Raw genomic sequence first — 264,749 nt, forward strand, 5'->3', positions numbered from 1 at the left:
ACCAGATGTCCCGAGAATTTTGTGAAATTCTTGGCCGATGCTGAGGTAAAAAAGGAAGAATTTCAATCACTCATACTATTCAGGGTCGGAGCACACATAGAGCAGAGGACACAGCAGAGGACACATATTTATTTTTGCTGTCATTTTGTGGCAGAGAAACCTTCAGAATTAAATATTACTTATTTAAATATAACTCTCTTTTGTAGTGTTTCAGACCTCAACACATGATGTTGAATCTCTATTAGTCCAAGGCAATCCAATGTGAGAAACTTGTTTATTTTTGATGAAACTTAAACTCTATGCCTTGATCAGAACTAAGAACAGATTGAACCCAAAAATCATGACTCAGTCATAAAACTTTTAATGTTTAATGAACAAAACACTGGTAGGGGTGTCCGAAAAACAATATGCAAAAGATGTGGTCAGAAGGCAGAAGGTCGTAACACGCTAGAAACACTCACAAGAAAGAATAATGGTCGAACCCTTACATACAGTATATACATGAGGTGAGGGGAGACAATTAGACACAGGTGGTTGGAAGTAAAGATGTCTGAAATGAGTCAAGATACAAATTTCAAAATTACAATAATTTCAAAATAACAAAATAAAACAGACCTGACCTCAACTATGGGAACTTGATGACATGAAAAGTAGTCTTTATATGAAAGGCTTGTTGGATGGTTTGGCTCCTTTTTGACAGTTTCTGCAACTTCCTGAAATTGACAACCCACTTCATGCCACGATTGGTCAGCTGTGGTGAAGTGAGAAAGCAAGTGCTGAAATTTTTATATATACTTTTATTTGAACTGTGACTTCTCACATGAACAATTGAGTGCAACACTGTGAATGTCTTCCAGGAGAGGCTGTCTGAAAATGTGCGCTGTCATCCACATCAATAAATGAGACTATATCCTCTTCATGACAACCCCAGACTCGCAGCAGAACCACAATGAACACTTTTACTTGCACTGGTGCTTTTTCTACCATATGGAATTGATTTCAAGACCCTTCTCTGAACTTACGAAGCGTTCCATAACCAGCCGCTGTCCAACTACACTCTTCTGCTGCCTCTGTTCCTCTGATGACGACCTTCAGTTCCCACTATTCAGAAAACGCACTATGTTGTTTGGTCCTCAAACACACCATTCAAATGTCTTTTATTCAATACTAAATATCCTTAATGTTAGGTATATGTATAGGGCTGTGTTTAGTGACTTTGAGTATTGAACAGTGCTCTATAAACAAAATGTACTGTTGATATTATTATAAACTCACACCCATATTGGGAGGACAGTTTTTCATATTGAGACAGGCACTTTAAAATCCGATTGTGTCAATGACAGAGAGTAATCAATATTCATAAATGGTCTGTCTTTATAAGGCAGCTTTTCTAGTCTTGATGCTGTTGTGGAGAAAATAATTGCAGACAGATATTATGTATTTACAGCCTAAGTGAGGCAAAGCTTTCTTTACAATGTACATTACACAGCAGTGGAGCAACAAATGTCCTGAGCTAAAATGTGAATACATCCCTCAAAGCATCGATTGCAACCGTGTGTATGGCATTAGTTCATTAGGCATTAGGCATGTGCATGTGTGTGAAATGATGTGTGTTATTTGAAATTCTTTCTCACTTTCCAATGCTTTAAGGTCACCATGTTGTTGGTTCATATTCATGGTCAAAATATTGTCTCCATCCAACGGTCTGGCATCACTTATCACTTTAGAGACTAGAAAATGTTCTAATAATATTAATAATAGATTTTATTTGTATTGCACAAATCTCAAAGTGCTACATTGTAAAAACAAGATAATACTTTTTTTTTCACATTTTGTTCTTGCTGAATCTAGTGGGTTTAGCTCCTTGGTATGTTCTCTGACCTTTGACCTTTCCCTATAGTTTCACGTCCCCAATGCCCACTTAAACCTGCTTTAAACCACAGTTTTGCCATTCACCCACTCACTCACATGATCATACAGCACATCTATGTGCAGCGCATATAGATGTGCCAGTACAGCCATCAGGGGCAACATAGGGTTTAGTGTCTTGCCCAATGCATGTAGACAGATGGAGTTGGGAATTAAACCCACAATCTTCCAACTAAAAGACGACTTATCCACTCTAGGACACAACAAAATAGTTTATTTTAATATAAGATAAAGTAAGATAAGAAAAAGATGCAGCCAACACCACACATATATGGGCATATAAATAAAAGTATTAAACACCTAGTGTAGACAAAACAGCTCGTTAATTGTTGACTCTCATCCCCAGGTTGATAAATATAAATCAAGTTTGGTGATTGAGACACTCTGACCTTAGTCCCTTGCACCAGATGAGCACACATGATTAATTAATGACAGATGACCTATGGCAATCTCTCCATCTGTGAAACACTACAGTAACAGTCAACGGTAACACATTTCATTTTATTAATTGCCCATCTCTGTTTTACATTCTTACCTGTTTTAGGTTGCGTTCCAACAAGTACGGAGTAGTTGTCAGTGCTGGAAAAGCAACTTTTTCACCAAAGGGATGCATAGCTTATTTTTAGAACAGCCAATGGTGGCTCATCAATAATCAATTTATATTATGCACGCACACATTTTACATGAATCTTATGTATTTACACAAACACAATCAACAGTGTATGGTGTGTATCTGGTACTTGTTGGTTGTAAATATAGAAGTTTTGTGTGAAATGGATGTGTCCATAAGTTCTTCAACATTTGGTAAGCAGGTGACCTGGGGCTGCTCTCTCTCTGGTTTCGTCCAGATCCTCCAAGAGCTGCGTGCCAGGCCAATCTTCAAAATCCTGCTAACGCTTGCTAGAGACTCATGTAAATAGTTTATCCCTGTTTAGCATTATCCATATAAGCCTTTATTCCAGCATTGAATAAGCCGAATAAGATAGCTGGATTGTCGCAAAGCTCTCCTCGGCTCGAACACCCACGGCTGGATCACCCAATGGGCATTATCACTCACACATGGGGCCCAGACAAAAGTGTAGGGAAAAGAAAAATGTTCCCCTTAAATAATCTGTGTTCATATTTGAAATGTGACCCTCTACAACCAATATAAATTGTGTTACTTTTTATTTACCTAAAGGGAATACTTTAATTGGTCAAGCACAAGTTTGGAAACTATGGTAACGGCCAAGTCCGCCCTCCCTAGGGACATTTATGACATAACTGAACGGACAGGACCGTGAGAAAGTTTGGCTAACAGAGAGAAGATGTGAGCAAAAGTGGTTGCTCCAAATGTAAGAGGAAAAGAGAAAGAGACACTGCCAGATCATCATCACAGACGGCAAGAATTTAATAAATATGAACTTAGAACAATGCAAACACAACAGCGCCTTAGTGCACTGTCACTGATGGCCATTGAATCTCAGCTTGTCACGAACTTGGACTTTGATGAGATTGTGAGTGAGTTTGCAGTGAGTCAGACAGACAAAGGGAGATAAATCAAAAAGTGTGTGTGTATAAGAGAGAAAGAGAGATGAACAACTGAGAAAAGGAGAAGAGAGTGAAGTGGAGGAGATAGTGGAGTAGCCTTTGAATGAAGAGAGGAGGAAACAGGTGTGTGTGTGTAAGGGCCCTGGTCCTCTTAATCCAGGCCTGCATACACCTCTGCAGTTGTAACACTTGGAAAGTACTACATAAATAAAGTTTTGTATTATATTATTTGTATAACAATATGTTTCTTAACTTATCTTAAAGCTTTTAATAAAAGCTCTCATACAAACATACAAAGGGATTATTATATTAAAAACCCCAAACAGGTTTTGACATATCTCTTTATTTTGTTCAGATTTTTGTGTGTTAGCACCATACTAAAAGGGTTAGGGTCAACTATTCATTAAAGCGCTGGTCAGATTTACAAGGCAGCCTTTTGCCAAACTACGTGTTGTGCCTGAGTGGGCTTTTAAAGAACATAGACAGACACATGGCATTATAGCAGTTTCAAGCAGCCCTGATTTATACAGCAACACACTTGCTGTATACAAAAGAAAAGGTCAAACACTGTGACTGTGGAGGCAGAGTAGGGATTGTGGATGGTGAAGAATAAGGTGTAGACAGCAGCGTACATCATCATCTCCCTTATCCTCACCCCATCATGCATCACCGTGTATATCGGTAAAAAGAGAGTGGGATGCTGATTCATGCTGGCAGAAATGGACCAAGCTAAAAAGAGGGAGAGACAGAGAGAGACAAGGCCCTAAAATGGCTGTGAATGTGTGAAAAAGTATCCTGCCAATACCAGCCATAAAACCTAAGCGACAGCAGGCACAAACCCATGATTCAGAGAATGACAGGACTGTGGAGTTCAGTATAGAAGGGAGGGACCGATTCCAATCAAACTAACATCTAACCTTCAATGTGGCTGCTGGAGACTGGAATAATAACAAGTTCTGTGGATCAGAAAATATTCAGAGGTGAATATTTGGCCTTCTCTCAAAACAGTAGCAAAAATAGATTAGTAAGACTGTATGTTTGATTTAGGAGGAGTATTCAGATTATAATTTCAATAATTTCACTCTCCAGGTGGTGTGTCAGGTTTGGTTTCCTAATGTCGTAATGCTCTTGCTCATACCTACAGCCCCATGTGCTCTTTGTGATTTCTCGTTTGCGTCGACCTAATTATGGACTAAAGCTGTGGACGTCACGTTTCTTTGATCCGACATGTTAGCAGCCTAAGATGTGGCAAAATGAAAGAGACCAGTGCTGGATTCAACCTGTCAGAGTTCCCTGCACACTTTTCATATCCTCAGAGATCAAGCAATATCTTGCAAAACTTGACACAGTGAATATATCTGATCCTTACAAATGCACTAGCGTGCTTGTTATGACTTACAATATCCTGACATCCTCAACTTCCTGATTAACTTCGCTTCATCTTACTCCAGAGAGTCACTGAAAGTTTGCAAGGGCCTGGAGGGAAACAAATGGACACATTCTGGTTTGTGACAAATATTCAACTCTGGAGTCTACCGGCTAAAGATAGTGTTGTTGTCAATGGGAGGATAAGTGTTGTGTTACTGTAATGTGAGCAATGGGCAGTGTTACGTAAATAATTGCTTTATTAACATTTCTGCGCTGACTTGTATGTCAGTTAGACTCACAGACTTATTTACCGAGAGTAAACCACTAAATACACTGCTTCTGCTCGCTGTGAGCGTGTTTTATAGCAGTGATTCACCTCCACTGTCTCTTTAGATCTGTAGGGATCTGGCAAATCCTGTCCCATTTGCCTGTCTCTGACTGGGCACAGCTGTCCACCGTCTTCACTTTTATGAACATACTGACAAATTATTGATAAATTGCCTCATTTATGTGTTGTCTATACATCTATAGAGGTGAACAGCGTAGTTTCCTGCCAGAGGGCGTTGCCGTGGTTGTGCAACATCAGCTACCAGAGCTCTGTTGGCTGCCATCAAACATTAGGCAGGCCCCCACTCATTTGTTTTCCTCTGCATTTGAAAGAGTTTGTTTCAAATGTTGAGTTCTTCTGCATTCTGTATGTCTTTTATTTATTTGTATTTTACTTATTTAATTTTACTACTCTATAGCACATGTCAATTGTTGTTTTTTAAATGTGCTTTATAAATAAATTGAAAGGATTGGACCTTAGTCTTCTTATTCATCTTAATTTTGTAATGGAAAGTAAGTTAAAAGCTGCAGCGTGTAACTTTTGATGATTTTTGTTGTTGATGTTTGCCCCTGTTTGGTCTTCATCAACAGAAATGATAAGGCATTATCTGTTTGCTGCCTCCTTCATCCAAAACAAGCTCTGTCAAGCAATATCAGACCGGACTGAAGGAGTGTTTTTGTGTATACAGTGTCAGGCAGGAACAAAAAGTGTTTATTCCTGAGAGCTGAACAACCAGGTTTTGAGCAGGAGAATTCACATCTAAAAACTTTTTTTGTGGGTGCTTATTAATGTTTTCAGTCATACTGCAATGTTCCTGTTTCCCCTGTCTGCCTTCACATAAAATAAAATCACTTCCTGTGTGCAGTGTGGGAATGCTGGCAGGCAACACCGCTATACTGAGAAACACGGAGAGAGCTGTGTGGAGCTTAATTGTGGGAACTCATTTGACAATGATTTGAATGACATTCGACTTTATTTCAAAGTTACACACTCAAGTTAAGTGTGGAGTCTACTCTTTTGGCTCTTTTCCATGAAATGACTACAATTGTTATTCTTTTTTTGTGAGATCCGACATCACAGTATTTTTAGTGATTATGTGTCTGACTGTGGGGTTTCTCTGCATTTGAAAGCACCACCTGAGGTAATTTGACGAAGTGCATACAGATTAATGTTGCTGTTGATGGAGCACCCAGTGGGAGTGTGATTGTGAGGTGTTTCCAACTGCTTGCCTTCTCATCTAAATCTTCTGAAACCACCCACAAGCCCACAGGGAGACAGAAATATACAGCCTGCCAGAAGAAGACAATAGAGAATGGCCATAAGAGTATCATCTCATCAATCTTTGGCTAACTTTGCAGTTTCTGAAGCAGAAACATATTCTTTTCTTTTTCCCTAAATCACAGAGTTATCTGGCTCCACCGGTTATTATTTGAGTTACTGTCAGAGGCTCACAGTATAGCACTATTTTTTCATGAACATATTTCAACATGAAACCTATTTTAATTTAAATCAATTTAACATATACAACTTGAAAGTGTTCCTGAGAGCACAAACATCTGTGAACACTAAAATATGATCATTATTCACATCTGCCCCTGAGGTAATGGCAAATATGCATCATATTGATGTTTTCAATTAGTGTAAAGACAAAGATGAGTCACAGCGAACCAAATACATATAGTTTTCTTTTGATAAAAATGTAGCATATGGTTCAGTGTCACAGAGCCCTCCGGCAGTTGTTATCACCAACACATCTCGGATATGCTGGGCTTGCAATATTGAGCAGCTGACAGGTAACGAGAAGATCAATCAGCTTGAAGCATGTCTTACATAATTGGTCAACTCCAGCTAAAAGGAGAATGAATATCAAACTCCAATTCATGAGCAAATCTCTAAATCAGTAGCTTTGAAACTGAGGGTAGGTAGAGCCCCCAGTTGGGAACATTTGAATATTAACAAATGTCTGTCACATTCAAACCAATGTCAAATTAAATTCATGAATCATGATTAAGCCTTTCAGCTCCACATGACTCTCTCTATGTTTCTAAGTGGTTAGATCTCAACATTATGCTATAGCAAAGAAAGGTGGAGTGTGAGTGGAAACACAAAGTAGCACCACAAAAAGTTTCAGAAGTGAATTCTGCTGCTCAAAAAACTCAGTAGTTATATGGTTATAAACACTTCTCATCCATGCATACCCCCGCTCTGCCGCTCTATACACTACCTCAGTCAGGTCTGATAGTATTGCCAGAGCTAATTCAGATGAAGAACACATACAAATAATGTTTCATTGTTTCTGTTCACAGCGATCAAAATGACGCAGAATAATAATGTCAACCACAAAAATCACCAAACGTTATTCACTTGAAACAAATTAGAAATTGCCACGCTGCAATGCACTCGCACTGTAACATTGACACATGACTTGGAAATACAGATAATTTATTCTAGTTTCCTTATTACTCCCTTTATAATTACTCCCATATGTCCTATGTTTTATTCAGTGTGCTGGGTTTTTGCGTTTGCACCGACAAATTTAATTTCACTGTATGAACATACATCCTGATTCTGATTCTATAAGCAACTGCATGTTTCTTGGATTCTTGATTAACTTGTCTGTGTGTAACAAATGTCAACCAATCAGGTAGACCAACCAATTCTTGTCAGAGCTCTAGAGTAGTGATTCCCAAACTCCTTAAATTAAGGTCTATGTGTATATGCTTTAAATGCCATACATCAAATGAAGCTGTGATTCATTTGCCAAATATCTCTTGAAATGATTTGTTTACAATCGAGACATTATGAACTGTTTCAGATATGGCTGTAAATTTGTTTGCCATCTTTAAAAATTGGGTCCCCATATAAGAAGACTGCTTTAGAGTGAAGTGTTAGAGAGATGTGAAGCTACACTCAGATGTTTTCTGTTACTTACAACTAAAAATATACATTCCTCTGCACACCAAGGCTTATAAGACCTATAATAAAAGACTGTGGCTATACAAATCACACACTTTCCCTTCATCATTATCATGCTCTGTGTCTCTATTTTTTACATTTACTGGAGGGTTTCTTGCCAAGTGTCACCATGTGTTTTGATCAGTGCTTGACACACTGTTAATTCATTTGTCAGCATAGGCACTATAATCCCCATGTGTCTGCTACACAGTAAGTCATTTACTGTTATATACTGTACATATACAGTATATACAACTAAATTGTCCTCTGGTCTTCTGTATCCCTGCTGTGCCTTGGTGAGCATCGCATTGATACATTAAATGAAGCACAGCAGGAGTGAGACAGAATTACAACTTTGTGGCCTAGATTAGAAATCTATAAACAATCCCTGAAGAGGCAGCAGGACTTCCTGTTTTCCTGACACCAAAGCCAGGCTTAACCTTGAAAAGTGAACAGGATAAATGAAGAAATGTATTCCCAAACTTGTTATTTCTCATTCTTCTCTGCTTTCTTCCTCTACCTCTGTTGACTTAGAAATTACCTTGCGAACAATGTGTGTTAATATAGCGTATAATGTGACACTAAATATGCAGATTTGTACAGCACAACACCTGATTTCACATCTGAGTGTCAAAGTGCCATCTGCCCGGTCACCTGGTGGCTCTGGTCTGATGTCGTGGTGAGTGCCGCACAAAAACATGGAAAAGGAGGGAGCAGGAACACAAGGGACAGAAAATGTGAAAGAGAAAGAGGAGGGAGAGAGGTCAAAACACCAACTGGCTGATGTGTTTGGTTACAAATGTGAGGCTCAACTTTTTAGAGCAGTGGAAATAGTTCCCAGAAAGTTCAAAGACAAGCACAAGAGAAGTATGATGGCCAAAGACAATTGGCTGACTGGTTAGAGTAGAGGAGTGCTAACCTTCAGCTTAAATGAAAGCTGAGAGCCAACCAGAACTTAAAGACCTCTGTGGAATTAATAAATTGCAGTTATCTGAAGGTCTCATGGTACAACATGCTACACTGTAAGCAATTGCTGTTAATTTACAGCCAATTTTCAGCACTAACCTACCATACAAAGACCCTAAACAGTATGCTAGTGTTTTAAATTGCAGTACACTACAGTACACTACTACAGTTTTTCCAGAGGTGGATGCATTGAGGAAGACGCACTTCGGGGGACAGCTGCCTCAGTCAAGACAGTCTAGCTGCAGACCTGCACTGTCAGGACCCTTCGTTGCAGACCTGCACTGTGAGGTCTCCTGCACTGTCAGGACCGGAAGTTGATTCGAAGCCTTTCAAAATAAAAGCGACCATACCGGAAGCACATATTTTTCGTTCCTAATGTTGATTGGATCTTTATTTTATGTTTACAATGTAAATATGTTTATGTGTATACATGTGTTTAATGAAAGAGATTTTTTTAAAAAACGTGTATATCTTTCCAGTTCAACTGTATAAGGTGAAAAAACTCAGGAAAATGTCAAGATAAAAAACGAACAAAATATTATATATATAAAAAGAAAATACAAAACGTTATGACCACTTCTAGGGTTATTCTACAGATAATCAGTGCAAACTACATGTACAGCTATTGTTATGATCCCCTATAAACATTATTAGCCTACTCAAAACATGCATTATTTTACTCCAGTGTTTTAATTTAAGTCATAAAAAGGACAGCTGTTTCGTCTGCACTACAAATTCATATTGAAACAATACATCTCTGTAAATACACCTTAATGTGTGATGGCATAATGCATCTACACTCCAACCTATTGCTGACTGTTCTTTTATACCATTATTTATCATTGAAAATTTAGCCCCCTGCACTGTTGGACCTATTTACATATTGATTTACTTATTTTTTTATATAGGCATATCTTATGTTTGTTTGCAATTATAACACCTCATAATTCATTTAATAATTGCTTAATATTGTTTGTGCTACGTTCTTACCTTGTGCTATTGGACCACATGGATAACATAATTATTAGTGTTTCAACAACAACAACTTTTTCCACAATTTTAACTTTTGTTTTTTTTTTCTTTCTACTCTTTGTACTCACAGTACGCCAAGTACCCTCGTTTATCCATAATCTTTTCACAGAAGAGCCACATATCTTCAATCTGGTAAAAAAAATAAATTTAAAAGGCTCAAGAATTAATTCTTTCTCTTCCTCATTCGGATCCATGGTGTCAAACAGCTTTCACATTTCCTGCGCAGCATCCTCAGTTTGGGTGCTGTTCATGTTCAAAATCTGAGGCATCTCCACTCTGGCTGCAAACAAGTGTTGATTCGCCTGCACCCATTCCGCTGCAGCGTTCAACTTTGGGCGTAGTGCCGGTAGTTAAGATCGAAATATGCATCTCTAAGAGACAAATAATGTCGTAATAAGTAAAACAAAATTATATAAAAACGATATGATATAACTCAGTTTTCTTGGTCTTCGAGTAGGAAAATGGCACATTTAAGTGAGCACTATCATACGATAACAACACTAAAAACTACCCAAAAGTCCAAAACCCGATTCTTTCAAATTAATATAACTTTACAGGACAATATATAGTGTGCAACATAACGTTCTAGTGAATAAAGACTGTTTCTGTTTCTTCGTATGACGCAAAGTTGTTGTCACTTGACTGTTACCCACCTCGTCGTCTTCACACTTCACATGGGGAACGAAAAATACGTGCGTCAAGTATGCTCGCTTTTATTTTGAATATTTGCTTCCGGTATGGTCGCCTTTATTTTGAAAGGCTTCGAATGAACTTCCGGTCCTGACAGTGCAGGAGACCTCACAGTGCAGGTCTGCAACGAAGGGTCCTGACAGTGCAGGTCTGCAGCTAGACCCCTCTCGCCTCAGTCGGGCTGTGCATCTACAAAGTAGAAGGTAACATTAATTAATCATTTTCGTAGTCAGTAATGATATCTTATTCAGAAAGTTTGCATGACCAAAAATAATGTTTGAAATCAAACTTATATTCAGCAAGATGTCTACAGTAGCTAGTGCTAACGTGAGTGATTGTGAGTGTGATTTTAAAATGTCACTTAGGTTTGAATAAGCTCAAACATTTATATATTTATATGCCCTGTCACTGGTGTTTTATCAAATGCTCACCGTTTTGGGTCATCTGTAAATTGTATTAAGAGTAGCAAACGTTAGCTATTGTTAGCTGATCGATTTTGCCCCTTGTTAGTCAAAGTCGGGCAATTGTGGAGGCAACTTCATGTTTTTCCCGCATTGGCAGCAAAAATGTTTTCCTGTCAGGTCTGTGGTCATAACTGTGCCATGATATTGGCTCATATGAGGCACATTAGAATTCATAAAAATACACCTAATTTAACTTTTAAATGTGTTTTGCCAAATTGCAGTCGGATTTTTAAAAACTTTTCAACTTTTAAGTGTCACACTTACAGACATAAAGACAAATGTGTGGTTAGGTCAGTGAGCTCTCTCTCATCTCTCTTGTACTCCATGTGTTGTTTTCCACACTGACGTTGACGTTATCTTTGATTAATTATTTAGTTTGTGGCTGTTTTACAGTGGCAACAATATCTCCAGTGAGAGGAAGGACTAGCAAAGTGATGATCATCTCTACTTGAACCAGACTCTTCCTCTTTGAATCAGGACTGTCCACTCCCACCCAGACTCTGAAGCTAGACTTTTTTTTGAGGTCAAGAAGCCTACCTCACATTTTTTAAAGGTAAACAAGGCTACCTACAGTTGTTTCCCCAATGTTGCTGTTGATGCATATTTTCACAAAATAATTTCTGATGTTTGTCTTCAGAATAGTCTTAATAGACTTTTTCAAAATGTTCTTAATAGTAAAGTTTTTTTTCCAAATGTTGCTAGAGTCAACTTCAAGTTTGGTGAGATATGTCACCTATAATTAATACTGTTACAACTTTACAACTATGTAATATAAATACATATATATATATACATATACTTACATATAAATACTTATGTCTCACGTTTTTTTCTCATTTGGTAAGTCTCTGACATGCAATTTAAGTAAAAATTCCCATTCTTTTGGTTTGTTTCTCTGGGTCATCCATGTTTTCTGCTGTTGTTTTTCAAAGTAATAGCATTTATGTTTACAGTTCCCTTTTAAATAAACGTCTGTTTGATTTACAGTATATCTTCTCTCTGTTGTTTTTTGCATAATTAATCGTAATAATGCACATTTTTAAGCAGATTGCTGTAGCCCACAGAACAATAAGGTTTTAATGTTAATTGCATTGAAGATTGATATTTAAGACATTTCAAACTTATCTTACTATCAATTATGCCTGTCTACAATAAAAAGTGGGAATTTAAAGTAATCTACTAGTAACCCCAACCAGGATGTTACTATAAATTCAAACAACCACATAAATATACTGCATTTTAATTTTTACTGTGAAATTTGTGAAACATGTATTTATACTGTAGAAATACAATCGCAAAATCATACAGAAACATACTGTATTGTATGTTTACAGTAAAAGCCTGTAATGTAATGTCACAGTATGACTACTGTTAAATAACAGTAATCTGCTGGCGTCTCTGCTGCCAGTATTTTATTGTAAATTGTAAAATTATACAGAAATTTGCTTTATTTCATGTTTACAGTAATAGCCTGTAAATTAATTTCACAGTATGACTACTGTTAAAAAACAGTAATGTTAATATACAGTAATACAATAACTTTGGTCTCTGATAAATCCCAGTATGTCTGAAGAAACGAGACATAAAAAAGATTTGTTTTTCATTGACGCAACCCACATACTCAATTCTGCTGCTCAATCCAGAAATGCATTTTTCTTGTGATGGGAATATGACATTAAAATAAACAACCTTACTAACGGTGTTTTGTGATCTAACTAATTATTGTTTCAATAATTACAATGCCGTTACGGTTACTGACAGTAAATGCTCATTGAAGCTGTTTTTGTCCAACCAGGCTCTCGTGCAGCTTTTTTTTCCTTTTGTTTTCTTTGGTGAGGGGAGCAGAACAACCACATAAAGGCCCTGGTATACTTCCATGCACAGCGCATACGGACCCAACACGCATCATGTTGGGTCCTCATTGTACAACACGCACTCTGCGTGTGCGGCCCAGATTTTGGAAACATGTGCGAAGAGCGTGTTGGGTCCGCGTAGACAGTCCATGCTTTTTTTTTGTTTAAAGTAACATGCCCAACGCTGCAAAATGTGGCACCATATAAAAGGGAAATAAACAGGCTTTCCAACAGTATAAGATTTATTGCCAAGAAGCACTGTTACAACAGAGAAATAATCGACCAAATACAAAATTCCTTACTTTTTGTGCTAAGTTAACATTCCAGAGACAATTGGAATTTCAACATTACATTAAAAGCATTGGAAAAAAAAAATCTGAAATGCAATAGAAACAATGTGTGATTATGACAATATTTAATGACTTTTTGTCATTAAACTACCAACTTGTGTGTTTATGTATTTTATTATTATAATTAATATTATGATTTATATATTTAGTCATCCTTTCCCCCTTTTTATTTACTCCTACTGATTTGAATGGGGATTTTCTACCTCTGTCAATGTTGTAATGTCCTCAAATAAATATAAATACCCTGTTTAGAAATAAGGTTAACAGAGTGTGCAGGTACACAAATACAAGTGCTGGTACTCCAAATAGTAGAATTGAAGTGCCTACTTCAAGCACCGCACTAGCAAAAGTTACTATGGTAACCGGGCGGGGATTCATTTAAGCCACGGTAATAGAACAGAACTTCCACTTAAATGAGGCAGACTTCGATAAAAACAAGACTTTCCATTAATCCTGCTCCCGGTCCTGGCTCTCTGCTCTTTTCCTTCATCTGGGGTCAAATAGAGTCTATGCCTCATCTCCTTCCGTTTACAAGATGGACTGTCTTGAATCAGCTCAGACTAGATACAGCTGAGCTGCGTTAGTAAAACAACTTGAGGGTTAGTTTAGAGATGGTGCGAGTTATGATGTATTGCCCTTTGCGCTTTCCAGTGCTGTCCTTCCGGTTAAAAGATGGACAGTGTGTCAGTCCAATCAGCGATGATCCTTGTTGGATGCTGGTACCTTTTCCAGTACAAGTTAATGTGGTTGTGTTTTCTGCTTTAGAGATGTGTTTTGGGATTTGCAGTTGTGTTATTTGCGTATGTTTTTTGTTATTTACTTCCACCGAGTTACCTTGGTGGAAGTAATAATATCTTCATCTTCTATCGCTTTTATTCTGGTGCCAATCTCACAGGGCCACATACAGTGTAGAGACAAACAAGCATTCACTCTCACGGTCAATTTAGAGTGTCCAATTTGGCTAATCCCTAAAACTGCATGTTTTAGACTGTGGAACACCAAAAGCTGTTGCAATTTTCTTGCTGCAAAGGCAAGAGTGATAAACACTACACACATTTAAATATCTTAAATGTCATTTAAGGCTAGAAAATAAACTATTTTGACTTAAACTTGTCATTATAATGTAACAACTGTTTGCAGTTTAAAGGCCACATAGACCAGAAGCTCCAATTAACACTGCGTTTATGTGTGTATCTGCGTCATTACCTCGTTTATGAAACCCTAAAGTTTCAGAACAAACAGTTCAGCCACTGCTGAGAAAATTGTGTTGTATTGTTTTCCTGGTCTCTGCGAAGCGGATCGGCACTTCCTTAATTTGATGTCGTCATCAGAAATCCTCACCACTCCTCTCACCACTGTAGCGCCTCCTGGTGCACTAGTCCAGGCACATCCGGTTGCGTACATTCAACCGCAGAAGAAGAAGAACTACTGTCGTTGTAGCTGCTGAGACGCAGAGCATCCACCGTGCCAGAGGGGGAGCTGTGTATCTGAGAGCTGGCCTACCAATTACGTCACTTCCAGGTACCTGGCCAATCACAGGACAGTGGGAAAGCTCTCGTTGGCTGGCCAATCACAACACAGTCCACGTTCTGGGGGTGTGGTTTTGGTCTGAAACAGCACGGCTGACGAGAGCGCCAGAGAGGAGATATTTTGATCGGCTCGTTTGCAGCGATTAGGAGGTTTTTAATCATGAAAACAAGTTAATATATGTAAGTAGACCTCCATAACTAACATATATGTGTGATACAAGCATTTGATGTCACCTTGAATGTGATATAAAAACTAAACCATCTGAGTTATGTTTATGTAGATAAACTATACTACAAGTCTTTCACTGTGTTTTTTTTTCTCTTGGATGCCAGAATGATGTTTTCACAGAAAAACTGTGAATCAATTTACAACACAAAAGGAACTGTATTATTCTGTGAGAACAGTGTTCAGCTATTTACAAATTGGGTGTATAACACAAAGCATCAGCTCAGAGGAAAAGTGTCTGTTTCCTGCCACAGCGTCCTTGCTAATGCGGTGTCTGTGCGATATATTTAACTGAATGAAGTTACCCCGTACCCAAAAAAATGAAGTCTTCCGGATTTCCTCTGTAAAGTCGATCAGGAAGTATCAATATACTGAATAGCCTCCAGGGGACGACTTTGCTAGTTGTAAAAATAACTCGTTTCAATAGGAGCCGGTAGAAAGATGAAACAGCTTATAATATCAGAAAATATTTTCCTGGGGAGTTAATGGTCTCAATCACTAGTTTCAGGTCTCTTTCAATAAAACAATAATGCTGATTTTGTTCCCACTTAGAGAACATATATATGATCAAGTATGGCATATATGAATGAACACCAGTGTGATTGACAACTTTAAGTTGCAAAATGTCAGCAATTCTTATGGGTGGCGTCAAGACAAATGTGTGTATTTTCCCTCTTAAAAATATGAATGCAACCTTTTTTAATTTCATGAAACACTGCTGTGACTGAAATCTAGACTTTTAATCTGCTTCACTGCATTATTGTTAAGAATTATGTCAAAACAGAGAATGATGAAACTGAAAAGAACGCGTGAGATATGAGATGGCACAGCTGTGTATGTGCCTGTGTGTGTGTCTTGTGTTTGTTTGCATGTGGGAAATTGGATGACAGCACGTTTGTCACTGCAGTTGCACTCCACTGCTCTGGAGTGGCACTGCAGATGGATGTCCCTCAAATGCTCCAGTAAGTATGCCAATTCAACAGCTCAAACAGATGCTAAATGCAGATAAAAGCGCTAACTGCTATTTGCCAAACTTCAGAGATAGAAGATTGTCTCCCTCAAACAGTCTCATAGGAAAAACTCTCATAAAGAAAAGACTGTCTTGGCCATGCAAGCAGGATAGCTAATAAGGATAGGAGTAGCAGACTTTAAGATTAACACGTTTGTGAGTTTAAAGCCACACTATGCAACATTAACCTCACAATAATAGAAACCAATGAGCCCTCAAAATGATCTTGAAGCTAATAGGGAAAATGTTGCCTCTTTCATTCACACCTTGTAGCTGAAGCTCTGTCACGCATAAATTAATGTTAGCCAGTGACAGAATCAGACCCAGCAAATTCAAGAACAATCCTTCATAGAGCTCTTGGCATCATGTTACTCAGTTTGTTTACACAGTCATGTTGGCAGGAAAAGCTTCTGCAAAAATAAATGGTGCTGGTGATGGTTTCAAGCTGTCAGAGTTCACTGCAAACTTTAAATCCACAGAGATTGAGCAATATGTATGGAATCAGCTCATTCAAGATGGAGCCAAAATGCATCTTGGATGGAGACCACATGGCCCTTTGGTCTAAGACCAAGAGGGCCATAAAATGCAGTCCCTCAGGGACCCTTCTCTTACAGACATCAGTGTAAAACCCACCTCACTGGTCAGTTTGTGACAAGTGACCCCACATGTCATCAACAATATTCTCCCACATCTCCTTTTCTTCTCTTCTCTTCTCTTCTCTTCACTTCTCTTCTCTTCTCTTCTCTACTCTTCTCTCCTCTTCTCTTCTCTTCTCTTCTCCAGGCCCTCTGGGTGGAGGAAGGACACCAAGGGTCAGCCATCAGCTCTCCAATGAAGGTCCTTCAGTACAGAGTTAAACAAGCTCCTAGCAACAGGAGAACCCACTCTGCTGATCTCCAAACAGGCCTGCTCGAAGCAGCCGGTTATCCTCCATCCAGAGGCAGTGATACCCGAGTCTGCCTAAGGAACAACCAAGCATCCAGAGCCAAGTTAGCCCCAACTAGCTAACTTTGTAAGAAGGAACCTGAGCAACAGACACCAGAAACATGGTCAACAATCTCTGGACCAACAGACAGAACCTAAAAGGGATCTTCCCTTGCCTGTAAATATCCGCACAGCACGGCACACATAGCGCGTACTGTTTCGCCCTTTTGTAGCGTAACTGGTGCGGCTGCAGGCTGGGAGAGCGGAACGCTCCGCGTTGTGGGCTTCCTGGGTGACAGTGTACTCTCTGTGAGGTAAGCCCCTAGTTGTTAATCAGCTGTTAGTTTGTTTACATCATAACCATTACCTGAGACGTCTTGTTCTGCTGTACAGAAAAGCGGTGGGCTTGGCTGATTGTGTCTCCCTCTGTCTTAGAGGCTGCACCTCTGTTTGCATGTTGTGCCCGGGGTTGTGCTGGTCATCGGCCGTCACATCCGGAATGGAGCTGCTGTTTTGGTTACCGCTGTTTTAGTTTAGGATTACATCGCCTCAAGTGTATGTGAAGCCACTTGTCGATAACGTGGCTTTGTACGGCCGTTACAGGTGCTGTGGGTCGACACGTGCGGCAGCCCAACTCCCTGGTGGTGGTATCTTTTCACGAGTCCGTGTTTGGTGTGTTGTGTTGGATTCTTCCTTTTTGATTTTCTGCCGCCGTGGTAGGCCCCAGTCCTGTTCTTATAATGAGTTTATTAGTTGTGCCGTTGGTAGCATTTTTATTGTGTTAAGATAATTTATATATGTATATATATATTTTGCAACATAGAACCCGCTCTCTGTCCTGTGTGCCAACGAACCTGTGTTGCCCTTTTCTATATTATTCTATAATTCCTGGTGGCGAAATTCCCCCAGGCGCCGTTGTCACTGGTCTCCTCCTCTTGGCTCTGCCACATTCACATAGACTGTTTAACCTTGTGAAATATTGTATGGAGCTTAATTAGTGCATATGTGATGGTGTTATGTCTAGATTTATGTTAATCTGATGTTAGTGATGTCCATGCTTCTTAGCTTTCAGTTCTAGATGTGCACACTACTAACCCCCCATCTAACCTTGCACCTCATCCTATAAAAGTGGCCTTAACAAAGAAACACAGCAACCATGCAGTCAAAAAGCGACCGTCTTTGAATCCGCCATCTGGTTGCACACACGCACGCATGCACACACACTCACACACACACAAACACACACACACACACTGAATAATTACATTCAGTAGAAATAGTTGTTCCAACCTTTGATGTCTTTTCAATAAATGTTACTAAAATATACAGTCTGATTATTGCACAAGTGTGAATATAACCAACCTTTTTCCAGTAGAACTCCAATCCTTCTATTCAAGCTAACTATTGATGTGGCATTGTGGTTTATCAATTATTGAGTTTATTATTAATCATAATCCAAAACCAGATTGGTAATCGTCTAAATTCAGGAGACTGAATCAGTGAATTTTCTATCATTTCTTTTGAAGAGTGGTGCAACAATAAACTTTATCAAGTAAAGTCATTAATGTAATATATTTTATATTTTTAATGTCAACACTATTATTGTTATTCTTATTCTTATTATTAATACTACTACTACTAATAATAATAATAATAAAGTTAGCCAGTAACTGATACAAAATGCCCCGTTTTATGGTGCCTCTCTTGATACAGGGTAATGATCCCCTTACAAATACATATTGCAAAACTTGACAGATTGGATAAAACTGACCCTTATCATGTCCCCGGGTACTTTTCACAGTATGGAATATGGAACAGCCGGAGCAGAAATTATTCCAGACCTGAAATATCCCCACATCTTCAAGTGTGTGATAAACTTTCCGTCATCTTACTTCAGAGAGTCCCTGAAAGCTTACAAGAGCCTGGAGGGATACAAATAGACACAATCTGGCTTGTGATAAATATTTATCTCTGAGGTTTAACAGCTAAAGATAGCATTGTCATCACTGGAAGGGTAAGTGTCACTTATCAGAGCACAACATTTTTTTTAAGGATATACGCAATGGACAGTACACTGTAAGTGTTTGATGTGTTAACTTGGGTATAAAATAGTGTGTGAAATGGCAGTAAAACAAGCTGAATCTTTTTCCTGTGGATGTTCGCTTCTACCACATTTTATGGCAGTGATCCACCTCTGCTGTCTCTCGGGATCTTTGGGAATCCATCCACCATCTTCTTTTGATGAATACAACCAACAAAGAAATGAGGCGCATGGCAGATTTGAACAGCATGGCTGTCTGCCAAAATGGGGCTGTTTTAATTCTGACTGTTGCATGACAGGGTTGTGTGAGGTCAGCTACCAGAGCTGTAGGTAATTTAAAAAGGATAACATAGCGGTCATAAAAATCTGCCTCTCATCATGGCATTTTTCCTACAACAACATGCAGCAAATCTAGTGTTGCTTTTACATACATTGCCAATACATTTCCTGCTACCAATCATGTTGAGAAGAAGATGAATGTTAGTCACTCTGCTATAATTCACCATAAATTTCAAAATATCTGTGCCTGTGCAACAATTCAAGAAGTTTTAATGTAGAACTTTGCCTGAAGGGTTCGGATTTCTTAAAACAGGCTCTTCACAATTTGGCGAAAATATCTAACTTCTTTTTTTAATAATTTTTTTTGAAAGGTGTTGCAATTGCAATTTAATATTTATTTAATACAGGTTCAGGTTCAGTTCAATATTCACTGTGAAAAATAAATGTGGTGGGGCATTATCCTATGACACATCATCAAATTGTACTTCTGAATCCCATTGTAAATTTAAAGATATTGTTTACTAAGTGTAACAATTGCAGCAATCAACTAATTGTGGTGTTTAAAATTCAGATTTCCATTTCTTTTTAAAGACGATTCATTGCTCACTTCCAAAAAAGTATTAAAGGTTAAAACCAATAAATTGTTCAGCAAATTATGATTGAAAGCAGTAATTGAAAGCATTGCTGCACATGGTCAGAAAACACATTGATTCACACTTTATTGTTTTCTTCTGCAACATTTCAAAGAAATCTCCTTTCATCCATAGAATAATACATCACCTTTCAGTCTTGGTTGCCTGGAGAGAACATAAAACAATCTCTGGCTGAGTTATAAAGCAAAAACATTGTCAAAGAATCATACACAGGAAGGAGATCTATTTCTTTTTGTTCAGTGTTCAGCAATTTGGTGATATGACTAGTAAATCATGAACAAAAGTAGCTCCAAATGTATTCAATGTCAACTGTATTTTTCCTGGATGCCATAGGGTGTTCCATATTTGCATGCTGCAAACTGACAGGAGTCCATTGCTGGCTATAGCCACCGCACTGGAACAGATGTCACACCTGGTTTGTGTGATCTCTGTTGTTGGGGGTGACCTCTTGGTCTCCAGGCAGCACACTCGTCTCATAGCTGATGGCCCCTGCAGATGCAGAAGCATGCGTGTTTATGTGCATGTGTACACAAAGGCTTCAGGTCCAGTTGATTTCCGTGCTTGTGTTTGTGTGTGTGTACATTTGCATTGTCTGCTCTCCTTTGCGCACACAAGGTAAATTGGTTTACTCAACTGGGCAGAAGCAGAACAGTCAGGCCTGATGACTATAAAACATGATCATAGTCTATGTGAGAAGCATTACACAGTATGGTGGAGCAGGTATAGACTGGGTGCTGCCACATTAGATACAAATAAAGCATCTCCTGGCTGCTTCACATTCCCCTCAACCCCCCGTGATGGTTTTCTTGGTTGTCTTGCTGTTACCAATAAAGCATTGGAAATCTCTTCTCCTGGGCATGCACCCCTGAAGACAGAGACACACACACACACACACTGATACAACACTAATCTCTCTCGCGCACTCTCTAATGGAAAGGATTCAGCTGAGTAGCTTTGAAGAAAAAAAAAGGTGGAATGTGAAGTGAGAGAGCATGGAGAGGGATGATGGTATGTAGAGAGAGCAATGGCACAAAGGGAAGAATAGAGAAATGAGTTTGTATGTCAAAGGAACACACAGACATGAGAGGGAAGCCAGGGTAAGAAATGAGGGGGAAACATTAATACAAAACATGAAAAGGGAGAAAGAAAAATGAAGAGCTTGCCACTAGAAAGGGCTTACCAGTCTCATTTCAACCTACACTTAAACCCAAAGAGAAAACCGCTTTTTGGAACTTATCCGCACCTACACATTTGGGAATTACTCCCTCTATCCTCACAAATGTCAGACTATGGCAAGACTGTGTCACGCTGGTCCAGCAGAGATAACATGCATATGGAACATACAGCACATCTGGTTGTATAGGCATGATGCACAGCCGCTCACGCAGAGTGTGTGTGGACATCCTCTGAAGTATGTAAAATGAGACGATGTAAGCTCTATGAAAGTGATTAGTGCAGCTTTGACAAATTAGCAGAAAATGGCCGTCATGATGTACAGCATCATGACAGCTTGTGTGCATGTACAATCACGTTATTCTGCACACATCAGTCTGTGGCTGTGTTGCATGCATATTCCTGAGCATTACTTCAGCACTGCTGCTTCTCTGCACTGCTATTGTCCTACGTGTGTGTGGACACAGCACCCTGTATTTAGGAATGCGTGGGATTGGGTAGGGCAGGAAAGGTCGTCGTGAAAATGTAAATGACTCGAATGAATCAGCCAAACCAAATGTAGGCTGTGCATTAAGTTACATAAAGGCCATGCTCCAACAAAAGAGGCTGCACTTCCCTGTGTTTCTCTCAGGTTTAGTATTGACTGAGAGAGCTGATTGTGTTGTGCCACGGGCAAATAAAATTAGCAATAATGTTTTTTTTGTTTTTTTTTTTAACAAAGAAAAAAATAATACACAAAGTTCTTTCCTTCTGTTTTCATTGACCTATGCTCGATCTATTAATACACTGTTGTACATTCAGACAATACAACTACAGTTAGTTAAAGTTGGATAGGCAACATATTGTTGATCAATAATTTTGTAAATCAAGTTATTTGAGGGAAAACTACACTTTTGCACCTCCTTTAGTCTCTGTATCCAGCCTTGAGGAAGTCTGACCCATGGCAGAGGACCTTGACTAACTAATCACAGGACCATCCAAAAAAGGAAGGCCTCCTATTGGCTACCCCATAAAGGTCATAGTATCAAAGTGTAAAATGTAAGCCTCTTTCATGCTAAAATGAGCGAGTATATCCAGGATTTATAAACCCAGATGAAGCCATAGATGGGGGAAGAAAAGAACAACAACACAATACCTACTAGTGATAACTATTTTGCATATTTTATTTAATTAAAAACATTAACACTGGTGAGTAACCCATTTAAAAGATAAAAATTGTGTTAATTTTTCAGTCATCAGTGGTTTAGTATGATGGAGATGACTGTGTCAGGAAAGGAAAACAGGAAAGGTCCAATTAAAAGATTTACACATACACACAATGTACTGTATATTTAGCCACACATGCATGCAGTTGTATAGATCACTTACCATCTGCTGAAAGTAAAAGTAAATCTGTGTAGAAACAGTAGTATCAGTGTAAGTAGTATCACCAGTAACCAACACTTATTCTTACAACTTATTACATCAGCCGCAGACACTCTGGTACAAGATTTCTGATCAAAATCAGCTCTTTCAACATTCCATATTGATTCCTAAGAGCCCCAGAACAGTTCTATAAGTGCATTTAAACTAAAAGTGCTTTTATATTTGTTGCATTCCCATCACACTCCTCAAATACATTTGACAGAAGAGGTGACTAGTTATGTCCCACATCCTCATACTGATTGATCTCACATCCTCGTCTCAATGCAATGTCTTTTTTCTGACCCAAACTCTTTTCACCTTTCCTGTTCGGAATGATAATACCTTCAACATTGCAGGTTTTATTTTGTCTCTTGGTATTACTGTGTTTATCCATTTGTGGCACCCCTCCTTCCCTCTCTCTTTCTCCTCAAAGACTCTCTATTCTAACTTGCTTTGCGCTTCACACACACACACACACACACAAACACACAATTGTGTCTCCATGACTTCAGAAAGACATCACATTCACTTACATTCATTTCCTGGAGGCTTAAACATATACCAACTAGTCACCAAACCATAATCTTAAGAACACGATGTTTTTGTAAAATGTGATGATTAACGCAATGCCGTTTTGTCTACATGAAGACAACAGATTTAGGTCCCCACATCATGAGTCATACTGAGACCACACACACACACACACACACACACACGCACACACACACACAAACTGACTGCAATAGGACTAGCCCCGGGGAGTCAGAACAAAGCAGATGCTGTTAATCGAACCTGCAGTGAGAAGTGAGGCAGAGAAGTGGTGGGCGGGGATGAGGGATGGGGGATGGTTCGCTAAGAGTGAGTGAGGAAAGGTTTAGGGGGTTGAATTGAAGTGGGTACCAATCATCTGCTCCATTCTGCTGCCTCTGGATCAACAGGACGACATGTCACAAAGTGAAGATGCTGCATTCATCATAATGAAGAAAATCAGCCAGCTCTTCTATCAGCCTTGGTTGCTTTATTTTGTGAGTGATGTATTTTGGAAAGCATCAGTGTGGGTTTAGAAATCTATTCAAGTTTTTATTCTGTAATTAAAATACAGTATATTCAAATGTATAAACCAAAGAGTGCCATGGAATTTAATGCACAATTTAGGTTTGTCGGGTTGTGACAGTTTTTTTCCTTGTGTGTAGTGTAGATGTGTCTGCATGTGAGTGAGATGAGTTGCATGTGTGCATGTTGAGAGTGTGTGAGAGTCTAGGTGGATCATGGGACCTGATTGGTCCTGCACAGGAGGTTCTGTTTTATAAGGCCTGATCATCCCAGCTGCAGTGGACTTCCTCAACCACTCACAGCTAGACTGCCAGAGTATATTTTTGAATTTATTTTTAATAAACCTTTAAAATAGTTTGTTTGCAAACACAGCAAAGTATTTAGTACCATACATCACATCTGAAACACATTCAATTGGTAGATGTCAGCATTATACAAAATGGCAGGACCATGTCATTAGGGGCCCACAGGGCATGGCCCAGAAACACCAGGAGGTTGCCTTGGTTTCCCTAATCTGGGTGAGGTGGCGTAATTCCAGATGAAGTTTTCTTCAGGTTGTTGAACATTGCTCTTTGTCTCGCTTAATCCCTGGGACCAATTTCCCTGGAGAGTATACCAGCGGTTAGTGCCCCTTACAATTCTCCTCCCAGAATCACTGAGACACATGAACCACCGCAACATATTAAAGAGCTGATTCTCTGAGGGGAGATACTGTACACGTTAGGGACAGTATCCCTAACGTGTACATCCACTGTTCCTTCACATAGAAAGGAGCCAGTTTTGGTGGTTCAAGCATGTGATTAGGGTGCCTCCTGGGTGCGTCTCATTGAAAGGCTACTGGGGAGGGTTCAACTGATAGGAGACCCTGGGGTACACTTGACACATGTTGGAAATAATCCCATCTCAAATTGGAATGCCTTGGGGTCCCACTGGGAGAACAGGAAAATGCCCAGGGAGGAGGAGTTCTGGATTACCTTAGTCCTGGTTCGACCATGGTCTGTCTGGATTAAGAAGAGTTTGCATGTTCCCATTTCGAGGCATGTAGATTATCTCTACATGGACTGGTGCCCTGGCTGAGGTGAACCCTGCCTGTAGTTCAGTGTCTATTGAGATATTTAATATACAGTATAATCACCTGCATTACATGAATTTCATAACATGATTCCAGCTCATCTGGTTTTACTTTATTTCTTGACCTGCTGCAGAGAGACAAAAGTGAACACAGATATTCGAGAAGATTTATTATCAGTATAAATGTCTGGGACATAGAAATCTCACTGACTCATTGCAGATGTAGGACCCCATCTAAGCACTTACGATTACACAATACCAAAAGCATTTTATCTTTAGTCTCACTGGATAAATAAAAGCCTCTGTATTTGAATTCTGAGGACTCAAACTGTGTTTATTTATGAGATGTTTACAGTCAATCGGTGTCATGTTGTTAGGGAATCAATGGAAAAGGTTGAAGGCTTCAGATGATCTTTTCTTGTGGCATTAAGCTGCCCTCTCATCTCTCAGTAGTGTTTCATCAAAAAACAAACAATGGCATCATCAGCAATTATGACTATGATTAGTTCATAAGCCTTATTTGGTGAAGGGGCAATGTAAATGGAACATAAGACAGTGAGAGTGAGAAAACAAATGTGCAATATTGCCTTTGTTGTGGACCTTGAAAAGTCAATAGAAACTGATCACATCATGATCCTGTTAGCTACCAGCATGAGTCACCATCACTGGCAAAGCCATGTTTGACATTATCCTATTACGTCAAATGAGAAAAAAGCATAACCTTGTGCAGATGGAGCATTCACTAAACTGTACCAACTAATCTTTTTGTATGATGACCCTCCAGTTTGATGATTATAATGAAAGCATACTGGCCTTTACATGCCTTAAATTAATCATATTCGGGTCACAAAAACAGCAAACTGCATTTCTTTTTGTCAATGTCGGTTTGTTGTGTACTGATGCACTGAGTGTGTGGTGAGAGTTGGGGAAAGAAAGTGTCATTTGCAACAAAGCAAAATTTATTTTATGAAACAGTGCAGAATAGATCAGAGAGCAGAGCATGACCTATTTTTAAGGCTCTGTGGAGACAATGTTTCTATTCTATGCAGTGGAAACCATGACTCCTGCTTCTCATAACCACTTAACAGAGCTTGGAGCATTGAGGACTGACAACTCACCACTCTTAGTCAGTGGAAGTAACTCTTGTATGTGCAGTCAATCTGCCAGCAAACCCAACAACATTGCCATTATAGAAACTACACATACAGTACAATTATCAACTATTGTATATTTATATTATCTTTGTTTGGACATTTTTTATTGTGCTCTTTGTTTTTGGGGTCATTGCGTACCTTTCACACACTGCTTACATTAAACTATGAAATGGCAGTTGAAACTGTAATACTATTGAACAGAATCAGAGATGCAGTTTGTTGCAGTTGTCATACTTTAACAAAATTGTCCAATGGGCTCCAGAACATAATTAATTTTTATCTCAGGAAATAAACACTTTATTGTGGTAGAAGTGTTTGCATTGATGAGGGCAAAGCTCCTGATACAGTCTCCAAAGGAGTAGAGGAAGAGTGATTCAAACAGCTTTAATAAAAGAGCAATCCTCGTGGTAGCCGTTATTCTAATCTCAGCATTGCAGCCTGTATGCACTAAAAAAAACAACTTTAAGTTGGGATTTTATAGAGTATTTGTGTAGTAAGCACCATCAAAAATGTGCCGTGAAACTATTTGCAAAGATGTGCTGGTCATAATTCAGCACTAATATATTTTTATTATCAAATGTGTGGTGCATAGCTTTTAAATGTAAACAAGTGATTGTTTGATTGTATAACTTTTGTAACGTTCACATGTATGTGTTCAGTGTTTTTGCACCCTCTATAGGTCAGTAGGTAAATTGCAGTCTATTTATTGTTATTTAGGATTGTGTTCTCATTGGCTGTTTAAAGTCACACGATCAGTAGTCACATGTTTGTTGCCCTTTCTCAATATCCATTCTTGTCCGTACTTGAGCGTACTTGCCTATTCCTGTACTTCTGAAACGTCATCAGCCTCAGTCCAAATTATGTTCCAATTCTCAAGTACGTGAGCAACGAGTACGGTTCTCATACCTGGAAGTGTTCAATTCAATTTCAATTCAATTTTATTTGTATAGCGCCAAATCATAACATACATTATCTCAAGGCACTGTAAAGTGAAGTGTTCTCGCTCCACCCGTTTTACCAAGTATGCATCAAATATATCAGTCACACCAAGCATCCAATGACAGTGGATCATTTCATCAGGAAAGGCCGAGGTTACACTCACCTCCGACAACGCCACTACCGAACTATAAATACGTCATATCTTAATACACAAACCACACGTATGAATTCTAAATGACTAATTTCTCACCTCAAATTGTCTTCCGGGAAACAAGTGTCCCGGAAGCGTCCCGGAAGCGTTCCGGGACAGAGAAAAATGTTTGCTTCAGGTTTATATTTGTATTATCTGCAGCCGAAATGCATTCTGGGATACATGGCTTTCCCAAGTACGCACAAGTCATCACCCGATGCATATACTTGGTAAAACAGGCGGAGCGAGAACATTTCCGGGTATGAGAACCATACTCGCTGTTAGCGTACTTGAGAATTGGAACAGAACTTGGTTTGAGGCTGATGATGTTTCACAAGTATGGGAGTACGGGAGTACACAAGTACGCTCAAGTACGGACAAGTATGGATATTGAGAAAGGGCCAGTGTGTTGTAACTCTTCTTTCCATCTGGCTATATCCTCTATCCAATATCAAAGAAGCTCTATCAAAGAAAGTTTGTGAGTAACTGAATTCATTTTTTTTTATAAAAAATATATATACTGCACATTGACAACTCACCCTTCCAACATATTCTTACAAAGACTTGTTTGTGATTGAAGCTACATCAATCACGTGAAGAATCTGGTGATTTGTGGGAACTTTCCTGCGCTGCACACAGGAAGTGATTACTTTCATGTCAAAACAGATGGAGGCAACAGTAACATTTTGGTAGTGTAACGAGACAGCTTCAAAGCGGCATGGAGTATGATGTAAAACACGAAGAAGGCCCATGAAAAGTTTCTGAAATTAAGTGTACTGTTTAAAAAAAAAAAAGGCTGTTCAGCAGTTTGATGCATCTGGCCCCAACCTGCCCCTGCACTGCTCTTGCATACAGTAAAATTCTCCCTTGTTTCAGATAAAAGGCACATCATACACATGCATTGTGTCTGCTCACAAAGAAAACTGAGCCAGAATAAAATCACCAGAAGTTATGCACTGTGCTTTACAACAGTTGAGCTTCAGGTCAGTTCAACCAACAAACCAACGACTTTTGCCTATAGTCTTTGTGGCAGTAGTTCCCCTTTTGGAATTTAGGTTGTTTTCACACCTAATAGTCTGCTAGACTCTGTACGATTGGGCACTCGGTTCAAATAGGGGATGCAACATTCAGCACGCCTGAGTTTGCTTTCACACTGCATTTAGTGAAACAGCCAAACCTTTTGAATAGTGTATTCCCCTCCTCGCCTGAGGGGGCGCTGCATCAAGAATTACAGAAGGAGAAGACAAGACAAACAATGAACAAGAAAACTCGCTCATCGTTTGCTTGATGCAAAACATGGGGCCTTGGGTTTTTTATTTTGTTTTATGCAAACATACACACACTGCAACAATGGGCTCAACCATTTCTCCTGGCTATCATTCTATATGTGCATATGTTTGGGTGGTGTTTTTTTCCGACTGTCCAAGCAAACAAACTAGACTTTGATTAAAAGGGGCTGATGTGAATGCACCCATAGAATTAGGACTTTTGGTATTAAAACACACTTATCTAATTCCATAACATCAACAGTAAAAACAATTACATTGGTTTGTCAGATTTGCATTTACAGACTGTTAGGTGATAAGGTTATTGGCAATGATTTGATTGTCTATAGTTATTAAATAATTATTATTAATAATTGCTTATTGTTAGGGAAACTTAATTCCCAACTGAACAGTATTGAAATACCAAATTTGTGCAGTAGCCCTCTCAACCATCTTTCATAGTTTGGATGCTCCTGGTCTCTGTCATCTATCTCTACCTCACCTCCTTCTTGTCCTTTCCATCCCCCACCTCTACTCAGTCCACTATTTTTCCTTTCAATCCAACCAGTTGAGGCAGATGGTTGTGTCAGTGATTTCTTACTGTTAAAAGGGAGTTTTTTTTCTCTCCACTGATGCCTTGTGTTTGCTCATTGTGTGAATTGTTGGGTTTGTCTGCTCTTAGGATTTGGCGCTATACAAACAAATTGAATTGAATTGAAGACAGAGAGTCCTTCAGTGAACAAAAGTAAAAATGTATAAAATCTAAATAGAGAATAGAAAATCGAACACGTCACTCACCATAGACTACTGGCACATGACAGCTACAAACAGGAGGGAGAGGAAGTGGAAGTTCGTAATCAAGGCAATGCCACTCACACATCCAGAAACAAGATTTCATTTAACCTTTACGGAAACACAGAAATACAAATAAATCAATGTACCAAGCCGTACCAACAGCCAAGAAACAAAGACTGCAGGCTCACAGTTCTAGGCAAGATGGCGCCCTAACACAAGTTTAACAAAATGGCTGCAGATCGTGGGCAGAGAGTGTGTAGTGACTGAGTTACCACTAATCCATGCAAGATGGTGTTCCTGGATAAGGTCTAAGCTGACTGAGCCTTCACAGCGGGAATGAATGAGAGAGAGAGAGAGAAAGATTGTGAATAGTGAGCGAGTAAACAAGGAGGGAATTTCAAAGCACCATGCAGTGTGAATGAACAAAGGCTGATGTACAGCATGAGGCAATGGCTGTCTCAATCACACAGAATGGCACGGGCGAGTGCCGGGTTTGTCGGTCTGTGGCTTTACAGGTTTTCACAGTCGCCGTCTCTGCACGCGATCGTCAGCTCATGCTGGACACAGCAAAGCAGGCACAGACAGCAGCAGGGTGGTCGGCACCATGAACAAGGAACAGTAAACACAACTGCCAGCTCTGCTTCAGGTATTAACAATTAAACAGCAAACAAAAAGAATAACATGCCAAGAACACTCGAGTCATATGAACGTGGGGACGTGTCGCCCAACACTGCTCTCCTGGATTTCATATAGCCGTGAACTGCAGTGGACACTGGGACACATAGGACCATTCCGTAGTGGGAGCCTCTGATACGATGCTGATTTAGTTTAGCTTACCCATGGATCGTAGTTGGTAACTAGATGTCATAGAGTCCAGACCAACTCTTTATCATGCAAAGCGAGGCACTTTATTTTTATAAGGCAAGGAAAACATACTTTCAGCCTCAGTAGCTATGTATTCAGTGTTATTCAGGAGTTGTGACACTGTGGCTTCTATCTGTTCTGGACACATAACAATGTCTTCTTCATGTCTCTCATTATTGGTCTCACACACACCCACACACACGCTTGGCTTGTAATAATACCCCCGCTCTGGATGATGATAAAATCTTAGCATCACTCCAGCACTGTTACAAAAGAGATCAATAAACATTATAATGAAACATTTCCCACAATGTCAATTTTTTTTCCACAGTCCTTGAAAAGGCCCTTCCTACCTGGAAAGAAATGTAAGACTAAGAATGCATAGAATGTGCTCCAAGTGCAAAATGGTAACATAATGTCTACATTCCTTCAAGCTGCAAGGAAAAAGGTTACTTTGTTAACAAAGCCATACTTGCCAAGATCGAACATGACATCACTTCTGACTCCAATATAGCAAGGATAAACAACCATTTGTTCAAAGCCAGGGAAGAATACATTTGAAAAGACATTTTACTCTCAATTGGGACCCTGCATGAGAACATTAAGTCAGACATTCTTAAACAAACCAAATTCCCATCACACATCTCAAGCTAACTTCAAGTGCAAAGGGTAATTATATAATAAATGCAGCCCAAGTGTCTAAATTACATCTCACCTGGCCTGTACCTTTTTCTTTATCTTTTAAACTTGAACCAATGTAATTTCTACAAAAATAACAATACAAGCCAGGATTATTATTATTATTATTACAGAGGGCAGGAAAAAAACACCTCCACTCATGTCTCTACATTCTTAGAATACTCAGCCTTCTTCAGTGACCAGCCCAGTCAGCAAGCTCAGTCGGGTGGTTTCCGATTCCTCTGCGATCTCTGTGGAGGTCCAAGGATGGGGAGTGGATTCTGTCACAGCTGAGTGGAACTGGTGGTGATGATTGTGAACCATGGGAGGCCCCCTACAGCAGACGTGTCCCACTGGTTGAGGGGACAGATGTCCGGGTCAGCAGAATCCTCATCAGTTGCAGGCAGCAACACCTCCTATTTAACCCAAGTATCATGCATGGAAGACCCAGCCATTGTCCGGCAGAGTCCTGGGGTTGTAATACTTTAGCTTGTCATGATGATGACTTTCACCTTTGACCACTGGCTCTTCTGGATACAATAGACAATACAATAGCAGGCCCACAACTTGGTAGGGTCCCTTGTAGGAAGGCAAAAACGTTCTGACTTTATTCTTCACCCTCTTGGTTTCTTCTTCTTTTGTTGTACTGTTGCTTGGCACACTCAGCCAACTGCCAAAGTGTCTCTTGTGCCAGGTGGTGAGAAAGGTCCAGTCATTCCTTGCAGCTGCATGATGTACTTTCGAGGGTCGGTGGCATTATTGTCATCCAGTGGCATCCCAACCACACGGTCAACGGCTCAGTGATATCTTGGCCATACAGCAACATGTTGCGTGACAACCCAGTGGAGCGGTGTCTGGTTGCTTGATAAGATGAAGAAAGGTAGACATTGAAAAGGTTGCCCTCTTTATGCAGTTGTCAACTCGCAATCCTTGACGACTTGCCTTCCCAACTGTGTTGGTACTGACAGGGAGGACCTCATGAAGGTGTTGTCTTCCTCCCCTGAGGAGACTGAGGAGCCAGGATGTGCAGTGGAGTATTCCTTCAATGAAAATCTCCACATGGATGAAGTCCTGCACCCACTCTGCGTGATCGGCATAGACAATAGCCACCTTTTCATAAATGTCATCTCTCAGGGTGTGGTGGGTTTTCACCTGATTGCCTTTGTCTTAATTCAATGCTAATAGGCCATAGGCAGCCTCTGTGTTGTCCATAATGTGCTGATAACCCCTCCAAGCAGACCATGGATTTTTATGCACAATAGCACCAGCGGCTCTGGTCAAACTGAATATTAGCTGCACAGCCATAGTCTTCTCTGACCATTGGTTGGCCCGTGCTCTCTAATTGATGGCTGCTGACTAGATGTAGCAGTTGGCCAGCCGGAGTGAGCGACCATCCCCATTGTTTTATTAACACTTGCTCTTTGTTTGTGAGGAAGTGACTGCATACCCCCATCTTGTCTCATCATTGGCGGTTCACGACACTCCGAGTATTAAAAGTGTCTCTGGTGTCCCTCACTTGTAGAGATGATCCCCCAGTATTACCCTGCACTAGTTCATGGTTACGATCTGTACTTGGGACCCTATGGTGCTAATGTAGCTTATTGTTGCAAGAAGAGGAGGAACTAAAGGAGGTGACAACGCCACCTGGGGAGTTTCACCCCAGGAAGTTACTAATAAGAAACTCACAGGTTTGATTTTACTTTTCTATGTTCCAGTTTAAGCTAAATCAATCATTTATTTATACAAAGGTATATATATATATAAAAAAAACAATTCATTTCAATGGGCTCCAGGAGGGCTCGCCCCAATGTGATTTCGTAATACGCACTGATGCATCACTGAGACGGCTGAGCGGACATGGCCGAATGCCTCCGTTCACTTCTCTGTAAATTATGCTAACTTTCCCAGCACTTAATTGCCGATTTCATCATGGTACAAACAACTTTATCTCAATGCAAAAAAAAGCAGTTTCATATAAGAAAATCTTTGGCTTATGTAACTCAGACCTGACCAACCAAACGTCGCCATTAAACAGCAAATGAAAGACAGGCGCTGGTATGAGAAGAAGGACTGGCTAACTGGTTGCACTCAGACCAGTGCCATGTTTTTCCCTGCCTCCTCTTTCAGATGTTGGACACTGAACAAGCCTGGATTCAGACTGGTAATACAGACTTAAAACAACAACACACAACACAAACAGACAAGGATACATATGGAAAATGCTATGCTAACAAAGGAGTGATAGAGAAGGCAAAATTCAAATGCCTTAAAATACAGACAAAAACTTTGTGTTGTGTATTTTTAGTTTCATTAAAGTGAATCTTTCAAAATTAAAAATCGGGCATGAGAATCGGGCATGAGAATGTTGCTTTGGTGTGTTTTAGTGGTGATATGCGGTAACTGCATATCACCACTGGACTATGTTACCACAGTCCATCTGAAAAACTGACTTGCTGATTGCACCCCCTCAAAATAAAACGTCACCAGCCGCCACTGGACAAAACAAAAAAACAAAACTCCAACATAATTATGCACCACAAAATAATTAATTAAAATAACCCATACACCACAAACAAATTAATAAACAATCAAGAAAACTAAGCAAAATGTCCACTTCATTAGTCATTGTTTTCTATATATACGTTTGTCTCTTCTTTGTGACTTCATCTTTTTGTCTTCCTACGTCTCTCTGTGCCGCCTATACAATATTTGTCTCTTTTTGTCTCTTATATAACATGGTGTGAAGGCCTGGCTGTGTGGGCTGCAGAGAGAATGAAGGCCTCGCGACTTTCTGAACTTTCATTCACCATAGAGTTTCCAAATTCAGCAGCCTTGCAAACCTCCTCAGCCCGCTCAGGAGATTATTTATGAAACTACCTCCATCACTCAGCACATCAGCATCCCAACACCATTCTTCTGCTTAAATATAATGGTCCCCACAGAAGAGTGACATGCATATTTTGAAGTGAGAAGTGCTTTGCTATTTTACTTTCCTCAGCTTCTGTATGACTGGTTTGAACAGTTTTGAATGGATTGAATGCATGTTTCCTACCAAATGGTCTGCACTTATATAGTTAATATAGTCCGATATAGATGGGAATGATAAACCCACATGTGCACTTTATACTTATTCCGTGGCCACAAATAAGTAGTCCGTACACACACCCTGTTTCACCTATGTGTGAAATATGACGTCAACAATGGGGCTCAATGACAAAGTTACAGTAATAATTTTGTGTCTTTTATTTCAGTCCCACACATATTTAAGACGCTGATAAACTGAAGTAAGATTAAATACAAAATATTGAGCACTGTCCCAGGTTGTAAAAACTGAGGTTTTCTAAAAACATTATAGCTAATAGCCAGATGATGAATGTGTGCATTAGCACTGAGCCAAACATTATGCCAAAAATAATTGCATCACTGCCAAAAATGGAGCAGGCAATGGAGAGGCCCATGTTCACCTGGGCCTTGCTTTGTCACTAATGCCAATAAAAGCAGAACCCTCATTTGACCTGGGAGTGAATGCAGATTAGACACATTCACAGTGGTCAATGTTGGTTTGGTTGAAAAGAACGACCTCCCCAAAACAACTTTCACAGTCTAATACTGTTTGTATTATTTGAAAGGCAAACGCATGCATTGTAAGTGTCCAATTACTACCGGTCAATTAAAATCACAAACCTTCAATAAGCATGGCTGTAACCCCTGTTTATTGAACTAAGAAAGGATGCTTTCCTGCAATTGTTCTGTACCAGTAAAAAGGACAATAAAGACTTTATATTCTATTTTAAAATTTACCTTCCAAAGAGAAAGAAAATGTCCTCATTCTTCTTCCAGAATGAACAATATTCCCCTTTAAACCCTGTGTCATATCCCTGGTTCCAAAAAAGTAAAAAAAAGAAACAGTTTTCTAATAGCAGACACCACTCAGACATGAATAACTGCTTGCTGAATGAGGGGCAGCAGGTTCTGGTTTTAATTTCCATCAGTGTTGATCTTGGAGACGTTGTCCAGGCTGTATGAAGACAGTGTCTCACTTTATTAGGTGGATAGATGGGATTAGTATCAGCACTTAACAAATGAAGAACATTCTTCATACTAATCTTCTGGCTGTCAGACATGAGTGTGGCAGGGGAAACCGCTGCTCCCTCACTCCAGATCAGCTTACTACTAATAACACACCCACTCTCTCTCTTTCCATCCACCATAATGAACACAACAACAGCATGACTGGCCAGACATAGTGTTCTGTTGAGCGACAAATAAGTAAATGTAAACACTGAGTATAATAATATTCATTTTTTATTTATTTTATTAATCTGTGATGAACAGCACTTTTTTTTCAGCTGTTTAAAGTACTTTATAAATAAAGTTGAATTGGATTGATTTTGTTTCAAATATGTCTGTATATTAAGGACACATGCTCCTTTTCTAAAGTCGAAAGTGAGCAGAAGTTCAGAGTGAGAGACACAAACATTGACATACTACAATCGTTATAACAAAGTCATCCACGTTTAGGACTGTTTTTCAAGTTCACGCTAATTACCAACTTTTAGCTGCAGAGAAAATCAGTCACAACGTATCATAACACAAATTAATGCAAACACATTCACAGAGAAGTGATCAAGTGGCTAGCAGCTATCACTCTACCTTCTGTGACTCTAGGCTAACAATGCTCTCCCTATGTCCTTCTGCCTCTCTCTCTCTCTCTTCTCCGGTAACTCGCTGCAACACCCGGGTTTGTGTTTGTGCATTTGTCCTCTCTGTGCGCTCTTTCGGTTGGCTGATTAGTGCTTTTTTTCCCCCTCGCCTCCTGCTCATGCTGATGTTGTCATCCCATACCTGCTATGCAGCCTTAGCCTGTGCCTTGGTTGATTTAGACTAAAGCTGATTAGAATCAGCGCTGCTTTAGTTTATACCTCCCAGTGATTTTACCTCTTCGCTGACCAACAGTTTAGTCTACACATTTTTGCCTCAGACCCATGTGCTGTGTGTGTTGACCCAGGTGTTGATCTTATACATTATGTAAGAAATTTATTACCTTCACTCACTCATTGTCTACCCCTTTATCCTCCACATGAGGATCATGGGGGGCCAGAGTCCCAGCTTGCATAGGACAGGTCACTAGTCCATCGCAGGGCCAACATACAGAGACTAACTATTAACTCTCACAATCACATGTTCACTGCCAATTTAGAATGTCCAATTAACATCTGCATGTTTCTGGACATTGAGAGGAAAATGGAGGACCCAAAGAGAATATGTGTGCACACACAGAAAGCATGCAAAGTCCACAAAGAAAGGCCCTCGGTTAAAACTGGGACTGGGGTGACCTACTTGCCATGAGGCCACAATACGAGCCTGAAACACATTAAATTCAAATACTTGTGAGCTGTAGCTGACATAGCAAAAGTAGAGAGAGCCCCTCTTGAAGGCTAATGCCTGGAGTTTTACAGATTTTGCAGATAGCCCCTTTAATTTTCAAGAGGCTAAAACATGTATAGTGAACCACTGTAACACTGACCTTTAGCCTCAGGAAGCAAATCAGTTCATTTTTAAGTCAAAGTAGACACAAGCTATTGATAGCTAGAGATATTGCACTCACAAAAAAGGGACTGTCAAACAAACTAGACTAGAAACTACAAAACAAATAATGCATCCAGCAATGGCTGTTGCTGGCATGGCGACAAAGGTGTGCAATATGGCATAGTGAAGTGTTTTCAGCTGAGCCTGATTGTGTTTTGTCCGGTTCAACTGGCTCTTGATTGGAATGGTCACACACACTCACATTAAGCAACAAAACTGTGGATATTTGTTGTCAGTGCCTCATTTGCAACCTTTTTTCATGTCAGACAAACAGGACAATCACTGTTAGTCATGAAAGGTGTCATCATAATGGTGCTGCTGAACACTGACAAAGTGGAGTGTCATTGACTATACTTTCCATTGTAATTATTGAAAATTGAGGCTGGAAGCCTGAATGCACTGATAATGTGTCATGTGCCTGTCTCTCTCAGCCATTAGCCCAGAATGAACCGGGAAGACTTGATGCATGAGCAACGCAGTACAAGCAGATGTTCCAACAGCTGTCTTGACTAGCTTCTTAAGAAGCTCTGCCACTTCCTCAGAGACAGAAACTGTATTTCTCTACAGGACGACAGGATGAGCACAGTCAAGATGGGTTTTTCTTTTTCTTGAGTAATTGAAAAGTTGTGAGTGAATTTGTCCAACTTTTGTTGACTCTCGCGCTGTTGAGTGTCGGGCAGATGTACATGAGTACACAGCAACTTTTCCAGTTTGCAGAAACCATGCTGTGCCTCATCATGTGAAATCAGTGCATGTCACTGCCCTCCTGACCTTCTGCAAGGGGTATAAAAGCACAATGGACTCGGCTTCCCCTCATCCATCATAGAGCAACCACCTTCTAGAAAATGAAAGCAGGTATTCAGTGATCAGGAAATAGACCTGCTTGTGCAGGATGTAACATCAAATGTGAAATTGTTCTCTCGGGCATCATTCTACCCTAACTCCAAAGAAATCTATTTGGTTTGCCATGAGATACAAAATACATGTTGTGACAGCTACACAACAGAAGGTCATTGGAGTGAAAAATAGATGTCAAGACGTTAAACCTTGTGGATTTTAACAAGTGGAGAATTTTCACTGCAACACACTTGTGCTTTTCCTTTTCATAGATGCAGTCATGGTAGGCTGGGAAATGTTTGGTGCAAATAATATGCTAAAGTATGTATAAAGAAATTGGAAAGAGGAACTATTATTTTTTTTAATTTAACAATGTTGGTTCTACTATAACAATGTCAGTTCTACTATGTATATTTCCTGAGCACTGGAGCACTACTGGTGCAGTATGGATACGTATCATAGAGTGGAGGTTGTTGGAACAAAACAGTATGGAGTTAAACTATAATGACATTAAATTCTTCATAAACGTGCCTAATATAATAGGTGTACCCAATATTAGAGGTTGTAACCAGAACCAAAGTCTCCTGGTAAGAGAGCACCATGGTCAAACAAATCCATTTCTAATGTAAATGAAACAGCATCATACCATGATGTGTTTAGATGCTGCAGTGTGACGTGGATGGATTTAACAGTCCAGCCCACAGCTGTGTGGTTTCTTCTTGCTTTGTCGCTGAATTGTTAATGCATGTCTGCTGTTCACCGCTGTTACAGTGACCCTCGCCTCCCACAGGGAGTGGACATGTCATATTTGTACAAAACCATGTGTCAGTCAGCAATGCTCACCAGTCTATCTGTCCCCTCTCAAATGGAGTGGAGGGACAAGTAGACCTCACTTATTGCACTCACTGTTGCTATTGGAAGCTAATGTTTCTCAACTTAAATTACATTTCTTATGTACATTTCTAGATATATTTACAGTTAATTTACATGACTTATAGAAATATCTAATTATTGTCTAACTTAAACTTTTAAAATAATTGTTAAAATGTTTTCAGGTGAAAACCATTGTATAAGCAATTTGATTAATTCCTTGATCATTTTTTCATCTCTTTTTAGCGCAGATGGGTCTGCCAGTTTTAGATGATTGGTTTTATGTCATGATAGCTCAATTTAATTTTTTCCTGAATGATATAGTCCATCGTTTGCAACGTACCACACTAAGGTCTTATTGTCAAATGTATATAATTTATATGACTGTCAGTTCAATCTTGAGCCTGGGGAAGTCAAAGTGCAGCCGGTACGCTGTGCGCACTTCTGCAACTAATAAGAATTTTCGATCTTGAAATGCTTTTCCACTTTCATAACCTTTTCTTTTAATTCCAGTTCTGGAGTTGGACCTCCATTTTTTATTACTTGAAGTTTTTCTGTGAAAGGCTGCCTTGACAAAGGCGATGCTAGTGTGTCTGTGGTCTGCAGTTAGACCTGCGCTGTTAGGACTTCAAAAAGGCCTAGGATCTTTTGTTTTTGGCCCACCCACTTAAAATCAAACCGTGATTGATCAATTTGCCCATCACTCTCCAAACCAAAAGACATAGCTTGGCCTTCTCCGGGATTCGAGAAGTCCTCACCAATTAATGAGCCAACTAACCGGGCCTAACAGAGACAGACGATTCTGATTGGATAACATGTTTCAGTAACCCTTTCATTGCTGATGGGAACTTGACAGTAAACTTAACTTTAGAACATAGATGAGAGATGTATTCAATGTATTGTATTAAAGGTGACATCGAATGCTTGTATCGCAGATATATGTTAGTTATGGAGGTCTACTTACATATATTAACTTGTTTTCATGGTTAAAAACTTCCTAGTCGCTGTAAACGAGCTGATCAAAATATCTCCTCACTGATGCTCTCGTCAGCCGCACTGTTTCAGACCAAAATCACACCCCCAGAACGTGGACTGTGTTGCGATTGGCCAGCCAACGAGAGCTTTCCCACTGTCCTGTGATTGGCCAGGTACCTGGAAGTGACGTCATTGGTAGGCTAGCTCTCAGATACACAGCTCCCCCTCTGGCACGGTGGATGTTCTGCATCTCAGCAGCTACAACAAGAGTAGTTCTTCTTCTGCGGTTGAATGTACGCAACCGTATGTGCCCGGACTTGTGTCCGCACCAGGAGGCGCTACGGTGGTGAGAGGAGTGGTGAGGATTTCTGATGACGACATCAAAATAAGGAAGTGCCGATCCGCTTCGCAGAGCCCAGGAAAACAATAAAACCCTATTTTCTCAGCAGTGGCAGAACTGTTTGTTCTGAAACTTTAGGGTTTCATAAACGAGGTAATGACGCAGATACACACACAAACGCAGCGTTAATTGGAGCTTCCGGTCTATGTCGCCTTAATTAAATGACATAGATCCAGAATTAATGTTGGGCCTTCTTATAGAAGGGTGTAGAAGGCCCTGAAGGTTTCCCACTGCACTTTACATATCTTCAAGTGGGTTTAGCAGGTTGCGACAATAAGCGGATGTGTCGCAAGATAAGCAATGATGACAAAAGTAGAGCAGCCTGCAACCTGTGCTCTGCTAGACTGAGACTAGACTAGACGCTAGAGGAGGAAGCAAAAAGTACTCGATACAAATCACATGATAACATCAAAAGAACCAACACAGTACGTGGCAAAGGATTTGACATTAAATATTAGTATTATTCAATTAACTCTAATTCAAGTCTGTTCCTGTACTTTTGGTCAACTAAACGTTTGGTGTTCAATTACAAATGAGGCTATCTTGTAAGTTGTTATATAATGTTTTCATGTCTTATATTCATCTTTTGATGTCAAACCCAAATGTTTTAAGGAAACAGCAAAAATAAAGAAATTGGCCTCACTCTTTCAATACATTTGGAGGGGACAGTAAATGTTTTAATAGTGGCAATAATATCTAATGTTGCAGTTTGTTCACATTGAAGTGAGGCAAATAAAATTTATTATCATTTACATTTCATTTTTTTGCTGGAATGGTATTATTTTGTATTCAGTATCAGCAAGTACTCAAATTTAACTTGCACTGAAAAAAGTGGTATCAGTGCATCCCTAAAAATGGTCAATCTGACCCAAAACAGCATGGACACTCTGAGCATCCCACACAGTTATCATCCCCTGGACTTTGACCTAGAAATTAAGGAAGAACCCATTACACTGAAACGTTTTTTTTGGATTGAGGAGACCAATTTGATGCTCGGCCAGCTCAGGGAATTGAATATTTCAAACTTCATGGATGTAAGAAGACTCGGTATGGCACTTGTCATGCTATCAACTAGCCTTCAGCTACACCATAAACCACCACCAATACTAACAAGCTGAAAGGGGGCATATCACCACCTAGCATAGCGGAGGCAGACACACTTCATCCAACAAATTGATTCCCTGCACAACTGTAGCTTGACTTAACTGTGCATGGAAATGTAATGAGTGTTTTAACCGCTTGTGGCGCTTTTGGCATTTAGTGGAAATGAGGATGATAATATAATTTCCTGGTTAGAAGGCAACATAAATTATGCATTTATTCACCCAAGTGTTTCAACATGATCGCTGGAGGAGACTATTGATATTGTACATGTTTTCAAACCATCTGTGTATAGCATGTCATATTTTCTCATTTATATGGCATGACAGTGCTGTGAGTAACATGTACTTAAGTTTATGCACAAAAAGCTCCTGGTTCCAAAAAGATAATGATTTGTTTTCATGGAATCGCAACATCTCCTTCATAAAAACTATGCTATGGGAAAATATCCTCAAAACACAGCAACAAATCTTTTGAAGTTTGGTCTCCAAGTGTAGTCTGCATTTTGGCAGATGTCTGGTCATGTTTCATGGCAGTCATAAGCCCTCCTTCTCCAGACTCACATGTGAACTGTAACACTTTGGAAATATGAGATAAGATATGACATGGAAAAAAAAGCATTTCCACGCAATTCATAAAAATCAAGTATTCAAAAGTTTTTTGTTTTTTTTTTACAGTTTTTCTTTAATCATGTTTGTCCGTAAATGTAATTTATGTCTTGCTTTTTATGTGGAGCCAAAGACAATTTCCCACATTGTGGACAATAAGGTTTAACCTAAGATAGATTGTAGAATTTCCATATTCTACATGAATAATTTGTAGCCTTCCTGTTTATCCTCCTTACAGAGCCAGGAAAATTAGAGCTACAATCCATTATACATTACAGAACACAGGGCTAAAGGCTAAATGAATGAAGACGTATGGTATGAAAATCTTCAGTCCAAAGGTCTCATGTACTTACATCAACATCAGCGTTATTCTGCACTGCAGCATCAGAAACCACTGTGGTGATGAAGAGTAAAAGAGTGAGTGCAGTACTCCAGCCTACACTTCTTTCAGACAGTTTGAGTGCAGATCTAGGATGCTTCAGTACTCCAAGATGTAGGGCCTTTGATACAAGGCAGCTTGAAACAATGAATAAATCATCTCTGCAGCACCTCTTTGTCCTTTCAATCATTCAAATACTTGCTGTTGTCACTGTTTAATGTTGGAGAGCAAAACAGTAGACACATCCAGTGGGAGGACGAAAGTTGGCAGAGGAGTTTGTGTCTCTTTTTTTCCAGTATTTGACCACAATTGGGTCTGAAATGACAGGTAAGTGGGCCGAACTAAGTAACATCAGAAGACAGATCTTGTTCTGGCTGAGGCTGACTGTATGTACTTCACATTTTTGAACACAGGTACATCATTAGATTAAGCATCTCACGGATAAACAATGAAACTGTCTCTGTGTGAAAACTTTAGACAGAGTGTAATGCAGTTAGAGGCAAGGAGACACTTTCATCCCTCTCTGCCTCGCATAATAGTCTGTAATTGTTTTACACGGAGTGCTAACATCCTGCGGGCTTCTCTTGAAGAAGATGGATTTTATTTCCATTTTCAGTTCTACGTGGATGACTCCTGGTCAGTGCTACTAATAGGCACATCCGGCATACTTAAAGAACTAGCTTAATTACTGATTCTTGGCTGACCTTGCTATCTGAACTTTGCTTTAGAGCATCAATTGTTGCTTGTCAATTTCTATGTTAATGAATACTACAGGCAATTGGGAAGGGGACAATTGTTTTCAGACAAAGTTGATGTTCCAAAGACGAGTTACATTATGAAAAGACTGTTAAGTAACCTTGTGTTCAAGAGATAGAAATAAAAAACAAGCATATACAAAAGTCACTGAACGGTATAGTTCTATAACTGTAGCTGCTGGCATTTGCTATGATAACATTCTGTAAGTAACATTGTCAAATAGAGGACAACACTATGTGCTGACCCTCCAGTTACCAGCCTGATTCTCTTCCATTTGATCATGGGCAACGTGGGCAGCCCATGATCAAGTGGAAAGGAATTGGGCTGGTCAGGTCAAGGGCTGGGGTGCCCCTGAGCAGTGTACCCAACCCCCATTGCTCCCCAGACACAGATGAGTGCAGCCCACTGCTCCTGCGACCTGATAATCCCCCATAGATTCAGAGTTTCTTCGATTACTTATTTTTCATTCAAATCTGTCTTTATTGCCCAATCTCGCAGATATTCGTCTGATTATATGGGGTGACTTCAGTTACTTAAAATTAATTTGATAGATAGCCCAAACAAACTAGTTGTCATTGGCCGCATCCACAGTTTAATCAGTTAAATGTCATCGACACATCTAGTTGACATATGGAGGCTTCAATATGGGATTACTAACTTTTTTTTAAAAAAAGGACATAAATCCTTTTCAATAATTGATTATTTTTAACTTGACTCCAACTTAATATCAATTGTGATCTCCTCCACATATCGTAATATTTTAATCTGAGATCATTCTCAGATATAACTGGTCCTCAAGCAAGTTCACACTTTCTGGTTAGAATCATAGAATTTTGGAAACCAATAAAAATTTGAAGGTCACAGACTACACCTTGTGGGAAGCCTTTAAAGCTGTGATCAGAGGACATATTGTTTTATTTCTTTTGAAACTTCAATGAGGCAGTGAGATAACAATAACATATTATTTGACAAGGTACAGGTACAAACTGTTTAAACTAAGACAAACACAATTCAAAGCAATTAATGATGACGTCACCATTCAAGAGATTTTGGACATGATACAATCCTTCCCTAATGGTAAGAGTGTGGGCCCACATGGTTTTGGAATAGAAAAGTTGACCCCCTACTGCTGAGAATCTTCCTCTTTTCCTTTCGGCTGCTCCCTTCAGGGGTCGCCACAGTGAATCAACCTCCTCCATCTCACCCTGTTCTCTGTATCCCCCTCTCTCACACCAACTAACTTCATGTCCTCTTTCACTACATCCATAAACCTTCTCTTTGGTCTTCGTCTAGACCTCCTGCCTGGCAGTTCCAACCCCAGCATCCGTCTACCAATATACTTACTATCATTCTTCTGTACATGACAAACCATCTCATTCTGGCCTCTCTGACCTTATCTCCAAAACATCTAACATGTGCTGTTCCTCTGATTGACTCATTCCTGATCCTATCCATCTTCATCACTCCCAAAGAGAACCTCAACATCATCACCTCTGCTACCTCCAGCCCTGCTTCCTGTCTTTTCCTCAGTGCCACTGTCTCTAGACCATACAGCATCGCTGGTCTCACCACTGTTTTGTATATCTTACGTTTCATTCTGGCTGATACTCTTTTATCACACATTACCCCTGACACTTTTCTCCACCCATTCCAACCAGCTTGAACACGTTTCTTCACCTCTTTTCCACAATCTCAACTGCTCTGGACTGTTGACCCGAAATACTTCCTCCACCTCCTTTATCTCCACTCCCTGTAGCCTCATGGTTCCACTTGGGTTCCTCTCATTCACACACATATATTCTGTCTTGCTGTGACTAACCTTCATTCCTCTCCTTTCTAGAGCATATCTCCACCTCTCAAGGTTTTCTTCCACCTGGTCTCTGCTCTCACCACAGATCCAATGTCATCTGCAAACATCATATCCGGAGATTCCTGTCTAACCTTATCTGTCATCTGTCCATCACCACCGCAAACAAGAAGGGACTCAGAGCTGAGAATGCTGAGAATGCTGAGAATACGGCTGAGAATGTTTAATCATTAATTTGAAACAAAAGAATTGTATAGAAAATATTGTATCTTATCACAAGATTTTGTTTTACACAATTGTTGGCTAGCAGATTAAACAAACATATTACCTTCATAATCCATGCTGACCAAACTGGCTTTATTCCTGTACGGTTTTCTTTTTTCAATGTTAGGTGATTAATGATCATATTATATAATAATTATAAGGGTGATCAGAGGGGACTGTCCTCTGCTTAGATACAGAAAGCTTTTGATCAACTCAAGTGGGGATATGTATGGAAGATATTGGAGGAGTTTGGATTTGGTAGCCGGTTTGTCCTTGGATTAGAATATTATACGCCCACCCGTCCACTTCAATTCTTACAGGAAAGATCAACTTAATTTCCATGACATCTCGGAACGTGCCAGGGATGTCCCCTCAGCGCACTTCTCTTTGCCATTGCTATTGAGCCTTTGGCTGTAAGTATGAAGTATTTCGGATTAACCCTACCAAAAGATCCAAAATTATTATTTTAATTAAATTTTACTAAAAAGGTGTAAAAATTGAAAGGAGATATTGGCAAGTGCCTGACTCTCCCTCTTTCTATGGTGGGTCCTATAAATGCTATCAAGATGGTTACTCTGTCAAGATTCTTGTACCCTTTTTATATTCAATAATCATGCCTTTTTTCTGGGGTTATAAAGCGCACTAAATATCAAAAACTAATACAAAACCAAGAAAGAAGGGCTGATTTGGGCTACCATGCTTTCAGCGTTACTATTGGGCAGCAAGTCTTACAGCGCTTGCCTATTGGCAGGAAGGTTGCAGTCTGGATGTTTCAACAAACACTCATGTCTGGCTGGCTACTGAAAAGAAAGAGGTCTAAACAGTTCACTCCCAGCACGTCTCTTCCCAGCACCTGGATTGCCTGTAATTACAAAGGTGATTTACTGAATAATTCTCAACTGTTATATAATACGGCAGCAAATAGAAGTGCTAAGAAGTGCTACAAGTTGCCTGCCACCATGGTCATTTTAAAAGACCTGTACAGCAGTTTGCCTCAGTTGCCCAGTTAAAAGATAAGTACTCTCTTCCATCAACACACTCTTTTAGATGCCTATAAATCAGGAACTATATGTCCGCCAAAATCTACTTAATTTCGAGTCTCTCCCAAATGAATGCAGGGTTTATAGTCTTTCGCTTGGCCCACATTTGATTTCAGATTTTTTCAAGGTATTTTCTGATCAAGTGAATTCTCTTGCTCACTCTTTAAAGAAAGCCTGGGAAGAAGCCTCAGTGGGATTCAATGCTGTTCTATTAATGAAAGACATCAGCTTATTCAATTTAAGGTAAAAACATAAAACACTTGATTATTCAAAAACTAAGCTCCATAGAATCTCTTTCATGTGGGCGGTGTAAGTCTGCTGATGGCTCCTTAGGCCACCTTTTCTGGACATGTCCAAAGCTGTATGATTTCTGGAGTAAAATATTCAATTGGAGACGTGGCTAAAAGAACATCCGTCCCTGATGCACATGGAGAAAATCTGATATGGTATGATAAACAAACTTAGGAAGTCATTTTCAGGAATCTTTTTTTTTTTTAATTTAGACCAAGTTTAATGGGGACCCTGGGCAATGATGAGATCCATAATGAGCCACCCTCGTCTTCCTTGAGAATGAGAATTTGTATTTAAATTTTCAGCACAAGCAATGCAGCAGTATATTTCAGTGTCTTAAATTGTACGCCCTATTTTGTTTTGTGTTAGTTTTATTTACCCCTTTTATTATTTATTTTCACTTGTATATTGTTATTTCATTTGTATGTTACTATACTATTTTGGAAAAATACTTTATTATAATAAAATATAGGCAGAGCGATCAGCCAGATATTTCCTCGAGCTGTGAGGTGAGACATCGAAACGTTGTGCGCCTCAAAGTCAAAGTCAAAGTCCCCCGACAACACAGGCATAGTCAGATAAACCTTTCAAACCAGCCTCTGAGTTTCATTTCAGTCTGAGCTAAAGTGCATCACAGATTTGTGACAGTGATGGTGTCGCCCACCTGCTGGCAACACAGCTCAAGCTAACATCATAAGCATTTTAAGGAGTTGCATTGCATTCACCTGAAAACATATAAACACAAAGGTAATTTTACTAAGTAAACAAATTAAACTCTGCCCTAACGATTTAACAAGATCATTTCTAGCCTTTTTATTTTTATGCTTTTCTTTTTTTTTTCACAAAAATACACCTCTGTTCTTTTTTTAATGAATCAAGCTTGCATTCGCTTCTCGAGAGCCTCGTTTAATTAAAGCAAACAGAGAGGATCGAATCTGTGAATATCCAGAATATTAGAATTCCAGTATCTCAAAGGCAAAACAAAGTAAAAGTGGATTAAACTAAACTAATAAGACATTTTTGTCTCGAAAATGAATACATTTTTCTTAGAAAAATACAGCATTTTTTTGCTTAATGAAAAGAATATCCCCTTATTTCAGAAAAATAGAGCCTATATTTATACAGGTGGATGCAATATACACCGCAAGATCAGCATCAATATAAAATTTGCATAACAACCTCAATCACCTTGGTTAATTTAACAATTACTTCATGTGCAGTTTTTGCCTGATATTAATTGAACTTTTTTTCTTTTTTTTCTTATATAAAACCCAACAAAGACACGCCTAACACCCCACATGATACACAGGGGGCATGTAGAAAGAGCATGCATGTGATGCTTTTCATTGCTGCACCTGTGGGATTTAAACACCTCACATCTCCCTTTCTCTTTCCTCCTCCCTGCCTCTCCATCGTCCTCTGTCTCCTTTCTGTCTTTCCTTGTATTCCTTTGAATGGAAAATGCTGATGCTGCTACAGCCTTCTGATTAAAAAGAAAACCCTCTACTGGGAATTATCAGGAACGCTCCCACGATGGCTGTGGATTTGAGCTGTTGATTGGCTGCTTGATGTATAATTCAGGTTAGAAGGAAGATCTTAATGAGACCAGCTAATGATGTTAACAAGTGTCTCAGGCTTGATGGAAAATAGAAACACTTGTACATTGAGTCATAACATGAATTCATTCAGATAAACAACGTTTCTATAGCAGCTGATTAAAATGAATGCTATTACTTTTATAACTAGTGTAGCCTATATAACGTTCATTTGTGTTCATGTATTGCATGCTAATATGGTCAACTGAAAATGTCAGCTGATGACAGCTACATGAAAGGTACAGTCAGATAAATATGTACATACTATGTTCTACTTTCATGTAGTGTTTCCCAAACTTTCTTTATGGGGGCCCACTTTTTAATGATGGCAAAGTGTTGGGACCCAAATCACAACATAGATCATGCCAAGAGCAAATTTGTGCACAATGTAGTGAATCATTTGCAACCATATCTGTATCACCTGACATCATTTTGATGGTGTTACCAAATAATTTTCAGTATTATATGTTAAGTTGTTATTATTTTCAATCCATCTGCCTATAAGCAGAATTACACAAAATGACTCAACCAATTTTCTCAAAACTTAGTGGATCTCATTTCCATTTATAGCATGTGTGATTAATAATTGATATATTATTGATTCATTCATTTATTCGACTAATATATAACAATGCAAGATCATTGCACTTTTTTAAGGAATAAAACAGAGATCATTATAAAACTACAATTTCCACCCAGCTGCACTGCACTTATCAACAGTTTCATTCTACACGATTTAACATGCACAAACTCTTTTTTAAGTTCAAAAATTATGATATCACAACCTCAAACTGCTTTGGTCACACAAATCTAAACAGTTGCTCCAACTGTCCAAACCCCTTATAACACTGGAATTAGTATAACTATTATAACAGGATACCTTGTATATTGTAACTCAGATGGATCCATTAAAAAAGGTGATTATCAACATTGTCTGAACTGTAGTGTTCTTTTTTTGAAGTATATTTTTGGGCTTTTTATTGTCTTTAATCAACAGAACAGTGGAGAGAGGGACAGGAAATGGGGAGACAGAGAGGGGGAATGACATGCAGGGAAGTGGGAAAGATGCAGGATTTGAACCGGAGCCGCCTGCAGTACGGACTGTAGTCTCAACATGGGGTGGCATACCAAACAGCAGTAGTGTTCTTTTGAGCCCTGCATTGACCCCATGCATGAATTGTGACATCTCAAATACATCAGAAACAAAGTGAGTAAAACATACATCCCTGTATTTTTTCATCCCTTATTCAATCAATCTTTCAATTCATCCAATTGATGAAATAACCCCAAGTTAACAGTGCTCATATTCAGAAAATAAGTGTGTCAAAGCTTTGTGCTACAAATTACAAAGGAATTTGTTTCACTCCCAAAAATGTGGCAGAACCTTCTTGATTTATTGCGTTTACAGGAATGGGACAGAGTGACAACCTAAAAAATATAATGCCTCCGACTGTTGCCAGATATCTGCAAAAAATAAGCAGACACATGTATACTCCTAATATCAACAAACATAGATTGTGGTGCAGGTTTTCATCATATATCTGGATTTGAGAGGTAGCGGCTTTGGTATGTGCTCTCAGTATGTGCTACTTGTTTGCTTTGAAACATTTATCAGCTGGGATGGTATGCTGTGATAGCCACGACCCTTGGTTTATTTATTATTTATTTATTCAGTTTGGACATATTGTTGTTCTTCTTTACCTTGGGTTGTTGGTTCTTGTGTCTGTGGTTTTCTGTTGTTTCCTGTTTTATTTTGAAGTTGTTCCTTGAGATTACCTTCTTCAGTTTGACTTCCTGTCCTGTCTTCTTTGTTGAATGTCTTCCTCGCCCTAATGTGTTTCACCTGTGCCTCGTTTGTGTCACCTGTGTTTGATTGTCCCTGTCTGTTGCTCTGTTTTACGTTTTGCTTTAATTCATGAACAACTCTTTTGGTCATTTGGAAAACTGTGTTTGGGCCCCCATTTTTTTTTTTACCTGTGATGACAGGGTATGAATATGTGATTTAAAGTCAGTGTTTGCTGTTTTCCTTGCAGCTAAGTAATACATTTTGCACATACAGCCTCACTGCTTTAGCATTTACCACCACAGGCACTTGCACGTGGATTTTCATAGCAGTACTTCAAAGTGCTACTCACTGAGCCCTTCTTCGTCCTCTCTTCCTCACTTTCATTGGTTTTTATTTCTTGTGATGATTTCTGGGGGTTGAAGATGGTTTGTTGGTGAACTGCAGAGGGGGAAAATTTAGTTCCATGTTGAAATATTTAGCAGTACTCAGCATGCTGGAAGAAACCAAGAGCCTGTTACTCCAGCTCCTCACAAACTCTCTGTACTCAGGAAAACAACTAGGCAAGGGAAAGAGGTCAGACAGGTTCATGATTTTTATAAGGAGTTGTTACAAACACAGATCCTTTTATTCTTGAGTAGAAACAAAATAAGTGGGCGTTGCCAAAGTGGCAAATGTAAAATGTCAACTGAACCCTTCACAATTTTTGGCTAAACAATTTAACAAACTAAGCTTCACTGCAACATGTTCTGTTTTAACAAGGTCTCACTGTTGCTGTTACATGATGGATGTTTTATTTAGACTGTGTGCATCCAGTAGTGAGTGGTGGATTCATGTAAAAACCAGGCAGACAAGTTGTTCTGAAGCTTTCACCCCTCGTGGGTCCCACTCCTCTACTTCATCTTAACCCGCCTCTTTTTCCATTCTCTATTATCTTTGACAAATCAACTGATCAAATTATGTGACACACAATTCTGTTTAAAGTGTATGCTTGCACTGTTGTGCTTACATAGTTTTTTACACAATTGACATATCTGTACTTTGTATTTGTATTTTACTCCACTACATTTCCCCTAACTATCTTTGTTACTCATTACTTCTAGAAGAAGAGTTGGTATAGAGGTTTTCTAGTCTTGATGAGCTGCTTTACCCTACAGTTTTCCCATTCACACACTGCTACATGGGGTTAAGTGTCTTGCTCAAGGAAACATAGACTAGCAGAGCCAGGAATTGAACCCACAACCTTCCTGTTGAAAGACAACTCTACCACTGAGGTACATCCTCACTCAATCCTCACTCCTCACATTTTTAACACAGACTTGTGAACATTTTATATCAGAAAATGTACTTACTATAAATAACTGTCATGTACTTTAAGACTTCTATTTAAATAATATTATAAAAAAAAGTGACTTCAACGTCTACTAAAGTCATTTTCTGGTAAGACATTTTATTCAAGTATCCCTTTTAGGTACTTTTCACGAACTGTGTTACATCTAAAAATCAGTAAAAGACGTGTGGCATGTACTGGTCTTCAGTAGTTTTCACATTGGCACAGATGTACAAACCAGATGAGCGGGGGAAATGGCATCATCTATACAATTACAGGAGGGTCACAACCTGCTGTCAAAGCAACCGCTTGGCATCCGCTTGGAAATGACTTGGCACCCCCAACCTGCAGATTTCATAAACCTCCAATTAGGCAATGGGCATGTATCAGTCAACACTCTGTGTGAAACATCTGCTTGACTCAGTGCCTGTGTGTGTGTGTGTGTGTGTACCTGGTATTCCTTATGTTGTGGGGACTTAAATCAGTTTACACAGTCACATTATGGGGAATTCTCCAGGAAGAAGTCAATGTAATGTCCTCTGACGTCATGGGAACCAGTGTGTGTGTGTGTGTGTGTCACAGTAAGATACATTCACTTATATGGACAGACACATTATAGACTCATCAGCAGATTGATCAGAGATCTTTTTGTTAAACTTACATACATAATTATTAGATATACCCTATTGAGTGATGTACTTACTGTATCGATTGAATCATCACTACTTGGCTCATTTTGCCCTGTTCCTCAGTATTCCTCCATGCGTTTGCCCTTATTTTTCTCTCTCAGTTTCACCCAAGGAATTAACTGTTTCTTTATCATAGTCTACTTTTGTCTGTGCGAGAAAGTGGGACATGATGTCAATTCCAGATTGTTTTCAAATGCTCTTCCATTTAAAAGAACAAAAATAAAATGACTGGAAATAAAATGATGAACTTATTAAGGCCCAAACATATTCCGGGCTTTTTATTATTGAGCTGTTGCCACACTGACAAAGATGCTGTTGTGCAGAAGCATTTAGTCGATGGCAACTGGACAATGCAGCAGTAGGAGAAAAAGAAGTGTGGGAGTATGACGCGATGGGGGGTCCTGTGATCTCCCAGCAGTTTCTATGGCATCACTTACAGTGTATGCAGCATTTTATCTATTGAATATTCAGCAGTCTGCAGTGAGTGAGTGAGTGAGTGAGCAAGTTTTTTTCAAAGGAGAATGAAGAGGAGGATTTATGTCATATCAGTCAGCCTCTATATTTTCTGCATGACAGCTAACGGTCAGGTACCTACTCATGCTCCAAAGAGAAAAAAGTGTGGAGGCAGATTTCTCTGTGACGAGTTTCCTGAGCCCCAGGCAAGTGTAGTTACACAAGACAGACCTCCGCTTTCCCATCCCAGTTTACAGCTGCCACAGTTCCTAATGGGAGACGATAAAAGAGTGGTTTTATCCTCATATTGACACACAAACACGCAGATGTGTCTACTTCTGTATTCCCTATCCAGCAATATTTTTTACAACACTGTTGGTTAGAGGTGATTCGACAAGGGCCGTCAAATGGATATTATTTTTCTCTTAATCATCTATCCATCTTCTACCGCTTTATCCTCCACATGAGGGTCACACAGGGTGCTGTGCCACTCTCAGTTGACATAGGGCGATATAGGCGGGGTACAGCCTGGACAGTTCGACGGTCCATCACAGGGACACATATGGAAACAAACAACACTTCACTCTCTCTCAGACCTACAGTCAATTTTAAGTGTGCAATTAACTTAATCCCCATATTGCATGTTTTTGGACTGTGGGAGGAAGCTGGAGAACCTTGAGAAAACCCACATACACAGTGAGAACATGCAAACTCCATGCAGAAAGGCCCTTGTTCCGACCACGTTGTGATCCCAGGGTTTTCGTGCTGCAAAGGCAAGAGTTTCTTTTATCAATATTTACTCATGATTAAATGCATGTATACACGTTTTTTTTTTTTATACACATCAATTTCTAATTGTCTGTATTACCAATGTAAAGCGGCTCTGACCAGTGTATCTTGCTTGGGAATTAAATGTACTTTCTTTAATTATTTCAGATCTAAAGAAGTGTAATAAGTCTGCGGTGACACAATGTCTACTTTTGTAAACGCAATAGCATTTTACTTTGCAGGAGTTCCGATTTGGTCACCTTCTCTGTTTCACACAGGCTGTGTATTAGGGTTGGGGAGAGGAGTGAACTAAACAAATGTTAACATTCGATCACAAAGATACAGGCAGGTCTCTCCTGAGCTTCAGCTTCATTCATTTATTTATTTATTTATTTATTTCACTGCCTGATTAAACGATTGATCTTTTTCCCAGAGTCATTGTATTCAAGTTTTTTTTGTTGTTGTTGTTGTTGCATATGCCACACAACAATCAACTGTTTTTAAAAGTGTGACACTGAGCGATTCAGAGACTCTCCTTGTGTGAACAATGTGGTGTGTGAGATGCTACATACTAATTGATTAATTGATTGCAATAAACGTGGTACTCATATACCCATAGCTGTCATTTCAATTGTTATCCAACAGGCTGTGATCTTTAAGGTTACGATGAAGGATATGATGAACTGATTGTCCAAGAACAGATTTGTTAAAACCAGTGTTAAGCAGAACATAAGTTTTTATTGTTTTCTGCCAAAGAAATGAGAGGAAATAAAAGATTATGTAGGCCTGTTATAACAAGTCTAATGGACAATAAAGAGGGAAAAATATAAACACATAGACAGCTAGTTATTTATATATATGGTACTATTTACAGATTCATATGCTCTAATGTTTTTTTTATTCTATATGACGCTGAAAACTAGTTTGAGTTGGGTTTTCGTCTTGTCCTGATTTTAGTTCAAACTCCCAAGTAAAAATAATTGATTGTGTCACATGTTGAGCAAAGCGGGACCCAAAATCAGGGCAGGGTAATTGCAAAATCCAGTCTTTAATAGAAATCTACAGATTGCAGAACAGCAAGTTTTATCAGGAAGCTGCGAAGTCATGCCAGACAGTGAGTTTTCAGCAGGCATTTTGGAGGGTAAGGACCACATTTGCACCTATCAGGATGTTAACAGCTAAGTAGTTTTATTAATTGTACTCCAACTGGCTAATTATAAGAGTGGCTCTCTCTGAAATTCTAATCATGGCTCAGAATACAGGAGAAAATGGGTGTGGTTTCATAAGTAGGGGACAGATGCAGAACAACTATCAAAGCTGTGGCTCTTGTGTTTTGTTGGGGGGGTTAAACAATGTGATGCCTCAGACTGGAGGGAACTGCTTTATTTGCCCGAATTACATTGTATCAGGGAGCATGATCAAAAAAGCAATGAATATAAAACGTCTGATGCTTTTCCTTGATAGAAGCGAAGATTGGGACTTTCTTTTAATTTAATTTTAGAGAGATAAACCCACGAAACAGTCATCAACACTCACTTTTAAGTATTGTCTCTCGCAAAAATGAAAATAAAGCCTTATTTTGTTTACCACCTTTGTGTTCTGTGTCTGAGCCTCCTTTCCAGTAAGATGTCTTGTGCTGGACAAAGCAGCAATGAGTTCATAATGCTGCCCCCTGAGGTCATGGTACTTAACATTAACCTTTTTTTTTTTTAATAATAGAGGCAGCAATGGGCCAGTCAAACACTAAACAAAAAAAGGTAATATTTATGCTTTAATAGAAGTATTTTCACTGGGATCATCTAGGGCTTTAGTCTCCCACATTGTAAAATAAATACACACATGAATCAGAGAAATTTCATTGCCTGCCACATTAACTGAACTAAAAGTCTATACAATATATCTTTTTAATTTAAATCTAAGCATCACAGATCTTATAAGAACAGCCTGGGCTGAGCATGAGCAGCAGCAGGTTCTGTTGGCTGTGACAGGGGGCAGCACAAGGCCGGAAAACCAACTGGCTAAAGCAGACCATTTCCCAGGAAACCCAGGTCCCCATGGAGCCCAAAAGAGATCATTTTCCCCACTGACAATAACTGTTCCTTTATCCTGTTCATTTGTAGCTCTCAGAAGACCATAAGTGCATTTATTATTTGGAAGATGTTTTGAAGTATTTTGGTTCACATTTCTTTTATAGTTTTCGTTCAGTGTTTTTAACGTCTTAGTACATTTTGGTTCAACTCCAACACTCATGAAACCTTCAGTGGAAAAAGCCTCATTAAAAAGTGCAAATCCATATTGTTTTTGTTGTCGAAAGCATCAGATACTGAGTATAGTATTTACATTTGAGAAGTTTGCTCATGAGAGGTTGTTTGCATTTATCCTAATGCGTGTTGCCATATCTGTAGTTAACCTTCACACACCGTGTTGTGGTCTTCTTATATAAACAGCTCAAATGGTGCCTCTGTTTGTTTCTAGAACTTGCACAGCATGACAGTTTGAGGCCATTTTTGCTTGCTTAAAAAATCTTGACAATTGTATAAACAGGTCAATCAGACATGATAGGCCTGTTTACTGTATTCTGTTTGCACAGCGGTGCTTAGTTAACACTGCTGACAGAAAGTCTTAAGGGCCGTTCAAATGCAGCATCTTTTGCATGAACAAATAAATAAAGGTATGAGTCAGATTCATGCACAAACAAGAACCCTGCCCTTGCAATGTGCGTTGGTTGCAATGTTTGCATCTCACCTGGCACTCGACATTACTTGAAATGCAATAAGTGCTTTTAGCATGTCCTCGAGCCAAAGTACCAAGTCAAACTCTTCTTTGTCAACTCAGCAATAAGCTTTGAACCGCCGTCATCCGCATGTGTGGAAACAACAAGGCTGTTGTTTCCACACATGCCTCAAACAGCAAAGCTGAACTGGGGGAGATGCAGTGCTGATAATCCAGACAGTTTTGGTTTTGATTTAATTCTTTCTTCAAATTACATGTTCATTAATTCAGTCAGGCTGCAGTAACGTTGGTCATATCTCAGCCGCTCCTAGATTCTGGTTGCTTAGTAACAACGGATGCTATAGAAGCGCAACCCTGGTAAAAGCACGTCACGTCCAAACACATCTGGCTTCTTCCATGCATTTTTTTTTAATGCATTTTAAGATGTTGTATGTGAGTGAACTGCCATTTATGTCACATGTGGCTCAGAGTTACGACTAAACATTTGGGGGCCTTGTTACATTGTTCTCGCGGAGCCAACATTATCTAGTTGCACACCTGCCAACAAGATACACAATACAGTGTGATATGTTGCTGCTGTAGCCCTTCTTCTTCAAAGTTGGCCATGTTGTGTGTTCAGAGATATTTACATGCCTTGGTAGTTATGGTTATTTCCTCTCTCTCGATTGGTATTATTATGTCCGTTTACCTACAACCTCTGTCCTCAACAAGGCATTTTCATCCATCACTGGATATTTTCTCTTTTTTGGGACCATTTTCTGTAATCCCTAGAGATGGCTGTGTGTGAAAATCCCAGTAGTTCAGCACTTTCTGAAGTTCATCTGGCACCAACAACCACACCATGTTCAAAGTCACTTAAATCACCCTTTTCCCCTTTCAGGTGCAGTTTCTGGTGCTTGGTTTTAACTTCGTAACTTGCTTAACATGATCATGTTGTACCACAAACAGTCTATACACGACTCGGATATGCTCCTTAACTGCACTGCATTCACAATTATTTTCTTGATTAGTCGATTAGTAGTTTTGTCAATAAAACGTTGGTCAGTGTTTCCCAAACCTTGAAATTCTCGTTTTGTCCACAAACCAGTTTTAAGGATTTCTTTGTTAGATGGAGCAAAGGAACCAGAAAAGTTACCTGGAAAAACACGGAGCTTTTTTTTTATTATTATTAAAACAAAACATTTAAAATTATTAATCATCAAAAAAGCTGACGGTTAATTTAGAAATTGATTAAAACGCGATTGATCGATTGTTTCAACCACAGATTTGAACTTGCCTTGCACTGAAAACTTTTTTTGAAGGACAATCAAAATGAATTCAGTCTGTTATTTCTGAGCCCCTTCCTCATGAGACTGCAGGACATAAGCACTGTGGTTTCAGTCTTGAGCCTGCGCCCCCCTCCATCTCCGCCCTCTCTCTCTCTTTCTCTCTCCCTCTCTCCTCCGACAAGTGAGGACTAATTGTTTCTTTCATTTCAGCGCTGCAGCTTTGGTTTGAGTTATAGGTGTCTGTCGGAATGCAACCCCCCTCCATCCATTTCACCGTTAAATCGATGGAAATGGCAGAGTGCAGGTGCAGCCGCGGTGTGTGCGTTGGAGCCGGCGGGGGACGGTGTGTGGTGCACTAGGACCGGGGAGAGATCCCTCTCTCCTCGTCGTGTGCAGTGCAACTACGGAGCAGAGCTGTGGAGGAAACCCCCATCGGATCTGACCATCATATCCATACATTTCGTTTTTCCCCATCTCCGCCGCGACGCGGCTGAGTGCAGAGGATCACACCAACCAGTGCACCTGGGATGCTGAAGCCCCCCAGGATTGGATAAGTCATGAAGATCGATTTGCCCAAAAGTCAGCTGTGATTTTGTTTTTTTAATCTTCATTTTTTATTTATTTAATTTGTTTTGTAAGGGGGACGACCACTTTGCAGCTTTGCTCTCATTCCTTTTCATTTTGTTGGTTGTAGTAGTGTTTTTTTTCCCCTTATTTTCTCCTCCATATCTACCCATGATCGTTTTATTCCAGGCGCGCAAAGTCTCCTCTGCGTAGGAGAGCGCTTGTTGGCGCACTTCTTTCCCCCAAAAGACAAGATTTCGATTATTCCGTTTGGATTTTAAACCGCACGGTTGGCTGAATGGGTGACGCCGCTGAGACACAGACTGTATCTGGCTTGCACCCATTTTATGGAAACGTGTTTTCTCCACTGACGTGGAGTTGTGATGCCCAAAGCCTTCCCCACTGACTAACAAGCGGCGTTGTACCATTTTGGAATCGAGTTGAAAGGTAGGCCAGTTTTTCTCTTGGCACAGCGACTTGGCACGGCTCCCCACACACACACCATTTGATAAAGTTCGTAGACCTTCATTTCACTGGTTCTTCGGTTGTTCTTCGGCAGTGGGTCACCTTTGACTGTGGGTTTCTGTCACAGTTATTCTTGTATAAAAAGGATGTTACACTCAGCAGCTGAAGAAAAGAAAAAAAAACATGCTTTAATGAGAAGTTCAGCACCTGTCACTGTTGCAGCAATGAGACTGGCAATTATATGCTAAATAATCATTTGTATGTATTCTACGTGCAGCAGGATGAGAGGGAATACACCACAGAGTCCCTGATTTAAATATTTGGTTTGCGATGTGTTTGAGATCAGTGAATAAGAAGAAGAAGAAGAAGTAGAAGTAGCAGAAGATGATGAAGAAGAAGAAGAAGAAGAAGAAGAAGAAGAAGAAGAATTAGAAGAAGCCATCTGCAGTGCAGTCTCACACACCGGCCCACGGGGCTCACTGAAGCTCAGTGTGGGGAGACTCTACAGCCCAGATAAAGGTGTAAACGAAGCAGCAGCTTTTCTTGAACACACTCATTATTATATGGTACAATCCTTGTTGTATGTACCAGGGACAAATCCGCTACTGCTGGTGATGCTGAGGTTGCGTTTAACATTAAAATAGTCTCAAAGTTCAATATCTGTGCCACAAAAATAACTTGCGTCTAAAAACCCGATTTGGGGGAAGTGAAAAGGGCTTTTTCTGGGTAAAGATTTGGTTTTAGTAATAAGTATAATAATATAATATAATAATTTTATAATTAATTTAGTATAATTAGGTTTATGTTAGGGTTAGAGTATGGGATCTAGTTTTATGGACTAGGTTTGGTCTGTGAGTGTCCTCACTAAGATAGCTGTACAAGAACTTGCGTGTTACTATTTGCTCACTAAAGTGCCTTCAGAAAATGTGTGTTGTGATTTGTGTGCGTGTGTGTGTCACGCACTAAAACACACACACACACACACACATACGGTTGCACGTGAGATAGTGCGTCACAACGGAGACACAAACGCCAAATGTCGCGTTCATCTCGCGCACGCACGCACGCACGCAGTCGTTTCTTTTATGGCTCATCTGTAACATTTGGCTAGTTTAAGTGCAGGTTGTTAGAGTGACAGCTCTGTGCCTCTAACAGGGTATACGTCTGTTCACCAGTCCGACCTGTACTGTACGAGTCCCCCCCCCCAAGGACCGACAGCGCTGTCCCTTGGGTGGAACCGTGCGAATAGTGACGCATGACGCATGTGTCTGACTGATGATTGATGATGATCCTATTTGTGGAAGTGACCGTGGATCAGAAATGCAGGAGCACTTTCAGGGGATGTACTCTTTAGTGGAACTGGAAACCCCGTGGAATGTCTAATATTATTGTTGTTGTTGTTGTTGTTGTTGACCCCAATTGATTTTGAAGAGAGATTGTCGTTTGGTCAGTGACCTTTGGGCTCATCTTCTATGTGTGCTTGCCTTGTGACTTTTGCTTTCTCTATCTCGCTCTCTCAGGCTCTCACACACACACTCACACACACACAAATACCAAGTGCAATATCCAAATCAAAAGACACTGCAGTTATTAAGATAAAATGGGACAAAACAGCATGGATGTCTGCAGTGCTGCAGGAATTCATTGGCCCAAAATATTGCTCTCCTGACAGATGCCAAAATATTTGAAAGTCATAATCATAGAGTATATCAGAGTTAAATGCAAAAAAAATAAAAATCACTCATATCAATCTGATTGTAACAACATCTATCAGGATAAAAGCAATGCAATATTTGGACCGTACATTGCAGCTCGAACACACACACACACACACACACACAGACAGACAGACAGGTTTCCAAAGCTTTCCTCTGCTAACTCCAAGATTTAACCAAAAACTTCTGCCTCGTTAGAACCAGGCTCTGGTAGCAAAACGGACTATACTGGTCCTGATAAGGTCAGTGTTTATATGAGAAAATGTCATAGAGAAGAAGAAAAACAAAAGGAGGTATTGTACAACAAACAAAACACAATCTTTCATCTGAGGAACAAGGCTTTTGAGCCAGTGGATTTCTGCTATTTCTTTGTAATGCTGTTTTGTCACACATGTATATCTTTATCATATTATAATGCCTATTCATTTGAAAATTGTACATCGTCATGCTGTAGTTTTGAATATTTAAAAATTAACCGTGCAGCCCTTTAAAGAGGTAACAGAAGCAAGTGCACACACCAAGTGGCAACCAGTCATGACATCACCCATACAAATTTGAACTCCTGTTTAGAAGCCTGCAGAATTGGATTTGCTCGAAGCTGTGTCGCCTTTCTGCAACCAAAAGTTAAGAGGCATTGCCTGCAAGCATCTATTTGACTTATCCAGCTGTGTCCAATCACAAGTTCTGTACGTTATTGTCCATTTTCCTTTAAATGGAAACACTGACATCATGACACATCTGCCAATGAATAAGAAAGTAATGTTTAAGACCATTAACGCCTCAGAAAAAAAAAACATATTTTATAAATAAAGTGAGAATTAGAATTAGAATTAGTGATAGACACCCATTCAAGTGGCGTTCTTTTTGCAACCAGCGGAGTTGCCCTCTGTGGATGTACAATATCTTTGGACTTCCGTATTGACTTCACTTGGGAAACTGATGGATTCACACATGCAGAGACAGACCTCCCCTTTCTATCTGTCTCTTTTTATGCTGCTTAAAACTCAGTGACAAATGCTGTCTTGCTGGCTGCTCAATGGACTTGGAGATAAAGCACAAAAGTTTGGACCTAAACACTGTCACTCCATGTAAAGTTTGTGTTTGTTATGTTATGACGTGATTTGCATCGATGTGCTCTGGCGGAGACAATGTGTCAGAGGCCATTTGGAGTTGAGCCACATCTTCAGTTCACATTGTTAACCAATAGAAAGTAATGTCGGAAAATGTCTCCCTGTCAGTCTGGTTCTTCCGTGTAACTTTTATGAGCACAGAGCCCCACATTAATGAATTTGTAAAGTCACTTCTGTCTGATGTTCCAATGTGCAGCAGATAAAAGTGGCAGGGCCATCGCCACTGCCAGCAGCACCTCCTCATCGGCGAGATGACAGGAACTGTCTGTGGTGCTGAAACAGACAGCTCCTTTGTTCAACTCAGGGCTGATTTTCTAAGTGGAAATGTTGGGTGGCTTCAGAAACTCTGTGGTACTTTTTATTTTTAAATATTTGAGCATGTTCTGAGACTTATATAAGTTGGTTTGAGTATCCACTAGTAAGCATTACAGGGCTTTTATAATAGAGGCCAACTGTTTTGCCTTTTCATAGCATACATTTAATAACATAATCCTGTCAGAACATGGAAGTGATTGTCATTCTAATGCACATTATGACACATTGAATGATGACAGATGTGTGATGTACATATAGTGTAGATGTGCTTTATAATTGTGTGTGAATAGGTGGTCATCAAGACTAGAAAAGTGCTACGTAAGTCCAGATGACTTATTGAGTGGTGATAAAATCCATTTCAGGTTTTTGCTTGGCTTTTGTAAAAATGGTGTATAGCAAAAATATCATACAGTTTATGTGAAAGAACCCCCTTATTTTTGCACATTTAATATGATGACATACAGAGGCAAAAGCAAAATTGCAATAGTGAAGCAAGAAGGATGTTAACTGATTGGGTATGACTGAAAACACAATTTTAGAAGTGATTTTTCCTGTTTAGCATTTTGGCAGGATAAGCAAATTTTGCTCCCAACTGGCCCTGCAGGTCTGATAGTATTGCGTGACAGAGCCTGTTTTCAGATGAAATATGTAGCATACCAATAATGTCACAAATAGGGTTGTCATGATCACGAATATAAGTAAAAGTTGGAAATGAAGTTTGTGTTCCCCATGAGTTTTAACCACGATGTGTAAGCTATATTATACACATGTAGCATAGCATAGGGCATGCATCGTAAGGATGTTGATATAACTACATAAAACAATTCTGTTAACACAGGCAACTCTTCCATCCTCATTTGGAGTGAAATGTCCTCAAAATTCAACTCACGATTGTGGCATCAGACGTGCAACCTTATTCGGTGGTGGAAAACCCTGGATTTAAACATTCACTACATTCATAAGGCCTTAGTGTGGTGCATTGAAAAAAATGATGGACATTATATCAGTCATGCCAAACTGGGAATTAAAAAATGGAATTAGATATCATGACATAAAACCAATGATCCAAGGATAAACTAGACGGGTCTAAAAATGGCAGCCCTATCTGCTATAAAAAAAGGGGAAAAAAAGATTGAGAACCGTATCAAATTATGACCTTAAAATCGAAAGTAAAATCGAATCAAGGATTTGGAGAATTGTGACAGCCCTAGTCGCAAACAGATGCAGAATAATAACGTACAAAACAACAAAACACAATGCATCTTTAAGAACAGCCACACGCTTACTACATTAATATGTTTGTGTGTGCATGTGTTTAAAATATCTTTTTATAATAATGTGCCATATTCCTGGTTCACTAAGCTGCTCAGTGTCCCATCGGACCACAGTGGGGAAATTTGTTTGCATGGTAATAGTTATTTAGTAAGAATAAGAAAAGTGCTGGTGGAGTCTTCCTGGTCCTCCCTGGACTGGTCCTCTGTTGGTGATGAATGATGTGTGTCTCCTCCCCACCAACTTTGATTGAATTAGGCCACCCTGCAGACCTATTGCTTTCCCGAGGAGCACTCGAAGGCGATCCTGCGGTGAAGTGTATCAATAAGCGGGTGGATGGAGTGTATGTGGTAGTGTTGCCGCGGGCAGACAGCCGGTGATAAGGATGGGGAACACGCTTAGGGAAAGTCCCGCTGGTCACACAGCAGATTGAGAGCCCTTGGTGCTAGCGTCTGTCGGTCCCTGCAGTGGGGGAAGAAAGAGAGGAGTGGAGCCAGACAGAGCTGACCCAGAACCACACACTGGGCCAACTTCAGGACAGATTTGCTACTGAATCCATTTAAATTCTAGCTGTTATTTTCCTTTTATTGCCAGGAGCTTTTCACATCATAATGGCTCCGTGTACCACAAGCCCTTGCTGTTAAGTTATTTGGTGATTTATTAAAACTGTGATCAGGTGATGGAAGAGGTTGTTCTCAAAAGAAGCTTCCACTGAGGTGGATGTTTTGATGGCTTTGTTTTGAAGGCTGGTTGCTTTGACGTGGACCCCCCCATGAGGCAACTGGCAGCTGAGCTCCCACTGTGACAGATTGATATTTGTAATTTAAGGGAAGATGTCACACAGCATCCTCCAGATGGAGAGTGGCACACAGTCAATTGAACATGGTTTGTTTAGAAATAATCATTTTGATGTGGGAGCTGAGGATGCATTTGAAGCGTTTTGGCTCAAAGGTTCAAAATGTTCAGTTGTGCACAGATGCATACAGCCATGTCATAATAACATGCAGATGTCGAATATAAAGTGGTGTACGGGAATAGACGCTTTGAGTCTGCATTTGATGAAGCCCCTTGGATTACAGAAAGGACAGATCAGTGAGTTGTGTCCCTGTTGGAGAAAAATGTTGAGGATAGGTTGTGTGTGGTTGAAAGCTAATTCATTCATTCATTCAATGGTACACACATGTGCACACACATTCATTTGCACACACATTCATACACTCATGCACATTGTTTTCCTCACAGAGGGAGTGGAATTGATATTTTGTGGAGGGTCATTTTTTAAAAGACCATGTCCTCCCTGTCACATTGATTGACAATAAAGAAACAATAAACAGCACAGAGAGAATCCCACTTGATTAACTGCCCTTTAAAAGAACCAAACATGGGCAATAAATCAGGTGTGCAGCTCACAAATTAGGATGATGGCATTTAGATGCAGGTTTGAAGACCTTGAAGCTTTGACTCTTCAGACAGTTGTGCTTATGCAGTGGGTCAAAGATATGGTTAAGTCATCTGATGCTGCAAGAGCAGGTGTTTACAGTTGTGTACTGGTTTTAGTTTAATTAACACAGTTATTGTAGGCCAACTCAATTATGTGTCAATATGTCCCAATCCAATGGACACATCCTTCAGAGGTTGCATGTGAAGACTGAAACAGACCACATTTCAAAGGCTCCTTCAAAAGTGGCAGACAAATGTGTCCTTCTGTTCCGGAGCAACACAGGATGGATCTCCTCTTGATTTAACCTATGCCAGGAATGATTGCAAACCAGGGTCCAGGGAAGTTATCAAGCCAACTATGTAGTCAACTGAATTGCTGCACTTGCTTAAAAGTGGCTAATGATGGGTTAGGGTTAGTGACACACATACAGGGAATGTTCTGTAGATTTTGTTATAATACTGATTTAGTTATTTCAGTGTTGCACATATGGACAGAAGAAGAGAGAGAGGAAGAGAGAGAGCCTACACACACACACACACACACAAACAGATACATTTTTATATGAGAATGGGTTGGTTTGTGAGCACACTCATGCACACTCAGATATAAAGCATTCTATATCTCATAACCTTCACCTTAACCACCACAACTAAATGTGTTACCCTAACCCTTAACCAAACTGAAACATAAACTTAATTCTAAAACGGAGCCTAACCATTAAAGCTTTAATCTGGAGAAAGTTATTTAAAGTTTTGAGGACAGGCCAAAATGTGTTTACTTCCTATATACATACACAGTTACACACATGTTCGCACAACTGTTTTTGTTGAGACACAGCGTTGACATTTGGACATCCTAAAAAACCTTAACACGTAACCACAACCTGTAAACCCCAACCTTAACCTAACCACAAATCAAATAATCACCCTAAATGTAACCATTTCCTCATTAGTACTAGGTTTGGGTGTCCATGAGGATTAATGATCTTTACAAGATCAGTGTTTATGTCATGTATTGTACACTCTGTTTCCTTGCTGTGTCTTAACAAATGGTACGACATAAAAAAGATTCAACCTTTCTTAGCAGGTCAGAATTATACACTGTGTTTTCAGAGGAGCCACTGCAGACTGCTCAAACATAAAGTCACGTCAACTTATGAATAAAGTGAGGTTTGTACAGATAATTTGCCAGTGAAGAAGTTAAAGACAAGATACTGCAGCGTACTGGACAATGATAAACTTTCTTTATACTTTTTACAACTTCTCTCTCTCTGCTCTAAACTTTTACCTATAGCACCCTCTCTGTAAACTTCACTCAATTATTTAACTATACGCTGACAGTATTCAATGTGTTGAACAAAATCAGGCCTGTCACAGTTACTTTCATGAGCTTGTACTTTTAATTTAGTCTGTTGAAAGCGTAACATGTCGGCAGCTAATGCCAGTTAGATTAAAGTGGTCTTGATTTTTATTTTAACTAGAAATTACTGGCCATGGTGTTGACATTGATGCTGAGCTATTCTGCAATATAGCAAGTGTGTCTTAATCATTGAGACATGGAGGAAGACACGGAATTGCAAAAAGAGAGAAAAGCAGATCAAAGTTGAAGAAAGGTGAAACAAAGTTGTATAGAAAGGAGGTGGGCTGGGTGGAGTGTGGCGAGGGCGAGGCGGAGATGAGAGGATTAGGAAATGTAATAAACTGAAAGAAGGAAGGTGCTCAAGCTTGTTTTCATTTGCTGTGCAGCTGGAGCTCTTATTTGCTCCACTGGCTTTGAATCATTCTTTTCAAAAGAGAGAGGGACTTCCATGGATGATAACACAAAGAGGTAGGCATGTTTGCGGGCCATGTGCAATTAAAGCCAGACCCAAGATCCAACAGTTTCCTACCAACTGTCAAAGTTGTTAAACATAACCAAGTATCTACACTAATGGCGACACCCTGAAGAGATTTCCCTTAATCTTTATACCTTTACTACATAGTTAATGTGCAAAACCTATTCCATTGTTAACCACAGTGATGTCAGTAATAATGATGTTTTGTTACCATTGGCATCAGAACAGGAAATCACTTGACTTGCTGTTACTAAAGTCAAATTACTAATATAACCAAACGTGAATGTTAGTTTGACATTTTGAGTGTTAAATTGTTGCTTAAAGTGTAATTAAACTCCTTACCCACTTTTTTAAGGTAAAAACGGTATATATGGATATCTAATTGTGTTAACTGCTGATTCAGGCTCTAGAAGATGTAATAAAAGTCATCAACTGCCTCTCTGGTCAAACACCAGCTAATGCATTCAAAGTTTTCCATTGGCTTTCCTAGCCCACATTTGTGTCACAGAGTCTTGTGTCTCATTCAAACAGCGCACGGTCATTGTCCTAGACTCCTCCCCCTTTTATAAACTCCATAGCTGTCGTTTCATTGCCTTTCCCTATACCTCTACGCTGCGTGAAGTGCGGTGTGAGCTATTGACAGACTTCTCTCACTGAGCACCTCACACAGCTGCAACTTATGTCCGAATTCACTACCAGTGTCCTCCTTTTCTCACTCAGCTGTTTTTCATAATCAGGCACAGGGCAGAGTTAGCTCAGAAGAGGGAGTTTAGCTAACCAAACCCTTTATTATAGAGGTGACTGATAAAAATACTCATAGGACTAGTTCTTGTTGTATTCACTAAAGGTTATGGAAGACACTGATATTTGAGGATGTGCTGCCAAAATTGATGCAGATCAGGAAATGCTTTTATAAGGTAATAACAAATTACATATTTTGTAATGTTTCCAGAAAATGTTGTGTAAGTAAAGTGACCGTCAAGCCCATAAGGAGAAAAAACATGCTGGACATTGTTGATTAGTTCTCTCATAATCATTCTGGTAAAGGAACAAAGCTTAATAGATCTTACTTGTAGTCTTATTCTTATCGGTTTTTGGCCTTCTCATAAAGCAGCGAGGCTAGACCACATCAGCAGTAATAGAATCATTGTCTCAGCTGTCACTTTGCATTGGTTTTATGAAAATCCTGCCACGGTCCTGTGGGTAAGCATGTAAGAAATGAGATATGAATAGTTTGCCTGTTCAATACACACAGATGTGGGAGGTGCAGTCATGTAAAATGGTGCACCACTGTCTTTCTCTTCGCTTTTCTTCTCCGTGTGACATGAACACGGTTTAGGCCCGGGTAATTGCCTTGTCTTACAGTATGAAATTGCATTTAAAGGTATAATTTAATCATTCCTATGTTTTTGTAAAATTGGTGTGGAAAGTGAATCACCGCCGTGGCATTCCTCAGAGACGTCGATGTAGAACACCTCAGAGCTGGCAGTAACTCGTAAGACAGTTGTCAGAAATATCAAGACCAGATTTGCTCACAACAGTGAAATTGTAAACTGTGATCTCTCGGTGGACTCAACCAAAAAAACAGAGTGTGAGGAGTGACTCTATCTCAGAATCCTGTTGCTTAACTCGCCAACTTGTCTTTGAAATCCACTCAGATTGGCCCTGCTCTGCGCTATGAAGAAGGAAAGACAGACAAGGTCATATGGGAACTGGCTTGGGAGGAAACATAACAAAGAGACAAAGAGAAGCAGTAAGAGTACAATAGAACGAGAGGATTTTCTACTGTTTCCTAAAGCTAAAACACTCTGCCCAGTGATTTTGTCAGCTGCACTGGTCTGTGTTATGGTGCAATGAGTCTCCGGGGAGTAGTGGATGCGATAAATATTGTGCTGTGTTGAACGACCGTGTCTGATGCAGGCTCACGTTGTGTTCAGGATGATGGTTGTTAAGGCTATTTGTCCATAATGAGCTGGTTCATGTCGCAGCCAAATGATAAAGTCAAGGAGTTTGGTTAGAGGGACACACCCCAAAAGAAGTTAGGAACATCAGATGGCTTCCTTGTTTGTAGATTAGCTAATAAATAAGCACTGACATGCTACTGGGCTGACTCACATCTCATTCATTTTGGATGGAGCAGCATCAAGGATTGCCAAACTGTATTCTGGGTCCGTGGCTTTGCTTTGCATTGTGTGCATCAGAAGTTGAAATGTTCAACATCCTATGCAGCTGCCTGAGCTACAAATATCCCAACATAGGCACTAGCCAATCAAATGACTTTTACGCATTTTGCTCAAATGCTTCAGAGCCCAAACTGTGCTCTTGAATAAGGTTGTGGATGTTTTTTGTCTGACAAAATGCCTTGAACAATAGCAAAGGTGGTGGACATCACATCGCCCTCTCTTTAGCAACTATTGCTACGTAGTTAACCATGACAGACACTGCTCTGCTAACCTGCGATAGCTACCTCCACCACCAAGCAGCCACTGTCAAGTGTTAAAGCGACCCGTGCATGTGAGTCCACCATTAGTGTCTCAGTTTGTTAGAGCTGTGACGTTGCAGTGTGTTTGTCGAAGGTCAGTGACATCTATGTGTCTCTTCATTTTGCATATGCTTGTGTGTGTGTGTGTGTGTGTGTGTGTGTCTGCGTCTGCACACTGATCTGACACACAGGCTCTGTCAGTCCTGTTCTTGGCTCCAGCAGCGATCTGGCACTTCTCCTAGTCCTGCAGCCTCTGCCATGACTCCCCCCTCTCCCTCCCTTTCCCCCACACTTCTCTCTCCTGCTGCCTCTCCTCCTCCTCCTCCACCTCTCATTCTTTTCTCCCTCCATCCGCACACCAGTGCCGATCAGCATGCCCAGGCCTTGCAGGGTGTCAAGGATAAAAACGACTGCAAACTGGACTTTGCATCCAGTATGCCTCCTCATTGCTGGCTCTCTCAATACTTAACTATCATATGACAGTAATATGGTGGTATTATGTACCTACTTATGATGTGCAACACAAAAGATGCTCCACAAAGAGCTGTGGCTGTTCATGGGCATGGATTGCAATTAACAAAGCCCTGTCCACATTATTTAGACCAAACCTTGGATATTGTTACAGCAGGAATAGAAACGTCAACACACATGTGTGCACATGCACCAATTCAGTCTCCTGTTTCTGTTCACACAAATACTATAATAAGATTCCATCTGAGATAACTGGACTGCTCCCTGCAGGCCATTTCCCATCTTTGAGACCCACAGCAGCTGCACTGTACAATGGATACTGAGAACAATCAATGTTTCTTAGTGTGTGTGTGTGTGTGTTTGTGTGTGTACCAGGGATTTTAAATAAAACGTTTGAAACCGCCAGCCAAAGTGCACACTAGATAATAAAGTTTAACAGCCTTCTCTGAAACTTTCCATTGGCCAAAACAGCTTAATTAAAGCGAGCAAGATTGCTTTCAGTGTATCATGTTTCATCATTTCTAAAAAAAAAAGAAAAGAAAAGAAAACCTGTAATATACACTGTTACTGGAACCAGTAACTTCTTCTGTACAAATGTAAGCAAGGCCTACTTGAAACGAAAGTTAGCGAGAACAACAACTATCCATCCGATGCCTTTTATATAATTTATAATCTTAGTTTTTCCTTGAATTTAAAGTGTTTAAAGTATGAGTCCATAATTTCAAATATGAATATATGGATCAGTATGTGGAAAAAAAACATTGTACATAATATATAATAACATCAATATAATGCACATTAATGATGTATGGCAAATGGATTTTCTGAGACTCCAAAAAAGTTTGTGTGAAACAAACACATCACTCTCATAGTCCATATGGATATCGTGCTGTTTCCTCAGTGGGGCTTTACAGTGGAGCATTACACAAGAGGCCACGCTGAGACAAACAGGTGAGCTTGTCAGGTTGAAACACGGGAGTGGGTTGAAGGTCATTGAGATGTGCTTATGGGCTGTAATTCACACACAAGGGAGCAGGCGTGAGATGGATGGTGTAAATAAAAGCAACAGATAACGAGGTGAGCACATGTTGAATTAAACATTCTCAGATTCCCCGTCCTCCCCCAGTCCAGCCCCTTGTCCCAAATGAGTGTGCTGGTATCCACCTCATCTTTGTAATCAGGTTTTTGTTTCCATTGCTCGCTTTGTGTCTTTGTGTGTGTGAGCTTAGGACTTTCAGTTGGCTGTAGATATTGTTTTGCAACACCCACAAGTTGCTCCCATTGGCTCAGTCGCTGATGGAGCCTATATATCTTTCTCTGCCAAACCTGACAGCATCTCAGGCTCTTTGTGGGCAGCAAAGTGTAGGAGAGAAGACGTTTCCATCTCAGTGCAGCTCTGTGATATACTGTCAAGTGTGACCTCGCTGGTGAGTTTCAGTTTGGTTTGTCAGTTTGTGGTGCATGAGTGTTTGCTATGTTTTGGAACAACTTAATTGATTTAACTTAAACTTTGTTTTGTTATTGTAGTGGTTTTGCATAGTAGTAGAAATGTATTACAGAAAAAAAACATTATAATAACCCATTTTCATTGTATGAGCGCTAATAGGTGTGTATGCGCAGCGCTATTCCACTTCCTGCGAGTGTAGTGGGTGTGTCAATATAACGAGATGCGTGATGGCTAATCATTCATCTAATTTAATCATACCTTTAATCATGCTAAGTATGGCATTATTCCACTTACAAAGACTGTCAGTTGCCCATGGTCACTATAAAACCTCATGTAATTAAGTCACGCCTAAAATGTGATTCATGTTATGACATGCCACCATCATAGTTTGACGAGGCAATCAAGGGCGGTGATAACTGTTTAACTTTGGCTTTATCTGTTTAGCTAGCTCATTTGTCAAATATCCTTGTATCACTGACATTTCTTCCTCTTCTTCTTCATGTTATTCTTTCTTTTTCTTCCATTTTCTCCCATTTTACCTGCGACTTGCAAGCTGCTAAAAATGATTAGACTTACATTTTAATAGTATTATGATTTTTGTTTTGCTCAGTAGACACTTAGCAGTATTCTGCAGTTAAATCATTTGTTGGTATCCTTTTTGAATGGTATGATATCTCAGTCAACAATGTGGCAGTTGTGTTTACGAGTCAGTGTAACAAGGAAATAACACAAAAAGGCAAAAACACAAAAATAAAGTAAGAGCACAGAGACTAAATATAGGCGGAAGGCAGATACAATTAAACACAGGTGAAAGACATCAGGGCAGGGTAAGCAATCAACGGAGGGGAAATGGGACAAACACAGGAGACAAACCTAGACAAGGCCCACACTCAGAAGAACTACACAATAAAACAGGAAACTAAGAAGACACAAGGTAAGTAGAGAAAACCAGAAACACAGAACTCAAAGTTACGAGCAATGCAAATATGCGCCCCATCCATTTATACAAAAATGTGGAAACTAAATTAAAGCAGGGTTGGACTGGCCATCGGCCGTATCAGGCAATTGCCCGGCGGGCCGACACACATTTTGGGCCGGCCCGGGGATGTTTAATCAAAATGATAAACTCATCGTTTAATCAAAAACGTAAATAATTTTTAGCGACCGTGATGGTATTTGAAACACGACACGCCGTCCATTGGTTGATTTTCTTGAAGGACATTGGGCTAGTCCAATGAAAGCTCTCCCCTTCCTCCTCAGCCCTCCCCAGGTTATCAAATTCTGCCAATATGAGTTTGACTGGAGTTGGAGAGAAGTGAGTGTCTGACGGAAGTGGATAAAAAGCACTTGCAGGGCGCAGGGAAACAGAGAAAAAAGGCTTAAAAGCCGGCATGTGGACGCAGCAAAATGCGCTAAAATGACAAGTTCCACCTCAGCAGCGGGTGTAGGGCCGTCAATGACATCAGGTGCAGAAGCAGTCACATCGAGTGCAGGGGGAGGAGGAGGAGAGAGACCCAGCAGGGACAGATTGTGGCAATGTGTGTATGTTTCAAATAATGCTATGAGTAGACTTGGTGTCCAGTGTTATTTTAGCTTGCCATAATGTTATAGTGTGCAGGTGTTACAGCTTACAGTTATTATCATATAATATTAGTGAATCATTAAGGTAACCATTAGGGCAGCAACAATTATTCGATTGTTAATTGATGACTAAATGAACTGTCAACTGTTTGGATAATCGATGAATCGGTTTTAGAGGGTTTTCTTAACAATTAATACAAGCTTTGTGATTTTTTAGCTTCTTAAATGTGAATATTTTCGGGTTTCTTGGCTCCATTTGACAAAAAAACAAACAAACAGTAAACTGAAAAGACATTTGAGACATCATGATTTCCAGGTTTGTTTAAACACTGATCGACCTTTTCAACATTTTAACTTTCATGGACAAAAGAATACTCGAGGAAATAATCGACATATTAATCGATTCTAAAAGTAAACTGTATATTTCATCGAACACTGAAAAGACATCTCTCGCTGTGTTTCTTTGACAAACCACTTTCACTTCGAGATAGGAATTGTGACACCGTCATCTCTCCCAAGATGAAAGTCTCCGAGTAGTGAAAGAGTGTATCAATTTTTTGACACGGTTACACTCTCCCATGTAGTGCTACTGCACGTTATTTTAATTGAAACAACACAGAGTACACATATTTCCTCGGGTATGTCATGTGTCTCTGCGTATCGTATAAATAATCACCACCATGGCCAAAATTACCTTTTTTTGGACCCAGTCCAGCCCTGATTTAAATTACTACTAAAAGTTATCTAAAGCTCCATGAGAGTTTAAGTATCAGAGGTCATGACATTTACAAGACTTTGCAGGTAAATGTTTCACTATATTTTATATTATATTATATTATTCACTATAAGTACAGCCTGCATGAGATAACATCGCAGACTTCTCAGTTACATACTAATTACCCTGCACACTGATATTTTAGATGCAGTATATGCGAGGGCTTATGTGTAGAATCTGCTCCAGTTAGATTTTCTAATTTGCGGCTGTAAAACATGAATGACCCAACTTCAGCAGATGTTTATATTAATCCGCTCCCTCAGAAACAGTTAAAGGATACCTTGGCTTGTTCAATTGATTTTCTGTCTATTCTGAAAAAAACTTCAAACCTTAAGGAAATATGTAATATTAAAGGCTGCTACTCTATGACATGACCAGACAAGCAATTTATAATCTATAGCAGAACTATCATTCCATACGGTATGTTTTTACAGAAATGTCTATCTAAAAGTTAATCTTTTATGGACATACTTTATCTCATGATTTCTACGAAAGTGTTTGATTTTAATATTTATTTTTGAACGAAAGGACAATCAACAACAGAATAATTTGATGGTTCAATTAGGTTTATTTGAAAAACAGTGGTGGGAAAAAAAAAATCCCAGTTGTAAAATTGTCAAATACAAGTATAGCAAGTATATATTTGACTGTATGGTTGGAGTTTTCTCTTGTGGTATCTTCCTTCCACCACTTTCCTCTTCATTTCTTTCTGTTCTTTCTACTCCCAGCCTGTCCCTAGTCAACCAGAGAATCGATTTTTAAACAGGCAAGACTCAGGGGACTGAGCAGAGAATCATTATTGGCCTCATTTAGGCTCCATTGCGACCATGATGGCTCCTCTAGACAATGGGATAGACTCTGTCATGGATACCAAACGTAAATGCACATTCCAGCTGAAAACCGCTCAGGCCAGCATTTCCAGTCTTTGGGGAGCTTTGTTTAAAAAAAAAAAAAGAACCCCTCTCCATTTGAGCGGATGGACTGCAGTGTCTTTCCATAAACTGGTAATAGAGGCACATCTAGCATATTTCACAGCTGCAGGCTCGCCAGGATGGGATCATTTCAAATGTATTGGTTTTTTCCTTCATAAAATTTACCGCATGCACATTTCACTTTTTCATCACTGCTGCAGTGCTTTTTTTTTTGCAACATATGGCAATTTAGTTTGCACTATATACAGTGGCTGCTGAGTTCTCATAGTGTTGCTGCTACGTCTGTTGAGAAGCTCCAGCAGTATGTGGCCAATCACCGCCCTCCATGGTTGACGTCTCTGTAATATGTGGTAACCTCGCTGTATTGATGAGAGTTTTTTCGTTTTGCCATAGAAATCACGTTATCCCTCAGGTTTGCAGTTGGTTGCCATGTTCTTGAGGTTGATCGTTCTAGCTTTGAGGCGACATTTTACAACTTCTCAGCTGTGCTGCTGTGCCGCTATTCATGTGGAGATGCAGGTCACTGCTTTACATGGTGTTTCCACAGGCATGGTTTCGTACTGGCTGTATTATGCCTTTGGCACAAATTATAGGTCAATGAGTATATTCCCTCATTTAAAGGCCAAACTTTTTTTTTTTCTTGATGCTGAATAATCAAAGCAACCATGTGGAAATAGGTCTTCATAGAAATATGGAGATACATTTTGATAGAATGTAGTTTTTTTGTCCTTGTTAGTTTTTCGTTTTTCTTGGTTCAAGTTATCTTTGTTCTATCAGTCATTACAAATCCTTTATATGTGAATGTCTACTGTGTTCTGCTGGACGAGCAAAAGTCAGAGTCAGGTATGGTTTTAAAACAAAATTACAGAGTGTGCGCAAATTGAGATGCTTCAAGAGTTGTCATTATCATTGAGTCTGACAATTGTTTCCAAATTCTTCCAAATCATAGGATTTTAAATCAAGAGCCACTTAAAAGGCCCTTAATGTTGGAGGCAAAAGTGTTTCACTACCTGTAGAAATTTGCACATTTAGAGAATTGTGTTGGCATTACACTGAAATGTCCTCTAACAATATCAGACTGCAGTTTGGCAAATAAAGGACATTATGTTCTAAACCTGATAAAATAAGGATCACTTTAACAAATCAAAAGCATTTGTGGCAGTTTTTGTATTGAGCTTTCTTAGCAACACTATAATTCTCATTTCTGTTGCTTATATATTCACCACAAGACTTTCTTATTTTATTGTAAAGATAATCCTTCCACTTGTGTTGTAGAAGTGATGTATGCAGTACAAAGAAAAAAAAAATATAGAAATTAATACAGTACAAGACTTCACACTTGAATACTGAAACTTGAATAGCATCTTCTTGAAATGAAGTTGACGTAGTTCTATCAAGGCTCTTTTACAATAGTCATGTTAACATTGATTTGATATTCTCATACAATATACCATACTCACTTTATTCTATGGTTTGCCATAACACAGAACTAATGCAATCTAATATGCTGTATTTGTGTTTGGTTTTTTTTGCATTATCGTATAGTGACTGCATTTCATTGGGTAACTTCATAGTTTCAGATTTTAAGCAGATTCTCTATTTCAAGGAGGAAAACTGCTGTGGAACCAGTTGTGTTGTTAAGCCCAGGTTGTCTGGTAATGAGAGGTACAGAACTATATTTGAACTTTTTGGACTGCCCTCACAATGATTAAGGTCAGCATGATAATTATCAAACTTTGGTGATGTTTAGGTTGAACCTCCTAAACAAACAATGGTATTGGGAATAATATCAAAATGTCACAAAATATATGATACAAAATAAACTGACAGTTACAATCTTATGAAATATTAGTCCACATTGATACCCCCTGTTTCTTTTTTTTTTCATATTTTATCACTGCAAAGCATTAACACTTTATTATCCATGTCAAACCATGTCATGTTTTTTTTGTATGTTTTCTTTGCACCTTCTTCGAAATTAGAGCATATTAGTGGGATGATGTGCTATGCTGAGCTATACTCTTACTAATGTCCTGAATATTTGAGATTAGAAGGAACAATGTTCTTTCTCCAATTTTGAAATTCTCCAATTTCAAAATCTGTTAGGATTTAAAAAACTCAAACTGTATTTGAAAGCAAGCTTTAGACTTGAGTTCACATGAAATCCATGATTCAAGTCATGCATGATTACATTTATGAACTCTGATATCAAAAGATCAACAGTCAGTCAGTCATCATCTAACCGCTTTATCCTCCACCAGAGGGTCGCGGGGGGTGCTGTGCCAATCTCAGCTACATCGGGCGATAGGCGGGGTACACCCTGGACAGTTCCCCAGTCCATCGCAGGGCCACACACAACTAGAGACAACCATTCACTCTCACACTCACTCCTACGGTCAATTTAGAGTGTCCAATTTACCTAATCCCGACATTGCATGTTTTTGGACTGTGGGAGGAAGCTGGAGAACCCGGAGAGAACCCACGCACACACGGGGAGAACATGCAAACTCCATGCAGAAAGGCCCTTGTTCCAACCGGGGCTCGAACCCGGGTCTTCTCGCTTCACCACCGTGTGACCAAAAGATCAACAGATTTTCTCAAAATGTTTGCTAAACTGCCTCTTACACCAATATGTAATAACAGATTGGGAGAACTAATCTTACTGCAGCTGAATACATAAAGGAGTTAAAAAAAAGTTTGATTGTATAGATGAATATTGTAACTATACCATTAATCCATAAATCTGAATATGAATGCTGTGCTAGGATTGTCAAGAACATCCTTTAATTTACAGTGTTATTTAACAGGATAACAACATTATTTGTGTCTCAGTGTTGTGTATTTATTAATATCCCAGACTGAAGCTGAGAAAAGTTGACCACCAACAAGACAAACAATCGCAATACCCCTCACGTTATTGATTACGGTGTAGCATATCTTCCAGTATGGAATTTAAAATTCTAGTATCGTGACATCCCTAATCTTTGTCAGTCTCTGTGTGGCTGTCAGTGTACAGTATCTGAGAATTGTTTGTGGCTGGGCTGCCTGCAGTGGGTTGTGCACACTAAATGGCAGATGGGTAAGGAGAATGTTTGGCGCCTACATGCCATCAAAGGCAGGCATTGACTGGAAGCAGGAGAGTGTCTCTGCAGCCAGTCATCCTTGGACAACTGACAGTGGGCCTGGACACAGGGGGCAGAGCATCAACAACTGGAGGAAAATGCTTCACTGCTGGTGGAATATGTGCGTAAATTCTTGACCAGTCGAATGGTCAAGTGCGAATGGCTTTAGTTTGCCTTGGAGTTCATCTGATTAATTATTATGGACACATCATTGAATTTTATGTGCTCAAATGCAGACTTTAAGTGCATGTACAGAGTCCGTGTGTCTAGGTTTGAGGTCAGGAGAACAGTGGGGTGTGGATTGGCTCAGAACGTTGTGGTAATGAATCTCACTCAGTGAAGAGGTGCATGTTGGGAGTGGGGCAGGGCAGAGCTTAATGCACCTTGCTTGTTAAATCCAACCACCTATGTCCATCCTCTGGAGATTAATAACGGCTAACCATAGTCAAAAGCGGTCAAATGTGTTTCAACAAATACACAACACGGCTGTGGAATAATATTCATGGGATCTGGCTCACTGTGTGACACATCTGGCACACAGCAGAGCACACACACACACACAAGCCACATGGCACAGAAGCAGGAACAGGTACCGTAATCTAATGTGCTCTGCCATTTACTAGGAATCCCAGCATGAATCTCTTTGACACAGTGACACACAGAAACACCTATGACTCACTCACTCATTGGGTTTATGTGATTTAGTGCTTATCTTGCTACACATTTTTTACATTAGATGTCGTCTAAGCCAAAATTGGAGATGGAGAAAGACTAAATGAGAATGTTGATGTGCTCCTGCAAACAAACTTTCACTTTTCAGTTCTTTTGTGTCTAATTGCACATCAGAGGGAATGGCTTTAACGGCTATTTTGTACACATGCACTGGCTCATCCATCATATCAATAATGTATTGTTTAATAGATTGTATATTCCCATCTCATGACACTAGGGCTATAAGCTGAATTTAGTCGAGTATTCCACCTGCCAAGTTCTCATGCAATATTTAGCAGTTATTACTCATGCAATATTGATCAAAACACACCACTGGTCTTGGTATGAGTATGAGAAAGAAAGTTTAATTGCATGTATTCATTATATACAAAGAAATGGTACACATGCAGTTCTGTGTTTTTACTATTACACCATCTTCTCCCTTGCACTCAGCAGGCACGGATAAGACACAGGCAGACATGCTCTTCTCTTACATCCTTTGATGTTTGAATAGTGCATCATTTGGCTATTTAAGTGTATTAGTTTTAGAATCAGCTTAACAGTATGGAATAAGCGAGGCACTTTTATTCTTTTAATTAATCTGTATTAGTCAATTCATTTACAAACACAGAACTCAACTACTGTGGTTCACTTTAATTTACCGTAGGTGATTTAATAATCTTCTGTTTTGTCAAACTACAGAGCCCTAGTACAGCCTTGTACATGCAAAAAAGGTGTCACGGATCCAAGACCTCAGTGCAGGCTGCCTTCAAATCGGATGAAACCCCTAAATAACATGATCACAGTTAACTATGCCAAGATGACTGGGCTTTCTTTTTAAATAACTGCACACAATAGCAAGACTAAAAACTGGAAAACCATATATTTGGTTTTTGGCTATAAACTGTGTATTTGCACATTCTTCTCATTCTAGAGAGATAAAAAAACTACAATAAAAGAAAGGTTCGCAGAGTTTTGGTGTACACATGCAGAGCAGTAGAGAGACAACCCGCATCTAGGAGACAGAGTGTGTGAGCAACACTAAAATCCTCTGTTCCTTTGTCAGAGTAAATCAACAGGAAGTCCTCTGCTATGTCCCTTGTTTTCTGGTAAGAAGCAGCAGGCAAATGGCATGTCTGCTACTGTGTGTCATGAAGTGTGCATGCCTCATGCATCGCTGGAGCGTGGGTAGCACGCCATGCCTGTGTGACACACCTGCTCCTGACGCCTCAGAGAAAAAGCTAGGCTGTTAATTACACAAGCATAGCGACAATGTGAAAATATGCATGTACTACTTGATTTTGTACTCTTTAAGATATTTAGTCGTCCAGCTTTTTTATACACTTTGAATTTGCTTCGAAAAATGATGGGGACATTTCAGTTTCATTGAGCAACAGCAGCTCAGTCAGCATCGTTAAGATTGTTGCCCTGGAAACAATATAACTGTTTGGGTGTGTTCAGATACTTCAGACAAGGTTAGATGAGTCAATTATACTCAGAGTTGTTTTTCATGTACAGTTGAAATAAACTTGTTCATTGGGCCTGCATGGCCTTGTGAGAGAATAATCCTTAAATGTTCATTAAGGGTGTATTTTTCCAAACAGTGTGAGCATGACAAAAGGCATTCACGTGGAGAGCGGAGTGATGGAGGACTTTTTTTTTTTTTTTAAGAAAACAAGGTTGACTTCACTACTATTGGCAAAAAACAAAGCCCGACATGGTGACATGTTATACGAACACTAAACTGAGTCTGTTGAAAAGGATTCTTCACTGAGGCTTCTTTGAGTCTATATTTGTTTGAGTCAATTCCCCTCGTTTTCAACTCTCAGAAGTTGCTTTTTGATCACTTCAGCATCACAGATACAGCTTCTTTTTAGGGAGGGTGCAGGGAGTGGAGTGGGGGGTTGATAGAGAGGGAGGGGACGTGTACAGGGTGTTCACAGGGGTCATACATGGTGCACAGTGACCCTTGAGTGAAAGGGGCAGACCACTGATGTCATGGCTGGCAAGACCCTGAGCCTGCTGAGGTTGTGACTATGTGACATGATTGGGACTCAGAGGAGGGTCGCTGACATGGTTGTACTGAATCTGGCTGTGATGGAGAAGCAGCTCTGCACCATACAAATGTAGAAAAAAACAAATTCACTTTTGTTAGTAAACCAGCTTGTATCAGCAACCTGGAAATGATTAGATGTTGGTGCATTGCCATTGTTTGACTCAGGTTTGAGAAGAGGGTTAAGAATCAAGCTTTATTTTTAGTAGCTATGGGGAAATTGGTGCCATAATGATGTTTGCCATTCAGTGTGTTTATTTAGTCAGACTAAGGCAATAATTTGGTTTTCGTAATGTCATGTAAACACATTAGTCCACTAAAATTGAGCTAGTCTCAGTCAGACTAACATACCAGGTTAATGCGATTCATCATCTGATTCCTCCATGTACTGCACGTATACTCAGACTTGGTGTTCTGTGCATGCACTGAAAATGTCCTCCCTGGTCTTTGACCCGGAAGTAGAAGGAGACGATGTACTGTTAAATTATATGGTAGTGGAGTCTTTCTTCAGACAACACAGCAACTACAAAAGCCATACTCAGTCTAATTTGTATAGGAGTGTCATGATTCTCCAAATCCTTGATTTGATTTTCTTTTTTAAGGTCACAATTCGATTGAATTCTCAATCTTTTTTTCTCTCTTTTAGCAAAGATGGGTCTGCTATTTTTAAACTTGTCTATAGGATCACTGGTTTTATGTCATGATAACTGATTTAAATTGTTTTATACAGTGGCATGAGTGATATAATTTCCATCATATGTTTGCAACATACCACACCAAGGCCTTATTGTCAAATTTAAATGTATGAATTATTAATTATGCATGAATGTAACACAGAATAAGGCTGCATGTTTGATGCTACAAACACAACTATAGCACTAGTTATCGCTTTAGCATGATTGAAGTTTGATCCAAATGAGTCTGGAAGAGTTGCCTGCAGAGGCAGAGTAGCCTCCATAGGTCAGACATACATCGATTTTAAGTTTTCTTTTCAAGTTTTCTGATTGCCTGTCTTAGTTGCACTACAACATGGCTCGATTATACTATTTCTTGGTCTCCCATTTCTTGGCTTCCTTTTTTTGCCAGTCCCTCCTTTGTAGCCTACTAGTCTTGTTAATCATCCTCATGGCAATTACTATATGTTGTCTTTGTTGGTCTGCACCTGAAGACAATTTTACACATTGTTTAATTTTTCAGCTGGTTGATACAATGGCCCTGAAGGTCAAAACACACCAACATTTCAGAAAACACAACAACATTACAGAAAAAACGACATTACAGAAAAAAACAACATTACAGAAAACACAACAACATTTCAGAAAACACAAAAACATTTCAGAAAAAAATGACACAACAGAAAAAAACGACATTACAGAAAACACAACAAGATTTCAGAAAAAACGACATTACAAAAAACACAACGACATTTCAGAAAACAACATTTCAAATAATGGAAGGGGTAGGGACAACACTATTTATTTCTGATTGGACAGAACCACAGTGTAACAGCATTTCCTGTTTCAGTTCACTGTTACAAGGGCAAATCTCAAATGAACGATAAATTGACAAATACAGTACCTTGCGATTTCTACATCATGGAACATTGGCTGGTTAAGGTTCATCTTCCCTGCTGCTCTAGAGATGAGCAGCATGCCCTGAAGGCCAGCACATGACTGAAGGGCAGTGGTGGTGAACAGCTACAGCCTCTGTGTTCTCATCCACATTCCCCAGTGAGGAGCTGAGAGAAACAGGAGGTGAATCAGTGAAAGTCGGAAGAGAGTCAGAAGACTTACACTGTTAAACGGCATCCATTTTCCGTCTTTAGAAGGCCCTAATTTGTTTCCTCCACACCACATGTAGCATTACATTACATGTCATTTAGCAGACACTCTTATCCGAAGCGACTTACAAGGGAATTGAGTACAACCTGCCAGGGGTGGAGTTGAACTTGCGACCATGAAGTATTTTGCTCCAAATGAGCACAGGGTGTGCAGGGCTTTTCTCACTTTTGGATGTAAATGACAACACTGAGGCTGTAGCCGTAAATGCTAAACTTTCAGTGAAAGGTGCAGTCTGAGACCACCTCTTTCAAGATGACAGAGTTTGGTCATTTGGTCTACATCGGAGGTCTTGGACTATGTTCACAGCTACCCAAATTAACTGTACTATGGGGATACATTCAATCCCATTATACAAGGCTAATGTGAATACACCCTAAAAGGAGAAATATAAAATATGACGAAACACAACTCAAATCTGTATTGAACCTTTTGTGAGTGCCTCTGGTTGGAGGTGTGGGTATGCACTGCAATGAGTTAAACTATGGTCACAGTGTTTAAAGCCACAGTGTTTCCAAATGCCTTTTATCCAAACAAAGAGAAACCGGTCCTTCAGTTGCGGTGCTTGCCAGAATGTTATTGACAAAGCGGTGCTAATCGATTGAACGCTGTTTCCAAGTATAATGTGATCGAAGAGAAGTGAAAGGATTCTTTTCAGAGCGGGCCTCACATGTGTCGTGTAAACACACCGAGAGAGGCTCCTTTCATTAGCTATGCTAATCTGGAGTGCACGTGATTTGCTGCAGACTCCACAGTTCCATTTGGCTCCTGTGCTCTTAGTTTCTGTCATCAAAAGCCAGGGTCCCGTCTTCTTCTTTCTGGTGTTCTGGGTAATTTGCCATTAGTTAGACTGACAGAAGTTGTTGAGTGTGTACCCCGTCCTTTTAAACACAGACTGGCAGCTTTAGTAGAGCTTTGATTATATCTCTTATATCATAATGGATCTCTACCAATCTTAAAGAAAAAAAAGTCACCTATAGTAAATAGTTATCAAAGTTATTTCCAAGAGTTAAGTTCTTGAGCAGACTAATGACACACGTGCAGTGTGTAAATATAAATATAATTTATAAGGTATTACCAGCAGTTGGCTAATTAAGCTTAGCATGAAGACTGGAAAAAAGACCAGCTTCTTTCATGCTGACTAATTAAAAAGCTACAAGCGTGTATGTCCTTTGCTTAATTAAAAACAAAACTAAGGTGTAAAAATTACTATTACCGGTTTTATTGGGGTTTATGTGCTCATAAAATGACTTGGCTGGAAACACTTGTGAAGCAATGAGTGAAGACTACAGGAAGTTACTTGCACCAGTCATGAAGTTTTCATAACATTTGTGAGTTTTAGAGGTGCTAGCAAAGGTGGCATAGCATAGTGGAGATCTTGACAGAATCAGACTGGGTGTTTCCTCGCTCTTTTTAATCTGTATGTTAAGCTAAGCCAATTAGCTAGCAGTCATCATGGGCTGTCTCACTGACTCTTTTTTATTGAACATTGTTCCTGTTATTTTCTTTTTTAATTTTACCATAAATACAGTGGCACTGGACGTGATTCAGGTGCTGCCTTTTAAAGGGTAATAACTACATGTTGGATTAAGTCATTTACTCAGAGAAGACCAGGAGATGGGAATGAGTCACCTTAATCAAACAATAAGGTATATTGTGGGTATTTGCTATGTCTCTTCAAGTCACAAGGTGACGATTTGCAATTACCATTAAGGTCTCGCCTTGCAGGTGATTAAAAGTGGTGTTTCTTCCACATGTAATTATTTCTTTATTGATTTGTCAGCATCTTAGGGAACGGTTTCTTATAAGATGTATCCTTACTATGATAACTTGTCTCAATTGCTATCGTGAGAGGAAATCATTACAAGAAAGACTCTCCAGGGAGATGTTGAAATTGGTGTGTTGGTCTGAGTGTCCACGTGTGTGTGAGTGATCACGTGGGCATGCAAATGTTTCTACATTAGTGTCTGTGAGTGTGTGTGTGCGCGCGCTTGCTCGATCCAGTGTTTGGTCTGTAACAAAACATCCATCCACACTGACATTGACTCTTGTCTTGTACAGACAAGGAGATACTTGATCACATTTACAAGGGGTGACTGATGGATCTTCTTCTATTTTGTCTTTTCAGGCTGTGAGGACGGGGGGAAGATGAGACCTCCCAGCCCTCTTCTGATCCTGCTGTACATCACGCTGTCCAGGAGTGTGAAGGTGGTCTCCAAGAGAGGCTCAGGTATTTAACACACTGCTTCCTCCCTCTTTTGGTGTTGCTTCCAGTCTAAAGCCTTGCTCACCATAAGCCTTTTTTTGAGTTATTTACTGTTAACAGCTAAGCTAATTAATATTGCCACTAATGGATTATCTTGTGAAAAGTCTCATATTATTGGTTATTGCTAAAATTGTACCTCATGGCACACTTGTGCAATATATAAAATAAGTACAGCAGCAAACTTTGTAATCTTCAATTGCTCCTAATAAGCAAATGGCACACTGAAATTTAAAAGAAACTCACCAGGTGTTGAAACTCATCATTGTGTAACTATCATATATTTCTGATAAAAGTCTGGCCAATCATTTTATTCGGTCCAAATAAAATTGGACCGAGCTTCCTGTCGCAGCGTCGTGTACCGCTCTCACAACTTGCAAGTGGTAGAGTGTTCTGTGAGAGATAGCAAGGAAAGGCGAAGACCTGACAATGACTGACCGAGGCGAGCCGTCACTTCCACCCCCAGCTGCTCCCACGAAAACCTCACTTACCCGTGCCTCACATTATCACCTCACACTTGGGGGGAGGAGGGAGTGTCAGACGTCACAGGCAGGGGGAGAGGATGGGACTTTGAGGGAGGTGGAGTTGTTCATGTTCACATTTTTAGTGCTATGAGACATGCCAGAAAGGTAAGGATTGCTTTAATGCATTCAATACACTGGAGAATGGCTGCCACTGACAAAAACTTTGCTAATCTCGGACTCACACTTATAACCGCTGTTACACTGTGTTCATGCGCATACACTGACCCACTGTCTATTTTAATTTATAAACATTAAATCTATTTGGTTAATTGTCTCATGTCAGCAACACATGACGATTAAGAGTGAAAGTGTGTCTGCTTTAGAGCATCAATGTGTTATTCATGCAATGTGTGTATACAATAACACACCAATGGAGGGAGAGGGTTAGCTAATATTGGCTGAAGTTATTATCTCTGCTTTCAAGCATCCATATTTAAAAGAATATTTATTGCAGATTCTCATTTTCTTCTTTTCTGGTTGAGATGTTTTTAGACGGGCTTTTTAGGAGTACTAATGAAATTTAAGGCAACCTGTGCAACTTGTGTGTCACCATTGTTATCAGTGAAACCAGTATCTCAATTTCTTGTTTCCTTAATCTCTGATGACACATCATGGTCATTTTTTCCTTAATATACATCAATCCATCTTCTACCGCTGTATCCTCTACAAGAGGGTCATAGGGGTGTTGTGTCAATCTCATCTGATATAGGGCAATAGACAGTCGCGTACCGTGGGGTTCCAGTCAGGGCCTTCAGTTAAAAAGAAAACAAAAACGACATAGCACACACACACACCACTGCGCATCTATAGGCTACTGCATCATTACCACCACATCTTCCGTTAAGTCACTCAGCAAACGCAATTTCACAAGCCACTATATGACACAAAAACAAGCTTCCACATAAGCATCGGCGTCAGCTACGCGGGGAACACGTCCCCGGCACTATTTATGATCAACACTTTTGTCCTCACCACTTCTAAAAAATGTTAGAAATGTATCATTAACACTCCAACTACCGTAAATGATGTACCTCTTCGGTGTAGGTCTTCCTCTTGAAATAATTTCCTTCTTTTCTCCAAACGATCACCGTGAAAAGTGCACAGGAAGGAGATCAGAAACATGATGGATCGGTGGTGTTAATGCAGTGGCCATAGCTTACTTCAAAACCCGCCATAGGTTCAAACGTCGTTGATGACAACAGCAGGGGCTAGCGCCAGACACATCGCTGGGCCTGGGGCGTTCTGTCACTATGATATCAAATTTTGATTGGCTGACGACACATGTCAATCAACGTTATAACCAAATAGGAAATGGCAGCTTCAACAAAAGGCCAGCAATACTACTAGAGCAGGTCCACGGAGCAATGATGCGTTTAAAGACATTATGGAAAATCCAGCTCTGCTTCACAAAAAATAACCATATTCTTTCTGGAAATATAATCATAACATACTGAAAAAGTAATTGATTTCAGACATGTTCAGACACACATTAATTTGATTATTTAAAAAATAATAATAATAAAATAAAATACTTTTTTGATATTGTCAGGGCCAGCAGAGAAGGCCCTGCTGGCCCTGACAGACCACCACTGGCAATAGATGGGGTACACCCTGGACAGGTCACCAGTCCATCGCAGTGCCACATAGAGACAAACAACCATCCACCCTCACATGTATGGTCAATTTAGATTATCCAATTTGCCTAATCCCCAAATCTGCATGTCTTTGGACTGTGGGAGGAAACCAGAGAACAACAGAGAAAACCCCTTGCACACACGGGGAGAACATGCAAACTCCATGCAGAAAGGCCCTTGTTCCAACAGAGTCGTGAATCCGGGTCTTTTTGCTGCAAAGACAAGAGTGCTAACCACTACACCAAACGTGTGGCCCTGACTTAATATCAATAGCAATATTATCCACATGTGGAATTACAAAGCATGGTGTCTTCCCCACTTCTGTGTAATGCAAGGGTCAGACCACACAATATCAGTTTGATTATAATAAACACAAAAGGCGACGGGGGTCGGGTGGGATCAGAAACGATCAATATTCATCATGTGCCACAATCAACCTTTTTCTCTTGAGTGTGTCATAATAGATGACAACAGATGCTGCATAATATGCGATGCTTCCTCACATTCAAAGTGAAAGACGAGCATGATGGATTCTTTTTTTAACATGTCATGATTCGTTTTATGATCGCTGTTATGTTGACCAATGTGTACCCACATGTAAACATGGTTTTACATGATGAACTTTTAACATGACACTTTAACATGAACATAACTGAACCAGTAACATCAAGGACTTCATAAAAATGATGGATAGTATTTATATGTGGAGCAACTGGTATCATGTCTCTTGACAACTCCATAGGAGGTACTGTATATCCTGATTAAGTTAAGTTTATGTTCACTAAATCAATGTAATATAAAGGTATGCATAGATTAATAGAATTAGCTGGACCTCAATCTAGAGAGTTACCGCTACCAAGCAATTAGGTTATCAGAGACTGGGTCATCGAGGGTTAATGTGAAACTCATTTTAACTCTAAATGCCAGCAAATTGAACATCAATCGTGAACAAATGCAAAGGTCAAACAAGAAAATGGAAAGCAAAGAGATTTAAGGTAGATACTTTTCATAACATGAATGTAGAGGAGACTCTTAAAACATTGTGAAGACAAACTGCAATTGACAAAGAAAATGTATAGGTCTTATCCAATATCATGTTTACTTTTTATGCAGACATCATTAATAAACAATGAAGTCTTTAAAGGCAGGTAAGTGTTAAAAACTACGTGTTAAAACTATTTTTTTAGTTGTATTTTTAAATTGAATTATTTCCCTGGGGTACCCCTGAGCAAAGTACCCACTTTTAATTAGACACTCTACATTGACCCCAGCCACGGGGGGCCACATCCAGTGTAGTCCTTGTGCCATTGAAAGTGCTTGAGATTTGTGCAAGAAAAAAGTTAAGTTGATACCTACCGTCTCATGTGCCCTGCATTGCTTGATGTACGTACACGAGGCCTACACAGAACAAACATCAAGTCTTAATTACTAGCGCTGCCTCTCTCTCTTCTCTCTCTCTCTCTCTCTCTCTCTCTCTCTCTCTCTCTCTCTCTCTCTCTCTCTCTCTCTCTCTCTCTCTCTCTCTCTGTCGCTGAGTTTCCATGCGGAACAATGAGTAACGTTAAGCAAAAGAGAGCACATTACGTGATGCCTGGTAAATGCAAATTCCAAGATCTCTGGCTCACCAAAGAAAATGACAAAGATTGGCTTGCCCAAGATCCCAAGGACAATCACTTGGACAGATGCAGAGTGTGCTGCAAATCAATAAAAGTGGACACCATGGGAAAAGCGGCTCTTACATTTGTCCTCCCATCTTAAGCTGTGTCAGCACATTTGATCCTTGAATTTGAGAGAATTGGTTCTTGAAAAGTCCTTGAATTTGATGTCAACCAAGGTGTGGGAACCCTGCTTATAGTTATCACAGAGGAGGCAGATGAAGTCAGTATGTTTTTTTTGTGTGTCACTGAACAGGATACACATGAGTGAAGACAGTGTCCATTATCATCTGATGGTTTGCTTGTTGTTGGGATCACAGACTGGAAACTCTTTCCCTCAGTCAGTCAATCGCTTCATGTTCCTGTTTCTGATGTTTCTGGTCTTTTCTAGTGAGCCGTGTAAGCTTGCAGCCTGCCATCCACTTAAGTTTTGGGTTAATACTGGCTAATCTTACAGTTTTTTTTCACTCTGCATTTTATGGCCCTTGCTGCTTGTATTCTGTTGCCTCTTTATCAGGGGATGTTTTGGCTGTCTGAGCTCACCTGTTTCTTTATAATTAAATGTGCTGCTTGAAGAAACACCGTACATGAACCAAAAAAAAAAAAAATCTGAACAATGAGAAAGAAATAGAATAATTCTTACACATGTACAGAATAATAATAATTATATTGCATTGTATTTTGTGACATCATTTATCAGTAAATGTGGCAATAAAACAATGTATTACCTTATGCTAAAGATTAGTAAATAGTAAAGTAAAGTAGTAAAATAGTAAAGATTAAAGTAATAGTTGCATTTAACCAACCATGGTATTGCATTTACTTTATATTTGATGAAGTGAAACACTTACAGAATGGGTGCTTATTTTAATTTTGAAACTGTACATCAAATATGCACTCACCATTCAGCATTACATATCAAATTAATTGATAATGCTAACAACACTAACAGGACACTGTGAAAGCACTGTGCTGCTGCTGCTGCTGTTGTTGCTGCTGTTCTTCTTCTTCCTCTTCTTTATTTCTTCACAGCAGTTGGCATCTGTATTGTTGCTTTACTCCCTCCTTCGTCTGTTTTCTTTTGGACAGTGTAGCTATGTGCCCTTTCACTATCCCTTGATTTGTCCTACATTGGGCAGTTTGTCTTCTGGCATCCATAATGCTACTGTTGTCAACAGGAGACTCACTCACATCAAAACCAGCAACGTCAGGGTGCAGTATCAATTCTCTATTTGTGCAATAATATAAACTAAATTGTTGCCTGTTCTTGCCTTTACTGAAATGTATTGCTATTGCAATACCCCATTTGGTGTTACAACCTTGCAAACCTCCCAGGTGTGGTATTTATAAAGTATCTTAAAAGTATCTATAAAGTATTCTTGTCCCAAGAATAGTCCAGCTATTCAAATGTTGAAATTTGTATTTTTCGTCTCTCAAACTTTTCACTTTAGCACTGCCGCTACAGTATCTTTACTAAATAAATTAAATCGTAAATAAATGATTCGCTGAACCATTAAATTACATCTTCTTCAGTGTGTTATTTAATTATTAACCCTAACTCTAACCTAATCATCAATTTACAGTATATAGTATGTTACTGCCCAATTTGCTGCAATAACAAACTCTCTACATCAAAATAATACCATTCAATGATAGAAAGGTATGAATATATTCATGCATTGAAGCACATTTGACCTGATTTCTGTCCTGTACACAGTTGACTGCATGAAAGGGTTGTGCAGTCAAAGCTGTGTCATGTGCAAATGTATGCGATTGCTTGGGTGCACATGTATAATCATGTGTTCCTCCGTATATGCTTACACACACACATACATAGTGGTGGGAGTGCCTGAGTGGTTTTAAGCTTTGGTCCATGGAGGATTTCCATATAGATCAGAATCAGGACAGCACATAAGATCAATCAAGTGGGTCCACTGGGTCCTTTGGTCAAATATCAATAGCAGTGAAGTCAATATTACAGCCCAACTGTGGGGTCAAAGGTGAGTGTCGAGTGTCAGCGGGTAGTTTGGCCATTTTAATGCCATGTTGAAACATTGCATACATGTAATATTATTAATCAGGGAATGTGCAAAATCAGATGAGCTTGTAATCTGAGACATGGATACCGACACTTTCTTGATAATGTGTCTGTTTATACAGGTCTTTTGTACATGTGGATAATATTTAAATGTATTACATAATAATGATTGGTGCTGTACCAGTTCTGTAGCTGTCGTGTGAGACAGGGAAACTCTCTCTTTTAGCCATTTCTACTGAGATCTTTTGCATTTCTTATCCAAATGCTGCCAAAGTCTGTGATGCACACAATGGTGCATCATCTGCTTTGCTTTGATGCGTTGGACAGTTATACAATGATCAGACAGACATTATCATGCATGTATAGATATATACTAAGTACTAATATTTAATATGTTAAGTGCAGATGTTGTGATTTTCCTATTTTTACCTTTTTAAATTTCAATGTACAGTATGTTGCCCTAACATTTACATTTTTAATTATACATTTTGTGAGGGTAACACTTAACATGGCAGTATGGTAACAACATAGATACTGATAATGTCTAATGCAGTTTCCACCTTGCCAATAACCATGGAATAAATGTGGTAATGAAGAGGTAGTAATAATATCATGTTATTTCCAGCTTCATTTGCAGAAAATAGATTGGTAATGAGAAATGGGATACTATTAGTGTTACACTTTCACATGAACTTGTCTGTGGAAGAAAATTGATAATTACCTTGTTATAAAGTTGGAATTCATCCTCCCTCATGTCATGTTTTCCTTACAAAGCTATACGTCGGTGAATACCACTAAAAATAAGATGGTACTACCATAGTATCACTTCCCTATTACAACATTTTCACCGTATTGTTACTATACTGTATTTTAAAGTGTGACTGATTACCTGCCTGATAATGCACCATCCGGTAGATTGTTTTGCGGTTCATATGTTTTGGACATTTGTCTTCATGATCTGGACAGAGCTGCAGAACTCATATACTGTCGATGCTATTATATTCACTTTATATGACCACCTCTGGCATCTATCATTGACCCACTAAATGTCAAAGCCATTCATAAGAGCATCGTTATTATTGTTGAGTCAAAATGTTTTAATACAAATCAACAAGAGATAGATTTTTCCCACCCAGTATCCAGAGTTTGTAGCTCCTGTAATCCTGTAATGACTCAAGTGTGTCACTAAGACAACCATCCAAGCACTGTATTATTGGGTATCAGTTGTGACAGATTTGGTTGTGAGTTTGTGAATGTTGCTGTGAAACACTCGTTTCATATACTGGACAACCTACGGTAGACCAAGGCTGACACCTCAAGAGATTCACTCCCAGAGACTCTGAGCAGGTCTTTGTCGAAGACAAGCTGTCAAAGTCAATCCATCAGACTCCAATTGTCTCTCCATCATGGTCCAACCCAACCCTGTCTAGCCTGAACAGGCCAATACTGGCCTGTCTGTTAGAGATAAGCCCATCAAGAGCCACGCTTAAATCAGACAACACATGGTATTCTTTAACTGGAGGCTCAGACTGTTCACAAACCCATTGCTCAACTTACAGCAGACCAGCCTGTAAGTGACACTACTGAATATTAAATATGGGTAATAAAATAAAAACAAGTCTAGTGTTTTGAACACAATACAGAAACAATATACTGTCAAGACATTATTGTTTGCATTGCAAAAAGGGTCAGATCAACAGAAATGATAAATGGTCTGTCTTTATATATTGCTATTCTAGTCTTGATGCTGCTGTACACTACAGTTTTTATACAACCATTCACTCACATTTTCATATAGTGTATCTATCTTTCATACCCATTCATTCATACACCAACGGCACAGCTGTCAGGAGCAACGTGGGGATGAGTGTCCTGCCCAGGGACACATCAGCATGTAGACTAGCCAGTGACTCATTCTGTACGCACATTATTTTAGGTTGTTTTTTGTCAACTATGACATAAACTCAGTACCTCTAATCATCCATGATGAAGCTCCTTAATTAGCTGGTGAGGACAGGATGCATTTAGACTCAGGGGTGAGGGAAATCTATTGTCTTTGTTTTAATTTTTCAAGAATGAAGTGAACAGTGAAGCTGCAGCAACTTATGTCATCTCAGCAGCTCCCAGGTTTTGATTGCATAGTAAAGACAGGTGCAACAGAAGCACAACCCCACAAGCTCTTTGGTCAAAAACACAAACAACTTTGGTTACACACACAAGTACTGAGGCAACTTTTAACTTAAGCTATGATCTTAGTGAGGATCAAAGACATACATGTATTCAATCTTGGCACCAAAGGAAAATGTTAAATGCTAAAAAGTGCTCTTTGTTATTGTCATAGTCTATCCAGAATATAAAGCTCTGTCTTGCTCTCTAGTATATACGATTTGGGCAGGTCTGAAAGCAATAGAGAGAAAAAAAATGATCAGACATTCTCTTCCTCTCTGTGGATTATTTTTTAAAACACTTGTTGCCATTTCTGTGCTCACTGGACTGGATCAGAGTTTCAGCAGAGAAACGAAAAATGATCATGGGAAGTTTGGGGTGAAGTGGAAATTGTAGACAGTCAACCGAATAAACCACGTCTCCTCTTTGTATTCCGTAGAAAAGCTTAGTCTTTGTGAATACACCTGGCTTCATCCTAAGCAATGCCTGCTGCACAACTACACACTCTGAGGGTTGTTCTGACCACCTCTGCCTCATTTAACCAAAGCATCAAAAAATGACACCTCATTCATCCCCCTGAAATACACAGAGAACAGTGACATCCCATTGGTTTGTTATGTATCATAACAATGGGGATTTACTAGGCCCTGTGGAAATGAGACACTTTCAGTTAAACCTTTTAATTCACCCTTTGATGGATTTGGTCTTGAGCCATATAGGTTTCTGTGCATGACCGCATCATATGCCATGGCATGTCTGCTCCAGGGCTGATGGTAAAAAAATAAAAGGCAATGAACAATATCTGCTCTGCTGTAAACTTGAACATTAACCATGGATGTCATAGGAGGACCGGTTTCAGTGCAGCAAAATGGCACCATATGTTGTGTGGTTAATGCTGCTCACTGTATACATTATGCCAAAAAGGTATTTCAATCCAATCACACCATGGCCACCTCCAGAAGCATGCCCTGCTTTATCATCTGTTTTACTCTCCATGGGACCATAATTTACTAAATGGACGTCATGGTGTATTGGAGGAAACCCGAAACTAGTGATTGAGACCATTAACTCCTCAGGAAAATGTTTACTGATGTTATAAATCAAGTGAGAAGGAGATCCAATTCAATTCAAATTGTTTTATACTTGCAGCTAGTGAAGTCCCAGTGGTCATTCAAGAGAGTACAGGTTTCAGGCACTTTGATATTGGCTTCATCCAGAGTCAGTAGATGCTATTCTGAATTTTCATTTTGTGGGCCCCAAATCATCAAATCCCCTGTACTTTTAAGGCTTAGCCTTGACTCGCTTGAAGATTGTATGTTAATGAAAATGTGCCACTTGTTCTCTAAATTTTAGCAGAATTTAATTCAATTCAATTCAATTCAATTCAATTCAATTCAATTCAATTTTATTTGTATAGCGCCAAATCATAACATACATTATCTCAAGGCACTGTACATAGACAACATCAAGGAGAGCAGAGAAGCCCAACAGTTCACACAATGAGCAAGCACTAGGCATCAGTGGAGAGAAAAAACTCCCTCTTAACAGGAAGAAATCTCTGACAGAACCAGGCTCAGAGATGTGCGGTCATCTGCCTCGACCGGTTGGGGTGAAAGGAAAAATGGGGGACAGTGGAGAGGTGGGGGACAGAAAATGGGGGGAGAGAAAGGACAAGAGGGAGATGAGGGAGAGACAGAAGAGAGAGAGGGAGACCAGCAGCAGATACACAACAACTGTATCAGGTTACAAGTTTATACAGTTACTGATATCGACTTTTTAATTATAACATAATAATAATGGTGATGATAAGCGTAGCCTCGAAAACTGGATCTTGATCCTGCAACCTGCATGATGAGAATACAGAGAGAGAGGGAAGGAAGGAAAGACACAAACTAGGGAGAGAAAGAGACAAGGTTAATGACATATAAAAAGTCATAATCATATCCTGAGTGTGAGAGAGTGAATGTGCGTGTACCACAGGAAAATCCCCCAGCAGTTTAGTTCTATAGCAGTATAACTAAGAGATGGTCCAGGTTTCCCTGAACCAGCTCTAACTATAAGCTTTATCAAAAAGGAAAGTTTTAAGTTTAACTTTAAATACAGAATTTAGTGAACATTATGTTCCTGAATAGATCTGGTCTTATCAGAAATCAGGAGAATTTGATTCCTGTCTCAGATAAACATTATAGGAGTCACTAAATTAAACCCGATCAACCTCGGAAACTGTGTTAGCCTCGGAGTCGCAACGTGCAAGCACACTAGGCACCTCGCCAACCTAATTCAAACACATCTGGTCAGACTTGGAACAGTTTTAATGGAGTTACACTGGCCACATTTCTGACATCACTTTAGGATTGCATGAGATTATAGCTGCTATGCAGTAATGTATTTCACGTGTATTAGATTAAAATCCATGGGGTTGGTCAGAAACTGCGGAAATTGCTTCTTGACCTGTTTTTTTTTTCCTTGATGGTTCACCATATGTGGAGGGTTAGAGTGGTGCCGGGACACACATTGCCTGTTCATCACTCAGTGTCACCTCTTTGTGAGTTGGGGTATGTGCATCGTCTTGAGTCAACAGTTCACATGGGCCCAGCTTTTGTGCAGTCATTTGCCCTAGACTCACTTCCAGGCCATAAACATACAATATGCCCCGATTATGAACTGCTCACAGCTGCAACTCGGCAGCATCATACCCACACAGAGACATAAAAATAAAACGCTGGATGAACACTTTGTCCGTTTATGCAATCCAAATGTCATGAGAACGCAAGACAATACACATCACTAGACACATCCAAGGCCTGCTGACCAGTCTGTAAACTGGAATAATGGCATTTAAACACAGCCTGCAGGGATGAGTGAACATGCTGCAGTGGAAAACAACATTCTGCACTCAGATTAAATGCAAGCAAGGAAGCCTCACTATGTCTTACACTTAACCTAGTTGAGGCACTAAATACAGTAAATCTATTGAGATCTTGATTTGATTCAAGTGCCTTTAATACAGTTCCTGACTCTACATAAAAGCTGCAATATAAATAAAAGGATCCCCTTGCAAGACATTTAAGCAAATCTGCTTCAAATTGATTATTATGTCTTTTTTTATAACATCAGGAATGGCTGGTGGTCTGCTGAAACTGGGAAAATTGGTGACGCAAAGAATTTTACATGAATACAAACTAAATATCTAATTCACATGCTCAAAGAGGAGAGACTTCAGAGCAGCACAGAGGGTTCCCAGCTGCGACTGCTGGTGTAATGTAGCATAGTGTCCCAAAAGCCTCTGCAGTCAGCTCACTGTCTACATACCCTGATGTGGCAGGGAATAGCTAGAGTCAATGATCCTAGCAGTGTGTATGGATGTGTGTGTGTGTGTGTGTGTGTGTGTGTGTGTGTGTGTTTGTGATTGTATTCATTGGACTGTTTCTCCTTGTGTGACTTGTGATATCCCAACTATGGCCTCTCTCTGAGCAGGATAATCATAAAAAAACATGATACAGCCAGTATTCTAGATGACTCTGCAAATCCCGCTCTAAATTCCTGATAAGAGCCTGACATGGATAACTGTAAATCTGACATGGCCCCAAGGCAGAGTGGGGGATGAGGTTCGATGGAGCTGACGCCTGAATAACCTGATGATAAGTATGAGGACAGCGACACAAAATCAAGCCAATCAGTCAGTTAAGGTATTTGATATAGCGTTCTCATTTTCGTTTCACAAATCGTACTGCTGCAGTTTCTGTGACGTTGCCCCTGTCATGTGGGCTAAATGAAAAACACAAGTAAGACGCAGTGAGACCTTGTCTCTACTTGTCATGCTCGTCTCATCATACCCATGATGTTTCCTAGGTACTTGTATTGTATCGTTTCTACTGGTGGAAAAGAGTGTAAGAGTTTATTGACAGATCAGCTGTCCACATTGACATCTGTACAAGTTTATGTATGATGGCAGCCAGTCTAAAGGTAAACAATTGATCCTCATAACCCTTCGACTTGAGTCTAAAATGATGCTACAATTCCAAGAGTAATTTGTGCCTCTCTCTCTGTTTGCTAAGCCAATTATTTTTAATGCTAATTAGCAATGCCGTACTTGCCCTTGGTATTTTTTTCTAAATTAGAGTCAGTAATCTGGGATATCAAACTAATGATGCACTGATAGAAGTATAAGTGGAAAATATGTCAAAGCTTAGCAGCCCAAAAGACATCAACTTTGAAACACAGGAGAAAATATGTGCACATACATAAACGTACTACAGTACATACATCCTTGCTTCTTTTTGCCCCTCTGACATACACACATTTGTATTTAATGAACATGTACTGTACACATCCAGCATTCAACCAAAACATCAAACCTATAAGTGGTTTTACTCTCTGTGCCTGACCATTAAATGGAAATATGCAATAAAGAAACAAACGGAGGATATTTTTTATACCCTGGACGTTTGTTCATTTTGTGCCGTTGGCTCACAACGCAGTGTAGTACAGAGGCTGTACTGGCCTGGTCAATACCTCTTTCTAAATGATGAGGAATGGCCTGTGCGGCAGTTACTGTGCCGGGAGATTGATCACATGCAGAGTACTGGAGATTAAATGGCTTTCTTGTGGGGAGCCAGGCTGCCACTGAATGGTGCATTGTGTGGGTACGTAGGAAGCTTGTTTTTCTTGCACGGTTCTCAACAGCTGCATAGGCCAGCATGTGGAGGCAATCAAGCCATCAGAGTTTTTACCATTATTATTATTATATTGGAATAGAATTACAGTATATATGGTAAGATATTACATTTACATCAATTGCATCAGTTTCTTTTTTTTAAAGACAAGAATTTGGATACATCGTTGTAAGCCACCATTCTGCAAAACAACATGATACACACTCGTTGGCCACATTATTACATACACTATAGTTAATGGCTCAGTGACACATACAGTATATCTAATAAGCCAATGACATGGCATTTCAGTACATTTAGGTATGTAGACATGATCATGTTGAAGTTTAAACTGAGCATCAGTCGTGACTTTGAAAGTTTGAGAGTGTCCGACACTCATGAAACTTTCAAAGTCACTTTGCCGAAAAGGAAAAGTGAATGCCAAAAGGGCTGGTCTGAGTGACTACTGATCTGCTGATACTTTCCTGCACACCTACCTCTAGCGTTTGCGGAGAATGGTCCACAAAAGAGAAATTACCCAGCGAGCAGCAGGGTAAAAATGCTTTGTTGATGCCAGAGGTCAGAGCAGAATGACCAGACTGGTTGGAGATGACAGTGAGTAACTCAAATAACCACACATTACAATCGAGGTACACAGAAGACCATCTAAATGCACAGCACACTGGACTTTGAAGCAGATGGGCTACATCAGCAGAAGACTACACTGGGTGGGTTAGGCTCCTGCCACTTTATGAGGTGTCCTCTGAACCTAATAAAGTGGCCATTGAGTGTGTGTATAAGTGTTTTCACTGATTTTGTGCCAGGTGGAGAGACAGTGTTTTTTTGTTTTTTTTGTTTTTAATATCGTGGGTCTTAAAATCCTTTCTAATGGTTTTCATTTAAAGACATTTAAAGACTCATCACAGCCTGGTTTATGTACGTTCAGGGACATTACACATATGAGGTTGTAATGCACTTTATGAATTTGTTTGTGTGCACATGTGTGTGTGTGAAGGCTATGGTGTGTGCAGAAAGAGGAGGCTCCAGTGAGCAGATTATTAGAAGGACATGTGGTGTGATACGTATGTGCTGGTCTTCACTGATAATGAAGTAATTATCCTGAGGAAACATTTGCGTCTGTGGAACGAGTAAATACAATATAATATAACACTCAGCATGTGCACGGCTGTAACGGTGTGTGAGTATGGTTAAATGAGCAGGTTTATATTTACCACAAAAAGAGCCCACCAGGTAATTAAATCTTAGTTAATGAGGAGAACTGCCACTAGATGCTTTTATAGACATCAAGGCAATTTAGCCCTCATTACATGGTTGTGATATAGGGGCAGAGTGTGTTTTGATATGTAATTTCCCAGAAATGACTTATTTATTTAGGCTTTTCTGATTATAATCACACAATTCCTGTGATAACTGGGTTAGTTTTGGCACTTTTCCATGGTAGTAATCCCTATTAGAATTACATTTAGTGTAGACAGTAGAAAAACTGCTTTTTTATCACCTCAAGTATCATAAGTAAAATGATACTGGTCATGTTATTATGTTATATTATATTATATTATATTATATTTGTATTATTATTAATTACAACAGAGTTTGCTAGTCATTTATGTTATCAATAATTCATGATATTGTAAAAGCTGTTTGTAATCTGAAAATATAAATTAACATTTCTTTATTGGTCAATGAGAAAAGAGTAGAGTGATGTTAAAGGCACTTTGTCAGAGTTGGTATTCTGTAAGGTTCTGTAATAATGTAAATCAGGTAATCTGAGAGAGAACTAGACTCTTTCAACCTTGGGGAAATTTGGTCTAGCAGGTAGTTCAGACAGAGAGATGTCCCCTATGAGTGCTGAGCAAGTGAATGTTTTCAAATCCAAATCGCCATTTGAAATCACGCAATTGCCACATCAGAAAGGCTCTAATTTAAATGTTGTGTATTCATCCGTTTAAAATTCAAGGCGATCAAATTATTTAAATTTGTGTTTGCATTGATTCAATCAACTCAAAATGATGTCATGTGTTTTATATTACTTAATAAAGAAATCTCTATCTAAGGCCTGGTACTTTCTGTGTATGCATGTGCAGAGGTCCGCATTGGTTTGCATGACATACATTTCATGATTTGCTCATTTCTGCAATGCTCTTCCATGGACAAATCCGTGCACACATACAGTTTAATTCCATGCAATCCGTACACTCCAACTGCCCTCACTTCCTGTAGCACAACAATTTCTTGTTTTCATCAAGAGAGACAATGAAGAAGACCATAACCATGGAAACTTCCTTGAGATTATATAAGGAAGTCAGCTGGTACTCGGAACAGCTAAGGTCAATTTCCTGATGAGAAATTGCAACTACTGAAATGGAATGTGAGATTGTGTATGTGTGTATGTATTATACACATGCAAAAATCAAGAACAACTGGCCCTTACACAGCAGGTCCCCTTTCATGCAGTCAAGTTGTATGCAAGAAAAAACAAACTTAAATGTCACTAAATCCTACTCTAGTACTGTTATGCTTTGATGATGTTGTGTGACAAAGCTGGTCTGAATCGTACAGTGAACACTGTACTTTAGCTGACTGTAAAATACACAGTATCACAAATCACAAAAACATGGAGTCATCTGTGGTGTATGATGTGAGTGTGAGTGTGAGTGTGTGCTCATCTGGGAGGGGCTCAGGAGAAATGTATGTATTTGAATTTCAAAATCTGGCGATGAGACTCTTGAATTCAGCCTATAACAACTTTAATCTCACAAATTAAAGTCGTTTTTTTTATTTGACACTTGATACAAAGGTTTGTGTTTGACTGCACTTTGACAGTAATTACATCAGATGCCTTTGGAAAACCCAGAGGTTATACCGCAGGCAGCAAAACTACACAGACCAGCATTCTAGAAACCCCTCCAGGCCATTTAAAGTACAATTACCCTCAGCCATCTGTCATCCTCCTCTGTCAAAGGAGTGATATGTACTCAGATGCTGTCGTCAGACCTTCGGAAATCACAGAAGTACAAGTGTCTTGAGTAGCAATAAACACACATGGATCATGCAGTGTTTGTGTGTATCCAGCTCCCATTTCTCATTAAGACAAAACTTACAAAAAAGTGAGCTCCATGCTGAGACTGTGGGGGAGGAATCTGAGTATGTCTCCAAATGCTAATGAGAGGAGCCTGCTTCAACACATTGCTTTGTCTTTGTGGGCATTCATCGGAGCATCATTGTGTGTGCGTAGTAGTGTACTTTCCTCCAAAGGTAAGGCTATATCCAAGCAGTTATTTTTACATATCATTAGTAGCGCAGTGCAGCCCCATCACCCTGACAACTAGCTACATCCCTTCCTTTCCTTTTCTGCTTATCACCATAACAACTAATCTACTGTAAATACTGCCTTCTCGCTGTCAGCCTTTCTTTCTCAGTTTTTTTTTTTTGCCATCACTCTTTATTTCTTTCTGCGATCTCTGGATTTTTCGTTTTCTGCCCACCCCTCTTGTTGCCACAGCACCAACCTCATCCTTCAGTGATGCCGTTTCCTCCATCCCCGCCTAGTTCTTCTGTTTGGAGTTCATTTTTCTCTGCCACTACAGATGTGGGTGGTTCTGGTGACTGCTCAGTAACCTTTCTACCGCTTCACATTGTCAAGTGCCTGAGCTCACATGGCGATCAATACAAAAGGCAGCTGTATAAGTTATCCAGCACAACTCCAGATCCTTTATTGATTTTCTTGTTCTAAGCAAGAGGTGCATTTAAAGGCATATGTCTTTGCATATACTCACAGATATATACTTAAACTAGTTGATATTTGCTGTATATACCTGATATGATGAAGGTATGTGTTTAGAAGATCAAGTGAGTGCCATGCCTTTGTGTTTGACCTAAATGTGTTATTGACGGTGAGCCTGGCCTGACAACTTGATTGGTCTACTCCGCTCCAGGATTAACTTGCCAGCCTGGCAGGCTTTTACAATCAAAGATCAAGCCAATGGTCTGTTTGGCTGAGTAGCTGTGGGATTGACTTTACAGCCTGATGTGCTAAAGCAGAGTTACCCCAAGGTTGAGCAGTATAGCAAGGACACACATGCTGTTTTTGTGGTCTGCATAGATCTGCAATCTATAAGAGAAAGGTGATGGTAAACACTTTGTTCTTCTGAGACAAAAGAAAAACCCCTCTTTCAATTCTGTTCATTTTGCATTTGTATTATTTTCTCTGCTTCTGTTGTTTCCCTTTGCCTGACTTCCTCTTTTTTAATCACTGCTATAAATCACTAATTACTCTGTTTCCCTTCCTTGCGCCCTCTTGATTGTCTAACTCAGTCTTTTCATCAGCAGCAGAAGAGAGGTCACCTTTGTGCAACTTTGGTCCATTTCCTGTCTTTTTCTCTGCTCACGTACTCCATGTCCATCTACTTTTATTTCACTTTCTATCCAAAGCTCAGGGGAAGCCCTCCTGCATCCCTTCTTACATAACCGCCTCCGCCTCACACTCCTGGATGAGTGCATATGTAAAAAGCAACGTGAGTGTTCAAGGCAGAGGAAATTTCAATATAATCATAGCTCACTAAATATTTGGGGTGTCCTTCTAATAGACAGCTGTGTCGGAGCGCGGCAAAATAAAGTCTGATTAACATCTCCTCAGATAACTGCTAGACTGACTGGCAACCATAGTGCCCGAGGAAACAAACAAGGATGAAAGACATACTTGAATGGTATTTGGAGCAAACCAGTTGAAATGTCACTTGAAAGGATATTCTTTCAGGCAGCTCTTACCATACATTTTGAATTCCTATATTGTCCCTTCTCTGGCTCGTTCCCATGCACATGCTTCAGTTGCTTGCCTTATGCGATTTTGTAACCATTGGGACTCTTTTGAAGACACAAATGTCCACGCTCTCCCTCTCGGTCTTTGTGCGCCTTTTTCTCTCTGCCCTCATTAAGAGGTTGTCATAAGCAACCCAGCTTAACGCTATTTACATTTTCATTATTGTACTGTTACCGGGAAGAAATGGCATAAAATCCAGCAGTGTTCAGGACATTAGACAAGCTCGATTCTCACAGCAAATGGATTTACATAAATAAGGAGGATGATACATGGAAACGTAGAGGAGGAGAAAGCAAAGATGAGAAGAGATGAGGAAACAAAAGAGGGAAAACAGTGTATAGAGGATGGAGAACCTCTAAAATAGATCAAGAGGACACGTTCTGATGCAGAGGCAGGAGGGGTGTGTGTGTGTGTGTGTGTGTGTGTGTTTGTGTGAGAGAGCAAGAGATGTAAAGTAGTAAATGAGAGGGGATTGTGTTGGGTCTGGCTGTATAAAGTGGGCTCTAAGGGACTGACAGAGGTCCCCTGATCCACTGCATGTGATCAATACAGCTCCAGGTTCCCTCATTACTGGAACAGAGCTCATTGTGTTTACCATACAATAGACTAGTGGGAACTCTGTTCATGTCTATTTGTCAACCTATCTGTGTTTGTGTATAGTAAAATAGCCTTGTTATAGCATCTACATGTGTTTTGTCCTGTTTACATTTTCTCTTAAAACGGAATGCAAAATGTGGATTCAGCCTGTCAGCTCCACATGACTCTCTGTGTTTCTCAGCATGGTGGCGTTTAGATCACGGTGACATTCCTACACCGCACACAGGATGTGAGTTGTATGACTGAAAGGTTTATCCCATATTCGATGTGGCATTTTTTTTCTGGCCAACGGCCTCAAACCTGGACACTTAATTTACTACAATGGAAAGGAGATGTTCATCTTTCAGATGCCGGAACCAGCACATATGAGACACATTTGCTTGTAAACTGATGTCAAGACAGTTTAATGGCAGTTCTAGATTGACACTGACATTTACTGTTTTCTTGGGGGTCTCCGAGGACCGGACTTATGCAAATGTCTGTATTTGTGAGCACCATTTCATATTGTGCTTGCTTGTTTTTGTGCTAAATATCCATTGTGTGTGTGTGTGTGTTTCTGTAAAAGTCCCAGCAGGTCCTTTAGAATGCTAATGATAGATTAGCCTCAGAGGCTTCCTCAAGCCTCACCGATTTTCCTTCAGGAAATCTCAGCCAATCGTGGATGGCATTTCTCCTTTCAACCGTCTCTCTGCACATTCCCCAACCACTCTGGCCTTGAGAGTTTCTCTTTAAACCGGGGATAAAGACCCAACAATGACAGTAAAGAACTCAACTTTCCCCCCTTTCTTCCCTCCGTCTTCTTTTCATTTACATTTCCTCAAGAATTTTCTATTTGAAACCCTCTGAATCTCTCACTCAGTGGTCTTGTTTGTGGGCTGAATTCATCACCCATGAGCCCAGGCCCCTCTCGCTTAGTCTTGGAGTGACAGGAGAAGGAAAATATCAATAAAGACTCAGAGTGCACATCACAAACAACTAGGAATATTCCTTTTTAGCCAGTTGCCACATCTCTGCTGTCTACATGAATGGAGAGCTGTTAACTAGAGCATCACGATAAGGTAAACAACTAACAAAAAAAACCAAAAAAAAACCCAACACATCTATTTTTGACAGAATTGCTATATTGACATATCATTCACAATCGGAGTGACTTTTCATCTTAACTGTAATTTCCAGTCAAACATTATACAAATTGTAAGGATATTACATTTTTGGAGGCTGTCGACAAACAAAACATATTTTCTCTTGATTTGGACAATGCACTATTAGATATTGTCAATTATTTTGTTTTGTATTTTGGAGTAGAGGGAAAGATGTAGTCAACATTGAAATACTGTGAGCAGTTGCATATTTGTACCTATGTCAATTAGACGGTGTTTGCAATGCTGTTTGTCTCGTCACCGCGATTACTCAAACGCCACAAAACAGATTTCTGTGATATTTTGTGGAGGGGTGGTGTGTGACACAAGAAGGAACACATTCAATTTCTGATTAGGGTTATTAGAGAATTGTAATTTGCACTCATTAACTCTGTGAAATCAGACATTTTAAGTGTTGGTGAAAGTATGAGCACTAGTTTGCGTTGATATTTGGATCATTAAACTTGAATAAGGCACCAATTCTAACAATTCTAACTGTTACATTTTAGTAGGAATGTAGTTTCATATCTGTGATTGTATTTTTGCCTTTTTTGTAATAAATGTATCACTTTGTTCTTTACTTGCATGGCCACTCTGGAACATGTGGGAGCTCTTTATGTGTATTAACTAATGATGAATCCACATGCAGCTGCTCAAGAGACATTTGAGGTCCAAACAAAGTACGCCTCTGCTCATCCCCGCCTTTCCCAAATGTATTAGGGAACTACGGTGGTCTTCACATACCAAAAAGGATATTTTTCTTCTTTGCCTGTAAGCTTCACACACCCTTTGGCTCGTTTGGGCTGCTGTTATAACATGGTGGCCTCAGTGAAGCACACATGAAGTACATATACAAGGCTTATTCTAAGGAAACAAACATTTGGCCACTATACTGTATAAAGAAGACTGTATTTTCCACTTGTATGCTGAGATGTGGTACTGTCTAATATATATAAAAAAAATGTCCCTTAGCCCACATTTTTTCAAACATAGATATGCTTTAATTTTACTTAAGCTTTAAAATGACAACTTGCCACATATTTTACCCTTGCTTTTTCTTTGCCAGGAATATAAATGTGTGCAAACAGAATTTACTACACTCTAAATTGGGTCTGGCATTTTATCTGGAATTCTGTCAACTTTCAAAAAAAAAAATGCATTGAGGATGAAATTAATGTAAAGTGAATACTAACACTACAACTCAAGGGCTGTTCCCTGCAATAGACACATCTCCTGTAGTCTAATGAAAGGTAATTGGCCTGAATAAACAGACAGGAGACAAACCTTTGTCTGCACAAGAGCTGATTACACAGGCTGCACATCCACTTTCCAAACCCTGTTCTGTTTGAGTATGGGGGTCAAAAGTCTACCACGGTACACACCGAAAGATTGAGCTGAGAGTTTGAGTTCATGCACAGACCACCTTGTCTTTGTCTCTTCTCTTTGGTCAATTTTAGAATCAGAGGTTATGAGCTTCTGCTTCGTTATTTTAAAACAAATAGCAAAGGAACTTATTTGACCCAAATGTCATCACCGACACTGTCAGCACTTTCACAAGCACAGTTCTCATTCAAGGTTTGGACTGTGGCTTTTTTCCTCAGGTACTGCATGTTGTCCTCCTCTCTTCCTCCCGTCTGCAGCTTACAGTTTGATATTAATGGTTTGGAAAAATAAAAAAAAAAATTTCAGGATCCAAACCACTTTGCCTTTACTGCAAACATACCGGCTGGTTCTGAATTTGATTATGGAGCTGGAACTGTGTCAGAGCCGGTTTGAATGCACTATGTTTGATCACACTGTGCAAACTGTGAACTGGTTTAAGTCCCTGAGAACATGACAAAATTCACAGAGAATGTTGGTTTTATTTTCAAGAAAGTTGAGAGACTGCTTTTAAATGAAATGGGTTTGGAGTCAGGCTTGACATCTTGGAAAGAGTGTACTGTATATTAGTCAGACAGTAAAAATCCTTGTTTTTAAAAGTATATCCTTTGTTTGGTATGTTTAATTAACAGAAACAAACTGACAAGAATTGTGAAGGCAGCAGGAAAAGTAGTAGGCAGCCAACAGATGCAAATAGATGATCTTGACTACACCGCCGTAAACAAGAGGGACCTTTCAATCATTCATGACAAGACACACTACCTCTCCCCTGAATTTGAACTACTCCCCTTAGGGCAGTGCTATAGAAGAAAGAAAAAAAGGTTTACGAACGTTATTTTCTTGCAAATGCAATAACTGTGATAGTTCATTTAAATAAGAGAGTGTACTGGATACTGTTGACCCTGTTGGTATTGAATGCACTGACGGCTCAATAATAATAAGACACTTTTTTTTATCTTGTTGTTATTTATTTTTGTTGTAATATTTGATGATTATGTTTCAATCTTGGGATTCAAATTGTCCATCCTGATGTCAAAAATCAAAGCAGTCACTCAGTATAATTCTGGATTGATATTGATACTCATCTATCAACAGTGCATTTGCCCGCTGTTGTCATCCATCATCCACACACACACACACACACAAAATGTGTTACTATTAGAGGAGATGCATTTGTCAATCCCATCTAGAGCTCATCATTACTGTTCACGTTAGAATGTGTGGGAAAGTGGAGTGTAACAGGGTGAAGGACATCTCCTCTCCACAGATACACACCACCATAAAAAGAGTCTTCATTTCCCTGATGACTTATTCAGACCGCTTCATGCCCCTCTTCATCCACTGTTACTGGAATAGCTGAAATACTTTACCCAAATGCTTGCTTTCCACTAAACAATTGTGCTCTCTGGCAGATGTTTTATTGAAAAAGAAGAGCTTTTAATTCACTGAATTTTCAATACCTGTTGTTATTCTCAAACTACTTCCCCTCCTTTGATGGATGCACTGTCTCTTCAGACAATTTCATAACAAACACCATTTGCTCTTGAGCACTCCCAGCTCTGCGTAGAATGGGAAAATTCTACTTCACAAAGATTGTAAGAGACAGTAATGACCATAAATGCCTGCCAACGCTCATTCATATCCACAGCTCATAAGCAACTGGTTTTGTCTACTTCCTCTGAGAGAATCCTGATCTTTCTCTCGTTCTTTGTGTCTCAAATTTTGTCTCATTTTATTTGTTTGAGCTTTCACGTGTTGTTTTAGGGTGCAACCATAACTGCTGTGTTAATATTCCCTTAGCCTATAAGTTTCTCTCCTTTTCTGGCAGGCACATATCTTTTCTGCTACCTCTTATCATCTCTGCCCATGTCTTCTCTGCAATGTTCAGTCCTCCCACCACCAGCTTCTCTGCTTTGCATCTGTGATCCCTGGTGCATCATTGGCATGACTGAGCAAGGCACAGCTGTTTCAGAGTTGGGCAGAGCGGTTATGGGACCTGGTCCAGGCTTGCCAGCAGCTGGATTAGCAGTGCAGCCATTAGCATCTGAACTCCTGTAATGTGACAATATGACAGGGATTATGCCATCTGAGGGCAAGTAGCATGAGCTGAAAGGGAGAGGGGGAAGCTGGGAAAGTGGGGTAAAATTGCAGAATTGTGAAGCAGGCAGGCGGGAGGGTACTGTATATATGCACACTGCGGGATTATTGGATGCTGAGCAGAGAAGAAAATAAGCTAAAAGATTGAGTGGCCTGAAGTTGCAGAGTGGACAGAAAAAGAATGAGAGATTGGGTCGAAGATAGAGCAGGATTATGCAGAACAGAGAGCGATCCTGAATTAATCAAAGAAAACAATTGCATTTGTTATCAGCATAAGCTCTATATTGTACACAAAATATAAAATAAAACAAATAACTATTATAATGATAATAATAATACATAATGATACTAATCCACTATATTACAGTTAGGATGCATAATGTTAATAGGCATATGACAATACACAAGTTCAAATGGGTGTTAAAACTAATGATTATGTTCACAAGTGATTATTCTGCCAATTATTTTCGGCAATTATACAGAAAATATTTTTTACTATTTATTTTATGGGCTACTGCTTTAGTATATATTGTGCACCTGCAGCATGGAATGAGTGCCACTGAACACTTAACATTTCCAGTAAAGACATCAAATAGGCAGAAGCAAATAATATGAGGGGGTTAAAAATAAGAGGGATAAAGGTTGCCAATGTAAATACGGTCTTATTATATACACACAGATATCAACACAAGAGTCCTGTTCACAACAAAGACAGAGAAGGAAGCAGTTGCTACTTCAGAGTCTGTGCTCCCCATCATCTCTGTCAAAAAGAAGTGACCACTGCTGATCTCTCTGACACAACTAGTCTCCAGTTGCTGTGGTAACCAAATCTGCTGTAAAAGTCCTTGTCCTCAGTTAAGTGGTTCAAATGGACTTTGGACTTCAATTGGCCTCTGAAGGCAGAGTACTTAACTCAGTGTGTGATTAGAAACAGGATTCCGGATCCCAAAATACCTCAAACAGAGAGATGAGAGAATAATAACGTGAAATGTATTTTACCAAACACAAAATATGCAGTGCTGTCTGTTTGAGATGATAAAAAGATAATAAAAATACTAAAGGCAACTCAGGAGTTACCAGTGAGAGAAAAACACTGTACTAAAAATGAACAGAGTTTAAAAAAAGACACGACCCAAACATTAGATGGAGCACTAAACTAATTACTGTTGTCAATCACTGTGCATTTGCTTTGAGTAATTAAAAACAGTGCTAATTAAATAAGGATCGGTCATTGGCAGCTTAACGGTTATTTTAGCCCTCGTGTATCTCAGGGGCTAGACATCAGTCCTTTGTAATTACATTACTTTAATCAACCTACAACTGGCTTCTTGATAAGAACGACCCACGATCTTCTGTCCATATTGAATTTTGTATGTCTTATTATGTTGATTCATGCTGGAGTGATGGGAAGGATTATATACAACTTTCTGTTGCAAGTAGAAGGAACATTTTTACATTTTTAGAATCATACTTTCTTGTTGAAAACTGGATAAGAAGATAAATACGTCTGTATGTAAATTGTGTAGCTGGAGCCAGCAGTCACTTATCTTAACTTAGCATAAAGATGGGCAGAAAAAAGCCACAGATTTCTGTCCAAAGGCAACAAAATCCATCTTACACCAACTCTTAAGCTCATTAATTAACTTTTCCTATCTTGCTTGTTTAATCTGAACAAAAACCAGAGTGGAAAAATAAAACTTTTTAAAGGCATTTTACTTGAGGTTATGTTGTTATGTTGTGGGCAACCAATGGATAAAACAGCTGTTTTCTGGTCCTGGATACATATACAGTAAGGACATGAATACAAGCATATTTTCACAAAATGTAAAACCATAACTTTAAGTCATTTGGACTATAAATCAATCATGTGTACATAAGCATATTGGACACTTTAATGAAAATGCCACTAATGCAATCTTATTAGGTCTTACACAGTCACATTTATGTGACAGCAGTTAAAGTGAGAGCTGTGAGAATAATAGAAAGGCTGCAGCAGCAAAAGGAAAAACATGCAACTACAGATCCTAAGACAGTCTTTCCTGTAGTGGCCTCTAAACCCAACACTTCACCTGTCCTCTCATGGTTTCTTTAACATATCAGTGACACAGCTGTACAGCTTTGTGATTGCATTTTGCAAAGTTGTTATGCTTTTCTGGTAAAAAAAAAAAACACATTTACACAAAAACATGTGCCTATATGAGCTGGTTGTATTGACTCGTCAAAAAAGAGTGCAGACATTACTCAGGTTGAGTGCAGCATTAGGTAACACCACACATTCGTACTCCTCCAGTTTAATGTGCACATCCTTTAGCCATCTTGCCATTAAAAGCTGTGTTTTCGATCATAAAATAGCTGAGGAATGTGACATTTTGTGCTGGGAATGTAATGCAGTAATACTGAAACACTGTGATACCATCATATCTTCATAGTTTCTGCTTTGTCACATATATACAAAAGATGAAAAATCACCAGCTGTTGAAACAAGTAGTTAAATAGAAACATGACTTAACTACAATATTAAGGTCACCAAATCTTTGCTCTTAATATTTTAAAATTATATTCACTTATGTATTACTTCATACTTCAGTATGTGCTGCAGCTCTTCTAGCGTTATATTTGTCACTTGTCCACCATTATCTCTTGCATTGCTTATCCAAACAACTTTGAAGTCGGCACTGCACACACTTAATAATTGACCTGCCAAGTGACCCGTTGGACAGTTTTGAAATATTGCATTTTATCAAAGACAGATTTATAATGCTATACTGATGCATGTCAGGCTGTTTATCAGGGATAAAACCCCATCCATCTTCTACCGCTTTATCCGCCACAGAAGGGTCGCTGTGCCAATCTCAGCTGACATAGGCCAATATCCAGGGTACAACCTGGACAGTTCGCCAGTCCATTGTTTGTCACATATAGAAACAAACAACCATCCACTCTCACACCAGTGGTCAATTTAGAGTGTCCAATTTACCTAATCGCCATGTTGCATGTTTTTGGACTGTGGGAGGAAGCCGCAGAAAACCCATGCACGCACCGGAAGAACATGCAAACTCCACACAGAAAGCCCCCGGGTCTCTGCTAACCACTACACCAATGTCACAGATGCCCAGGGATGAAACATTTTTTTTATTAAATATACAGTATGTGACACTGAGGTGGTATTGTAAGCAGAAAATTGAATACACATTTGTTTGGCCACTCATATGTACAGTACAAGGTCCTTTCCTTCATGTTGCTATGCAGCAGCACGTTCAGAAGAGACAAGTGAGTGTAGTTGGTGTTCTGACATTAAAGCTTACCACTCAAATTAAGAATGACATACTTTCAGGTGTGCAAATGACACTATAGTTGTGGAGATGGAGTGACTCAATTTCTGTCAGAATAAAGCCATTAGAAACAATTAAGCCACATAGTTGGCACAACTATAAAATTTAAGAACGTGAAGTCAACAATCGACTTGCTCCATATCAGAAAATGGTCTTAACAATGAAGAGGAATCCTCTTCCCCACATATATGTGTGTCAGACCAAGTCTGTGCCCAAGATAACCACCTGCCCAGTCATTCATCCCTATCCTTACTGACTCACCCCTAAAGCGAACCCAGCAGGAGATCAAAAGTGTTGGCCTGCTTCCCCGGTTCCCTCCAGGCTGAAGTGCTTGTCACAGGCAGGGCTGCATTTAGAGACAATGCTCCATTACATCAATAATAGATAGGAGGATGAAGGAGGAGGGCCAAATAGGATGGGACAGCTCACTCAAGAGGATATGACATGCCACAAAGAAGAGTGTGTTAGTGTGTAGAGAATGTAAATGTGTGTACACAGGTTTGTTCATTTAACATGGACTGGAGTTGCACATGTGAGATGAGACGACTTCCAAGTGAGGGACGGTGGGGGAACTGAAGGATATTGAATTGGCGGGTTTCTGCTACGATGGTGCCATTTAGGATCAGACTGACCCAATTTCCACAGAGCCCATATATTTTAGATAATCCCCGGGGAAACCTGGGTTTGCATAGTCTACCACTCCTGCATAGTTTTCATGGATTTTATCATTGCAGTATACAGCAGGCAAAATGAATACAGCAGGCAAAATGAAGCACTTAAATGTACATGCTGAATCATGCATGCTTGTGTTAAAGAGAGGATATTCATTTTCCTCCCTCTGTTAAACCACTTTCCTTTGCTCGTTACTTTCTCCTCCCTCCCTCTCGCCCCCTTTCCCCTTTGCACCAGTTGACGTGGATATGTGGCTTTGTGCAGCAGCCATTTAAATCATTACCTTTCCCACATTGATCCAGCCAGAAGGTAATTGGCTCAATCAAGAGAATTAAAAGCCCGGGTAAGATTGAATAATTCAGCTCACAGATCAAAAGAGGAGGGGAAGATGAGAGAAAGGGGATGGGGGAGGGTAACAAGAAGAATGCTAGTATTAACACAGAGTATGTGGAAGTGTTCACTGCAGGAATAGAGGCATGTAAAAAGAGTGAAAATAAGAATATTAGCATATGAATGACACACAAGTATATGCTGTTTGACAAAGAAAATAGAGCAAGCATATTACAACATTTGAGAAGGTAGAGAGGGAGTACAATTATTATACAGGCAAGAGAGTGAGGAAAATAACGAAAAAGGAAGACAAATGGTAAGATAGCAGTTATAGGCTTTGCGGCACACATTTTCATTTTTGTTAATCACAAAACACTGCCGTAACTGTCTTTTCTCGTCATTTCTGTCGCTTTGATTTAATGCACAAATGCACTGCCTTGTAGTTTACCCCAGAGCAGAGTGTGTTATTACTTCTTCAGTAATAACACACTCAGTGAAATTTCTACCGGTGCTGTCTTCCTCTCAGCATTTGGTCCAAATAGAAAGCCAGCGGTATCTTTCTTCCATAACGCTTTAAAATGGGCAGCGATGTGAGCCAGTTTTTAGCTTTGGTGGTGATAAGAGGCTGCAGGAGGCATTAATTTCACTCTGCCCTCACTGAACTTTCGACCTGCCCTCTGTGACAAAGCAGTGGCCCTTTTTGTGAGTTCAACAGTTTACTGTAGTGCAGTTGTTTTGCACTGCTTTCGTCTGAGCAAGAAAGATTTAATTTGGCTTGGTGTCCACTCACATGTGCTGTGGTTTATTGTCTATGTTCCTCTAAAATGAGGAGGTTCATTTTCCCATACACTTCCATTCAAAGTGATTGGGGATTGGCACCAGTGCCCATGTGGAGGATAAAGCAGTAAAGAGTGAGCGAGTAAACTAAGACTTCCTGTTGGATTCACCCTGCAAACCTAAAGACTATGTCCACATTTGATATTTGCTCTGTGGTTAGAATCCAGGCTTGGGGCTTCCTTCCACAGGCCAAAGGCATGCAGATTTGCTTGGTTGACCCTGTGAATGTGAGATATTTTTGACTGGCAATCTTTCCTCTCACCCAGTGTCAACAAGAATGGGCTCCAGCTCTCACCCAAGACCTACAAAGAATAAGTGATATACAGATAATGGATTTGTGGATGGTTTGTTTGTGGCTGATATGATACTGATATCAATATGTTAAAATTTCAAACTCAAAATGTAGTTCAAAATATACAGCCTAGAAGCCATCACACCGTCTGAAGTAAATACTGTATTGCCCAGCATTTGGCATCGTAAGGTCACCTTGCTGGATATAAGACAGTGATGCTATGTTGTTCTCACCTACAGACAGCAGAATCGTTGTCTTGAGCAGTCACAACACCAAAGCATCTGTGGGCTATTTCAGCTAAGCTGTTAGTTCCACCCGAGTGAAGCAGCAAAAAAGGCATCACAAGCGAGCAGCATAACACGAGTTCAATCTCAGATGACTATTAGTAATTGAAATAATAAACAATGTTATGTATGCAGGCAAAGGGTGGGAAATATTAAAATATATTCAAAGGAGTAACATGTCACATAATAACACATATAGCATTTCAATATGATTTTTAGAAAAGCTGACAGCCCTACTTTCAGTTTTTAAATAGTCCCAATGAATATTACACAACTCTGCTTTGATTGTACTGTCTGTTTACAAAACAGACATGTTTAACCCATGCCATGCCCATTATGATTTTGAATCATTTTTTTATAAGCCCTCTGATCCTCTGATCACTTGGGCAGTTTGCCCTGTGAGAATCAAAGACTGCAAAGCCCAATATGAAGCTGGAATAATGTGTCAAGTCATAACGTCATAAAAAACCTAAATGTCCCTTCAGCAGTCATAAAACCTGCCTTCTTATGAGAGAGATGTTCTGACTTTTAGCTCATTACTCCTATATTTCATCACTTACATTGAGCTGAATTGCTCATTATCTCTTTGTGATCAACTGCAGTCAGGAGAATGATGAAAAGACCTGTCATTTCTGCGAGGTTCTGATGTTTGAATCAGCTGATATTATTGTATATTATGTGGGTTCACAGTCTATGAGCTGGATTCAGAGTCCCAGCATTTTCTGTGTTAAGTCACAGATGTGCAAACCTGAGATAGCTGTTACCCCCGGGCTGATTAAGATGAGGAATGAAGGCATGTAGAGGGAAAAACAGACAGGAGGTGGGGGCTGTAGCATGAAGAGATCACTCCAAGACAAATTAATGAATGCCAATTGTCTTGCACTTTGTGGCACATGGCAGAGGTAAAGATAAAATTAATGACAGTGACAGCCCTTCCATGACCCTCATTTTCAAATGTTTGAAGTTTCTAGATTATTTAATCATTCATGGACTTGTAGAAAAGAGGTCAGCGACATAGAATGGTTTTAGCAAATGCTTAGAAATTAGAGGCCAGCTGTTTAAAATTGCATAAATGTCAGCATTGCCTTTTAAATTATCAAAGGAATGTCACAAAATCAATGTCTTCTGTTAATACCTTCCCCTGAAGCAGTGGCTGCTTTTTGTTCGATTTACGTCACAGTCTTCTGTGTATCACATGGAACTTTGATTTCAAGGTCCTATTATAGCTCTTGTTTTATTGTGTGTGTTTTTTTTTTAATTAACTGAAAAGGGGCTTCCATGCAATTCAGTTCCTGCCTCTCCAAGGTGATACTGTATCTTCAGTATAGCTTCACAGCAGTCTCAGTTGTGTGTGTACTGTATGTTTGCGTGCTTGTCAGTTATTTGCCTCATTTCCACCAGTAGTTGAGTCACATGAGCTCAGTCCCCCTGCTGCGTTCCCCTGAATGCAGCGCACACTTGCTACAGAAAAACCCCAGGGGAGATGTCTGCACCTTGAAAGCACCAAGGCTGAGAGAAGGAACACAATGCATGGATGAATATATAGCACACACACATACGGCTTCACACACACTGGCGAGGTGAGCCTTACTTGTGTGTGAATAATGAGCAGCAGTGTGGGGTTAAACATGACATTCACTGGCCTGTTTCTGAATGGGATTTGATTAATTAATTACCTTTTAAGTAAATATATCATCTTCATATCAATGTTTGCCTTTAATTGAATTGCATGTATTGTGAGGAGCACACTCCTGTATTGTATTGTTATGCACATGCTCACGTACTGTGTGGCACACAGTCTCATATTATGTAAACTCGCATGCCCTATATGAAGAACATGACCAAGCAAATCAACAGTGTTAGAGCAATGAAAGCAATACAGCTGTCCTTGTTCTCCATTTCTGAATGCACACTCATATAGTGAGGTCACCTATAAGAATCTGAACTCACCATTTTGATGTCTTTAGTGATTAGTGATTTGAAATTGACCTGCAACCAGGCTAATACTGGATGATACCACCTGTCAATCACACTATTGTCCACTCATATACTTTATCATTTATTTTTCTTTAAATTGGAACATACAGTACCTACCTGTCTAGTATTGAATATTGAAGCTATAGCATTTTGAGACCATAACTCCTTAGAATTTTTTTTTTTACTGGCGTTCTAAAGGCTCCTTCTCCCATAGACTTCCATTAAAATGTTGTTATTTTTGCCCCTGGAGGCTATTCAACAAACTCTAATTTCGGGGTTTTCCAAAAACCAGAACCACTGTTATGTGGTCTAGGTGCACACACAACTTGTATCTCTATAGTTATGAGGATATGCATTCTCTAACCCCTGTACCCTAACCCAACACTAACACTAAAACCAAGTCAAAGTTGTGAGTATCTGCTAAAATGTCAACACAACATTGTCATATGGGTTTGAACCAAAATGTGTCCTCACAGTTTAATAAAGACATGTACACACACAGATGCACCCACACATATCACAGCTTAACTTTTACGACTTGTTTTATGCTTTTGCCCAGCAACTCTAAGAAAGCTAATATCAGTATAACCTTGTGTTCGGACATAAGTGTAACTCGTCAGTGGTAATGGTTCATGAATTATGGACACGATCCATACATCACCCTGGTGCTCACTCTATAGCATGGAAAGATTTGCATGTGAGATGAGTGAAAGCTGCTTGACCTCTAACCAAGGTCGTGATGGTGGTGTGGAAGGATGTAATGTGGGAGATGAAGCTCCAAAAAAACAGTCAATTTCCTGTGGGGGCTTATCAGAGCTGTTTGACTGGCGTACGAGCAGCGAGCAGCCATCACTTGTCAGGATTTAAACTTAGGGAGGAAATGAGACATGGGGGTGTGCTCTGAATATGCTACAATGACAGGATAGAAAATGAGCTGGGGGGAATGCATATGGCAAATACTTTATACTTCACTGTAAAATGAATGCATACTTTAGTGGTATGGATAGTATTTACAAATCATCCAAATAGAAGTGGAAGACTAATCTGTAGTTCCTCTCAGCTGGAGCAGTAATAGAGCAGAGCTTTCCCTGGTGTGTTTTGAATAGCTCCAATACTTAACTGGTGGTGGCTGCATCCCACTGTCTGCATGACAGACACATCTTCCTCCCTTCATTAATCTCCATTTAGTTCTGCACTGTAGAGGAGAGAGGGAGGGAGAAAGGGAAACGAAGGAGCATAGGACAGCGGGAAAAGGGGAAAAGAGCAAGATTAAGGATATGGCTGTGTGACATCGAACAGGAGATGGAGGAGAAAAGATGGAGAGAAACAGGATGAGGAGAACTAGGGATTAATATTGATAGTAAAGGTAAAGTATCCTAAAAAAGATGAGTAAGGAAATGAGGAAAAAGGTGAGAGCACAGTCGAGCTGAGGAATATGTGGCAGCAAAACAGCAGGAGAAGGGGAAAGGGAGCCTGCTGTTTGATCTTTAACAGGATTATTTTTTCCCCGCAGACCTTTTTTTATTAGATTGTTCCTGATATTTATTCATATGTAAATGGTGGCTATTTGCCAGCAGGAAACCATATCACAGTTTTGAGCTGATATGTGGCTGAGACAGTGAATCTCAGATACATATTAATTCACACTGGCTAATCCTAAAAGGTATTTCATGTTGCCACACTCCTGAAATGGGCTTGGACACAGGTGGGGATGCAGCAGACATTAGTGATGGACTCACTGTGGACTGCATATTTGAGTTTGTTGGTTACCACAGCTCGACCTTTAGAAAATTATGTTTGACTATGTGACCATCTGTTTGTTTGCACTTTCCCTGCATGGAGTGGGATGCCAGTCCAGCGTCCACAGTTTCCATCAGACAATATCGAAAGACACCAAAACAAAGTCAAGGCCAATGTGTGTCCTGATGATTATTTTGATGCCCTTATTAAAACCAAGAGCTTGGGATTTGTCTGGTAGTTGCCTGCGGGGTTGATAGAGCTTTTGCAGGCTCTTGTTTGAGTGGGTTAAACCCTCATGTGAGTGTGCAGGATCCTGTAGTGGGTATTGATTTGGCCTTTCCCTAAGATTATACAAGTCTGTCGATTGTCAATATGGCCATTGGAGGACAATACTTAATCTCTGTGGCCTGCATTGCCTAAATAAGATTTAGTTATCTCTGTGTTTGTCTGTTTGTGGTAGTTCTTTAAACTGAATGGTTGATATTACTCACTGCAAATACTCAATCTCCCTTTATGTCAGGTTTTTAATTGTATTACTACATATTGGCTTGTGCATACATGTGCTTGTGCACATGGGTATAACCGCAAAACCCTCTCATGTGCTATGTACAAGGCCATTCCAGTCAATAAGCAGAGGCAGAAAGGGCACACTCGGTTCTCTGTGACTCAACTGCATGCTTGACAGACTCTGACAGAGATACTGTATATTTTGCCTCTGTTATGAATATGTAAACAGAGCCGCATGCATACATACAGTATGAACACACACTGCTCCATGATTATCCAAATCCATATGAGAGGCCACTGGTGTGCAGACACAGATGTGGGAGTTTTGCATATGTGGAGTTCACATACCACATTGTAGCTGTGTGTGTGTGTGTGTGTGTATGCGTGGGTGTGTGTGTGCGTGCGTGTGTTTGCACATGCCCTCCAACACACTCTGAGGTGCATAGCCATTAGTGTGCTATTGCAGATTGTCTGGTAGGGTGCTCAGGGCCACAAAATGCAATTAGATTCTCGTATAAAATATTTATTTCCGCAACACCTACTGTGCACCAGAGAGGAGCCTTCACCCACTGTGCACTTAAATATGAAAATAGTATATGAAGTACATGCCTGAGAGATCAGCAGATACAGTTTCTCAGTGTGAGTTCATGGACTGACTCTGTGTCTGCGGACACGGATCACTCCATAAACGTGAAGGCAGGCAATGGTAATTTGTGACTCCTCGATGTAATACTTTTGCGTCATGCATATGTGTATTTGTTTAAAAGTCATCATATTGTGCGTTACACGTATAGAGCCTTTTGCACAGGACTGCAATGTGTAATTTTCTTCATATAACACAGTGCAGCGGATATAACCGGCAGCTAAATGTAGTTTAAATAGTATATAGTACTTGCAGTCAACATTACAGCTGCTAAATACAATGCCACCTACATGTTTAAGTATCGGGAATTAAACAACAGTTGTAAGACATAGACTGTATAATGTCATGGTGCTCTGATAAGTGTAATGCAGCATATTTAGTGACTTACATTACATTAAGGATGGGCAACTCAGAAATAATAAAAATGGGCAAAATAATCAAAATTGTCACAACCAAGTGTAATGTCCACTTTTGACAATTGACTCTTCAGATTGGAAAACATTTATGTAATATGTCATTTTTTCTTGTCGAGTGATTCCAAAAAAAGATTTTTAGAGTTATGGTGCAATAAATGATTAGTCACACATACCATTTTTCATGCCACTATCTATCTATCAAATGTTGCAATTGTAATCCTAATATGTTTTGAACCATATTGGGCAGCTCTACTTTACATGCATCAATTGCACTTTCACAAATAGTTGTCTATATTTTAAATGCAGCACTTTTTAAATGACATGTAGTTGAGCAATACATGAAACCAATTACTACCTCATGTGTGTTGTTTCCCATGTTTTCTTTGTTTGTAGACATATGGCTTATAAGATTCACAGATGGGATGTTTCCAAAGCTAAAATATTTAAATTCTAAAATTCAATACAGACCCTTTAGTTGTTAACACTAGCTGCAGGGTCAATTTGGACATTTAAGCCCAGAAAGCACACAAGGAATTCAACGTGTCTGCTTGGAATACTTATTTTGTGCACCAGTCCCTGAAGGAGCTGGGATTAATTGATTGTGGCTTTTTCTCTGCTAACTCTGCCGTCCCCTGCACTGCGGACACAACAAGGCCCACACAGCCGCCTATTACCTCCTAAGTTTAGGCTCAAGTGCTTACTAGCCTTGGCTGACGAGACTCTCACCGTGATGTGTTTCATGGAGTGGTGATTGTAGTTCACAGACTGGTGCTACAGTTCAAAATATGTAAAGTACAGAGACAGGTGACACCTGACCGTGGAGAGCTAGCAAGCGATTGAGTCAGAAAAGCTGGGAGGCTTCTGTCTGCGTGTCCGTGTAGGTGGAGGCCACATGTTATGGAAAAAAGTGTCATTTGACACATTTAGAACAAAAAATATCAAGCTCTGGATATCCTATTCCCTAATCATATACACACTGACGACAAGTGTTTCAAGCACATGATTAACTTGCTTGTTGCCAATTGTTGTTTGTTTACTGTTTCTGGCCTGCCCTTCGAGTATTACAGTAGATTCACAAAGCATTGCAACAATGACCAGACACACCCCTGGGACCCATACTCAATCACTATCGCAATGAAATGCTGCTAATTCCCATTTAAAGCTGCCTCACAAGTAGTGAAGAACCAGCTCCGACTGAAGTTGGAAATTCCAATATGGTGTGTAAAATAATCCATGTTGTGTCAGTTTATTCCATTGACCATGTATAAAAATTAAATGTAGTCTCAGGTTCTTCTGAGGATGCCCATGTGTAAATAAAATTATGATGAATAGACACCTGGGGATTCTGCTCGTGGTAAAAAAATAAACTCTGTTCTGGAAGTCTAATGGAAAATGAGCTTGTTTCTCCATTGATTTATAACGTCAAACGCCAATTTTGTGTTTTCCTCATCAGACCATGATGTCGGTTTTGTAAAGTATGTTTCCATTTAGATATAAATAGATCATAAAGCACATAAGCATGGACACCAGTGTGAAACAAACAGGTGAGGTTGTGACCAGTTGCCACTTGTCAGTGTTTGTCCTTTATGTCTCTATCTTTTCTCTTCTGGATGTTTGTGAAACAGCTCCATGAGATGAATGTGTGCCACTGGAGAGCAGTGTGTGTGTGATTTGTCTGAAAAAATGCCCACCCAAAGGCCCTATCCTCTGTAGCACTGCTCTTTACTGTTGAGCTGCTGAATAATTCAACAGTTTCTGACGTAAAGGGGATTGCTTTAATTCCAGGCTAGCAGGTTAATGTCAGGAGTTTGCTGTCCCACTAAATGCATGCAGTAAATTATAATGTCAAGCATAGCAAATAAGGACTTGATGTGGTTTAGTGCATTTAATTCTTCTGTGCATGTATTCTCACTGTGTGAGGCTGTAACATGTGCTGACTGTGGTTATGGAGCTGCATGGCTTTACAGAGAAAAGACGGCAAGACCGACTTGTAAAACTGCAGCGTTGTGTTTGCTGCTTTTGCAGACTGCTGCTGTTTCCTCTCCTGGCTCCAGCACAAGCACATTCATTTGGAGAAGAGCTTTAATTGGACTCCAAATCAGGAACAGAAATCTCAAGCTACATAAATATTTTAGAGGAGCGCATCGGACAAGTCTGCCTATCTGACTGTTCTCCATCTTTTTCATCTCCTTTGTTTCTCGCCTCTCTCTCTTTTTTTTTCACTTGCACCCTCCTGTTACCGTGCAGGCTCGATGGTGCAGCAAAGCATGCTGTCTGTGTATGCACAAGCGCAAGCTTGATGGTTTCTGGGAAGCTGCATGCCTTTTTTCCCTTGGCCATTAAGGTTGAGGATGAATCATTGGCATCAAATCACTTGAGGAATCCATTTTACTTACTCACTCGACGCACACTTGGATGCAAACGCTGGCACGCAAACGCACATGCACACATTACAGTGTCTTTAAACTGGGGCGCTATCGTAATTGGGGTAATGATTTTTGCATTATTAATGAACCACGCTTCATACTTATCTTAATTAAAAATGTTCTTTCATCTTCAGCACTCTATGCTCATTTATCCTCCCCTCTAATATAAATGGTGTCATACATATACTGTCGAGAGTGCATACACGTTAAACACATACACTTACCTATGCTGAGTGTGGCTTCATTCCTCTACATTTGAAGTCCCGCCTTGGCTTTTTTCTAAATAGTTTCCACATGGCTTTATTATTGCTTTCTGACGTGTCTGTTTTTAAACTAACAACAGTAACATTTCATGTGTACAAATTAGTTTAGCAGGATAAAAGGTGGAAGGATAGATAAGGGGATTAGGGGATGAGACATAGATGGATCTAATGAGTGGCTAATGAACAACTGGTTCAATGATGATCAGTGATGGATATGCACTAAGTTGAAATGTGTCATGGCAAGAAAGAAAGGGAGTGAAACTCACAGCGAAGGTCACATGTCCATAGATTCATCATCTCTGTGTGTGGTTAATGTAAGGAGAGAGGTGAAATGCAGAAAGAAGGGTTATCTGTATCACACTGTGTGTGTGTTAATGCATGTTTGTGAATGTATATGCCACTAATCCATGTTGTTTTCTGCAAGAGAAGTCTCTTTTTCTAAATGGTCACTCTCTGCGGACCAATAAAGCCTTGTTAACACACTAACACAACCTCTAAGAAAGAGGTCACTGAGCGGTAAGGGAGCTGGAGAAAGAATGGATGAAAAAAAAGGATGATAAGACAAAGAGGTGAAACCGGAGGTTTTTAAAGGCTAATAGAGTTCTATACAGTAGCAAACTAGCAGAGCAGATGATATGAAAAACAGGTTTTATTGACCTGTTTAATTTGAGGTCCCATCTTACACCCAGGGCAAAGTGGTGGTTAGGATAATTAAGTGTTTTGTTATTTTTAGACTGATATTAATTCCTAAGTTATCTAAATAGCAAATGTACTTGCATCCATCTGAGCACAATGTTGCTCATAAAAAGAGGTGACAAAAGTTATCGTAAAATTTCACTGTTATCATAAAATAGTAATATGCACCTCCATACAATACTTGGGTTCTCAAGCTGGGTGTACTGTATGCTCGTCTTTCACTCTTTCACTTTCCGCATGAACAGGTCTTTCCTCTGCAGAGAGGTGTTCTCTCTGATGACCTGTGAAATCTGCCGTTTTAATAGAAATCCTCCAAGGTGCAAGAGCACAAGTCTTTTAAAGGAAGGATGGAAGGTAGCACTCGGACGGATTCATTGAATGTTATACTCAAAACACCCAGCTGACTGATTGAGAGAAGGCTACATTCAGATTATCAGATTAAGTGACTCTGATCTGTTTTTTTTGTCAGGAAATCTGATTGTCACCTCTGTTTTTGAAATCAGATTTGTGTCACTTCAATATGTGGTCCTAGATCAGACATCATGAGTGAGAACGAGATAACGAGAATCATTTCTATTGAACTTATTTCTCGTAGCAAAGCAATCCCCTTTATGCTATTAAAGTAACAAAAGACGGATTTTGAACACACCGTTACTGCACTTCAGACCATGTGTTAAGTTTAAAATTGAGCATGTTGTGTTTTTAGTCAATAACCAGCAGCAGACGAAGGTTAACAATGAGAGACAAACCTTGGTTATTATTAATCTGTCGCAGCAGATGTCTTTTTCGCTTGAATAAAAAATACTGAATAGAAATAACTCGATGTGTGTGTGTGTGTGTTCATGATCATGGGCATGGTGCCTGGGTCTAGGCCTTGGGCGCTGTGTCATTAACTTCTCTGGCCCCCGAGTGCCTCTCACTGGAGATGTCTCTTTACTGACTGGATGGATGGATGGGTCATTGCTTCTACTGCTCTCCCACCCTCTCCCTCTCTCCGAAAACTCTTCTGCTATCACCTTGATTTAACATCACATTTCCTATTCAACCATGGACAGTATTTCAGGTTTTTTTTTTTCTTCCCCAATGCATAGATTTGCTCTTCTTTAGGGATTTTTCTGCACATCTAAGTGAATAGAAAGTGTAAATCCAACAAATTGAACCAGGGGAAAACATTATGTTCTTATGTTCAAGTGGAAGTACAATGTTGTCATGTACACATTTGAACATATGAAACAAATGGTAGATTAAAGAGGGAAATTAAGCTTTTTAAAGTATACTGGGCGTGGACTGTGACAAACAGTACATACATACACGGCCAGTGAGATGATTCATGTCCTGAATAAATAATCCCTATGCATTATGAAACAAGGTAAATAATGAAAAGCACACACCGATGACCAAAGTAACGTATCAGTTGACTTGACAGCCAAGTGAAGTCAATGCATATAATCATGAATATTACATCAGAATAGCCGCCACTTTCCAGCATCATTGATAGCCATGCTGGACAGAGGCTCACAGTGGAGAACACATCTGAATTACTGGGCTTATCTACAAGGATCACCACAACCAGAAGCATTAGTGGTGTTTCTGTCTTGATGCGACCCCATTGTCTCTGTGTGTTCTTGTATGCAGTTAGATTGTTAGATTTTGGACTTTCCCTCTGGCTGTAAGCTGTGCATCGAGTAATGGAGGTCATACAAATTATATCAAACCCTGAGGTTACAAATGGCCACTGGCTCCAGTAAATTTTTGAGAAGACTGCACAGTTTCAGGAAATTTATTTTATAACCTTTAACACAAAATATCACACTAAGACATTATGATTTATAACAAAGGAATATTGTGCAACATAATCCTGACAAGGTTATACTTGTGTATACAATCATACATATTTTTCCACTGATGTGCCTTTGATGTGTTCTGATTTTTTTCAGGGATGTGTGGACAGAGAAATCTGATCAACACTTTTGATGAGATCTGTGTCACTTCAGCATGTGGTCCTAGATCAGATTTTTGTATGATATGTGAGTATGTAGGCTTGGTTGGTCGCAGGAACAAAAGTATAACAGTGCAAAAGCACTCTTTCTTTGTCATTAGTGTTTGACCCGTGGCTTCCTCAGGTTCACTCAGTCCCAAAATTACACATTTTCACCAAAGTGACAGAGTCCTCTATAGCACTCAGTCGCCAAAACTTGGGTCAGATTCTTTTTAGCCTTTTACTGAAAATATGTTTGTATAATATTTTAATTGACACATACAGGTGCATGTATCTGGTATATTTGGTATAATATCTGGTTTACCTATAAAGTCATATTAGGTGTTGCAAAAATGGTAGTAAAAAATATATATTGTTTATATGTGCACACATTTGCTCCTTATTTATTTTATATTTATATTCTGAATGGGGTCGTGGTTGCAGTTTTTCATTCTTCATTTTCATCCTTTTAAAAAGTGAGTCCCCGTAGAAAAGGTTTGGGAAACATTGCTCATAACGAAAACTGGGATTGAGTGCGTGAATGGGTCAACAACATCACGATTTCAACTACTCACAGTCAACACTGTCGGGTTATGCAACAATGGTTGTGGTTTTGTTTATTCCGCTGTTCCTTTGAAGGTGAACTGGAGCCAATCTCTGCTGACACTGGGCGAGGGGCAGGTTACACCCTGGGCAGGTCACCAGCTTCATCACAGGGCCAACATACAGAGACAAACAACCCTTCACTCTTACATTTACACCTACAGGCAATTTATGTCCCATGTCAGACAACATATTACAAACACAATTACAGCACGATCTGAGAGGCATAGGGTTCCGCTCTGAAAATCGATTGTTTTATCGTTTGTATTGTGTCATAATGAACAACAGTCGAGACCACATCTGGGACATCACATGACCTCTAGACAGGAAGTCTGGTATGTTTTTGCTGCCCACCACAATATGTTGATTGTGACCCTAGTGTTTGTTTACTGTCTTCTCTCTGGTCACTGTATGACCTGTCTCTATGGTCCGGGTCCTCTTTCTCCTAATGTCACTATGTGAGTTGTGATGTTTGGTCGGGCTGGATAACACCTTTTAATCTTTCAAGTCATGGCACCAAAAGGACACAGTGATCATTGTAACAGACAAGTCTGTTCTCAGCTGTAGAGTCTCCACTTACCTTAATCCCATTTCTGTGGACTGTTGATTCAAATCAGGATTACTCTGCTGGGAGGCAGCAGTGTTTACCACAACACGCTAGTGCTGCCACTTAAGCAAAGTCATTAGTGTAAACCAAAGCATAATCTTTTTTTTTTTTTACTCAATAACAAAGTTGCACTTGTACCAAATCTTACAGTTTTGTATATTGGAAGCAGCAAAAACTTATAAATACTCACTTTAGGCAAGAAACACTTTTTTATTATGGATGACACAAAACACTATTTTTGTTGCTTAATTTGAAGCAATTATTTTTTGAGTGGAAGTCCATTTTTTTGTTCTGTAATAGTGAATTATCATAGTAATTCTTGTCACTGGTAACTTTACATTTGGCCACAGGGTGTGGAAAGCAATGTGTCACCAGCTGCTTTTTCTAGTAGACAGCCTCGAAGCTTCACCACAAGGGTTTTTCGTTAAAGTGCTATGTTTTATAAACACAAACACACCCCAGGGAATTTAGTTTTGAAAGACAAATATGAAGTTTCTGTTGTGAATAATAAATGAAAATAATAATTATCTTTTCTCATTCTAGCCTATGTGTTTAGATTACCGGATTATCAAGAGCACGATCGTACTGCTGTATGTGGGATATAACGGCCTTGGTTTGTCTCCGTCATCTTCCTACTTCTCCTTTATTTTTGTCTCTCAGGCCGCAAGAGGGAAGAGGTAGAGGAGCATGGGTGATAATGACTTGTCAAATTAGAAGCGATGGAACCTGCAGCGAGTGTAAACACAATTCGGGATGTTCGGATGACATTTTCCAAGCTGTATTTCTACTGGGGGAGATTAGCGGAGTGACAGCTCAGCCTGAGTCTCATGGATCACAGCTGCACAACGGAGAGCGCGCACACACACACACACAGAAAGATGTTGAGAGAAGAAATTACTGGCATTTTAATGCTACACAGCAGAATGACACCTGGATAGACACAGCTTTTCTCACACCGAAAAACAGTTGCACCCACAGACTTAGCATTTCAGATTTGAAATGGATCTCCTCGTTCAAGGCTTGCTTCCTAGTCATGGTTCAGGATTCCCGGCTCAGCCAGTGAGCCCATGTATAGATTCATGTCCATGTAGCCTGCCTACACCCTGTCAGCATGATGGATGGTGTTCACACACAGCCTTGACTTTACAACTTATAGGGACTTTATTTGCATGTGTTCCAATTGCCAATAAAACTCCACTTGATGTAGGTGAGCTGGAGACTTTTTAGTTGTTAAGATATTAGAGGCCAATGTTTCTTGGTGTTCTATTTAACGCATGGCTGTCCTTCGCTGTCTGGAAGCAGCCACGAACGACGCTGCTCATTTCCCAACTTCGCCTATGAAATAAAGAGCCATTTATGAGTAACAATGTCCTGGCCACCGCATCTCCCTCTATCCTGCTCCCACTATTGGAGAGATACTATTGAGAATCCTCAGTGCATCAATTTGGGCTTCAAATGACTTTCTCCAGCTGGCCAATTCCTGACAAGCTTTCTGTTCATCTTTAAAAAGAGCTCTTTATTATCTAAAGAAAAGAATAAAGGTTGAGAGAGAGAGAGAGAGAGTCAAAAAGCTAATGTCTCAGTGACACCCTTTCTCACACAACAGGGGAAATTTCTGTTCTATAACGGGTTCTGGTTAATTTGAAGTCAATTGGAGAGTTATTAAAAGGATCTGCTCAGCTGTGCTGAACTTGGTCAAGGGCAACAAACCCACTCTGGTTTCCATATGAAACAACAGACAGAGGAATGTCACCTTCAGGCTAACTTGAAAGTTTGTTTGACATGCAATGTACTGTAATGGATAGTATATTGACTATACTGTTTTGTATTTTGTAACCACAATTCCATTTCCTTCTGAACACCTGCCTTTAAATCCTACAGTATGGATTTGCCTTTGTTTTAGGTATAGTTGGCATTTATCTCTCAAACCTTTGTCTTGCTTTTGAAATTGCTCTTCCAATATGTATGTAAATTCCAACAACTACTGCCAGAAATTAGATTTACTTCATTTCCCCATTGTTCCTGAATCATCTTCTGTGGTCTTCAGGTTTAGGTTCAGTAGCTTAATGTAAGACTGTTGTGCATTATTGCACTATTTGCAGTGCATGTACCAGAAATCATTATGGGAGAAAATATAATAACAAAGCAAAACGCAGAGACGTGGAAGCTCTGGTTTAATGAGCACAGGATATAGAATATGATGAGTGTATTGCACTAAAGTGGTCAGGATGCACAGAAAATGTATAGACATTAGAGTGGAAAGTGGCCAATTTATACGGAAGACGTAAACTGTGGCAAGTGTCCATTGTCCATTCAGGGTAATGACCAAGAACAATAAACAAAAGTACAGAAAAACACACCATACATTACAGCTGAGCAGCATTATTTAATACAGTCTTATATAATAAATAATAGTATTCACAATAATCACACCATTTGGTGATTAAGTGAAAGATTTGTAGTTAAAAGGCAGAGTCTGAACCCATGTAATGCTGTAAACCATAGAAAATGTGTCCAAAAGGTTAAGTTTGTAGGACATTTTAAAAAGTTCCTGAGTAATCTTCCTTGGATGTAATTAGAGTGAAAGTGGGCAGTAATCTGAGGTCAAATTTATTTTATAGCTCCCTCCTTATTTGGTTGTGTTTCTTCTGTTTAAGGGACACAATTGTGTTATGGAGGCAAACACGTTTCACAGGATCACTTTTAGAATATATAAAATATTAAAATATTGTTGTCTGGCGATTTCTTAAGTTCTCAATGTCTTCAAGAGATATATCCGTGAGAAGTCTAAGTCACACTGAAAAATGTTGTGTGTCTGTGTTCTGATTTGACTAGGTAATGACTCAGAGTGTAATTTCTACACAAATTGCAGCCCTTTGGTGCCAAAGCTTTTTAAATGTTTTCATTTCCTCATTGAGCTCCATGTCTACACCTGCTGACTGTGGTATACAGACAAACAGGTAAACACCAGTAGGGAACTCGGAGCATCGTTGGGTCTTGTTGGTGGAACAGATTTCAACATTTTAATTTAACTTTAACTTTGTGTCAATAACAGATTAGTAGCAACCTTTCAAAAACAGGAAGCTGAAGAAAGACTATATAAGACCATTGCTATTGCAGGTTTTAACAGGAGTCCTAAAATCATTTGAAATGATAAAAGGAGGATAAAATATGACCCATTACTGTTTATTATATTTAAATTTCCACACCAAAGATTAAGGGTATAATTTGTTTGAACGTAAATCTATATTTTTATTAGTCCATTGATTATTCAGTCATGACAGAATGAGAGAGACAGAGTGGGGGTCAATTTATTCAAGCTTGAGTGCTGCTCCCGGTCTCAGTCTGTTCCTTGAATAGACGGCAATGGTAGTTCACCATCGTCTTTAGAGAAAAATTATCTGTATTGGTCCACATTTGCATATAAATGAACAATAGTGAACTGTCAGGGAAAGCAAATGATGTAGAGACAAAAATATGGAGTGGCACAGCACAGAGGGAGAGATTAAAAAGACGATAGGTTTTATAGAGTTACAAAGACAAGGGAAAAGAATAGCTTATTAAAGAGACTATAATCATACTGATACTCATAGCCATTTTAAAAATATACTGTAAATTTATTTGTTGAGAATCATGAAATATTGTTAAAGGGTTGCAAGGAATGACCCCTTTTCTGTGTCGTGTCACTCTCCTCAGTTGTTGATGCTATATTTTCATTTTGCAGCATCCAAAAGAAACAATGACAAATTCAGATTCATTATGAAATTATGGATGTTGAGAGATATTTGTTTTGACAGGATTTTTTTCATGTGAAAATTCTTTTTGGTATAGGAAACAATGTTGTTGTTGAGTGAGTGACATGAAATATGCAGTGAAGGTGAGAAATCATTAACCAAGCCAAGTTAGAAGGATCAAGTTGGCTGCATTGGGGAGATAAAGATGGAGTCAGTGGGTGTAAATTGAGGAGGAGAGAAGGAGAATTAGACAGACATGGTTATTGAGAGTGCTTATCCACATACAGATCATTGGATGTCTTTGTGGCCTGTGAGAACCCTGACGCCCACCCAACATCTGATAATTACACTTCATTAAGAGAGCAGGTAGTGATGAGAGGAGGTGTGGACTACTGAGAGTGACATGAGATGAGGAGACCAAGACACACTGAAGTGAATGATGTATTGTTGTCAGAGGATGGTGGAAATTTGATTATATAAGAAAACAGAGGCATTATCCCCTTTCTTTCTGTGTGTGTGTGAGTGTGTTTGTGTATGTAGGTGGGTTTCCATCAGCCTCTTTGTGTATGCACATTTACAATGTGCACATATAAAACCCGAATGGAAACGCAGAGAATTCAGATGAAATTTTGCATGAGAGGGAGTTAGAAAAGTTGGCACACCAATAAAAGGCATATGAGGATGAGTGCAATGGAAATAGTTTTTTGCAAATATAAGAGACTGCTTATAAATCACAGGATTAAAATATATTGTTGTCCTTTTGTGGTGACACTGACATGTGTGCCACCTACAAAACTGCTTATCTCCCAATAGGTTCTCAAAACACAGTTCAATGCTCATTTTCTTGTTCTGAATCTTTGACAAAGTGGTTTACAATTTGCAATGGAAACCTAGCTTCTGTTTGTTGGGACGAGGCTGTTGCAACAGTGTATTTTAGTTTGTTTCTTCACTCCATGAGTGTTTATGCATGAATGTGTGTAAATTTATTCTAGCTCAGGGGGCTGTATTTATTGGCTTGGCTGAGTGTCACATGAAAATGGACAGGTCTGACTTGGTGCAGAAAGTAATAATGTTTCTATGAGAAACACACACACACACACACACACACACACACACACACACAGGTTTGTGCAGCTATTCTTCTTAGGATTCTCGTTGGCTAACCAGTTAAAACCTTTACCTAAACACAATTAAAATTTTAGCCCTAATCCCCATGAGGTACTAAATACATGCACACACACACACACACACACACACACAGCATGTTGCTAAACTCTCTTTCCACTTCCTCCCTTGCACCGGCCGTTCCTGTATCCTACACATCATGAAATGTAGCAGCGTTAGCAGCAGAGTAGCAGTGGGCAATAAAGGTGTGCTGCTGCAGCTTACGGTGCTGCAGTGAGATCCCGGGGAGCAGAGGCCACTTTGACAGCCACGCGGGAATGTGTCCATAAGGAAACGTCCTCTAAAGTGTGGGCTTGTCTGAGAGTGGTTGAACAAAATCGCTACAAAGGTGTGATGTCCCAGAGGTGCTCACACGAAAGGATAGAGATCCTACGTGTGTGTGTGTGTGTTGTCAGCCGAGAGAGTGAGAGATGGGGACTGCAGTATTCCTTCAGCGGGAGTCATTGATTTTTCAGCTCAGTATGTGGATGAGGCAAATGTCAGCATCTAATTGAGTTGATAAAACCTTTTTGAGGTTTGCGCATAAATATGGTTTCCCTCAGGCCACTGTATCAGATAACTCCTATTTGAAAGTTTGCTAGGAATAAAAAGGCCTTCATGTTGTGTGTTTCCATTTACCTTCACATGTGGAGTATGTTTCACAAATGACTGGCAACTTGAATGACATGAGTCACTTATCCCTGCCCTTGCATACAACAGCTGTGTCTCAATGCAGGGGTCGCCTCCTTCGAAGGTCACGTGCTTCACAGCACTGTGAATGAGCTGTCCCATTGCCAAGGCTTTTCCAAGGATCCAACAGCTGGATCATTCATTGTACACCAGTGTTTTTTAAAGGAGATAATAAAGCCAATAATGACAAAACATCTGAAGATCACATCATTACATATAAGTTTACAGTTGTGTGTCTAGTGAGAGAAGTGGACAGAGGGAGGATTGAAATGGCTTAAAGCCTGCTGCTAACTAGTGGCTGGAGGTTCAATTACAACAGTCAGAGACCACTGTCAATATATTTGCATATTGACACATCACTAAAAATAATAATTTTCTCACATATATTGTGATTCCAATTTGATTTGCAATAATTTTGCAATGAAACCAAAATTCAAGCCGTTAGATGTTGCAATTGCTCTTTTCGTTCCTGATTTGTGACACATTTTGACTCCAGTTTCATATTCACCACATAATAGGTTTCAAATGTGATGGTGCGTTACCACATGAGATCCTGTCACAATATAAACCACTCTATGTTTGAATGTAAGGATACAATACTAAATACATTATCAGTGAATTATCAACCCTGCATCAGATAAGTAAGTTCTGTTCTAAAGCCATGAATTGTATCACACCATGAAATATGAAATATAAGCTTACAGTTTCGTTGAACTATCTATGGTTTAAATTAAATGTCGCTAGACTCACAAAGGCAGTCCATAGAAGACACAGCAACCATTGCATGATAGTACAGTTACAGAAACAAACCAAAACCAAAACATTTATGTAACCTTCCATCTAACAATCAGTCTTCCGTAAGTTGTCGGACAAAACTGTGCCTCCTATGTTCCCATCATCATCCATAGAGGTCAATCAACAAGGTTGTAATAAGCTGCCTGTACAGACAAACTATTAGGTGATTTCTTACAAGACGGCAGTCTCCCACTGAATAAAATGTTTTGTGTTTTTTGTGTTGCTTGTCCTCTCACGATATAAGCTCATTAGAATAAACAGTTTTTGTTGTGACAGAGAGGGAAGAATTGAAGTGTGTGTATGTGAGAGAGTGTGAGAGAAAAGCAGAGGTCATATTCATTAGAGGTGTAGAGGGTGAATAAAGAAAAAAGCTGAATGAAGCCTCTGCTGTCCTTGCTGATTAGCACATTGATATGCTGACCGGATAGAGGAATTACCTGCTGCCTGTAGCGGAGATTCAACCTAATAGTTGTGTGTGAATTAGTGTGTCTCTCATGATAACCTCCTATTCAAAGTTAAAATGTTTAACTCTACAATTACAGCTGTGAGAAGTGTGTGTACAGTGGTGCATATGTTGGCATTCTAATTATTAGGAATGATTATTAGATACAGGTTCACACATTAAACCACACACACACACACATAGGTTTGCACAACTATTCTTCTGAGGACACTGCATTTGCTTCCATTACTTGAAGCTGCCTAAACAAATCTTTATCCCTGACCTTAACCATAACCAGTTAATGCCTAAGTGAACCTAAACCTAACGACAATTCAAACTAAACAAGTTCCCTTAAAAAGTAGTTTCTGCCTGATTAGGACCAGGATTTCTGACAAGGTCAGTGTTTATACCAGAAAACACTGACTTGTGCACACATTCATACGCAAGTGTGCACACATTTGTGGCTAACCCTACTAGTAATTAACAGACATAATTAGGCAGACTGCCATTCGTATAGGGAATGCATGCACACGCACACACGCACACACACACACACACACATGCACACACATTATTTCCCTGGTAATTAAGAGTATTAATTACAAGCATAGCTGTCCCCATGAGGCTTAGTATCACTCACAGACTGGCACGCAGCAGGGTTCTTATTACTTTATCTCACCACACTATCACCACTTCTCTCTCTCCCTCTGAAGCTCTTTGGTTACACGTGTACTCTCTAATGTACACCTGCTGGATAAACAAGTGGTAGCTAATTAGTCAGAGACCGATTGCTGGCCATGGGTTAACTTCTGGTAGCTGGGGAATGAGAGATCTTCTCACAAAAAGTATGCCCGTGTCTTTGATTTCTGTCAAATATCTTTTCAGCCCCCATCGCTAATTGTTTCTCCACTGCATTTTATTTTTAGTCAAGTGTCAATGCATTTCTCAAATTAGGCAGGGGGATACAGTTTCATATTACATGTCATGTCTTGTGATTTGAGCTTCTCTACTTGAGACACTGTCCTAGTTGGACAAATTTCTGTGTACCGTTGGACAGGTCTTTGTCTATTCAGGCTAGAATTGCATGGAAGAAGTAAAAATGGATCATAAGATGACTTAGCCTGTTACATTTGAAGAAGAAAAAAAAAATTCTTAGGAAAAATAAATATCTGTCAACAGAGCTGTTGTATTTGAAGAAACATATAACCATTTACTAAACTAACACTTACTTATGTGGCACTGTATGTGGTGCATCGCCAGCACTTAGCGGAGCCTGGCATCTTTTATGGAGACATCTGAGAGTTTATTTCCAAATGCCACAATGATTGCATGTTTGGATGTTGCAGAAGAGAGACTGGGCTCTCTCTGCGGAGGCAAAGGTGGCACACATGCGCAGTGTTAGAAGATGGCAGAAGAGGGGAGGAGATTCAGGATATTTGTCGATGGCACTGCAATCCTCCAAAAGCTAACACAGACTATGTTCACATTACCAAGATCAAGTGACCCAAGATTGGGACTCAGACCAGATTTTTTTCAGGGGCTGTGTGGCCACAAAAACGCCATTTTCAAATTATATTTTTAAATCATATCACTTCAGAATGTTATCTGATCTCCTGCCTCAAGACCAAGTGGTCACATAAATATGTTGTTGTGTTGGTGGTGAAGATGCTTGCAAAGACAGTATTTGTACATGTTTGTGCCATTTGAGGGGGCAGTCGTGTTCAGATGCAAGAACCTTGTGAATCATCAAAGATGATCAGCAATAATTTTATATTTTCATCTGATTTGATCAATTCAGCTATATTCTGAACATAGCCTTAAGCTTACATATTGTGGAGCAAATGACACTGATACATCAACTTGCATCCCACTGTGAAAAAAAAAAAAAAGTATTATTGTTATAGAAATAAAATGTTTTTCATGTCTACACTTTGTTTAATGTGCTGTGATATTTAAAATTGTGTGTAGTGCATTCTTGAACATGTCCTTTTCTGGTTCTTTTCTGGTAGTGGATGGCTGTACAGACTGGTCAGTGGACTACCTGAAGTACCGGGTGCTGCAGGGCGAGCCGGTGCGGCTGAAATGCGCTCTCTTCTACGGTTACATCCGGGCCAACTACAGCCAGGCGCAGAGTGTGGGCCTCAGCCTCATGTGGTACCGCAGCTCTGGCCTCGGCCACAGTGACTTTGAGGAGCCCATCACTTTCGATGGGTCACGCATGAGCAAGGAGGAGGATGCCATCTGGTTTAGACCTGCTGACCTCCAGGACGTTGGCCTCTACTCCTGTGTCTTACGGTAAGCATGAAAAAGGGGAGGATTAAATTTCACCTTACATAAGCCTGCCTATCTGAATCCTGATTCTGCAAACATTAATTACATCTGTTATTACTATATGTCGTGCAAGTGTCTTTCTCAGTGACGGGTGTGATCTGGGGATACTTTTGATCAGAAAAAGTTGAAACATCAAGAACCACCCATTTGCAGTCATTTAAAATCCCACTTGATTAAACTGGCTTTTCGATGATAATGAACATATAAGGCTCTGTGTAAATGTACCTTTTGTATATGAAGGGAACATGTTAGGGCAAGAAGAGACAACTGAATACAAGAAAACATCATAAACACCCATATACACAAACTCTTTATTGGGCTATTGTAGAGACACTTTTCCTAATGTAAGATGCATAATTATGTGGCAGAAACTTATTAACCTTTACAATGGAGAACATCCCTCAATAAACGGCTCATTGCTGCTCCTCATTTCAAAGCGTTTTTAATAAACCTAGTTAAAGGCCCCTTAAAGAACCAGCGATTCTTGCAGGCCATTCTGAAAGTGCCCATTTGTCTGTGTAGTGATATCCCAGTCTATATTACACCCTATTATGCAGTCAGTAGGACTAATCTGGCACAAATGATCCACAATGTTGTCGCAGACCTTTATTTTAACTACCCTTAATGATGTTAATTGGAATTAACAACCACTGCACAGCCTTTTGTCTAATTCAATTATCTTTACAAACTGTATATCCGATTGGTGGATGAAATATTTTAAAAAATACACAAGTACAAGGTTGTAAGAATCTTAAGTTACATGGTGTGCCACTGGTACTGGGTTAGGACCCAAAGGACTGTTAGCTGAAATGGTGTCCCTAAAGCAGGAGGCGTACCAGATCTGTCACCATGGTTACAATATGAATTGTATGATCAGTTTGATTAGGTGTAGGCATAAAATAAACATTAAGGTGGAGACCATGGTTTGGGTTAAAAGAAGTACTCTCTTATCGGGTATGAGAAATGTTTGTTGTCATGGTTGATTAGTCTTGAGAAATGCTGGACATTTTCTTTAACAAGTATGAAGGTGCTGTACAAGAGAATGCACATATTGTTCCAAACATTTTCCAGAACTTTTCCTGTGAGCACCACAGTCAAATATCTGGAGAATGTCATGAGTGAGCCCTTCTGACAGCAGGACATTTCACAGCAAGCAAGCAAGTGACTCCTGCATCAACATGGATGCCACACACTGTCAAGTGGTTCTGGAGAATTTCCCTGAATAAATCCCCCACTGTGTTCTTCATGTGTCAACAGCAAACTGTCCAGACCCAATTTCCCAGCAAACTTTGAGAATTCATGTCAGAAATCTTCTTTCTCTTTTTCTCAGTAATTGTAATTGTGTCACAAACTGAGCTTGATGTAAAACTTAAGCTCATATGTTGCTACTTTTGTATTGTGCAAGTAAGTGAGGACAACTATGATTGAGATTATATGGCAAGTAAAGGTCACACACATATATCAGATAAAAAACAAAGACAAAATAATGTAGAGGCTTTAAATAAATTGTGGCAACATATGCAATTGCAAATTGAAAACCAGCAAATGACCTATATGAATTGGTATATATAATATACAATACATAGAAGGAGGAACAGATTGAGATCACACACCCACACACACTTTATTTGACCTAATAAATTCTGTTTTCATTATTCTAATAATCAGTATGCGTTCCTGCAGTGGGGGACACTGGGAGTATTTCCCCCCGATGATTACACTAACCAACATGTTGAATAATAATGTGTGGAGAATTACAGCTAAGAGATGAGATGCAGACTAATATCCATGACTAATATCCATCTCAAATAGAATGTGACAAACGTGAAAGACACCATAGGACTGTGCATCAACCCCTAGCTGTCCATCAGTCAAGCAGCAGCACTGACAACTTCCCTCAGTGATATGTGGGGGAGCCCACTGTGAATATGTAACTATTAGAGATGTCTCCTGTTGGCTCCCTGGAGACTTTAACAGCTCAGGTACACAACTGAGAGAGGTCATTTCTGTATCATCTCCCCATGTATGTCAACAAGTGAGTTGAGGGTTGAATTTAAATATTTGGACTTTGCTTACATGTATGTGTCCACATTTGTATTCTTATGGAATTGCATTGTTGTATTTTTTTTCTTTAAACAAATATGTTGTCCATATGTATTTTGTAGACCTACAGCACAGCATCTTCCCACTCTGTTTCCTCCAGATAGGAGGCATTGAGTCGATAATTTTAGATGTCAGCACCAAGAGGGCACGGCAACGTTGTAATATCTTGCATCTTACTTTTGCTTCCTACAGCATTTTTCAGATGCCCTTTTAGTCATGTTCTGCGTAGTTGAAGTATACACCATCTTTTTTCTTCTCATTCCCTGTTGCTTTTCTCCTCCTGCACCTTTCATTGCTATCTTTGCACATTCTTCCACCGCTGCACATTGCACACATTTGTCTCCTACCCTTGTTTGTTTGTGTGTGTGTGTGTGTGTGTGCGCACATGTGTTTGTGTCTGCATCTGTGTTTTATGGCCCTAGGGGGTCAGAGGTGTTTATATGAGAGACGGCGACTCCCTTATTGCTACCATAACCTGAGTAGATTATATGAAACCTTGTCATTTACAGTAAATGGGAGCATCTGGCGAACCATAAATGTAATGTCATGAAATGAAATGAAAGCACACATAGCTGTAAGTACAGCCCCCCATTTTCGACCAACCGATGGTCTGTCTGAGGCAGCTCACAGCCAGGCCGGGGCCAGCCGACAGACTGTCGGTATAAAAGTACAGGGGATTCTCAGTCAGGCCTATTTTTCATGATTTGGGTCAGCTCGCTTATTTCCAATTAAGTCCTGATTCAAGACATAATTATATTTTGAATTAGTGTCTGCTTCCAGTTCTGTAGCAACCCTTTAAAACGGGTCCTGTTCATTTTCAAGAGGACAATGTATTTATGCAATGAATGATTTCCATATTTGGCATGGGAGCCTGTATCTGGCCTGCATTTTGTCAGAATATGCTACATTCACCTAAAAAAAAGAAGCTGTTTGTCTAAATTAATGAGGCATCTTTTTTCATATAAAAAAAAATATTTCTACTCTGTTTTTCTGAATCAACAAGCTCAGAAGAAAAGCTTTTTAAAAAAGAAAATGAAGTGGCAGCTTAATGTATATTGAGTTTGAGTTTGATGTTTGTGTTCCACAACTTTTCACTGATGAGTTAGACTTTAATACCCAAGTGAGTAACTTCCAGTATCCCTAACCCATAGTAAATCTGATTGAAACTAAACAAGCATCAAATTACTTAAGTATCTTCTTAATTCAGAAACACAGAGCGGCATTTTTTTAAAATTGTTTTTTTTTTTTACAAATTAGCTTGTTCATTCAGAAAAATAGAACTTTATAAATTTTTTTAGGTGAATTCAATTTGGTTCAATAGTTAAGTTTTTGAGGCTGACTGAAAGTCCTGCTCTCCTCCAAAATATGCTTCAGCAAAAGGTGTCAACATTCTTTCTTGGGTGTCCTTATACTTGTTGCCATGTGGAACAGAAGTTTTGGAGGGAGAAGACCTTGTCTCAATCACTTATGGAATACTATGAGCACTTGGGTAGCATTGTGTCAGTGGTGACAGGGGCTGAAATGACAGGAGCTGATGGCGGTTAATGATGATACTCACTACAAAATAAATATAAAAAATAAAATAGAGAGAGAGAAAGAGCAACCTCCTTCACGTCTGTCAGCTTGTGTGCTTGAGAGGTGAAGTGTGCTGATGGTTGCTGGGAAACCACAGGGGATGTGCAGTGGGGGCCAACTCCTTGTGATGACCAAGCAGCTTTCCCCTGACTCACGTCACGAGGCCCTCTTAGCATTTGTCTCTTCTCTGATTAGCATTCGCAGGCTTGACCGACTCCCCCCATAAATCCAATAATGGTCGTGAGTGTGAGTCATTGACTCGGTAAAGCTGCTGAACACATCGTTATTACTAACCCACAAAATGAGGAGGAAGACAGTAGAGTGATGAAAGAAGATAAAAAATAACTAAAAGGGCATCAAAGGGATAAAACATAAAATGTTGCTTTATGATGGTGCGCAGTCTGTGTTTTCTTTTTTTTTAAATCTGGCACATTAATGTTAGGATGGTGCCATGGCATATATAAGGATTTCAGAAAAGTAACGTGTTGCCCCCCTCTGCCCACAGGAACTCGACCTACTGCATGAAGGTGTCCATGTCTCTGACTGTGGCAGAAAATGACACAGATCTATGCTACAACTCCAATATGAGACGGAGCGAGAAGGCTGAGCTCAGCAAGAGCAAAGAGATTTGGTGTCCTGACATAGATGACTATGTTGAACCTGGAAAAGATCCAGACATCGTCTGGTACAAGGTGAGCGTTCTGCTGTGACTGAGCATGTTTTTTTAACATGTGAATGTATGTTTTCATCCGTTGTATGTGTCTTGGAGTCTCTGTGTGGGGAAAGTAATAAGGAACGCGGCTGTCTTTGTAATTATGCAAGCGAGAAATACTCTTTAATGGTTCATTGGTTTGTTTTCATCTCATTTCTTGGCTGTTTACCTCCAAAAATCTTGTTTGAAATGAGGCTCGAGATCAGTTTGTCAGATTACTGTGTGTTCGACAGATTACTGTGTGTTTGGATGCAAATGATAGCAATGAATTACACAAGCTATCTGCCTCTGTGAGTCATCCAGAATAAGGACCATTGACTGTGTAAAATCGGACGTAGTCTTACAGTTGCAGAACAAACTAACATTTTGAACTATTGAGATTCCAGAATTTACCGACACAATGACCGTTTTTGCAATCAGAATTCACACAGACATCACCTGCATCCACGCACCGAGTGGATGGTACCAGCTGTCAGTCACACTGGTGTCCACTTGTGTGACCTGCTTTGTCATTTATTAGAATTGACATCATGTGCTATTGAGGAAGAGCCAAGAACCATTAACTCCTCAGGATAAGTAAATAAGAGAAATAAGACTGTAATGGCCCTTGTCCATTATTGGCCGGTGTCACCTCGCCTCGACACGGCACGGGTTAGGTTGCATCTCCACTACAAAAAAAAGTGGCAGGGTTAGTGATGCCAGTCGCCGGTCACAATCTTCTCTTAAATATTGAGATTTGAGACATTTCCTTGCTAACTGTTGGAGATTTTTATAAACAGTCTATGATAAGGACTGAACAGAGGGCAGCCACAGAGATGGATTTTATAATGAACAGTAAAACTTTAGTGAAAAGAATATTGTTCAATGTCACTCTCTGCCCTGCAGAAATGAGTGAATGTCCTCCAAATGCTCCTGGTCTCTGATCTTTATTCTGCACATCCTCCCTCACCTGGGTTCTTGCCTTTCCCAGGTCAGACACGGCCCGCGGACAACAAAGTGCATCCCAAGAATTGCGCAGGCCAGACTAATCACAGGCAGATCAGTAGTAGATTAGCTGGCCGGGCTTGACCTCTAGGTTTTTCCAGAATTCAATTATGGCCTAGGTAATGACTGGGAGTGCTGGAACCCAGAGTTATTTGGAAGACTGCAGAGCCACAGTGATTGAATTCAAAGTTTGCCGGGAGCAATGGTGGAATAGAATCTGCAGAGCAATCCTTGTCCCTACCAGAGCACCGAGGGGTGGAGGAGAGGGAGAGAAGATCTTGTCATTGAGTCACACATTGTCATATCAAGTCACACACACACACAGAGACACTGCATAAACACTCTTATTTTGCCTGCAGAGACTCCTGCAAATAACATTCTCTGTCCTCTGTGGCTATACCTGGAGTATTGAATGGAGACTATTCAGTTCAGTGCAATAAATTTTGATCTGATAAGTAGGATAATGGCAGAGCCTGATCATTTTACGGTACCATTTTTATGTCAGGGTGCCAAGCTCTGCATCCATAAGACTTTATCCACTTTCTTAATCCTCAGTGACATTTGAAACTCTTGTGTCCAACACAATGAATGAAGTAGGGGGTTAGGGTATTATTATTTTTTATTATTATTCTGTCTTTCTCAAATACGCAGGAGTGCCGTCCAAAGCAGTGGCCAGCCAACATCATTCAGAAGAGAGACATACTGTCTTTCCAGGAGGTAAAGGAAGAGGACATTGGGAATTATACCTGCGAGATCCAGTTTGGTGGTTTTGTGGTCAGGAGGACCACTGAACTCACAATAACAGGTAAGTTTACACTTTATGCAACAAGAAAGACATTTTTTTCTTGTATGAGGACAACATTAACTGTTTATATTGAAAGAATGCATGGAGTAGCAGTGTCTGTCAGAGAAGAAATAGATAAAACATAAAGCACTCTCACACACACAACACTGAGCACTGCAGCAATGTCCTGCTGCTGTGTTAATTTGTAAGGGAAGTGGAATGCTGTGGCCTGGCCTCGATCCCTTCCTCTACCTCAGCACTTTCCCGCCAACCAAACCGTGTTGAAATATTTAAGGTTAAAGGGTAAATCCTTTCACTCCGAGGAGCCAGGACCAAGGTCAGGAGATTAACAGACCACTTATTCTCTTTCTGTTTCCCTCTGTCTCTTTGCCTCACACAGCTGGAAGTGGAGCAATAAATAAACACTTTTTTTTTAAACTGTGTGAGTGTTCTGCCAGGTCAACTGATCTATTATAGTTGATGAGAAGGTCAAATCCAGTTATTTCCCCTCCTCCCTTTTTGTCTCTCAAGCCAGTTTTGATAGTTCAGCTTCATTCTTGGGTGTGCATATTTATAAAGTAGCTTCATATATAAAGCTACTGTATATTTCATACTGTGCCACAGTAAGACTAGAGTTAGGTTATATTTTGCTCAGTGATGTTGTAAATAGTTAGCTGAGCAGTTCTTGACTTACAATTTTACATAATCATATGATAACCACCAATGTTAAATTAAGAAGAAAACTGTATTTTTAGAAAAGCTTATAACTGCCTCCATTGCAATAGTTGTCAATGAGAATGGTGTCCATAAGAATAAGAATAAGAAAAGCAAATAATAGTTAAAGTTCCATTGTGTATGCAAATAAGAATATAAACATCCTGGTTGGAATGTGAAGACCACTGTAGTTCCCTGACGCACATGACTGGCCAATAGATGTCATTAAGTCTTATACACCCAACCTTTAAATTTAGTAAAATCTGTTTTTTTTGGCGCTTTCACCTGTTTTTTTTGGCGCTTTCACCTCACTCTGTTTTCTTGTCCATTGCTTTGCAATGCTTTGTGTGTGATACAGTATTCAAAAGTCAGGTGTATGCATCAACCAGAGGTTAATCCATCGTGTGTTTGTGGGCTGAACAATTTTTCTTTGTTTGCATAGTGAACTTCTGCTTCAGTTTACAAATAGCACGTCTCCTCCAGCTGTAGACACATTGAGGTACAAAATGATGGCCTTCATAAAGCATTTGCCTCAAGTACTTACCAAAGGCTTAATACCACTATTAATAAACTAAACAATTTTGTTACAGTTACTTATTCAAATTCTGCTTATAAATCTGCTAATAAATCATAAAAGTTAAACACTGAATCTTTAAATCAATGCACCTGGACAAATGCATGCACTATTCAATTCAATAACTCACTCTGAAACTGCACTGCACTGCAGAAATAGCGTTAGAATTTGATGAGTATCTTGTTTGTATGTGTGGCTGCTCATTGTTCGTGTGTGAAATTAGGATGTAAGTGTGAGGCTAGTGTTTCCCACAGGCTGAGACATTGAATTTTGCAAGTGGGTGGCACAGCGTGAGAATGATGTTCATGCAGTGACTCATACAGTTTAGAGATGGAGAGTGTAATCCAGAATAATTTGTGTACAATTTGCAAATATCCCATAAATGCTACAACAGTCCCGCAGCACTGAAGCGGCAACAAGGGCTCCTTCACCAATTCTCCTTCTTGATGGGGTTGAGCTCATTAACTATTAGCTCACTCACTTACTACACTATGCATTATAGTATTTAGCTGTATTCTTGTGTGTCTGTTAGCCTACTAGCCTGAGCTCACTGTTCTTTATGGGGGTGATGATAAAAGATGTATTAGGGTATAAATATCAACAGTCAATATTAATGATACACAGAGGGGGAAAGAAAAAAATGCTGGTCAAGTGAAGTACTTTAAAGGTGCCATTTTCTTTTTGTATGTGCATGCTGTGTATGCAATGCGACGTATGACAGTGTACCTTAAATAAACAAAGCAAGCTTTAGGGTAAAACCAATCATGAGAACAAGTGTGAGGCAGCGAGCAAGAAGAAATTAAATAGGTCATTTTAGGTTTGTTTTTCTTTCACCATGAACCTTCTTTTGAGTTATGTTCTAATCAGTCTACCTATATAGTGTTTCTGACTCATGCTTGTGTGCAGATAGATTGCATGGCCATATAGATCCACAGAGCAGAGCTTACACAATGTCTGAGACACATGTTTTGCATTAATGGAATGTCTACCTGTCTTCAAAATGGAGGAAGGAAGCACATAGCAATGCTCTCTAGCCTTTAATGCAGCAGGTTGATGTGGGAACCCCATTATTGTTTTTCTTCTGGAAGTACACAAAACATTTCACAAGACGCATGATTCCCATATGAAAAATGAATCCTCAATGTTTCTTTGCCGGAATGTGACTGATCACATAATGTGTCCCATATTTATTAGAAACTGGCCGTTGTGTCCCATGCAGCCACCAATCCTGCATCATTGGCTTTTCTGCTTCAGCTATAAAAATATAGTGTGCTCTATTACCACAGCATTTTGCCTTATTACCGTACCAGTTGGGTACCTCCTTTTTAGACCCATAGTACCCTGCTAGAATTAGATTGGCTAATCCTCAGCCTAGGCTCATTTCCTTTAATAAACCTATGCCATCATCCCCTCAAGTGGGTGTGACATTACCCACAATTTTATCACATCCTGTTAGTACCAGCATTACTTGGATGGCGAGCATAAAGGGCCAAACTAGATCCGAGAGCTAATGTTTGAGTTTATTTGATAGGCCGAGAGGATGAAGGCGGTCATTAAGTTTAACTAATCTTAAATACAATACAATAGAAACTGGCCTTTGCTTTGACCCTGTCGTCCTGTAAACTGTGTGCACACGCCTTTTCTTCTGATGCTGCAGCACCGTGTAACAGCCTCCATTTAAAGCAGTAAAGGAGCTGCTATCTGAACTGAGGTCAGTCTTGTAATAGAGGTTAACTATGGGAATAAACACAGATTCGTCCAGATCAGGCTGATCTAGGAGCACCTTAATCAAGCACTGGTGCTCTGAGGGTTAATAGAAATGTAAAAGATACAGCAACCCCTCGGCTCATTTTATGCTCTCTTCCATTTATGCCGGAGTGGATTTAAATGTCCCTGTCTCATTCTGAGCAGGCGAACACCAGGATGTAGAGCCTGTGCTGCGATGGGGTGTGTATAGAGAATAAAAACATCATTATCAACAGATGGGAAGTCTTTGTTTTCTCTTCCCCCTTCCACAGACCTTCACCCCAACCTCCCATCTGTAAAGAGAGTGCCTTTTTGTGTACTCTTATAATTGATTCATAGCAGCAGCAGGTTCGCTTGGTTTTCCCATTACTCTAGGGGAAACAGAGCCTGGTCAGATTAATCTAAACTTGTATTTGCTTCAATTTGTCTATCAGAGATGCAAAGATGCAGTGTGTCTGCTGAAATCATTCCCCCCATAACTAATTGATACATGCCGATACAAGGGCCACTTGTTGTGTGGATGCTTGTGTGTTTATGATCTTATAAGTTATATATACCTACCAGTGTCTGGTATGATACCTGCTTTGTGATAGTACATCTGAATCATTTATAATGCATGTTTATGTTTCTCCCAGGCCTCATTCCAAGCTCTGTGATGGTAATGCTACAATACAGTATACCACCAGATAAAAGCCCTGTTCAGCTGATGTATGCAGCTCCCTCTACGTTCTGTACGAAGGAAAATATTATACAAGGAATAGCTGAAAAGGATAAAGAGAACAAGGGAGTGAAAGTGACTGATAACGGCAAAGGAGAGAGAGAGGAAAAGAGGTGGAAAGAATGAAGAAGATAGAGCAGTTGCTGCTCCTGCATCTTATCTGTATTCTTTGCCAGTGTTTCCCGGCAGAAGCAGTGTGTCCAGGACTATAAACAGACTATTATCCTAGTGTTTATCACAGTGCACATTACTGTTTGCCTCTGTCCGACTTACTGTAATGGAGTCGTTTGGTTTGATGGATGCCTCGGGCGTGGGTTTCTATCTGTTGCTCCCATTATACCTCTGTCTGCATGCACTCAGCGTAGAAATGCCTGCCTGCATGTTCAGCATAGCCTGAAAGTATGGTGATCGAGGTTATGGCCAGTGTAAATGTACCATTTGGCATAGTGAATTGGAGGTGGAGAGGGCACAAGGAAATCTAGGTTGAGGAATCGCCGGCCTTACGTTACCTATCGTCGAATATCTACAGTGAGTGGGGAGATGCGTGGGAAGCTATGCTGTATGTACCTTGGTTGAAAATGAAATTATGTGATGGTTGTGAGTGTGTGGTGTTTGCTCTTTATGCTTTATGCCCTGATCACTGTGTCAGATTGTGTTTTCAAGCCAGCATGGAAGACCTAAGATTCATCCACTGGGCTTTACAGTAACCTGATTGCCCTTGCCTCTCAGGGCTGGATTTCACACATGGATGTGTGGATGTCTGCAGTAAGCTGTGAAGACTGATTCCGAGTCAAATCTACCCTTGTTAGAACATTTTGACTGGTCCTCATAATGCTAAAGGGTTTTTTGAGGGTTAACTTGGTTTTAGGGTTATAGTTAGATTTTGGTTTAGGTCAAGGGTTAGGGTAAATTTTAGGCATTTAGTTAAGGTTAGTGTAAAAGGCTATTAGGCATTATGTGTGTGTATGTGTGTGTACCATTTTAGGACTTTTTCTGACATGTACGCTGACCTTGTCAGGGCCAATCGTCGTCATGGAGACCAAAACTTGGTTCTAATTGTCTTTGGCTTTTAAAGTTGTTAACTGACTGGCACCATGCTACCTGTCTGTGTTCATTTATTTTCACACCTCATCGAAAGCACGGAGGTCAAACAATCAGTTGCTCTTGAAAGTGCCAAAAACTCTGCTAAAAACCCAAAGCAATCAAACCCTCTCAATGGCTGTCCCCAAGTTATGCTTAACTTTTAAATTAAATCGGCACCCACTATTGAACATTTTCAATCACCTTTTTTCAATCAGGCCATCTCTTCTCTCTGGCCTTCCCCTCGCCATGAGATCTTTTTATTTGGACAGCTCTTATTGAATTTTATATCTTTACTATTTTTAAATTTTAATATTTTAGTACTTTTAAATCATGATTTACTGTATTATATGACATTGTTATACATTTTACCCTGTAACACACTTTGGTCACACTTTAGTTGTTTTAAAATGTGCTATAGAAATAAAGTTGACTTGACTTGAATAATAACGCAGAGCCTAATTTCAGAGAAACTCGTTAAATTTAGGGCTAAGGTGTGAATTGTGTTAAGGTTAAGGTTTTAACTAGTTTTGGTTAAGTTAGGGATATAATAGAATGCCCCTTATTTTCATTATACAGTGCACAACGAGATTGGAGAGCTTCTCCTTTTCAGTGCTTTTCAGTGTGTGTGTGTGTGTGTGTGTGAGAGAGAGAGAGTGTGTACGTGAGTGAGGTGTCGGTGGGTGATCCAGGACATCGTCTCATTGAAGTAAAAGCTTCCTTACAGTTATTTTGCTTCAGGGTCACCTTCAGGAGCATGAACACTTTACAACTGTATAAAATGTTACAGCCTGTGTGCACATGTGTGAGCCGGACCGTGTGATTTATTTATATATTTAATAATTTATTGTGCCGATAACTCAACTTTTACCTGGCCGGCTGGGTGTAATCTCATCACAGCGGATATAAGGCTGCACGAGAAAGACGGAGGCAGAAGCAGTCAGTGGTATTCACACCTCCTCCATGTTTTCCCCTGTCTGTCAGTCTGAACGTGGATAGATGGATGGAGCGGCAGCGATTAGCGCTGATATTATCCTGGAGTGCTCGCAGAAGACGAATGAGTGGGGTGAGATAAGTGGCGTAGGGTGGGAAAATAAGATGGCTTTGCTCTCGCCTGAAACCATCTCCATCTCTGTCTCTACGTGTATGAACCTTGCTTGAATATATCATAACCGTGCCACCTGCAATGTGGCAGCCTGTTGTGTTTCACGCTAAAGACTCAGTGACATGTCCTTGGGGAGCATATGATAAAAGTCGCACCTGAGATAAGTGTTACTCCAGCAGTTTGACTCTTACCGACTCACATGTACACACACACACACGCACACCCTTGTACACACATACAGTACATACATACCAGGAACACACAAAGAGTGGCCAGTGCGTACAGAGCCAAAGCTCAGTATGAGAGTCTCTGACATGCAGAGAGGCATATTTTAAAGCCTATCAATTTAATGAGCGGCTGAGTTACTCGTGAGACTGAAATTACCATGTTAGGGTGGAGTGAAGTGCGTCATTAGTTTAAGGTCAACCATCACTCTCATCATTAACAAATCTCTATCTTTCTCTTTCTGTATCTCACTTCCTCACCTCTAACCTCTGCACCTCGTCCCCACCTGTCCTTTCAATTTCTCAAGTGTTCTCCCTTCACTTCATCTCTATTCACCAGCTGTCCTCCATGACTCTAAGCAGGCCAGGGTTCACATTGTTTTAATTCAATTAAAATTGACATCAATCTGCATGTGACGAATGAAATTTACATCCTTCCCAATTAATCTTGCCTGACCTACGCCCACTTTAACCCCCCCAACACACACACACACACACACACACACCCTCAGTTGGTTGTTATCGTTATCTAGGCGTACAGGGCTGGTTTGAGGGCAGAAGTTAAATTAAAATTAAAATTCAATTTTATGATGTCTTTTGAAGTGAGGGCCAATAATTAAACAGAATATCCATGTGTATTTATGAAAGACATGTGATTTAAGTTCAGTGAAAAAAAAACATTAAACCAATTGGGACGAGATATTTTAATGTTGCAGTGAAATATGTCAAAAAGCGCACAACATTATATACATGCTATACAGATGACAAACAACTCAACATTTCACTTGTTTCTAACATTATAAGCACTTGCTTATAGCAGATGCCTTCTTTTTGCAAAGCCAAGAGCGCTAACCACTACACCAACCGTGTGGCCCTCAAAGGATAACACTCTTTTAATAATCTTTGCATGACATTGTGCTCTAAACATTGTCCAAAGCATATGTAATAATGCTTGCTTTTAGTTTTATAGCCAAAATTATACACTGGTGGTCTATTTAAGAAACAAACATGAATGAGGTATCAATCTTCTCATCCATGAAGAAACATGTTCTTGAATAGCTGCCTTTCATCATTAGCTGCTGGATGATTTCAAACATGCTTATTAACCCATTAGTTTGTGCAGGTTACATAAATGCCACTTCCTCCAAATGCCCCAAATTCCTTCATATGATAGAACACTTTTAGAACACAGTTTGTTCTGAGTAATCAGAAATGTCCTGCACATTGACTTAAGTAATATTGTTTCTAACATTTCCTTATTTTGGTTGAAAAAACAGTTGGTGTACTGTCCCAGAATAAAATGTTGAAACACTGCTAGCATAAGCTTACTGCTCACTGGTGCAGTGCATTCAGTTCACCGAAGAATAGAACAATGGAGGGAAAAGCCTCTGTTATCGTGTATTCTGCTGTTCTGCTGGCACAAATCACCTATGTTTGGTGCATCATTTTGTTTTCAATCCTTTGTCTCTGGTGAGGACGTATTTTTCTCCCGCTTAGTTTACTGCAGTAACTACTTTATCATGCATGTAAAAGCTGTAATTTAATGTTCTTTTTGCCGCCAATTGTTGTGCTAAGTCTAAGTATCTGCTGCTTCACCTTGAACTCTATGTCCACATATATAGAACTACATGTGTTTTTGTACATGGTTCCTATAGTTTCCGTTTAAAAAAAAAAAAAACACAGCAGTCTTTGTAGAAAAACGTATGACCTTAGTGTGACGTTTAAATTGAACAGCAGGGATGGCTTGTGGGTGTGCATGTTAACACCTTGTACTTACATTTGTGTATTTTCTCCTTTTCTCTGCCTGTCTCAATCCCTCTTTTATATGTTCACTAATGAAGTTACAATGCAGCTTTGGCCATTTTGACAATGATCACATAATGGCCTTTGTTACACTGATCCCTGTACTCCTTACCTGCAATTGAGTGGTAATTGGCCCCTTGTCTTGAATAACTTCTCCTTTCCTTCTTCATTTCTCTCTACCCCTCACTCTCTCACCTATTCTCTATAACTTAATGTCTGCATAGGTGCTGGGTCAACAGACGGAGTTTGTTCACAGTTCTGTTACAATAAGAACAGTCTTAGCTGCAGCAAATTTCTCTGACAGGATAAAAAAAAAGCTGAAGGTCAATTAGAGGGTCTTAACTAACCATCTCATTATACAGTGTCCTTAGGACAAGAACACTGTAAAAAAAAAACCTTCCTCCAATTAAAAGATAAGAAGGTGACCATTAACCACCACAGGGGATGGTGAAAGAAAACAGAGAGATTGTCACACATTTGATCTTCGCCACAAAGCAGTAATGGACACACTCTTCAGCAAACCCTGAAGTGTCCAAATTAATGAAGGGCTACAAAATGTGTGAGTAAGCATGCATGGCTTCCCTTCAGGCATGTACAGTATGTGTGTTGGTGAGGTGTGGCGAAGTGGGAGTTCGAGTTTCAATTTTACCCTTCTTTAAGCTGGAGGATGGTATTTTTTTCTCCAATCAGCAAATCACAAACCAAAACACACCACCTCAAATATCCAATGTCATCTGTCTCCCACTACCATTTTTTTCTGCACTGTTCTGTATCTCTGTGTGCTCCCACTCCTATATATATATATTATTTTTTTTACTCCCTGGAGTTATGGAGCTTCATAAGGTTGATGCGACCCTTGCCCCTTCCTTGTCACTCACTCCTCTAAGTGTGCAGTCTACGGAAGATGATTTCTCGAGTGTATGTTGTGCTCACTTATTTGTATTTGGTTATGCTATCCAGTCTCCTCAGGTGTACTGAGTAGTATACAGTGAGTGTGTCACTGTAAATCATAGTTATTATGGACCCTGGAGCATTGCCTCAGAGAATGTCAGCTCTGTCAAAATGAGTGTTTTTTTTTGTTTTTCTTTCCTTTTTTTTTTCGAAGGAAGACATTGACTTAACACCTCAACTTTCATTACCACTTTGTGTTGCAGCACAGCTGCTTCTCCTGCTCTCTCTCTCTCTCTCTCTCTCCTCTTCTGGCACCCTTGCACAGTTTGAGAGGTTGTCCAGGAAGCCAGTGTCTGCATCTACTGTTTGCTTTCTTTGTAGGTTTTTCTTCCTCAGTATGTGTGTGTGCGTGTGTGTGTGTGTGCATGTACTCAGTATTCACGCTGGGCAAGCATGCCTGCCCAGCTGTGATAAGTACAAATCAATGGTTGAGTTTGTCTGCAGACACACAAGTATAAAGTCCCGCCTCGTAAAATTTTTGCTATATGCTTTTTGTCACACCAACCTCTGTAATGCGATACCTGGACTTGCTAAACCACACCTCTCAAACAAATGATCTGGTATAAAATGGCACTGATCCCACACTACTACTACTTAACATTATTTGTATTGTTAATCATTTCTGTGAAAACCTACATCTGGTCTCGCGTTACATTAACCAGATGAAGGCTCTGATTGCCATGTTCACCATGATTGCTTTGCATTTGGTAAATATATTTTAATAGGGCTTCAACTGATGACTATTTTGATCGTTGACCATGGTCATTGATTAATGAAACAATTAATTAACTAATCGGATAATAAATGAAACAATCAATCACTCAAACTACAAAAGTAAAAAATCAGCAGCCTAGAAGTGCATCAGCCTTTTTGAAGTAATTACCAAGTTGTCCAGTGCTATGAAGGTAGCTTGGCCTTCCCTTTTTGCTCATCAAACATTTGCTCATGTGTGGACACAAACAAGTTAAACTGTCCTCCTGACTGGACAATCACGACACAAGTATTTCTGGTTTTACACCATAGATGGCAAAGTAACAAACAAATGTGCATACTCACATTTGTGCGTGTGAAAGAAGGTGGGAGGAATTCATTCTATGGTGTACGTGCATCTCTCAATTAAACACGTCTGCTGTCGAATAATCAATGCATCCCTATTCCTTGTACATTACCTGCTCCCTCCTCTCCACCTCGCGGCTCTTTTTTGCTGCCATCATATTTTTCTTTTTCACTCTTGCCTGTCACCATTCCTCTCTCCTAACTTCTTTTGTTGTCGCTCAAAAAGATAGGAGGTAGAGACAGGTAATTACTGTGGGCGAGGGCTGTTTCCCTGTCCTCTCATTTTCTTTATATTCTCTCTCACAAACCACATTACCTTTCTCTCTCTCTCTCTCTCTCTCTCCCCATATTTCTCTCTCTCCCTCAAGCTGTCTCTGGAGTTATTTTTAAATCCCTCTAATTACCCATTTTAGAGACTGTTGTGAAACTACCAGGTATTGGATTTTCAAGACAAAATATAGAAAATACTGTATACATTTGTCTGTCTCCAAAATTGATTTCACTTCAGTGCCTGTATGGTTGTGAGTCCCAGTGTGGCGCAGTGTGAGGGTTGGGTCGACTCCTGCAGTTGTTGTTTAGCGGTGCAGTGGAGCAGGCTTTATGCTGATTAACTGCATCACATCTGATGGATTCCCAGCGACCTCTTCACCCTTCAATATAGCTCTGGTAGCCTTTCATGGGAAAAAGGCTTCCCTTTTTAATTAGACAGGAATGGGAAATCTATTACTGAATGCAGAGACAGCTCAGCATTTAATGTGGGATTGCTGATTTCTGTTAGTGTTGAAATAACTACAGTCATATACCCTGCCATTACTGTATTCATAACAAGCCCCCCCACGCACATACGCACACACAATAAATAAATAAAAATCTAAGTATGTGATGGATTTGTTTTGAGAAACATGACTCAGTTGATAGCGACGGCAGTGTCTTTTATTACAGAACGGTTTTGCTCCATCAGTGTCAGCCTTTTTAACAGCATTGAAAAAGCACAGGTGTCATTAATATCATTAAAGGTGGCTTTGTTCTATTCAAGTGTCAAAGTAAGTCATGACAGTGTGACAGTTATTTGGCATGAACAATTGTGGGGCCTTGAATCTTGGTGGAATGCAGCCATGATTAAGCTTTTGTTGCTGTGGCATGTCAAAAGGCCCATGGCAACACTGCACCAAGGTACTTTTGGTTCTCCACATATGATTTTAGTCTTTTAAAAATGTATAACATTGGGAGCTAGTTGCAAACAGGAACCCCACTCTCACAGAATGTATAGAAAAAGCATCACATCTAATAGAAATACTGACAACTTAAAAATGCACAGTAACCACAACATTTACAATATTAGTGGGAGACAGACGACAGCAAACATTGAACAAGGGTATTGTAGTTTAGTAGTTACAGTAAAGCCGGTTAACAGCAACGTCGGCTCATTTGAAATGATTGTTACTTTAGTGTAAGGAATATTAGCCAGGACAATTTTTTTTTATTTTGGGAATGTTTTCATGAACTAATTCCATACTCTCTAAATATACTGTATGAACTTAACATCTACCGACATTTTTTGATCATAATTTTCATGGGCTCCGGCATTTTTGAAAATGGTGTGTTCCATTTTGAGAGACATAAATTGTTGTATTTGGGCAGTTCATAGCCAAGAGGAAGGGAATTGAGCTTGTAACAGGAGGGTTGCTTGTTGGAATCCCTGCCAGGACAAGGGCTGCTGTACCCTTGAGCAAGGTACCCAGTCTCTATTGCTTATTGTTAATTGGACACTCTAATTTGACCACAGCCACAGGGGGGCACATGCACTAGTAACGGTCCCTTGCCTGGATAGAGGTTGGTTCAGGAAGGGAATCCGGCTTTGACAAAACAAATCAAATATGCAGATCATCCCCTTTGGCAACCCTTAGAAAGGAAGAGGCTGGAAGACACTATACAAAGCAATAACTTGTTGTATTTGGTCTTTTGATGGTAATAATAAACATAATAAGTGACAGCCATATATTTTGATTGGAGTGTCACAAACACACTTGTGCCCATGGAGAGTCTTCTGCAGTGCATGTTGTGTAAGAGCATCTATGTCACAACACTCTCCATGATCCAGCCCAGCTTCCAGCTTTCGTCTTTAATACTTTCAGTGTAAAAGAAATCTGTTCAATTTTTAATGTCGGGGCTGAACTTCCACTGGGTAATGTTTGTGGAATGATTAATTAAACGAGTCTTGCTTGTAGAGATGGTATCTGCTTAACATTTAGCTGTGGTTCATACATGGATGGCCTTATTCTTTGAAAAGGGCACACTTTTTTTGTTTGCCTTGGATTGGTCTGTATTTGTTTCCCACAATGTACATTGACGAATTCACGAAGCAGATGCAGACAAATAGTCTCACTAAAGGCTTTGCTTCGCGATTCTGAACAGTCTTTCACGCGCCTTCGTCTCCTGGCATCTGGGGCGTCTCCCTGGGATAGCATGTTACATAATTAGCACCAAATTAACACTCAATTAGGCAACCCGTGTTGAGAGAGTGGGGACACACATCTTCGGAGGTTTCAGAAATCACATCAGAGCCTCATTCACAACGTGGCCTACTGAGAACGTTTTGTAAGTCACTTCCATATTGATTTATACCAAATGGCTTTGTCCACAATGTTTTATGTCTGCAATATATGAAAACAGTTCAAACATAATGTCAGCTTGGCTTTAATGTTCAGCAAACCCCTGAGGGGAATAAAGATCAGCACTGATGTGATCTGCTTTCTGTCATTTCAGCAAAATACATTGATTCATAAATGGGGCCACCACAATGCTGTGGGATTTGTGATACTTGTGAGAATATAAATGCTGTTTTGATAAAGTTCAACTTGATTATTATTATTTATTTTTTTGTAGTATCCAGATGTTAGTTATGATTTTAATGGAAGAAAATGTATTTTTCATTTTGGCTTTTTTGTCTGGAAGCTAAAATGAAACCGTTTCCTTTTAAGTGTAAGTTTTGCTTGCAGTCCAATATCTAATGCTGTAGGAAACACAAAAGAATACAAACGTAAGTACAAATTCAACCAGCGTGGCTAGCAGTTCCTTGTTGTCCCAAATGATTCCTTCATTATTCAGCTCTGCAGAGATAAGCCACCAATATTTCCAAAGCTTTTTTTTGTTTGTTTATCAAGCCATACACAAGCGCAGACGCAAATACACAATACCTGCTTATACTGTACTGAAAAGACTGATTATTTCTTTCCTTCAGTTTCACAGCTTCTATCTTCAGCTCCTCTCTGTGGTGTAAACTCAAAAGCTTCTACAATTCCCTTCTTCTTTTGTCACGCCATATGGCTCTTATGCACACACACACACACACACACACTCACACACACACACACTCACACAGAGACACACGTTCGACGTGCATGACTTGAGGGGACAATGTATTGACTTACATTCATTTCCGGGAGACTTACTCTAACTATAATTACTACTTGCCTAATCCTGACCCTGACCCTGATCCTAACCCTAACCTTACCCTAACATCAACCTAACCTGAAAACATATCTTCACTTTAAAATGTAGTCATTTATATGGGGGACTTGCACACATACGCACACACATGCACTCCAATATCTCATTCTCACAAGTCATTCATCTTCTCGCGGTTTATTTCATTAACTGCGCCAAAACTCATTATTCCAGCATTCTGTTCTTTTGCATTCAAACATACCAGCTAACATGCATGACAAATATTTCTCCCTCTCTTCTTCGCCCTTCCTCCTTCACTTGCCTCCCTCACTCCGGCTAATAAGTATGTTTAGGATGTGAATCACCTTCATCAAAGGCTTCCTATAAAGAGGCATGCTTGTATCGCTGGCCTGTGATTAGTCATTACTGTCAAACCCTCTGTTTGCTTCTGTTGTAATGCTTTGAAGCCAACAGGTGGTTGTACTGGAAATGCGAAACGCACTTATACTGTAGCTTAACTTCCTTTCTTGTCTCGTAGCTCTCACAGAATGCAGTAGCTTTTTCTCTGATATGTTATTATATAGAGCTTGCCCAGTACTTGCTGTTTTTTATTCCCTCTTATCCAAGCTGGACCATTTGTTTTCTGTGACACTAGTTTCACATGGGGGATTTTGTGTGAATTATAATTGCAAGAAAGGTTAAGACGGCTCTCACATTTAGACTCAAATGGCAGAATGACGTGGTTGTCACAAATGTCATAGCAGTTTTTCTCCTCCTGTGCATGTTCTCTCTTTTCATCTCTACCTCTCCTCTCCTGGTTGAATGTCACACATGCCGTTATCTACATTGTAAGAGTTATTGCTTGCTGTTCTAGGTAGCTGATATCCATAATGATGTTTTAGACTCATTGTGATCACAAAACACAAACACACATATTTTTGTGTCTGAAAAAGGACAAAAAAAAAAACCCTCCACCGGCATGGAGACTGCCCACAACACTTTTCTTTTTCCAATGCCAGTGTTGCTGTTGCCATGGGAATTGATGGAATGGCACCTTGAGTTCAGCTGTGTTATGACAAGTTATTCCAGGTAAAATAAAAAAAGGAAAACAAAACACTGTCTTAGGAGGGTTTTCCAGTCCTTCTGGGATTTGCCTTGTTTATGAGACCATACTGCCATAGAATAAACCAGAGCAACATGACTGCCACTCAGACCTCAGGTCTTACTGATGAATGTACTTAGTTGGAGGGCTATAAATCACTCAATGCATTATTTCTTCACACAAAAAAAAACCTCACAGACAGTTCAGTGGGCTGAATGAAACATTAGAGGAATGACACACACTATCAGTACATTGTATGATTTTCAGAATTACACTGACAGGAGATGTTACCAAGGTGACATATATTACTTGACTCAAATAAATAGTTCTTTTTTTGTTTTCTTATGCTCCCCATTGCTCTCACCAAACACCTTTTTCTTCCTTATCATGTTCTTTTTTATTTTACTTGCCTCTGTCTGATGATACATATAACACTGTGCTACTTTCACAACCCCTTCATTAATTGCCTTATTATTTTTTTTTCTGGCCTGTGCAGCAGCCACTGGTCAGGAAGGGGTGTGATAGTGTGCGTGTACATGCACAGCCTATGTACAGTATGTGAATGGGTTTCCAGAGGCTTGTAATTGCAGGTTGATTTGTGGTCAGAGAGGGTCAGATGTCCTGCAGGGAACATGTCAGGCTTTTAAAAGCAGAGGAAAGGAATCTGGTCCTGCACCCATTTAACCTGTGTCACCTCAGGGAGGTCAAAGCACTCAATCATCTATACTTCTTTTATCATCTTATGATTCAATGTAAAACTCTGTGACTGTCTTTATTTTCTGACGTCGGCAAAATCCTGTATGCTGTGGCTTAAATGCAAAGGTATACCATAATCTGAAAAAAAAAAAAAAACTGCTTTATTTGCCCCAGGATAATACAAATACATAAAGGAAGCCATTTTACCTCATACTGAAGATCCCCAAATGCACTGAAACAAAGCACCTTCTCCAAACCCCATTAATGCTAATGCATCTCTGTTGTAGCCAAACACTAAAGTCTGACCTTGAATTCCTGTTTTTATGGTATTTACTGAATCAACTTTTCAGCTGGAGTGGTTGCTTCCAATTCCTTTTCATGCCCCTGTCACTTTCATGTTTGTCCATTTGTCCATCTGTACTCCTTCCATTGCCAGAACAGAACTGTTTGAATTTTTCCTAGATTCTTTAAAACTTCTTCTGTATCTGCATTGAAGTCCAAAGGAGATTTTTAGCATGTTTCATTGCAAAATGCAGAGTATCCTGTTCAAAATAAAGAGATAGAAAAAGCTTTTATCACTGGGGGAAATATTACAACTTCAGGTGACTGCGATAGCTCCAGATGTTTTTCTCTCTGAAGTTCTGTGTGTGCTAGAAAGATGTGTCATCTCATGATAACTCGTGTCGTGATAAAATAACAGCGGATGCTGTGGAGCAAAATATTTTCTTAGATTAAGTGTGCACAGATCTGAACATGAGAAAACCCAGCAGTTGCAATCGTTTGACCAAATCGGAGTACACAAAATATTCTGTTGGTAGAACATGGGGTTTTAAAGATTCTCCTAATATTATAACAGCTAATTAAAGTCCAAGAACAACGATCCTGCACTTCAATCCACCGACACAGCAACGCTACACGTGACAGATGTTCCTTCCTTTCCACTGCACACAGCAGTAACCTCAGGTCACCATTGCTTCCTATATAACCACTTAAGCATGCAAAAAATCTGTGACCACAGTTTGTGGTGTTTCCACTTCTACTGTACATTTATGAGGAATTATTGCTCTGCTGAAAGACATTATCACACAAAGGAAATAGTCAACCTTAGTCTCAGTCGCCTCGGCTCTACCAGTAAATACAATTGTAAACATTTTAGTGATTACAAACATGGTATTGATGGCCATGTGTCTTCTTCATTGACATGTCATGGCTAAACGACCCTATAGCTGGTCCTGCAATCACAGTGTCTTAATGAGTAATGACATTCGGAGTTGGGGCTACGAAGAAAGTGAAGAACAAAGTGGTCGATTGAGTCAAGCTTTAGTGTCCAAGCTTTAACAATGTTCAGTGCTACAGAAAATAACTGACAGATTCAACAGACAATAGATTTTACATGCCGTTGATTGATTTGTCCTGTCCTGTCTGCAATCACTGCAAATAAGTTCATCTTAAAGATTACATTTTTACCTGCCTTAGCACATGTCTGTAACAAAACAGTGCATTTGACACATGTCACAGGATTACAGCGATGGAGGCCTTGCCACTCACTCCAGGATCAGCAGAGTCTAATGGCTTCTCATCAATTCCTCCTGTCGCGGGAAGTGTGTGTCATGACTCCTATAACTACTTCTGACAAGAGAGATGAAGCACTTGTTAAAGTTGTGAGCTTCTGCTGGAGTTAGAAACCATTAGATATAAATCTGTGTAGAGGAAAATGGACAGAGACAGTGAGTGAGGGCCAACCAGAGGTGGGGATGAGTGGAAAGGGTTGAGACAAAAGGCGCCTATGCTTTAGACATGACAGATCGCAATGAGTAGAGAGAGGGAAACGGAGAGAGAGAGCGGAGTGAGAGAAGCTAATGATCTCCATCTGTCTTAGGAGGCTGGGAAAGTGGAGCATCGTTAGCCTTTTGGAATCATGGAAAGCCAACAAACACATGATTTACAGATCTCATCCTGGCACTGTGTTATGTGAGAAGCTTCATGACGAGTCATGTGGTAAAATATCGTGAGGGGCCAGTTAAGACAATCACTTGTGTCTTACTGGTTTCCACTGAGAGTGGTTGTATAATACTATATGTTGTTTACTGTGTACATGCCACAGTCTATTTTGGGCATTTTATGTGTGTGAGTTTTGCCTCTTATTTGATGTAGGATACAATTGAAATCTATAGACTGTCACACACCAGACAACTGAATCTCTCATTAGAATTGGGCACGGACTATATATGTAGTGGCTCTAACATTATAAGCAGAGGGAGTTTCTCATGTTGCATTAGTTGCACTGTATGTGTTTGTGTCTGGCAAAGAGTTGGTCATCATTAAAGTCCAATGTTCTGTCAATGTATGACCTGCTCAACAAATGAAGGAAGTGTTTTTTCTCTGATCTGATGCATGTGTTGTCAGGAAGACATCACTTGTTTTCATCTTCCAAAGCTGTTAAACAATACAATAAAACTGGCAGGATTGGTTTGGCATTTTTAAAGGGCAACTAAACCCCCTCTTCTGAAGCTAACTCTGCCCTATGCCTGATTTTGAAAAATGCCAAGAAGTGTGCTGAGAGCCGAGTGAGGGAGGGGAGGAGCTGTTTGGACAAGAGAGTGACAGAAATTGTGTACCAGGGAAACAAAGGTGGACTAAGAAAGCCATTGGCAATATTTGAACTGAGGAGCTGGTGTTTGACCAGGGAGGCCTGTGTTTCAAAGAAAACAAAAAAAAAGTCTAAAAAGGAGTGCATCAGTCAACACATCAATGTAATGCAATACAGCTTTCATGTTATGGTAAAAGATTGCAGTTTGATATGGCTGGGTATTTCATAGATTTCGAACGATTTCAGAATCTAGCACACACAATGTTACATATTCCTTATACTGTATGTGAAATGTTTTACTGCTTCAGTGTTAACAATTTTCTGCCAATAAAGAAGCCACAGTTGCTAACAATGCAGATAGATGTGCCCAGTCATGGAAAAACCAGCAACAAGTCTCCCTAGGGACATTTTGAGTTATTTAGAGATTCTGCAAGTGTGATTTCTAAGCTTTCCAACAATGTCTAACATGTGGAAATCTGAAAATATTTGAATATGTGTTGAATGTAGGCACTCCTCAAAGGAGAATATTAGCCTCAAAGAATTACACCTCCTGGGGAGCCAAGTGACAGTATCATCACATTTACATAGTCCAACCCCCTCCCAGTCTAGCTGTCAGTGACAGAAACTATTGTAGTAGTTTAAACAATGGTTATCAATAGCAGGTCTAGGGACCCCAAGGATTCTATGAAGAGGTCCCAGGGGGTTCCCAGAGAAAAATAAAATTAAATATGAATCTAAATGTCATCAAATTGAAAAAAACAAGAAAGGTAATATACTTAAGAGTTTGATCCTGTGGATGATGATGTGCTACCTCACAGCTAGTTGCTAAATCATTAGCATCACAGTCAATACTTTATAACCAAAGCTGTGTCATTCACACATTATTCAAGCACATCAGGCTGGTTTGTTATTCATATTAATAGCAGCTAATAATACGATCATCTGATCGAACAGAAGTTTTGATGTGCATATCATTTGCATTTTAAAACGATTTTAAAACGAAAAAAGATAGCATCCACCATGAAAAACATTTTTTTAATCCCTGATGTGACATCGAATGACCACTACACGTAGGTGAGCAACATTAATGAAAACTCACCCCATAAGAAGTTAGCAGGTTAATAGGCGGTTGGGAGTGCTTTCTTCACAGGTGTCTTGTCTTCATCTCAGAAGTAACTACTGTACGTCGACTGTTTGCCTCGAGCTGTCCAATTATTCTCATGTCCTGCCATTCTCTTTCACCCACTAAATAATCCATCTGTTTGTTGTTCATAAACTCTGGAGCCAAAGATTTGTACTCTAACAGCCACAATTTTGTTCTCCTGCAATACATTTTTCCTTGTCCATCTTCAATTCGGGGGGGCATGAAAAAGTGTCTGTCCTCTAGAGGGGCATGACAGAAAATAATTGAGAACTACTGCCCTAAAGGGACATGGGGAAAAAACATAAAAATGAAACGTTTCTCCTGTGCACAAGATACTTTCTCTTTCGCACCAGAAAGTATCTTGTGCCCGTCAGAAAGTATTGCATGTGGGCATGATGTCTGGGAGACCATCCACTGGATTTTGGTTTGTGTTTCTGTGTGAAAAGGCAACATGCAAGTAGAGCAGCAATGTCCTTATAATGTAAATTATAAAGTCCCAGGTTAAAATCCTGGACTGTCATTTTCACACAGAAACACAAACCGAAATACAGGATCCAGTGAGTTCAGCTCCTTGGTTTGATTTCTGACCTTTGACCTTTCCCTATATAATTTCAGTTATTTTTTATTTTTTTTTCAGTTTTTAACTATCACTCAATACAATATTGATATCCACTTGATTACAATTTTCGTGATGACATTTTTGGATGTATCACTAAACCCCATCTAAACCCCACTTTTTCAGTCACAAAAAAAAAAAAGGCTTTTACTGACAGACATTTGTTGGCCTCTTATAACACCACCTTTGTCTCTTGAAAACACACATAGAATTTTGGGGCACTTGCTGAAGCTGTTGTTCTTGAGAAAACAGTCTTTAACCATTAGTAAGGAGTTGGTGTTTCTCTGCAGTGGAGCGGACAATCGAAAGAGGACATCCGTGCTCCATGTAAGAAATCCCCTGAAGTATTCCCGTGTGCTCTTCAGCTGGAGCTGATGTAGTCCTCTAAGCTTTTTGCTGACAGACACAATACTTTCCTCCTCATTTCCTTTCCTGCTGCACCTCATACTTTCCTCACAGTGAAAGGTGCCAGTTGTCCTCATACGCTGTAGTCAACCATTACCACCTGTGTTATGTGAGCAAAAATCTATTTTCTGCCCTATCCAAAACAACATGGTGCCAATTAACTGTTACTCCTCTCTTGGGTGATGTAGAAATCATTTGACAAGCAGTTCTTCCTCGTAGAATAACGACATATTTGCTTTATTCATCCAAGAATCAGTTTCATTTTTCAGCGTTGTTTAAAAACCTGCCCAAACCGTTCAAAGGAAACAGATAAATATAGACAAAGGAGGAAATACTGCAGGACACAGTATCATATGGTAATTTCATACAAGTAATGAAAAGCTGAGCCAAAGCTTATATTGTTAAGGGTTTTCACACCTATTCTGTGGTTGATGCTGTTGATGATGTGGCAGGAAGTTTAATCTATTGTCATTTTTGATTTACATTTTTTAATTTAATGACTTGGAAAACACTGGAAAAATCATTTGGATTCATTTTTATAGGCAGTCAACCCTAGTTTCATGTTTATGAAATAAAAAATAAAAAATAGAATTGTAGTCAATTTTCTTTGTGTCCACCTTTCTCGATCAGAGTTTGACACACTCAGAAGTTTGAAATACTATATGTCTAGTGTGGGCTCGCGCTTGTACAGGTGGTTTCCCATTCGTGCCATCTCTAACTCTATTATCATTTGTTACAATACATATGAAACAAGAAGAAAACTATATTAACATGACAATAACACCAATATCAACAAATGTGTTCATGTTAACAAAGACAGAATACTAGCTATATACAATGTGTGACTTAGCAAGGTAGACTTGGAAATAGGAACCATAAATTGAAGGTGGGTCATAGGTTTCAAGGTGATAAATGGAACAAAATGTCAAGTGATAAATTGCACATTGCCATAATTTTATTGGACTTAGATTTGCAATGATATAATAAGTACATTTCACATTATATACCCTATAATCTAATACCACTATTGTGATTAGATATGGTCACAGGTCAGGTTTGAGCTTTAAACATCTTAAAACAACATTATAAATCCAAGGTGTGGGAAGTGTAATATAAACATGTATTGTTTTGACTTGTGTGAGTTTGTGTATTCATCGCAGTTATTGTACGTTAATGAGCATAAACAGTGTATTCTACAGGCTGCTGAGGTTGCTGTGGTGATGGGTTAAAAGGAGCTGATGGAACAGATGGCAGTGAGGCGACCCTGCAGGCTGCCTATCTGCTCCCCACCTAAAATCTCAAATCTTTATGTGCCACCTCAGGCATCCTACCTGTGTTTATACACCTGGATTGACCTCAGGCTACAGCATGACAAAAAAGGAGACATGCATACAAACATGTGCGCTTCCAGTTGGATTATATGCTGTGCATGCTGATTGTAATGTGCCAAAACTGTGTTAATCCTGGCCCTTGGGTGTGGATCCACCTGCTTTAGCTCCCTCCTGCAGTTGTCTGGGTTAACCGTGGCTTCCTGCTATGACAGAGTAACAGAATGGACACCAAGCCATAAGGGCTTCCCTCTGAATTGCCCATAGAGATTGGCTGTGATTAGAAAGCTTATCCCCTGTCATATAAGACTTGCTGCTGGGTGTGTTGATGGTCAATATCTGTCTTGTCTAAAAGTGTTTTCTTTATGCTCTCTATCACATCACTCTCTTGTTGAGTTGTCCCATTATGCCTATCTGCATAAGCTCCACACAGGAGTATTTATTCTACATTTTATTGTTTTATTGAGCTGGAATTACTTCTTCATCACCACGCCACCACTGCATTCTGTTAACTGAGGCTGGCAGGAAAGAGTGTGTGTATGTTGTGAGAATGCTTGAAAGTATCAGCAGCCTCCAGAAGCGAAATCTCTGCATGTGCACATTTGTGTGTGCAAATCCATTTGTGCAACACCAGGTAGCAAAGGTTGTTTTTTTTTTTTTTACACTGGCAGACGTTCACCACCGGCGTGCATTATTAAACATGTACATGCTGTTTGTGAGCCAATGCCTAATGGAATAACTGTGTAGCGCAAACAGTTCACAGTGATAATATCTAAGATGCACTTCACAAACACACTTGTACAGCATTCTTAGTGAGGTACAGATTATGCATTCTCCAGCCCCTTACATTAAGTAGGGGGGGCGGATCATTTTCTGGAACATTTTTTTTACTGTATTGCTTAAAATCCTCTTCACAACCCGATTGTAACCAATTAATGAACACATTGTGACAAAAATGAAAAATGTCAGTCAGCTTTGGAAAAGTACCAAAAGTTCCCTATGCCGCGCAGTGCTCGTGAATCTGTGGTCAATGTGCATTCTTGTGATCTCAAGGTGTGGCTTCGGAGGGAAGTCTGAAGAAAGGGGCTTGAATTTTTGAATTCAAAATTGTACCTGTTCAAACAGCTTTTCCAGGATCTCCAACCCTACCTTTAACTTAAACCCTAATCCTAATCCTGAAACCAAGTTTACCCTCAAAAAGCCTTTTAAAGTTGTTAGAAACAGCCAAAATGTCCTCACAAAGATAGCTTTGATGTTAAATATGTCCTCACAGCCTTACACACACACACACAGCTGCCAGGGGATGGCTGGTTGCAGGCTGCCGTGGAAACATAAGTGAAGAAAAGAATTGGCAGGATTTACTGGAAGGTTACAATAAAAATATTGTAGTGAGGAACAGTGGTAAAAGGATGAAAAGATGACAGGGGGAGAAAAAGCCACACTTCTTAGTGAGACGGAATAAAACAAAAAAATATCACACTTAGCCACAGTAAGAGAGGTTAAGAGTCAGAGGCAGATGAAAGCAGTGAGCTGTTGTGCTCAGAGAAGGCACAAAGCAGACTGTGTGAAGCTACGCCCACACACAAGTCAGAGATTGGAATCATCAGCCAGAGACCTTTTTGGTCAACAGTGATATTTCAAGTTGAGTGTTCAGGGGTTTTTTTGTTTGTTTTTTTGTTTTTGTCAGTCGGTGTGTACTTTTGGGGACATTTCAGTTCACGGAATTACACTGCAGAGTGAGCACTCCTCGAATTCAAGCTGGACCACATTATGACAAGAACATTCCTGATATGTTGAGATCTGTTTGATCACATGTATATAATGAAAGTGTGAAGAGTGATGTCAATGATGAAACCTGTATTCTCTTAGTACAGCATGATGATGTTCATTCTGTGACTCATGCTCTTATTTTAAGTCAAATACGTGACACAGTAGAATATTGTCCAGTGTGTTCAATTTATGACTTTACTGGCATAATGTGAATATGCCACTGGTAATGTTAGTAGCTTTTAGGTAGGTTTTATAAAAGTTAAGGTTCTTGCTTTGCATTGACCTTATGTTTCTACAGCAGCCCAAACAGACGTGCTTTTTTTTTTTGGAAGCAGGAGCTTACTACACAAATGAAGGAGAATTGCTCTGCCCACATAAACCTGATTCATAAATCAATAAAGAAGGGGTAAACTGCAGAGAGAGTGGGAGATTAGATGTGACAGAGTTTTTACATCCTTTCTAGTATGCGGAGGCCACTATAGTTCCCCGATGTTCTTGGCATTGCTCTGCAATCTCACCATCAGATGTCACAAATGATGTTATGTTGTACTTTTAAGGCGTGGCTGTGTTGTGACTGACAGATTTCATGCACAGCTCCATCCGCTCATTCAAATGTGGTCTCTGGTTGTAAAAAGCCAATTTGCTTATAAATAGCTGCCTACTTAGTGGATGACATCATGAAGGTTTGTCACTTGCTTCAGTTTATATTTAAAAAAGAAACAAATATACAATCATTGAATATTGACGTTCTACTGCAAGTCATTTTGTTTACTCTGACAAAAGTTTGCTATACCTTTGACATCAATTTTCTTCTGTCCTTGCAACTTCCACCCTGCATTTCCCTTTCATCTTGGTTTTCTTATCCTCATATGCAACAAAGGAGCACTAATGTTCAGTGAAACAGAGACATACATGCGCTTCTTGTGGTTTACCCTCCCAATTCTTTTCATACTCACAGGCAGACACATTCTCACATGCTCTGCTGCTTTGTTTTTGTTGTTTTTTTTTTTTTATTTGTGTGTAGCACTGTGAAGATCACAATCATGCAGTGTGTGCTGTCTTCCTCTCACACCTTGTTGCGTCTCCATTAACATGGATGAATGCCCACACTTGAATGGGTTTTGAACATGCAGATTGGCGTTCTCTTGTGCAGAGTTTGCACACAGGCACAGTTCCAGCCTGTGCTGTGGTTTCATCAGCTCGTTTGATGTGTTTGTTTTATAGTATGTTTAAAGTTAAAAAAAAAAACCTGGTTTGAACTCTCTTGTGTCTTCTCTAATGCTGGAATATCATATTGCATCCTGTGATGTAACAAAGTGCAGCAAACCATATGTGTCACAGATCCCAGCGGATTTTAAAGAGATGATTGGGCAAGTTGTGTGTGTGTGTGTGTGTGGTGGAAGCTATTTATAAATTTGAAGAAGATGCTTTCTTAAAGGCTTAATCAGATTTATTGTTGTGACAGTATAACTTTAATTACTTTGAAATAAATCAGGAGACAAAGTCATTCTGTGTTTGTGTATCAGCCCTCCAACATGTTTTTGTTCAGTTGTGCAGTGTTTATAGACATTCCTGTATGCATACAAGTTTTTTCATTTATTTTTCTCTGCAACGTACAGAGGAGACTAGTAAATCTTGAGGACACTTCTCTCTCTCTCTCTCCCTCCCTCAACAATAAAACATGCTCCTCATTCATTTCAAACACTTCACATTCCTGGACTTCTTAATTGAACCTCTTGCTGTTAATATAGTGCAAGTAATTCTGTCAAGCTGCAGGAAATATTATCATTGTTGAGAGTCTGCTAGAATAAATGGAGACAGTCTTAATGAGGCAGCATCTTAAGAAGAGAATAATACTTTATCATTCTGCACGAAAGCTAGCGTTGGTCTGGATCCAATATTTGACAGTCTGAGACCTTTAGTAAAATCTGAAGGTTTCTCATGCCACAAAATAATGATAGCTGTTAAGTCTTTAGTCTCTTTTGACAGATGATTTTAAATGACAAATGACACTGTTTATTACGTATTGTCGTCACTTGTGTCGCATCTTCCACAGACAGCCGTGCTTGACAAAAACTGTTATGCTATTAGTAGTGCACATTGTGTTTTATGACCTTAATTAATCGATCATTTCTTTTTGCAGCCATTTGAAGCCTATTTCAAGAGGATGCTTTAGTTTAGAGTAATAGTTTGTGAAGAGGGGAAGTTGAAGTTAGGGCAGTAGGAGCATCGCACCAATCAGATGCTGACCACTATAAGTGGCCAAAGGCTTGTGTTTGCACATGTGTGCAAATGGAAACACCCAGCCCTGTTATTGTAAGCCCTGGTATTGTACGCCCTGTTAGATTGTAAACCATAACAATCAATAACACATTTTCTCAGTCAGTTCCCTTTCACTCTGCATCTGATACTGTCATAATGTCTCTATCACTCTCACTTCATGTTCACTTTCTCCTGTTTTTTTCTCATCTTTAATTGGTTCCCACATATCACACATTAGGTAAAGAATTGTTACATGCACATGTAGTTCCAATTAATATGTTAACATGTGCTCCAGTTCAGCAACAAAATGGCTTTTAATTCCCTTTTTATTTTATTTTTATTTTACAGAGAAATGGATTATTGAGGTGTCACAGCAGGAAGCTCCATTTTGAACAGCATGATCACTTCCATGTTTCATTATGTGATGGTCTCATTTGAGAGCCTCTTTGTTAGACAGAATTGTATGTCCACTTGGGCAAAAAAAAAGCCATTTTTGGTGATGATAGCCATTATGTGACTGTGATGCAAAAAGCTGTCTAGCCACATTTGTAGGATGGAGTGCAAACGCCTGTTGCTTTGATGTTCAAATATTCCAGTTTCGCCAGAGGCAGAAGTCTTAGAGTGCACAATAGTGGTGCACAGTGGGGAAGCGAGATGAATATAATTGCTTTTATTACCTCACTCTGGATGACACCATCCACCTCCCTGCTACGCCTTTCTCATGTGGGAAGCAGTCAGAGCTAGAATTGAATTCCACATACTCAGAGGTGACTTTATAAGGGAATCATACAGGACAGTTATTGCACCATCAACAATGTAATGAAACTGACTCAAAGGTGACAACAGTACAGACGAAGGTCACTGTTAATATATGGTGATCTCCTGCCGTACAACACAGGAGTTTGCCAGCCATAGAGGAGAACTGAGACTTATCTAGTCAAGCTTAGCAATCCTCACAAGGACTTTTGTGTTTGCTCAAGTCTTCCTCCATTTTTTTTTTTTTCATTCCCCTTTTCTTCAATGTTTGACTGCCTTTGTCGGTGAAATACCATAAATGTTTGGGGAGTCAATTTCCTCAAACCAGTACAGGCCTCAGGTCTCATCCTTTGTCTGTCCATGCATGGATGTGTGTGAATGTCTCAAACTGTGTCTACTTAAGTGCCGTGCTCATTTGTGTGCCCATATGGCATGCAAGCGAGTACATATCCACCCATTTGGAAAAAGTCTTGCTTTTACCTTTGTTACCAGTTTGCCTGCATTTTTTTTTTCCAAATCCCCAAAAGTGACCCCAACAAATGAGACAATAAACTGAAAAAGCGCAGTGATCCAAATATCTCAGTTCCATCCTTAATTCATTAATTTGCTGTTTCCCTACAGTCAGTCAACCAGAATGATCCATCAGGAAAGTCCAGTGAGCTTTTCCGCCACCAAGCATAAATGGGATTGTGGATGACTGATCACAAAGCCTATATCCACAGAGTTCTACCCTGTATTAATGCATCCATTTAGGCCTGCAAATGGGCGGACACACACACACACACACACACCATGCACACAAAGTTTGACTTAGTCTCCCCTCAGCAGTGCTCCAAACCTACTCATGGTGAAGTAGTGTAGTTATTTTATACCAGCTCTCATGTGTCAAACGCTCTCGGGCTTTGAAAACACAAATGCAGTTATGCAGCTGTTTTAAATGTTACACTCACTACATCCTACATTTTCATACAATTATTCATAAGCAAAGGCACAAACATTTCCCACTCCATATGTCACAACTTCCGTAAAGCTGTCGTGCCTCACTTTTGAATACAAACAAATGTTTGTTACATTCAAACCTTTGCCAAATGAGTTCAAACGGTACTAATTAAGTCGGTCTGCTCCACATGACTCTCTCTGTATTTCTCAGCATAGCAGTTCACACAGGATGATGCATTTTGCGTCACAGCTTAAGTAAAGCAAGAAACATAAACCTGGTCCCTAATCGTACTTCTTTTCACGATCGCAATTTTAGCTTCTCACAAAATCATCTGATATTGAGAGTACATGCTCCACAAACAGCCGTCGCCTAACCAACTGCCTGACTATGTGCCTGTATGTACCAATCTACCTGTGACTGCAACTGACAAAAGTAGTTAATTCAGGACAATGATAATAATGGTAATGACTCTGAAGTCCACAGGGGGGCGATAGAGGTGTCACACTGGAACTTATATACCAAGCCGGTTGCATCCATCACCACATAAAGGATTGCAGCTCCACTGTCACATGTCACCTCCTGAAATGAATTTGGCCTAGTTGGTTGTAGAGAACGTTTCTGCCATGTGGACACTTGAACATCAGTTTTATGCTGAATCACTGCTCATATCGTATGCTTGCACAAGCATATCCACCGAGTGTTCCTGGTCCTCTGCAAAGAACACTGTCATACCTTGTCATATCTGCACAGTGCCAATTAAGAAACACTTTCCAGAGCATGAACACAGAGAACTTTCTCCACGGTCTATAAGCAAAGTTTCAGTTTCTGCATCATTTAATACGGTGATAATTTATTTGCAAAATCTGATTGTGTGGGGGATTATGTTCCCAGGTGGAAAGGACTGACCATTCATTTCAGGGTTGGTGGTTTGATCCCCCAGCAAACTGACCATTTAGAAGGACCCTTGAATTGATCGTAATACTGTCATAACAAAACATTGGTTAAGAATCAGTCTTATTCTTTGATCCAAGTCTTTTTGAATTGCAGTTGGGGTAGCCTCAACTTTGGAAATATATATATTTATTTAGAAATAGGAAAAACAAAACAGCCCACCAAATACCAAATTTGCATGTTTAATTACCTGTTTTGTCTGCCATTGCTTAGTTTTAAGACTTTGCCTGCTAATGAAACGCAGAGACTCTTGCCTTTGTCAGGAGTTGCTCACAATCCTTCACATTTCAAATACCCCCATCATCACCACACCGCTTGGAACCATGATAATTGATGTATTTCCCATAAAGGAGTGGTAATTAAGATAATGAGATTTTCAGAAGCAAGCGTGGCATGCCAAAATGAGGGGGAGCATGTTTCGTGACTGCTTCACTTTAGCTTTATAAATTTCCCTTTCCATTTTCCCTCCTGTTTTATTCTTTTCTATTTCAACAGTGCTGCGTCTCGACTGATGTCTGCCTCCTATCTGTGCTCTCCTTACCACATCTGCTTCCCCTTTTGACTCCCATCCACAGCTTGTCCTCATTTGTTTGCTTAGTGCATAATTAGGTATAGGATCACCCATTGTGTAATTATGTATAGCAGTTTGATATGTAATTAAAATTGTATCAGTATCTAGTGTAATTTGTGCTGTGTGATTACCTATTAAGAGTGCAAACAGTTGTGCCTAAAAGCCTGTGACCGCCCCTCTCAAAGATGTCACTGTGCTTCTCTGTTAGTATTTACATACCAGCAGGTGCTACAGGACATCTGATCAAAACCCACTATGCTGATGTGCACGTCATACGTGTTAACACTTCGATGTGCATCAGCACACATGAACACATCCCTCTGACAGCTTGAGTAATTATTAAAGACGACCACACACATACACTCCAGACAAGACCACACTCTTTGTGCAGAATGAGTCACAAGCACATCACCATGGCTTGTTTCTCCTGAATACAGACACTAACACAGAGCAGGGCTTTCAAACAGCTTGTTAAAGAAGTCTTATAATAAAGCCAAAAGAAGAGGGCTTGTGAGGACACTCTAAGGAAACAGCTTAATGAAAGCACCCGGCTTCAAACTGGTCTAAATTAGCTGCCTGTGCAAATTCACCGCTTAATAATTAGACGTGCCTGAAAGGTCTGCTGTTCTTATGTGATAAAAACGTTGTTGTTTTTTTCTTTTTCACAGATGGTTCAAGAAGTGCAGATTTGTGTTGCTTGCTTCACTGTGTGCTGATTGTATACATTATCTGCGCTCGCTTGTCTTTTGTTTCTGTGCTGCTACGCACACATGCAGTCAAGGTTGTACCCTTCCTATCTCACCTTATGTAAAATGTAATTCATAGGGTTATTACCTTCAATAAATACAATCACCACACAGAGAGATGTTTTCTTTAAAGGCCAAAACACTCCACCATATGTCTAACCTATTTTATTCCGATAAACTCCATGTTTTTATCTCTTGACTTGTGGTGCTTTCTAGCAGAAAATTGTCAGTTATCATGATATGAACATCCACCATTTTTCCTTGTGGTGAAATTGCAAAGCAATAAAGGTCGGGTTGAATCACCAAATACACCAAACGCAAAGTGATAAGGAAAGAATGTGTACAGTACCTTGTGGTTTGTGATCTGATCAGAGCCTTTACAGTTGTTGATACCAAAAATTCACAGACATCACCTCTTACCACTTATTGGTTGATACTAGCTGTCAATCACCCGGATGTCCGCTGATATGTGCTGTAGTTGATCATCTGTTTTCCTTTAAATGGGAACATCATTTAACATCATGTCCTACTGAAGATGACCTGAAACTAACAGTTCAATCATTCACTCTTCAGGAAAATGTCTATTGTGTTAGAAATTAGGTAGGCTTTCATTCCAATGAAGTCCTATTTACAACCACTGGAGTCGCCCCCTGGTGGCTAACTGCTACTTACTATGTGTTCATTTTTATACAGCAACCAGTCTATATTTATAACTTCCTTGTGACGTCATGACAACGCCCCTGTATTTATTTGACTGCTGTGGTCTGCTGTATAGTCCAGTGTGCCACTGTCTAATTATGATAGAGAATATTTCCATCACAATAGCATGTCTCTAACTTGTTGTGCAGTGCTCGTTGCCCTGCTGTTTCTCCCTTGCTCTCTGTCTGTTGTCACCTTCATGATGTTGGTTACCTCCTAGGTCACAGCTTTTCCATGTCTCCCTCCTTGTGTTACTGCTCTGTCATGTACATACAAGACCCACTCTCTGGTTTCTTTACCCTTTAACCCAAAAGAGCACAATCCCTCACACAAACACATTTTTCAACAGTGAATCTGCTGCATTTCCCTCAAGGAGCGAGTTCTGCAGCACTGACATCCACTATATGGTTGATTAGCATCATTAGCGAATCAGCTACTCCCTCTCCCTCAAACACACACACTCCATGATGGCTCTGAAAATACCATAGCACTCATGCAAATTAAATAGTCTTGTTCTTGGCAACACAGAAATTTGTTTATGATAAGAAGTAGGTCAGACAAATAAAAACGAAGATTTATAGACACTGGAGACTCATATGGGTTCAAGATGCAAGAACCAAGGAGTGTCATCTATTTGTAGGAGATATCGTTTGTATTTTCAGCAAACAAATACGTTTAAATCTGAGGGGTTTTAGTAGAAGAGGAGGATATGGGAACAAAGACACTGGATTTCTAACTGTTCTTCTGCAGCTATTGTTGGTTTGTCTCATATAATATTCAAATTGTCTTTTCTCTTTTTCAGCTCCTTTGACTGACAAGCCACCAAAGATCCTGTTTCCCTCGGAAAACAAGATTAGCAATATGGAGCTGCAGCTAGGTAAGAGCATCATGGGATTTCCTCTTGCTGCAATCACTTCTGTTTGTTTGTCCAAAAGACAGAAAGTGAAAATGAAATGTTCATGTTCAACACACATCTAGGCAATGAATGCAGATTGATGACTGCACTATTATTTGCTGAAGAAACCAAAACTGAAAAAAAAGACTGTGAGCGTTTCCTATATATGCAAATGGACAGTGCTGATGTCCCTAAGGCTGTTTTGTCAACAATGGAGAGCCCATATGGTGCCAGAGTTCCATACACTGACTCGCCACATGGAGAGGCAGCCGCTTTCTGTTGGCATTGTTTGTCTTCATTGACTCGGGGTCACGTTGGGCCTATCGCGTGTGCATACGTGCGTGAGTGGCCATATGCATGTGGTTGTGTTTATTTGTTTTGTTTTGTGTCGTTTTTTTCTGTGACAGCATATTGCTTGATTTCTGGGCACAGTCCGCAGTCCACATGGTGTGTGCCGCTCTGTGAATGGCTAATGTGTCTGTCATGGTGAAGCCAATGGGATAAGACTGAGAGGTCTGGGAAGCAGAGAGGGACTGGATTGAGTATGTGACAGAAAGAGAAGGGGTGAGGACAGAGACAAAGGGGGTACGATGACTCACTGAGCAACTACCTTTTGTCTTCTATCCGACGCTACTGATGCAGTTGGAACCCAGGTACAGTTCATTTAAAATACCTTCACGGTTGGCTGATCAAGAGTGAAAAATTGCTGCTCTTGATAAACTGACAAGCACAACCTCACATGTCGGCATTCTTATGCATGAAGAGGTTGCACAGTGGAGGCTTCTGCTATATGTGTCGTCTGTATCTTGATTCCACTCGATTTTGAGGAAGGGGTTGGCTCACAGTTATTTAAAGCCTCCTCGGTCTTATGTCGGCTGTGAGTGTGTGTTGGTTGATGAAGGGGACAGTTTAATAATAAATACGTGAAAAATATGCATATATTTTAAACTCCCAAATTGCTCATTTGACGTTTATCTAAAGGCCTTTAGACATCAACAGTGATACAACTAATTGTCTCACCTCTAGCTGCGTTATTGACTATAACATACAATTTGAACACACACTATACAGTTACTGATGCTAGAGAAGACGTTGTTTGATGAGCAGCAAAGGATCATGGGAATGGTTCTCTAACACATTCCTCTGTGCGTTTGTGTTTCATGGTGAGAGCATCAGCGGCAGAACGCATTGCAATGGACAATGAAATACAACACACTGGCTAACTAGTGCCACCAAATACTTCCTCCCTCACTTTGATGTTTCATAGGGGGTTTGTCCCAGGAGTTACAGCATAGATGGAAAAGTGCACGTTATTACCTTGAATAGGAAATGTTTTAGCTTTAGTAAAGTCCACTGCTCGTGAAAATACGTAACGTAGCTTCTCATCAGATTAGATATTTTTATGCAGACATGTCACATATTGTATCTATAAATTGTATACTGGCTGTACCATTGTTATCAGTGAAGCTAGTATTACAACTGAACATGTTTCCTTAATCTCTGATTCATCATGGTATAGTAGGGTACGTGTGCAAATGTGGCCATTTTATGACTTAACACATTTCTGCATTTCTGGCAGACCGTTCCTTTAAGTCTAAATGGAAATTATCAAGGAGGCATCATAATGGCAGCTTTTATACTTGCAACTTTGCACCACATAATTCATTCCACAATCATTTTCACACACTAGCACTCCCAATGACTGATCTTCTAAAATGATGGTACTCTGGGGCTTTACTACAATAGTATAAAAAAAAGGGAAGAAAATGTGCAGTTGATGTCATATAGTGTGTCCCCATAGACTACACCTGCAGAGTTACAAAGGCACAAAGACACTGGGGTAAATATTTTACAAGCGGGTCTTCATTTTGTGGCCAGAAAAGTTGTCTCTCCAACGAGACAAGAGTTTCTCTTTTATTTAGCTTATTTATTTATTCTCCTCTTCCTTAATATTTGTTGAGTCATGCCCTAAGCAGGTTTATTGAGCAACATGGCAGATTTATGGAAGCCAGAAGAGAGGCTGGTCATGGAGAGAGGAAGAGAGCGAGAGAGATAGAGAGAGAGCAGTAGGAGAGATGGGATCCAGTGGAGGCCAGTGGATGGGCAGTAAAATCACAGCCATAAATCTGCCACACTGCTACACATAGACTAACTTTATCTCCTCTGCTGCTGCTGCTGCTGCTGCAACCAGTGCAGCTTTTCAGACAGACGCCATCAGAGCCGACTTTACACACTAGACACTAGCAGAGACATAAATAAAAAACATATGTTACATAAACTCTCCCAGAGGACACGTAGTTGGGATGTAAAGGAAAATAACTGGATGGTGCTGAGTGAAGAGTGCTGAAGTCCATGAAATTGAAAGCAAAAGACTGATGGCATCAGAGTGGTCATGCTAGAGGAGTCTCAGAGATAAGGACGGGAAGACGGAAAAGGAGACAGCAGTATCAGAGGGTGTTTGTTTGTCTCAGAGGAGGGTTGTCTTGTCAAGAGTATCCCGTCTTCTTAGGTCTTGTTGCACGTCTCTGCCCAATGACCCAAAATCCCTGAGCTCCAGATCTTCACCGAACCACAAATCCACCATCAACCAGCGGGGTGTGTGTGTGTGTGTGTGTGCATGTGCGTGTTTGTGTGTGTGTGTGTGTGTGGTGCTGCTCTCATCACATGTACAAGGCTATACAGGGCTTCATGAGTCCCCAGGGATGTGTGACTGTGCAAATGGGGAGAGCAAGCCTTCAAATATTACTTTTGGCCAACTTGACATTTTCTCTGTAGCTTCCAAAGGAGACCAAATCAAGGTTGTGTAAGATGGCTTGGATTTTGTCAGCCATCCAAGTTTTTTTTATGTGCCAGATTTAATAGTGTCCCCCAGTGGTGAGTTGGTGCAGTCCACTTGCACTTATTCCAGAACAGGAGGATGATTCATATTGCGGGGTTTGAATATGGCTCTTTCTGCTAGGGAGGAATGTGCACACTTATATTATGTGACATATTACATGTCATACAATACATTTAAAATACACACACACACACACTGGTTTTCTTAGCTGTACTTCAGGACACTGCATTGATTTCCATTCATTTGGACAGCCTAAACAAAACATTATCTCACATATTCAAATAGTAGCCCTTAATTGAACCAGTTCCTCAGAAATTAGGTTCAGCCTCATTAGGACCAGGTTTGGGTCTCATGACAAGGTCAGTGTTTATGCCAGAAAACACACATACACACTTGTCCCTCTATACTTCTACGGACAATCATATATATAATTCATACCCAAGCCTCTAATCCCGAAACCTTTACCTATATCTATTCTACCCTTCAAGCTCAAAAGGCTCTTTAACGTGAGGACCTGCTAAAATAATGTCCAAAGGTTTGAACCAAAATCCATCCTCACAGCCTAATGAAGACATGTACACACGTATACATGCATATTCAGTCACTGACTCGATGATGATTCCCTCAGGATCATTTGTCATGGATTCGCAGTCCCAGAGGGTGGAGAGATTCAACTGAATGCTTACGCAGCACTCCACTTTGAGCACCTCTCTGTTTGTCTATAGCTCTCTCTGTCACACACAAACATACACACACTGATATGCATACACCCCCACAAGTCCTGTGCTGGATACGACATACACACACACAGTCCTCACTAACCGTGGGATAATTGTAACTGATAGAGGATTTTACTGTCCCCCAAAGCCAGCAGATGGGTGCACTCTAGTGGAAAGGAATTAGAATCCATTATTCCAGAGAGCAGGACTCTTAAACCTACTTGATTTTAAAATAGGCTGTGAAGAGACACAAACCCAGTCATTGCACTCATGTTCTGACTGAACATTGTCAGTAACCATCTGTAATCGACTGACACTGACAGATGCTGACACTGCTGGTTTTTTCAGTGTTTTAGACAAACTCATATATGATTTATGACTGTCTCTGTGCTTGGACAATGTCTTGTCCGTGTTCTTGCCATCACCTTCAAGTTTGCTGTTTGTTCCTTTATCCCTCACCTCTCTTTCACCATCACTGCCTCTCCTGTTGACCCTGCATGAAGATTTAAGGATTCATCATTGGGGAGCTGACTTCCCTAAATTGGGTGAAGTGGTTCTTCTCTTCTCTTCTCTTCTCTTCTCTTCTCTTCTCTTCTCTTCTCTTCTCACTCCACTGAATTACTCTCTGTCCCTTTTCTCTCTCGCTCACATTGTGACACACTCACTCTTTCATTCCAATTCAACATCTCATCTTACATATTTTGATTTTTGTGTCTCGTGATTCAAAATAATGCATTTAAAGCACAATCCACTGTTCTACTGTATTACATATACCAAAATACAGAGACAGAGCACGTCAAATGCATGTCATTATATTTTTGAGGACTGCCAAGATAAAGAGGTCTGTCATTTGGCTCTCTGAGCAGGAAATATGTTTCTAAAAAATTACATATTTATACAAAAAAAAATCCATTGAAATCCCTTAAAGGTCACGCTGCAAATACAAGCAACTGATTCCTTGTGTCGTCATTCAATTTGGTGCAGTCCCGTAGTGACCTAGCAGTTAAGTAACCCATGGTGACCAGTATGGTAACTAGTATGTCAGCGAAACAAAGCTAAATGTTTAAGTGTGTGAACGGTCGTCATTAATCACTGAGTCTACGGGGCTGAGAGCAGGAGTGTGCAGTATGATAAATGAACTAACAGGGCCTCTACACGAGCCTCGCAGTGAAGGGAGAGCGAGAAAAGCAGGGAATGAGAAAATGCACAGAGGGAGAGACAGACACAGGACCACATAGCGGGCAGTGAAGACTGACACAACGGCCCGCTGTGCATCGCATTCAGCTGCTTGTTTATTGCTGCCTCCACGTAGCTCACCACAGCAGTGAGGCTTGTGAGAGAATTCTAGAAAAGCGTGAACTTTGGGCTGAGCAATAATTCAATAGCAATACATATTGCAATATAACTTTCCTCAATATCAATTATACAAATGTTGAATAAATATCAATATCATTTGTATGCATAAACAGTAACATACTGTATGTTGCTTTGCCTCAGATTTGATAAAATGTTTCTGTTACAGAAACAGAACTTTTTCTTTTTTGTTTTTAAAAGGTTTTCTGTAAACATCACGTAATTTCAAGAAATGTCTTGAAATCCCCTTAAAATAATGATTAACTCCGATGTATGTATTCCAGGCCTGTATGTGGCACTCTAATGTTGCTCCAGAATAGAGGCAAGGCTGACATTGAGAGAATATTTTGTGGATAAAAAGCTGATATGATGCAAAACTTTTGCAAATTCCCCTAAACTCATTATTGTGTGTTAACCCACAATTAACCAGTTTCTTAAACACTATCTTTCAAGCTATACACACTGTTTGATTTAATCAGTTTATTGTGGTAATTATCATAATTTACTGATTTGTAAGATCTGTATCACGATAATGTGAATACCTGGCATGCCATGTCTAGACAGGTGTGATAACTGTATGCTGCAATGCGTATATAAATTTTATTTTCTTGTATTTTGTAGTATTTTATACATTTTGAACTTACTTTTTTTATGTGTGCACAGATTACGCATAGCTTCTTTCTTTGTTTACTCGTAATTTTTTTCTCAAAAAAAAACTTGTGCATACAAATATCAAATGAACAATCTTGAATCCTCAGTATTTTTGGGCCACCATACACTGTTCCAGGATTTCACAGGCTTTAACTATAACTAATTAACTATAAATTTCACAATAAATGACATCATTATTTCATAAGCCTTTTACTGTGATATACAATATTTTTGGAGTTATTGTGAATGTGCAGTATCTAAGGCACACAGTTATTTACTGTAAACATACACACAGCTGTGAAAGAAAAGCTACTTGCAGCCAGTAATTTTACTGTGAATTTACAGTTAAATACTTCACAGTGGTATGTAAACCCAGGCTCGATTCATAAGGAGCCGGTTATTTTTCTCAGAAGGACCAAGCTGACGTCAAGCCCTTAGGCACCGTCTAAAAGTGGCTGCAGTTTCCACTGTGTGTCCAGCACTGCTGGTTTTAATGGACCTTATCGGCACCAGAATCAGGAACAGAGAGGGTAAATGAAGAAAAATCGGAAAAAATGAATTAGTGATGTTAGCCATTCATTGATGTTAGCCATTCATTGATGTTTCTTCCCTGTGTTCTCTCCACAGCACTTTTACTTTTTATCAAACATTCTCACTTTTGTCTGCCCTTTGCATGTTTAATAAAACCCAACTCTCTGGTGAACTGAGCCTGTGTGCTATCAAGTCCAGGAAACAGGGAATATATGAAATGAGCATTGATTATTGTTGAACTGTGCTTTGAGTTATTTGTTCCTGTTTTTCTGTTTGTTTCTGCCTTTGTGATTGCCTGATGTGATTCACCTATGACTTATGAGATATGTCTCATTAGGTTTCTACCATGTGTATTTAGTCTCTGTGCTCTCCAGGAGCTGTTTTAGTTTTTTCTATTATCAATTTTAAAGGTTATGTTTTGTGTCAAACGTATCTGAATTTGGGTCCTAGTTTTGCAGAATTTGCAAACATTTCTACATATTTGACTAATGCAGACTTACGGCACTGTCACCTTGGGCGACACATGGGGCGACAGTAGCTCAGTGGTAGAGTGAGTCGTCTTACAACTAAAAGGTTATGGGTTGGATTCCTGGCTGTTTCCTTGGGCAAGACACTTAACCCCACTTTTGCTCCTGACGGCTGTGCGTGTGAATTGGTATGAAAGATGAGTCATAGAAAATGTGTTACGCATAGATGTGCTTTGTGTAAGTGAATGGGTAAATGGCAAACAATGTAGTGTAAAGCAGATTTGAGTGGTCATCAAGTGCTACAGTATATAAATACAGACCATTGACCTCATAACACAGAGAGGCATATTGTATATATGGTATATAAAGGTATATGTCTCACATAATCTATGAATCACACTGTTGGTCTTGCCATGCAGTGAAAGTTGGTGAATTGTTTTGTTTCTCTGTGCTTTTTGTCCTGAGTTCATCTTGTAGCATTAGCCTTGTGCCTGAGTTTGTATTTGCCAGCATTTCTAATGCAACTATTATGGGAGGGCCCAGGCGATTGTGTTAAATCAGTCACCAATAAGTGGCTCTCCACCCTGTAAGCCAAGGGATGTCTTTAAAGAGAGACGATTTAGGTAATGGTAGCTTTTACCTTGTCTGCCTCTGATGCTCAGGTTCACTGACGGGTAATCAAAGAGAAGGAGCGTGTGAGTCATTCCTGTATCACTCTTTATTTGATACAACAAGGGCAGACAGCCACAAGACTTAGATGTAATGTGACCCATCTCCTTTTACAGAGGATCATTTTTTCCAGAAGCCGCCTTTTATCTTTTTTCACCAATCACTGCTGCCTCAGTTTAAACAAGGTGGCAATGACAAGGTAAGGGGATATTGTCATAGCAACTCATTACATCACCCATAACAATCTGAACTCCTGTTTTGAAGCCTCTAAAATCAAAATTTGGCAACTAACAAGTTGAGTTTTTGCAAACACAAGTTCTGAGGTACAACTTGACACCTTTTGAACAAAACCAGCTGCCAGTCACAATGGTGTCCACTCCAATTTTGCTGTCAATTCCTGTAAATGGGAACATAATTTACAAAATTGGCATGTGCTGTTGAAGGAGAACTGAAATGAGACTCAGCCCTTTAACTCCTCAGGAAAAGCTTTACCAACATCATTTTCCCATAGACTTCTATTTTTGCAACTAGCAAAGGCGCCCATGTTGGCTATTCAATACATTCCCATCTCCTGTTTGACTTCTGGAGGAACCAGGAAGACTATGTCAATGTGTTACACACTCATTAGCCACTTTATAGAAGTTACACCTGTTCAACTGCTTGTTAATTCAAATATCTAATCAGAAAATCGCATGCCAGGAGCTTAGTCCATTTCAGTACATAGACATGGTCAAGACAACCTGCTGAAGTTCAAACTGAGCATCAGGATGAGAAAGAAAGGTGATTTAAGTGGTTTTGAATGTGACATGATTGTTGGTACCAGACAGACTAGTATGAATATTTCAGAAACTACTGATCTACAAGGATTTCCACACACAAACATATTTAAAGTTTAAAGGTGACATCGAATGCTTGTATCACACATACATAGTTATATATGTAGTCTACTTACATATATTAACTTGTTTTCATGGTGAAAATCCTCCCAGTCGCTGCAAACTAGCCGATTGAAATATCTCCTCACTGACACCCACTGTCCTGTGATTGGCCAGGTACCTGGAAGTGATGTAATTAGCACGTCAGCTCTCAGATACGCAGCTCCCCCTCTGGCACGGTGGATGCTCTGCATCTCAGCAGCTACTGTACAACAAGAGTCGTTCTTCTTCTTCTGCGGTTGAATGTATGCAACCGGATGTGCCCGGACTAGTGCCCGCACCACGAGGCGCTACGGTGGTGAGAGGAGTGGTGAGGTTTACTGATGACATCATCAACAAACAGAAGTGCCGATCCGCTTCGTAGAGCCCAGGAAAACAATAAAACCCTATTTTCTCAGCAGTGGCTGAACTGTTTGTTCTGAAACTTTAGGGTTTCATAAACGAGGTAATGACGCAGATACACACATAAAAGCAGCGTTAATTGGAGTTTCCGGTGTATGTCGCCTTTAAAGGGAATTGTCTGAAGGAGAGTGAATATCCAGTGAGCTGCATTTCTCTGGACCTTGACACGTGAGGTTAGAGGAGAATAGCCAGATTAGTTTTAAATAGTCAACAGTAACTCACAACAGTAACTATAGTGCTCAGAAGACTATATAACACTCCTTCTACTTTGTTTGGTGTCCTGCTGGGTTTCTAATAAAGTGACAAGTGAGTGTAGACCTCATACATAGAATGCAGTGGAAACTGAGTAACTGGCCTATTTTGCAGAAAGAGATGGCTGGACAGCAATTAGAAAGGATGGATATGTGATGAAAGAAAGACTAGAGAAATGGAAGGGAAAGGGAGGAGGGAGCTGGCACTGGAATGACATGCATGAACAGCAAAGCGAGCAGGGGAAAAAATGGCCTTGCCATTCACTTTGAAGCATGCTCTACTTCTGTCGGTCTTACATAACAGGAAAATGAAGAAAAACAAGTCCCGAAAAACTAGGCAGACTTGAGAGAGGAAATAAGAGGACAAGACAGGACCCCAAACTCCAGGGCTCTGATGTTTCCGGCAGCCGAGTGGCTGCATTTGGACTCTGAAGTTCCTTATCACGCCACACCAAGCTTTAGTGTTGATTGAGGGGTAAAAGAGCCAGCAGAAAAAGAGGGAGATCAGTCAGTGGTGTGAATACAGACAAGAAAGGTAGTCTGACAGGAGACTGAGAAGTGGCGGATGGGAGGAGAGGGACCGTACTTAGCATTTGAACTGTCTACGTATACATTATATACATTTCATTACATAAGCTACTTTACCCATCCTCACTGGTGACAAGTATTGGTTGACCAGCAACGGCCCACCACAGTTCATACACAGCATATCAGCTCTTCATTATTAAAAGACGGAGGCCAGGATCAGTAATGAATAGCACTCTGGCACTTTAGCCTCTGTATATTGCTGTTGCCCTCTTTCTACTGTACTGTATTTTCTTTTCCTCCTTATGACAATCAGTCTTCATGATGTCACCATCGCCCACAGCAGTGAATGTTGCTATGGAGATCAGTAGATCTGCACCAAGTTGCTGCTTCAGGGAGAGTGTGTGCAAGCTTGCATTAGTGCATGCATTTGTGTGCACATCTCTCCAGTGTGTTTCTGTGCACACCGTTCATCTTTAATTGCCATCTGCAATCTGCATCCTGAACACAGTCGGTAATTTGAGAGGCCCAGCATGGGGTAAATAGATGACACTCATTTACAAGTGTGTTAATGGACTTTCTCTGTCTTGTGTCCTTTTTCTCTCAAGCGCTATGTTTCTGTCTCTCTCTCTCTCTCTCTCTCAAAGCAATCGTGTCCACAATCATGTCCACATTGCACAGTGCATGAAATCATATACTGCAACACCTGAAGCAGTATAAAGAGGATTGGTGTCTGTAATTTACTTAAAGATAATATTATAAATGTGTTCATTCTTTTAATTTATTCATCTTCACTTGTATTAGCATCAATATTATTGGATTGACTATGAATGGCCGCTGCTGACCTCTGGAGAACAACAGTTAACAGTTTTCCTCAGAAAACTATAGGATGAAGTAACACATTTGAAATAAATAAGAGAGAACACAAAAATAAACATGTTTATCTGTGATGTACGTAGTGGAAAGATGTTAATAACCATTTCCTTTAGCTCTTTGGCCTCTCCTTGCAATTTCTTTTCTGGTTTCTACTTATCTCCCCCTCCCCGCCTCTTTCCTTCCTCTTGTAACTACTCTGTTAAACCCCTGAAATGTGTTATTAGTCCTAAACAATGGCAGAATAGGCATTTTAAATACCAACTTTACTTCCCCTAATAACTACCCTCAATAGCAATAATTACCCCCTTTGAAACAAAAGGGAAAAAACCCTTCTTGAGTTACTAGATAATAAGTGTGCAGCTGGGGCCATATGTTTCATGTGTTCATGTGTGGGTTCTCAGTTGCATATATATGTGTGTGTGTATATATAGCACATGATATTGGAGACTGCAGACCTTTTCTCTACAGTTTCAGCCTTTTGTATTTTCCACTGTGCTGTCAGCTTGCAAAGTTAAACTTTAAATTTCATTGATTTTGTTCTTTCAGTTGCTTAGCATAGATTTTGTTTTGTTTTGTAGTGTTGTATGTTTGTTATGTATTGCCAACCCACTACACAGCTCTGTCAATTCCCAATTCTCAGCAATATCCATAATGATATGCTCAGCATCAGATATATATTCATGTATATGTATATTCATATTCATACGGTTAATGCAACTCTTGCCTTTGCAACAGGCAAGAAGAGTTTGCGACCCTGGAACAAGGGTCTTTCTGCATGGAGTTTGCATGTCCTCCCCATGTGTGTTTGGATTGTCTAAGACTTCCTCCCATAGTCCAAAAACATGTCATATGAGGATTAATAAAATTGGACACTCTAAATTGACCGTAGGTGTGAATGTGAGAGTGGATGGTTGTTTGTCTCTATATGTGGCTACTGTGCACAGTGTACCATGTCAGCTGAGATTGACATGGGGAGGATAAAGTGGTAGAAGATGGATAGATGGATGTTTTATGCATAGAAAGTTAAAAAAAATATTGGAATCAATCCTCTCATTGCTACTAGGGCTGTCACTTTTGATTTGGATATTTGTTAAAAACTTGTAGGCGTAAGTTCAAACATTAAAATCTTGAAAATATTCAGCCAAGATAAGCGTCACAGTGTATGAAGTACATACTATGTAGTCCAGCAGGGGGCATGGTGAGCACAGCTTGGCCTTAGATCCACTTTGAATCCATCAGAATGCTAAGATAATGATGCTGTTTTATTGTGAAAATTAAGGGATGATCACACCAGCAAAGCATCTAAAAAGCAGTATGGGGGAAGTACTTCAGCTTTTAAACTGTAGATGGCAAGGTAACCTATAAAACAACTGAGATGATTACCTTTTAGCTCCAGCAGAGTGAAGCAGCAAAATGGCACAACAAGTGATCAACTTCACATAACTAAGAGTAAGATGAATAATAAATAACTCATTGACTTTCAATAGTGTCCTCTCACACACTATGTGGGGCTCGGACTGTTCTGTGTGTGTGTGTGTGTGTGTGTGTGTGTTGAATGTCTTTCATGAAAAAAGTTAAAATGATACTGGTCTTAAAGGGATTACAGTGAACACAATTGGTGCAAAAATGTCGCACTTTAAATTAAGTGTTTTACTATTATGTTTTCAGTTACTTGCATAGTTATTATTTATTGTCATTCATGTGTATGTTTTAATTTAGGAAGATGCTGAGCTCCATCCACAGACTATTAAAGCGGACATATTATGCAAAATCAACTTTTTAACCATTTCAATACTTATATATGTGACTCTGGAGGCCCTACCAGTCACCAAAGTGTGGAAAAAGAATACTCAGTCATGTTTTTGTGGTTCCCCTTAGTGTAAGTATAGGCGATAAAACACTCGATGTTGAATTCCCTGTGCTTATGACGGCAGCATGCGCATTTCACCGCAAATGTTACCGCCCCACCAGTAAGTTTACTTCGAGAGCTCCACCTTAGCTCCACCTTGTCCCTGCGAGAATGCAGCGAGGGAGGAAGAGCGGTATTATGTCAACGCGGAGGGAGAAGTGTGTTGTTCGTGGCTGCACAGTGGAGCACAGTGTTTTACACAAACTTCCAGCCTCAGAGTATTTTATATATGAAGCTAATGTGCCGGATAAAGTCAGCAAACGTGTGTTCGTGTGTTCGCACCACTTCGCATCAGATTGCGGCCAGCGGTCGCCATATTTAGTCAGTGAGCATATTTCACTCTCGCTGCACTATCTGTGAAAATCAGTTACAAAGACTTAGGGACAGCACCGCTGATCGCCAGCGGCGAGCTGCCTAAACTGCCGCTGTATGAGACTGTATCAGACCGGTGACTGTATGCTCGATCAGTGGCGATCAGTGGTGCTGTCCCTGGTGCTGTCAGAAACCCCCTGGAAGAAGTGGGTGTGTGTTTGCCTGTGTCTCATTTGCATATAAAGGGACCATGCACGAAAACCGAGCGTTCTGAAAGGGGCGGGTTTAGCAGGGTTATTGAACTACTATGATGCTTCATCCTTATGGTATTTTGACCAAAGCATGTCACTGACATGTTCATTAGGACACCAGAGAACTACTTTAATGGGGAAAATAGGGTATAATATGTCCCCTGTAAAAGAAATCGGCATAGCCATCTGGAGGCCAAGGGGGCAGGGGACAGCAGTGCTGCAAAAATAATTCTGTTTGAATGGAAGTCTATGGAAGAGGAGTTATTGTGTTAATATGATTGGACACCAGTGTGATTGACAGCTAGTATCATCCTGCCTGGTTGCAACTTCCATTTGCAGTATGTCAATATGACGCTGGACAAATCATGAGGCTTCAAAAGGGGGGGTCAGGTTTCCACTTGGATATTTGTTTTTTAAGAGCATTTAAAACTTCATCTTGGCAATTAAGTGTGTTCTGTATGAAAACCAACTTTGGAGTGATTGCCATAGCATTTCTCCACTCTGCCTATGCACATATGCACAACATATGTAAAAACTATCAGCAAACCAGACCACCGATGCCTCATTAGCTTCATCTAAAACTACACTGTGAGTAGAAGAGAGGGTTTTTGCTTTATGACCAGCATGGTTAGGAAGGAAAGTTACAGCAAGAAAAATGACCTCTTTTCCATGGTAATGATTCAGTTACTTCAAATCATGGTAGCTCATTACAGAGAACCAAGTAGTGCTCTCTGTTCGTCAGATTTTTTTTTTTTCAATATTTTAACTTTTTGTCTCTATTTGATAACTGTCAGAGACAGACAAGAAAATGGGGGCCTCCACACACAAAAGCTCAAAGAACAAATCCACCACCAGAAAGTATATTTTAGGTGAATATCATCTAGGTCCTGATCCATTTCAAACATGGTCAGGAATGCTGCCAATACCATTCCAGTAAATCCAATAATCACAATCTATCGCATACGTCTTATATTTGCCCTTTTTGTGGGCTAATTACACCGGTGACATGCTTGTTGTCATTAATAACCACTTAACGTGTTAAGTGACTCATGCCAAGCCAACAATGATCTTTGTGTATGCAAGATTAGCAGTATGGATTGGTTTTGATAAAAGCCACCTCTTTCTATGTGTTCTCTCTCACACACAGGTTTATGTCTCAGACTACAGACTGTGACAACAGGGGCAAGCTCCCTGTAAGATCTGTTTTTATTCTTTATGCCTCTTTTCAACTAAATGAGGTACATCCGCCCAAACATTGGCAAAGTCAGTGACATTTTCAAAATGTCTTGGCTGGACCAATAACAAGATTTGAAATGTTCCTTCTCCTCCTCATGGCTTCCTTCCACATAGGATTCATGGAGCACTGTTGACTTTCACTCCTGTACAGACATGGCACACACAATGACTCACTTTTACTCATCTGAAATCAGTTGTTACTTTTTAATGTTGTCAGGGGGGAAAATAAATAATGCATGCATGCCAATCACATCTTCTTCAAATCATACTCTCCATGTGTTAGCATTTGTAAGAATTTTGAAAGATTGATTAAAGGCATTTTAATACCAGTTAGGCCTTACAGTGCCATTTTAAGGATCCTGGGGGATCCTGTTTAAAAAGCATTAATGGGGAAGCACTTCACTTCTAAATGAACATCATGGGGTTGTCATTTCTACAAAATGGTAAACACCGTGTAGTTCAGTGATGATGGCACATCACCAGGCAATTCTTCAGGTTTAATGGTGACCGGGAGACATTGTTGCATACTTAAACACTGCTAGCCTGTCAGCTCTCCTCTCTTTGCTGTCACTGTCTCTCTCAACACTCAGAAGAGGTATTTCTTTAATTCCTGTAGAGCTCTCACCATCTGTCCAGTGCTGCCTGCTGGCACCAGAACCTGCCTGTTCTGATGACTCACTATAGTCTGTGTGTCCAGCAGCCGCCAGAGTTGTTTAAATTTGACACTTCACTTTTCTGAATGCTCTTATGGTGACAGCTCTTGGTTTTCTGTGTATAATATTATAGATCTGCATCAATGCAGTGACAGCACATATTCAATTATACCCAAGTAACATTTCTTGTTGATTTTCCAGTCACTTGAAAGAACAGCTCGATTGCAGAAGCATTAGTTTTGTTCTGGGGATGGGACATTGACGTTTCATTTGTAAAGGAATGTTTAAATTATTTAGGTTCATATTTATGTGACTGTTTATATTGGCTATTGAAAGAGTAGCCGTATGCATTGATATAGAAAACTGGGGACCCAATGCATCTTCTAATCAAATTGTTTACATAGTAATCTTTACTGAAAAGCACGTCCCTACTATAAAGTGACTTTAGATAGCATGTCATTTGATTTGATTTGCTGTTCTGTGCATATATGAAATTAAACGTGATTGAATATTATTTAGTATTATTCTATTTCATAATGTTTTGATCTTTTTATAGAGGCGACTCATTTTATATTTGTTTCAAAACCATCATTTCTTGTTCTTGATTAATTTGGTTTGTTCCTTTTATTATTTAACTTTTTCTATCATTATCAACTCATGTTGATAATGTTTTTGCACAAATCGTGAAAGTCAAACGCTGTGACCCTCACATTTAGATAACAAAGGTATTATTTGAGTATGTCTGCTCTCTGTCTCATAGCTTTATTTTACTCCATTATTCTTGTTATGAGCCCATTTCAAACCTTGGTGATGATAAAAGCGTAGCCTTTTTGATATGAGGTGTGGCGAGACAAAAACCTGCAATACACGAGCCTACAACTTCTCTCAACTGACCTGCTACTATATTAATCTCCCTCTTTCCTCTTCTTACTTTAATTTTTTCTTTCTACTCAGTGGATTTTCTAATCTCATGTGCTCCCCTATTAGAGATAACATGACCCTTTGTGTGTTGGCAGCTCCCTGTGTGGCCTTTAAGAGTGAAGCAGACTGAGAACAGCTGTGGATCAAGGGAAGAGTGATGTGGGGCAAAAGTGCACCTCATTCCACAGATTTCCACCAAAAAAGGACATATTTGTCTTCAACTGGAAAATGAGTCACCTTTACGTGCACGTGCAGCCAAGCTTACAAGCACCGGTCCGACCTTATCTATTTTTCTCCTCGTTGTTCTCCTCCATAGAACAGGCCCTCTCATATATTGTATTGCGCTGTTTCACTTTTTCCTCATGTTCCTCCTCATCTCACATGCACGCTCTGCCTTTATTTTCTCCCGTCAGCTCTATCAGCCTTTCAATTCAAGGCTGCCTCTTATATTTACCATTTGCAGAGTAAATATGTAAAAAGAGTTTATGCTGAAACCAAACTGGGAAATAAGTACTCATCAAATGTACTTCACAGACCCTCATCTGAGGCAAATCTATCAACAGTGATATCCACGATATCCACTGTGCTGCTGCAAAGTTCAGCAATTAAATTAGCTGGGATTTGTTTTTCACTGTGTTTTTTTGTTTTGTTTTGTTTTTTTTGGGTTTTTTTTGCTTTCCCTTTGAGTTTCAAGATAAATTCTCTACATCTTACTTGTTGGTGAGTCATATTTACACTATAAGTAATTTAGGAGTCAGCTTTTTAATATGTTATGTCTGCCATTAAGGCTGCTGTTAATGTTCAGTGGCTGGTTGGTGAAAGCATGTTTTTACAGCACTGTATCAGAACACTGCACACGAATGCTGCATTTTTTTTCCGTCCACATCATGCTCTCGTTTCCTTTATGTATGTGACTGTTCATTCGTTCACTCGCGGTATTCCCAGCTGAATCTGTTTGTGACTCTATTTGAAACAAATAACTTTTCCATTCCCCACATTCCCCATGCTCTGCAGGTAGCTTTAGCTTCATTAACCTGTGTGAATTAAAGGGAAATACACACAGGGAAACTGAGTTGAGATTGATTGTGGCACAATTGTATCATTTATGTCCAATTTAAAAACATCATCATGAATTGTACCATGAAAACAGGTACCATTGTACAAAATTAGCTAGAACAATAATGATAAAAGACTAAATAGATAACAGTTGATAAGCTTGTCTGTCGAAACAAAGCCTCCGCATTCTCAATGTAAAATAATAGCACAATGGGTTATTTTAAGTTACCCAAATTGAAGCCATACTATTCCATGTGAAAATATTGATCACGTTATCTGATCCCAGTGTCGTGATTAGCTCCATGTTTTGGGGAAAAATTGCTCGTCCAGCTATAAAATTACAAATTAATGAGGTGAAGAGTCCAGATGTTGGCGTTTCCCACCGGCATTGAAATGCAACACTTCTCAATGTGAATGAGAATGTGCAGTGAAAAATAAGCCAAATCTCTGCACAAGACAAGCAATGCGGTCCACATGTGACAGGTGATCTGTTCACTCACCTTCAACAGTCTGTAAGTAGAAGTAAAGCAACACATTTTAGACATCCGTATGCAGTTAGGGTGATTTAAAAAGAAGAAAAAAATTGAATGTTTAGATCTATGAAGTCTGAATACTAACAGTGTATTTATGTACTTGACAGTCTCATACATATCGTCTGACACACAAACGATACATACGAAGATACTGTATGTATATCTATACATATGATTGTTCCAGTTTTTGTGGAATGATGCAGCTGCCTTGGTGGGAATGATAATGCAGTGCAGTGGAAAAGTACAGAATGCTAATGATATTCTACAGGAGAAGTTCCAGTCGTGCTGCGATAATCATTTCTACAGGATTAAATCCTGACCCACATCAGCCTGGCATATTAGCATTCTGAGAGAGTACTGCAGCAAGATTCCTCACAGACTAAATGGCTCCAGTTGATAGGATGAGGAAAGAGGAAGGAAAATAGGATGTGGAGACAGAGAGAGTGGTAAAGGAGAGAGGACTTGGAAATAATGTGGGAAAGAAAGTCATCCTGTGTCAGGTCTTGTGTGTTTGTTGTATGTGCTATTTCCTGGCATGTTTTCCGAGACAAGCCCCCGTCAACCTGTGTTTGGACCCTCCCTACACTGTGGTTTCATTTGCATCTTATCATTTCCACTAAAAAAGAGATGTCTCCGTGAAATTCCCTGCACCACAATGACACTGAATGGTTGGCACTTGAAAGGAACTATATTGAATGTGACTTTTCATGAGTGTCGGCTTATAAATTCATATGACCTTGAATCGCAAATATTTTTTTTATCCACAGCAAGATCAATCATGGATCCCACACTTTAGACAATGAGAGGTTTTATGCTCCCAACAGCACACCAGCAGAGTCTTTTTTTATCGAACTGAGACACGGCTTCACAGCACCTTTCCTCCCATTTCTATTTTAAATTCCGGTCCGCGCTTTAATATTTGATACAATCCCATGTTTCTAAAGAATTAGTTCAGGTTTTTTGAAGGGTGCGTTGTATCAGGTATTGACATGTTATCAACATGGACTTCGGTCAGCATGCCACAGCTTCTGTGAACTATCCACGCTCACTCTCACTGACAACATGGCAGCCAGCAGAGCAGGGACAAAAGGACAAACTGATTTTTTTGTCATAATAAAAGGCTACATCTGATTAAGTCTACACTATCTTAAGATAATGTTTGCCATTTCTTCTTGCCTTTTCCAGCTGAAAACATATCTTTATAAACTGCTCTCTCCCCACACTTAAGTCCACAGAGAAAATTGGTGATTTTACATCACTGCACACATCATTAATCCACTGCTGCCTCCACCAGTTGCATTCAAATGAGTCATCTTGTGACATTGGTGTTTCTATTTTGCCATGCAGATTTCTCTCTAAGTAACAAGCTTACAGGTCTGCAGCGGCCCCAGTGTCCTCCCATTTTCATGTACAAAGCAGTTTCCAGTTGGATGAAGCTATCAACCAGAGAGCAAACATTATTCTTAAGATACTAGTCAGGTTGGTGAGCATTTTGATAAGTGGTCTGAATCAGTTTTTCCTTCCTTCCAGCAAACCATGTTGTAATTGAGAGTGACTGTGCAGGTACCAGACTGTTTCAAGGAAACAACACCACACTGCCAACTCAGTGTTGATTGTGTCAGAAGCTTGTATAACCGTACTTCAAAATAATAATAAAAAACAAAACAAAAAAAACATCCCTGTATTAGAAACCTTCAATTGTCATTTGTGTGTCAGAAGGTTCGACAGATTTTATGGCAGTGTAGCAATTACAAAGTTGAGCAAACACCCATTATTATTTTTTTGCAATCACATTTACATTTTTGGTGTGTCAGAAAGCAACAGATGGTTTGCTGGAAATAATGGAGAGACTGGCCCACTCAAAGCTATTACGGGAAAATTATATTATTTTCACCCTGGGTGTTTTGGCCATCATTCCTGTTGGTTGTGATAACGTAATTATCTAGCTGCTTTTCTAGTTTCATAAATGGGTCTCAGCTATAAACAGCTTCATAACAGAATCCACAGGGGAAGATAACATGAGCTTTATATCTGTCCTTTAAAAAATGGCCTCATAGAGGAAGGAATTCAGTAGAGCTTATCTGTGTGAGACCAGAGTTATTATGAAAAATGCTAATAGATTATGTTTACCTTGGATGAACAGAGGAAGGTGAGAACAACAGAAAGTGCAGTTTTACAGGGAGGTGGCAAGATTTAAATTGTCTCCCTCAGATGTCCTGCTTGAAGGTTAAAGTTTCCATTATTCCCAACCTGTACTGCACATACACACATATAAACACAAATATAGTTTCACTTGCATTAAGCTCGTCTTTTTTTCTTTTTTTTTGTAGTGGATCTTTTAACTGAAATTCCATCACTGGTTTTTGGAGCAAAATATATTGAGAAAATTCATAGTATACACATGCACACACGCACACGAGCAAATGTGCATCCCCATGATTGCTGTGTATATTTCAGCGTGTATCTCAGGGCCACTTGTCTCTGAAATGAAGTACCACGCTGCTTCACTGGTAATACCTGTCTCTTTATGGAATCAATTAGAGTCCAAGGCACAGCTTCTGTTGTCTCACAGAGAATAATCACTCACTCTTTCTCTGCGCCCAATGGCCCATGGATAAATCCAGGCTATTGTATAGTTTAGTGATGGACTGCTCCTTATTTATCATTTAAAGACAGCTTACTGTGATAAGTGAATGTCTGAGTATGTGTTCAGCAGTGTGTGTGTGTGTGTGAAAAATTTAGCATTTTCTGGAATTTAATATTAAATAATTTAAAGTAGTTGGAAGTTAGTATGACTCTTTGAACTGGAGCCCACAATCGGCAGGAGTTAGTTGAACTTACTCCTTTCTTACTACTTTCTCAAATGTCCAACATGGTAAATATTACGTTTTGCTTCATAATTTTATTTCTGGCCACTTAATAATCAGATTATGCTGTATAGTGGCAAAGCAAATGTGTATATCTATGGCTTCAGGGGAAACAGAAACCATTTTATTAGAAACTACTTTCCATTTATGTCTGATTCTCTTCATCTGTGGACTTCCTCTCTTTCAGACCTTGTTAAAAGATAGCAAATCAATTTGTAAATAATGAAAAAAAAAAGAATAATCTTAAAGCCACAGTGCGTAACTTTTGTTGATTTTGTTGTCGTGCCTCTGTCTGGTCTTTGTGAAAAGAAATGATGTAACATGATTTGTCTGAAACGGGCTCTGTCACGCAAAACTGTCAGACCTGAGTGAGGGAGCATTTGTGTGTATACACCCACAGTGCAGAGGCGGACACTAACTTTAAACTGCCGAATGGCTGGGTATTTTGAGAAGTACAATTCACTTCTGAAACTTTTTGAGGATGCTTCTTTGTGTTTTCAATCATACTCCAAACTGTTCACAGTTGGAACATTTGTTTATAATTAAAGGTTACACAATACAGCTTAATGACTGAAAACACAAAAACACATTAAAATGTCCACATATATAAAGTATGTAATATACTAAGCCAGCCATGTCTAATGAAACTCAAATGATTTGTCTGCAAGGATTTTAAAATCTGTGTTGAACTAGAGCTAATAATGTGCAACCCCTCAAGTCGTTCCTAAACTCTGAGTTAATTACTCTCAAGGTAAGAAGCCATTAGACATCACAGCAGTATAAATGAATATCATTTATGACAGTCATGGAAAACAGGCTTCTTAAATTAAGTTTAAATAGGTTGTAGAAGTTGTGAAGGATGATGTCCAGGTCAAATGTGGTCAAATATCAATGCATAATAATATTATACAAAATAATCAAAAGCCATTTACTCTTTGGTTGTGGATGAAGGTGGATGAAGGCAACGTGAACCTTGTGTGTTTCTGAAGTAACTACAGATCCTCGTTCTCAGAGATGAAAAAAGGGGAAATTGGATTTGGCGTCTTGGGTATAGGGTTGTGGCTTTGATTAGATCATTAGAGGATGATCTCTTCAATTAGATCATGTGACATGCTGTGAGCTTTTCCCACTCACTGGGGTTCGGGAAGGACGAGGAGGCGGCGTTGAGGGAGCAAATATACCGGTTTATTGTAACTGAAAATAATCAACCAAACAAAACATAATAAGTCAGCTGTGGCTGGTGTGTCAGCGCTCTCCTGCGCTGCGCTGTTCTGACTCTCTGTGTCTCTGTGTCTCTGTGTGTCTCGGTGTCTCTCCGTCTCTCTCTCTCTCTCTGTGTGTCCGTGTGAGGACCCAGCCTACTGCAAGAGACCAGAACCAGGTTACAAACATGCTTATATAGCTGACTAATTACCTGATTCTGTCCAGCTGTCTGATCACCGGCTGAGCCACTCCTTCCTTTCCTCCAGCAGCCGTCGCTCTAACCAAGCCCCACTGCCACATACCCCCACCGCCCGACTTAGGCCGGGACCCCGCCGGCCGCAAGCCCACTCCCCCCCCCTCCGCAGAGCGAGAGAGAAAGTCGGCCACGGCCATGCGGTTCCCCGGCCTATGGATCACCTTGAACCGGAAAGGCTGTAAAGCCAGATACCAGCGAGTTATCCGCGCGTTGGCATCTTTCATGCGGTGGAGCCATTGGAGCGGGGCATGGTCCGACCAGAGGGTGAATGGGCGCCCCAGGAGATAGTAGCGGAGGGCACCGACCGCCCACCGTATGGCGAGGCACTCTTTCTCCACCGTACTGTAGCTCACCTCCCGCTGAGCTAGCTTCCGGCTAATGTACAGTACGGGGCGGTCGACCCCCTCCACCTCCTGGGACAAAACGGCCCCCAGCCCGCTGTTCGAGGCGTCGGTCTGCAGGATGAAAGGGAGAGAAAAGTTAGGTGTGTATAAAAGTGGCTCCCCACAGAGGGCTTGCTTAACCCTCTCAAACGCCAGCTGACACGGCTCCGTCCACTGGACCGGATCTGAGGCACCTTTTCGGGTCAGGTCGGTTAGGGGGCTGGTCAGCTCCGAGAAGGCCGGGATGAACCTCCTATAGTAACCGGCCAGCCCCAGAAACCTCCTAACCTCTTTTTTGGTCTTGGGTCTTGGGCAGGCTGCCACCGCTGCGGTCTTTTGTATCTGTGGCCGCACCTGCCCTCCCCCCAAGTGGTACCCCAAATACCGTACCTCCCTCCGTCCAACTGCACACTTCCCTGGATTGGCCGTGAGCCCCGCCCTCCTCAGGGACTCCAGCACTGCTCCCACCTGCTGCATATGCTGCTCCCAGGTCTCACTATGAATGATGACATCATCCAAGTAGGCCGCAGCATATGCAGAGTGAGGCCGCAGCACCCGGTCCATGAGGCGCTGGAACGTGGCTGGGGCCCCGAACAACCCAAATGGAAGCGTTACAAATTGGTACAAACCATACGGAGTGGAGAAGGCCGTTTTCCCCCTGGACTCTAGCGACAAGGGAATCTGCCAGTAGCCCTTGGTCAAATCCAGTGTCGTAAAAAAGCGAGCCGTGCCCAGCCGATCCAGGAGTTCGTCGACCCGGGGCATTGGATAGGCATCGAATTTGGACACCTCGTTGACTCTACGGTAGTCCACACAGAACCGTATTGACCCATCAGACTTGCGAACAAGAACAATGGGGCAACACCAGTCACTGTTGGACTCTTCTATTACTCCCATCTCTAACATAGCCTGAAGTTCTGCCTGAACAGTTTTCCTCTTATGTTCCGGCAGGCGATAGGGTCGTGCACGCACTGTCACACCCGGGGAAGTTTCTATGTGGTGGTGTATGAGGTTTGTGCGTCCCGGCAGGGGAGAGAACACGTCGGCAAACTGCCGCTGCAACGAGGCCACGTCTGCTCTCTGGCCCGGCGAGAGATGATTGTCAACGGGGACCGGCGCCGACCTGTTTAATTTATTCACTTCCGGTCCCAGCTCATCTCTCTCAATCACCGTGGTGGCCAGAGAAACAGACGCCACCTCCCTCCAGGCTTTGAGGAGGTTAAGGTGGTAAATCTGTGTTGCTCCACCCCTGTCAGAACGCACAACCTCATAGTCAACATCCCCCACTCGTCGTGTGACCACAAAGGGCCCTTGCCACTTGGCGAGTAATTTGGAGCTAGACGATGGCAGCAATAGAAGCACTTTATCTCCCGGTGAAAACTGTCTAAGTTTAGCCCCTCTGTTGTACAGCCGCTGTTGACGTTCCTGGGCCTGGAGCAAATTCTGCCGTGATAACTGACCCAGTGAATGGAGTTTTGCTCGCAGGTCCAGTACGTGCTGTACCTCATTTTTACTGGTGCTTGGACCCGCCTCCCAGTTTTCCTTAACCAGGTCCAAGACACCCCGAGGTTTCCTGCCAAACAGGAGTTCAAAGGGCGAAAAACCCGTGGAGGCCTGGGGCACCTCCCGCACTGCAAACAACAGAGGGTCCAACCATTTATCCCAATTACGACTATCCTCGTGTACGAACTTACGAATCATGTTCTTTAGCGTTTTGTTAAACCGCTCCACCAGGCCATCAGTCTGGGGATGGTACACACTAGTCCGGATTGAGCGGACGCCCAGTAATTCGTATAGCTCGCGTAGTGTACGTGACATAAACGATGTGCCCTGGTCAGTCAGGATCTCTTTCGGGATCCCAACTCGGGAGATGACCTGAAACAGTGCCTGTGCAACACTCTTCGCCGAGATGTTGCGCAAGGGTACTGCCTCGGGATATCGTGTTGCATAGTCCACTAGAACTAACACAAAGCGATATCCCCGTGCGCTCCGGTCTAATGGCCCGATGAGGTCCATGGCAAGCCTATCAAAAGGGACCTCCATTAATGGTAATGGGCGCAAGGGCGCTTTTGGGGTGGCCGGAGGGTTGACTAATTGACATTCGCGGCAGGATGCACACCACCGACTTACATCCGCCCGAATGCCCGGCCAGTAAAATCGGGCCATGATCCGGTTCAGTGTCTTATCATATCCGAGGTGACCCGCCATGGGGTTGTGGTGAGCCGCCTGGAAAATCGTTTCTCGGCGGCTTTTTGGGACTAACAACTGGGAGAGCTCTTCCCCTGTTCGAGTGTCACGACTCACTCTGTATAAACGGTCTTTAACGACAACAAAGTAGGGGTGAGAGAGTGCTGTGTTAGGGTGAACCGGACAACCATCAATTTCCATCACTTGGTCAAAGGCGTGGCGGAGGGTCTCATCCCGAGACTGTGCTAGGGGAAAATCTTCCATGGGCGCCATCTGTGCCCCCCCCCCAGCAGCGTCGGGATGCGGCACCTCCGCCTCACCACTAAGGACAGCACATAACTCACATTTCCCTGACTTACGTGACCGCACCCTCATGGTTTCCCCTGCTAAGCTCGTAAACCCCGGCCAGTTTGTTCCCAAAATTAGAGGGTGCGTGAGGCGAGTACTAACTCCAGCCTTTACTCTATGTTTTTTTCCTTTAAAACAAATTTCCAGGGCCACCACCGGATAATCGTGAATATCCCCATGCACACACCTCACCCTCACCCACGATGCCTCTAACAATGCCCCCGGTCGAACCAAGCGCTGATGGATCATGGTCTGTTCACAACCAGAATCCAGCAGAGCTTGATGTGTACCCCCTTGTATACATACCGGTATACGGTACGTCCCTTCCGAACCGGGGGAGGGGGCCGGCGGCCCGGCAACCCGAACCACTTGCCCCACTTCCATGAGCGGGCACTCCGCTCTGATGTGGCCGGGTTGCCCACACCGCCAGCACACCTGCCCTGGCGTCTGAGGAGCCCCCCGGGGTGCCAGGTGATCAGACACGTAGGCTGGGCCCTGAGGGAAAGACGGCAGAGGGTAATTAGACGACCGGAGCGATGCATGCTCCGGCTGTGTGTGTGTGTGTGTGTGTGTGCGTGGGTGTGGTGTAGGAGCCGATGCCGCTGGGAACCTCCTCCTCGGGGCTGGAGTGGGACGGCTGGCAGGGATCGTCGCTGGCCTGGTCTCCTCCCTCATGCTCCGCCGGGGAAGAGAGAGATGGTCCTCCGCGAGGACGATCGCTGCCTCGATGTTGGCCGGGCGTTGGCACTGGACCCAATTGGCTGTGGACGATGGTAACCCAGCGATGAACTGCTCCAGCGCCACCTGTCCAACGACGTCCTCAGCGGAGTGGGTCCCCGGCTGGAGCCAGCGCCTCGCTGCGTCCAGGAGCTGCTGCGCGTATGCAAAGGGGCGCCCGGCTTCTTCAAAGGAGAGCCCCCTGAACCGCTGCCGGTGTCCCTCCGACGTACTGCCCAGCCGGTCCAGGATGACTCTCCTCAGCTGTGTGTAGTCGTGACGCGCCGCCGCCGGCAGGCTGTGCGCGGCCAGCTGCGCCACGCCAGTGAGCAGGGGAAGAAGCCGAAGCGCTCTCTCCTCCTCCGGCCACCCACACGCCTCCGCCGTGCCCTCGAAGATGTCCAGGTATGCCGCCGGGTCATCTTCCGCGGTCATCCGCTGCAGGGCGACGGGCGGAGACCGTCCTCGACCGGGCTCCGGGTCGGCGCCGTGGGCAGCCGGGCGTTGCAGCAGCTCCCGCAGGAGAGCACGATCGTCCCGCTGTGACGCCGCCATGTCCGCGAGGAGCTGGGACTGCTGCTGCTGCAGCGTGATGGTGCTCTCCTGCATCGCAGCGAGGTGCTGAAGGGCCAGCGACAGCGGAGATTGTCCTTCCATGTGTCCCTATTCAGGTGCCACTGTGAGCTTTTCCCACTCACTGGGGTTCGGGAAGGACGAGGAGGCGGCGTTGAGGGAGCAAATATACCGGTTTATTGTAACTGAAAATAATCAACCAAACAAAACATAATAAGTCAGCTGTGGCTGGTGTGTCAGCGCTCTCCTGCGCTGCGCTGTTCTGACTCTCTGTGTCTCTGTGTCTCTGTGTGTCTCGGTGTCTCTCCGTCTCTCTCTCTCTCTCTGTGTGTCCGTGTGAGGACCCAGCCTACTGCAAGAGACCAGAACCAGGTTACAAACATGCTTATATAGCTGACTAATTACCTGATTCTGTCCAGCTGTCTGATCACCGGCTGAGCCACTCCTTCCTTTCCTCCAGCAGCCATCGCTCTAACCAAGCCCCACTGCCACACATGCCTATAGCAAAAGAGCCGCAGAACCTTTTTTTGTTGTTGTCAAAGTCACAGCAGCGGAGGAAAAGTGACTCATCGTTGTGAGGATATTGTGCAGTGCAGCTGATTTGACCTCTTTCGTGGACAAGGAGCCACTGATAGAAGCTGAACTCTCCCTTTGGCAGGAAGCACACATTCTGTAGGTTGACACGCATGCAAATGCACACACACAAATCAAAAACCCAGCCTGCTTCCCACAGGAAATCATTGGCATAGTTAACATCCTGGCGTGCTCCCTCATCGCCACTGATTGGCTGAAACTCATCCCAAGAAGCTGCTGTCGCAGGTATTTTGCCAGAGTGAAATTATCCCAGCACTTGGGGACATGATCAGCCTGTGTTAGTGTGTAAACATTTCTTTGTTTCCCCCGGTTCGTCACGTCCCCAGCCCACAAATCATTTGTCCGCCTTGATGTAGATTTATCAACATACAAGCCTTCTGTGGCGAGAGCTCAGTCTGAACTCCCACTCAAAAGCCCTGAATTTACTGGACGTGCACTAGCTGGACTTGGAATGAGGGAGGGTGACTTGAAAATTGGAAAAACAATGATAAATTGAAATAAGGTAGAGATAAAAATGAGGAGGAGTGCATGAGAGTGTATTGTTGGACAAGTAGAATGAAAAGAGGCGGGGGGTGTCTAAAGCTGAAGTGTTTTTTTTTTGTTTTTTTATTTGATGGTCTGTTACAAAACCAGAGGGTGAAAGAGGGAGGACAAGGGTGGAGAATGGTCAGGGTGTGATAAGAGACTGAGGTGCAGGAGGTGAAGAGGGTTGTCGTTTGTGTTATAGAAAAAAGAGTGAGGCAGGAGCGGGGTCTCATGTAGTAAAGAATTGAAGGAGGGGTGGGGTGGGGTGGGGGGTTCTGGATGATGCTCAGACGATAAGCCAGAGCTCTGGTTGAAGGAAATTGCTGGATGAACACGGAAAAAGTGTTACGCGTAAAATGGGGGGACGATATCGGGAGGATAAAGAAAAGATACAGAGGGTCTCTCGCGAAAGGAAAGTGAAGATGTGTGATCTGTTGCACGGGGAGAAAGTAGATAAGAGAGAAAATTTAAATCAATTCCTTAGATTTGCTCTTCTTAAAACAGGGTATGATCTTAAGCCAGGGGTGTAGAGCTCTAGAGGGTGTGCAAAAAAGCAAAAGAACATCACATGAAAGTAAAAATGGCATAAACTCGATGCTTTTAAACTGCAAATTAGTCTGGTGTGTATTTATGTTTTCAAATGAGCTATGAATGTGTTGTTGTTGCTTTGTATTAGTCACATATTCACACCTTATAGTTTTCCATCATCTTCTGTACTCACACAACTAATTAGATTTTATGATGTGTGTTGTTATTATTTAGTCACTAATAGATGCGGAATAAAAACAGCCTTACATCTATAACTTTCTGCTCCTCTTGCTGTGCATGCAGGTGCATGTGTAAAAACCAGGTCATTAGCATTTTCACATCCAGTTAAAACATTTTAATGGATGCTGAAACATCGTTTGGAAATAGAAGACCTGCATACCTCAAAGCTGCCACTTAAGGATTCTAATTACCAAGGCTCTACTTCAACAGCATTTTGTGGAAGAGTCTGCGCTTGAAACGTCACTGAATGACAAAACAAATCCTCCAATGGAAGCTTTTAAGCTGTGCAGGTATATTTTATTATTTTATATTAGAACATTCTAGCACAGCAGCCATACTTCTTTCCATAATGCTTTAAATAGCCCAATGAAATCTATGCACAGGAATGTTTTCTTTCTTCGCTAGAACACAATCACAGATTAGAGTTTAGCAGGAACTCAGGCAGTCACAGTTGGTCTGATCTGACACACATTTTCTAGTATTAAATGCTTGCAAGGACAGAAAATAGATCAAAACTGTGGATGAAAATGTTGAAAATATTTTGGTTGCACAAGCATCTGGGTCACACTTGATATTATAATGATTATAGTTGGTAGGTATAGTATTATGGTAGTACCATCTTATTTAATGTGCAGGAAGTACCTTGGTATTAACCAAGTAAATGTTTTTTTTTAAATGATTCCTTGCATTGAATATAATGTGAACAGCACCAACCTTGAAACAAAAAAAACACAAAAATGTGTGGAACCTTCAGTAAGAGCGGATGCACGTCAATAAAATAGTGAACATAGTAAGGCTAAGACCTTATAAAAATGTATCATATAAAATATAATATTGCCATGACCTTCAACTTTGTTGCATTAACCCCACTGGCTGCTGCTTTTTTCACATTGTTGATACTTTTAGGACATTTTTATATTAGCTTTTTATCACAGTTTAAATTGATGCCGATAATGTATCTTTGTGGCACTTTGAGATTTGTCTTCAAATGAAAAATGCATTATGAGAAATGTACTAAATAATTATTTTTGTCATTTCAGTTTACGTACAGATTGTCTTGAAGTGTGTTACCATTGCACTTCTACAATACTCTGATTTTTTTTTTTTTTAAATGGAAACAGACCTCCATAGTTAGATATAAAAGTATTTCATTCATAAATTAGTGGTACAAATGGCTTTCTGTTCAGATGTTAAATGCATATTTTCAGCACTAACAAACATGCTTTGTATTTATTTTTTCTGCTTCCCATTACAAAAAGCATATTTATATTAACTGGGTTATCAATTGCATTGATGATTGAACGGTCAGAATAATTTAATTGCAGCTTTTGCGATTTAAAAATTGCATTGTTTCAACTTATAATTTGGATTTGAGACATTCATTGTTCAGACGTAGTGGATGGTGTGGTTAGTGAGCAGATATGGGGTCAGTTGATATTCTGGTCAGTAGCTCAGTGTCTGCAGCCACTCCCCTCGTGTCACATGTTAAATGTGATGTTCCACATCAAGTGGTCTAATTACACTATTTAATTATCCCCCAAGCCCTTGGACAGGAGCCAATTACAGCTCTTGCTTTCTTATGTTGTGCATGTCTGCGATATGAAAGCTGCAAATTCTTCTACTTTTTCCCCCTCAACATTCCCACTTTCACAGTCACTTTTATCAGCGAGCGATTCTCATTCTCAAAAAACAAAAGTATATTCTTGGTCTGCAGCAAATCTCAAATGTCCCTGTCTTTCTGAAGCAGCGGGGAAAGCAGTTTTTAGAAGCATGGCGCCCAGCGTCATTGAAGGGAAAATTACATTCTCTTTGGTCTCATTTTGGCCATAAATTTCACATGAACCCACAGCAGTGAGAAAAGTGCTCCCTAAACCCTCTGACATGAAATGAAAGTGTAAAAGAAAGGGAGGATGTGGAGCCTGCAGTGACAGGAAGACATGAGCGACAAAGACACAGTGGTTTGGAAATGTATGAACTGCAGTACGTCAAGGTGTGAAAAGGTTCCAAATTTGAGGGGTTGACAACACGTGGGAGCTGGGATGTGTGAAGGGATCTTGTTTCTATTCCCAGGTTAGACTTTCACAGAATATGGACAAGGGTGATTTTCGAGGAAGCAGTGTGGTACCAGCACTTGTTTCTATGTTGATCTATCAGTCAGTAAGAAAGATGAAGGAGATTGCTGTAAAGATGAAGGATCGTTTATTTAGTTTGTCATCATCATTTAGTTCATCATCATATAATCCCCCTCCAGTGCCTTTCAGGGTATAATAGGACTCAGTCATCCGCTGCCTCAGACACAGCACCTATTATGTCATCAAAAAGGGACATTTACAGACAAAAAAGCGGGGGTACAAAGTACCTGTTCACAAAGGTCGTAATTTTTACCGGTAATTAAAGGCTTACATTACCCTGACAGATCATCTGGAGCCACAGAGCAAATGTGGAGAAGGAACGACTGCTGAAAAGAAGCGGGATTCTCCTCTGTTAAAATCTCTCAGGGTCGTAACAGTAATTAAGGGGTTGTCTCTGGAGAGGGGGACAATATTAGAACAGAGGGGAGGCTGAGGTGGAGGAGGGGTGGGCCCCAACTCTTTCATAAGGCGGGTTTCCATCAGCCTGTTTATATGCACATTTTTGATTTGTGCATAAAAACACCTGATAAAAATATGTTATATATTGCATTAAAGTTGTTGCACTTGAGGGGGGTGGAAAGTTGTTTGTTTTGTTTTTTTTATGTAACAATTTGAGTGCAATAGAGTGCAATAGAAACAATTCCAGCAAAGAAAAGATAAATCATGTGACTGAAACGTCTTTCGTACGTCAGTATTTCACTGCATTGAACAAAACTACAACATTCCTCCACAGTGTAAGAAGCAAATAATACAACAAAAATGAACTGAAGCAGCAACAAAACACCACCGAGATCATCATACATCATCAAGCTGCTCCTTATTATAGTGTTGTACTGCTACTGCTTCCTTACCTCAATGAACTAACTCCCAGTATTTACAGCAGGTCTGATTGTTGGCCAATCAGAAGACAGATAGAGGAGAAATCTTTGTTTAGACTTACAACAAAGTTGAGCTATTTGTATTCCTACAATGTAGGATTTTGACCTTCAAATAATGTCTCCAAAATAAAGGAACTACATAATTCTACTTTACAGCATACAACACGTCGTGTCAGCCATCTGTGATGCCAACTCTTTTCCATGTCATCCCAGTTACGTATGATTCTGTTTTTAATGGGATGCTTCAGAGCCAGGACTCTTCTCATGTGTTGAGCCTCGTGTCCAATGTAGGATTCCCTTTCAAAGTAAGCATTTATTACTTCCTCATATGTCGGCACCCCGATAAGTGTTGAGTATGACAAATCAGCAAAGGCAATGTTGAGGCCGAAAAGCACCAATCAGGAAGTGGATGTGAATGTGAACAACTGTGTTACACGAGGTCTCTGTTGTTGGCCACCCATATTAATGCACAGTACTGGAGTTTTCATACTAAAATAGAGCCAGTAGCATTTTACATATTGAGTATTGTGGACATAGTAACAGAGAATTGTGCATTTTCTGTATTTGTTGAACTTTGCAATACCGTTTTCAAGGTAATCTAACTATATTCTCACTGCCCTCACTTATTCACTTATTCTACTCTGCCAAAATCTTTCCGTCCACTGTTTTTGGAGTTATCGCTCCTCTGAATTTGAGATCTCGCTGTGACCTGCATTTTTCTGCATTGCAGGGAAAAAAAGTTCAGTCTGCTGAAGTTGTTTCACATTCGCTCACTCCCTTGCCACATTATAAACAGTCGAGTTTAGCACAGCGGTTCTGAGATGTTTTTTGTTTTTTTTTAATATGTCACAAAACAAGACAAACTATTTTATGATTGTTTGCACTCAGAATAAAATGTGTTTACCTCTTCCAAATTAGATCCCACTTTGATTGTTTCTCACCATCAGCAGAAATCTGGTGCCTCTAAAGGCACTGTACCTGTCGCCTATGCTGTACTTTGCCAATATGAAGCCTGCGGAGCTGCTCTTACCCAGCACAGTAAGTGTTGTCATGGTAACCTGCAGAAGGTGAAAGAAAAGGGATGATAGATTTGGATGTTTCTGAGCTCAGCATCCCACTCCCGATATGACCAGACAACAGTAAACACACCTGTCTGTTTTTACGGTTCCTTGGAGAGCCCATCCCCTCGCCTCCTCCTGCTGCACTGAGACATGAACCTGGACAGAGATGGAGGATCATATATTTATAGCAGTGGGACTGAGAGTTTCTAAGAATCATCAATTCATCATCTTTTTTGAAAGCTCTTTTTTTACTTTAATAATTTTGTGCCTCCTCCCTTTTTTATTCCCATTCACTGTAGAAGCTGTGTGTATTGTGAGAGTCTAACTCGGACTGTTGCATAACTCAGGCTGCAGTCATTAGAGAAAGAAAATGTACATAGTTATTATCGTAGGCAAAATGCATTAGGGACATTCTTCACTGCCACTTTTCCATGTGACAGTCCACAGCTATGTACCTCCATTTGTTACACTGGACACAAATGCAGAGATAATGTACATAAATGATTAGAGGCTGTTTCTATATCAGTCAGACTTAAGACAAATTGAAATGTATCACAATTTTTTAGTGTCTATTTATTGTGTGTCTTGTTATCCTTTATGTGTGCAGAAAAAGAATGAGACAGTACCAGGTGAACTTTTTCACGCTTGTTTCACACCGTGTGAGGGAGGAATTATGACTGACAGGGCTTGTGTCAGGCTCTTCTGCAGCGATCGGCACATACCACAACTGGCTGTACTCCCACCCCCCATACATGACTCATACTACATGCACACATAATCACTTTCAAATTAAATGCTTGAGATATGCTAAATCAAATGATGGTATTTGTCAAAAGCTAGGGTGCCGTGCAGAATGTTTTATGCCTTTAATGTTTGGTGTTGGTTTTTTTCATTTCAGATGAAGTATTGTCATCAAATTCTGCTGTAAAGACTATTCACGTTGAAGTTTTCACATATAATTTTATCTTGATGCCTCATTGGCAGTACTGTAACGGCCCTAAAACCATTCCAAGACATCATGGATGTAATGTCATGATTGAAATACAGAATCATGTGAACACATACAACATGTGCATGTAATGCTCAAGCATGTCCTGCATAAATATGGTGCAAAGTAAAGAAAGTTTTCAACATGAAGTATTAGGACAAACAAGTATTGATAGTGACATTACTAAGGGCTCCACCCCAGGTTTAAGACAGCCAGGGTCATGCTATTGTTCAAGTGTTAGGGTAGACAACATTAAATACTTGACACTTAAACCTGTTGAAATTTTTCTGGACGGGTCCCAATAAAGTGACTGATAAATAATAATACTATACAGTCATTATAGCATTACTAAAACAACAAATCTAAAGCCTAATAATTTTGCATATCACTATGCAAGACATACCGTGCAAAGAATCTAAACGCTAAATACAACCCCTTTGCTTCTCATGCCTCACTTTGCACATACATACAATTTGTAACTGGCAAAATTGGAGTTGGACACGCCCCACTGCACATGTGCCGTGCACTTTAGACCATGAGCTATAGATTGTTTAAACTGGGCCCACTGTAGTCAGGCCTCACCACAATAAACTACATCACTGCCAAAAATAAAGTCACTCTGTTGTTCTGTGGTGGACAAGTACGCAAGACCACAGTGGCAGTCCGATTATCTGGGGGCAGTGTATTGATCCCAGTGATATCCTCAGGGTCATCGTCTGCGGTCCAGATTCCTGACAGTAATGGGCGGTCCTGGCAGTCCCGGTATTTAATCTTAGTATTTTGATACAAAGATCTGCTTGGTCTCTCTCTTTTCTTGTAATAAAGCCAATTATTTATTTATTTTTCCTGTTAAGTCATGACGAGAGCAACCCCATAACCTATAACAGTGGTGTCAAACTGGTGGCCAATTGTATTTTGTAGCACAGTGACAACGCACCACAAAATCCTTGTAGAGGCCATAGTTTTTGCTTTAGCTTACATCAAAGCGTGTTCAAGTCAAACTAAAATAGCAACCACCAAAATAACATTTGAACTACTTAAAATAGAGTTTTGAAGTGAATCACGTTGTAATCAGTATGTGGTCGATTATACTCCAATATCACTGACAAGCAAGACACAATTCCTCCTGTGATCTGATGACTCACTGCCCAAAGACAATATTGATTCTATTATTATTTTATTCATTTCCCACACAAAAGGTACAAACTGATACTTTCTATGATTTCATCATTTAGATCGTAGACCTTTACTGTGCAGATTGATGCACAGTGTGTTGAGAGTTTGTTGCTAGAGAGCTCTTTTCACATTTATCTGCTGTACTGTGAGTCTGAGACATGTACATATGGGCAGCCAGTGTGGGAAGCCAGAAATCAGAAATCAAATCAAAATCTGGTGAAATCTCGAAGTCTCCAGTGAATGCTAGGATCTTAGAGCAGACTGTTGTCATCAGTAATTAAATCAAACTTTAAGCCTTGTCTGTTGTGCTCTATTGTGTGCACTTTGTTTGAGAGAAATCTCAGTATTACGACAACTACATCACCATGTTTAAGGCTTGGCCAAATGAAACTGTACTTACCAACAGACGAGATGAAAAAAGGAGATGATGCATGCAGCTGTTTCCGTGGTAACCTTGGTGGAGTACTCTGAGAGAAAACTGGTGGGAAATGCCAGTCCTGAGTTTGTAATGTGATGTAAATACGAGAGTGTTTTTTTTTTAATGGCGCTTTTCCACTACACAGTTTGCATGTTTGCTTGTTCTTTGCTTTTCCATTAGCTATAGTACCTGGTACTTTTTTTAGTACCTGCTCTGGCGAGGTTCCAAGCGACCTGAACAGATACTATATGTGTCACTAGTCACTATCTTGTGTGTGTCGCGTGTAAAACAAAGTCATGTCAGTTTCATGCTATAGTAATGGAAAACCATAGGTGAGGTGTGCCATGCCGAGAACTGTATAGTGGAAAAGTGCCATAATTATTCACTGTCAACTGTGAAAACTTTTATATCATGGGATTGTAGATCTGTTACCTGTAATGGTTTTTGTTTGAGTTTTTATGCAGTTTTATGATTTGTTTTGTTAAAGTTGTGATTTGTTTATATTATATTTCCTTGTGATTGATGCCTATGTTGCGTCATATACTGCACAAAGAACAACAAAACAAACAGAAATCAAACAAATGAGGATGGAACAAAGTTCAACTCAGGCTGAGGGATGTACTAGCTTGTAGCATCTCTTCCTCTGTCAGCCTTTGTCCTACCTTAAAAATGTAAAAGTAACAGAACACTGGGTTGTGCTGCATGCCGGAGTGTGTTATGTAACATCAAACACATTTACTATGACTTATTCAAAAAAAAGCACACCAGATTGTAGCTTATTCTACAAATAAAACATGGCAGTGGCTGTCAAACCTACTCATTAAAGTTTGAAAGACAAGGGTCCTATTCACTAGAGTCTAGCAGAAAAAGAAAAGACAGAAATGACATTGACGTGTGTGTTCATGTATATTCATGTCTGTGAGTTTTATTGTGCATGGTTTCTTTTTCTTTGGCATGTCTGTTCATTCATCTGCCCTCCTGTCTGCGTGTCTGTCAATCTCACTGTGTGCCATGCATCTGTCCTGGTTTTGGAGTGTTTTCTTTGCAAGGTTTGTTTTCCTCCCCTCTCCTCTGGTTTGGAAAGAATGTCTCGTCTGCCCGTCTGTCTGAGTGCCAGCTCTGCAAAGAGCAATTATCCCAAATACTGTGAAATCAGCTAAACGTGTAGCAAATGTTGATGCTAATCACATCTATGACCCCATGTAATGCACTCCCTTCACCCGCTCATCAATTTATCTTTTCATTCACTTGCTCACCCGAGCCAAAGACTCGTCCCCAGTCAAGGTTTGCTTGTGTTCAACTAGATGTGGTCCCTGACTGTTTCTCCCAACAGCTGGCCTCTTTAATATGCATTTCAAAATTCCTTAATCCAAATATAATATAATACAATAGAATAGATGGATAGCAAAACAAGAGATTTCCAGTGTGTGAAGTGGGTAAAGGTAATTGCCAGTATTCCCCTTATCCATGTTAGTCAGTTAGTCATGTATGGCTGTTGGTATTACTCAATCAATAGCACTAAATTATGAACATTTTCAGTAAATAAAAGATAACAGAAGATGTTAGTGATGTTCACAACATCTATTTATTTAAATATCTAGTCCAGTTTGCCAACTTGTTTATTTAGATTATTCTCAACATTTCCAATAATGAAAAACTTCCAGCACATGGTCCATTTTATCTGGTGTCCTGTTGTCCTCCAGGACATACAATCATTAGTGACAAGTTTTAAAAATAGATATTATTTACGGTGGCAGGGGCAAACACACTGCATCTACCCAAAACATATGCAGGAGGGGAAACAAGCTGCATACAGAGTTTTGGGACTTGCCGGTGTTTTGGGAATCCACAGCGAGAATATGCAGCTTATTTCTCCTCCTGCATGTGTTTTGGTTCGTTGCAGTGCGTTTGCCCCTGTCGGCTAACGTAATTATTCTTGTTTTACAAGAAGCAAACACTTAGAACGGGTAACTGTGCAACCTGGGAAATGATTATTCTGCGACAAAATAATGAGATAGGCAGGTAGACAGAGCACAAATCATTCAGCCCTACTGCTTTTCATTTTAAAGTGTAATTTAATACCTGTCCTCCTGGTTAAAGGTCAGCAGCATGTGTGACCACAGCCAACAGTGTTGATGAAGAGTCATATGAGAAGATCAGTGGTTCAGTGGAAGGTGAGGACAAGTCTGAAATCAGTGTGACCAAACAAACAAGCTGCAACCTGTTAGTGAGTTGTGGAAGCTCTGGCGTGTCAGAGAGAGCCACAGTGAGCTAATTAGCTGCCTGTTGTACCTTCATACTTGGTTTCCAGGTATCAGAGTTGTATGTTCACAGCAAGAAAAAACAATGAGCATATTTCCCTGAGTGTATATTGATCTATTATTATGTTTGGCTTCTCAAGCAAGCAGGAATAAAAGTAAGGCTGGCTCTTAAATCTCCTTTCCATCAGACTCTCAGCCACGGGAAGGATGTCAATAACTCAGATTACATGGATTTGTTCCACGCCCACACATGTGTGAAAGCGTAGACATGTGTAAATATAAAGAAACACACATAATCATGCCTTTGTGCTGTACGAGGCACAGATTCAGTCAGTGGGATATATTTTTCACTACAGGATTTGCCAGTTCCGTTCAGCGCATGTTTATTTGTGAACCTAAAAAATGAAATTGTTGTGGAATTTGATTCTTGATTTTCATGAATAGGCAGGTAGTATAATCCACACCGAGGCAAGGTATCAAATCAAACAGCTAGTGATTCAAATCAGAGCAAAAACCAAGCCTCGTGGTGAACTAATTGCCTGCAGAGCACAGAGACAGGATTGTGTCTAGGCATTGAGCACAGTGGCTCCATAAAGCCTGTTTTTTACTAACTACAGTCGCATTGGCTGCGAGAGCTCCCAAAGTTTTCGCAGCACAATGTCATGCACCTCTGATTTTTGTGTAATTCCAGTAATGCGTGCAATGGAAGTGTCTGGGGAAAAGAAAAATTACCATTTAGATTTGTGTTTATAAGCAACAATATAGACCGGAGAGACGATCACTTGGTTCTGGAGTCTTTGAGAGTAGTTTTTTTTTTTTTTTTTTTATGAGTGAATTAACAAAGTAACACAGGAAAAGAAGTCACAGGTAAGCTGTACCAAACACTGTTTGAGACACAGAGATTCCCCACGTCTATCACACATCTCGTTTACTAATTTAATGTAGTTTAAGATGTGTGAGATGTGAAAACGAAACAAAAGGAGGGTATAGTGTTTGAAAAACAAAATGCTTCACAGTATGTATTTCAGTAACCACTGTATCCGGTGGCAGATTTTTATCTCTGTGGCTTCTTGTTTAATCCAGAGCAGTTTATTTAAATTTCTCCTTGCGATGTGGAGCATGATCTCATGTGTCCCGCAGAGGTCTGCACCACGGTGCACCACCTCATGCAAGAATAAGTCAAGTTTAATTCTTATACTGAAGACATTTGTTCAGGTGAACCATGGAAAGAAGGACCATGAGGTGGACAAGAATCTGACCGCATCTGTGACTGAACATTAGAGAGCATATCTCTGGAGATATTTGTCCATTGATGGTCCTGACAAAAATGTTGAGGATCTGCAGAGAAGAATGGTAAAAAAAATTCCCTTAGGTGAACAAGATGTGTTACAGTATACGTTAGAAAGCATGACTTCTGGCTATAGTTGTTGCCAGGATTAGGTCTCAGTGAGAAGTCAGAGACCGCTACACACACATCTTCACTTAAACCTTGCTAACAAACAATGTCCCCTAAAATTAGCTTTCTTGCTTATGGCTGGGTATCAAACGTCAATACTTTTAAAGTACTGACCCAGTATCAAACTTCCTCTGTATTTCCTCTGTGTTATGAAACAATATCAGTCAAGATTTCATTTCATTAACGTCAGTTCGCCAATTGGCATTCAGCCTGCTGTTTGACCAATATGAGAGCAGAAAGTTGCTTCATGTTCAACTGCAAGAAAACAAACTGACCAGCTGAAACAAAATAATTTTCCCTTAAGGCAGAATGTAGTCGAATGCAGTTAACACACAATAACTGTATTGCATGGATTGTACACTCACATGGGTAAACTTCGATTACATGAAAAATTTACCTTGATAATTCACAGAATAAGAATTTCACTGTGCTCTGTGTGTTAATCCTTTAACACCTAAACCTCAACCTGGACTTTTTCTTTTTGCTTATTTTAACCATAAAAGGTTAAAGTTATTGTCCTGCCAAAAAATGGAAACATCTACCTTTTTTTTTTGTCTATTTGCTCTCTGGTGACAAAGACACTGATTAGCCGGCTTCCTGCAACAGTGAAATTACCGTAATTACAAAAATTACACGTTGGCATTGACTTGCAACTTCTCACCATTCTGAAACCGTTGGAATTTTTCCGATAGTACAAGCCATTGCGTGATTACAATAATGCAATGTACGCCTTCACAAATGCGTCGTCTCCGATACTCTTGGTGTTAAAGGGTTAAGTACAACTTCACTGAGATACCAGGGGCTTCCATTACTTACACTTGTATTCAGACACGGTTATTGTTCCTCAATAAATTGGAAAGGTTTCTAGAAGTATGTGTTTTGATTTGCCATTCAACAAACATTTTAATTTAAAGGGTATGAGACCTTTTCTCCGGTTCTCCAATTTCTTCCCACATTTCAAAAAACATGCAATATAGGGATTAGGTAAATTGGACACTCTAAATTGACCGTAGGTGCGAGTGTGAGAGTGAATGGTTGTTTGTCTGTGTGGCCCTGTGATGGACTGACAAACTGTCCACGGTGTATCCCGCCCTATGTCAGCTGACATTGGCACCACCACGACCCTCACGTGGAGGATAAAGTGGTAGAAGATGGATGGATTGTTGAGACCAGATGGGTCAGGATATAAACAGTAGCACTCACTCAAACACACAATTCTTGTAAGTTACCAAGTGTTACAAACTGTTCTGGGAACTATAATAAGAACAATAATAGATTATAATCATGATGACACGGCTGTGAGGGACAGCAGGAGAGAACAGAGGGTTTCTGAAAGGTGCTCATCCTCCTCTGTAACTTGATAGCATGCAAATGATTCACTTCATTGTTCCAGTCTTGGTTAATGGTTTTCCCACCATCTGTTCAAACCTCAACTGGCTTGACATCATGGCAGTTTGCTGGCTCAGAGGCTAATGACAGAGTCATGCAGCCAAATGTAAAATTGTCTTCTCTGTGTACCTGGCTAATATTTGTATGTATTTTTCAACCGCTATGAAAACACATTTCATAGCTTTCTCTGATTACGTACTGGATATGAAACACTGGGAGAAATGATTGTAAATCATGCGTATGCGATTTTGGTAACACTATATAATATAGCCTGTAGCCTTACAGTGCCCAACATCATGAAACTCTTCTGGACTTACTAGGTAATGTCATGGTTAGAACAGTACCTATAAACTACTTACAGTACATTAAAGGTGCAACATTTGGTCATTTTTAGATGAAAGTAGAAAATGATTGTACTGTAAGTTTCCTTGTACTTAGGTATTTAGGGGAAATGAGTAATCCATTATAGCAAGTATTTTTGTATCACTGAGTATCTACAGGATAATATAAAATAAAGTAAAAATAAAATAGATTGTTAGTACCCTTGTATACTTGTTACCTACAGAGTATTTTAAGGAAATAAGAAACAAATTGAAACAAATAAAGTACTCTGTACCAACGTAGTGTTTTTACATAAAGGAGAAATAAAATATATTGTCATCAAGGTTGGAAATTCAGAATAACTTGGACCATTTTTTAAATTACTTTTGTTCACATTATGAATATACAGACATCCATCCAGCTGTTGGACATAGAATGTTCATTCTTGTCCAATTTAAGATCCCAATATGAGAACATGCTGTGGTCCAACAGTACAGCAGCTCATAAGGCGCAGACTGGAGTACAAAACAAACTTTGGTACTTTAGATACTTACAAAAGTACTTACAATATACTAAACTTTCCTTTATTTTATATAACTCTGTAGATACTCAGTAATTCAAAAATGTTTTTGCTATAATTTATTTCTCTTTTCACTTAAATACCCCATAGGTAGACCTGTAGTAAACTTACAGTATGGATAATCTCTTCTTTCATTTAAAAATAACCAATTCTTACTCCTTGATTGTACTTTTTATGTATTGTTCTTACCATGAAATTACACAGTCTAGAAGAATTGCACGATACATATTGGGTATTTACACTCAAGTCTCGGGCTATATTATATAGTGTTGCTGTTATTTTAGCTGGGAACTGGAATGTTCTGGGTATTCAGGAATGTCTCTAGTGGGAAATGAAGCTGTGTTGAATGCAGGCTGAGGATGTTTTGGGACCATGGATATAATAGCAGAGCTGGATAAGGTGTAGCAGAGTAAGCCTGCCAATATTACTCCACTGTGGCACAGCAACAAAAAATCCTTTTCCGCCACACACAGATTTGTGAATCTGGACAGAACATTGTGAAAAGCCCACAGTAAGTTTTTCTGTGAGCAGATAATGGAGCTATATCTTCTTTTTGCTTCTCCCTTTTAGGGTCACTACAGAGGTATAGGGTGCCTCTGTCTCACCCGTGTTCTCTTCCATTACACCAACTGTCCCCATGTCCTCCTCAAATAAGCTTATATCTAATCCTGTCCATCCTGGTCACGCCCAACAAAAATCTCAGCATCTTTAGCTCTGCCACCTCCAGCTCCGCCTTCTGTCTTCTAGAGAGTGCCACTGTCTCCAAGCAATAAATGGAATTATATATTATATCAAAATAAATAATAGTTCTGAGATTTGTTCTTGACCTTGCTAAGTGAATGGCTGACAAAGCACAGATCAGAAGATCTCATCACATCCTCCTTCTTTGGAGTTAGTTATTTATTCTGCTCAATACTCAACTCTTAAATCATGATTTTTAAGCCAACATGGATGAGAAGTCCTTAAAGTTTTCAGAGGAGAATATATAAATGCACCTTGTGGTTTGTTTTAAATCTTTATGGCAGACAAGTAAGCTTTACTGCACATGCAGTATGGAACATTTTCTCAATTTAAAGTCAAGGTATGGGCACTCATCTGGTAGGAAGAAAAGGTCCTTGGTTTATACTCAGTTCAACAGATTCATGTATGTGTGGAGGTTGTATGTTGTTATTGTGTCTGTATGGATTCATTATTTGCAGATTTTTTATCTTAAACGACATACTGAGTGGAGTTCAGTTAAAAGTAGACTCTAAGGCCTAAGCAAAAATGGATGGATTTTTTTTTTTTTTTTGTAGTGCAAATTGAGGAAAAAGATAAGAATCAATAGCCAGCATTTTGGAACACACTGTCCAACTTTCATAGTGCATCCATGAATGTGGTGATAACAATAGTGGGAGAAGTAACAACGGAGCCATTGCAGTTTCATGGGACAGCATGTGGCCTTAAACAATTTCCTGTGATTCCCAGGGAGCTCAGTGGAAACTTCCTCTCTTGGCAACGACTGCCAGCAGCACAACTTTCCTGGTGTGTCATTGATCTTTGGGGTAAAATAACACAGGGAATTTTTCAAAATAAGAGAAATGGGAAAACCTCGTATCCTGTATCACAGAAAAGACGCACAGTTGTGCATTTTTTCACAGCGTGGTTGCGGCGCACATTTGCTACACAAATAACTGAACAGTAGGGAGGGTATCATTCCCCATGTTATCCAGAAAGGGTTTTTTCAGTTGAATACAAAATAAAAGCTTTTGTTTGAGTCAGGGTTGCACAAGTTAGAATCGATGGCTCTGACATATCAGTAGCCTGACTGTGTTGTTATACATTGAAAAATATGTGGTGCTGTCCATGGTGCTGAAGTAGCATGATAATTTCTGATTTTTTTCCACTCTGTCAAGCACGTCTGTATGAATCTATAGATCCTACAGAACAAAGACCATCCTTTATCGGTATTAGTCTGATACTGTTCAAAATCAGATCAGTCCAAAAAACATTAACATCACATAAATGCACCAATGTCATGTCACCAGAATATGAGTCAAGAATTCATATGTCTGCCACAAGACGAAAATGGTTGTATATATTATTTTTTATTGAACTGATGTTTGTATTGGTAGATACTCAAGGTTGTTATATCATTATAGGTATAAGACATGACAAAGTGGTATTGAGCCATTCCTGATACAGCATACTATAAAGACCCAGATGTATACTTAAGTGTGGAATTCATACCTAAAGTCTTCCTTTAATATTTTTATTGTCACTGGATATTGCCTGTGCAAAATTTGCATACTTCATTAAGAAGAAAATATATTTTTGGGGTGACATGACTGCAGATTTACAATATTTATGACTTTCTGTTTAGTGTAACAAGGGAGTACAGCATGCTGTCACTGAGGAAATGAACTGCACTTTTTGTCTTTATGTCACTGTCACAGTCACATAAAGGCCGACATTGCTCATCTAGATTTGGTTGTCAACCAGTTAGACAGTCAGTCTCTAACTTCTCTAGTCCACATATCACACATATCAAAGGATGGCTAAGTATGGCAAATATGCTAAATGGCATTATAGACTATGATTATGAGTGATAAAGAAGCGTAATATTTCACATCTGGTAAAAGATAGTAATTATGATTATAATATGTGAGAGTATGGGAGTGTTTCCATCGCAAAATATGGCTCTGCAGTGATAAACCAAATGTGCCAAATGTGTATGTGTGCCTGTGTGTAAACAATACACACAGACAGTTCCTTGTTTTGTAGGTACAGCATGTATTCTTTGTAGAGACCGACTGTGCACAAATACCAAGCTGAGAGTGGCTGTTGAACTTTAGAAATGTCAGCCGCTGTTCCTCACATGCAGCACTATCTATTCATACCTGCATGGGCGTCCTCCCAGCCTCCCTCCCTGCATGCCTTAAAACTTTCTCTGTGCTAAGAGTGACCTACTGAAATTGTTTGAAGCTGCGTCTTGGTTGTGGGCAGGAGAGGCGTGGAGTGCACATGCCCGTAGTATAAACACAGAGTCATTTAAAAACAGCCATAAGACATGTTTGGCAACAGTCATGTGGGGAAAAAAGAGTTGCAGAGTTGCTGTGTCACGTTATGGGATACAAAGATCATCACACTGAGGGACCAAAGTAAGTGAAAACCTTGTGAAAGATAAACACAAATACTCATACATATCAGTAGTAATTAGACATGTAATTTAAAATAAAATGATAACGACATTTTATTTCTCATCCAAAGGGTTTCATTTGTTCAAAGCTTGAAAACAATGAGAAGTTTGTAAGCCCCAAACCCTCAATACGTTTCTCCTGGTGCTTCCCAAACTTACATGCCTGGGAGTCAATCACAGCATCCATACAGTGAGCTGTATGTACATGATGAGCGTTCATGAACTGTGTCTTGTTTACATGTTGCTGCGGGTTCACTGGGAGGCAGCAGCATGTCATTGCTTTGAGAATTCCACTTCAGAAGGATGCAAAATAAACATGTGAATATACAATTGTACAGAATATGACAACTGTGTAACTGTGCTCTTTCGTTCAGTTCAGTATACCTCACCCTTCCTTTCCAAGTGTGCTGGGGAACCTGTGTACAGTCGTAGGGCTGCGCAATATTAGGAAATCAGGCCATATAGGATAGCGTTACTAAATATTGTGATGATGATATCACCTGTGATAAATTAAGAGATACAAATAAAAGCGTTTGATTACAGTAAACAATAAGATGAAGATATATTTGTTAAATATAACAAAAACAGAAAGAAACAAAATTAGATTAAAAAGCGAGGAATATAATTAGTACCATAATGTCATGTGTAATAATGGATGTCCCCGGGTAACATACACAGCTGTGCTGCAGCAGAGGCTGTGAAACACACAGCTGCGTGTTCATGGAGGACATGCGACTGATATTTCAGCCTGGTTTTTACATTTTGAGAAGTATTTAACTCATCGTTTACCCGAGTTAACTTTCACTCCGCTCACACACGAGGTACAGAACAAAGCAGGAAGAAACAAGGAGAGAGAAAAGGCGGCGAATCACACTGACTTGAAACAAAACAACGGCCGCTCCAAATGAATGGGAAGGAAACACTGTTTCACGTTCTACCTTCTCACACTTCTCCTTCTCACAACTTGCACTATTGGATTTTAATAATGCAAATGTGGGAGAAAGCTTTCTTTAAATTGATGTATGAATATATGTTTTTTTCTTCCTTCTGAAAACTTGCCCTCTTTGTTGCACCAAGATAATAATCAGTCGTATTCCAGAACAAAAAAAGCCATAATTTGCCCTTTGGGGACAATTTCTTAGTTTCCCACGTATGTTCTCTCAGCAAACTGCAGCTGTAGACTCTTGACCTTCCTTCACACCAAGCAGCAACTCTGAATAATATATTCTTACCATTAGTCTCCTCTCACTTCAGTTTTTACTCTTTCCTCTTATGGTCTCTGGGGAGATCTGGGAAGCTCTTGAGTGCCATCATGTGTTCATTTCTTGCTTTCGGATCAGTATGTTGTATGTGTGTCCCACTGACATGAAAACAGAATCAAAACATTTCAAGAGTTGTTTCCCCTTGAGTCCATGTGAAGCAAACTGCTTGCTTCAATCGCAGCTGTACATTCCCATACAATTTAAAGGCTCTGTAAATATCAAGTTCAATCATGTGACCATTTACGACAGAGCGTGTGTGTGCATGCTTGCAGGACAATTAAGCCTGATGGTGTGTTGTCTTCGGGCTACACGGTGGTGTAGTGGTTAGCACTCTCGCCTTGCAGCGAGAAGACCCGGGTTCGAGCCCCGGTTGGAACAAGGGCCTTTATGCATGGAGTTTGCATGTTCTCCCTGTGTGTGCGTGGGTTCTCTCCGGGTTCTCCGGCTTCCTCCCACAGTCCAAAAACATGCAATGTGGGGAATAGGTGAATTGGACACTCTAAATTGACCGTAGGAGTGAGTGTGAGAGTGAATGGTTGTTTGTCTCTAGCTGTGTGTGGCCCTGCGATGGACTGGCGAACTGTCCAGGGTGTACCCCGCCTATCGCCCGATGTAGCTGAGATTGGCACAGCACCCCCCGCGACCCTCTGGTGGAGGATAAAGCGGTTAGATGACTGACTGACTGGTGTGTTGTCTTCTGTCTTTGCAGGGAGTGCTTTGAACCTCACTTGCCGGGCATTTTTTGGCTACAGCGGTGACGTCAGTCCACTCATCTACTGGATGAAGGGAGAGAAGTTCATTGAGGACCTGGATGAAGAGAGAGTCCAGGAAAGCGACATCAAGTAAGAGCTGGTGTTGGAATCATTTCATTAGTTTTGGCATTAATGAGGAAATAATAGCAGCCTCAGGATGAATTCACTGGAAAATATTAAAAGATGAGAGCAATGGTTTTGCAGGTTTTAGCCCATTAACTCCAAATTGCGTACATCAAACCAAGCACTTTGCAGAGACTATCGGCTGCCTTCCATCATGTAGAGACATGAAGCTTGTTTTACATCATCGTTCATATATTTTGACACTTTCATTCTTTTGTTTAAATTACTTTTTGTATCAGGGAAAACAAGTGGTAACTGGATGATGTATTACACCTCACAATATCTGTGCAACTGCAAATAAACATGACTGTAAATTGGCAAAATACTATAAATCTGCAGGAGCATTACATGACATCATTGCATGACAAAAACAAAGCTAAGCACACACACGCATCAACATGTAGGCTATTGTGTATCAGCCTCATTTAAATGGCTGACCGCCACACGTGTCACTACAACTGTATGGGTGTATGTGTGTTGTGTTGTGCTGCACTCCATATTGATTATTTGTCCCAAGCCTCATTGGATTTAGCAGCTGTGTTGTCCAAAGAAAATGATCACACCAAGAAAAATACACATCAAACCTGTACAGCATACTTTTAGAAAAAGGAAAAAGTGAGGTGTCTTTGTATTTTCCATAAAAAAAAAAGTTTTTTCTGAAGCCAGTGTTAATGCTCACAAGGACAGTTAAAAAAAAAACACAAAACAGCCTTTGTGAGCTCTATCACCAGCTCTGACAACAACATTGGAAATGCATTTCAAAATAAAGTTTTTGAATTGTGTATCACAACAGATTTTCTAAAGCACAAGCAATTTCATGTCTTAAGACCATTATGGTCATTATGTAAGAATCAGAAGACTTGTTCGCTGTCAAACTACACTCCACCAAAGAAATTGTATATTCTATAAACTGTCATGGTTGATGGCCCACTTCTTGCTGCTTTTCAGTTTCAAACAAACTCCAGAAAAAGAAAATGAACTTGATGGAACAATCACACAAAGGCAATGTCTTAGTGTCATATCAGTATTTTATTTGTTCCTCCTGAAAAACAGTAAAACCTTCATGTATCGTATTGTTTTGGTGCTTTACGTTTCATTTACTTTTTGCTCTTTAAAGGAAAAGGAGCAGTGGAAATAGGATGAGGTTGAACCAAGGGAAAATGTTGCACGATTAAATATGTTATCAACTGCTCTGCACTTTGGACATTATTAAAAAGTGGGTCTCTGTTTCCACACAGGGAGCTGATATGTTTTTCTCTCCTGAATATTGTCTCTCTCATTTTTAACTTTCAGTTTATCTGCAGTCTATCCCCTGCTTTCTGTCCAAAATGGGTATATATCTAACTATATCTGCCCTAACATCGCACACTAAAGACGAATGTACTCAATGTTGGGTTGTTGCTTTTTTTATGATTGTAACATTTAACAATAAAACTGAAAATTGCTCTCCAAGCCTCATTCCCAGGTCTCTAAGACATTTAAAACAAGCCAATCTCCACGTCTCCCCCTGGTCGTGGTGTAACACATTTAAACAAGTCCATTCTTTGGCCCATGTGCATGTTTCCCATTAGGGCTGTTTGGAAAGGCTGCTGCTCTGGGGAGACAGTCCTGTCAGATGGTTAACAACCGCCATTTTTCACACTGCCGCCACTATCGCTATCTCCGTTTGCTGCACCCACCTAGCAGCATGCAGATGGTCCGCGGAGAGCTGGGGGGGAGGAGGGGGGGGAAGAGGGCAAGAGAGAGGGAGCAGACAGGGGAGAGGTGGAAAGAGAAACAAATATGGCAAGTCACCAAGGACGAAAGTAAAGAAGATGCATCTGTGAAAGTGAGTTTGCTTTTGCACTGATATGAACAGGCAACAGAGACAAATTTAATTTTAAGCAGCACAGCTGCTCACCGCTCCCTCCCACTCAATCGCTTTTGTCATACATTACTCCCCGACACCAGGATTCCCCACTCACTGCATGAGGGGTTATCTTTTGAATAATTCAAACTGATATTTCATGCAGCAGGTCAATACTGTATTTGATAATATGCTTTCTGTTGCTGCTCCTGTTTCTGCTGCAACAGCCCTGTTTAGGTGCAGCAAGAACCTTGGTTTCACTTCCATAAAGGCAGTCCAAGACACAGAGTGCACAGAAAAAGATGGAGAAATGGAGAGAAAGGAACAGAAGAAACTAAGCATCAGCAAATCTGTTCTCAAACTGCAGCCAATTCTCCCTTTAAGACAGATATAGTGGGCATGTCTCTAAGGTTTACCTCTGTCCCTCAGGGTGGCACACACACTTTTTTTTAGCTTGACTATGAATGCATAAGAAGGCAAACATGAGCTGAGAGAAGAGCACTCATACAGTGGGCTCATAGATTCTGCAGGCATGTATTTACTCAATGTGCTGCCTATTGATTTGGAGTTCATTTCTATGGTAACCCAAGGCCTTAAATTCTCATTTGTGCCAGTGGGGCAGGGCTATTGCTGTTATCATAACATGGATGACTGGAAATTAGCATAGCATGCAGAGATTAATAAATGTGTGAAACAATTCCGGCTCAGCAGAACGACAAAGTTGATCAATATGTTGTTGACCCAGTTTAGCTGTTGTTTTGCAGGTACCTTCTCGAGGTGAGTGTTTAAAAGGAATGAATGAGATGGAAATGAGCAAACGGAGAATCTGCTAATGAGAGAGTGATAGAATATTGAAAGGGAATGGTGCCTGGAGCAGCACAAAGTTTCATTCATTTTGTTAACTCTGTATCAATGAACCTAACCACCCAAAAGAAAAGTCGAGGGCTTTACAGATTTTTACAAAGATTTACATGGGGTTCTACAAATCTGACATTTAGTGGGTCTGATTCACACGAACAGGAACATCGCAGCAGATGCAGCCACAGTGAGCCCAGCTGTCTGTGTGTAAAATGGACACACTGCCAGTTGTATAACAACATTTTGTTGTGAAGCCTCAATATTTGCAATTTGACCAGCGCTTCAATTATGTTATTTATCGATGTCACCTACAACCAGGCTCCTATTGGATGCTACCAGCTGTCAATCAAACTGGCGTACACATATTTGCCTTGCTTTAGTGCCTATTTTCCTCTGAATGGGAACATAATTTACAAACTTTGCATCGTGAGCTATTGAAGAAAAGCTGAAAATAGAGTTCGAGACCATTAACCCACCAGTGACACTTGGTCCAAGCCTTGGTCCGAGGCTTGAAACTGCAACGCTAATTCTGCACTTTTTAGACCCACTCATAGGGGGACGGGACCTCATTCCCAGAATGTAAACAGTGTCCGCCATCTTTGCTAACAGTTAGGCTAACAGGACCAAGTGTGGTCTGGTGGGCACGTTACAAAGAAAAGAATGAAGATATTTCTCAACTCAGGGGAAACTGAGGTTGAGAAGCACAATTCTTCGATGCAAATCGTTGAGTATTCCTTTTAACTTTTGAAATTGGAAGGCTACATCAATTTTTATATACAGTGCTCGGTGAGCTGTCACTCAACTCACAGGTTGTTCAGGTTGTATGAGGGTGGTAGATATCACAGCGAGCTTTGCAAGTTCATAGAGTGTAATAATGTGAAAAGGAATGCTTCAAAGTACCCACTCCCTGGAGAGACATGAATTATTCCCAAGTCTCTGAGCGCCCCTGCCCCCAACCCACTGCACAACAAAATCAGCTAAAAGTGCAAATATCATTAACATTACCTCAACCTCTCTTTGCAGAGCTTGTGATAATCTTTCAATTACCAATCTGTCAACAAGCTGTGCTTATGTGCAGTTTATTGGCTTGAAGACAAGGGAGGAAGAGACACTGTAATGGCTGAGAGTCATTACATCCCTGCACCTGAACACTCTCACACATAAACACACTTTTCCCTCATTCTGCTCCACTCCTTCTCAACATGCCATAATTAGTATATACTACAAAGCATACATATGTGCGCACGCACACAATAAACAAGCAAACAAACAAATAGAGTTGATTGCGCTCTCATTTGCACATTGTTTCCTCCAAAGAGTGTTGTAAAAGTGGGCTAAGTAGTGTATCTAAGGTATGGGAGAGTATTACCTCCCCATTTCCTCCTCCATCAGGCTCAACCAGCCCAGCAGGGGACACTCATTTACTTTATGGAATATTACTTTCTCTCCGTTACCATGGCAGCCTCTATAAAAAGATTTTCCCCTCATCGCTATTATTTGATTCCACCCCACACACACACACACACACACTCGGCAAGGAAGAGTCCTTATTGATTTTCATTCCTCATATGTTTTGCTTGCAGAGAAAGAAATTAACATACCGTGAAGTAATTACAGTAACACAAAAGGGGGCTTCATCACGATGCATTTGTGGAACAGAAGGATGCCGCTTACGGCCATTTTTATGTCATATTGAACTGTAACACAATATGGTTTTTGATAGCACACTCAAGATCATGACTCCTGAAGTCCGACCACAGCTTCTGCTGCCTCCGAACACAGTAAACTTGTTTAATTAGTCATTTTTTCGCCTCTCTTGCAGAGTGATCAAGGAGCATCTTGGTGAACAGGAAGTGGCCATCTCCTTGACAATTGACTCTCTGGAGGAGGAGGACCTGGGAAATTATTCCTGTTATGTGGAAAATGGTAACGGCCGTCGCCAAGCTACTATCCAGCTCTTCAGACGAGGTAAGGAACTTTCAAAAGGTCGTAAGGTTGGTAAAAGATTAAAAACATGGCTGCACCACAATCGCAAATACAGATATTCTGAATGCCTTATCCACACACTTCCCCAAAACTCAGCCTCACACACATTATTATTATTTGCTCATGGATGTGGGAAGTGATGCTACTGACAAGCATGTAGATAGTTTGGTTGTTTTCCTCCTTTTTTTAGAAATGTAATATTTTCTTTTCGTTTTTACTGTGAATGATAATAATAATTTGTCCAATAATTCATTAAAACATGTTTCCACTACCTAGCGTGAAGTGTAAGGGTCAGCGCCGGTCAAAAACGGCCTTTGTTAGCCCAAGAGGAAATGTTAGCTGCTGACACATACGTTAAATGTTTATGAACGGAGTAACGCTTTCGCTTTGTGTAACATTAAAGTGTGTCGCTGGTTTCTCTTGTTCATTCCCTCATTTTGAAGCTGTTTCTTACCACAATTGACAATGGTGTCATAGCTTTTAACGTGCATTGAAGGAAGGAAAGTGTGCATACACGTACAGTCTGGGGTGTCAAACGTATGGCCTACAGGCCAGAACCGGCTCACCAGAAGGTCCAATCCTGCCCGCAAGATGAATTTGTGTAAACTACTGTTGTAAGAATGATGTGGCCCCTTTAATAGCCGGGCTATTAAAGGGTTATGTGTATGTGTGAAGAGAGAGAAGCCGACGTACGGGCAGAGTTAGCATTAGTTACTATGAAGTGGGGTAAATATGTGTTGTGTTCCAAGCCTGTTGTGAGAAACACTCAGACTCTTCCAGATCACTTAAGTGTCCACCTGTTCATCCCTTATCTGTAGAAGTAAGGGTGTTAACCTGGAGCCCCCACAGCTTCTCCCCTGTGCTTCCCCAGAAGCAGAGAAGGAAAGCTAACACTCCAAAATAATTTTGAGATCTTTCTCAAGAAGTTCTTATCATAATATGTGAAATACTAGATTTTTTTTGTTCCAGACACCTGTGACTAAATGTTTTGTACATTTGTAGATCCACTGTGATCTGTAAGTTGACACATGAATACACAGGTGTTAAGCATAACATTTTCAGGTTTTTCATAATATGTTTTATGAAAAGATTAATTAAATGTAAAATAAAGGGGAAACGTTGGCGTTCTTGCTGTTTATACGTTATTATGCTATTATTTTACTCGTCCGTCCCACTTGAGATCAGGCTGCTCTGTATGTGGCCCCTGACTTGTGCTTTAGATACCCTTGCTGTATACAGTACCCCTTATTTTTATCAGATTAAGCTGCACAGCATAAGAATAAGACCAGATAAAAAGCTTGGAGGTTTAAAGATGCCAGGTGTAATGAAGAATATATGTTTTATAGAACAGCTCATGTAATGGGATATTTTTTAAAAGAATAAAGACTTAAAAAAAACACTTGAAAGGTCAACAAGACGCATATTAGAAAGCCAAAATGGCAAAATTAGCTTTTGAGACTGAGAATTAGTTTTATTTATGAAAAAATGTCAAGTGTAATGTACCAACTCATGCACAATTAAAAGTTAAATGAAGAGTTTGACATTTTACAGAATGCCCTTGTTTGTATGGAGTTATGTAAGACGATCGATATCACTCCCCTGTGCAGTAAGAGAGGGGGCTGTGAAGTACACAATAACCCTCATAGAATCATAGCTTATCATTGTTACATTTTGGATTTACTTTTGGTTTAACACATGACGTAAATTGGTGGGTTTTAAATATGATGATTGTGTGTGTCGCCACTTTTTTCCAGTTTCCAGCTTTCATGTTAAACTAAACTAAGCTAAGCTAGACTAATAGAGCAGTATTGATCATACATATTAACAAAGAAAATTAAGCAGGGTAGTATATTTATGTGTCAAATATTAAGTAGTAAATTAAACATTTTATTCAATACAAAAATCATACTATGAGACAGAATAACTTTAATCATTTACAGCCCATTTGAAAAATGCTCTTTAAATGTGTGATCGTATCTTGAAAGTAACACAACTTTAATGCAAAACGTGGTAAGGAAGTGTAATTATATTTGAAACAAAAAAAAGAAATCGATCATCATATTGTAAAGATATGTGCCTGTACAGGGTACAAAGTGTGTAATAATATAGAGAATACATTTGCTGTTGCTATAGTAACCATGCAGTTCTCCAGTAGAATGACAGAGATAAAAGGTGAACCTGGTCTAACTGAGCCAACCAGGTAAATGCTGCTTTAATACACACCATAACTCATCCTTCCCCAAGCTGGGTCTCTGGGTAGATGGTGAAAAGATAATAGAGAAGAGAAATGAATGGGGAGACAGAGAAAGAAAAGGGGGAGGAAATGCCAGAGACGGTTTTGATGGAGCGGTGAGTAAGTGAGACAAATAAACTGAAGCCTCTTGTTTTGAAAATGCCTCCATCCATGTCCAAAATTGTTACATTACCCACTATGGACGACAGCCAAGGTGTCATTGCTGCGCTGCGCCAAAGAAATGAATCCAATTCCTCATAATCTGCTTTTTCTTTCACTGTGTCTCTGTGCACTGCACTCTCTCTTTTTCCCAAACTCATTATGAGCGTTGTGTCTCTTCCCAGTGAAGATTAATGCTGCTCCCCTCTGGGCTAAGCTCTGAAAACAGTGGTGATTGTCCAGCCTTTCAGCCGATGTACATGTGTCCTTTAAGTGCCTCATTCTTCTGAGTTTAACAGGCAACAACGCAACAATAAAGGACACAGACAACCTTTGAGTCAATAACCTGCTTTTGTGTATTCATAAAGACATGTGAATAAGGTTCCAACTACTATTGTTTTGGCATTTTTTAACATCTCCTGGTGTGTGTGTGTGTGTTGTTCTCAGCAGAGCTCATGTACACAGTGGAACTGGCAGGAGGGCTGGGAGCAATCCTGCTGCTACTCATCTTCCTCATCTCCCTCTACAAATGCTACAAGATCGAGCTGATGCTTTTCTATAGGAGGCACTTTGGCAGCGAGGACGTGGACGGAGGTAAAGACGAGAGCATCAGTCCTCCCTCATTTCAAGCTCGAGCATTTTTTTCCCCACTCCATCACGTCTCCTTTGTCCAAACTTCAGTGTTCATCAAGCATTGTGAGAGCATGAGTGTGAACGTGTCCTGTTGGTTTCCCCATGCACATGCAGTTTTATGTGTATGTGTCAGTGTGGGTGTCTTCTGTCAGAGCCTCTATCCATAACACACTCCTTGGTAGATACAAATGTCTTTTCTGGTTCTATCTTGGCAGCTCATTTCCTCTCTCTCTCTCTCTCTCTTTCGCTACCACGCTATGCAATTCTGTGTGTGTGTGTGTGTGTGTGTGGAGGGGGGATTGTGTGTGTGCATGCATTGCTGCATTGGCTGCATAAGGAAGAGAGGGGACAGATTTTCAATTTGTTGCCCATTTAAAAAGAGATCAGTCTCAATATGTCATGGAATCATGCCCACCCTCTGTGGTATGCAGGGACTAGACAGGCTCAATGCTCCTTCTCACAGTGACAAATTGGAGCATAAACAGCCTGAAATTGGAGGTCAACTTTTTGTTTTCGCTACAGAACACAGTTAACTTTTGCGCCAGGCAAGGATTCATCTTTTTGTGTCCCAGTATCATCCCTCTTGTTTTTTTGTTTTTTTTGGGCTTCTCTTTTCAGAAATCCTGGAAGGACTGAACTCATAATCAGAATCGCTTGATTGTTTCTACAGTAGCATGAATTATCTATTATACACAGTTTTGTTGACTCAAACCTCCACATGATTAAGCAATTCCATCAAAGACCACTGATTCAAGCTGGAGTTTTTTTCCCAAGTTTGCTAGGTGGTTCATTTGCAAGCTTGGTTGCTAATTTGAAAGTGTTGTTTGATGTTTGGATCCTCACTGAGCGCAGCCCTGGCCTTTCCAGTAAGTTTTAAAGCTGCGTGTGCTCCTCAAAGAGTTTTGAGCAAAGCTCTATTTCCTCTTTTCGGCTGGCCCACATTCTAGTTTTTGCAGAGCATAATGAGTGTAGGAATCACTGATCATGTCAGCAGTGATACTTTTTCCCATCATCTATTTTCCGCCTTTTAAGCTCTTCTTCTCATCTCCAGGGAAAACATTTCAAGGTGGGGAAGAGAGAAGTTCTTGAATCATGATTTTTTTTTATTATTATTATTATTATTTGCACATACTGTATATATTTCTCATATATACATTACATGACCAAATGTATATGGACACTGCTGTCCACAAAGTCCTTTTTGGTGTGGTACTACTTTTCAACAAGAGCCCTTTTTTCCAGTTAAGAATGAAAATTGACTTGAATGGTTTTTGTTTTTCCATGTGTATTTTGTTTACTTCCTGTCTCATTCTGTCCTCATCTCCATCCATCTTCTACCACTTTATCCTCCACATGAGGGTTGTGGGGGGGAGCTGTGCCAATCTCAGCTGAGATAGGGCGATAGGCGGGGTACACAGTGGACAGGTCGCCAGTCCATCGCAGGGCCACATGGAGACAAATAACCATCCACTCTTACACTCTCACTTACGGTCAGTTTAGAGTGTCCAATTTGCCTAATCCCCAAATCAGCAAGTCTTTGGACAGTGGGAGGAAACCTGGTCGCAAACCCGGGTCTTCTTGCTGCAATGGCAAGAGTGTTAACTACTACCTGTCCTCATCTGATTTTATTTTCTTGTTTGTCAATCAGATTGTTTCCAGCTGCTTCCTCTCAGTCCATGGTATATATTCTCCACTCACCCTTGTTTTTCTGTCAGCTCATTTGTTTTGTTTCTTCTCTGTAGCTCCCTCACATTTCTGGCTGTTATAATATTTTGTTATTTTGGCTTGCTCGGCACTCACCCCACATTTTTTGTTCATGTTTGTATTTCTTTATCGAGCAACTTATTAAAGCTGTAGTGTGTAACTTTTCATTATACATTATGTTACATTTAAACCATTGTCACACAAAGCTGATTAATCCTATCAGCTCCACACGACTCTCTCCGCGTTCCTTAATATTGCAAGGCAAGGCAGCTTTTTTGTCTCTGTGGAGACTCAGAGTGATGTTTCACATCATGACTGATGGAGGGAAGGTTGAAGCATAACAGCTTTTCTAGTAAAGTGAGACAGCAGCAAACTGTAGGTTCAGAAATTCACCCCGGTTCTCTGAAACATGAGTGAGGCAGTGAATCGAATGTTGAAAGTGAATATGGACCTAAAAGTCATCTTTTCAAAGCTCTACAGACTCAGCTGGGCTGTGAGGTAAATCTGGGTTGGTAGCGACATTAGCAGTGTTATGGTGACAGAAGTTACAGCTTAAGAGACTCTATTGCCACACTTGACCTGCAGTCGGGTCCTTATTTCTTGTTATCCATGTCAAGTACATTTTTTTGATGATAGCTCATGTTCCCCTCTCTCTTGTTGGCTTCATTTTAACATATTCTCATCTCTCCATTTTTATGACTATTATTATTATTAAGTATATTCAGCATATGAAATTAAAGTTTTCTCCTCTCCACTTCAGTATTATTTACACATTTTAGTGGGAAATGAGGACTGAATATTGCTGAATGTATTTGATTACATTATCTGATGATTCTTCAAGAATGATGTTTGAATGCAACAGTTATTGAAACTCATCAATCAACATACCATTTTGTGAGTCAAACTTTGTTGTGAAAGTTGAACCAACATACAGTAACTGTAACTGTTCAGCAATTATATCTTAACATAAATAAAGTAGTTGCAGTATGTGTATGTGTACTGTGTACATTTTGTGGTGGGGGTCAATGCATTAAGTGGATATTTGTAATTGCCTGCTTCTCTCCTTCTCTGTTTTTTAAAGAAAACAAAGATTACGATGCTTATCTGTCCTACACCAAAGTGGACCCTGATCAGTGGAGTCAAGAGACCAGGGAGGAGGAGCGCTTTGCCCTGGAGATCCTCCCTGATGTCCTGGAGAAACACTATGGCTACAAACTCTTCATCCCAGATCGAGACCTCATTCCAACAGGAAGTAAGCACCGCGACTACCTGTGTACACCTGCTAACACATACATTATGTCCGTGTCACAAGACTATATATGTTTTGTCATAGTCTAAATCGTTTGTTGATGTTTGTCTTCCGTGTTGTTTCTCACTGTCCCTGTCTTGTGTTCCAGTGTTTCATGCTCATAGGGAAGATTTGAGTTTATTTGCACTTGGGGGGAAATAAACAAATTACACCAAACCTCCAAATTAAAGGTCCAGTGTGTAACATTTAGGAGAGTTTATTGGAACAAATTGAATATGCATCTATTTTTCTGCTGCTTTATCCTCCATTTGAGGGTTAAGTGGGGAGCTGGAGTCAATCAAAGTCATAGGACACCCTGGAGAGGCCACCAGTCATGTTGAATATAGTACCCATAAATAAGTTTGTTTAAGTCTATAATCCCTTTAAGATGTTTTTTTGTATTATTATTTCTATAGCCATATGATAAGCCTTTTTATGTACTTTTTGAAGCAGAAGCTTCCTACTCAAATGAAGAAAACAATATCCTTTCTGGGATAAAAGGCCACCATAATTCTTTGACGTGCTTGAGAAAGGAAGGGATGAATAGTCTCTTGCAATCTAGAGCCTCACCATTAGATGTCACTGAATCTTACACACTGGACCTTTAAGAGAGAAGGTAAAAAAAATATGCCCCCAAACTGTCAAACCAGAATCTCTTTTTCATGTATTTCTTAAAAGTTCTCCGGATAATGTTAGAAGATTATGTTATTTCTCACTAGCTTTTCCCATGCTGTGTTTTATCAGTATGGGAATACAGCATGCAGTGTGTAGTGGGAGTTGATATGTTGAACAAATGTATCATTCTCCGCGGTTTTCATCCTTGCATTAATAAAAATCTGTCTGAACATATTCTCATGCGTGCTAACTCTTGCATAGTCGTGCCAGTCTGTGCCAGTGGTACACAGTGATCTCTGGTTAGGAGTGATGCTGTGTGTTTACTGTGTGCTTCGAGTAGAACTGATAAAACGCAAGCACGTCCTAGTTGGTCCAGACAGAATTAAACATCAGAGGGAAATGTGCAAAGGCTCTGAGCCCCGCTGACTGCACTGCCTCTTCCCTTTTATCCAAAGAAAATCGCCGCTAGCGTCACTGCCAAGCAAAATTGTAGAAGATTAATGTCCAATCAGGGAAACACGGAATATGATTAATCATATGTGAAATGAATAGATGAGCAATAGAAAAAGTGGCCACTTTAACTAATGTGTTGAGTTATGTTTTTGTGTGTGTGTGCTGTGTTCCACCTGTGACCTGAATGTGAAAATGTTTATGTTTAGGTCTCACGAATGAACATTACCAGGATGACACGCGGCTCTTTGGAGGTACTCGCCCTCAGTCTTTTCCTCTGCTGTCAACCGCTGTCATTTACCTGCTCTCAGGGAGATTTCAGGGAGATGCTTAGAGTGGTGCTGCAGTTTTGTGATCTGAAGCACTAGACCCACTCAGCTCAGCCTAATCCTGTTGACTGTGTAGTCATCAGTCAGTCACTCACCCACCCCATCTGTAGCCATTTAGTGCTTCAGTTAGGCAGCGGTGGAGAAGTAGCCAAACATTGTACTCAAGTATAAGTACAAATAAAGACACAGACATGTAAGTAGCAATTAAAGTAACACATTAACTTTTCTACTTAAGTAAATGAGTTAAGAAAGTGTTTGCTTTTAACCTTACTTTAATTACTATTTAAGTAAAAGTATTTGTTGAGTGTATCCATGCAATGGTCCACTGGATCATTTGATTAATACAAGAATAGCAAAGAATGCTGCACATGATGCTGCTGAAAACACTTTTATTTGAAAGGGTATTGTTCTGAATACGACCACTGTCAGTTACATAAGACAATAACAAAGAAGAGATTATCTTGTTTTTATTTCTAGTAATCTTATCTTATTAGTATTATATTACAAAATGAAATAATACATCTTGGAATTTGGACAAATAAAACGACAAATTAAAAAATAGTATCCAATACCAACTCTCCTTCAGGTGGTGTGGTAGGTGGAAAGAGGAATGTATCAAAGTACAAATACTTGAAAAATATACTTGTGAATACAGTAACAAAGTAAAATGACTTACATCACATCCCACCACTGCATTTTGCCTTGTCTTTTGGGTCTGACCTCCACCCAGTGTTGATTAAAATATTATAACAACAACACAAAAATACTTAATACACTGCTCAAGACTCATGACACACACGTTCTGTGCATATACTGTACATCTGCACACATATTTATAGTCCCTGTGTCTTCCCGTTAACACTGTAAAGTACTCTAAGCTAGACAAAGTGTCCTCTTGTCATTGTCTTGTGTTGTTGTGTTTGATGCTGTGTGTTCATCCATCATTGTTCAGTGTTGTGGTTGTGTGTAACCTTACCTCAAAAACCCACACTGTGTATAAAAATGGACGCAGTCCCCCGGCTGCAAGACAAAGTCCCTTTTTTAGCCTAGAGATTTGCAATTTGATCGTCAACATGTCACTTCACAGACATCACCTGCAACCAGGCACTTGTTGGACGATACCAGCTGTTACTCACACTGGTCTCCACTCACATTTGCCATGTCTGTTTTACTGGAACATAACTGGGAACATAGACACATTATGTCACATTATAGTTGACATAATGTACTATTATAATATACTAAGTACTAATAATATAATATATATATACTAAGTACTATAATATACTATAATGTACTAAGACCTAAAACAAAGGATGGCATGAACCTCTCCAGAAAATGTTTGATGATATAAATGAAGTGAGAAATAGGCTCATTTTACCATAGAGCTCCATTTGAGTCCTTTTTGCAACCAGCAGAGTCGCCCTCTGGTGGCTGTTCTACTTCCTTGGTTTCACTTTCCAAACAGGAAGACTATGTGAATTTTTTTTATATATATACAGTCTATGCTCTTAAGGTGCATTAATTAACCTACCTTTTTAACCTTTTTCCCCCTGCAGCCTACATAGAGGATGTGGCACGCTGTGTCGACCAGAGCAAGCGCCTCATTATAGTCATGACACCCAACTATGTGGTGCGGAGAGGCTGGAGTATCTTTGAGCTTGAGACTAGGCTGCGCAACATGCTGGTGACTGGCGAGATCAAAGTCATCCTGATCGAGTGTGCTGAGTTGCGTGGCATCATGAACTACCAGGAGGTCGAGGCTCTTAAGCATACCATTAAAACCCTCACTGTCATCAAGTGGCATGGCCCCAAGAGCAACAAGCTCAATTCCAAGTTCTGGAAGAAGCTGCAGTATGAGATGCCGTTCAGACGCACAGTGCCCATGCTCACCCACGAGCCGGCGTTGGACGTCAGCGAGCAGGGTCCCTTCGGAGAGCTACAGACCGTCTCTGCCATCTCCATGGCAGCAGCCACTACCACCGCCATGGCCACCGCCCACCCAGAGCTGCGTTCCTCTTTCCACAACACCTACCACACCACCATGAGGCAGAAACACTACTACCGCAGCTACGAGTATGACATACCCCCAGGAGGGACCCTGCCACCTCTCTCTTCTCTGGGGAACCAGCACACCTACTGCAACATCCCACTAACACTGCTGAATGGACAGAGGCCTCCTGGGAAGAGCCGAGAGCACAGCCTTGAGGAGGCGCACGCTAACAACGCCATGCTCCCTCTGCTACCACGAGAAACCAGCATCTCCAGCGTCATCTGGTAATAGCGAACGGACTCGACATCAGCTGGTCGGAGAAGGATCAATCAGGGTCAGACATGGCTTGGTTCAGTCTGGTAGCTCTAAGGAAGGGAAAGAGTTCAAGCTTGTGGTTTCAGTGAAAAGTGTTCAGGATCCATTTGGTCCAACTGTAGTGAACTAGCAGCAGCTCTTGATGGAGATACAGCAGGTTTTTTGGACACTGCTACTCTTTGTTTTACCTTTTTTTTTTTTCAAGAAGACAACACCTGAGTAACTGTTTTCTATGTGAAACTACAGGAGATAAAATAAATATATATATATATATACTGTTTCAACATCTAGTGAGAGATGGACTCGCAAGAACTCCACATTTAAGAAACCAACGCACTATGGCAATTGTGTACTTGTATGTATAATGTACACTCACAAATGTGCATATATACAAACACAAGGAAAACAGGGTCTTGTACATATATTTGGATTTATTTGTAGCATCAGTGTTTTTCCTGTTTTGATCTTTTGTTTGTTTTGTTCAATCATGTTTGCTGCCTTCTTTAATGCAGGACTTTGCTTTAACTTGTTACACACAGTTGTATATTTTCCATTGTTTACTCTTTTTTTTAGATTGTTTTCAACATGCTTGTTTGGAAAAGCCACTCTGTCCATGCACTTGTGCTGTTTTTTGTTCATTTGTTTTTGTTTGTTTTTTGAATCTTTGTGTAGTTTAAGAGAACATTTTTTAACACTTTTGGACACGCCTGGACATTTCAGGAGCTTTGAGGAGCTGAAACATCTTTTTTTGTCCTGTAAGAGGTGTATCTAGTTTAAAAGGAAACTTTCTCTTTTAGGAAACAAAAAAATCATTGAATATGCAAAAAGAAGGAGGAGCTGGTGGAAATGCACCGTCCTGTGAGATCCAGCAGGTGGAGCAGTTGGGAGGCAGTGCTGTCCTCTCCTATCAGATCGACCAATAGACTGGCAGATCTCTCTCTAAAGCTTCGTATTTTCTATTGAAACAAACAGCCTTGCTGTTTTAGAGTGATAGTGAAATGCCTCACCTTAAAAAGAAATCTGTAGATTATTTTAAAAAGAATTCTATTTTTATAACAGAAAAGACTTTGCTTGCGGAGTCGTACTTATTTGCATTTCATCTACCATGGAAAGGGGATTTGTGTATGTGTTATGCTGGTTTTGTATCCTTGCAACGTGATTCCTGGTTTGTTCAGAGATTAAGGTGGTTTATGAATCCCACATAAGAGAAAAAGCCCTCGACTGATCTAGATTCAAAAGTAAAGCATTTTCAATGTTTTTCCTTTCTTTCTTTTGTTTTAACACAATATTATTCCCATACTTTGGTTCATATGGATAGTTAATGTTTAAGGAAAGAAAAAAACCTGTGTTTTGAAAGACTTTTTAAATATATTTGAAGGTGTGATTTTTTTGAGTATGCATAGCAAATAGATATGTATTCTATATATAATATAGATATTTATATACATATATAAACACGATTTTCACTCGGAAAGAAATGTCTATCTTTATAGAAACACAATCATTATCAGTTGCCCTTACTTTCTCACTGCACATTAAAAACATGGATTTCCTTTTGATGTTTTTTTTTTCTTCCAAGCCACACATTGCTGGCACCTGTTACACATGCAATCACTATGGCTGCTTCACGACCTTTATGACATTTATAATGAATTTACAGATGAACAATTACTTCAACCAGTGATGCCTTCAAGGTTTGAGTGCTGCAGTAGTAACCCTTCAAGACTGAAACAGTATAATAATATGACACCAATGTGTGCCCACATATGATCAGTCAGGGGTGTTAAATTCAAAAAAAGCTCAAAAAACAGTTGTTGAGTACCACTACCGGGCAATATGAGCTTCAAATTATACTACAATATTCTATCATAATATTGCAATAAGGATATTCATGATGATATTTTACAGAATTTCAAAGTAAAAGTGCTTGTTTTGATACGGAATGATGCAACCTTCACTATAATATAATTTTTGATGCAAAATAAATCTATTAATATCAGAAACAGAGGAATAAATCTAAGCGTGGGAAACCACAAGCTAGCTTATATATGTAATTTAATGTTGAATGTAATACTTATATACTATAATAATGTGATAATTACAGCTGAATGTCTTATTATCATTATTATTATTATTAGAATAAAATATTGATAATTAGTATTATATTCTGTCTATATGCTATCACCTTCCTTACAGCTGTGCCTCAGCCATACAAGTTGTGTTTAAAGGAAGAGGTTGCTTTTTTTTCAATGCAGCATGACATTCAGTGGTGAGATCACATATAATCAACTGACTGTTTGACATCTCTGTGCTTATTTAGATTGTTTCACGCATATAAATACAAGACAAATAACATGAACAATGAAGTAAAATGAAAGTATGAGTGAGGGTGGGATAGAAAAATTGGGGTTGCAGGAGAAGCACAACAATCTACAATGGGTGAAATAAATAGACACTACATCTAATGCCTGATTGTTTTTGGGGGGAATGCCAAGAAGTGGGCTGAGAGCCAAGGGAGGGAGAGTGGGGGGACGAAGGAGTGAACTGAGAAAGCAAATGGCAAAATTTAAACATAGCAGCTGATGACTAGAGGCAGTAGAGCCACATTTTATCACAACATGTATAATTTCAATACTTCACACTAAACTGTGAAGATTACCTGATCAACAAATATTACTATATACCCTAATATGGTTTATTTTACCTGAAAGATCGGTCAGGGGTTTAGTTATTAAGCCATTTTAAAATGTGGAAAAATGTTACACAGTAGAATAACTTTATAAAAATCAGGAATTCATGCCCTGAAAATATTTGCCATTGTTTCCGGAGATAGTAAAATCAATAGTTTTTGACACCATAGCACTTATTATTTTTCCTTTTGTACACACCCAATAATTACTCAATTTTTTTCTTAATTCCACAAGAGCACTCCATTGTATTTGATGGAATACTGACTAACATGGAAGATGAAGATTCCTGTTCTATCTATATTTAAATCTTTTTTTCTTTTTTTCTGAAATCATGTTTAATGCTATGTAGTAAATCTAACTATCTCTCTCCATTTCTCCATTTCTCATTACATTTGCTCTAACTTCTTTTGCTAGTTTCCTCTCATGAATGGTAAGTGCTCTGTATTTAAATAGTCTCAATGACCTCTCAAAGCACTTAACACTACTGTTTTCCCATTCACCACATTCATACAGTGCATACCACTTATACTGTACAAGCACACATCCATGACATTTTGCAGGGACCATCATCAGGAACAATTTGGGATTTTTGTCCTCCTCCTGTGCCACAAACCGATTCAGAAAGAGGATAGTTTGAAAGGCTTTGCAGATGATACAACATGAGGCATATGCTAGAGGACAGCAAGACAGAGATGAGTCCGAATGCTTGTGCTCACTTTCAAGAATAATACTACAATGTCAAGGCAGTGTGCAAAAAGTCAACAATTAGACAGCATGTAACAATGGAGCTTCTAATATAAAGCTGACCTTTTAAACTGCTGCAATTGAAGGTGAGGAGGTTCGATAGGCTCACTATAGGCCTACAGGCATGAATGCATACCATACAATTAAAATGTCCCTGTTTCATTATGGGATTTATTACATGGCACCTCCTTCACTCTCTCTTCATTACCCTTATCTATTCTGTCAGATAGGGAAAAAATAAAACACCATTTTTAATGTGCTGATATAAGCCTAATATACGGTATATGTGGCATAAATCCAGAGAGTTTCATTTGATGCCTGACTTGCTCATCAGCATAAATGCAATTGTGTTAGAGTGTTGCCAAACAGTGCCATCTCCTGGGGATAAACAGTCCCTACAGGGGCTGGTTGTGTGATTGAACGTTGATAAACAGAGAGACAGAAAGCAGATTTTCGGATCCTCTGTCACTCTCAGGAGAGAACAGAGGGAATGGGAAACTGGGGCAGAGGAAAATAGAGAGATGCAGAACTGGCAGAACTAAAGACAGAGGAGGGGATAAAGTGACTGAAACACTGTCAACAAAGACATGGAGGGTGGGCATTTCTGTTCATACTCTGATGCACAGAGGAGGCTGCAAAGCTTAGACCGATTCAGACTATGCAAACACAAGAAGAAAGTTTCAGCTTAAAAATATTTCAACCACAACCACTGGGATTTATTTTGGCTTTGTTTTTATTTAATAAAAAATGGCATCATTTTCAGGCACTCACGCCTGCAAGCACACACATGTCGAGTGCGGTGAAGCTGGTGACTGTTTCATGCTGGCAGCCTCCAAAAAGCAGACAGCTGGGGTTTTATAAGCAGACACCAGATTAATAGAGTCTTTATTACCCACAGCAATTAAGGACTTAATTGGAGAGAAAACAGGTCCCATCAAGGGGGAACATGTAGAGGACGCAGCCGGTAATAAGAATATCTTTAGAGCAAAGTCCACAGTGGCATATGTGCACGGATGTCTCTGTGTGTTTGTCTCATTTCTTGCAATGTTTTATTAGACCACCAGGAGGTGCGTGAGAATGATCAGTAATGTGCTCACATGGCATCAACATAGGACTATCCACAGTAGCAAATACATAATAAAGACACACTCACTCACTCACTCACTCATGGTCTACCACTTTATCCTTCAGGGGGCTGGAGCCAAATCCCGGCTGACAGAGGGTGAAAGGCTAATAAAGATACAGCACTGGTTAAATAAAGACAAGCTTCATTATGTCAGTCCTGAATAATCATCAGTCTGATGATAACATTGTTCTCAACACTAGTTCTCCCTCTACATCAGAAACCAGTTTAATCAGGCTGTTTGCTGAAACTCTCCTGCTTTATAAACATTTCAAACAACAAAATCCTCTTGGTTCTATGTTATCTAAACATTCAGCTCTCTCTCTCTCACACACACACACACGTATGGCATCCTTGAGGAGGATATTCATAGATCCAATGCTTTCCCTAACCTACCTTGAAAATCACAACTAAAATGCCTAAACCTAACCCCTAACCTAAACCAAATTATATCTTGAATCTAAATCTTTACACTCCTTTAAACTAATAATTCCTTTAAAGTTGTAAGAACCTGCCAAAATGTCCTCACAAGGTCATGTGTCCTCTCAGAGATGGGTTTGGAACAGAAATACTGACACACACACACACACACACACAGAAACAGACATACATACACACAGTTATGTGTTTTGTCCTTTGATTTTCAAAAGAGGCCATTTCATGGCCAGTGGTGCTCTACCTACCTATCATTATATACATATCAGCAAATATGTATATTTCTGTCTTCATTTTCCATCTCATTATCACGTCCACCTCTTTATTTAAGTTTACAACCTGGTCTTATGACAACATGTGCAATGCCTACATTGGTTCATATGGCAGAATGTAGCATGGCTCTCCTTGTGACAAGGCCTAAGACCATTTACAATAATTAACACAAACAAGTATCACATGCACAAACTGGGCCAAGACTGTAAAAAATAAAAATAAAACACCATTATTAGGAAATTCTGACCAACAAGCCAGAATAGAACATAGATTATAATTAAAATTAACCTTGTTTATGTGTTTCCATATATTAGACACATAGGTAGTAAACATAGACATTAAACAACCATTATATTCCATCATCATCAGTGAATCATGACATTTATAGATTTCAAATAGATATTTCATTAAGTAAAGGTGTTCTTAAATTACCATGAGAACAACGCAGACACTAGAAGATAGCTGAGCAGCTAAAGACCTCTGACTTTAAGTTTCCTTAAACATAAGGGTCATTAATTACACTTCAATTGACTTTTTAACCAAATATCTTTTTTTGCCAGCTGTTACTATTTCTAAGCTGCACTATGGCCATTTTGCCCCTGCGACCCTTATGTGGAGGATTAAACGGTAGAAGGTGAGTGAGTGACTTTTACATAATTAATCATTTTCATATTTGTAATCCAACAATGAGTCAAAATATAAACCAGTAAGGTTCCTGTCAGGTTATTTTGTCCAAACAAAGTCACAGCAGGCTCATACCATCTGGACTTCGAACAGTGACTAACTATGATAGCTGCTGGAGGAAGGAATCATGTACAGTCAAGGACTCGTGCATGTTCAGTCAGACTGAATGTACTGTAACAGCAGGAGACCATTGTCCAAGATGAACATTCATATAATTATAATATAGCTGTTGTTGCCTCCAGATGTGTTTCCTCAGCAGGGTATAGATAGATTTTTTTTTTGTCTTGAGAAATTCCTCCAACTTTCCCCTATATATGTTCTAACGCCGGGAGCATTTTATTCTGAATCCACAGAATTCAACATAGTAATGACCAGGAGTTGGGACAGGTGGAACATGACTTGAGGCACATCTACTGCACCATCTCTGCACCTGTTTGTGTGTGAAGGTGGAGAGACAGTGGGTGTGTGGGAAGGGTGATGATGAAGCACAATTGCTTCATGTGGTGTACTGTTGCACTCTGGTGGTCTAACCTGGCTATTTCACAATCATCTCGAAGAAGTACTCGCACAACTCTGAAATTCTTCAGCTCTGTGACTTACCTGCTGTACCGGCAGCGAACAGCTGATGTGAAAACCCAGACTGTCACCTTCTCATCTCAGTTGATCCTTGATATGAATAACCTCAGTGAAAAGCAGCTGACGTCAACCACTTTGAGTCAGATTTTCCAAGGTGATATCCTTTTCATCACATCTGTATGTTCACTGCGCTTATCACTTTTTACATACAGACATTTTATCTCCTAAGATGGAGCTGTGCAGGACACGACAGAGCTGATGTCACACATGCAGGTCGAGGTAAAGTCAAACAAAACAGCTCAGAGTGTATTATTTTTATTATAGAAAAATAATGTCTTTTTTTATAAAACAAATAAATTATGAATTCCAGCAGCTGCTTTGTATTTGTCACCTATTATGACGTGTTTTACCCTCTTTCTCTCTACATTCACTCTCACACACACACACACACACGAACACACTCACAGAGTCGGTTATGTGTTGGACATTTCACAGGACCTCCACACACACAGCAGTTATAAATGCAGTCTTCATCTGCCCTCACTCCCTATACCAATAAGAGTTTACAGTATTTCAGTCCACTTAGCAGCTATATACTGCGACTGCCACCTATTTCCGGTAGAACATCTCCATGAGCACCTCCTCTATGTCCACGGTGCCTATGACGGGTCTGAAAAAGAGCTGGGCGACCACCGGCGGGCTGATGGCCCTCAGCATGGACAGAGCTATGAGCAGCTTGGCAAAGCGTGTTGTGTCCTTACAATGGATCAGCCTGACGTGCTCGTTCAGAGCCTGGTGCGCCTCCCGACGCAGCGACTGGATGTAGTGGAGACAGCGCAGACCCTCCAGATCTGGCTCCATCAGAGGAGGAGGAGGAGGAGGAGGAGTGCCATGAAATGGAACATAAAAGTGAGAAATTAGAGATACAATTTAAAAGAGTTAGGTTAGGGTTAGTTAGAGCATGATGTAATTGTTATGTTATGATGCAGTAAAAAATAAAAAATAATAATAATTTGCTATCCAAACTCTTAAATGTGGAATAACAGATGAGAACAACTTTAAAATGCTATCATGTAAAAAATATTTACTGTAAATTGATATTGGAGATGACAAAGCCAGATATACTAATAAAACCAGCCTGGGGGACAACAAGCTGTGTTGGATAAATAAGTCATTATCTATATATCTATGTGTCACTAATCAATTGGGGCTTCAACAATTAATCAGTTATTAATTGCCTAATAAATTTGCTGTTTTGAAATATGGACACATGTTATCTCAGCTTCTTAAATGTGATTTCCTGGCTTTCCTTTCCTTCTAAAGAAATCATTCAAAAATGATATTATATCTGTGTTTGTGGTTTGTGGACAAAGAAAAACATTTGAGTGAAATCGTTTAGAAATGTAGGAAACATTTATGTTCCCCATTTTCAGACAGAACCAAGAACTGAAGGATTGAATGTGAAAACAATCAACAGATTAATCAGTATTAAAAATGATCATCATAGTCTGTCTGTCTGTCTAGTGATTGAAAACTTGAACATTTTCCAAATGAAATAAACTTCAAATGCACATTCAAACACATACACAAAAACGCCTTTTTTTGATGCTCTGATCAATCACCGGTGTCAAATAAGTTTGATGCATGTGAAAACCCAGAACTTACCTGGGTTAAACAGCACGGCTCCTTTCAGGTACGCATACTCCTTGGTGCTGATATCCACACTCCAGCACTTCTCCAAGAAAGCTCTGATGGCCTCGATATCCACGACAGAAACCCCGGCTGCCCCTCTGCTCTGTCCGGCCACGGGCTCGCTCTGCCGGTCCGTCAGGCCGGTAAGGATACGCTGCAGCATGCTGGGCTCCACGGTCTCCGTGGTCTCAAAGTCCACGCGGTCTTGCGCGAGCCCCAGCACGAGTAAGGGAGCCCATCCGTTCCGTATCAGCACCAGCTGGTCGTCCTCCGGTAACTCGCGAAAGCAGGGCACGTTTTTCACGAAGCGCAGCGTCTTCACCAGAACAGCCGACGCCGCTTTACAGGTCACCTGCGGGGAGCGAAGGATGCCCCGGCGCCGGGTCGAGCCACAGGAGCACGCCTGCTGCCGGAGCTCCTGCAGTGAGCCCGGGGCGACGCACGAGGAGGAGGAGGTTTTGTGGAGCAGAAGCTGCAGTGTTTGTTGTTGTTGAGGGTGATGATGATGATGATGATGATGGTGGTGGTCCTCTTCGGTGGTCGTAAGGCTGTCACTCTTAAGGATGCTGTAGAGGATGCTGTTGTTGTTTCGGCAGCGGCAGCCCTCCAGCGTGGCCATAGCCGCACTTCATGAGCTGGAGCTCGGCGCGTCCCGCTGTCGCTTTCAAGCGCCGGAGGTCAGTGACAGGTAGCGTTGTTTTCTTATCCCCTGATAGCCCCGACTGAAGGGCAGCGCGATTATATCAGCTTCTGTCTGTCTGTCTCTGTGGTCACACAGCTGCTTCTGTCTGTGTATATTCCGCCTCTTGGAACTCAGGCACCTCCTTCTTCCACACCTCCTCTCCTCTGTCTTTCCCTCTGATCAGGACTGTGTATACTGCAGGTCTAATGATTCAATTATGTGTGTCCTCAATTTTATTATAATAATGAGCATGGCTACTTTTATGAATAAACACTGAGATATATATTCACTTAAAACTGTTGTTTTAAGTTTTAAAGTTTTAAAATCAACGAAAAAAACTTTGTCAAATGAGTTCTTGCAGTGCTGCCTATCAACTCCACAGGACTCTGTGTTTTGGAGTGTGGATGTTTAGTCCTTGTGTAGCCCAGTGACATTCCTGCACTGCACACAGGAACTGATTTGATATGTGTCAAGACAGACAGAGGCAACATTAATTAGTATGACTGAAAATACAAAGAAACCCCCATGAAAAGTGTCAGATGTGAATTCCACTGCTCGATAAACTAAGCCTTTCAGCAGTTTCCCAGAAAAACTCTTTTTGTCCCCGCCCTCCTGTGCACTGTTAGTGTATTCACACACATGCTCCCTCAGTCAGGTCTGATAGTATTGCCTGACAGGGCCCCATTTGCAACAAAGGACACATCATTCATTTTAGCATCATTTGTAGCCATGAAGACCAAATAGAGGCACAATAAAAGCGTCAACAACAAAAATCACCAAAGGTTACACATGCTTTAAAAATGAATGAAAAATAGTATTTGCGAAATAAACGTCTCTCTGGTGACTTCTGCTGTGGTGCACATGGACCCTACATGGACATTGATGAGCACTCCCCTATGCACCAACTGCACATGCTCAAATTTCTTGTCCCTGCACAACACCTTCCAGTCCAGTTGTTTAGGTCAAAACAGTGGGAATGTGGAAATGCATAGAGGCTCTTTGCAGACAGAGCATGAAAAGTATGACCCATGCCTTAGTTTGCTTGTGTGTTGGACCAGCTCTGCACAAAGTTCAAAAACACACCCCTTCCCGCTGTCCCCATCATTCTGATACACAGCATTTGTACTACAAACAATACCAGACGATGACAGAAAGTAACTTAGGTTACTGAAGTTAAGGTTAAGAAATAAAGCATTAAACATAAGACATTTTAGCCCACAAACTTTGAACTTTGCTCAGGTGTGTGTATAAAGTTGGTGACAAATCTTTTTCATCAGATTGCCTATAGGTTGTGCTGACGGTTGGTGGTTAGCACTGCAACCCCGGTCAGAACGAGGCTCTTTCCTTGCATGGAGTTTGCATGTTCTCCCCATGTGTGCGTGGGTTTTTTTCCGGGTTCTCCGACTTCTTAGATTTGTGTCCATATTTTCAAACAACACTTTTTAAGAAGCAAAATAAATATGGATAGAATCATTTAAAAATAGTGTATTTTATTGTTTGAAAATACTGCCTGCAGACTGGCTACTGAGTTTTGGAGTGACAGCTCAATAGACAAGAAGTTGTCACAGGTTTGGGGTCGCTGTCCATCTGGAACTCGTTCCCCAAGTTTTCCCCCGTCGACATCCATCAAAATACAGCGGTAGAAGATGGATGGAAAACTAAGCACATTTTTGCTAGTTTTGTTAACACACAATTTCAGTTTTAACGTTAATGACCTTGCATTAAGAGCTTGCAGTGTCTGCATCAGTAAATTCAAATGTGTTATCTTGTAAATGCAGTGTTCAAAGTTCTTTGTTCAGATTTACCTAAATGACACAAACAAGGCAGCAGTAGATCAGCAGCCCCTGTGTCTCCACAAGCTAAAAACACACAGATTTTCACTGTGGACTTTGGTACAGAAGAGTGAGCAGTAACTGGTAAGTGCCCTTTGTTATGTGGCTAAAATAAGGTTTTACTTTTGTCCCTGCTAAAAAATGTTTTCAGTGAGAGCGATTATCCAGGTCCCAGGCTGGTTCAGGGAGACAGCTGCCCTCTCAGCAGCAAACACAATGAAGTCAGTGTGGATAAAGTGTCAATACCTCATACAACTACACTTGACTAACATGACCTATCCCTTTAATTGTTAGAAAGAAAGAAAAACTGAAAAGAGGAGGCACAGACAGACAAGGAATCAGAGCCCAGTTCTATTCTCAGTATTACCTTGACTCTCTGGCAGAGCTGTTTATCAGACAGGAGCCAGTAAAAAATATAGGCCAGCGACAGATCTGAAGGCTTAATTATTTTAGGGAAAATTTATATGATTTTCTATGAGGGAAAAAAGTCGGAAGAGCTGAGCTGTGAAGGCCAGCTTCCAACCTTGACTCGGACACACTGATATTGATTTAACCGTGAAAACAGGAGCTGGTGAATTATGATGTCATGACTCAATGCTCTCCTTGCCTCTGTCACTGAAGGAGGATGGGGAGCAACAGGGAGAGGAGAAGGGGAAGTGTGGTGTTGGTGGTGGTGGGGTGCTTTGAGGAAGGAGAGGAGTGGAGGTCAGTGAATGAAAGACTGAGAAAAGACAGGTCGGAATACAGCAGAGGAATTAGAGTTTTATCTTAATTGTTCCTAAGAGGAATCACAGGTTAAGGTTGACTGCTACCCGAGGGAGAGGGAGGGAGGACAGGGGTTCTGAGAAAATCAAAGGTAATTACAGGGGATTTTAACCAGAGAGAAACAAAGCAAATATCTTGTCAAAATGAGGGAATTTGTTTAAGAGAACCAGGAAGGTTTTCTGACTTCAGGTCCAAAGATTCAGGCAGTTATGGTGTAGCCACCTAACAAAATACCCTCACACTGTCACGCAAAGGTCCTCGTCGAAGGTTGTCTTTGGTGTAAAGAAAGGATGACATTGAGTGCATGGCAACATTAATGAAATAGCAGTGAGCAGGACATCAGTGTCCCATGGTCTGTCTCGTTGAAGGACGCGGCAGTGAATGGAGGCAGGATGAAAAACTTTTGCAGTAGTGCTACAACATTGTTCAGAGGCCAAATGTCTTTGTATTGATTTAGCTGGAAGAGAAAACAGAGAGATTTTTCACATGTTTATATCAAGGACACCACGGGATAAACAGCCTTCACTCAGCCTGTCTCTTCTCCTGCTCAAGGCCCAGCCAGCGCAGGTTATAACAATCCCTCCGTCTGAAGTAGAGATTGCATTATGTCTTGTTGCAAAAGCACAGAGTTGAAAAGACAGCTACAGTGTGCTGTCACCCTTTGTGTTGATCACCGGTCCTCTATTTCTTCCTTTGTTTTCCAAATTTGCACAAGGTAGCATGCAACTCCGCCATTTTCCTTCTGACAGAACAAAGAAAGGATGTCTTGCTATATTCCTATAAAACCTCAAACACCGTTGAGAACCAGTTTATCACCTAATTACAACCATGATTTGAGCTCATAGGTCAGCAGTGAAACCAACTCATTAAGATACTTGTTTTATTTCTGATCATTTAACCAGAAGTGGAGGAGGAAGTCAAAAGTCCAGTGAGTAACGTTTAGTATAATTTATTGTTTGTATAAGTGTATTATCGCTTCAAACATAGTGTAGTTTTTGTAGCCTGAGAATAAGCCTTTTACATTTAATGTATTTTGGACACAGGCTTTGCTTTACAGAGGCCGTCTCGCATCACCATGTTTTTGCAGCAGCCCAAACAGACAAAACTAGCCAGACGAATGGTGAAGAAAAACATTCTATCTGGTATGATAAAGCCACCATAGTTCAATGAAAGGCTTGGGAAATTAAAGGATAAGAGAGAGAGAGAAAGAGTTGTCCGGCATTGTTGACTGTAGGGCAGTGGAACTTTGGTTCCACATGATGAATGTGGGCTGGTTTGCTCAGATCTGGAATGGAACCAGTGGTTAGCACTGTTAGCTCATAGCAAGAAGGTACTGGGTCCGATTCCTGACCTGGGATTATTCTGTGTGGAGTTTGCATGTTCTCCCGGTGTCTGCTTGGGTTTCCTCCAGGCTCTCTGGTTTCCTCTGGTTTCCTTAGACACATTCAGTCAGGTTGGTCAGTTGAAGCAGCTCTGATCAACACATCTGACCTCCAAATTTCATTGTGCAGTTTCAATCGTACAATGACAATAAAGATCCTTTCCATTCCTTTATCCACACAGGATCCGGAACTACTTCAGGATACTTGACAGGAAGTTAGCCAGAAGTTACAGCCTGTTGTCATTCCAAGAGTGTCATACGCTGCCACTCTGTCAGTCCCTCTGCGTCGCCTTGCAGACACACAGAGTACCCTTCCGTGTCTGAAATACACAGCGCATTTAGATGCTCAGAGATTATATTGATAGAATAAAAGTCTGCCAGAGTAAATATTCACGGAGATGGATATTTATCCTAACTCTATCCTCAGTCCTTTTCTTGGCCCTAACCTTAATCTCATACTTTTATTATTACACTTACTTTGGAGTCAATTAAAAGCGTGGTGCATCTCTTTCAGATGCAGACAGGAACCTTGTGTGTCTACTGAGTGACACATGACAGAGTGGCGGTATATGGCACAAAGGAATGAGAACAGTTTGGAAGTTGCACAAAAGTTAGCAAAGAGATGGCAAAATTTGCTGTCAATTGTTTGTATCTGTTCTTCTTCTACCACGTTATTTGTCACTTCTGTGCTGGCTTCCAATTGTTTCACAAATTAAACCCAGTTGATACATTTTTTGCACCGCTGTCTTGCTGCCATCAAAGAATGGATGGCCTTCAACTTTCTGCATCTGACACTGATAAGACTGAAGGTCTAAGTGATTGGTTCAGGTCAACATTTTGAAATTCAATTGGTGGTAAAATGTGAAGAGTTATAATTTAAATTGGAAATTGGTGTAAAAATGGGTGTCAAAGGGTAATAAAAAACTTTAATGAATGTGGTGTTGAAGCTTTAACATCAAAAACACGCGTAGACTGGATTTCTAGAAGCTATAGCATGAAGTCACTGGAATCGACTTTAAAAGTCAAGTTCATTCTTAATTTTGTGTGATCTGCAGCAGACTCTTTCTCTGGTCCTGTGCCTGCTGGTGCTGTTCCCATTTTAAAATGTTTCTGCATGGGGAGGCTCTTTTCTCAGCCCTATCACATAACGTCAAGGAAATGAACATATGTATCACAAAACACAGTATCCTGGGAACATTTGTGTTTGTCTCAACCTTGTTATTTCAGCATTATTCTCTCCTGTAGAGGCATATTAACTGTTCATTCACACTCACACACACATAGATTCAGTCTGTAACCTCATACAAATTGCCGTGACACCCAGACAGTTCGAGTCAGACAGCATCAGTCTGCTGCAGCTTTGTGTGGAAATTTAGAGCAAGGTCAGAACCAAAGAAGCTACTCAGACGAGGGGCATGGGAATGTCAGAGCAACATGCTGAAATTAAGTGGGGAAGGTTAAATGTAGTCTTTTACATTTAAACTTCCCTTTAACAGGTGAAATATTCAGTGTTTCTCATAATCTTTGCAGGAAAGAAACATTTCTACCTGTGTTCAATCTACTACAGAGAAGTTTTTCAATATGTGGAGATTGCTCTAATAAACACAAAGTGTTTTCAGAAAGCGAGTATTGTTGTGTTATGCTCTTCTGCAGCAGTGAGCATTTCCTGAAGGCTGATCACACAAATGAAACTCTGAGGTTGCCATGACCCAAGAAGACAGCTCTTTGGCAAATTCACCCAAGCCGGCCTTGAAAAACAAGTGTGGAGAAAAACAAAAGTTTTTTTTTTTCTTTTTCTTTTTTTACCAAACACTTGGGGCCTTAGACGCTCCAAGACAGGTCTCAGAAACTTAAGAGGACAACTTTGTATGATTCAAGGCTTTGCATTAAATGGCTCCTCTGGAAAAGTCTTGTACTGCATTGTTTGTTGATTTGTTGGGCGCTCTCCTGGCGGTTGCTATAGTGACTGCCTCCATTTTCTCTCTGTGGCTGCTCACATAAAGGGCTGTGTCCTTGTCTCCTTAATAGTTACAAATTGAATACTGCACTTTCCAAGGACTCATGTCGGCAACTTACAGCAGAGTGAAAGTGTATGAATGTGTGTGTGTGTGTCTGTGTGTGTGTGTGTGTGTGCGTGCGTGTGTGTACGTGGTATCCCTTATGTTGTGGGGACATAAATCTGTTTACACAGTCACATGATGACTTGTCTTACTTATGGGGACAAAAATCAAGTCCCCATAAAGTAAATTACTACATGTTAAGGTGAAAAAATGTTTTAAAGTTAGGCTGAGGTTAGGGTTAGGTTGAAGTAATACAGGGCAACATTTTAGATTTTTGACTCACATGCATGAACCACATGGTTGGTGTAGTGGTTAGCACTCTTGCCTTTGCAGCAAGAAGACCTGTGTTTGAGCCCTGGTTGGAGCAAGGGCCTTTCTGCATGGAGTTTGCATGTTCTGAGTGGGTTTTCTCCAGGTTCTCCAGCTTCCTCCCACAGTCCAAAAACATGCAATATGGGGATTAGGTAAATTGGTCACTCTAAATTAACCATGGGTGTGAGAATGAATGGTTGAAAGATTGTTTGTTTCTATATGTGGCCCTGCAATGGACTGGCGATCGGTGTATCCTGCCTATCACTTTATATCAGCTGAGATTGCCATAAGGCAGTTCAGAATCTCACACAGTTGTAGTTATTTTGTCATGTAAAGTAACAAGTTAGGTTTATTCTTGTGCGACGCAGAAGTATAAATCACCTACACTGTGGAAAAAAATAAAACAATTATAGCCAATAAATGTATATAATTCATTCTATTTATATCGTTGTGCCCGCATTTGTTAACTTTTGTTTTATTTGTTTATGTATACTTTCACAGTAAGCTAATACAGTAAATACAGAGTGCTTTTTTGTGTACATGTTCTTACTTTGTGTGATTAACCATAATTTTTTTACCAATTTTTATTTGAGAGTTTAGGGCATTGAAAAACAAAACAACAGTCTAGCATTAGGAGGGTTGCGGGGGGTGCTGTGCTGCGGGCAATAGGCTGTACACCCTGGACAGTTTGCCAGTTTACCTAATCCCCATACTGCATGTTTTTGGACTGTGGGAGGAAGCCAGAAGACAGTTTGAGATCCTATTTGAGCGACCGAGAAGTTCAGATTGAAACGCATTTGTAAAAATACGATCAGAAACACATTCGAAAACCACCTCTGTATGTGGTTTGATTCAGCTTTGGGAAAATTGGATCTAGTGTGTTTTTTAGCTGTTTAGAAATCAAGCTAGGTACAATCTGGATATGCTTAAAAATCTGATTTGAGCTGCAGTCTAAACAAACCCAAGTGTCTGTTCTTCCAGTCTCCTTTCTTGAATCGACTGATTTGTCCACCCAACGGCACTATAAAGAAAGTGCTACATTTATCAACTGCATAACATGTAGATCTTCTCCTTTGAATATGATATCAGTTTAAAATGTGTATTATATATTTAAGTTTAAAAGTATAATGTAACAACAGGGTAGGGTGTAATGCATTCACACTTTACTTTCTTCTCTGCTTCAATTCCATCTATTGTTTTTGTTATGGTGTTGCAAATGCTTCATATTTCATATTGTTATTAATTGTTGTCTTTTAATGTTGTCAGAATAAATTAATTCAATGTCACTTTACACACCATTATATTAATGAAAATGGCAATCTAGCCAGCATTATGGTTCCTTGAAAGCATGTTTCTGTTACAACACCAGTTTATAAAAACGGCCTAGTAATGCACTGCTCCTCCTCTCTTTGAACAAACACAGCTTTCCTCATTGTTTACCTCAGCTGTGAACATCTCACTGAATGTGGGTAAACCGCGTGTTACGTGCACACATGCACACATGCACGTAACACACGTTCATGATACGATGGTCCATAGTCTATTTGTCTCTCTTCTTGTAACAGTGTTCAAGGTCGGTATATAAATACAAGGTAACTCAGTGTTCAACAAACAAAGCAGTGTATGCAAGCTATGTACAAATACTACAGCTCATTGCTGTGGTGGTTTGAGGTTAAAGGTAAAATCATTTTTCTTCATGTAGCCCAGTTATCCCTATATTAATCAAGGAAGGGCCCTGAGTTCTTTGAATCAAATAACTTAGCTTACCTTTATCCTTTCTTGAGTCCCTTTATTAATTTGTTATGTCCCGCATTACTATTATTAGGCTAAGTTTACTTAACCATTTTAGCACAATTTACACAATAGACACAAATGAATTTGAAATACTACAATGAATCAAATATATAACCGTGTAAGCGATTACCAATATTTATTTTTTTTGTATAATATTCAAATAAAAAAATAATAGTCAAAATTATAAATCATCAAATAATCAAAGGAATAATCAAACATTAGATAAGTATTGATTTTTTGAATAAAAAGTTAAGTTATTTACTTCTGAAAAGTTTAGTTGTGTGGGGAGCCTTCTACACTTACGAGAACATTTATTAAATGTATTGTATTAAATTAAATGACATTTAAATATATATACATTTAAAAAATCTATGTCATTTTCCACATACTGTCAAGTTCTCATTAGCAATGAAAGGATTACTTTCCTGAAATATGTTTTCCAATCAGAATCGTCCGTCTCTGTTAGTGTTATGTGTTTTGGTTTGGAGAGTGATGGGCAAATTGACCAATCATGGTTTGATTTTAAATGAGCACAGGTCTAACTGCAGACCACAGACACACTACACAACACGCCCCCCACAGTGCTGAGAGAGGTTGAGAGAGCGATGTTGTGGCTAGCTTGATAGCATGGCCTTTGTCAAGGCGGCCTTTCACAGAAAAAATTCAAGTAACATAAAAATGGAAGTCCAACTCCAGAACTGGAATTAAAAGAAAAGGTTATGAAAGTGGAAAGGCATTTCAAGACCGAAAATTCTTATTAGTTGGAGACGTGTGCACAGCGTACTGGCAGCTGCACAGTGAAAACTGCGGGCTGCACATTGACCTCCCCAAGCTCAAGATTGAACTGACAGTCATGTACAAACTTTGGCAAACTTTGAGGCAAGGAGTCCATCAGACCTGCTGCACTTTCTGACACTTAAAGAGCTGTATCCCCTCACCTGCCTGGTGCTGACCATTCCCGTGTCCACCTTCCCCGTGGAGCGGTCTTACAGTAGCGGACAGGATTGCCTGGGAGCTTTGGTACTGATGTCCATAGAGAAAGGACTTCTTTTGGAGCTCAAGTCAAATGACAAACTTTACGACGCTGCCATCGCCCACTTCACAAGGAAAGAAATGTCGAAAGGTTGCGGGGGCTCCTGTGATGCCTTGTGGTATCCAACCGAATTGGTAGAATCCCTGAGGGCAGATAAATGCAGTTTTTTCTTTGTCCTCTTCTTTCATAGCTACTGTATTTGACAATAACCACTTTGCAAATCCAAGACAGAAAACCACTTACTACCTGATAAGCAGTCCAGGGCCTCATCAATGTGTGGTGTAGATTGCCGTTGTACCAGGATTCAAAGATTATACTCACCTGAGAACCTCTGTCCAATAGGGCATCTTCCTAACTGTGAAGGCAGTTTCCCTTGGTACAGCGTCCCCTGTAGTTGGTGGGTTATCAGTTTTCGCCTCTGAATTACTTAGTTTTGATTCTCAACATTTATGCATTTCCCTGCCATGTGTCAATTTGCACGGCAGAAGTAACATAATCATTTGTCAGTTGATTGTCTATTTACAGTATTTACAGTCATTATGGATGGTGATGCTCCAGCCTGATGGATTTTGAGTACATTTTCTGTCTGACTTCTTTCGTTAGGGCTAAGACTTCAGGGTCCAAGCTAGTCAATGTGGCTGGTCCAATGTTGTCAATGTGTAAAAGTCTAATATGTATTGTCTATCACCCCAAAGTCCAATGCTTTAACCACGAATCAAACTGCCGATGGAAATCTAATTGAAGTCAATTTTAAAAGTATACCTGCAAATTCCTGCATACAACCCATAGTTGAGAGGTCTGTTTCTTATTTCAGGATTTACAGCCTAAACAAACTATTATTGCTAACCTTAACCATAATCAGTTAATTCCCAATCCTTACCTTAATGTAATCACAATTTAAATCTTAGCCCTAAACTTAACCAGTTCCTCACAAATCAGGTTATGTCTCATTAGGACCAGATTTTGGTGTCCATGACGACTATTGGTCCTGACAAGGTCAGTGTTTATGCCAGAAAATGGGTAAGAAATACAAGTACACTCTCTCTCACACACACAAACACACACACAACCAATGGTTAAAATTTCATATAATGAAATATGCTGTGATGACCTCATTGCTGTGGAGTAAACAAGTCCAAATAAAAATAATGACAAATGCATTTTCTGTGAAGGTTATTAGTATTATTCTGCTAGCTGAGTACAAATTTGAGGTACCTGTACTTCATATAAATATTTCCATTGATTTTCTTCTGATAAATTTTGTATTATACACACACTGGTCACATTATTAGGTACAACTTCTTGTTGATGCAAATATTTAATTAGCATGGCAGCATCCCAGTCCATTTAGTTATGTAAACACGGGCCAAGACAACCTGATGAAACTCAAGCCAAGCCTCAGAAAGGAGAAGAATGGTGATTTAAGTGTCTTTGAACTGGTGACACCGTTGGTGTTCAGTTGCAATGTTGCAGTTCTCTCAGCAGAAATGCCCCATTAACGATCATAGGACACGCTGCAATATTTTCATTACTGGTCAATCTATCGTTTAGTTGTTTGGCCCAAGAAATTTCCGACAAATGCTGCAGATTCAAAAACACAAACAAAAACAAAAACAAATGCAACGTGAGAAACGTGCTGCAAAAGAAAAATGATCTGCAGAAAGCCAAAACAAATGCATCAACAGAAACACGCTGCAAAAACAAAACGATGCAAACCCGAAAACACAAGCAAGAGAGAAAACCCAAAACACAAGCAGGATGTTTCACAAAGGTAATAATGACTATTTCTGTGTGTATTTTTTCAATACTGTGCTCTACACTCGTAGCTGCTGTCCTCTTCCTCTTGAAGTCTGTAAGTGGTTATTTTTAATTTTAGTAAATCGGTCTATTCAAATATAGCTCCATTTTGTCTCCTGGCTGTAACTAGAATTTTACTGACCTTTTTACAGTAAACTGTGCAGACTATGGGCCTTTGAGAGGTAAAACATTACAAAAGTACATTCTTAATCACATCTAATGAAGTACATTAATGTAATATAATATTATAATAATAATATTCTCAGGTGTTATCTCAGCTTTGTCTGCTGTTGCTAAGAGTATTTGAAGTGTACAAGTCATCATCACATCCGGTTTTCCGGATACGCCAGGAGTTCGCTGATCCAACTGCCTAATATGTCGATTTCCCTCCACTCTGTGACTGATGCAGGACACATGGCAGTCAATCACTTCCTCCTGCGATGACAGGCTCTCTGGAATGGGTCTCTTCTGCAACTCTTCAGCAAAAGATTCTGGGTTGTGCATAACCTCCTCAAACATCAGCCTCATCCGATCAGCCACTTAGTTTTGTCTTAATATTACATTTAAAACAAATATTTAGTCACAAATGAATTCAGTCATTTTATTATTTTTTACCAAGATGAGTCTAGAATCTTGATTATAAGGTGCATCACCTGTATTACATTCCACTGTAGGAGCAAAGCACAGGACCAAGCTATGGAAGCAGTATCATGGACCATGCAAACTTTACAAATTCAACAGTAATTTCAAAGACATGAAAAGTTATGATAAATGTATACCAGCAACACACATGAAGCTGGTTATAATTTTTCCTTTATTTAAATTAATAAATAATAGTTTACTCTATCTTAAATAACTTAATTGTTTTGTTTATGACAAGTCTACATGAAAAAGCATAAGGGCACTGATAATTACTTCAGAAACTAAATATACTAGTCACTCAATATGATTTCTCTGCTATCTGTTCCAATGTTACTGCCAGCTAATGAACAAAACATGTGGTTTGTGTAATAAAATATGACATGTCCTGATGAGATGATCCGCTGGCTCAGACGTTGCTGTCATTAGATGCTTGGTGTGATCCATTTGTTGTTGATGTGTTATTTGTTTTGTTTTGACCTGACAGTTTGAAAGTTTGTGTATTATTCATTTTTTTATTTATTTTAACTTTGAATTTTAGATTTATATTAAAGTTGCAAGGTCATTGTATCTGTATTTAAATATAATATGTACATAAATATATCTATATATACACACACACACTACTCTACAATGCTATAATATATCTATTTCCACATTGTACTGTATATCAGAATAAAAATAAATTAATAAATGAAGTTAAATATTCAAAATGTGAAAATAATATCTATATATGCATTCATTAAAAGTATTTCATATGATCATTTATCAACACTGTAGGTGGCGGTAATGAGGCTTAAGCGCTTGGCGCCACCTGCAATTCAAACAGTAGAACAAGGAAGTACGCTGCTGTTCCAATTGAAGAGAACATACTTGTGTACTTCCGTACTTGGCAAGTATGTACTCGAGGTGTACTTCTCAAGTATATACTTCCCAAGTACGCAAGTACATACTTGCATACTTGAGTATTGAGAAACGGCCACACACGTCCCTTTTAGTCCTGTACCAGTTAGCTGTTAGCTGGCGTTAGCTCATGCTTAACAGGAGAACAAACATGCACGTATAATTAATCACAATTAATCAATAAACATCAAGAAATCCGTCAGGGATAGTTGACACTGATCCTTCCTTCAGATTGAGTTTGGTGCTGTGTCCTTAAGAAGATGTTTAGCAGCTTATGAAGCGTCTACTGTTGGTTTTTACAGCAGCAACAGAAGGAGCAGTTGACGCAGCTCTGGAGTAGGAGGAGGAGCTGCTGTTCAGAGGCGTGGTCAGAACTGCTAGTTATGTAATTTACAGGCACCTTTGAGATCTGCTTGGGAGAGCTCAGGAAAACAGTAAAGCCCTGCGTTCTCAGCAGTGGGTTTGATTGTGTTTGAAAAGCAACGCTGATTGGCGTTTCCGGTCTACCTCCGTTTGATGAGAGGTGTATAAACTTACAACTGTCATTTCTTCAAAGTGTTAGGATCTGCTTAAAATGTCTCTCCTCCTGTTTCGTCTTACCCTTTCCCATTCTCTTATATGGCTGCCTGTTTTTCCTGCCTGTCTGCATGAGTGTTTGTGGGTGTGTCTGTGTGTCACTTTCCCTGCAGGCTGGCCAGAGAAACCCCTTTATCTGGTTTCCCTCCAGCTCACCTGCTGCAGATTACTCTGATTGCCACAATGACTCACTCCTGTTTAAAAGCCTGTTTAAAAAAATTGTTTTGTCTTTCTAATGGTAACACTCACTGGTCATGCTTACCCTTCCAGCTTTTGAACCCAGCCGTGGTTACTTATTTTGCTTTTCAATTATTCCAGGATCACTTGCCCTTTTTGTCCCTGCCTGCTCCGGCTAGCCTGCCTCCTTTAATTTTCGAACCTACTATATTCATTTTCTTCACTTCCTTAGACGTTGCCGTTTACTGAGCCTTGATGTCGCTTTTTTGGTTTTTGGGCAGAATCTTTTATTTTTTAAATTAAAGATTTTTGATCCAATCCACTCAAATTATTAAAATGGTATTACGTCCTTGACTTTTATTCTCTTTCGAAAGAGCCTGCAAAAATCCAAATAGTTGGCATTCTGTAAGTAAAACACCAAATAAAATAAAAATGTTTTTCTCATTATTGCAATTTGCTTTAACTCAGGAAGAAACAAGGAGTGATGAGCAACTGCGACACAAAGCTGGAGCATGATGCCCCTCACAATGCAGGGCAACTCTCCATCATGGGGTTGTAGGAGTCAGCTGCCCACCACAACCACTTGTGTGTTAACAGTGTATTGCAAAAAGTTTCAGATCTATTTATGGTTTAGGTCCATAGACTGTATAAAAAAGTGGACATAGTCCAGTTCCAACAATTTACTGAATATTCACTGGGTGCAACTCCGCTGGTTGTAAAGGAAGGAAAACCCAGGATATACTGAGCTGACCTGACCACCCCCTGCAGAGAGAGTTTGAGCTTTTATCTTCTAGACACAAATATAGAGCTCCTGTTCATAAGCCTCAATTTTCACATGTAATTCCGGCATTATGCATTTTTATAAAAATGTATAATTTATTTTGCTTTGAGTGACATTGCATCAACATGTATGGGTTTCTCTGTCTTGTCTTTATCAATGTGTCATGTACTTGGATTGTATGATGATTTGTCCTTTGACTGGCTGCAATCATATTTCCCAAAATTGGATAATAAATTATAAATTATAAATTATGCTGTTGGTGATAATGATGATGCCAATTTAGTAAATTAGTTCCCATTGAGAGGAAAATAAATGTTAAAGCACAGCACATACAGTATGGAGTGGACAACCTCCGCTTTAAAGTTACCTTTGAAATATAAACAAATGCCTGTTTCATTCAAAACATTGTCGGACTACTTCACACAATCTGAATTAGTGCAACAGTTCCGCACCTTCCTCTCTGTGTCTCAGTATTTAGATCTTATGTCGACCAATGATATTCTCCCACTGCACACAGGAAGAGATTTTCTTTTATCTCAAGAAGTAAGTATCATTGAGCAGTTTGACAGGATAGCGATCATACCCCTGCCCCCCAATGTGCGATCAGTCAGGTCTGATTGCATTGCTTGACCAAGCCCAGTTTGAAATGACAAACAAACAAATAATGGTACATTGTTTTTGTTTTGAAGACTCAACAGCAGCAGAATAATAACTATAAATATCAACAAAATCAAAAGGTTATGCTTTAATGTTATATTATAATCCTGTGTGAAAGTGAGAGTTTTTGACAATTCAGCCATAAAATAAAAAAAAAATTGATTGTCGGCCTGATTGTCATAAGAGTGTTAAAGTATGTGCGTCATACATTTTTTATATTTATTTTATTTTAAATCTTTCCATACACAAATAGATAAACAGAACGAAATGCCATCAACACAAGGGAATAAGTGGCAGTGTAGAGGCGGCACACTGCAGTTGTAATGTCCTTGTTATGGATAAACTGTGTGTTGAACATATGCTACTGGGACATGAAATAATTAGCCAAGGTTGAGTGGGACCCTGGGGACGTTTGAATTGGAGGGGATTAACATGTAGGGAGGAGGGAGGACAGGCTGCCAAGGTCAAAACCCACCAGGGTTTATGTGCAACCAAATCCATAGCACATTAGTCCCATGATGCCACACTCAGTACATTTACATGACATTGGAAGAAAAAAAATTAATGTGATAGTGACTAAAACCAGGGTCAAACGAGCTGTCTACGCATGCTCCACAGTTCTCACTCTACAACTTTGACCCAGATATAATGGAGGAAGCCATTTCACAGACAAAGACGACAACAGAGAGAAAAGAATGTCACTTTATGACCTGTCAGCTGAAGGAATTTAATATTTCGTTATAGCGCACGACATGCTAATGACCAACCAACAACTAAAGTTGTCATCTGTGACGTAATAGGTCATCAAGGAAACACCTAATAAGATGGGGTGATATCCCCACCTAACAGTGCAGTTGGACACACTTTATTTTATAATTTGACTCTTTGCTAGTGGTTGTGCACTGGTGCAAGGACAGTCATCCATGTAAATGCCACTTGTATTTAAGTCGAGCTACAACTGTAACTCGACTTAACTCGACCAGGCGATTCACTTCACCTAGTCTTGTCACTTCTTAGACCATCATCATTTATTAGTATTGTGTATTGTGCCTATCACCAAATTGTTCACCACAGTGAAACATTATTCAACAGCAACGTCCAGTTCAGGAAACTGTTTCTAACAACAGCTGCCAAAAGTAGAGACAATTCAAATGCAGATTGTCTCACCAGACTCACCTATGTACTGTATAAACCCAATTTATGTGGCTTCATCTCTCTTTTCCTGCCCTGTCCTTTCCCTCTATCTTTGCTTATTCCTCTGTTCTATTCATTTCATCCAAACATAAGTCACACAATGACATTATCTTCCCTTTTTCATATGAACCATACTGTATAGCCATTACTGACATGACATAAAAATGTCAGTGTGTGTGTGTGTGTGCGTGTGCGTGTGATAAAAGCACCAAATGAAACATGAAATAGTGCAGGTATATGGAGGGATAATTTATGTTCCTCTTATCTCATTCTTTATTGGTCTCTCAGTGACTACAGTATGAATATTTTTGCCTAACAGCATATCGAGGACAGGGTCATGTTTGCATAAGGAGGTAAACTACGACACTAATAACAATTCAGGCATGGCAGAAACACACAGGGGAGGAGGGGAGGATGAAGGGGTGAGTGTGAAACAAAGACTTTGTTGGGCGATCTTCCCATTTAGAATAAAAAAGGATTAAGAGTTTGAGTGATAGAATACTGCACGATGACTGATTCTCATACTCATAACTCCCAAAACTTCTCATTAAAATGATCAGTGATGTATATTCTTCATTTGTGACCTTATGCAAAAAGAAAGACTTCTGAAAGTGATTTGCCAGCAGGCAATGAGTCATGCTGTCTGGCTTTACTTTGCTTTGCTTCAGTGCCACTTGATTGATTTCAGGCCCAGATTGCCTTGAAAATGCAATGCTTTCTATATTTTTGATACACCAACTTGAAAGTGCTCAACTTTCCATGTTTAGTGCAGTGAAAGTGCTCATCTCAGAAATATGTTCCACACAATATTGCGCAACTTTATAACCGTACATTATATCTTAGTGAAATACAATTTATATTTTTTTTTATTCACATTTTTGAATTCTTTTATCTGATGGCTACATAACAGTATGTTTTAGATAATGTTTTCTCTTAGACAAACAGTGCTGGGCAAAAATATAGCTGATATCATGCAATATTATTTATAATATAATAATATTATTCCGCATTTGTTTCGGAGCAACACAACAGTAGTCATGTTCACTTTCAAACTGTCTATAAATGTAAGGGTTGAAAGGTCTTAAACAAACGATGAATTAATGTGTCCATGTTCTCCTCACGCTTTCCTCATGCTATCCACAGCTCATTCCCATTGGCAATGTAGTTCTTTCATAAATGGGTCATCAACACTTTCTTGGGGACTCAATCCAGCTGCACATTTTGCTTTGAAAGTGAGTGTTTATGGCAGCAGGATGGAGATGGAGGAGGATGTCCATGTTCATGATGAAGAATTTTATCAGGCAGTTTGTTTTTGATGTGTCAGGAGGTTAGTAATGGTGTCTAACCCACAGTATAATCAGACACACTGCACCCAGTAGCTTTCATTCGATTCATATGATCTGTTGGTTCAGTTAAGGGTTTAGTCATAGCTAAAAGGCTAATGAACAGCTTCTTTTGCATGTGCCATAAGAACCCTGAACTGTAATAAACATTCACAATTATGACTGAAATGCAGCCAATCCCAGCTGACAGGGCAAACACAATAAAGATGATCAAGATGTTAACTACAGAATGTCTACTTATTGTTAACATCTTGAGCAAATTAGAACTAAATACTCTCAGACAAAAAAATGTGTGTTCAGGATATTTCAGATTCCTTCTGTTTGACAGGAAGTTGTCAGTAAATTAGAGCAGTGAGTAAACAATTGTCTTGGCTGTGAGCCATCGTCAATTGGTGAACCATACTCACACTTGTTACTTTGGTAACACTTCATATTACAGTTCAGAAGTAGCATGGTTATAGTATGGTAATAGGAGCACATGTATGTCATGAAATGCTGTGTATTACAACTGCTTAGATCTTGCACCTAAAGCAGTCAAGTAGTGTGACATGCTGGACACACCTCCCCCTCAGCAGTCGCCTTCCTGGTTGTGTTGTGAGGAGAGACCAGCAGGTGGACACAGATGAATGTTAAAGACGAACGTTTAAGTCATGTGATCACAGCAGTTGATATTTTTGGAGGAAAACATAGGAGGGTGCTGCACTGGGTCACGAAATGTCCCTATCTGTCGCTCATCAAGGAGAAGCGCAATAGTCCAATCAAAATTTCAAAGTGAACACCAAACTCTTCCCAGTGTCATCAACATACTAAACAAACCATTTTATTAAAAACAAGCATCTGCTGGTAAACTGGCTGTGAGTGGTTTAAGAGAAGCCCACAGCAGCCGGGAGGATCAGGCCTCACACACACACAACCCTGGGGTCGCAACTCTGTATTTTTTCCTTTCTTTTTTTTTTTTACACCATTGGTCAACCATGTGATCCAATCACTTGATTATTTAGGCACTCACTTGTCATATTTGTATTTTTCCATGTGTGCCCTAATGGAGACTGCCTTGAGTCTCCATCAGTTAAGTGTGTTGGTATTTAACCATAAAGATATATAGGATTTTTTATATATTTTGACATTTCTACTTTCTTTTCAACGGTCACTTAAACCTTTAAGGACCACCTGTTAAGAGTAACAGACGTTACAGTGAATTTTGTTTAGATAGCACAGTAAAATGTTGGGATTGTGATTTCCTATTGATTGAGATAATATTACTTTGCTGAAATTCATGCACAGAGTGCAAAGAGTATATTGCGTAGGGTGTACACAAAAGTAAAAATAACTTATAACTTTATTTATATAGCACCCTTTAAAAACAAATAGCCAGGATGGAATTCATGAAGATTGTGCACTTCTGGGGAAATTCTTGATTTTTGGCGAGGTGTTACGGGGTTGCGTGGTTGGTGTAATGGTTAGCACTCTTGCCTTTGCAGCAAGAAGACCCAGGTTCGAGCCCCGGTTGAACAAGGGCCTTTCTACATGGAGTTTGCATGTTCTCCCCGTGTGTGCATGGGTTTTCTCTGGGTTCTCCGGCTTCCTCCCACAGTCCAAAAACATGCAATATGGGGATTAGGTAAATTGGAAACCCTAAATTAACCATAGGTGTGAGTGTGAGAGTGAATGGTTGTTTGTCTCTGTGTGTGTGTGTGGCCCTGCTAAGGACTGGCGAACTGTCCAGGGTGTACCCCGCCTATCGCCCTATGTCAGCTGAGACTGGCACAGCACCCAAGTTGGGGTAGCCCCCTAGTGGCCGGTGTGCATAAAAGATTATATCTCGGCTTCCTTTAGTTTTAAAATGTTGTGTAATGTCTTTTTTTTTTTAATTTGTTTGATTCAAGGAATCCAATTCTGATATACTTCTCATTTTAAGTCCATATTTATGTTAAATCTATTATCATAGTCATATTTAGCTAAAATAAACCGTCAATATCTCAGAAAAAGTCACACTGAAATATTACTCAGGGCCCTAGACCCATATTTTTACCTCCAATGTATAATTTTGGACGGGTCACGGGCACTATATCACACTAAATCACATGTGGTGACCAAAAGGACCATTGTTGAGCATTTAAATGAACACAATTTCAGAAATAACACAATCAACAATACATACTTAAACATTATATATTTGTTCAAAGGTTTTTGTTGTGGCTGAGGCCCTCCCCTTTGAAATTATTTCACTCTTCATCATTATTAGTACAGCCTCCCTCACATTTGCACAATCTGGTACATCGAAGTCCAGCTCAGTGGCACTTACAGTTGCCCTTACAGACAACCACACAGCCACAGTTGAGGAGGAGTGACCATCCCTTGCTGACATCTTTCAGATCTGTCCAATATGGCACCCAGACTTTGGTTCTGTCATTCCATTCCCTACCCCAGAGGGATTGCAAAACCCCAGAGGGATTGCTTCCAGACCAAAGCTGCAGTGTGCAGGGCACGCTTTCCATGCTGGAATAAGGCATGCTGAGTCGGGGGGATTGAATCCAGGGTGAAAAGAAGTGAAAAGAAGCTTCCGGGCTTCATTGACTGACTCGACACTGCAGTTCTTACTATACATGAGTACAGTCCAGTGTTCGAGAACTCGCATGTGCACTGATTCCAGTGTGAGGCTGGTTGGGTCTTGGGTGATCGCAATGAGGGTGTCGGTGACGAAGCTATCTCGCATTTTTGAGATGTGATGGATTGGAATATATCGTTATGCCTTCCCTGATCTGAAACCAATCCACAGCTCTGAGAGCCCTAACTCCAAGAACAGATTGATGGCCAGCAAAACCACATCACTGTCTACTTTCCTCAGGTAAGCCTTGGTGTGACCCGGTTCAGCAGCATGACAAATGTAGCATCATTCGTGTGTCTGCTTCCTCCTGCTGACATGGTGGTAATGCTTCTAGCTCAGTAGATCTGTTGCTCAGGACCAAACTAGCCTTTGTTGTCAGGAGGTGGTACCTTGAGCCTGCTGTGGTCCACTGAAGTTCATCACTGATGTACTGAAACGACGTGTCTTTATTTTGACTGTCCTTGAGGAACTTCTGCCATTGAGCTCCCTTTGGCAGAGGTATCTTAGCGGAGACTTGTGTTCTGTACCCTGCTGTCCCACCACACTTAATGCGAGTCTGGGATTTGAGACTTGCCTCTATACTGTATACTTGTCCCAGACTGCATTCACTCTTGTCGTCCTGTCAGTTATCAGGCTGTGTAGGTATGGCATCAAGCCCATCTGAGTTTACTCTCCAAACAATCTGGCTGGGATTTGATGATGTGTATGACTGCTGCCATATCAAGCACAACCACAGAAGCTTCTTTGGCTGATGGAGAGGGGCCAGGACCTGAGTGAATGAATGAATGAATGAGTTTATTTCAACCAGCAGCAGCAGATCATACTAATGAAGAGAAGATTTTAAATAAAGACTAGATGATTAAGGGTTACAGCAGAAGCAGAGCTTAAAGGTGCAGAACCCTTGTTCACCCTATCTAAGACAGACAGAAAATATAATATATACACACCTGGCATTCCTGGTAAGCACCCAAGAATATCTGAATTGGTTCCTGATCGCAGCTTGCCTTGATCAGACAAAGATGGAGGCTTACGCTGATTCTCATGCTTGAAGAAGTAATCGATGTCCAGATCAGGACGGGCTTGTAGGGACATGAAGAGCTTGGTGACAAGAGCTGTATTTGCCTTGGCAGATCCCAACTTCTTGGCACCCTTCTTCAGATCCACGGGTGGTTTGTTTGTCAATGTGTACAAATTGGTCCTTGGAATGACATCAGATAGTGGCTTGGTGGCTTTTTCTATCTTCTTCTTCTCTTACAAACTCTGTGAACATGGCTTTGCCAATATTAGGAGCTTCCCTGAGGGAATTGGAGATCTCATGGTCAATGACCTCACCAGTGTCTAGGGCGATGAGCTCTGTACCTATTTCTTTGAAAGGATTGACTATTTTATCTTCCTTTGCAAGATTGCATAGTTCTTTCAGATGATTGAGTAACTTCTTCTGTTCAGCAGGTGAGGACTCTGGATGTTCCAGACTTTCCTTCTTGCTTGAGGCAAAAAAACAGGCAACCTCAAACTCATTAATGGCCATTGAGGAATTTATGTATACCGGCCACTAGGGGGCCACCCCAACTTGTATCCATGGATTTTTAAAAACCTTAGGCCCATACCTGCCAAAAATCAAAAACTTTGCAAAAAAGGACTTTGCAAAGTCCTTTGACAGACCAGTTTGTGGAAAATACAACACAAGAAAATGAAGGACAAGAAAACAATAACATAACAAAATACCATAATAAACGGTGTAGTAAAGAAAATAAAAGTTTATAATAAAAACAATCACATGAATGCCAATCAAAAAAAATATTTTTAAGAGGTGATTTAAAAGAAGTCACTGATTCCACGAGCCTCATCTTCTCAGGCAGGTAATTTCAATGTCTAGGGTCCCTGATTGCAAAGACACAGCTACCCTTTAGCTATGAGACTTATGTGGAACAGCCTAGGTCCTGTCCGAGGATCTGAGGCTGTAAAATGCTGCAGCCAGTCCCAGCTGATATAGGGAGAAATGCGGAGCACACCATGGTCAGGTTGCCATTTTATCGTCATTTTTAACAACCAATTACTCTCACATTCACACCCATGTTGAATTTAGCGTGTCTAATATACCTATGCATGTTTTTGGATTGTGGGAGAAAGCTAGAGTACCCAAAGAAAACCCACATGTACACACATGTGTGTTTATTCGTATAATATCCGGGCCCCAACATTTTTTTTATCACCAGTCGACACTGAGTGCTAGCCTCTACCCTGCCATGTGCCCAGTGATGTGGATGTGCAATTCTCTGTTAAAACGATGAAGAAGCCTAGCTTGCACAGTATGTATTGTTACTGTACTAATGGAAGTCTTATTTCAGACACAGTACTAGTTTTGAAATATGTCATATCTCAAACTTGTTAATCTAATCCTAGACTTATTTTTTTTATGTAACGAGTTTCTTTCTTATTACATTTCCTTCCTTTCTGTTCTTTCAAGTTCATCCACTGGCCTTGCTTAACTGGATAAATTGCTGCAGCATACCATTCTGCCTCTTTTTACGAATTCATTTCTACCAGTATAATGTCCCTCTCTTTTCACTGTGTTACTTTATATACATGTTTGTTTTACCAAGGACAGAGCCCGAACTTAATGCCAGCTGAGTTTGTTGAACTTACTGTTTCTAGAAGGCACTTTTTTGTAGATACATTTCCCATGATTAAAAAAAGAATTGGGTGTGCGTAGACAACACATGCACAAACTGAATGTCCGCCATACCGAAATATTAGGCCCTGCTCACCAAGCAGAAAAAATATTTTGACAACAGAATCAGTCTGACACCCCGTCTCCCATGCCCAACGGATCTTTCAGCTATGAGCCGCTTGAACCAGACGTGTCCAAGGGCTGTAGCATCGTTCTTTTCTTCTTTGGTAGGAATGCGTCGTATTCCCTGCGTCCAGACTTGTACCGCCACCCAATGGTGAAGTCACATACAGGACCCTGACGTGTGAGTATACCAGGGACTTAAGGGTGCATTCACACCAGCCCTTCTTAATCGAACTCTCTCCGTGTGCTCGGAAAGAGAGGTGTTTGGAGAGGTGTGAATGCGCAACCGATCTCTGGTGGACACCAAACTCTGGTCCGCCCAAAAAACGTAAGTATCGGTTCACTTCAAGTGAACCAAATGCAGGAAGCGGACTACAACACAGGGCATTTTGCTCTTATGTGGTGTAAACAGAAGTTGCCCTGCATTAATCTATAGATGAGCTTGTTTTCTTTTTCATTGTTTGTCTCCTTCAGTAATTCTTGATGCAGTGCCACTTCAGGTGAAGAGGGGAATACGGTATTCAAAAGGACCGGTTTGTTTCAGAATATTAGATGTGAAAATGACCTCATTCAACACAACAATGCCAACAATGTACTAAATCTTTATATTTTATTTTATTGTTTTATTTTATAGTGTAAATATTTTAATATAATGATATAGGCCTGATTCACATGGCATTCATTTCATTATGCACATACAACATATATACAAAAATAACACCAGAGATTCAAAGATTGTGCATGACAGGCTTAGAGTTAAGATATAGAAGGGCTCAAATTCAAAGTTTCTAGTTTTAATGACTGTAATGTTTCATATTTTTGTGTGTCCTTGTTTTTCCTTGAAGGTCAGGGCTTCTCAATCCTGGTCCTAGGGTCCGACTGCCCTGCATATTTTATTTGTTTCCTTACACCAACACACTGAATGGGTCATTATCAGGCTTTTGCATCAGGTGTGTTGGAGCAGGGAAACAAATAAAACATGCAGAGACGTGGGTCCCTAGGACCAGGATTGAGAAACCCTGTTGTCAGTGACAGCTTGCCTCTGGCTGACTGAAACACACCAGCTGTATAAATACCCCGGCACTTCACCCACTCATTGGCAGATTGTTTCACCTGCTCAGTGGTATTGTTTTGTATTTTGGGTCCAGTTTCATAACAACCATGACAATGTGTACATCATGTGTGTATAATATATTGTGTATACAGTCATGTTACCAACAAGTCAGAAAAAATACATACAACATACATGCACGAACAAAACCATAGATTGTATATAAACACTGGACATTGTTTTAAGTTTGCTGGTTTAGGTCATATTGGAATTAATAGCACATTTAATAGCCCCCAGGGGGCCACTCAAAAGACGTCAGTTTGAATATAAGTCTATGGGGGTGAGACAACTTCTCACTCTATTTATAACGTCACTAAACCTTTTCCTGAATAGTAAATGCTCTCAGTAGCTAGTTGTGGGTCTTCTTCAATAGACCATGATGTACATTTTGTGTTGTTCCTATTTAGGATGCTTGTTTGTCTCTATGTGGCCCTGTGATGGACTGGTGATCAGTCCAAGGTGTACCCCGCCTTTCATCCTATGTCAGCTGAGATTGGCACAGCGATCCTCATGTGGAGGATAAAGCGTTGAAGATGGATGAATGGAAGTTTCCATTCAGAGGAAAATAGACAATAAAGCACAGCACATACTGTATGAGTGGACACTAGTATGATTTAACAGCAAGAAACAATGAGAATTTAGATATAATGGTTAGATAGAGACTGACCTCTTGCACCCTGACAGTCATTCAACTTTCCCATTGGCTTCACCTGGAGATTCTTGGCTCGAATGTTTTTGGTTTTTTTTGTTTTAATTGCTTTTATCTCTGTAGCCCTTAAACTTTTAATAAAACCTTCAAATAGCAAACACTAACATATTTTTTCTTTTCTTTTTCTTTTTTGACTCCACATGGGCCTCCTTTCTTAAAGTGAAATTCTGACAGCCTGGCAAGCTTCACTCACAAGTCACAGCGATACAGCACACTGGCCCTGCACAGATGTTTTGATTTCACACCTTTTCACATGTGGATCAGAAGGAGAAATCCTGTATATTTTTTGTATTTTTTCCCATTTTATTAACACCCATTAACCTTGAGCTTTCCATGTAGTTATAAAGTAATTGAAACATTTCTTTTTCATTTTCACGTTTTTAAATTAAAGACTTTTTAGGAATGTCTAAATATTTGGGCACTTGAATTCAAAACACCTGAAACTGAAAGACCACGTGTTTCAGGCCAATTTATCATTCAATTAAAACTAATCCATTTGCAGCAAGTCATTCAAAAAACAACAAACAACGACAACATCAAAAAATGTGGGCAACTGAAACGTGAAAAGTTCTGCTAACACATAGAAAGTAGAAAACACATCCACCATCAGATCAGAAAGATATTACTAATAAAACGAATGAAATGTCAAAACGCAACAGGTTAACAACAAGAAAGGATCGAAGACAATATGATGCTTTTATGTAGATTGGATTAAACTAAATATATGCATGTTTGACCTAATTCCAGCAAATTCATAATGGTTGATATACAGTAGAATTCCAGATAAATGCCTGACTAATGTTCTCCAATAACGTTGCTTACTTGATTCCTGTATGTTCCATTTAAATTGTAATCGCTATCCACTCAGAAAGCCTGCATGAGTCGTTTAGATTGTGGCTCACTTTTTCATTATGTTAAACATGTTTCTGACAAATGAGATGTAAATGGTTCTGCAAAATAACTTTAAATAACATTTAACCTCAACACAAAGAATTAAGCCTAAAATGGTCGCCTATACACTGTGTATAAGTGTGTCAACAAAAACATAGGATCATATTGTGTGTTGTAACTTAATAACTTCATAATAATCACATTTCAGTTCAACTAAGAAAACATTTTCATCAGTAGAAATTGCAACTTCCCTGTTTACGTGGACGAAAATATAAGAATAATATGGAATCCAACTATGACATGCATATACTGTACATGCATCAAGCTTGTAATTAGAATAAACCATTTTGACATGCACAGATTTGTCTGATAGTTGAAGACAGCACTTCATTTCTGCCTGTTATATAAAGAAAACACTGTTTTATACTCACTCTCAACTCTGTATTCTGAGCCTTTCACCCATTGAGATGATCTACAATGCAGAGTTCTCTTCAAATTACAAATAAGAAAACTGTGTCAGCTCCAGACTTTTACGTAGGGCAGACACAAAATAATCCAAACCAAGATGTCGTGATTTCAACAACTGTTCACATGGGCACCGAGCACCCCTCTACTTTGATTACTTGGATTGGTTTGTTTTCATTCTGATTATTTGTTGGTAAAATGTAGATTACCACTTTTTCAATCACTACAGTAAATCTGCAAAATCATATGGGCAACAAGGTAAAATGTAGAATGATTCAACCTAAAAATGGTTTAAAACCATAAGCAATGTGTAAAAACATTAACTATCAGGTCAAAAAGAATAAATATGAGCAAATCAGTGTGGGATTTTTTTCCACTCAGTTTCCTTTCACATTCACACTGTGTGCAGTAAAATATGGCCGTGTGTTTCCACATTATGTTCCCCAGCTCTTTGAGCGTCAGATCCTGCTGCCCCACTGTCTCTCAAGGTCTTTCTCAGTCTGCTCCAGCTTAGCCAAGGTCAACAGCTCCGCTGCAGGCTCCCTGCAACCTTGAGTGGCTAACTGACCGGGAAATGTGTGTTCTCCCGTTCCACCACCAACCTATAGTTCTTGTCTCGGTGTCAATCAGCAAAGAAACAGCGCAGGGAGCGCTGTCACATGGATATTTGGCGATTCTTGTAGATTCAAACTGGGTAGAAAAAAACACACATTGGTCAAGGCTGTCTGAGAAATCTGTTGTAAAGAACTGAGCTTCTGAGCAAACATTAATTAAGTGAAGTGTCTCCGTGTGTGTGTGCGAGCATTGCACTTACTGTACCATACATTTTTTATCAGGCAAAAGAGTTCATTATTTAAAAGTGAAAGACTGTGAAATGTGTGTATGTTTGTTTGTGTACATCTGTATCCATGTCTAAGCCAGGAAGCGCTCAAACAAGCTCGACT

The 264,749-nt window shown here is 40.0% G+C and overlaps 2 protein-coding genes across 5 annotated transcripts; one reads left to right on the forward strand and one right to left on the reverse strand.

The window, feature by feature from the left end:
- Positions 1-56,468: 56,468 nt before the first annotated feature.
- On the forward strand, positions 56,469-230,634 carry il1rapl1a (interleukin 1 receptor accessory protein-like 1a). Of its 4 annotated transcripts, none has more exons than XM_044019149.1 (12): positions 56,469-57,259; positions 82,525-82,626; positions 131,822-132,107; positions 136,327-136,513; positions 138,169-138,322; positions 169,098-169,172; positions 214,510-214,642; positions 219,202-219,347; positions 222,205-222,351; positions 225,176-225,346; positions 226,657-226,701; positions 228,336-230,634. In XM_044019149.1, exons 2-12 carry the CDS (start codon positions 82,545-82,547, stop codon positions 229,055-229,057), a joined length of 2,148 nt encoding a protein of 715 aa, XP_043875084.1. In that variant the 5' UTR covers positions 56,469-57,259; positions 82,525-82,544; the 3' UTR covers positions 229,058-230,634. The 4 variants fall into 4 exon arrangements, with proteins under 4 accessions (XP_043875084.1, XP_043875085.1, XP_043875086.1 ...); XM_044019150.1 differs by having other exon boundaries at positions 222,208-222,351; XM_044019151.1 differs by lacking the exon at positions 226,657-226,701.
- Positions 230,635-235,951: 5,317 nt separating this feature from the next.
- nr0b1 (nuclear receptor subfamily 0, group B, member 1) lies at positions 235,952-238,056 on the reverse strand. Its single transcript, XM_044019153.1, has 2 exons — positions 237,275-238,056; positions 235,952-236,460 (listed from the first exon to the last, which is right to left on the reverse strand). Exons 1-2 carry the CDS (start codon positions 237,918-237,920, stop codon positions 236,219-236,221), a joined length of 888 nt encoding a protein of 295 aa, XP_043875088.1. The 5' UTR covers positions 237,921-238,056; the 3' UTR covers positions 235,952-236,218.
- Between the last annotated feature and the right edge of the window lie 26,693 nt (positions 238,057-264,749).

This window comes from Solea senegalensis, linkage group LG2 (assembly GCF_019176455.1).
Source record: "Solea senegalensis isolate Sse05_10M linkage group LG2, IFAPA_SoseM_1, whole genome shotgun sequence".
In the NCBI taxonomy this organism is placed as follows: domain Eukaryota; kingdom Metazoa; phylum Chordata; class Actinopteri; order Pleuronectiformes; family Soleidae; genus Solea; species Solea senegalensis.

Bases quoted from the DNA above. Each gene is read 5' to 3' on its own strand.
- il1rapl1a (XM_044019149.1), top strand. From the start codon at position 82,545: ATGAGACCTCCCAGCCCTCTTCTGATCCTGCTGTACATCACGCTGTCC. The intron at 82,627-131,821 runs GTATTTAACACA...CTTTTCTGGTAG, and splicing joins GGTCTCCAAGAGAGGCTCAG to TGGATGGCTGTACAGACTGG. The intron at 219,348-222,204 runs GTAAGGAACTTT...TGTTGTTCTCAG, and splicing joins TATCCAGCTCTTCAGACGAG to CAGAGCTCATGTACACAGTG.
- nr0b1 (XM_044019153.1), bottom strand. From the start codon at position 237,920: ATGGCCACGCTGGAGGGCTGCCGCTGCCGAAACAACAACAGCATCCTC. The intron at 236,461-237,274 runs GTAAGTTCTGGG...TGATGGAGCCAG, and splicing joins AGCCGTGCTGTTTAACCCAG to ATCTGGAGGGTCTGCGCTGT.